This window comes from Chamaea fasciata, unplaced genomic scaffold (genome assembly GCF_029207755.1).
Source record: "Chamaea fasciata isolate MVZ Bird 193981 ecotype frontalis unplaced genomic scaffold, bChaFas1.0.hap1 SCAF_1, whole genome shotgun sequence".
In the NCBI taxonomy this organism is placed as follows: domain Eukaryota; kingdom Metazoa; phylum Chordata; class Aves; order Passeriformes; family Sylviidae; genus Chamaea; species Chamaea fasciata.
In genome coordinates, this window is record NW_027094086.1 from 43,857,961 (window position 1) to 44,106,539 (window position 248,579).

Consider the following 248,579-nt stretch of genomic DNA (forward strand, 5'->3'; position numbering starts at 1 on the left):
AGCACTAGATAGAAAAGATATGATCTTTATGGTGTCCCTACAGTAAGACAATAAAGAGAAATTTGCTTTTACTTGGGAAGGTGTACAATGTACTTTTAGCAGGCTCCCATGGGGATATAAACATTCACCCATGATTGCTCATGCTGTGCTTGCTGAACTTGCTGAACTTTTACAGACAGTCTCACTTCCTCAATATGTGAAATTTGGTTAATATAGGTTATACAGCAATTGCAGGAGATTCACCTGAAAAGATTCAGAAGCATCAGTAACAATGCAAGCACTGCAAAAAGAAGGTGAGATCCTATCAGAAAAATACGTCAAGGGCCAAGTGAAGAAGCAAAGGTTCCAGGTACTTGGTGGATAGCAGGCAGTGCAGTAATTTTTCCAGATACCTTAAGAAAAGCAGAACAGCTGCAGTCATCTCAATCTAGGAAAGAGTTACAAAAGCTAATGAGAACTCTAGGATATGGGACAAAACAAGTATCTGGATTTTCTACAACTGCTTGCACATTCTATTTGCTTTTCTGAATGCGAAAACTGTGGAGGTGGAATTTGGAACATGAAGAGGCAGTCAAAACCTTAATACAGGAATTAAAACCATCAATTGCTGGCACCTGTATACCCCCCTGTCATAACAGAATGGGGATTTGCTGGACAGGGTCCTTCCAGTAACCTATTTCAAAGTGTTTCACTGATGCTTCAGCAAAAAAGATAAATGGTAAATGGCAATGTAAGGCTGCTGCACTAAACATTAACAGTGGCAAACAAGTAATAGAAGAAGGTGAAGGTAGTACACAAGAAGGAAATTTAAGGGCAGTTATTCTGGTAGCACAAAATGGAGTGAAAATGATACATGTGGAGTCTTATGCTGTGTAGATAGGCATCACACAATGGTTCAGTCAATGGAAATATCTGAAGTGGGAAGTAGGCAGATCTTCAGTTTGAAGGACTCAAGATTGGCAATTGTTTCTTGATAAAGGTGGATGAATTGACTAAAATTAGGAAGATAAAAATAGGGAACTCTTTAAATCCTGAGTGATATCAATTGGGAGAATAGTCACATCAGAAGTCAGGTCACACTGGCAAATCAGCACGTTATTTTGCAGCACAGAGTAAAGGCTGGAAAACTTGTAGAGCTACTCTTACAGAATGTTGTCAGTGCAGCTTAAACATATGATCAGCTCAACCTGCTAAAGCATCACCATACACATCAATCAAGGGAAAACTTCATGGTCTACATAGCAGATTGATTGTATCAGGCCATTCAAACCCTCTGTAGGATACCAACCTATCCTCACAGAGTGTAGCAGTAGTCTTCCAGCTTACCTACAGTGACTAAGTGCTGAAAGGCTGAGGGATGAAAGTACAGGGGTTATGATCTTGGTTCTTGAGTCTACTTGCTCCCCATACCATTCAATGTGACACTGGATCACACTTCTTATGTACAGAGGTAGAAGGATGGGTCAAGAAAAAAGAAATTCAGTGGGTATTACACACTCCAAATTACCCCAAATCAAATGGGATGGTAGAAAGATCTAAGGGATTATTGTAAAGGAGCCTTAAGACACACAATGTTCAGTAGGATACTTGACTTTCCAAAGTGCTTCATCAATTGAATAATCAGCAATTTGTTTGTCAAGCATTCTCTGCAAAAGCTGAACTTGATGCTTTACCTTCCAATGAAAGAAAATATCAGCATTACAGCCAGGAAAACCCATTGTGGTAAATTCACCACAAGTGGGAACTTTGCCTATGACTGACTAAACCCAATGGCTTACTTGCTTGAGACGCTACTGATAGGAGTGTTGAAAAATACAGAATCAATGCACATTGGATTTATCCTGTATCACAAATGGGATAACCCATTCCACTTTCCCCATCAAAACCTTTTATTTCTTTTCTTTTAAAGCAGAAAAAGAGTCTATATTGATAGCAGTGAGAACAGCTATATAGCCCCAACATAGTCTTGTTTTTTCTCTTGACTGAGAAAGTATAATCCCTCCAGATCAAACACAAAGCCTTGGGATCATGCACTACATTATGCTGGAACATTGGGGAATCCTGCCAGAAGATAAGGCAAGCTTAAACATTGCGATTTTGTTTATACATTGAAATGAGCTATATATAGAAGATAAGTGAAGATGGAAGATGTTACATGGAAAAAGAAGTAGAATAATAATAATTGTCATACTAGAAAAGGGGATAAAAAATAATAATAAAAAAATAGGGTACTAGGCAATCAACGGACTTACCGAGAAACTCCCATCAAGATTAATAAATACTATACTGATTTTTTCAAATCAAGAAATAATGAGAAATCTTTCTATAAATTCTCAGAACCAGACCGTTGGTTCAATTTTACTTTTACACAACCCATACTCACATTTTGCCTCTGGGTAAACACAATGTAGCATTCTTATTTGATTTCATTATTGTTAAGCAAAAAATGCAGAATTTGTGTACAACAGGGTATCTATAGGTTGATGCATATGTGATTCTAAAGGTAGCTATGCCTGATTTAAATATATCAGCAGTAGCACTACACAATAGCATTTCCTTTTCTGGGCAGGAATGGATTCGTACAGAGGAAAAGGACAGCAAACAAATTCCATCTTTAAACGGACCTAAAGGAAACATACTTTTGACAATACTTTGGGATATACCATAAAGCCAATCATTGTGATAGGATTAAATCAACATGAAACTATATTTGATAGAACAGACTATAGGGCAAACAAAATTGGCACAAAGCTGTTGATGCTGGTGCATGTGTTGTTCAGAAACAACAGGGATTTATTTGTGGAAATAAAACCCTTACAACCCAAGACATTTGTTTTTCACCGAACAAATTGTTTGTCATTTTGAAATGTATCCTGATGAAACCCCAAAATTGTACTTGTAAATGTTGGAATTGGATTTTGGATATTTTGAGAACTCTTTGTGATTCTATACTAACAGATAACACCACTGTAGAGACAAGCAATCAGTCAAATGTCTGTGTCTGTAATTTTACCAAATTGGGATGCAATTTTAACCATTCAGCTCCTGTCACAACCCACCAATTGTTGCAAATTAACTGCATCTCACATCAAGATTTACCTCCTACCCCCACTGGCATGAATTTTACCTTGGTGAAGAAACCACTAGAAAATGATTACCTGAGTCAAAAAAACCACAATACACATGTCTAAAATCATGGACATAGAACTCTAAGCACTGTTCATTAAGACAGAAGATATACACCTTGTCCTAGAAAGGACAGAGAACATCACTAGTGGGATACTTTATTTGGGTGGTTCTCATCACCAACAGAAACCCTAAATTGAATCCCATTGTAATTTTATGTATTTACATCATATTATGCTTGTTATTTAACAGAGTGTGGAAAATAGCTAGATAGGTGGCACAGTTGCAAAGTCCTCCTTACATATGTAATACTACTCAATCATGTTTAATAAAACCTAAATAATTATGTAACAACCAAAAGTTTCCCACAAATTACAACTGCAATATGGCATTAATCGGCCATATAATATGTTTATCGGCCCAGAGGCAAGAGGTGACCCCAACACCATGCTGTGGAGCAAGACAAATTGACTTTGAGTCATGGGGTGGGTTGTGGTGGTGCATTTCCTACACACTCACAGCCCCCTTGGACCTGCTCTGTGACTTCAGCAATTCCCATTAAGCCTTGACCATACCAGCTGGGCGGTGAAGCGTCCCTTGACTGTACGAGTTGGGCAGGGAAGCACTCCTTGACCATACCAGGAACTCTTGAATTGCACAGCTGGGAGCGGCACTGTGCATACTCAGGACATCCATTTCCTGACCAAGGTGGAGAACAAGGGATAATCAATTATCCCCTGACAGCTTTGGAACATTACTTTGCTGAATTGTAGCCCAAGTGGAATGGTACCATTGTTATCAGACTTTTGAAAAACTTCAGTAGTTACCGCCCTGGCTTGGGGCCAGGATTATGGCCATATTGATTAAAGTCAATCATTTTGTGACCCTATAAACAGGAGACCTAAGTGGGGCCTTTGAACTCTGGTGGACTGCAGTGGACTGTGACAGTACCTCTGTCTCAGGGGGATGCCTCTCAGAGCCCACAAACTCTCAAGTTCGTAATACCTGAAGGACCATCACCAAAAGCTGATGGGACATGGGCTGAAACCCTCCACTCTTCTGATTCTCAGCCCTCACCCTTTCAGAAAGGCATAGACATTCAACAGGAGTATTTCACTGAACTCAAGGGGAATTTTTAATGGGCACCTTTTTATATATATACACCTCTGCATCTGTGTGTATGCATTTGTGATTTGATCCAAATGCCCTCTAACATATATAGTATGAATGTTGCCATCCTCAATCTATAGTTAATAATTAGTTGTTGTGAGTGTAGTTAATCCTGTTGGATCACTTTATAAATACTAATCAGTAATTATGGGCTGCTAAGCCCTTTAGGCATAAATTGTTGGTCAAATATGGGACTTAGATTGGACTTGGCTACATCTAGGATCTCTCACGAGTTTAGAAAGCAAGGGGGCTGTCTTTGAATTTTGTGACTTAACAGAAGAACTTTTGCACTCTTACCCTTCTGCATCCTCAGTTGCAGTGTAAATCATTATAAATTGATTCTAAACTGACTTTCCTTTGTATTCTTCTTTTCTGTAGTGAGTAATAGAGCGAACCTTGCCACTGAACTCTGTTAAGCCACACTTTAGCAAATTCATATTAAAACCTACTTTTGCTAATACCTTTGGTGATGATTTTTTTCAGTGGCCTAAATAACTCATTTTCAAGAGTAGCATATGGGGAAAATGCTCTCTGTGTGGCACACTGAGCAACAAACATCAGCTTGCTCAGCCATGTTCCTTTAAAAAGTCCTAGCAGTGTCTTCAAAATTTCTGGTGCACCAATAACCAGAGAAGGTTAGCAATAATAATATTGAGCAGAATGGTGTTACCGAAGAAAGCACCAGTTTCATACGGTTGGATTGTTCTGTAGCAATATTAAAGGTTTCCAGGCAAACTGTGAACATGAAATATTACAGAAGTACAAAATTGATAAGGTGCTTTCTGTTGGAAAGGAAGAGAGCTTGTCATGCAGGTGTACAACCTCTGTGTCCCACTGCAAGAGTCTGTTTTGCTAAACAAGGCACATGCAGCCTTTCTCAACATTTTTTTACTCTCTCTCCAAATAACTTTCAACTGCTTGATCAATATTTCAATGATGTGAACAATCACTCCTTCACCTTTGTGTGTGTGGGGGGACCTGGAGGAAAGTTTGGAGGGGTTTTAACTGTAAATCAAAGAAAATGTTCTTGATTTAAACATCACGTTTACTTAAGGGAGGCATACTTTTAAGAAGGTTAGACTGAGTTAGAAGTGAGCATTGATTATTTCATACCTTTGTGGAAAAACTGCACCTTCTGTTTTTTCTCTCTTCAATGGGTATTAAGCATTCACGTTTCATAGAGCTTCCCTCCCTTACATACCAACCTCAAGGCATTTTTAATTTTTTTCAGACAAGAAGGGGAAGATATCATCCCTATTGCTTAGGAAGCTGTAGAGACCAAAAGGCAAATTATTTATTCTTGCTTGTTTTACAGTTATTGTTCTATTAATTCATCAGAGGGTGTGATTACATTAATTACATTTTACTTTCACCAAGTGTTTTATCTCAAAGAACAGCACAAGAATGCTAATCCCCAAAGTAAGGCTTGTGCACCAATGGTGTCACCAAAAAATAAAACATGAGATAAACCATCAGATTTTGTCAGGTATTTTCAACCCTAAAGGTGCATTTCAGGCACTCTGGCTCCAGATTCCCAAGGAGCAGTGCCAATCAGAAACTGAGTATCAGTGGTCAGCCTCTCAGCACTGCTGGCCAGACTTTTTGTGCAAAGTCCCCGAGCTTATACTAAACATCTTTAACTGTATCCAAATTTTCTTGGGAAAACAATCAAAATGTAAATGTTTTACGTGGTATCATGTGGGCAAAAATATTTTTATTTTCATCAGGGCAACATGGAAACCATCTACTCCAGCAACAAGCAACTGCATCTGCATAAGTGGCAGCAAGCAGAAAAGGTGTGACCACAGCGACCCTCTCAGCCTTTATAGGAGCACCATAGGGCCCATCTGTCTGTGACTGGATCTGGGCCCCAAAGCCTTGGATCCTGACAAAAATTCCAAGCATAAGGAAATCCACTACACTTGTATTGCTCACTTTCAAAAGTAGCCTTAAATAAAAGCTGCATAAGAACTGAAAAATCACTAATGTTTCCCTGAGAAATACTTGTGACTCAAAGTTGTTTCAGTCAAAATGTTATATAAGAAATAAATAGGCTGCATTTGTTAATACTAAGAAAACATTGTATCAGAAACACTATTTGTCCAAATGGTGCAGGCAGTGATACTGGGTAAAGGGAGAACTTCCAACAGTCAGACTACAAGGGAAATTAGGGAGAAAGAACGACAATAGTGAAACAAGAAGTTAAGAAAGAGATAAAGAATGAAATATGCACCACAAAAATCCTGTATTTCAAGGGCTGAAGTTCTCACATTTAGAATCACTGCTTCAAACCTGTGAGGAACAAGTGAGGCATATAAGAGGGGGCAGCAGCAGTTAGTTTCTGTCTGTCTAGCATATTATGATTTCATTTTTACTGTCAGGTTCCTCAGCTTTCTCTGTGTTGACCAAATATACTTCCCTTCAGCTGAATCACGCAGTACAATCCCAATATGTCTTCTTTCCAAGGCTGTTTTCTGCAGCCAGTGCTTTTATGGGACTTAGATGAGGTTTTGGTGATTCATAGTACTTAAACTACTCAAGAGCACTTTTTCAATTGGAAAATTCACTTGAAGTAAATGCATCATCAGCATGATTGTTCATGCATGAAAGAACTACAAGCAAAACAATGAGCACCATTTTTTAAAACCTACACTTAAGCCAAGAAAAACAGTTATCATGAAAGATATTAAAAGACCTTATTTTTCAGTTTCCATGAATCTCTCATGGAAAACATGGGTTGTCCTTGTGTCTGCATTTGCTATTCTGAGAATCCCAAATTGAAAATGAAAAAAAAAAATAATATGCACATTGGTTAAGAGTAGTTTACATGATATATAGCAACATAAATTAGATTATCTACAACAGATTAGGGTACTACTGATTTAGCCTTATTCTTGTACCAATCTTTTCCAGGAAAAAAAAGCCCATAGGATCTAGGCATCAAATAATCTTATTATTCCCTACTTTGCTTTCAGAAGGCTACATATAAATAAAATACAATTTAAATCTTTTTACGATTAGTGGAAGATGCTCTGATATCTGCCAAGCACTCTGCATTTGAAGAATATCTCAGATACTTAAATGAAAATGGAAGCCTGAATTTTTGACATTTATCCCAAAGAAAATATACTCTCTGGGGGTTATGTATGTTCAAATGTCTATGTGGCATTTTCACAGATGATTTGGTAGTGGTACTTCCAAAATATTTCTACTCCTAATAGCATCAATGCAATCTTTCACTCTTACTCCATTCTGAAAGTTTTATTTATTTATTCAATTAAATAGATTTATATGATACATAAAAAGGTCTATCTGCAACTCTGAATGCTTTTGATATATAGGAAAATATAGTCAGACTGGTGAAAACAAGTATAAACCCAGCAATGTCCATTAAATCAGAAAACAGTCACTGAAAAATAAATTAAAAACCATTGCCTGCTCCAGAGAGTCATTCAGATAACCTCCACTAACCAAAACCATGAGGCCAATTAGAGAAGGTGGCTTCAAATCTTCAGAGCATTTAAAAAAAGGGGCTCACCAAGCCCCCACCTTTGAGTGCACCCAACCCAGTCCCGGCTTTGCCATAACTAGTGGGGACTGGAGATGGGGCCATCAGATCTGAAGGTCAAAGGAATTAGGAGATTTCACAGGGGAATGGTACAGTCCAGATGAGAGAGCTCCTCACCAGGATGAAAAGGAGAGGATACAAGTTCATGTTGCCTTTTGTGTATAGTTTTGGGGTAGCTGGGTGCTTTCGGACACGGATGGAGACTCCCACCACGGAAAGCTGAATTGTCTGGACAGCTGCCAGCTACCTTACAGTTTGCTAATCAAGGTTCAGAGGATTAAACACCACCATCAGCAATTACCAACATCTCTTCTCCAGAAACACTGCTCCACCAAAGGCACCAGGGCTAGGGCTATTGCCTCAACTGTCTGTGATGGTGTGACAGCCACCTCACAGCTGGAATAGCAAGTCTGGACACAGAAGAGGAGCATGTAGCACGAGAGTTAGCAGAACCAGCTGTGGCACAACACATGGAGACAAGAGCAAGCCAGTGAGTGACAGCCAGGGGAAATGAGCTAATGCCTACAGGATATATGGAGCATTTTCACTGGTTTACTCCTCCAGCAACTTTGCTTGGTGAACTTGAACTGAAATATGGGTATTTCTACTGAAGGTGATACAGATGTAGCCTGTCTGTTCTCAGGCTCATCTATAAGCAGTCTGCTTGCATGGTTTCCTATTTGTTTCCATTACCAGATAAAAAATAATCGGAAGAGTACGTCAAAGCTTACCTTCAACGATGACTGTCACGGCTGCTTGGCCTTTAGTTTGTGACCTCTCTGAGCCACATATTCCATTTAGATCCTCTAAAACTGCTGTAGGAAATCATTCCCATAAATTGTACCTAAAGGCAAGGATGAATTCAGTCCTTCACCTCTACATCTGCTCTAATTTTCTACTCTCCATACCCCTGATTTGGAGATCAATCATCTCTCTCAGTCCACACTGCTCCTGACATTACAGGTGCCAAGAAAAATCGGAATAAGCACATGTACTCAGTGTCTTCCTCCTAGTCTTAATATCTTGATGATAACATTTCTTTTCATTCCTCTTGCTACTACAGGGCTCTTTTTGTGATGTTAAGATGCTTCCCAAGTTGGTTTTTTTTCAAATAATAGAGATTCCTGTGGCAATTCCTGTGGACTCTGTTTACCAAGATATCTTCTGTAATCTTTTAATAGAGCCAGGATTTTCTAAGTGGGGCAGGCCACATGGGTGGCTTCTGTAAGAAGCTGCCAAAAGCTTCCCCCACATCCAACAGTCAAAGCCAGCTTGCTCCAAAATGGACCTGCAGCTGGCAAAGGCTGAACCCATCAGTGATGGTGGTAGCACACCTGGAACAACAGCGTTAATCATAGTACCACGGAATGGTTTGGGTTGGAAGGGGCCTTAAGGCCCTCGCATTCCAAGCCCTGCCCTGGCAGGGATGCCATTCATTAGACCAGGTTGCTCCTGGCAATAATCCAACCTGACCTTGAACACATTCAGACATAGGCCATCCACAACTTCTCTGGTCAACCTGTTTCAATGCTTCGCTATTCCCTTGTTTTTTCCTAACACCTAAACTAAACCAGCCTTCAATCATTTTAAAACCATTGCCCCTGGTCCTGTCACTATCTGCCCATACAAAAAATCCCTGTCTCTCCTTTTTATAAAGCCTCTCGAGGTACTAGACTGTCTCCATGGAGGCTTCTTTTCTCCAGGCTGAACAACCACAGCTCTCCCAAGTTTGTCAAGAAGGAAGCAGGGGGAAACCCTGGGCAACCACAGGCAGAGAGAGGAGTGAGAATATGTGAGAACAACAACTCTGCAGACAACAAGGTCAGTGCAGGAGAATGGAGAGGAGGAGCTCCAGGCACTGGAAAGAGATTCCCCTGCAGCCCATGGTGCAAATCATGGTCAGGCAGCTCAGTCGCTACAGCTCATGGAGATCCATGGTGGAGCAGAAATCCACCTACAGCCTATGGAGGAACCCCTGTGTGAGCAGATGGATGCCTGAAGGAGGCTGTGACCCTGTGGGAAGCCTGAACTGGAGCAGGCTTCTGGCAGGACTTGTGACCCTACTTCTTTCTCTGAAATGTATCAGAATCCTTCTTACTTGTCTTTGTAAGTAAAATATTTCTCTTAGTCTCAATTACCTCTCTGTCTGATTACAGAAATCCTCACATCTTTCATTTATTCCCCTTACTGCTCTTCAATCAGCTGAAATTACCTGTTACTGTGACCACCACTCTGCCTCTCTCAAATATATTGAGAAACATGGCTTTGAATCCAGAGATATCAAGGGATACAAGAATAGAGGATAATGAGCCAAGGCAGAATGTAGTGATGACTTCTGCCATTAAGAAAGTAAAATTAAAACCTATTGCAAATCCAAAGTAGATCATAAGCAGCTACAAACAATGGGTAAGTCATCACAATCACTTTTCAGCAGTTTTTATCAGTAACCACACATTTGAGTCATTCTGATGCACAGAGAGATGTCCTGTTCTCTGATGAAATCCTAAAATTTATATTCTGGTTTGACAGAGACTCCTGTCTCTTAAATAACTAAAATACATTACAGTTGGCCCAGAAATTTCATTTAAGGATTAGTGAACCCTGTTTTGCCTATCATGAGTAATTTACCTCAATTTTGTCCACTCAGAAGTGGTTTTATCTTAACAGAAATGAAAGCAAAAAGTTCCACTTTGGCCACTTAAGAGAATCTATTCAGTGAGTAATCTTGACATGAGCAGTGACTTAGTTCTGAGCATTTTAAATCCAAATTAAGCCTCGCTCTTTCTTCTCATTATCATTTTTAGCTTATATCTCCAGCTCAGGAAAACTTTCATGAATATGCTGCTAATATTTGTAATTGCATTAGTATTCTAATATTCCATCAAAATAATTTCAGATGGAAATACATTGAACCACTTTGCAATATTTTGTAAGCTTTAATTCATTAAGGAGGAAGCTTCATTTATTAAGGAGGTTGTGGCATCTGTAACAATATCATTATGTTTCAAAAGAGTGTTTCTTCATCTTTGGTTCATATTTATGCTCTTTTCCTTAACTTTTTCTTTTTAATGATGGTTGCTTGCAAGTATGTGCAAAGCAGGCTTAGTGACAAGATTATGCAGCATGGTTTGCATGAAATATTTTGCTGAAGAATCTCTCTGGTTCCTTCCTGCATTCAGAGCTCTTTACAGTATTTTCTGTAACTGCAGTGAGGAGTTGGCCCACTTTTGTGGGGATTTGGCTCTATGAAAAATTGGCTGCTGTATCAACTTATCAGGAGAGATTGCGGCCATATGCTGCACTAGTGCAAATTAGGAGTATGAGCAGTTTGAAAATATAAAAATATGGCATTATCTGCTTTGCCCAAAGTACTCTGTACTCAGAGTAAATTAAGCAGTTATTTCTCAACCCAGTGTTTCAGGTAAGAAGCAAAAATGTAAAAATCATATCTATGAGAGCAACTGCAGCAATTTACAAATATTGAAGAAAAATGAATGTGATGTTTTCATAATATAAAATTTTATAAAATTAAATTTTAATAAATTTAGTCATTCTTCTATATGAAAATTAAAAGATCTCTCACTAAAGTTCCTATAAAAATTGTGTCTTTATTACTAGTACTATTCAACACGTTTTTGGATAGAGTCAAGAAATTTAAGTGAACAATCAAAAAAGCTGAATGAGAAGAAAATTCATTTTTTCCCAAAGATATCTCAATAAACATAATGGAAACTTCATTTTGTGCTTTGCACTGATTATTTTGTAGCCACAGTCATTATTTTCAAGTCATTAGCTTCATTAAACTAACTTTGCTTATTACTAACTCTGTAAGCACAGAGACATCATATATACAAAGATCTGGAACTTTTTTTCTAAAGCATGAAATACGTATTTTAAAAAAATAAATTTCATTCATTGAATGGTAGTTTTTCAAGGAGCTAATTTTTAAATGGTTTTAGTCGGTGGTAAGAGATGGAAAGACTGTCCCCTTGTGGATAGGAATATGAAGAAAAGTGATACTGTAACTCACTGAGAGCAGCGGTAATCCCGGGTATTTGGAGTCTCATTAGGAATTTGGCTAGAATCCTGCCTTGCGCATGGCTCATAAATCAACACTCGAATGTACAAAATGCTAAGGAGAACCTTTTTATTTAAATTGGTTGGCCTGACAGACAGACTGAGCTAATGTAGCATCCTTGTTAACACCATGAGTCCAGGCTAACACGTGAATCTAATTGCTGCAGGCAGCTGCAGCGTTGCCTGCATTTGAAGAAAGCTATTTTGAGAAGGACACTCTCAGAGCAGACAAACGAGAAGGCTCCACAGTGAAGACAATGCCTTAGGGTGTATTTGTAAGGCAGTGTGCTACCGACATGCATGCATCTGTCCAACCCATCACAGGACACAGCACCATTGTCCTCGCTCCAGCACCCACCCTGACAGAGGGACCAGAGCAGGACTGACATACAGCTGGCTGGAGACACTTGTCGGTGCCTGCTGATGTTACATTATCAGTGCTGGAGTTTCCCCATACACATCATTGCCTCTGACTCATGAGAAATACCAGAAGATGCCAGCACCCTATCTTCCCTTAAATCCGGGATAAACAATGGTAAGTTCAAATTTCTGCATGGGGAAGCAGAACTTCATGGGACTGCTGAGATAGCAGGGGATCTTTCTCATAGGAAGTGTTCTGGTTTATGAAATCCAGTCTTTCCCTATTGCAGACAGTTACAGCCCCCCTAACACTTCTCAGTTTGCCTTTATGAAGAATTTTCTCCCAATTACCTCAATTGCAAGAATTTTCTGAAATATCATTAAAACCCTCACAAATTTTGGCTTAGCCATATTCATGGTCAGTGTATATCTATCTACTCACTATATTATTCTTTATTTTATGCAGCTTTTTTTGCCTCTTTTTAGTTGAATCCCTGGCAAAGAGTAACCATATTTCCTCCTAGCTGTTACTTTATTGAACTAAGCAAGCCACATGTCTGCTGCTTTATTGTACAGGCCAGGCTCCCAAAACACCTTCATAATGCGACGTATCACCTGATGTGTCCTGTGGGCTCAGCTTTTTCCACCAACAGTCACTCAAGAATATATTCAGACTCCTCAATACACAACCTTACTCTGTCCCTAATGAAAACACTAACTAAGGCCTTATTTTCTAGCATTGGGTTTTTTAGTCACATCTCAGAGGTCACTCCTAAAAAGCCCACCGAACTCAGTAGTTGATTTCATCTGTTGTTTCCTACTCATTACGTCTCAGCAGAAATTCTCATTTTTCCAGCAATGAAGGAAATTGCACAGACTGAGAAACAGTTGATGACATCCTTTGGAGATTTTCTACCACAAAGTCTTAAAGGTCACCAAGTCTGATACTGGCAAGCTGAGGTGCAGGTTGCTGTGAGGGGTGAAGGGGACAGAATCCTGAAATAATACTCGGCCTTTGGTAAGAGGACATTTGTGCAGTCAGTGTACCTGGAGGTATTTAAGAGGCCTCTGGATCTGGTGTTGCTGAGACAGTTTAGTGGTTTAGGGGCTACAGTGGCAGTGCTGGGTTGATAATGGGACTGGATGATCCCAAAGGGGTCTTCCAGCCTTGATGGTCCTGATTCTGCAATTCTGAATCATGCTAGGTGGAGCTGAGTCATAAACTGTCCTCCACATAAAGCTCTGATACATAAACTCATCAAGTTGTTGCTCGAAGGGTTGACAATGTCAAATCCCATGGGAAGTCACTGCAGGCCTAAATAAGACACAAATATTTGCAAATGTACATTAGGAGTTTCCATTCAAATATATCCTGTTCCTAAATTTATGATACTGAGTATGAGTTCCGTGTGCATGCTGGCAAATGGCCTTGGGCCTTATAACCTGGACAATGTAGGTAAAAAACATCTAGACATACATGCAGCAAGCCTACACTGTAGATACAAGGTTTTTTGGTTTGAGGGTTTTTTTTTTTTTCCTCTGTGTATGTGTTACAGGTCACTTTGACTGTCAGATGACAAACCTGTTTCCTCTGCCTCTGACTTAACGCTAGGAAGCAAAGTGAAACCAGACTGTTTATTTCTGTACTTCACGGGGGAAGCGTCACGCGGGTTGTGAAAGGTCCCCACTTCCTCCCTGGTGATGAAACTTCTTGAAAAAAGAAGCGTGTCTTTGCATAATTTCATAGCGCGGGCTCGGGGCAGGGCAGGCGCGGCGCTGACGAGGCTCCGGGCCCGCTCCCGGCCCGGCCCGGCCGGCGCTCGGTGCCCGCCATGGCGGGGCTGGGGCCGGGGCCGGGCGGCGAGGCGGAGCCGCGGCCGCTGCTGGTGAAAATCGTGATGGCCGGAGAGTCCTGTGTGGGGAAGACCTCTATCGTGCGCAGGTACACGGAGCCCGGCTCGCCTGCCGCCGGCTCTGCCGCCACTTCGTACATGGCCACGATCGGTGAGTGCCCGCCGGCTCCGGGCACCTTCGCCCGCCTCGCTGCCGCCCCTCGGCCTCCCCGGTGCCCGCGGCTCACACGCGGCCAGACGGGCGCTGTCACCGCGGCACTGCCGGGCTGGGAGGTGTCAAACCTCCCTGCGCTGAGCCGGGCGTGTGTGCAGCCGCGAACAGCAGCTTAAACTTCTGCCGGGGTGTCGGGACACATGTCACACTGGTCCAGAGCCGCTGCAGAGTGCTGGCTTGTTACGCTGTCCGTGCTGTTCGTCCGGCCATTGGGAACCTACTCCTGGTGTAAACTTGTGAAGACTTGTTTGTCACGGTTTCTTACTGCCCGCTGAGGCCCTGTTGCTGTTCATCGGTGCAGGTGCAGAGAAAACAATGCAGAGCCCCAGATCAGCGAGGTTGGAAATGATCTCTGAGATCATCGAGTCCAACCTGTGACCAAAACCAGCCTTGTCAAATAGCCCGTTCACTGAGTGCCTTGTCTGGTCTTAAACACCTCCAGGGTGACTGCACCACCTTCCTGGGCAGCCCATGCCAATGTCTAATCATGCGTTCTGGGAAGAAACTCTTTCTCATGTCCAACCTAAACCTTCCCTGGTGCAGCTTGAGACTAGTTTCTCTTGTCCTGTCACTTGTTGACTGAGAGAAGGCTACAACCTCCTTTCAGGTACCAACCTCAGAGAGTTGTGAGATGTCAGTAAAAAGCCCAGTTCATCAATATTACAGGCTAGAAAGGGCTTTAACTTTGTGTTTATAATTTTAATGGTATGAAGATATCTTCTACTGTAGTTAGTGGTGTGCGTGATTATTAAAGCAGAGCTGTTGCTATGCTGGAAATAATTAACCCTGGCAGACCATGTCAGTTCTGTGCTGGCACCACGTGCTGCAGCAGGCAGGTGATGGGGAGCTTCCCACTGCCATGGCACTCCTAGGCCCACAGAGCCATGGGGAATGGCAGGATGACTGTTTTCAGCATGACTTTACATGCTGAAAACCTTGTCTCCGGCGTGAAAATGTGTTATGTGAGTGCATATGTGCGTATGCACATGTGGTTTGGTTTGCTGTGGACGTTTTCCCAAGTTCTCATTGGCAAATTTTAATTTTTAAGAGTTCATGGGTAAGAATATTTTTTCTTTGATTTGATTTGATTTTGAAGAGAAATTAAATTATGCGAGGAAATTGTGTATTCCTGCTTTTGGAATATGCATGGTGTATTTACTGATCTTCAATCTGGGAGGAGTTGGCATAACAGAGTTAAATACCAGACAGTAGCTGTGTCAGTAGGTGATACAGGGAATACTTAATGTACATGAGATGACTTGATCTGCCCACAGTAAGAATGGTGGAACTTTAACCACTTTTTATTTTCCTGCCCTTTCTTACAAAGCAGTTTCTGAAACCAGCACAGACAAAGAGGGAGGAACACAACTAACAGTAAAGTCAGGAAGTTCATCCTAATGATAGGCAACTTGTTGCCAGGCTTAGCAAGAAAGCCCAAAGAATGGCTATAAAAATATGTAACAGCTTTGCTAATGTGCTTTGAGCTTCCTGACCATGAGGTTATTATTTTGAGACATAATTTCTTTTACTCCCAATCCAGTCCACTGCAGACTCAAAAAACATTTATATGGTGATGATAGTAAGAATATATTTCCCAAGTTGTGACTTGAACTATTTCAAGAATTAGTGAAGATAATAGTTTTTGTGACAGTTTACGGGCTAAGATTAATCTCTTTAGTTTCATTAGTGACACCTATTATTGAGATATTTAAAAAGTTTTTAAAAACTTATTTGAAAATATAAATGCTTATATAAATGCTTATTTGAAATATAAATGAATGTTCCAAACATGGTATTTGTTACCTGAATGTGTTTTTAAAGTTTTTTCTGAAATACCATGTTCCATTTAATTCCATTTTACCAGGTGTTTTAGAGTTTGGACTTTGAAAACAAACGGGATTATGAGTGGTGTCTTCCAAAAGAGTAGTGTTGGAAGTGGAAGGTTCCTTCTTCATGGAGACAGCTGCAATGGAGAGGATGCCCGAGAGACTGTGGCTCCTAGTGATGTAAAGGAAGAAGACGCATAGTGTTTTCTCAGTTTGTAATGTCTTCTTCCTCACTGTTGATACTGTCAGAACAAGTAACTCTTTTTATCTGGATGCCTGTTTCATAAAAGCTCAGTCAAATGATCCCTTTCTGTTGTACAGCCTATTAAATGCTCATCTGCTGTCAGGTGATTTTTCACCTGTCCAATTGAAATGGTGATCTGAGTAGAGGGAAGATTATCCCGACTGTGCAGTCTTGCAGCTTCCTGAGTTCCCTCACAAAATCATGTGCCATCACCTTCCTTGGTGGCAGAGGGTCATAGCCACAGAAGTTAAAAGGTTGTTGAAAGTCTCATTTCTATGTCATCATTAATCTCAGATTTTGTGTTATTAGGAGAAATCCTAGCATTATTGTGGAGGTAAAAAACCTGGCAAGCATTTTGTAGTAGGCTCCAGTAGTAGTGAACTTCTCTAAAATTATGTCTTTTACGAGAAAATGCAAAAAATACATCCACAGCAAATTTTTGTTGAAAGCTTTTAATGCAACACTTAAACACTCAAGTCTGGGTACCCTTCTTCCTCTTCAATTACATAGTTTGGATAAATCATAAACAGTTATAGATTTCTAATTAAACTTATACACATCATAAGGTAGATGCATTGTATTATGTATTAGATTATAAAGAACAAATGCTTTTGTTTGAATAATGGTATTGGGGATAAAGTCATAGAGAAGGTTTATGAACAAAACCCCTTCTTGTATACCAGTGAACAGAATTGTGATCTCACAGGCTGTGAGGTTATTTTGCTGTATTACGGTTGCTGTGGTCCTTCAGCACATATGTTTTTGTTGAGAAACATTTCTGCAGAACTGTGAGTCCTCCCAAATCTGTCATAGTTGAAAGTGGCACAACTTCAGTATTAGGATTAAAAAGTCTATGTAGATTTCCTGATATTTACTTTAGAAGGGAATAAAGTCATCAACAAAAATGAACCATATTGATGGTAAATGTGTCCTATGTTAAGGACCATTTAAAAACACCAGTAGAAATCCACATCTTAATTTTTTGATTTTTTAACAAGACTGGATTTTTTTGTCACTCTTGTTTTCCTAAAAAAACCGTCTTATCCCATGAGTAGCTTTTCTCAACAAACCAGGAATTATCAGTACTTGTGTCTGCTCAGCCACCTCTCTGCTTCAGACATTTCTTGATGTGTTCAGAAAAGAATCTGATACAAGTAATGCACCAGCAGCTAGGAGGGGTTAAGTATGGGTTAGGAGTAGCAGTGGAAACTCAGCCCACCACATCTCACTGGGCACTTGCCCAGTTTGGGTACAGGAGCTGCTGGGAACTGCTTCTCTGTATCTGGAGGTGTGGATGCGGTATGACAGGCAGTGGGCTGGGTAGAACCTGCTCAGGGGCATTCACCACCCTCTGTCCACCTGCATCCACCCTGCATCCTACTAAGCTACTCAAACTTGCATTATCTCTGGATAGACATACAGTTTTGAGCATTTTCTGTCAGGAACCCATCAGCTCTGTTTGGATGAAAAGTGTGCTGTGATTTTTCCGGGCCAGGCTGCAAAAGACCTCTTTGGAGAGGACTTCGGCAGATGGCCAAGGGGAGGGAAGAGAGGGGCATTTCACAGCTGAATTACCCTGTGGCTTACTATTTTAATGCTTTTTTAGATTTAGATTTATGCTTTTTTAATTGTCTTTCAGGTGTCTCAGTCCTAATATGGGCATTATTTACTCTTTGAAATATAAAGAAAATAAATTTTCATGGCTATAAAAGTTGGAAATAACAACCAGAATTTGAACTTGCATCCAGCATCCCCCTTCTTGGTTTTATTTGACAGCTTAAAAGAAGCAAGTACATGCTGTTGCATTCCAATAACATTTATCTCAAGAGCTGTAATCAATGCTTGCTTTGTTTTGTTGATCATGTTGTATACCAGGTAGGCCGAAAAGCATCTGAAATCCGTGAGCTGTCTTTGGCATTGTGTATCTCATTTTTCTTTTCTGTCTTTCCAATTTGCTAAGTTTGCTGGAAATTTCATATAAAGACATGAACAATTCATGCATGCAGAACATATTGACTTTTGTTTTTCACTAACATTCATTGACCTTTTAGGTCAATAAATTTTGAAGTTGACTTAAGAAGTCAATATGCCTGATTTTAATTTAGATTAAATTTTAGTCTGATTCAGCACTCTGCTTCCCTTTTTACAATTTTTTTTAAACTTATAGCAATTTATTATTAAAATCTATGTCAACTAAGAACTTTCCCCTACAGTTCTGGGAATCCCTGTCTGGAATATAATCCTTTTCTGTGTTCCCAATGCACCATTTGTAAGTGATGTTCCAGCCTCCCAGTGTATACTCTGTCCCTCTCAACTGCTCCAACGTCAATTGCAGAAAATGATTCAGATAATTAAACAAAATCATGTGAATTTCAGGAGCAAATGTTTTCCATCACGTTAGAGTTTCACCTTACATGAGCAAATTTTACTTAAATTACATTTCCTTACATTATTAATTCCATCAAGGAAGCTTTGTGTAATATTAATTACAGATACCAATTATATTATTTCATCTTTCCTTTTCATTGAAGCTTCAATGAAAATTCATCAAGTGAAAGACATGATTATCATAATAATTTTTAAAAGCCACCTCAACTCCCTTACCACATCACACAAAAAAATGTTAATAACGTTGAAAGTGCATATGAGTGCATGCATGTGGGAGTGTACTTGTCAAAATTTTGTGCACAATACATCTGTCAGTACAAAGGAAGGGAGCATTTCCTCTGCATTTTTGGTTTGCTGCCGTGGGTGCTTTCCTTTGATAAAGTAATTTGGCTTGCATGTTCTTATGGAAATCAGTACAGTGGTATTAACTTAAAATTTTTGTGATTTTTCAATCTATCTGGTTCCTTCAAATGACATTACTACTGGTGAAAAGACAGTGTCATTTTAAGTAGCTATAGTTTGATATCATGGAGTTTTTCCTAAACAGTATGGTCAGCTTGTCACAATGTTACCTTGACTTCATTTACTATAATTGACAAAAAGAGCCTCATTGTTTTTCAGTGGGGAAAAAAAGGCAATCATGGAAATTATCAAATGGTATTTCAAACTTCAGCAATGAAGTAATAGGGGAAACAATGCTTTACTCTGCAAAAATATGTCACTCTAAGATAGCAGCTGATAGCTGACAGATTCTAATTTTAGAACTGGAACTTCAACAGCTCATAAATCTAGGTAACATCTAACACATCTGGAGTACTAATTTGACAATTTAATAAAGGAAAACACTATAAATCATAAGGAAAATGTCTTTGAGGAAGGATCTGTAGTGTATGTAGAGACAACATTCTGCATTGATTTTAAGTGTTAATACTTGCTTTTAGCATTGACTTTCTGGATCTGATTTGGGCTGTCGAGCCAATCCTCTTCATTTTGAATTAAATCCCATGTATGGTTGCCTTTGCACTTAATCGTGCAGCCAATTCCTATTTCTGCTCATGTAACCCTGGATACTTTTTTTTAGAGATTTGGAAGTAAGAACAGAAAAATTGTGTTGCACATGTGACAGCTTTGTAAGCATTTGTACCTTCCCGTTCATAGCTGCCATGCTCTTGAAAATCACCACTGTATTTGCACAATGTACTGTTGTGCACAGGCCGTGAAACTGCTGTCACGTCCCTTCCCAGTCCATGCTAATACTTCCTTGTAGTTCAGAATATCCACACCTGTGCTTTGACTTGCCCCTTCTTTGCTTGGTATTGGCATTGCTTTGCATTGTATTGGCACTCATCAGTGTATAATTTTCCTTTACAGCTTCCATTTTGAATGTATATAGTTGGCTAGTTATTCTTTCTGTGGTATTGTTCCTTTTCACTTTCTGTTTGAAATTGCGTGATAGCTAGAGCTGAGAAACAATCTTTAAAGGGAATCCATGTTATTATGAGAAATGTTACAGATTTTTCTTTTTTCTTCTAGGCATTGATTTTAAAGTAAAGCCAGTAATGTTTAATGATACAAGAGTGAAACTTCAAATATGGTAAGTTTTAATAATTATCACAAAAGAAAGCCAACTAACTTGCATTATGACAAGAAAATCTCATCTGCTTTTAATTGTCTGTCTTCATAATGTGCAGGTGCTTCTACTAGATAATTTCAAAATTTGAATTTAGCATAGGAGAGTATTTTTTTTGCGGCAACTAATGTAAGTTGAAAAGAGGGTTGTCACTGGGTTGCATTAGCAATAAAACTTGGAGCATACAAACAAGTGTAGATCTATGATCCGTATGAAGTATATTTTATTGCAGAGGAACATTGAGGAAAGTGACAAAGCAAAAAGATGTTACATTTCATTGCCCATCAAATGTTTGTTCAAAAGGATCACCAAGAGAAATGACTTTTGATGAGACGAATCTTTGGGAGCGTACACTATTTTTTGGTTTGGAAGTTTTTCAAAAAGTTATGTAGGGCTTCTGACACCTGGCACTCCAGGCATCTAATACTGAAGATTATCTCTATTTACCAGTATTTAACTTCTCAAGGAATAAATCTATATACGAATTATCTGACCCGTATTGGGTCTGCAGTTACTCCATCTAAGGCTTTAATGCAAAAAATATTAGAGGGTTGTTTATAGCTTTCTTAAGGCATAATTCATAGAATCATAGGATATGCTGAGTTAGAGGGGACCCATTAGGACCATTGAGTCTGACTTCAGGCCTTGCACTGACACCAAGAGTCACACCATGTGCCTGAGGGCATTGTCCAAATGCTGCTTGAACTCTGTCAGGCTCAATGCTGTGAAGACTTCCCTGGGGAGCTGTTCCAGTGCCCAGCCACCCTCTGGGTGAAAAACCTTTTCCTGATATTGAACCTACCTGCCCCTGACTCAGCTGCAGGCTATGTCCTCAAGTCCTGTCACTGGTCATGAGAATGAAGAGATCTGCCCCTCTGCTTCCCCTTGTGAGGAAGTTGTAACTGCAATGAGGTCTTCTTCAGTCTCCTCTAGGCTGAACAAACCGAGTGACCTCAGCCACTCCTTGTATGGCTTCCCCTATTCTCATGGCCCTCCTTTGGATGCTCTCTAAGAGCTTCATGTCTTTTTATATATTGTGGCACCCAAAACTGCCCCCAGCACTAGAGATGAGGCTGCCCCAGTGCAGAGCAGAGTGGGACAATCCCCTCCCTTGCCTGGCTGGTGATGCTGTGCCTGATGCCCCCCAGGACAGGGTTGGCCCTCCTGGGGCCCTCCTGGCCCTCCTGGCTGCCAGGGCACTGCTGACTCACGTTCAGCTTCCACCAACCAGGACCCCCCCGGTCCCCTTCTGCAGCCCTGCCTTCCGGCATCTCATTCCCCAGTCTGTACACATAACCAGGATTGCCCTGTTCCAGGTGCAGAATCCAGCACTTGCTCTTGTTAAACTTCATGCAGTTGCTGGTTGCCCAGTCCTCTAATTTGTCAAGGTCTCTCTGCAGGGCCTCTCTGCCCTCAAGAGACTTGACAGCTCTTCCTAATTTAGTGTCATTGGCAGACTCATCTAGTATCTTTTGGATCCTGTATCCCAGTGGTTAATGAAGATGTTGAAGAGAACTGGGCCAAGGATGGAGCCCTGCAGAACCCCACCAGACCCCAGCCTGATGTCACCCCATTCAGTGTAACCCTTTGTGCCTGACCTGGAGCCAATTGCTCACCCATTGTTCAGCATAGTTATCCAGCTGTGTGCTGGACATTTGTCCTGGGAGCTGCTGTGGGAGACAGTACCAAAAGCTTTGCTGAAGTTCAATGAGATCCTATTAACTGACTTTCTTAGATCAGCTAGGTGGATTACCATTTTATAGAAGGAAATCAGGTTCAACAAGCAGGACTTTGGGCTGCTGTGCTGGCTGTGACCCATGACTGTGTTGTCCTCCAGGTAACTCCTCCAGAATAATTTTTTTTGTTATTTTACTGGGCACTGAAGTGAGACTGACAGGCCTGCAGTTTCTAGGGTCTTGCCCTTCTTGAAAACTGTGACAGCTTTACCCAGCTTCCAGACAGCTGGGACCCCTCTGGACTCCCAAGACTGCTCAAAAACTGAGAGAGGCTTTGTGATGACATCAGCCAACTTTCTGAAAATTCTCAGATTAATCCCATCAGGCCTCATGGATTTGTAGGGATCCAGCTGGAGAAGCAGATCCCACGCAATTTCAGGGTTGACTGGGAGCTGTTCATTCGCACAGCCATCATCCTCCAGCTCAGAGCGCTGATACCCCCTTGGTCTGTCATCTATGTTGAAGACAGAGACAAAGAATGCATTAAACACCTCTGCCTTATCCATGCCCCTTCTGGTGAGGTGACCATCCTTATTCTGTAAAGGGCTGATGTTACTTCTGCAATGGCCTTTTGGAATTCATATATTTGAAAACACTTTTTATTGTCTCCCATGTTTCTTTCAGCTTCAGTGTAGCTTTGACTACACAGATTTTCTCTGTACAGTGGTGAACAGAATCTTGGTATTCTTTCCATGTCACCTAACTTTGCTTCCACCGGGCATGCACCTTCCTTATTCATTTTATTTCCCATCTGGTTTCACTTATGCCAGGGATGTCAAGTTTCTGGGACTGGGACAAAGCTTGGAGATTGTCTTGTTTCTTCCTCTTTCTTGGTGTATTAGTGTAGAAACATTTCAGGTGTGGTACTTTGTAGCCAGCATCTCATGATGAGCAGATTGAGGGATCCCATTTATATTTGTTTCCTCAAGTTCTGGCACTATGTGTAAGAACTCTGTGTCTGTGTATTTTATGGCTTTTTCCCAAAACCTGTTCTTCCATCTAAACCAGGTTACTGTTTGTATCACAGTTTACAAAGAGGTGGTCAGAATATGGGGATTTCGTCTGACATCTGAGTTTTTTTATCACCTGAATTATTTATATAAAGAAGGAAGGTGGGCTTGGTATTACTCTCAGATTTCAGCCACTGGCTTGGCTTCCCTAGTAGGGCTGTATTATTCAGAATAAATTTCCAGTGTATTTCTTTTGTTGCTGTATCTAGCACCCAGATTTTCTCTCATCTGTGATTATTTTTGTTCCCTTCGTTTTAGAGTACGTAATTTAAAATTTGGACAATATTCCTTAAAGTAAAGAAATGTTTCTTGAGGATTCTTTCTGTTTGATCATCTCTTTTTTTGTTTTTGTTTGTTTGTTTTTGTGTGTGTGATTTGTTACAATTTCCTTCAGGGATACTGCTGGCCAGGAACGGTTCCATACACTTAGTACCAGCTATTTCCGTGGTGCACAAGGCTTTGTTCTCGTGTATGACATCACAAATCTCAAGAGTTTTCAAAGTATAACAGTCTGGATGAGCGACATATATGAGGTAAACATATCTGTCAGTGGTTGATCACTTAATGAAGGTAATTAATGTGTCATTTTAAATGACTACATGAGATGTATTCTTGTTCCTGTATGTTTCTAACCAGAATTTCTTGCATTTAATTCAGCACACAGTATGATAGTAGAGTTACTGTAATCTGAAACTGGAACATGGTTTATATTTAGACAAGCCCATGTTGATGGAGCAATGTTTTCTGAAGTACTTCTAAAACATAGCTTCCAAACCCTCTTTGTGCATGCCGTGTTACGGTGCTCTTGTCACCAGTGTGGCCATGTATAGATCAGTCTGCATGAGCTCATCCTGGGATTTTAATTAGATTTCATATCAAAATTCCGTGTCACAGCCAGTGATTTCCCTTTCCTAATTTCATTACTTCAGTGTAGTTACCTCATCCAAAGATCAAAGGAGTTATATATCCTCTTCATCCTTGCTGGATATTCCTTGAGAGGATGATTTCAAGAGGAAGTGGGGTGGGAGGCTGTTTGGTTAGCTCAGCTGCTCGTGGTACTGCAGCCAGAAATACGTTCTTTCATGTGACATAGGAAGTGATTCAACAGCACATGGCTGCCAGACGGGGTATGTGTTCCTACTGGAGCTTGTCATAGCCCTCTCTGCTTCACCCTGACTTCCTAATGTGGTAGAAAACTAACACAGCAAAAGAAGTTGAGTGGTTTTTCTGCTCTGTCAGTGAGTTTGGGAGGCTCATGGAAAGGTCTGACACTTGCTGGAGCTGGAGTAAGGTAAACAGGTAGGAGTAGGAAGGCCAGAAGAAGAATGTCTGGAAACAATGTGAAGGGAGGGAGGGAGGGGTGGGCAAGCCCTTAGACACAAGATCATTCAGCTGACTTTAATCCTATATTCCAAGTCTTTTTTGGTAGGTCTCTCTTGATGTGTTCTCTATTAGCTAGAGTCGGGGCAGTTTTAGAGTAGAACAGGATAGTTCAGCTCTAAGGGGCCTTCAATGATCATCTAGTCCAGCTGCCCAACCACTTAAGCACTGACCAAAATTTAACTTATGTTATTGAGGGCATCGTCCAGATGCCTCTTAATTTGGTTTGGGGAATTGACCATGCCCTAGGAAGCCTGTTCCAGTGTTTGACCACTGGCTCAGTAAAGAAATTATTCCCAATGTCCAGTCTGAATATTTCTGGCACAATTTGAGCCACTCCCATGTGTCCTGTCTCTTGATACTAGGGAAACAAGATCAGTATCATTCTCTCTACTTTGCCTCCTGAGGAGGCTGTAGGGAGCAGTGATATTGCCCCCCAGCAGTAGCACAGTCAATATGCTTGTGGAAGTTACTGTAAGAATAAAAGCAAGGTAGTGCTCTCCATTGATCAAAATCATCATCATTAGGCAGGTTTTTAATTACTGTTGTGATTTGGTGGGGATGGATGGGAGAGTTCATCTTGGGAAAGGAGGCTTGAAATAAAACCATCAAACACATTATTTTCTGTCTTCACAGCTTCAGTATACAGCTGAACTAATGAACTACATGTGATCATATATCCAATAATATACATGGGATATCTTATACTCTTAGGAAAACATTATATTCACATTATCTCGTTTTTAAAAACGTTGCTGTGGTGACCTTGCACATCATTGTTCTCGACCTTAGAGCTGTCTTAAAAGTCTTAGTGGCAACAGAGTAACGTATTACTTCAGTAATGTATTATAAAGGAGATTCAATGACAGGATATTCTTACTGGCTTGTCAGCACACACTTTAAATTAACATATCTGTTTTATTAAGTTGTTAAGAAAAGCATATGCCTTTCTTCTGTTGACCAAAAAAAAGTCCCAGCTAGATATGCCACTGGCTGTAAAGTTTCATGCTTAACAAAGATTTAGCTCAGCAAACAGTTTGATAGCAGTTTTACCGAAACTGTAGATTAAACGGAAACTGTAGATTATCTGCATAAATCCATTTATATCTATTAATCTATCTACCTACCTATTTATATTTCAATATAAAATATTGCTCTGACTTCACACTGGTTCCAAAGGGGTCATTTTGTTCTGTCATCTTCAGTTAGATCAGCAGGGTGATTGATTCAGTGGGCTACAATGCACAGCCATAAACAGCAAGAGGGTATCAGGGCTGTATGGCTGGGATGGAGGGAACGATGGGACTAGCTCCTGTGGCCACCATGCAGGTTTGCATCTGCTTTAGTCAGTCAATGGAAATGACACTTGCACAAGCCTGCTCTCTGTTTGTGACATTTTAAAAGCTTTCATGTATATATACGCAAGGTATTAATACTTAGACTGTTTAATCTTAACCCCTGAAGGTACTTTTGTTAGTTTAAAGTTTAAAAAAATGGAAAAATACTCATTCTAAAACAATTTCTGGGCATGTAAATTGCATGATTGATTGTACCAATCTCAAAACTAGCAATTAGTGTTGTAATGGAGCTAGATAGTAATAAAAAATTTAATTTAGTCCTAGTGGGATATCAGTTTCTGAAGTGTCTTGGTGAAAATATATGGGGCCATTCATTGCAAAAGAAATGTTTTTAAGCAATAACTGTTAAAACACAGAGCATTTCGTGAAAATTAATTACTTCCTGGAGGTCAGTGGCATTCCTTGCATTTGCTTTGGTCTGTGAATGCAAACCAGTATTTAATTCCTACAAATGCCCAGAATCAAAGTGACTGTTTCTACAGCACCATTTTAATAACTCAAGCATAGAAAAAAACAAATAAATTTTAAAAGGGGAAACAGGGAGAATACAGGCTTCACTAAATACTAGACCAATAGGTGTAAAGCTTGCATCTGAACCAGTCAAACAGGAATTTTTGAGACAATTCAGTTATTATGTTATGCTGTCATTTTTTCGTTCTTTGCACATAAAGATTTTAAACAGAAAGTTTTAAAAAAAATCTGTTCAGTATGCTAAACTGTTTTTGCAACAGTTGAAAATAACAATCCAAGCAGTTTAGCATTTTTAAAAACTCCCATTGATTTTATAAAAGCTGGCCAGTCAGTGCAATTACAATCAGATTACCAGTAATGTTCTCATTATATTTCAGTTTGTTTATGTGTGGAGTACAGCAGCTTTACTATTAAAAATGAATTACTGTCCAAGGAAGTACAAGACACAAATATGCTGCCATTCCTGTATTACTGTAAAATTTAAATTCAGAACTAGAGGAAACTAAGTAACATGACTGTACTTTTTAAAAGCTTACTAGAAAAAATATACTCACACATTAATATCTTAGGCCATTATTGGCAAGTCCCGTATAGGGATATTGGATTTGTAATGCATTCACTAGGAGCACGATAATTACAGGAAGATAACTTTAGAACCTGAAACCACTCTTTATTTGTAGGATTGCAAGTTATGTCCAATCTATTAAAGTGTTCCTCCTGCTGACATGGCTTTTAGCTACTGGATGCACCTGTTCTGAAAGGCTGATGCTGTTTGACCTTTGAAAATTAAATAACTGCAAGCAGCTGGGTACCAAATCCATTTGCAGAAAACAGTTTTTTCCAGGATGTTTTGAGCAAGATTCCAACTAACATTGGCAAAAGATTCCTTATAATAGAGTGGTTCAAATGCCAAATAGATGCCCATAGAGTATCACTTAAAGGAGACACTTAAAACTCCATTCAAGAGGGCCTTGAGCAACCCGACCTGATTTTGAAATAGGCCCATGTTTGAGCAAGGGAGTAGACCAGCTGACTTCTAAAAGTCCTTGCCAATCTAAATCACTGAATTATCCACAAATGGTGCCTGGGTCTCCAAAAGCTGTTGACATAGATGGTAGGTCTTAATTTACTTCTAAATACCTTGGACTGGTTTTAGTTGTGCTAGTCTCCTGGTGTGGCCATGAAAGTGCCAACACCAGCTCCTAACAGTTATCTCTGTGCTGGAAATTGTCTGCCATCACAGAATTTTCTGCATGGAGAAGATAATTTTCTTTCCTTGTGCAAGTCTTGGTGACAGTAGTTGAGTGTTTTTGAATACATCAATCTTCTATTTGTCCTACCTGAAGAAGATAGCTGTCACCCCTCAGCCAGGGTATGAACTGTATGAATTGTTGAGTTGCTACCATTTCTGCATAGTGCCCTTTTTTGGTTTGCTTCCTCTGGTGCCTTTGGGAGACTAGACTGTCTTTCAGTGTTTCTCCATCATACTTAAATAAAAGCAGGACAGCAAACTGCTTTACAAATGTAAATTAGTTTGACTTGTAACTCTTCTGAGTTTTTCTTCCTCAGATGGGAAAGCTTGATGTCAAAAGATCAAATTTTCCCAGTTCATAGATAGGTTTGTCATTATGGCACTGATAAGAACTTAAAATTCTTGTTCTTGTCATTTTACTAAATTGGTTTGTCTGTAGTCCTAGGTTGGTTTTGGGAAAAATTGGTTTATATCTAATGCATTCTAAATTTGCTAGTAGACAAATAAACTTTATAATTTATTTCCACTGAAGTCCTGGAAACCAGGACTGCAGTCGTAAGGTGACACTTTGAAAAATATGTGGAAAGAGACATGTTTGTCAATCCTAATATAAACACTGCCCACGTGATGCTTTCAAAGAGACTCTGAGGACAATCTATTTCTAACAAATGGTTCTTCAGTATTACAAAGAACAGTTTCTAGTGTCATTGTCTAACGTAAGACAATGTAAGTAAGAAGAAGTAAGAAGCAGCATCTTCACAATTTTATGGCCTTCTCCAGCTCTGCCTTCATCTTGATGTTTGACCATGTACATCTTCTTCAGATGTGAAAAACTGTATTAATGCTACATTTCTTCCTCAAATAAAGACTATGTAGGAATCCCCATAGTGTATTATCAGCTATGAGTTCTCAGTTTCACTGTTTGGACCTACAAACAAATTTCTGTTGCCTTTTCCATCTGTAGTTAATGAGTCTCAGTATCATGCAGCGCTTCACACCTACACCCCAGAGGTGTGGTGGGTGGACAAGTTGGTGTTCTGGAAGATGTATCCCTGGATAGATAGCTTTACACGAGGAGTCTGGGTGAGCTCATATTTATCATGGTCAGTTTACTGCAGGGGAGGTTGGGATCATTCTTGGTAGGTCTGCGTTCACCATTTAAGAAGTGAAGGAGTAGTTTCTTCCAATAACCTGTAAGTACAGATATGATGTAGTTATCTTAGAGAAAAGGTATGTGCTACTTTTCATACTCACATAAATTCACAGCACTTCTGGAAAATAAAAACTGTAGGAAAAAAAGAGTTAACGTTTGGAAACAAACAAACAAACAAACAAATTACATACAAAAGGGATGAGCAAGATATTTTTGCTTTTGCATTTTTGATTTCTGTTAATATCCTCATAGGTTGCGTATTTCCCTGGCTGGGTGGACATTAAGCAGTGGGGTGAAGGGCACAGGTGGGTGGCCCCTGTCAGTGGTGTGCTACAGAGGCTGTGGTACCGTGATGTGAGTGTCCAGTGTTCCGAGTCCAGAATGTGGCACTGTTGAGTTTGAGGCTCTGCTGCTGCTCCCTCCCGTGGCCACTGCTCAGAGCAGCCTGGCTTCTGCTGCTGCCAGATCCAGCTGCCTGGGAACCCAGTGGAAGAAAAACCCTTCTGCCAAAACTTGGTGACTCTAAGCTGTGCCAAACACTTGAGAAAATTTTGTCAGTCTCAGTAAATCTCTTGCCTCCAGTTTTCTCAGAGAAATACAGTGATGATGTTTTTCCTTTTCAAAATAAAATAGTAGATATTCTTCAGGGTCAGGTTATATTTATTTTAACCTTCAATAAAATATGAACTTTGAAATGTTAAAACCCAAAGAAAAACTGAGGGAGTGAACCAAAAATCGGCATTTTTGAGATACCAGAGCAAAACTTTACCTGGAAAAAAAAATTCTTTTTGCCTTGATGAAATTGATGAAATTTTTAATAGTACTTCTCCATAATATGGGGGCAAAAATGTTTCCTGAGTCTATAAACTTACTCAGTGCTGTCTTACAAAATAGGATTTTAACAATTGTAAAATAACCTTTTTCTTTCTAGCTGTAGATTTTACGTTTGGAAAGCTTATTCCTGAGCTGTAAATAACAGAGTATGAAAATATACAGCAAGCTTTGGAAGCACTGAAAAGCCTTATTTTTGGCCAGTTCAAATCAGTGTGCCCATGCAGTTTTTATGCCAGCTGAGCACATGGTCAAACTTCTGCCTAGTCATACTGACTTAATTTTTTAAGACATCATGCATAATCAGTTTTCAGAATTTAAAATGGACATAATTTTGACTAACAATCTTCAGTTTTCTAAATGCAAGAAACTGCAAGATACAATCTTTAAAAAAGGAGAACTATAAGTGCTTTGGTGGAGGATCCAGACAAAGTGAAAATTCATGGATACATTATATTGATGTAGAACTAGTAGTTATTTGCAGAAGTAAATACTTTGTGATTTGTAGTACTAAGAAATACTTGCTGAAAAGCCTGGTACCTCAAACCTCGTTTAAATTTTGTTATTGTTTGAAGCTGTTTAGATAGGACATTCCTACTGCAAAAATTTGTGCTATTTACACGGAAATAAAGTTACAAAATTAATTCAGTGGGTTTGTGCATGCTGTATGTGTTTCCTTCTAACCTTTAACTGCAGAGTGAAGTCAAATATCACATGTAAAACCTTCATCAACCTTCAGTCTTCTTCTGAATTAAAAGTTGATTATAAAATTGTCTATTTGCCCTATTTTAGGACTGATGTATGTGATGTTATGTCGGAGAGGCACTGATCTTAATGAGTGAAGCTTCAGTGCATTTTTAAACAGCCAGCATTTTGGTCTATTAATCCAGGTTAGATGAATTCATTATTTTAGGCCTATACTTTGTACTCTTACAAAGTTTACTTCATTTTATTAAACTTGTGGGTATGAAATAAGTCTAGATGATTCTAAGAGGAGAATGGATTAAAAAAAAAATAGTGTTCCTTAATTTTAAATTGTGCCTACTGATGAAGTCTTCAAATTGTTGTAAAAGTAGAAATAGACTAAAAATAGTGTTCTCTCATCCTCTAATGAATAGAGGTTTTTCTCTGTATGGTTGTGATGGATTTTGTCTTATGGCAAAGTTACAAAAGTTAAGGATTTGACAGAGATCAGAGATTTCATCAAAGTCCCTGTAGGGAGATCTGCAGCCTGAGACCAGGCTTTTTGAGTCAGTCATCGGGGAAGCTGTGGGAGCATGTACCTCCAGAATAAGCCATGACATCAGACTGCATAGCTTCAGCTGTTTGTAGATTGAGACCCTCAGTGTCCTCCATTTAAGCACCAAGAGTGGTTTTAAATGTTACAATTTTCACAACGAATGTCAGTTTTCAAATTCCACTTGCTGTTGCAGAGCTATTCCCTTTCCTTGTCATTATTCCAGTCACATGCAGTTACAATGGCTTATCTTAAAATAACACTGATGTTAAAAACCCAGTGCATTTCACAGTCATCATGCATGTGAGTGGATTAGAGGAACAGAGAAGGAGACAAGGTCAAAAAGATAGATTTTTCTTCCTTTTGAAATCAATGAGGTTTTTAAATTTTACTTCATTAGAAATCTATTGCCTTCTTCCTAGTGTCTTGGCATAATCAGACTTTTATGTTGAGTTTGAACACTTTGAAAGTAATTTTACTGTCTGTGTGCAAAAGTGAGGCACAGAGAGGTGCTCTATCAGGTGCAGCAAATTCCTTCCCTTTTTCTTGTGAGTGCTGAATGTAGACCAGAGTCATATGCTAATCCATGAATCTATTACTTTTAGGAGGGCAGTGTCTGTGAATTCCAGGGCATTTCCAGTCACTTTAAGCTTCAAGCTAGAGCATTCATCAGAAGATGGTGCCTATGGACCATATACTTTATATCTTACAAAAGGGGTTGGAAATTATACGTGGCACTTTTAAGTAGCTTTTTTCTGCTCTTTGCTTTCTTGCTGTTTTCCTCCAAATCCCAGTAACTGGTGGAAAATATTTGCACATATGAAGGTCATGACAGAATTTAGCCTTTACTTTCAAGGAAATGGAGTGCTGAAGGTTAGTGTGAGCTGAAGGTGAAGGGCTTTTTTTGTTTGCTTTTTTCTTACTTGACACTTATTAATGCTGGTTCTCTTTTAGAAAGCAGGTGATGAAGTGGACGTAATACTGTTGGGCAACAAGTGTGATAAGGAGTCAGAACGGGTAGTTCCAAAACAGAAAGGAGAAAAGGTATCTTTGGTACTTTCTTTGGGTCCTCCTGAGTTTCTTAGTATGTGACTGAGCTGTTAAACTGAAAACGGTAAAAAGCTCCTGAATTCCAAAAATTCCATTAAGACTTGCTTTAGAAGAACAGTTGTGGAGTTCTGGAGTGTTAGCAATACATAAGTAATTCTTAGCTGATCTCTTTAGAATACTGATTTTTCTTTTAAAGGTTAAAATGTACTTTAAAAGTTTTAGGTGCTACAACAGAAATCTTATCTAGACTGCATTTTCTGAGTACTGTTGTAGTGTGGAATATTAAAATGTAATACATTCTGCATAATTTTTCTGACACCACCCATCAGTGATATTTTTGCTGCGGTCTGACTGTAAAGAACTATTCTGGCAGCCCATGAAAAGTGATCTGCATTGTCTCTGAATAGCCTTAAATAAGACTGGACAGATACTGAACATCAACTCCCCAAAACTGTGTATATGACGTATAGTTGAGACTACAATAGAGTTTCTAGCTGCTGACCATGGGTGGAGGACGAACTTACCAAGTGGGGAGTGCGGTTCTAAAAAGAATGGAAATGTCTCTCACTGAGAGCTGGTGAGGAAATTCAGAAGCCATGCTATGACAGAACAAATTGGGGTAATAATTAAATATTGCAGGGAATGTGTGCTATATACCAGTAAATTCTGCTACTGCAAACTGTATGCAAGTTCTCTGGAACTTGGAATAAGCCCTCCTGTTCTGCTTTCAGGTGTGGTGAGTCAAGCAGGATGGTCTCATGTTTAAAGAGAAACACACTGATAGCTTCAGATTAGGGGACTTTAAAAAAAATGACATCACCTTTTGGACAACATTACACTCCTGAGAGTTCATAGTTCGCATACAAGATGCTTTCAGCATTAATGTACCATATCTGTGTACAAGGAATAAGGTTGCTGAAAAATACATGTTCTGGTCTCACACAAAGGATGATGCACCACCAGAAACCTGGAGAGTCACTGGATGCATGTGCACCAGAGGGCAGCAGTAGGGTTTTGCTTAGGGTGTTAACCATGACATTTTCTGTCTTCTGCAACCAAACTCCCTCTTAATGTAGTATTTTTTTTAAAATACAAATCATTACCTCCTCCCCATTGAGTCTGCTTTCTAGATTTCCCCTTTGTTTTGAGGCAAGGCAACTCTTCTGTTACTTCTTTAAATATGATTTACAAATGCTAAAGGATCTGACTGAATGTGCTGGAGAAAGATTCCTTTAGCAGAAAGAGAGAGACAGTAATTGTCCTCACACTCTAAAGAAGAAAATTTCCTTATTAAGAGAGGAAAACAGTTTGATTCTAACTTCGACAAATAATGATTTGTAGTTACATATTTCAAATTGCTTGGAAAGTATGAGCTTTAAGTGTTGTTCTGTTAAGTCTCTTGCACAGAAGAACTCTAGATTCCCTGGGAATCTCATCATTTATATTGGCATTTCTGTAAAAATCTGTTACAACTGAGTGGCTGTTGTATATAATTTAATTTCATTTCAATTTAATGCTGAGAATTTTTTTGTTGTTTCTTTTTGTATAAAATCATGTAATAATTCATTCTGTACACACTTATGTAATTGTGATCACTCAGAAATTGAGATATTTAACACTAGGAAGTCTAATTTTCTTGTATTAATCTCTTCTTATTCACTTTGATAAAAGTTCTAACCTTCTTGGGCTCTTCTGTTCACCTCCTAATGTCATTATCTTTTTCATTGAAAGATAAAAATGTTGAAGGTTATATGACTTGGTAGAATGTGGCTGTTTTTCTCCTGTCAAATCTTTTTAACAGAAAAAGCCAAGTAAAATCTTCCTTTTTTGGGGGGGGTTTGGTTTTTGGTTTTTTGGGGTTTTTTTTTTGTTTGGTTGGGTTTTTTTGTTGTTTTTTTGTTTTGTTTTTGCTGTCTCTATTGCTGAAACTGATTTGTAGTTTAAAGCTGATTTTTCACATGTAATAGAACTCTGCACAGTTTTGGAATATTTCAGACATATCTCTGATTCAGCACTAAGAAATCACACCAGCACTTTGCTAGGAAGTAGTATTAGCATTACTTATTTTATTGTTGTTGGTAAGATACAAGCTTATTTCGCACAGGTTCTCCAAACTGTTATTAAGGATATTATAAAATATCATTTCTCAGTAGCGTAATTCCCACACGTTTGTAAATGTATTTAGGTATTTTATTTATGGATCTATTCAAGATGCTCCCAAAGAAAAAAAAATGTGGTTCTTTGAATACATTTTTCTGTTGTCTTTTGGAGAGGGAGTTGCCAAATACATGTTCATACTTTCAACTGCTTTACCGCTGAACCAGTGGGAATTTTTCTACTGAGGACTTGCTTGCCACAGAGTTTAGCAGTATGCAAGGTAAAGTGAAAAAATACATACATTAATCTTCTGTAACCAATATTGTGCAGATATAGAGAAAATGGGGGTGCATTGATAGATGTAGTAGGCAATGTAGTAACATGATACAGAGCAGGCTCAAGTACTCAAGGTTTTTTTGTTTGATTTGATTTTTCTTTTCTTTGTTCTTCATGAACAGAGCTTGCTCTGAGGCCTCTGCAGGTACTGGCATGGTTTGGAAAGGAACAGGTCAGCCAGCAGTGGGAAAGCTTTGGATTAGAAATTGCTTAGCAAAGTTTGATGCACCCATAGAAATTATGAAGTTTGCCCAGTTGTGCTGGAAGGGCTGATCATTGTGATTTGAGCCACTGTCAGTCAATTCTGAAAAATCATGGTGGTTGGGAGAGATCCCTTTTGACTAGAAAGATGCCAGCATGATGTGTATCTTTTAAAAAAGGCAAGGAGGAAGGTTCAGGGCACTATAGGCAGTTAGCCTTGCCTCAGTCACATTGTTCAGCATCTTCATTGGTGATGTGGTTGATGATAGAAGGAGATTTGCATGTGACATGAGATTAAGGGGGTGTGTGGCACACCACAGGGGAGAACACAAATTCTGTGGGACCTTGATAAACTTGGGAAATGGGCCAGCAGAAACATTGTGAAATTCTTGAAGTGCAAAGATATGCACCTGTGATGGAATAATCCAAGGCATGAGACACTGCCTTGCTATGAAGGACTGATGAGTTACAGTAAACACTAGCTTGAATGTAAATCAGCAGTGTTCCCTCATGGCTTTAAAGGTGCTGGGCTACATTAGAAGGACAATGGATGGTAGATATGGAGCTATTATCTCCCCCCTTACTTAGTGTTGGCAAGGCCACATGGAATATTGTGTCCAGCTTTGGCTCTCCCAATTCAGGAAGGGTGTTGAGAAACTGCAGCTGGTCCAGCAGGCAGGTATAAAGGTGATTGGGGTCTAGTACTGGTGTTCCATAAGGAGAGGGAGCTGGGTAAAGAGCAGGCTAAGGTGCAGTTACTGGTCTACAGCAACTGAAGTGATACTAAAGGAATGACAGAAATAGACTCTTCACAGTAGAGGCAAACAATAAACAGAGGGCTGGCAAGCACAAGTCCTGTCTTGGGAGGTTCAGGTTGGAGTTGAGGAGAACCAGTTGCACTAGAAGGTTGATGTAGCCATGGAAGGGGATCCTATAAAGGCTAGAGAATCTCCATCACTGGTGGATTTCAAGACTTTTGTAGGCAAAGCCGTGACTGACCCAATATTGTGTGGGCGGTAGCCTCATTTCAGGTGGGGTTTCCTTTCAAAATTATCTCTGTGATTCCACGATTAAAAGGGTTGGTTTGTGTTCATCAGAGTTTGTACATAGGTAACCTCTAGGAACCTGTTACATGATACAAGGAAGGAAAAGGGCTATTTAATAGTAGTTTCTGTGTACTTTATAATCAGCAAACCAGTTCCCCCTACTTTATTATTTATTAGCCCAGTATTCTCTTATTGCATGTATGTTTCTTTATGAACCTTTATGCATCATTGTTTTGTACTGGCAATAGCTGAATGATCTTAACTTTCTGTAGCAAGTTGCTGCAGTACTGGAAACAGTTCACAGCAGTCCACTGAGTTTCAGAATCCCTTATGAAGTTATGAAGTGCTCTCTCTCTACTGAGTCAGTTAGATCTCATCTTTATTTTCAGAATTATATTTTCTTCTTGCATTTTGGGAAGGAAACAGTTTTGCTTACTTTTTTTTTTTTTACCTTTAGTGTAATCTTCATTATATTTTGACTAAAACTTTGAAGTCTGATTATTGTAAATGTATTGTGTTGGGGTTTTTTTCTTCATGCCAACATAACTCAAAGCTACCTGTAACACAAATACACTGGAAATCAGACAACAGGAGTAAATTAAATAAAACCAACCAATGTAAAGTCTATGCTGCCCTTCTAAGTATTTTCTCTCTTTGCCTTTTCCCTTAATACCTTTTTGCATGCATGTGTTTTCTTTGCTTGCCTGTTATCTCTGTGCTTCTCTCTGTCTAGCATAAAGGAACATCTCTTTTTTATATTTCATTGTGCCACTTTTTTTCAACAGTTTTTGTCATATTTTCATCTGCAGGCACTCCATTAGTTTCCTCTAAATAATTGCTTGGGAGACAGCTCATTTTCCAAATAAATCAAAACACTGAGAACAGACCCACTAGAGTTTATTCTTGTTATTTACAAGTATAGATTGGTCAAAAAAGCAACAAAACCACAAAACTTTAAGGAGAATGTATTAAGAAGTACCTAAAACTTACAAACTGAGGATGAATACAAAGTTCTTTACTGAGAAGTCATGTACTTAATTAGTGTTTTTAAAACGTGTTTGCAGTCAGAACACCTCCATATTGCTTGCTACTAGTATTAGGAACTGTGGGGTTTTTTTCCTGAAGATTGTTTATCCCATTTCCTGCATTTGTTTTTCAGCTTGCTTGGGAATATGGAATGCCATTTTTTGAGACCAGTGCTAAAGAAAATGTGAACATTGAGCACGCATTCTCAGTCTTGACTAAGGAAATCCTGGAAAAGGTAGGCTTCTTTTCTAAGGGGAAAGAAAATGGGAGATTTTTCTTGACAGACTGGGTAAATAAGGTCACTACAGAATAGTTTAAGCAAAGCACAGCCGATGCTGGTTTTGCATTATGGAGTTAGTATTTTGGGGGGATCCTGTAGCTGCAGGCATACAGAGGAGGAACATGGGGGGGAAGAATTATGGGAGAAGAGAAAAAAGAAGAGGTGAGCAGGTACCATACAGTTCAGAGAGAAAGTGAAAATTCAGGAAGACTGCATTTGTATCTTTATTTCTCATGTTTTCTTTAAGGGAGTGGTTAACAGCTCCAGAGTAGTTCACTTCTGTGCCAGGAAGATTCCTTTGTCCTTTAGGTGTCTGCAGAGTGTGCACACAGTGAAGATGCTGCATGATGATGGAATCAGTGGAGCTTTTATGTTCAGCAATCAAATGTTTTATCCAAGGTTCATAGCTGTTTGTTTGGCTGATTTACACTAGTGCTTTTGAAGTTTTCAGGGCCTAAAGATTTGAGTTAATTAGTGGTAGAATCAATATTGTAGCTGTCAGAATCAGCATCTCTAACTTGGGTGTGTTGGCTTAAAGGTCCTTACTCCTCAGAGTTGCAATTCTTTTGTAGGACTGAATTATTGTTCATTAGCTCTGAAAATGTTTTGCATTGCAATTTATTTTTAGGCAGTAGAATATTATTTTAGACATTAATAGATGTTCTTCATGCAATGTATTATCACTGCCATTTATCACCAATATTAGTTATACAAAACTAACCTTCCACTCCGAATACTCTTCAAGTCATAATAAAGATAAATGAGCAAAATTACTGACAAAGTCACAAGTAGCAGTGTTTTGATTAAGTAGCCATTGGGGATGGTCAGAATAATAGCTCAGGGTTGGACTGCTTCTAAATCAGGGTCCTGTCATACTGCATAGTGACACAAGCTGTATTTGGTTATTTTGGGGGAAGAAAAAAGGCAAAAAAAAATCTTTCAGTTACTTTAACGTGAAAATGAAGCTCAGCGACTGAACAGTCAAATATTGTTTAGAACACGAGGATAAAGGCAGGCCCTTGAGTTACTGAGCTTGTTGGAAAAAAATCTCAAGTAAGATAACTGATTTTGTTGTGAATGAAAAAGACATTGTCTATTGTAAATAGAGAATATATTGTTAGTATGAAACATGAAAACTACTAAACAATAGCTATGATCATAACTGCTGCAAAGACAAATATGTGCAAAGTGAGCATTTCTGCAGAATGTGTTTGGATGATATCTAAGAGAATTCTCTGCACATGCAGAAATGATGTTCGGGTATTTTTCACATTAAGATTGCCTATGCTTATTTTACGGTAAGTGAAACTTCAGAATTCCTACTCACCTTCATGAAAATTCATGGGATTTGTAGTGTGGACATGGCAAAAAAAATTCAGACCACGTTGAACATGTTATACTACTGCTTGGTTTTAATTAGAACTGCTTTGAACAGTTGTATGCTCTGCATGTACGTGTGTTTGGAAAGTGTGCCCGTGAGAATTTGTCATATTTGTCTGGAGTGTTTTGCCTTAGCTAAAAATATTTGGAATCCTGATGGGGCATCATGTACCAATTACTTTGGTGTATAATTTACCATTTTCAGTAAAATGCATTTGTTGATTTAAACAAGAACGCCTTTAGCCCAATTGGTTTTACCACTGGCCTGATAAAAGAGTTTGCTGGAGAAAAAAAAAAATCTACCACACAGTTTCATCATGGTTTTCAGGTTCGACAAAATAATTTGCCTGTTCACAAAACTGTGAAATCTGAATGTAGTACTTGAATTTTAACTTCCTCTAACTGATGAAATTTTGCAGAATGGAAAATGCAGTAGCAAGTGTGACTAGTAGCTGTGAAAAATGACATGATAGATGCCAGTCTGAGATAATTTCAGTCATACATCCATTTGGTAGTGGTAAAATACGTATTTGCAGATTGTAAAAAGGAGATAGAGCTTTGCACAGTGTTTTGGCCTAAGGCACTTAATGCCTGGGGATATTGGGCCTCCCTGTCCTCTGCAATCGACCATCTGTCCCAGACTTAGGAGATGCTTCAGTGGAAGCACGTCACTGCTTTCCCAGGCCCACAGAAGAAAGGAGCTCCCTAGAACAGTCTATTATGGCCATGCTTTTGGGAAGTGCAGGAAGTTTATTCAGAGGTAAGATAAATAAGCAGGGCAGGCTGGCAGGCAGTAGACCATTCTCAGATGCATTGCAGTAGACTGTATTAATCTGAGGAAATCTAGGACTTCTTACGTACATTCTTGTGTGCCATCTACTGTGGATATGCCCTTAGTAACTTAATTTACACAAAACACTCCTGTATATGGGGAAGATTGATGTCCAGAGTTATAGAGCTCATACAGAAGTACTAAGCTTCTTGATTCTTTCTAAGTTTAGAACAAGTTGTGGTTCAGTGGTGAATTGAGGGAAAAAAAAAAAATTTCATATTTAAGACATTTAAACAACACAAAACAAAAAGGGGCAAGTGTTTCAGTGTATTGTCACTATTTTGTGCTGCGGTTTCCCATCTCTTGTTTTACAGCTTGTCTTGTAGTGGGCTTAAGGGGGAGGGAAGACTTCTGTATCCCAGTGATCTGGATAACTAAAGTGCTGCTTGACCTTTCAGATATTTTCCATCTTAGCCATTCCATGCTGGGTGTTGGTCCTCCAGCTCTAATTTACATGGGCAGCCTCATTAAAACCATCAGATGTTTTTTGACAGCTTACATTGGTAATAGCTAAGGAGTCATGCCGTATTTCTGAGAACTTGCAATTTTCAAACCAATCAGTTAATAATAACTGAATGCAGTACTTGAGTTTTAACTTCCTCTGACTGATGAATTTTTGGAGAAGGGCAATAATAACCAATTTGATTGTATTTGAAAGGCTACAGTGGAAATAAACGTTAATGACATAGATTATTCCAGGAGTTTGCTTAGACATGTTGACAAATAACAGTATTTTATTTATTCACAATTCTCATGAATCTCAGATATGCCTAAACCTGTTCATTAATAGATGACAGCTGTTCTTGAACAATGCTTCTGGTTGCCAGTGAACTATTTGGACCTGTGAGTCAGTCTCATAAAAACAACCAAAACCAAAAAAAATACCACCCAGAATGCAGTTAGCATTTGCTCTTTTGTGTTCTTTGGTTTCATGCCCAAGCAGTAATGTTCTCAAGTAGGTTTTCAAAAAGATATTAGAAACCTTTGTGTATGTCCTTTTGGGTGTGATTGTTGGTATTTTTCTAAACTAGGATCAGGAGAGAACGCCATTAAAAAAGAAAATAAGAATGAATTTATCACCTTTTTCTGAAAACTGCAATAAAACTAACCAAAACTTATATTCTGCCTATCTCCTAAGAGTGATTGACTACTAAGATTATTTTAATCATATTAAATAAACATATATCTGCTGAGTAGAGAACAGTAAAAATCCATTTAAGACCTTACCCTGTGCTATTGAGGGTAACATTTAATGTTTAACAGCTGGATGTCATTTGAGATGAGCAGTCAGAAGTTGCAGGCCTCAATTTTACTCTTCCTTCATTTCTTTGTATTTCTTTCCTATGGCAACATGATTTTTGAGATTATACTGTGTTTTCTATTCCTTTGCTCTTGGAGTACCTTTGGAACTTGTTAGCTGATTCTAAACAAATTTGACAGATCAAACTAAAAGATAATTAAGTTCCTGAGTAGTTCCTTGAAAATAAGGTGAGAGGCAGAGTACTCTGCAGGAGTCTACAGCATTAGTTCATAGAATATTAGAGACCACTACACAGAGAGCCTGAAAAATGTTTTAGCCAGCTACTCCAGCTGGAGCTTGCATCACAGATACCAAATTTAATTCACTTCAAGACCCAAATCCATAGGAAATCAGATTTCATTATTGCTGACGTTCGTGGAATTGTTAGTTTGTCTAAAAGATCCCTGTGTCTCCAGCAATGCATACTCAGTGTTTCTTTATTACCCTTAGTCATGCGTGGACCCCCAGGCTTTATTTGCCCTTTATTTATCTTGTACTGACCACAGAATAATGATTCTTTCGAGAGGTTTTTCATAATGCTCGTACTGCCATACTTTAGATCCATTTTAGATTTTTATCTCCTTAACTTTCTTAGTAACATTAGGTACATTCGGCATTGCACATGTGGGAACCGAGGTACAGAGATTAAAGCCAAGAGGGTAAATGGTACCAACTCACTTAGCACTGCTGCAATGTAAGGCAAAATTTAACTACACTATCTTATTTAATTTTTTTTTAAAAAAAAGTCTGTTCTGGACATTGAATGAGCCAGATATTCTTCTGGAAACAGTAGCAGATAATTAGGTCATGTAAATCAAAACTTAATCACAACATCTGTGTATGGGGGATGAGATTCATCTTAGCATGCAATCCTAGCCAGCTAAAATTTGCATGACTGGCCTGGTTGTCTGGAATAATCTCTATTCAATGGAAAGAGATGAGTCTTTAGGATAAAATTGCATTTTGGAGGTGTCTTTCTCCCTCCATTGATTGTAGGAGGCCTCCATATCTCAGCCTATATGGTTTCAAATTATTCAAATTAAATAAATTCCATGAGAACTAAAAAAAGTTACAGACTTTGCTTACTTCTGGCATTTGCTGCTTCTGCAGGGTATTGACTTTGAAGATATATAAAAACTCTCAGAGTTTTTATGATGCAACTGTATTAAACCTTACCTAGATGATCTGTAGGGGTTGACGAACCTCACAGGAGATCCACAGCTGTCTTCTCAAGTTTGTGAATAACTAATTTCTATACAACATTGTTACAGTCTACATGGTAGTAACAGGAGAGGGAGATAGAACCCCATGCTTTGCCAGTGGGTTAGATGTTTTAGACATGGTGGAATAGCAGGCTTTGGGAGCAAGACCTTCATCAACATTCCATGAGGAATGTAGTCAGCAGCAGTTAGATCCTGCTGTGCCAGACCTCATATCCTCCTCTTCTGCTCCTGTACCTGTTTCCACAGTGATTGCCTTCCCTGCTAATATATCCCTAGCTTAATACTGCTTGTGCCATGTCCCACTGATTGTGATTGTGAGACTCTTCTCTTGCATTTTGAACAGGTAATTTGAATTACAGAATATAGGGGAAATACATAAAAAGTGTCAGGTCTATTAATGCTTGAGGTCTCTCTAATGGCAGGTCAGGCACTGAAGTCACATGGGACTTTGTTGCACAAAATTCTCTGCCAGTCTTTGTCTACTATCACTGTTAAATATAAACAGAATTATTGCAGTGATTTAGTAGGATCATTTTTTAATTAGAGTAAAAATCCTCAGTATTTAAAGAAGTTATAAATAATGGTAACTTCAGTTTCAGTCTCTCTTGTTTGTTTCTCCAAAGCTTCTAATTTTCAGCAAGCGCTCCAGGTCTGACTTTGACTGGGGACATGATATGGATAAAGCAAAATCCTGTCATTCTTTCAAACACACAGTGAGCCCCACCTTCAAACTAAATAGACCAATATCAAAATACCAAAAACTGGTGGTAGAGATTGTGAATCCACCATTAATCTGAGTTTTCAGCAAGGAATGGGCAGCTGAGCTTAATGAAGACTTACATATTTTCTCCATTAAAAACCTTTCAAAGAGACTGTTGGGGTTTTTTCATTGCATTTTCCTTCATATACCACCCTAGCTTTCTTGCCTTGATTTAAAAAAAAAAAAAAAATTGGTAACTGGGCCATTTCATCACAATTCCTGTGTCTAGGTATCTATTGCATGCCAATGATATAAATTCTGCTTAGAAGTGGGCAGGAGAGACAGCCAGAAGGAGAGTTTTAAGCAGGAAGTTTAAAACTTACTTGCAGAGATACCTGCCAGTTAGGTGAGACATGTCTGCTGTGCTATTTAACAGGAAAAACTAGTATTTGATAGCAGGAAGTTTCAACATCTCACTGAAATCACTGCAGGGTGCAGTGGCATCTGTGTTTGTGGCGGTATTTTCAAAACTTTGCCCAAGATACTGATACCAGCTTCTTGGTACCATTTTGGTTCTTCTCACCTTTTCACAGTTTTTTGCTGTTTGTTGGCTGACTTGCGGGACAGTGAGTTACAAGCTGAGCTGAAATGCGAGCTGCAAGTGTTAGTGTTCATGGAGCCCTGGAGGAGGAATGCTGCCTGCCTTGTTCTCACAGGTGGGAGAGATTTGCATACCTCCCTGCTGTAATTTCGGGAGAGGGGGTGCCCCACCTCTTCCAAGGCTTGGCTGAGGCTTTTGGGATTGCCCAAATCTGATCCTTGCTTCAGCACTTTATGCAGGACTTGTTGTATTTCTTTAGATTATGAATATGCACTTTTTAAATGTGTGTGCAGCACATCTGCTTAAACGGATCCCAGACCCTTATTTGCTTCACAAGGACCCTATATGGAACAGTCTTACAAACTGAAGTGATTAATGATCCTCAATTTTAAATGGATTTTAAAATGGCGGTTCCTTATTTGTGGAGTGGTGGTTCTTGTCTGTCTGTCCTGGCTAGTTTGTAGATGAACTATCAAATAATGATTTTAGAGATTATAAGAACTGTTGCTTTGTCAAGTATGTTTCACCATTGTTAATCACTTAACAGTACTGAGGATCCTTGCTAAGGATATGTGAACAGCTTACTGGCCATCTAAAAGTACTATTAAGTAGTAAAATGCTAAGGATGCAAATAAGTGTCCTAGGTGTTTAAGGAAATGTAAGTTTTTCCCGTTTGACTGAAAGCATGAAGTTTGGTCTTGAAGTATAATCTGCAACATCTTCAAATTTCCTGTTTCTCTAAGCAAGTGAAACTTGAATTCTGAAACTGTTCAAAAGGATTTTTCTGGAACTCTTTTACTACTTAAACTGATTGTTTTCTTCTCAAGAAAAAGCATGGGTGAAATAAAACCTATTTAGTTGATGTTCTCAACAATCAATGCTCAATATTATTTCTTGGTCTCAATTGAGTGAAATTAAATTTCTTACTGTACCAATATCTTCCAAAGCTTTTATTTTCCCTTCAGAATCTTATCTCTAAACCAGAGTGGTATCTTGTTCCTTGAGATGACAAGGTTATGTTTGTGTACTTTTGATTCTGCCTTGCTACCTTTTTTATAAAGGTCTTCAAACTTTTAATTTTCTGTCTATGCTTGCAGACTACCAAATACTGTCTCTGCCTAGCAGAAATCATAATAACTATATGCCTGTACCCCCCACAACTGTGTAAAAAGTTAAAACTAATCAGAAGATATCAAGCTGCGTGTTGGGATTTGTAGGAATTCTCAAGGGTAATAAAAATGTAACGTCTCTTGGTCCTTACCACTCAAAAAATAAATTAAGAAAAAAAACCAAAACAAAACAACCAAGTAAAAGTACACCTGCTGTATTTCTTCATTATGTGGAGAATTCATTATGAGAAAAAAAATCTAAAATCAGTAAGCCACAGTCTTTGAATATTCTAGTCAGATAGAATTTCCTAATAATTTTACTGATAAGAGCTTCAGCATCCATCCTGGGTTTTAGACACTACAATACATTTCCTGCCCTCTGCTCCTTCCTCTATCCATCACTTTTGATCCCTTCTCAGATGTTTCATCTTCTCCCCCAGCACCTTGCACTGTGAAAACCTCCCCGAGTCCCTGCAGCCTCAGGGAGGAATGAGCTCAGCCACTCTCTTTGTGAGGGCAGTTCTGGCATATGACAGCCAGCATTCTGGAAGAGCTGGAACTATAGCTACAGAAGGAAAAAGGAAAAATTCCATGTGTCTTCTCCAGATTTTTAAGTAGTGATGAATATTCTCAGCCAAAGAGGCATAAAGCTTATTTGTAGCACAGGAAAGTGCTACTTCATATTTTGCCCTCATTCTTATGCAGACAAATAATTTTAGGTGAATCTTTCTGGATATAGTCAATGTTCAACTAGCTTTTTATGTTCACTGACCTTTTATGTGTAAGTTTTCAATTCTGAATCGTGACTGGGTTCTACTGCATGATGCCTTTTTTTTCCTTCTTCCTTTCTTTTTTTCCTATGCTTTGGATTTCATTCATTCCAGCTTAGATAGCTGTTGTCTCTGGAAGCTTCTCCATTGTCAGACATGGTTGTTTATGGCTGTTGGATTTGGGTTGAGAGAGGAATGTGGTGAATCCAGTGGTTGCACTTATTTCTCTGTGCTTTGTTGGTAAACCTGCTGAGACACAGGCAACAGAGTGGCAGGTAGAGAAGTTGGGGCTTTCATTTTCCTGGGCATGTGACAATATTCTCTGTGTCTTTGTGCCCTAGTTCAGGGTTCAATGTTCATAGTTTCAGAGAACAAGATTGCAACATGTTCTGCATTACACAACTGGGTTTGATTGTTTCTCTGGTCAACATTAATTATCTAGTTGAGTTCATTGCTGAAAGGAAGAGTCCTGGTTTTGATGATTTTCATTTTTGTTAGAATCTGCTTTTGCAATCAGTACATAAATGTTTTACAAGGGTGGAGTGCTATTTTGATAGTTTATCATGATAAAGACTGAATTGTTTCCATTTGGAGGTATTCCTGGTTATTAAATAGAGGCAAGAAAACAGAATTTTAGTGAATTCCACAAAAAAAGTTAGCATCCTTTATAACAGTTAATAGCCTGTGTCCTTTTTTTAGTGAGTACTGATATTCTCTATTTCCTGTTCCTTTCAACTGGAATTTTTCAACCATTCTCAATACTTCAAAGATAAGAGTATTTAACTAAAAATTAGCTAAAATTGGTGTAGTCAACAGAAGAACCTGTACTTATAGAACAGTTCATGTGAGTAAAGATCTGCAGGACTGGCACATATGGTTTGTAGTGACTCCTCAATAGACACTTTCTGTCACTTTCAGATTTAGGAGAGATGTTTGAAGCAGCTAAAAAATGTAAAGATGCCAAATGGGACTTGCATGGGCATCAGGTTCCATCTAATTTATTAGAAAACTTCAATCATTTAATTAAACATTCAAAGGAAAAGCATATCCTATGACTGCACCAAATATTTTATATTAAAGTATGTTGGAAAGCAAACTTTTCAATGGTTGTGTTCTAGTTATCTTAATGAAGTGTTTGCTTTTGTTTGTTTTTCAGAAATCCTGTGTATTGCATGACTTCGATGTTGTGTCTCTAAATGAAACTAGGAAGAGAACCTGCTGTGCATTCTGAAATACTGTTTCTTATTCTGTTTTCTCTTCAGGAAATATCAAGTGTTACAAAGGAATGTACAAGATTTTAGAAGTGAGCCTGTAATCCAAAAACACAGTGTTTAGGCACCTTTGTATTACACAGATTTTGTCACCAAATTTTTTTATATGTTTTTATTATATTTTCATATTTTTTATGTGAAGATAAAACAGTTATTTGATTTTGGAATTTCTAGATGCATCACAGGGTGACAGTGCTTGAATGCAAATGTTTGCAGAAATGAAGTCTAAGTGTACTAATTTTCTCTTATTAAAAAACCACCCTTCACTTTTTGTGTCTGTGTTATTTATACCAGATTTGTAGTACAATGAACATTGACATCATCACACAAGCAACCTTCTGGTATATGAAATCATATAACATCTCTTTAAAGACCTGATATTTATTGCAATTCCATAAGACAAGTCTCAGAGAGTATTTGGCTAGGTTTCTTTTATACCCATTTCAGACACATATGTGCTACTTCAATACCCTTGAATAGGGATTCTGCAAAGGTGATGTCTTAGAGAAGGTGATAAACCATATAAAGATTGGTGTCATAGAATGGTTTGGGTTGGAAGAGAACTTGAAGATCATCTAGTTCCAACCTCCCTAATATGGGCAGGGACACCTTCCACTAAAGTATGTTGCTGGACCTTCCTAAGAATTCAGAAAACATGGAACAACAGAACATATCCAATAATAATGTTTCTGTTATTTAAATTTTGTAATTCCTTAAAATAGTTTATGCAGGTGTTAGCAGCATACCTGCATTTTCAAATGTTCTTTTTGTCACAAATGATCACAATAAAAGGCTTTCTTTGATACTGTGATATATTTATATTTTTTTCTTAAAGTTGTTAATAGAGGAGGTATCTGATTCTGCTCATGTAGATTTGTTTTATATGGATTTGTAATATCTTTAATATCTGTGGAGTCTATCTTACTTAATTTTAAACAAAGGCACAATCAAGATGCTGGTTACTTTTTCTTTAATCAAAAGCAAAGTAAGCACAACTTAAACCTGCAAGATAAGCAAAAAAGCAAACACAGGTTGAAAAATCTGAACAACTGTGGCGATTATACTGTCTTCTTTTTTTTTTTTTTCCCTACATAGGAGATGAGGTTGTTTTATCACCATTTATGAATGACTAATGATGATGTGCAGAATTATGTTTTGATCCATCCCAGCACACCCAAAATAACTAATCCCACTGGTTTACTGTTCTGAAATGCCACTAACCTTCTGAAATATGCTTGCTTCTTTTTTGAGGGCTGTTTGCAGATTGTCATAATATTAAAATATTATTAAATCTGGTATTGAGAAAGGGAGCTCAGCTGGAGCACATGGGACCAAATTTGCCTAAGCATAGTGCCAGGTTCATGTGTCCCTAGCCTGGTTAGTGTGCCTGCAGAAATGATGCAAAAGGATGGGCTGGGCTGAGTATTTACAGCTGCTCCTGACTGCTCATCATGGCCAGTCACTGAAGTGCTTTTCACAAAATCTGAAAGCAAGGAACAAAGGATAATCTTTGCCTTAGTTAAACTGTATAAGAGGAAGGAAATAGTGCTGGAAGGGATTTTGAGAGTCTGTCTGGGTTCTCATCGTATCTCAACCTCTGATCAGCTGCCCTTGATAGATGATGGTCAGAAGACCTGCAGTGCTAGGGATTTCAGTGTCTCCTAGTGGCAACAGTCCTTACTTAACTGGTCTGGTAAGCAGAAAATTTCCTAATACCTGGTACACATGGAAAGTAGGTTCTCCCTCCCCTCCCCTCCCCTCCCCTCCCCTCCCCTCCCCTCCCCTCCCCTCCCCTCCCCTCCCCTCCCCTCCCCTCCCCTCCCCTCCCCTCTCCTCTCCTCTCCTCTCCTCTCCTCTCCTCTCCTCTCCTCTCCTCTCCTCTCCTCTCCTCTCCTCTCCTCTCCTCTCCTCTCCTCTCCTCTCCTCTCCTCTCCTCTCCTCTCCTCTCCTCTCCTCTCCTCTCCTCTCCTCTCCTCTCCTCTCCTCTCCTCTCCTCTCCTCTCCCCTCCCCTCCCCTCCCCCTTCCATTGTAGTTCGGGTTTTCAGAATCTTTTGCCCTTTTTGTCTCCCTCATAAGGTTCTTGTGTTGGTTCTCAACTATCCTGAACTGTAGAAAAGTAGATCTGAAAACTAAGTAGAGTATTCCAGTTTAAATAAAAACAGCTGGATAGATTTAAATTATTTTTTTCATTATCTTACTTGTGATACTCCTATTTCTGCATTCCAGCATCAGCATAATGCAAAGTAGCCTAGCACTCTTGTGATCCACAGAACTGCTTTTTTTATCCTGCTACATACTCATGCAGTTGGTTATTCCTTTGGATGTGTAAAACCTTCTGTTTCTCCTTGTTTGATGGCATTTCAGTTGCTCCAGTCTGCCAAGATCCCTCTGAATTGTAATGTTGTGCTTCAACATAATTGAAGCCTCTTCCTGTAGATAGTCTCCAAATATAAGTGCCCTCTGTTCAGTCATTGATGATGTTGACAAATGTCCTGGATAGTTCTGGATGCAAGATGGATCTAAGTGAAATCCTGTTCAATGTATCCTTCCAGCTTTAGAGTACTAGTTATTTCCAAATAATTTTGTATTTAGCCTGTTCATTTGGGGGTTTTGTTAAGAGCATATTATAAGAACCTCTTATGCTCCTCAGTCTTTCTCCCGCATTCCACAAAGCCTGTTAAATCCTCTTTATTTAGTAGAAATTCACTTGATCAGTTTGTATAGGTATTTCCTTCCCTCCTTTGAGAGAGATGCAATCTCTCTTGGGTTTTCTGGAACCTCATTCTGTTGATTCTTGGAGATAATCAGTAGCAATTTTAACTTAGTTTGAACCGTAAGGGAGTTTCACCAGGTCCAGTCTGTCCAAAAATCTTTAACCTGTATGTATTTTCCAGTTTATTTGTTCCTTTTTCTAGCCTTAGGATTTTGTCAGTGGTGCTAGGATGAAATACATTTGCCTTCTAAAACGGAAGACTGAGGTTGAAAGTATCAGCATTATCAGTGATGATTAGAGTTTCCCCTCTATGGAATAACAGACCAATTTTTTTCTTAGTATCACTACTGTGCATCTTATCAACAGGTTTTCTGTCTTTAAAATCTGATTTTCTAGCTTTTTTGGGAGCTTATCTTTCAGGTTTTGTCCATGCATAGTCTATATATTTATTAATAATTTATTCATTTGACCTACTTTCTGTTTTATTTCAGGTCATTGAAGATCTCATGATTCATCCAACTTAATCTTTATCTCACTTCCTTCCCCTCCCCTGTATAGATCAAATTCTGAAGTTTTGCCTTTCAGCAGCAGATCTCTGATGAACTTAGAGCTGTCCTGAAGTCATAGTTCTCTAGGTTTAAGCCTCCATGTAATTCCTCCTTCTTTTCCTAACAATGAAAATAGATTTTAAAGGGTCAGATTAATCTGTAATTTTTATTTCTTCTCTTTATAGCTAATGAGAATTTCAAGGAATTTCTTCTATACATTTTTCCTTCATACAGAGTTTCCTACTACTTGTGCTAAGGTATGCTCCAGTCCCACCTGAGGGAGATGCAGATATTCAGGTTCCCATGGCAGTTTTTGCAGGATGTTAACTCCTGCTAGATGAAGCTTCACCTAACACTCACTCCGTGAGCACCATGAGTGCTCTTCTTTTTCACATCTGCTGGAGCAAAACAACTGCCTTTCTCCAAACATACTTGTAGATTACAGGAGTGTGCCAGTGCGGAATAAACTAAACCACTCTCCCTAGAAAGGGCCAACAAAGGTTCAGGTTGGACATCATGAAAAATTTCTTTGTGGAAAGGGTTGATAGGCATTGGAACAGGCTGCCTGAGGTGGGGGTAGAGACACCATCCCTGGAAGTGTTCCAGAAATAACTGGATGTGACACTTCGTGCTGTGGTTTTGTTGACAAGGTGGTGTTTGGGCAAAGGTTGTGCTCAGTGATCTTGCTGGTCTGTTCCAGTTTAAATGATTTTGTAATTCTGAGATTCAGAGAAAGAAATTTAGGATCTGATATTGAAATGGTCACTGCATCTTCTGTTATATCCAACTAGATTTGTAAATATTAGGAAAATCGGGAGTTTGGTATCAAAAAAACCATACAGGAACAAGGAATGCAAATTATTGGGACTTTTTTTAAAGAAATAGCAAATATGTTTTTCCATGAAACTTACTGTATAAAGCTCAGTTTTGTGTATAAAGCACACAACACTATAAAGCATGTTACCAGACTCATACTAAAATGAATTTGTTGTAAACAGTTACTTTTCAGATGTTAGCACATACATGAACTGAGGATGAACTGAAATGCTTTAAAAATAATGTTATTGGCAATAGAGTACATATATACTACAGATTTTACAGACTATTGCATAAATGTGTTGTGAAATTATTGTGCAAGTCAATTCAAAATGCATTTAAGAGTAATTTCAGGAATTATTCCGAGTCCTTTTGCCACTGCTTATGGTTTTATGGCAAGAATTTTCTGTTGATTCATAGAGACTGTCCCTGAACACCACCTGAAAGGCACAGAGACAAAAACTAAGACATTGTGAAACTGAGGCCCTAGGGTAGATTTGCTCTTCAGGTCTGGTGGCTTCATTAGCATTTTACACCAGTAGGAGACTGGTAAGAGATCACACTAAGACATTACTAGACATCAGGAAAATTATCTCTAAAGTGTTAATTATACATAAGGTGCAGTTAAAACAAGAAATTTCTGTTATGTGCTGGTGATTTGAATGCCATTTATGTACTATTAGAATATGTTCCAAGGAAATGGAGCTGGAGTACAGTTAGGACACATAACAAAGGGACACAAGAACAAGACATTTAAATCTAGTGAGCATTATGAAGTCTCTGCCTGGAGACAACTGAATGAAATTTAGATAGTATCTAGAAGTTGCATTTTTTTAAAATGCACGTTGTTCCAGTAAAATGGTTAAGAGTGGGCTGGGTTTTCACTGGTTGGAGAGAATGCAAGCACAGTTATGGGAAAGCAGATTTAAAGGCTAAAGGACATCTAGCACAGAGGAATGAAAAAATGTTGCAAGAAAAATCAGCAATAACTATTTCTGTGTGAAAGATGCTTTTCTTACCAGACAGCAGAAGTGCATGATGTCTGAGAGAGACATATGCTGTGAGATGGTATCTCTCCTGGAATTAATGGTACCCAAGATAGTGTTTAAGAACAATTCCTGACAGACTAGTGCTTCAGGTCCTGGTTAATCTCAGTCTGATCTGATCTGTATTGCTTTTCATACTGCACCTGGAAACCTCATCAAGCCTGAATAAGCTAAACCTGTGTGTTCCGTATTTCAGCAATAATGCTCTTAGCAACAGTGCTCAAGTTCACTGATGACACAAGGCTGTGAAGAGTGCCTGATACCTCCGGGGGCTGACCTGCTGAGAAGCAGCTCTGTCGAGAGGGTCCTGGTGGACAGCAAGCTGTCCATGAGCCAGCAGGGTGCCCTGGTGGCCAGGAAGGCCAGTGGTGTCCTGGGGTGCATTAGGAACAGCATTGCCAGCAGGTCCAGGGAGGTGATCTTGCCCCTCTACTCAGCCTTGGTCAGGCCGTATCTGGAGTGTCCAGTTCTGTGCTGTGTGCAGTTCTCAATACATGAGAGACATGGAGCTCCTGGATTGGGTCCAGTGGTGGGAAACAAAGATGATTGAGGGGCTGGAGCATCTCTCTTATGCAGACAGGCTGAGGGAACCAGGCCTGTTCAGCCTTGAGAAGAAGGAGGAGAGAACTGAGGGGACTTCATCAATAAGTACCAGAAGGGAGGGTGTCAAGAGGATGGGGCCAGGCTCTTCTTGGTGATGCCAAGCTACAGGACAAGACGCAACAGGCAGGACAAGATGCAGCAGGCAGAAACTGAGGCACAGGAAGTTCCACCTGAATGTGAGGAAGAATTTTACTGTGCAGGTGACCATGGACTAGAACAAATTTCCCAGAGAAGTTGTGGAGCCTCCCTCAATGGAGATATTCTAGAACTGTCTGGATGCAATCCTTTGCCATGTGCTCTGGGAATAACCCTGCTTGAGCACGGAAGTTGGACCAGATGACCCAATGTGGTACCTCCCAACCTGACCCAGTCTGCGATCTTACTTTTCACTTCAATAGCTTAATTCACTGATGCTGTTGAAAAGCATTTGGTGAACTTGGTAAAGGGAAAACTACTTTCAAAAGAAGTATCTTTAAAGGAAAATTTTGAAAATTTTTAAAGCCAACTATCCTGGTAGGTAGGATCTAACAGCAGAAAAATCTTCATAAAGAATGAAGGTTTTCCACATTGTTGGGAAAACCCAGTGCCACACTACGTAGCTAAAGCATGGACCCAGAGCAGGATGAGCTTCAAGCCAACCTTGATCCACGTAAAGCAAGATAATTTGGGTTTTCTGTAATCTTCTTTGTCAACTAGCTTCCATAGTCTTTGTTTAATCTTGGAGACCATGGATAAAGTCCCAGCCTGTGTTTGCGGCAGAGCAGAACAAGAGCGTGTCTGTCTCAGCCCTCCTCGTGCTGGCAGTGCTGTGGCACCAGCAGTGACAAAGGCATGCAGCAGTGTCTGGCCCTTTACCCAGGCCATGAGGAAGGGTGAGCAGCAGGAGGGCTCTTGGTACTACAGCTCTTCCCGGAGCTCTGCCATCCCCGGCAGTCTCAAGGATAGATGGAGAAGCTGGAGCCTGGAGAGAGATGTTGGCTGTGGATGTTGTCAGTCGTTTTGCTAATCACTGTAAGGCACTTTTACGTCTCTAGTCAACAGTAAAAGCTTAAATGTAGCCAAGTTTACAGCAATAAAATAAACTGTTTTGACAGAGAAGTGAGCAAAATAAACTTGAGCACAGTACAGTGCCACCACCCAGGAGTTTTTCTGGTTTAATTTCCCAGAGTTTCTGTGGTCTGGCAGCCTGGAGATGAAAATGCATAAAATAAAGGAGAACATTAAATGAAATGTCTTACGAAGATCATACAAGATTTCATCACATAAGCCACTTTGAAGAACGAATGTCTACAAACATTCCCATGGTGTGAAGACCTTTGAATACGCAATATATGTAATACCTGCGTGTGCAGTAACAGTGCTCACAGCCTGTGTACATGAACTCACACGTATATACATGACTCACAGGTGAAAACTAAAATAACAGACACATAGCCCTAGTGCGGGCTGCACGTCGGGCGAGCGGTCGGAGGGTGGAGTGAGAGGGACGGGCTGGGCGGCTCTGGCAGGCTCCGGCTCTGGCTCTGGCTCTCCGCGCCGGGCGGGCGGGCAGCCCGGCACTTTCCTTTTCGGCGCGGGGAGGAGCGGCAGCTGCGCAGGCGTTGCTCGCACCCTGTTGATTAGTCAGTGCTGGGATGGCGCTTCCTGGGCCAGGCGCGGCGGCGGCGGGCGGCCCCAGCCGGTCCCGGGGGGCGGCGGGAGCAGCAGCAGCAGCCGCAGAGGCAGCAGCAGCCGCCGCAGCAGCAGCGGGCGCCCGGCGGGCCTCCCTCTCTGCCTAGCCCCGCGTGTCCCGGGCGCCTGGCGCGGAGCGAGCCGCGCTCCCTTCCCTCCCTTCCCTCCCCTCCCGGCGCCCCCCCTCCGCCGCCCGCCCCGCTGGCAGCCGCCCCGCCGGGTGGGAGCACCTCGCCGGCGCTGCCTGTCTGGCTGCTCCCTCCCCTCCCGGGCCGGGAAGATGGACCCCGGCCCGCCGCTGGGCTGCAACCTCAAGGACGTGAAGTGGAGCGCGGTTGCCGTGCCCCTGGACCTGCTCGTCAGCACCTACCGGCTGCCCCAGATCGCCCGGCTGGACAGCGGTGCGTGGGGCGGGGAGCGGGGCCGGGCGGGCTGCGGGCGGGCTGCCGGACACAGTCCCGGGAGCGCCCCGTGCCTCCGCGGCTCCCGGGAGCGCTCTCCCGGCGGTCCTTGAACTGGCATCTGCCGGGGCTCGGTGCAAGGCTCCCGCTCGCCGCGGAGCCCGCGCGTTGCTTTGCACCAAAATATCTGGTTCATGTGCCCCCGTGCCCCCTCCGTGTGTGCGGAGGGCAGCTCGGTGGAGCCTGTCTGCTGTCAGCAGCCTGCCCCACTGTGAGAGGTCCTCGCCGTCCCAAATTAAGCGTGGAAGGGCATGTTCAGCGCTGGAGACCCGGTGTTTTGATGAACTGATGCTACAACAAGGTCAAATAAGAAGGGATACAAAATAGCCAAGTGGGCTAAATCCCTTGTGTAACAATTCCGTAAGACAGCCACGGACCTGTTAAAAAAAAAAAAAAAAAAAAAAAAAAAAAAAAAAAAGTAACCTAAGAAGCCTTTGCAGTCTCCAGATAACTTTCTATTACAGTTCACTTGGGTGTTCACCTGCCGTTTCCAAGTCTGCAGCTTTTTGTTTACTCCAGGAAATACGAATCAGGTCTGACAGAACAGCTGTGACAGCCCCGTTTTACCTTTCCTAGATCCATGTCTTGGAAAGTAACGTGTCGGCACAGAGAACTAGGGAAATGTGGGAATTTTTTAATAAATGCTCAGACAGCTGCTTTGTAATAATGCGTATGTGCATTGCATGGTAGCTCCATGAAAACTGTCCAGCTCTCTAAAGGAATGCAGAAGATAACTCACAAATTGGGAAAAAAAGTCTAGGCTTTTTAATTCATTAGCTTATGAAGTCACTATATACTTTTGTGATGTAATAGAGCAGTTTTTGATTTAGCAAGTTTTTTATTGATTTGAAAAGTTAAAAATGAGCACAGGCATTGTCCTATGTTACTTCTCAGTGTACAGGTCAAGACCAAGACTGTTTTATTACTTAACTGCAATTTCTGTAATGCAGTGATGATTTTTGACTTTGCCCCTGGATTATGCAGTATTTTTCCTTTCACTCGTAGTGCTTCCTCAGAGCTGGCACTCAGGAGCAGGTTAAAGAAAAGGGATTTTTTTCTTTTTTAACTGCATCTGCCTCTTCATCATGCTGTCAAATGCGTGTTGTCCTGTGAGAATGGCAAATCTGGTGTGTTAGGGAGTTCCTCCTAGTAATACCTTCTATGACTAGGAACAGCTAAGATGGCCTCCAGTCACTGCACTTAAGGCTGCTAATTTACTTTGAGGCTCCTGGCACTGATTCAGGCTTTAACAGGATGTATATATTGATGACTTATTAATTTCCCTCTCTGTATGTTATACCTCCCAATCTCCCTGCTCCTCTTGTCTTTCTTCATTGGAAGGTACCTGAAAAAGCTTTGTGGGTAGAGAAAGTTTATGGGTTTTGAAGCAAGAGGCTGTTGAGGTTTTTCTGGGGAGGGGGGTGGGGGGTCTTGTGTTGGAGCTGTTTATGGGAATATCCTGTAAAACAGAGGTGATGTGGCTTTTGTGCAAAGGCTTCTTTGTCCCACGTGCCAACATTTAAGAGCATATGCACAGGCAAGTGGATGTAAACAGACCTGAGCTCTTCTGCCCATGCCCTGAGATGGCCAGACATGAGGCAGCTGTTGGTGTAGGTGTCCTGTAGTAGTGGTTCAACCCCGCACTAAACCCTGCCAGGAGGCAGGCTCCGGTGGAGCTCTGTGTGAAGGGCTTTGGCTTGGAGCTGATTTAGGTCTGCCCAGTTCAGCGGCTCATGGGTCTGGTTTTGCCTGCTCAAATGCATGTACTTTTAACTTGGGGCAGTACAGGCAGCAGACAAATCAATGTTTTATAAAGAACACAGACGCCATGGTCTTGGGGATACGAACAGAATGCTTTTCCTTTTTCTAGAGGAGGTTGTCTTGCAAAAAGAGAAAGCAACCATGAATCAGCGCATAGCCTTCTAAGGGAGGAAAGTTGAGAATGTGCAATGCTCGTGGAACGGACTGGAGCACGGGCTGTTGCAGGGTGGTTGCTCTTCATCCCAGTTCTTGTCTTGCAAAGTTAACAAGTGGAGCTCTCAGATAATTTCTTGATGCAACGCTGAAGAAAATATATGCAGAGTCCAATCCAAATGTGTGTCATCCAGTGCTTAGGAAGTTTAAGTCTACCTCTGTTAGCAAGGTAGTGTCTTGTGCCAGTTTTATCAGGCCGTGGCTGTTACATTTGGGTCAGGGTTGGTTTGCACAGAAATGGCCTCATATCTTCTTAAGGTGCTGAATTCCTCTCCAGGTCGGTGGAAGCTGCATATGTTTCATGCTGTTGGAAATCAAACCACCTGTAGATGTCTGTCTTCAGTCACCTTTTGGTTCTGTGGTTGGCCTGTGTCTGTAGCACCAGGTTGTTTCCTGGCTGTTGTTTGAGTTTTCATGAGGTTGTGTAAAAGCCGGGATTTGTTTCTTCTGGCAGACCAGGATGTAGGAGATGATTGTAAAGCTGGAGTTGTATTCTCTTCAGAAGATGCCAATCTTACTGTGTTGTTTCTACATTTCTTAGTGGAGTTTAGCACTTGGTGGGTAAGGTTCTTAGGTGACACCCACACAAGATGTCCAGTTTTGCACTGTTGCTTCACCTTCTGGCCTTTCAGTATGAAGCAGAAGAATGGATATGATCAGTTCAATTTTATTCTTCGAGCTTGGATGTGCAGCTCCTGGAAAATTGCCCTTAAGTAATTCAGTTTGATTTCTTGACAGGATGAAGTTATGAAATATTTATGTGCACTAAATTTGGTCCTCTGCTAAGAAGGGAGGGTTTTTCTTGATGGTATGGGAGGAAGTAGTCTTTTGTTACATCAAGATATAGTTGGAAGTAGTTAGGCATTCATGCCTACCTTATCCATCTAGAAATGATAAATATGTCAGCTTCTGGGTTTTTTTTCAGAGCTTGAAAACCTGAAAAACTTTTCAGGTTGTTTTTTTTTTAATTTTAAGACTGGTTGTATTTCAGGTTATGCTTTTGGATGCTGTTAAGTCATAAATCAAATTTTGTTTGTTTCAGTGTGTTTTATGTGTTTTATTGTTTTGCTGGTGAGTATTCTTATATTAATTGAACAAATAGACTGAAAAAAAACCCAAACCTGTCACTCTTGAAGAGAGAAAATGAGTTTTGTATGGGTTTTTTCTCCCAACCTCCATAACAACTTAAATATTTCTAGATGACAACTCAAATACAAAACTGCTAAAAACCCTACCAGAGAAAATGCATGGACTTGATCTCACGCTGTGGAATTCACTGAGTGGGCTCTTTCAGATGAAAAGAAGCAAGACTTGAAGAGTGAGAGAGGAACGAGCTTTGTGCTGCCTTTTTCCTGTCCTCCCCCCTTCCGCCCCCCAGTCCCGATTTGCATTGTCACCACTGAATCCCACCCCAGTGAGAGGCTTGTGGGTGGGTACAGTGGGGAAAAGATTTTGCCCTGGGAACCCGCGGCAGAAAGAGATCTTATCGCCGTGTGGTTGTTGCAATGGGGCAAAAGGTGAGCGTGGCTGGCCTGTGAGAACCAGGGCTGCACTGGGCTTGGCTCCGCTCACACCATCAGGAGGAAAAGCTGATGGAGAAGCTGCGACTGTGTCCTGTTGCTGGTGCAGAGATGAGGTTGTGTGTGGTCATCTCAGGGCTTTATGTTTCTGGTAGTTATTTTTCTAAGGATAATTTTGGAGGGTAAAAGAGAAATGCTATCAAGGTTAAGATCTAGAAAATATTGCTTTGCATAGAGCTGAGCTTCAGGCCAAGCTGTGTTTTTTTTTTTGTAAGCTTACTGCTCCCTTCAGACTCCCAAGGGCCTGTCATTCTTTTTCTTAGTGGAGCTCCTTTTTTCCCAGACAGTCTTGCTGTGTTTTCACGAGTAAAGATCAGCCTTTGCTTGTAGTTATTTTTTATCCATATATTGGATATGGACTGGAAGAGTTCACAGAAATTCCCAGTTTGTGTACAAAGAGTAAAGTTTATGGGATTAAAAGGCCATGTGGTCCTCTGATTTTTAAATTTTTTTCCGAAGTGATATCTAGGAAAAAAAAAAAACGTGGTGGTGCTGTTGGGATCAAATATAGTGGCACGTGACCTCAACTCACAGAGAAGTGATTCCCTGCTGTGCATGGCAGGGAAAACATGCTGAACTTTCCTGCTCAGGGAGATGATGGATCTCAATGAGCCTCTGAGACAGTGAAGGAAATACTTCCTTATGCATTGTAAATGTGCTGTAAGTTGAAATGGCAGAATTGGTGACTGTAAAGGAAGGAAAAAAATCTGCAAAATGGGAAACAGATTTAAAAGGTGATTTTCTTCTTTCTTACCCTAGATGAACTCCTGTGCATATCAGTAGTAGGTGAATAGTGAGTTTGTACTGTTGTTGCTCCTGGGGACAAAGAGATTTTATATAGTTTTATTTCAGGTTCTCCTCTTCCATTTCAAAACTTTCTCATGGTGACAACTGTCTACCCCAGTCGTGTTCAGGGGACTATTGTTCTGTTCATCACATTACTGTAGAGCTGATTCCAGTTCTGGAAACTAAGCACCCTCACATCTTATCAAAGCAGATCATACTCAATAGAACAGCGTGGCCGTGCACATAATGAAAATTTTGCATTGCGTCACTCCACAAATGCGGGTTATCTGTGCAGCTGAACAATACTTTGAAACTACAAAGAGACTTATTCTTTAAAGGTCTGAATGCTGCTATCCGTACTTTAATTGTCTTGAATGACCTCCTTCTTTTGAGAAGCTAGTGCAGCGTGTCTCAGTAGTCTGCTATTGAATAAATCTTTAAAAGGCATCATGTGGGAGTAGGGCAGAGCTTTTGAACAGACCAAGAAAGAGGTTTCAGATATGCTCAGACCCTGGGCAGTGGCCCTGATCTGATTGCCCACTGTAGGTGTGGCTGCCTTGTCCAGTGAGGTGTGGTAGGTGGTAGTTCTTATGTATGGGGCAGACAAGACAAGTGTTTGATTTGACAGCAAATATCCTCAAGATATGTTGTATCCATATGGCTTGATTTCTTCCTTAGATGCCGAACAGCTTTGAAACTCTGTTTATACTGTGTTCTGCCATTAAAGAATAATCCCAGTAGCATCTCCTGCTTGCTTCCTCTTCTTTCCACCTTCACTGTGCAGTCTGCTGTTTCCATCAAGACAATTGAATGAAAAAAAAAAAACAATTGACAGGTTGCCACTAACCACTGCTCCTGGGTTTTTGTTTTGGTTGGATTGGTTTTTTCCTTTTTCCCTGCTGGCCGAGATGTGTTTTCTTTTCCCCTGCTGGCAGAGAAACATTTTAGTGAAAAAGCTTTTAATTCATTTAAAACCTGCAGCTACCGAATGGTGTCTGTGAAGATTATCGTGCCTTTCTGGAGATGGAGGCCAGTACCTTTGCAAAACTTGTTCCCAGGAGTACCCTGGACTTCCAGTGAGGTAGATAAAGAGTTCAGCATCATACCCATTTTAGTAGTGTGTATTGTGTGTTCTTAACCAGATATTTGAACCCTTGGTGGTGTGTTAGGCCTGCTAGAATGGAAAATAGTTACATTGCTCTTATTTCTTTTGTGCTTAATAAATGTTCATGTTCTTCTCTGTTATTCAAGGAACTACTAGCTCTTTGTTTAAGTTACTAAAGTTTTGACTTTGTGAAATGAAGCCTTCATGTGCACAACTGGAAAAACACTTTCTGGATAATTGTGTAGTTCAGGTATTGGAAGGTGAAATACCATTAGTCTTTTCTTAACTGGAATTCAAGTGCTGTAACTTTTAATTTCCAACACCCCCCCCCCCATTTAAATTACATCTAGCTTTCACATAAAACACAAGATACACATAAAATCTAATGTATTAAGGTGCCTCAATCAGTTAGTCAAACCCCTAATCTTAAAACAAACGTGGTGTGATGAATCATATTCTGCTGTTGCAAGGAATTGTACAAGTCTAGCATAGGAAAGAAGGGCTTCGTTGTTTTCTGCTTTGTCTGTAAGTGCTGTTCTGGAACTAGGTGTTCCTGGCTTCGGTGATTACGTGAACTGGCACTCCCTGTAATGCCCCAGCAAAAGCAACTATGCCAAGATGAAGTGCTGGAGGATATTGGACAGCATGGTCTGGTGCAACAGGATTTGATGGAAGTTGTGGGAAGAGCTGCAGTGTGTTCCAGTCATTCCAGTGGTGGTTTGTCAGAAGCAAAGGGCATGGGTGTTGCTGTATTTCCTTTTGGCATTAGGAGTAACAAGTTGCTTGGATTAGGGCAACTTAAGTCTCTCCCCTATAGGAAAATATTCATCATCCTAGTGTGGATTGCATATGACTCAAAACCAACCTTCATAAAACTCAGTGAGCCAATATTTCAAGTTTGAATTTTTTTTTGCTTTTAATGGGGCTTCTCTTTGGAAAGAGTTTTACATAGCATTTGTGGTTCGTGATTTTCATACCATTTGCACTATGAAAACCTTGTGGAGTGAACTTCACTGCGCCTCCACCTGTAAGCCACGTCTGCTCATCTAAAGGGCTTAGCACAGAAATGTAAAATTGAGGTGTATAAGCAGATTGAAGAGTGTCTTTGCTGAGGATTAGAGCCACATCTGCACTGCAGTCTCTGAGGCAGTGCACAAGTCGGCATAAAACTAATAAATCACAGCTTTGCCAGGGCACCTGCGTGCTTGGCTGAGGCTCTGCACCCACAAGAATAGCTGCTGTGTCTCAATATCTCCTGTACCACTGCTATGGGATGTAGTGTCCTGCCAGGCTCGGTGCTGTGTACTGGTGGGGGGAGAAGGGTCTTCCTGGGGCTGGGGAGGCTGTGGAGTCCAGCCTCATCATCCTTCAGGCTGCCTGTTGTGTGGAGGGAGGTGCTTCTGAGTCTGCAAGGTGCACACCGAGTGGATCAAGCCACAATGAAGACGTGAAATGCTGAGCAATGGCTGCCAGAGCTGTGTTTTTGAGGGGTGTGAGGAGTCTTGTGCCAGGGATTGCAGCATCTACACATCCAGGCAAGAGCTGATGTGCTCTCAGCAGAGGAGTGGATGGTGATTTTCCCAGGAAAAGCAGCAAATCATGTTGCAGTGGGAAAGGTCACTTGGAGCTTCCTGGAAGTCCTAACCTTCAAGAAATGGAAAGTTACTGAAAAGTGTCCTTTTTGGTTTTGGGGTTTTTCTTTCAGGATGTTATAATCTTGTAATCACAGAGAACTTGGATGTGTGTGGATTTCCTTGTTCTGTGAGAATGTCACTGGGCTTCGAAGAGAACCTAGAATAAAGATTTAAACACGATTTCAGAGGCTGGAAGATGCCCAAGAGCTCAACCTGATGAAGTTGATACTGGAGTTGCTTCATACTGGGGCTGAACCCTAGTGACTCAAATGTTGTATAAAACACAACATGCTGCAATTCTGTTTGTGAAATGAGCAGGGAAAACATTGTGGTGGCGGCAAGGAAGTTGGGGCATTTCTCCTTACAGTCAGAGCTGGGGGAGTGAGAAGAAAATCTAAGTAGAGAAGTTAAAAACTCCTTTTGATGGGCCATTATGTGCCATGTGCTGCTTTGCTTTCTGTCTTGGTGCTCTCATGGCAAAACCTTTACCTGGCTTGGGTAAGGGTGTGGCTCCATGGGTGACAGGTTTCCAGGGACAGGCTGGGGGACTGCAGCCAGTGTTTAGGGGAGCACCAGCTGCTGGCTGGGATAGTGTGGGAGTGTGCATCCTCCAAAGGCAGTGTGCTGGACTAGAGGCTATGTGGGGACACTGTTCTTCTCTGCAAGGAGGGTATGGGCTAGTTGCACAGAGTACAGAGATTAACCACCCTAAAGAGTGCATAAGCCTTCACTCTGTCCTGAAGGGACAGGCTGTGTGCCCAAGGCTGACCCAAGGGCAGCAAGTGGAGGAAAGTCCCTGGGTTCAGTCATTTCAGAACTGCCCCTGTTGCTCAGCGCTGCGTGAGCTGGGCAGCCAGACTGAAGCAGAGCATGTTTGCCTTGCAGCTGGGTTTGTAAGAGCTATACCGTCTAAATACTCGAGTTACTAACTTCCAGGAGCTATTTCCAAGTAGCCCACAAATGCTTGGATACCCCCTCTCCTGTGTTTGTTTTTCAGTTTGCAGCTTTTCTGTTGCTGTGGTTCCAACTGGCAGTTTTGCTTTTTGCCCCACTGAAAGCTATTCTTGTTGCTTCCTAGCACCTCACCATTTTGGAGATGAAGGAGGGAAGATTGGGGCAGGAAAATGAAGGAAAGCTTTTCTTTAAGGAGGGGGAGAAAGAAGGCATTTGTTCTCACATCACTTCTTGTCCAGCTTTCTTGTTGCATCTTTCAGCGTCTCCCTTTAGAGCACGGTGGGTTCAAGGAAACCTTTGCTCCAATTCGTGTCATTTGTTCCATGCCCCAGGCTACTGTCCCGCACTTGTCGGCTTCCAGGAGGTGTTGCAAGGTTATCTGCAAGGTCGCTGTCAGGTAAAACTCCCAGCACAGTCCAGCAGTGGCAGAATGGAGCAGTGCAAGGAGCTGCTTCTCTTGTCCTTTCTTGTCTTCACATAGGATAGTCCTTCCTTTCACCCCTTCCATCTGTTGTGCTGTCTTCATCCAGCCCCTGTGCAAACTCTGCTTCTCCATCCCTCCCTACCCTCATCTTTTTGCTCTGCCCTCTTCTTTTTCCCTCTGTGTGGAGGAAGTGGGGGTGTTTCTTGGACCAGAGAGCAGTGTGGTGTTTTGCTGTGTGTGTTCCAGGAGGGGTAGCTGTGCACGTGCTACCAAAAGTGAGAAAGAAAGCAGGCAAAGTTATTTTAGGCATTTCTAGAGACTTCAGTGTTTCTGGTCACTGGGAGCAGAAGCTGGAATTGCAGCTCGTTGCTGTTAGAAGGAGCTGCAATTCCTTCCCCACTGCAGAGGTGTGGCTGATACCAGCACAGAAAATGTGGGATCTCCCCCTATGGAGTGCTACACTTTGCTGCTGACATGATGTTTTGTTTAATTTCAGTGAAGGGAATTTTGCTGGCAGGACTCAAATGTGGATTGATAGGCTTTGCATGTGATACGTCCTTTTCTTAGCCCACACTGATTGCTGGCTTGACCTAGAGAATGAGAGTGGGCATGGTGCGTATTTGTAAGAATAATAGTAATCATTGCCCATTTGTGATATGATGTGATGAGCCAAAAAGAGAGTCTTAGGTGTGTACCCTTGCTGAAAGACTGGCTTCCAAAACATTTAGTTATTCCTGTTTCTTTCTTAACAGTTTCTGTTCAGGCTTCTATTCAAAGGACAAACTGCCCCGTTTCCTCTTTGAAGGGGCCACAGGCGCACGCATAGAGTTAAATCTGAGATATTACCAAGTTGCATTTACGTAATTTCATTATGGTCAGACTTCTTTTTCCTGTCCTGATCTCTGAATGTGAAGCAGAAAAATGTAAAAAGCATGGGCACATGTGTGACTCAGAGAGGTGAGAGGGCTGAAAATACAAAATGTAGTGACACACACACATGTTGCTGCAGACCCTGGACCCAGGATGTGGCTGCAGACCAGCAGCAAAGCTGTAACAGCACTGCAGCTGAGTGTAGGGCGAGCTGGAGAAGATGATTTTTCTGTTCCATGTCTTATGGGTTGCAATGTCAAATATCATTTGGAATCCTGTCAATATATAACAAAATATCTTAAGACCAAATTGCCTGTGGGCAAAGATAAATGTGCCCTCAAGGGGAGAGTGAGGCATGATGGGGTTTTCTTATTCACTCTGTATTCTGCATGCTGCTTTACCAAAAGTAAAAGCTTTCTTTCCACAGGAGGGTGGGTTGTTTTTTGGGGTTTTTTTTGTGTGTGCCTTCTTAAGGTGATAGAAATATTATCAAAGAGCTGTTAAGAGCTGTTATTCACTTGTCCCTTACTTTTTATAGTAAAAGCAAATCCATTCTTTTTATACTTTACAGCTTAAGGATAGTTTTCTCTGAAACAGTGGAAATAATCTGCATTCAGGATTATGACTGTTCTTGATCAGAAAAGATGTAGGGGCTGCTTTAAATGTGTTCCTCCTGTTAGTACTCCCATATTACTCAGATACTGTTCCAAGATGTAAGCAGATCAAGAGGTGCCTAATTAGAGTTGAACATCCGTACTTCTGTCCCTGTATGCAGTCAGCCGACGTTTGAAGACTCGTTACCTGCCTATTAGTGATACTTGAATTTTTCCAGGTTGAGCAGAAGGAGTAGGGTGGATATAGCTAAATGCAGAGGCAATGGCAGGTCCAACAATTGGGTGCCGTGTGTGCACAATCCATTTGTGCCTGCTTAGACTGTGAGGGCACAGGGAGGTGGGCCAGGCCACCGGGCAAGCAGCCAGGTGGCAACCCCACTTCAGAGCAGAGCTGAACTTTTGTTCATTTTCAGCTGTTTTCATTTCATCCTTAACCCAGGCTGCAAGAAAGACGAGAGACAAATTAAATTGTAATGATGAGTTCTCTGAAAGCCAAAGAAAACTGTGCTTGAGCAGCTCCTGCATTTTGGCTACTTCATTTTTAATTGGCAGCTTATCCAAGATGCCCTAAGTTCAAGCAGGGATCACTGCTGTGCAACACAAAGTGCCATAGTGTCCTTTTAGGACTTGGGAAATACAATGAGAGGATCGAGCATGTTTACTTGGATGCTATTTTAAAATATCATCTAATTATAAATAACTGTCAATGAGAGCTCCCCAGCTCTCATGCTGTGCCCAGGAAAACTCTGAATGAATAGACTGTTTCTCTGTCTGCCAGGGCAATCTGGAATCAAATTCTTGCTCTTCAATCCATGAGGTTGGTAGGTTGAGGTTAAAATTCCCTTCATCAGCATCCCAGTTCTGGGGAGCTTTACCCAGCCTTCCCTGACCACACTGCCCGAGACTTGGGCAGCATCAAAGGTGTGCAGCTGCCTCTGGCTTGATCAGCTGGAGCAACCACTCTGTATCTGTGCTTGGACATAAATAGGAAGTCAGTAACAAACACTGTGTTAAGTGCAGTGCTAAATGCTGACCTCCCACCTCTTGAGTATTAAGCTTCTCCAGCTGGGCACCTGATGCTAACCAGGCACTTGGAAGTGTGTCCTCCACTGGACCTCACAGTATTTATAGACACATCTGAGCAGGGGCTCTCTAGAATGAGGAATGCCTGCCTCTAGTGAAAGAGAACCTCGGTTCTCTTAATGAAGTATTTAAAGGAGCTGTTTTGTATGGCAGCAAACTGCTCAGAGGTCTCATTACTGCTGTGTTTTCCCTTTGGTCAGTAAGTGCTGTTGTTCTCTTTACCTGTCAGATTGCTTTTGAAAGCTACTCTTTGCATTCTTAATTTTCAGGCCTAGTGCCTTGATTGCAAAGGGTGGATAAATATTTTAACATTTTTACCCCCTCGACTTTAGCCATGAGAATTCAAAATGGAAAATTAACTACATATGGGATCAACAGAATTCCTTTCTCTTGCTCCCTCTGGTAACAATAAACTAGCCTGGAACCTCTCTTGCATGCAATGAAAAGCTACTTAGCCTTCTCCTCAATATTTCTAACCTGTGACCATTTCAAGTGCAGTTAAACTTGGCATTCCTTGCTATTCTTAGCACTTAAGATTCATGGTCTTAGGTGACTTCAAAAACAGCGCTTTTTTCTGTAAGAATCTCATTTTTTTAGGAATTGAGTGGTTGTAAGATTTTTTTTTTCCTTCCTTTTTTTACCATTACAAATAGTTGCCGCTAATATTTGGCACATATTCAACACATTGCAGAGTATCAGAATAGTTTAAAGAACTGCTGATATTTTCTAGGCTGTTGTAAGTAACCATGGTGCTTGACTGTTTTGTTTAATCAATCATAGAACTAAATCTGTCATGAGGATACAGCAAATCTGCAGTTACATCTGATGATGCTCAATATTAATAAGAAGAGTAATTATGGTAGCAACGGAGAGTTACTCTGTTTTGGAATGTGAATGTTAAGATGTTGTTGTACTGAGTGGTTTTTTCCCCCTGTGTGGGAGTGAAGAGCAGTCTGTGTTGAAAGATGTGTTTTGGCTTGTTTGGCTTGAATTCATAAAAAGTAAGGTTTCTCATTCTGGGATGTTAGTTCTGGAGGCTTGAAATAAACACAAACAAAGCTCAATGAAATCTGTGTTGTTACTACTCTTTCTTTTTTTTTTTTCTCTCACTAGTTTTGTGATGAACACAAAGAAAGCAAGATGCCAAGGTTCAAACTGTGAGATTGCTGAAGTCAGCAGAGAGTTTACCATCAGTGGCAGTGGCACCAAAATTCCACTTACTGCTTATTTAAAATATTTGTTCTTCTCTTCCCTGCAGTAGGTCAAACAGGTTTTTTTGAGGACTCACTGAGATGCTGTCTCTGTATATTTGCAGCTAGGGGAAAGCTTGCCTTGGAACAAACTGGATTTTTCAGTGGATTAATCTGTCCCATAGCTTTGTAATGAGATTATGGTTTATGCTGATTTGTTGCAACAGTACTGGTATATCCAGTCATTCCAATAGCAAAATGCTAATCCTAGAGAAATAAATCTGTCTTCTTGCTGGCAGGCATAAAAAGAATAGGTGGTTGGGAGTCTCTGCTCTCTTGTTAGGTATTAGTGGGTGATAGCTTAAGTTCAGCATCAGTTGGATGGAAACAATTTGATTTTATCAGGCTTTTGCAGAGGGATTGGAAATTGCAGAAATAAAGTCTTATCTCCTTTCTCTTGATTGTGAAATATTTAATGGTTGCCCAGAGCAAAGTCTGATCACAGTACTGGGAGGCTGAAGGATGACTTCAATGCACAAAGTACCCCAGGTAGTAATAATATGAGGCACTCTGAGGGTGATGCAGCCCTTGCTCCTTCCTTGCTGAGCAGTTAAGGTCAGTGAAGCAAACTGGATTCCCTGTTCAGACAGCTGAAAATTGTTGCAGTGCAGCCAACAGAGTTGCCTTTCATCCAAGGTGTACAGTGGCAAGAGGCTTCATCTGGGACAAACTATTTCTTGGGTAGATGCATCTTGGCCAGCTCTCCCTGAAGCTGCAGGAAGATTCAGTGTCCCTCCTTCCACCATTCAAGCTGGAGACAGGTGTAATTGCTGGTGGCAGACCTTGCTGCAGATGGGCAACACTCTGGGCTGGATGAGGTTGGATGAGACTCATGGACTTTTCTTGCATTGTCTCAGCAGCAAATAAACAAAGAGATAATATGAAACTGTTGTTGAGTTTGTGAGGCACAACCTGAGCTGGCTTTGATGCCTAGCTCTCAAATAAAAATATTTTTAAAACCTCTTTTTTTAACCTCTTTTGTGATTAAAAAGCAACTCTGAACACCAGTAGGTTGAATCTTAATCTGACAGGCAGCACACAAGAATTTCAACTAATTTTGCCTGAACTTCTATGCTTACAACTTTTCCCCACTTCTTGGTTTCGGCAAAAGAAGGAAGAATATAAGTCATTTTAAAATCCAAACAAATATGAATCCTTATGCTGTCAAAGGAAACTTTACATGAAGTCTGTGCTGCTGATGGAAGGTCAAGTCAGTATTACTTTGGATTTTTTTAAATTTTTTTTTAATTTTTTTTTTGGAGGGAGGAGTGTTAAATTGCAGATTGAATCATGACAGAAATGCTCGTTGATCCAGATAATGGGAAGCAGCACAAATGAATCTGGTGCAGGAACAGAAGTGTTAGACAGAAGCACATATTAAAAACTACTTGGGAATTTGAGAAGGAAGAAGGGAAGCTGAAAAGTGAGGCTAATTATCAATCGCCCTAGATATAACTGGAATTTTTTCTAAATCCTTGTGTTGCAAGCTCAAAAGATCGTGTAGCTGGGTACAGAGCCTTCTGCTTTCATCTTTCCCACTATGCTCAGATGTGGAAAGTCAGTTGAGACCACTGTCAGGCTTTCCTAATGAATCTGCCCACTTTAAATTAAAAATTTAGTACACTACATTATATAGCCCTTAAATGTTTAAATTTTAATGTGGTTTGTTTTGGTTGGGTTGTTGGGGGTTTTTTTAATCTTACTCCTAGAAACTACAATATTTGCTCCTAGAAATTACAATATTTACCCTTTTAACTTGCTGGCAGTCTGTATTTAGACTTTGCACGATACACTCCCACGCAAGTTGTTATGCTTTCTTTTAAACAAGGAAGTTTCTCTGATCAGCTTGATTTTAATTTTTTAACCAACCTTTTTTGTGTCTTATAGAATCAGAGAGTCAGACTGATAACATCAAATGGATTTCAGAGAAGGTTTTTCTTCGGTAGTAGTAGTAGTACTGTTTTCTACAATTGCATGCTCTTTCTGTTTCTCTGCCATTAGGCATTTTATGCAAGGGTAACTCTTTTGAGCATCTGTTCAGTCATAATGACATTAAAAAAAAAGTTCAATTTTTGTAGGTATAATGTTGCTACAAGTGGGCTTCATCACGTAGCAAAATATTTCTGGGGTTTTCTTCCCCTTCCTTTAATGAACATTACAATGATGTGAATTTTTTTCCCTACAGATTTCCTTTGCTACTTCAGACTGGAAAATTCAGATGCTGTTCTCTACCTAATGAACTTTTTCTGCTGACCTACATCATAGACCAGTGCTTTTGCTGAAGAAATAGCACTGACAGGCTGAACAGCTCAATGGAGATTGGACTCAGTAACAAAGGACATTGCCAAAGCTTAAGCAAGCAAACCACCCTAATTTAATATTTATTAGTCTTTGACATTCATTGAGGTGCATCTCCATAGATAAAATATCCAGCAGATAGTCTGCAGTATGATGCAGTGTGCAGAAAACAAAAGGTTTGACTTTCTCCCTCCACCCTCCCTCAGAGTTCAGATGGAGTTCTCCCAAGCAGAGGTGGTACAGCCTGCTAAATAATAATAATATAATTTGTCCTAATTTAAATACTCAGACTTAGTAAAAACTTTTTGTCTCTCCACCCAAAATGTAAGTCCCAAACTCATCATTATAAAAGAAGAAAGCTGTAAATATCCATGAAATGATCTGTAGGAGAAGAGGCAGCTGTTGTTCCAGTGAAATGCTGTGGCAGTAATACAGCCAAGTGCTGGAAGTGGTGAAGGATCATGTGTTGACAGCACTGTGCAAGTCGGATGGAAGCTGTCCCATGCACTGTTGCAAGGAATTTGGGATTCTCTTTCAGTAGCTTATTGCCCATGCAAACGCTCTGGGGGGGGGTTTTGCGTATGTTTTTTCAGAGAACTTGTATTCTTAATGCCATGAAAGCAACACGCTCAGTGCAGTGCTGCTTGAGTGCTAGTGGTGCTTCTGTGTGTCTCTGAATCAAATGAGTACAAATTCAGATTAACTGTGGTGCAGCCTGGTGTACATCTTCTTGTTTTGGCATACTTGGTTTGTGTGGGACGAGAAGTTGCCGTCTGCTGGTTTTTTGTGGATGTTGTGCCTTGTTTTCTGTTGTGTTGTATTTTAAGAGATCAGAAGCCCAAACAAACAACTGGCTAAACAAGAACCAAAGTGCAGAGACTTCTTTGAAGATCATGTAAAGGATTAGCCCACCAGTGAGAGGAAACTAAGACTCTCAGATAAGAATGGCTCCTGAGTTATGATGCATCTTTCTTGTTTTAATTTTTTTAAAGACAAAAGAATGTTGTGATACCCAGCCTTATTTTAACACCTGGTGGTGCTGCAAAGCATACCTTGGAAAGGCTTGCAGGTACCTGTGGTTCTCCCAGACCCTCATTGCCAAGGAGACTGAAGTGTGTGTGATGCCTGCAGTTCACAGGTGCTCACAGGTGCTGGATGTTTCTGATCTGTGTGTGGTCTCTTCGGGTGTGCTGTCTCATCGGTGCTCGGCCCTGGGCTTCCCATTTTAGATGGGGTGCCCCCCCAAGCTTTTGTGCTGAGAGGAGGCCTTGGCTTCATCTTTTACCTTCTGTGGATCTCCCAATAAGATGAAAAGAAACTGAATTCATCTTAAGGTGTTACCGTGTGTGGGAGCTATGTGGCTAGCTATGTCTGTAGAAACACAAATCTGCCTTTCCAAAAACAAGACAGCTTTTATTATTTTGCCAGTGACAGGTTTTGTAGGTTCCTTCTTTTGCCATGAAAAGCAGCACTGGCATTTATATTTGTGCTAGCAGTGTGACCTCCCTCTGACCCAAAACATCTCTTTGCACAGAGCCATGCAAGTCTGTAATACTATATTTAAAAAAAAAAAAAAATTAAAAAAAAGAGATAGATTATAACTTCATTTCATACTGTGTGGGGCTGTCCTTTTGTTTTCATGATGGTGTAGGGTAATGTTAAGGTTTATCTTAATGCATGATTTGTTTGGTCCTCAGCTAGGGAAAGTCCAGGAAGCTGCATGCGCAGTGAAGCAGACAGTGTGTAAGTAGGGCTCCTCAGTGCAATGGGAGCATGGTGACTAAGTAAGAACCTCACTTCTTTCTTTTTTCTAGCTTCTAATAGTTTTGCTTTCTCTTAGCTTTCAGTTGTTGCCAGATAAACCTCCTTCCCTTGTTACACTAGCCACATGCTGCTGACAGTTCTGCCTAATTATTTCACAGCATAGGTGCTCACCTGGCCACCCAGCCACCTATTTTTCCAGTTAACACTTCATTCCTAGCAAATGTTAGTGCAAACTCGAGGGGGAATAAAGTTGATGTTATTCTTTTGTGTGGTTTGGTAGGTACCTGGCTGAGCACCCAGTCATGGTTTTTAATATTGCTGAGATTTTTCTATGTAATGATATGTAATGTGATTATGGAACATTAGATGGAATAATTAAACTCACCACCTACTTAACTGACCAAGACAGTCGGGTGATGTACGTAATTGTACGGCATCTGTTACCTTCCATGCAGATGGTGTTCAGGCCTAATAAAAACACATGGCCCTAAGTCTTGCTGAGTTTTCCCTGGGGTTTTCACAGGCACCTTTTTCATCAGTTATTTCACAAAAGCCATCTTAAGTTTCTCGTGAGCTCCCGGTTCTTTTCTGTAAGGCTTTTCATTCCGGAAAGAGCAAATTCAGCGTGCTTGAACTGATGTGCAAGGGACAGCATTAGGCTCACTTTGCAGTCTTCTGTGATGAGTGAGATGAGTGGAATGTGTCTGTAACCATCTTCCTGGCAGGAGGAAATGGTATCTAGCTCATCTAGTGTGTATAAATGGAAGCTGTTGCGTTACTGAAACCTTGCATACGACGACTTCTCTTTCTCTGAATTACCTTGTTACCTACTATTTTAATATCTCCAGACGCAAAGCTTGTGCTTTAAGGCAGTGATGCAAACTCTTAGCCACAATGACAAAGTGTGTGGCATTATGAAGCCTTTATATTCCTGTACATCACTACCTATTTTTAGCAGTGTAGTTTCAGTGAGTGAGTAAGTGAGTCATATTGGCCTGAACATTTTGCAGTGACTTGAATGTTAGTTTTTCAATATTAGGAGGAGAACCTTAAAAGTTTTGTTATTGGTTTGTTGTTGGTTCTTTTCATTTGTTTCATGAATTTTCCTTAGTGGTTGGTGTTGAAAAGTCATTGTTGTCTTTGGCAAGCAGAGTACGTGGGACCTGTGTGAATTTTTTTTTTGTGGACTGTAATGGGACATTAGGAAAAAGCTCTTCTCTGAGAAGGTGGTCAGTCACTGGAACAGGCTTTCCAGGAAGTGATCAGGGCACCAAACCTGTCTGAGTTCAAGGAGCATCTTGATGATACTTACCTGTGTGGTTTAGTTTTAGGCAGTCCTGTGAGAAATTAACATTTTCCTTGATGATCCTTATGGGTCCCTTCCAACTTGTGATATTCTGTGATCCAGGAGGAAGCAAAGAGGACATAGGAGTGCTCAGACCCTTCAAAACTGAAGTGGTCTTCAGTTCTACACCCAAGGCTTTGGGGAATTCACAGAAATTTGGGAATTGTGAGATGCTAAACTAAATAAAAATTTGTTAGAAAGTAAGCAGTGGCAACAACTTGCAGAGAGGTCTCTTTTCGAAAGAAATGAGCTTCTTTCTGTGCTGCAGCATAAACATACATAAACTAAGTCTGTGCAGGTAGCTGACCTCTGTTTCCTTAACTGGTTCTTAAAAAGTGCAGGTGAAGAGAGAATTTCTTCTCTGAATTTGTCGATGGAGGTATCCTGTTCCTCCTCTATCAGTCTTGCTACAGTTGTTGGCTGTTAATTTGAAATTGAAGTGTTTACAGTGACAGGGTCAAGATTTGCCAAATGTGGATGATCCAGTTTTGGAACTGGAAGGAATGATTAAAGTAGTATTGGCATTTAATGTAGATAGTATTTAATAAGCATGAGACTCTTGATTAAGCAATTACCTTTATTTTTTTTTTAATGACTGTATTGATGTGTAAATGATTTTCCTTTCCTGATGAGTGTTTCCCCTGCAACTGTCTTTCAACAAGTGTGGTATTGGCAGTATTAGAGGGTTTTAGGAATTATACAGAAATGGGTCATGCAGTTAAAAAATGATAGCGAATCTTATTTGCAATGAACACCTGAAGAGCTATTGCAGTGCTGCTTTGGTGGTGATGAGTGAAGTACCCAAATACTGATTGTGGTCAGAGTGCTTGTGGGAGATCAGCTTGTGTTGGAACATACTGGCTAAGTTTTCAGTTCAGAGGTGTGAGGCTTTTAATCTCAAGTAAGGATGGGTGTTGACTCTTGATTTAGGGTTTAGGAGCTGCTAGCAAATCATGGGTCTCTTAGTCTCGGGCATTACTGGGAATAAACTTGACTCATATTTTGGAAGGAGGTAGGCAACTTGGGGAAGGGTGGGGAATTTCATGTGGTAGTTCATTACTTCTCTTGACTTTTATTTGGGGGGGGGGGGGGGGGGTGGGGAAGGGGGTAAAAGACCAGCGCAAGTATTTGCCTGTAGATTCTTTGTAGTGGTTTAATTATATTGCAGGCATGTGGGGCGGGGAGGAGAGGGTGAAAAGATAGAGCTGCTAATTCATACTGGGGTCATAAGAGACAAAACTGTTACTCAAGATGAGTGGCCTGTGTTCTCTGTTTTCTCATGGCGTCTTATTTTTATGTAAGCAGCAGTGTAGGAGGAGTGTGTTGAATAGGTGAGAACCGAGTTGCGTAGCTGGTGAATGGTGAGGGCTGCCGAGTTCTCTCCCACACAGCTAAAATGTGATTAATGGAAGGCTTGCATAACTTAAGCCACTGCAGCGAGGGGAAATCAGATTGAATGTATGTGGCTGTTTTGCAAGGTATGGTTGGCTGAGAAAAGTGTAGAAGTGTGAGCCTGAGCTGGGTTGGGCTGGGACAGGAGTCATGTAGCAAGGGTCAGAGGTGTCTCCAGTCTGGAAGATCCTCCCCTCCAGGAAGAAACCACTTTAAAATCAGTGAGCGAGTCTTATGGGGGAGACAGAGTAGAAGAAAAGGGAAGAAAGAAGTGAGTTGCTTTGTTATCCTCAGTCACATTGCCCTTGCATAGTTTGGAGACCATGATTAGCCAGGTGTTTTTGAGAGTCCTTTAATCCCTTGGTGACAAGGAGCAAACCCCAGGAGTCTGTCTCATGGTTGGGAAAGATCAGGGCTTGGTGAGGACAGACCTGCCCTTTGTTAAGGAGCCAAGGGGAGTGTCAACTCCCTGTCACATCTGCTTCACCTTGTCTCCTCCAGTCTCCTGTGGCAAAGCACAAAATTCGTTTCCCATGTAATCGGTTGCAACAAATAACTGGTGTGATGTGAATTGTGGTTTCCAAGATTCTGTTTAAAAAAAATACAGCTACTTCCAGCTGCAGACTCAATTACATAGTCACTCTTGGGCCTGCCTTGCTAATCTCTTTTTGCACTCACCTGTCCCACCCAGTTTTAGTGGAGCAACCACTTAAACAGATCGCAGCATGTAAGCCATGGCTGGAAGTGCCTTTTCATAATGGGTGTCTTTATTTTCCTGAGAATATCTTCCTCAGTTTCTTCGAGGGTGACCCATGCTGTAATTATTTCCCTGCAATCCTGGATGTAGAGTCCAGCCTCCCTTTAGGTAATACTCTGAAATTATACCTACAAATTGTAAGGCAGAGAAAAAGTATACCAGAGATGCTTTGTGTTTTATTCCAAATTTGTTCACCACGGTCAGTGAAACCAGTAAAATACTAGGTCTTCCCTGAAATATCGCTGGTTGGATTTTGTTGTGGGACAGAACAATTACTTGTTGCCACGGATTATAGGAAACATGAATGTAACTCTCAAAACTGCAACATGAGTTTCAAATAACACCATTTATTTTTATTGTTGCTATTATTATTATTACTGTTTTTGTTGTTATTATTGTGCTTTCCCTCAAAATCGTAAAGCTCTGCAGTAAGCTGAAGGTAATTTTTATAAGTACTGGAGGCTGCCCTGTGAGCAGAAAACAGGAGATGCTTGAGGTCTGATAATTTGCCAAAACCTAGTACTTGCATAATTCCTTTAACAAACATATCTGAATTTCGTTCAAGATATGGATGGGAAAAGAGATCCCTGGTGCTGCATGGTAATTTTTTCCACTCTTCCCTAGGCTTTACGAGATCCCTTATCCTAGTGTGCTGTGGGTGGAGGGGTGGTGCTTCCCAGGGATCAGGAACTGGTGTTAAGCAGCCTGCCTGTCTGGGCTGCCAAAGGATGTGGTCCAAGGAACGCCTGGAAGCCAGTTCATGAAACAGCCTGTTTACCTGGAAGCTACTTCCTGTGCTTTGGAAAAGAAGGAAACCTAGAAATGTACTTTCATGGGAGCAAGAATAACTGGTACTAAGGAGCTTTGTATGCCCTCTGACTTCTTAATTTTTTTTTTGTTTCTCCTCTATACCCCCATCATAGCAGTTTACCCATGCTTATAAATGAAAGACACAAATGGGCAAAACAGGAATGTTCTTAAGGTTTAACAGGCTGTAGAACAGCAGACCCAGGGAAGTCCATCTATTGGACTCTGCAGGTTGGGCCATGTCTCTCCCTCGTTTAGCCAGATCTGAGTTTCTGGAAGAAACAAGCAGAATCCTGTGGCCAGAGGGTGTCGGAGCAGATGGTCGTAATGGTCTCTTCTGATTTAAAATTTTAACAATTCTCACACACACCAGTTGCTCTGTTTTAAATCGTGTAGGAGGGTGCTTTCTGATAGAATGGGAGCATGAAATCAGGCAGGAATGGGGTGTGTAGAAGCTGTTGCCTACAGTGGAAGAGTGCCTATTGCGGGCAAAAAAAACCTCAGTGGGAAGTAGCTATCCTCTGCAGAGACTGAACAGAGGAAATGTCTGCTGCCCCAGGCTGAGGAAATCCTCGTTCTTCCACTGACTTTTAGGAATATCAGGACAGTGAGGAGAAAGTTCAGTTTGTTGTCGTAGCTGAAGGGGATAGGTTTTGTCCAAACTTGATTCCAGGGCTAAACTATTTGCGTTATTTTTGGCTGTAACTGCAGAGGGCTGGTGGGAGGGAAGGAAAATGAAATTTAAAGTTTCATTATTCTTGGCCCATGTTTAGTGTCTACTGAGTGTTCCTGAAAGTCCAAGTGACTGCTTCAAAGACGCCTGGAGAAAGGCTGGGTTTTTTGTGTGCTGAGCAGGACTGCAGGTGTGTGAGAGCAGTTCTGTGATGATGCGCAGAACAGTTTCCTGCTCTGCGAAATTTTGTTCATATATCATATGGTGCTTGTGATGTGTAGCTGGCACTTAAAGTGGTCTGTTTAATATGGCTCTTGCAATTGCTGGAAAACTTAGCCAAGCACTCTAGACCTGATTATGTGCTACAAACTGTAGAACAGGGGAGGATACTCTGCAGAAATGCAAATTTGTTATGGGCAAGGGAAGAAAGGAGAGCTGGATCTTTGGCTGTGTTTGGGATGGGTTTGAGAGACACCAGAGTACAAGAGTAGGAGAGAATGCCTTAGAAAGGTGAGCCACATGTTGTCTGGGTAGGCTTCTGGTTGAAATTCAGTCTGAGAGGGGACTTAGATGTTTGTGGAGAAAAAAAATTTATTTATTTATTTATTTATTTATTTATTTATTTATTTTCTCTTCCTTAAGTGATAGGATTAAGTTTATGTACATCTGAATGGCTATTTAAGCACCAGCTTGCAAAGGGATAGAATGACAAAGATGAAATCTCTGTATTTGAAAGTGTGATATCCAGTTACTTCTGTGATGCTTCTCTTTTAAAATATGAAAATGTGTTTGTTTGGTTTTTTTTCCTTTTATTTAAAAACTAAAGGACCTCTCAAGTATTTGTACCGTGTGACATAGACAGACCAAAATGGAAATATGAAAAGTGTGTTTATGGAGAAAGTTGAAAAAGGAGCCCCAGAGCCACTACTCAGCAATCTGGATTGCATCTCTGTGATATTGTATGCATGTACTAAGATATTTTGTTTCATGTTTGTTTTCTGGAAGGCAAGGCATTAAATTGCAAAAGTGAGTACTGGATAGAGTTGAAATTAACTTAATTGAAATTTTAATTATCAAAAAGTCTGCAAAAAATTAACACCAATAAGAATAAAATTCTTGTTGTGATGTTTTCCTAATTCATCCTGCAGTAAGTGTGGTTTGTTTTATTTTTTTAAAAAAGCCCTACATCTGTTTTGCAGGAGAAACTGTGGAAGGTCTTCGGGAGAGCGATTATCTTCTGATTCATTCGTGTCGGCAGTGGACAACAATTACAGCTCACAGTCTGGAGGAGGGTCACTACGTCATAGGGCCAAAGATAGAAATCCCTGTACATTATGCAGGTAAAGCTATTGTTGACCTGAAATGCAAATTCAAAAATAATGAATTGCCTACCACTTATACTGATCACTGTATTTGAGAGAGTGAAGCTAAGCCTCTCATGCCATTTTCTATGAGTTACCTTTTTAGTAATGTTACAGAGCAAGAGATACTGACTTGCTCACAGGGCTGCTAAATAGATGTATTTCATTGAGCAGCACATTGGCAGAACACGTAGCTGTGCACAGGAATTGGTTTCAGTTTGAGCATAATGAGTTGCCAGCACTTCTCATGTGTGAATGTGGAGACACAAGTGTGAAAGTTTGAAATTGCCTTGAAATGTTTGGTCAAAGATGGAATAGATTTTACATTCAGGCTGGAGGGGCTTTTCTGGTATTTCAATGTTAAGCACCAGGGACTCTTCATAATAATACTGCAGTTTTAAACTAATGCTCCTCAGTAGTGCCTTGTCTTTGTCTGCCTTCTTGGGTGATAGAGTAATACTGTTGTTCCAAGTAGCTATGATCCAACTAATTCATATTTATTTCATGACTTCAAATTATTTTTAGTTTCCTGGGAAATTATTTTTAATACTTTTTTTCTACTGTTTAGTGCTCTTATTCACAAGCTGAACAGAACAATACAACCTGAGTGGGAAGTGCTTAGCTTACAGCAGTAGACAGAAAACTTTTAAAAGCTGGAAAGTGTGAACTGAGAGAGCCATGGCTACAAAATAAAGATGTGGGCTTAGTGTTTTAATTAGTCTTCTGTATAACCAGTTATCAACTGAATAATGTACTTGGCTCTGCTACAGTCTCCTTTAAAGCACTGTGCACTGAGGCTGTGCTGAGTTGGACAAGACCTGGCTGAATTGCTTTGTGTCAGTCACACCAGTGCTGCATCTGCAGTGATGCACCCTATTCCAGGGATGAGAATTACACCACTTGCCTTCTTAGGTACTGTTTCTCCTTGGAGTTCATTGCTGGAACGTTAATTTTTCTAAGATACGTTCAAAAGCTTTGGTATGATGGCAAATAGTGTCATAATGTATGGAGCTTTAAAACTCTCTGAAGCTGACTTTCTTAGCATAAACTTTTTCTAGTGCTTATGCTTAGTAATGTTGTGGGTTTTGGGGGTTTTTTTAACACCTCCTGGCTGCACAAAGTCCAGTGGTGTGGACAGATAAACACTTCACTTCCTTTGAACTGAGTGCCATGTTTTAAAATCCTTACACTGATTCCTGGAAGAAGGAGAATGGAAAATAAAATGGTTATTGGCATGAAAGAAGATCTTAAGGGGTTTACCGAAGGCTTGATTTGGTTCATTATTTTTAAAGTTAACAAAGATACGCTAAGCAGGGTTTCCTGACTCTTCATGTTTCCATTTATTCATATCTTAAATTCACACAGACACCAGTGTATGTAAATGGAAACAAAATCAAAACCTATCCCCTGAGATACTGCAAAAGTGTCAATGTGCTTTTTTTCCTGGCTTGTGCTATTGCGGGAAAAGAGGGTGGGTTTAGTTAGCAAAATACATTTTGCTGTCAAAGAAAGTTCCCTGCCACAAAACCCTCACTAATGAGATGAAAATACCTGAAAGTTCAGAAGCCTCCACCTGGTGAAGGCACTTATTGAACACGTGATGAGCTCCAGTGTTGCCAAAGGAACTTCACAAAACTGGTCCATGCTAGCTTGTAGAACTAGAGCATGTCTGATGGGCTTGCCTACATGAAAAGAGAGATGAATCTCTGCATGTGAAGGATTAGTTAGTGAAGCACTGCTGTTTGGATGCTAACAGCTAAACGGTAGCAGTTAGAGGTGTCTTCCATATGCTAAAGATTAACTTGTGCTGCTGAGGAGTACCACACAGAGGTCTGTGAGCTAACACGGAGTGTGCTTTCAGTGCTGCCCAGTGCAGTCCCTCATGTTCACTGCTCTTGGGATCCAGAACCCCCCGCTGGAGATGCCAAGTTTAATGGAGCTGCCTAAGCCATTTTGCTGGGCTGAGTGCTGACCTGGATTATAGGGCTGGTTTTTGCATGGTTAAACTTTAAAATTCTGTCAGCTAAGATGTACTGCCTACCAGAATGACCCTTAGAGATGGAACATAAGAGTTCATTGAAATTACTTTCTAGGTTTGTTTTTGCTTTAATAGAATACCTTTTTTCTGTTTTTTTAACCCTAAAAGAATTTCAGTGTCACAGATTGCAGCATGATTTTGGTTGTAACATTTGAGCAGGAAGAGACACTGAAACTGATTTTATTTTCCTGAGATTACAGCTTAAGTACCACAAAGTCATCACTCATATATATATAAATATGGGCATAAGGTAAATCTTATTTTGCTACTTGCTAAATCAGGTTTTGATACACTTATTAAGCAAGACCATAAAACAAATACAAAGCAAATACAATAAAGCCTTACTCAAGAAGGGGAATGCTGTATTTTACATTTAAGTGAAATTTTATTACCAGAACCTGAGTTGTGCAGTCTTGCTGGTGGTGCTTTCCCTACTATGAAAGTGCTACCCTGGTTGTTTCTTTTGGTGGTAGCAGACATGGTTAATTTTTGCTGTTAAAGATCATATATGACAGCTGTTAGTGTAGCCATTCTCTCTTGAATCTTCTCTCCAGTCTTCTTCTCTCTAGAGTAAAAATAAAAGTTAATGTAGCATCAAGTTAAATTTTTATGTAACTAAAACCAAATAACTAATGTGTTTCTCGCACTTAAAACAACAGAAGTCTTCACACACGTGTAGCATGGAGAGCATATCAAAATTAATGTCCTGATAGTGCCCTGTCTTGATGTGAAAGAATAGGTTTCACAAGAATCCAAGGTAAACCATCACAGCAAATGGACATTTCTTTGGTGTTGTTTGCTTTCTTCAGGTACACAATTCACTCTTGATACTTATAGGAAGGTCTTATCCAGCTCTCTGAACCAGTTTTGTTTTGTTCCTGGTACTCTGATATCATTAATTTCTACTCTAAAAGCAAGTGTGTGTTACCAATACCATCCAGCTGATGTTAAATATTTCTGTTATGTTTTGCTTAGGCATCACGGTAACCTTTACCTTGATAAATGTCTCCCCTGGTAGCCTGTGGAAAATACTGGTTTATGATCTCAATTTGGAAGATACAGAGCATGTTGGTACCTTGAAGAATTACACTTTGCTGTGCTGCTGCTTGCCAAAAAGGATACTTTTCATTCTTCTGCAGAAGTTCTGCGTAGGAGGATGTGTCCCAAGGATATGCTGGTGTCCACATCTCAGATGTATTCTGTGATAACTGAAAGGCATTGAAGACACTCTCTTAGAGTTTTAATATTATGGCCGTTGGGTGTTGTCTGATTCTTCTTGCATTACCTTCCAGGACTCTACAGCTCAAAACTATCAAAAGTGTTTCCAAGGATTCATCAGCTCAAGCTGCAGAGGTGTTCTGCTCTGACTGTAAATGGCTCGGGTTCAGTCTGTTGTAAATGCCTGTGCTATGTGGCCACAGTTGTTTATGTGTGCAGACTATTGGTGTGAAAGTGGACGATCAAGTTGGATGTGGTTGCTTAAAACCTGCTGCACAGGAAAAGTGGCACAGGAGGCTGTGGAGTGTGTGCATACCCCCACCTACACAGTGCAGTCTTTTCTTTCAAAGGCCATCCTAGTGTTGGTGAGTGCATGCAATGAAAGAAAAAGTACTTTGGGATGAGTTGGCAGCATCTAGATTATTTTGCCCCAAGTACTCACTCCCACGTTTAATCAAATCATAACAGGACTTTTAATGTTGGGGGTTTTTAGGGCCTTATTTCTCTTGTTGCAACTGATGGTTCATTTTCTCAGCTGGTTGAGTTTCTTTTCCATTCTGAGAGGAAAGCTGTTCCTTTGAGATGATGTTTAAAATAAAAGACAAACACACAAATGTAAAAATCCTTTTCTTTTTCTGTAGTCTTCTACTCAGTTTTTCCCAGAGTTTGGAGGGAATGCCTCTTACATCTCTGCTGCCATCTCTGTGCACTCAGGAGTCAACTAATAACAAAAATACTTCTATAAAGATATTAGAAAGTAACACCCTACTCCAGGGTGTGCCACACTGTAACACATCCAGGATGTTGAAAATACTCCAGTGAACTCACATCTCCCTGCCTCAGAGTGAAGGTGTGCAATTGCTAACACAGAGTAATCACTGTTGCCCTACTCTGGTTGCTTACCTAAGTGTGCTGATAGCTTTCTTAATGTCTTTTAAATGAGGAACTACAAAACCTTGTCATGTGAACCTTCCCCAAGTAAGGTGTTGGATGGGAATGAGTCAGAAAGCCTTTCTCTGGTGTTGGAAGTGGTATGCAACAAACACCCCACTGAAACCTGTTTCTACTGGTCTGATTTGTTAATCACGGAGCGGTGCCTGATGGGCCTGCTCCTCCCCGTGTCCTGCCAACACAGAGGAAGACGCTCTCTGCAGGTCTCCTCAGGAGTGAACTTGTCTTGGCAACTGGAGAGCAGGACAGCTCCCTGAGATTTGGCAACATGTAGCTGCAGGAGTTTCTCTCTCAGGTCCAAAGGCATGGCCTCCTCCAAGGCACAGTTTGGCCATTCCTCTAGGCCTATTGCTGTCCACTCTGGAAGAGCCATCCCTTGGGCACAGCGGGAGGATAGCATGGTGTGAGTCAGACATCTCCCAGTTGTCTTGAGATGGTGACAGTGACAGCAGCTGCTGTTCCTCATTAGCCACCCTGAACCTGCTGCATCCTGGTTTGGAAGGTCTGGAAGAGCTCAGATTTTTTCTTCAGTGATGCTGAGCACTCTTAGATGTTTGTAATATGTTGGGTCTTCTGTAAGTTTGCTGTCGAGCTCTCTCCCTGGCCCTGGGGAGAAGAGCAAACATTAGACTGGCACACATCCTTTGCTTGTTGGCATTATGGTATCTGCTGCCAGCTTGTGTTACTTTGGGGACAGAGCCTGCTTAAGTTCAGTTCAGACTCTCCCCTCCCTCGGATGCAATTTAATGCTGTCTGCTGATCGTGAAAGGTGGTGCTGGACAAAGAGGGCTTTGTCCAGTGCTTTGTCTCCCTGGGTAGTGCCAGGGAAAGCTATGCCTGTTCTTCTGAGTGAGTCGAGCAGCACAGCTCTGGTGGGGTAATTTTAAGTTCAAAGAGCTCAGTAAGATCTAAGACAGGGAGGGACACTGCCTTAGAGAGAGAACTGAGTAGAGAACTCAGGTGAGTCCTTTCCAGCCAACAGGCACACCACTCCCTGATATGAAATGTTTTGCACTTTAATTTGTGTTTTGCTTTGAACTTGACCTGGCACCGAGCTATCACATAATTCTCCTGAGGCTTTTGTGCTCTGCAGCTGAATATCACTTTCTGGAGAGCAGGGCCCAAATGCAGTGCTCCTGAGAGAGGCAGGCTGCCATATGTACGTGGGCTGGTAAATGATTAATAAATTGATACCCTCAGAAGAAAACCAAGAAAACAACCTTCCCACACATTTAATCCCCCACTACTCGAGTTTTGGTTTGGTTGTTTTTTCTTTTTTTTTTTTTTTTTCTTGAAAAGGGTTGTGCATCTGAAAAGCAGCTGGAGGTTTGAAAACTTTTCACAAATACATCTAATAAAAGAAAGCATTGCCACCAGCATATAACCTTCATGCTTTTAAAAGAGAAATAGGACTTCAGTAGTTCTGAATGCTTGACTGTGTGAAGTGTCTTGAGAACAGCAACCTTTCTCTCCCCATAAACATGTAGAAGAAAGTGTATTTGGTATTCATTTAAAAGTCTGATTGTAAAGTAGTGCCTGAATATTGCAGAGAGAAAGAGAGAGAGAGGGCATTCATCGTATTGAACAGTTTTTGCCTCCTTGACTCTGAGATCAGTAGTGTCTGTAACTCTTGTAATTGCTCGTATAGCATCGTTACATGCTTTTCTGGAAATGTTTATGCTTAAAAATATATTTATTGACTTGATTTTAGTTCGTTGCTACCTCAATTTCCCCACACAGACTTTGTTTTAGTCTAGGAAATCACAGCTTTGTAGTCTGGAAATTCTTCATATTCCTGACTTCTCAAACCTGTCACCTTGAAAAACTGGATGAACTCTTCTTATATACAAGCAAATATCCATATTCCTCTTTTTTTTTTTTTTTGTTTTTTTTTTTTTTTTTTTGTTTTTGTTTTGTTTTTTTTGGTTTTTTTTTTCCCTCAGAGAGTTACCTTCAAGTTGTCAGACTTTCCCATGGTCTTGTCTGTTATTTCACTTTCTGTGCCCATTTAAATTTTGGCAAACACTTCTCCATTGATCTCCAGTGCAATATCAAATTGCAGAATCAAAATGCAGTCAATGAGATTGTTGGCAAAAATTGCTTATTTCTTTTGCATCTCTGAGTGCCCTTGTTCTTCCTGTTCTTTGATCTCCCCCTCTTAGCCAGTCTGGTGAAGCAGCAGCTTTTTACCTAATTTCAATGAAATATTTCCCTTTTGTTAGATCACCTGTGTTGGACAATCTTGTCTACTTCACATGTTGTTTTATAACTGCTATGGAAAGTCACATATGTCTTCTTTCTTTCCTTTTTTTTTTTTTTCTTTCCCTTTTTTTCCCCCTCCCTTTTCTTATAGAGTCATGTGCTGACAGCTTCCCAGAATGGAAGCTATGGATCAGCAGTACCTTTTCAGCATGGAGAAATGATTCAAATTTAGCATCAAGTGAAACAACGCTGTGCAATTCTTCATCAAGTTGCATGGCTGAGAATCTTTCACTTTTGACTTCATCTCTCTGGACCCAGCCAAACTCTTTTTGCTGTGTCTAGTTTCCCTAAAGTTACCATCCTCATGAGTTAAAATCAGCAGACTGTGAAACTGTTTCTTTCTTTGTGTATATACAACCTTATGTCTGTGAGAGATTCCTGGTATCCCCTACAGAACTTCTAGAATTTGCTTGATGCTCAGTTTGGTAAGTGGATATATCAAAGTTTGCATCCAGCTTTTTTATGATACCACAGTCAAAACTCTTTTAGTTCCAATTTACCTTTCAGATATTTCAGATGGGCCAGACAGCAAAACTGGAACTGCTGTAAGAGTCTGCAGCCCTCAAAGACTGTTGCTCTTTGATGTAATGAGAAAAGTAGGATAAGTTCACAGGGTACTAATATTTCAAACAGTGGAGGAAATGTCTGATTGTGTCCCAGAAGTTCATGGAAAGAAAAACTTGCATTTTCTCTCTTGCTTTCTAACCTGGAGTCTGTGGTTTGTAGACACCAGTTCTACTGTAAAATATGCTTGGTTTCATGGGATTTGCTTGGTGCCTTAAGCACAAAGGGACCAAAAACTTGTGATGACAGAGATATTTTTCAATCCTATTACAGTGAGGTACTACGTAGGAAGAGGTGTATGCTTTTAGATACATCAGTCTTGATCTCTTGCTCTCCTCTGCTTTGACTTCAGCACAAGTATAATCTTACCCTTGTTTTAAAAAGAAAAACCCTAAGATTTGCCTCAGCGTTTAACTTTGTGTTTTATTTGCGAGAAGGGAAGTAGGAGGAGAGAGGGAGAACTTGCAGCTTTTACAACTGAAGACTCCTAGTATCACATGTTCCTCTCAGACTTCCACAGTTCTTGGCTGTTACTCAAAGTCTGCAAACTTGAAAGTTGCTGAAATTCAGCTGTGACCTTACAAGCATTCTCTGTAAGGTGGTGGTGGGGTTTTTTGTTTCAATTTGTTTTCTTGTTTCAGATCTCCAGGGGCAGCAAAAAAGCCGATTGAAGTTGCATCAATTAGGAAAAAGTTCTAGAGGCTCATACAAAAGAAATTAACTGGGGAGGATGACTTTTTGAAAGATTGCCATTGAGGGAAGGGTAGAATAGCAGCCAGGAAGCTGGTTCCCAGAAGACTGGGAGATGGCCTGAATCACACAGGATTTGCTTGGCATTGCTTGAATTGCTTTGCCTTAGCTCTTGGCTGGTACAGTGGAGGGCTGGGCTTATTTGCATGATGCTGAAAAGACTTAAGTGCTTGGGAGAGGGTCTTAAAAGCTCCCTGACTTAACCACTGGGAAGCTGAGAGTAAAAGGCTGATCCCCACTGTGAATCTGAGGTGCTTTCAGTGCTGCACTCAAGGTTCTGGTCTGATCCTGCATTTCTATTGATTTGAAGCTGTCCCAAGCACTAGCTACAAGGAATTTGGAAATGTGGCTCCTGAGTTCTCAAGAGACAGCTGTTCTCCTCTTTCATGGGGTCTAACTTCAGAATCCAAAAGGAAGGAGTTACATGAACACTACAGTCTCCCCAGCTGGTGAGCTCCTGCCAGCAGGGTTGGGGCAAGGATACAATGCCTGTTTCTAGGCACTGAGCAAGGCATGAATGAAGTGGGAAGCTGCTTCATCCCTTGCCTACCCTGACAGACCTATAGAAAACTACACATTTAAAAGTCTTTAAGACAGTTAAGAAGCTCAAAAAGGGTTTCTTAGTCTATATTCTGTAATTGCAATCTGGATCTTCACACCAGTTTTCCTAAAGTATGAATTTTACAGTTTTAACGCCACCCGTCTGGCCTTGAAGTTATCCCTTAATGAGGTAATTCCCAAAGAATAAAAAGAAGGGAGTTGTAAAGGCTGTGTTTAATCAGGAAAAAAAAATAAAAATAAAAAAGCTTTGCCTTCTGTGCAAACTTGGGGGATGAATTTTTATTAAATTCTGGGAAATGGTATATTTTGAGTTGATGGTTCATATGGGCAGTGATGCCTTTTGTTAATCTCTTATGTAACACTGCATGAATTTTCATACGGAGTACCAGGTGCAGAAGGAAGCAAACACATGTGACTGCTAGGAATGGAGCAGTCACCAATGCAGCTATCCCGTGACTCTTACCACAGATAACTCTGGATCACAGTTCATGCTAGTAGTGGATGAAGACTCTTGCAGAGAAGTAGAGCCCTTAATGCTTGGGGAATTTGGTTAGTGGGCTACCACACATTTCTTTTCATTTGGTTGATTCTTCTGCTTTTGGTTTCACTTTGTTTCAAGTCCATACCCACTTTTTCCTTTACTGATGACTTGTTACATGGACTAAATCTGCATGGGAATTTGCGAGGGGAGAAATTGCCATGAGCTTTCTATAATTAGTCTATGAAATCTTTTTCAGACAGACTGTCCCTTTTCCGTCTGGGGACTGGAGGGGGAACTGTTACAACTGAACTAACATAGCAAACAAGCAAGGCAAAAATTATTGATGTCTTTCCCTTCTGTAAATACAAAACCCAGCTGGCAGGAATGTAGAGCAGGAATTTTGATAGGTCATGTGTGTTCAGGGAAGGAGCTGCAGAGAAATCTTGTCTCACAGGATGACGTCATCCTGTGAATTTTTGGATGCCCAAACAGATGTTTGTTTTTTTTTTTCCCTGCTGGAGCCATTATTTGCTGCTGAATACAACTGATAGGAAGTGTGGTAGGAATTCTTCAGTCAGCATCCTCCCTATGGAAACAGGCACACTTCACGTCTGGGAACGGGAGCTGGTCACGTCAGTGCTGCCAATTAAAGCAGCTGACATCATTGATGTCCTAAGCTCTGACTGAACTACTGTACCAATTGGTGCCAACAGGAAAATAAAACCGTGCTATTTAAGTCATGTATAACTGTTTATATGGAGAATGTAATTTGTGTGTTTAATTTAGCCTGTGACCCAAGGCAGTGATTCTGCTGTGTCAGGGAAAGGCACTTCTGTGAGCTTTGAAAGTTAAAGAAGTGGAAAAACTGGCATTTTCCTCTGTCGTGGGCTGTTGTGCAGAGATTTTCTGTTCTCAATTGGCAGAGATGAACTTGTTTCAGTGGCAGGGCTGGGGGGTGAAGCTATTAACACTAATAGCAAAGGTTGACCATTATTACCTGCACAGGAGGAACATGGGCATTTAACTTCTTGCTCTGATGGACCTGTGCAACAGAGAGTAACTGAAAGTCTGTACTACTTTTTTGCAGCTTTATGTACAGACATGAAGCTCTGTCTTCCATTCATTCCCTTTACTGCAGGTGAGCCTCAGCTCTTCTGTTGAACCCAAGTGTGCAGTTTGACTCCAAAGCTGGGTGGAGCAGGGGCAAAGAAGGAAATCCATTGTATGTTGTAAGAGGGCTTTCATAAATGTCCTCAAAGGAGGAACGTCAGGCTTCTGAGCCACCTGCCACAAAATCTACAACACTGACAGATGCTACTGTCATCTTGGATGGTTGATAGCCTATGTAGAGTAAGAAAGACCTTTTAAATCAATGTGTTAAGGTTATGTTTTTCAGGGGAGGCACCTTGACATCACGCTCTTTAAATATTTGTCAGCAGTTCAACCTTTCCGGTTCATCTCACATGAATTCCGTATTGCAGTGGACTGGGAATAGCCAGCCAAGGCTGGCTGGCTGCATTTGAGTGGCTGAAATAATTCAAGCTGTCTGCATCTGTTTTTTGTTGCCTTGTTTCATGACACTCACCTGATCCTTCTTTTGCTGTGTGTGAACCAGCTCATCATGTGAAAGGTCCCATTTTTGTTATGATGGCTGCACACGCACTCAGAAAGGAAGAGGGATGTGTGAGTAGGATGCAAGATCCCACCTGAAGGTCTTCATCAAAATGATGGGAAGTGCATTCGTTGTGTTCTGCCAGAATAATTGGTTTATGTATTTTATTTATTTTTTTTAATGATTTATTACTTTTTGAGCATAGGCAAGTGTGAGATGTGTGTCTGTGGAGGTGAAAGTGTTCAGCAAAAAGTACTGGCTGAGGAAAGCTGTCTCTGATAAAATGCTGCATGGGCCTCTGCATTTCCAGACTCAACAAGTAAAGTCTCTGTGGGCCAAGTGGGATCATTGTGAGGCTTGATGGGAAAAATGAAATGGGTGAGATGGATGGGCAGGGTGACTTGAATAATCCAGTACTTTTGCTACTGTGTCTCTGCTAAATTAATTACTAGGGCTCAAAGTATGTGGGAGAGCTAAGATACTGGCTACACAAATGGCATTGCCAAAAATAGAAGAAAAACAAAGCAGTGCTGCACTAGATTTATGGATCTGAGTTGAGAGATTGTTACAAATGTGGCTTAGAAAGCCAGAACCACCTGCTGGGAAGGATGTGTCCCTCAGAGGTAGTGTAGGAGAAGAGCCAAAGCATATCCTGGGGTGTGTGATGAGAAATACTCCGAGTAGGAATGAAGTTGCTCTATGATACTAAATCAGCCTTAGACCTCGCTAGACACTGTGAGGCTTTGGATGGGGGAAATGGGCAGTACTGGTGACTGTTCATGGTATCAGACTTTTTCTATGCAGTGCTGTTGAACCATCCAAGAGGAGAGTTGCTATAGAAACGTAACACGTGAATTTAAACAAATTTCTAAATAAAATCAACAGAAAACCTGAATTTGAGTTCAGACTGGCAGTGTCTTAATACAGCGTGTAAATAGAAGGCAGGGTGACATTTATAATAAGATCTAGTACGCATATGTTCCTATCTGAAAAACTGCTTTATCTGAGCCTAAAAAAAGCCTGTGATGGACTCAAAATCCTTAGGGTTGGGGTAGGTTGATGGTTCTCCTTTTTTTTCGATTTGATTGCTGCTGACTGACCACTGTCCCACTTCAGGAAGTCTGTGGCTGCCTGTGGGTTGCCTGTGTGTCTAATGGTGTGTCAGTACACACACTGTCAAAGACACACAAAGGTGTCAAAGGATCTGATGGATATAGTGAATCCAGAGGTCTGGAAGAGCTGTTCTAGGTAGATGGCTGGCACCAGGTGTTCTTGTGCTGGCTTTTGTCATCCTGCTGGCTGTGAGTGTTTGGGCAGTAGTAGGGAGGGAGAGGAGTGAGAGGGAAATGCTGATGGAGGGGGAAGTAGGGGTCAGTAGCAGCAGCAGCTTGGGTCGTGGTGGATGGCAGCAGGAGGAAGAGATGGAGGGACAAAGGCTCCCCACTGGGAGGTCAGGAAACAGCAGCCTTGCAAGGATGAGGCGTTCTGCCAACCCTGCTTTGGGATTGGGGCTCCCCTGTCAAACTGGTAACTTGCTCTAAGCACCGAGTAGCTCTCGATACTCTGCTTAGGAAAATTTCTGGTGCCATTTTAGCAAGAAGTTGCTTTGCTAATCTGCATTTCTGGTTAAAATTCTGATGACTAGAATTAGTCTGTCTAGAAGAAAGAGACATATGGCAAGCAAATGGCCTTTTTTAATGAGCCTCCCACTCAGCAGTTGGCTGCTCATCCAGTTTGTGTGTGGCACAGTCTTAGAGCAGCATCTTCTTGCCAGATTTAAAAAAAAAAAAAAAAAAAGAAAAAAATCCTGCAACTTTTTGGTGAGTTTCCTTTCAGGAAGGGGGGTGGGAAATATCATAATGGAAGTATTAGAGAGAGACAAAACTTCACTGTACCTTCTGCAACAATTTGTTACCAAAGCCATAAGAAGGTATTCCAGAACCTGGTTTAGAAAACTGGAAAGCACACAGTTCTTTACCTCTCAGTGGTGGCTGGATACCATGTATACTTTTTTTAGAGCATGTGAAATTTTCAGTGATAAATAAAACAAAGTAACATAATGTCTGACTTCTGAAAGTCACAGTAGTCTGAAAGGCTGTAGTAAATGATTACAGCTGGTCTATAAAATCATATTAAAATTAATTTCAATAAATACTTTTCAGAAAATACTGTATTTGGTAGCCAGTAGTGGGTTTGGAGGATTGATGGGACCATTGTTTCTAAACTGTGGGTGCCACCAGTATGGGAGCATAAAATTTATGATGATCAATCTCTGCTTCTAGTAATGGCTGTGTGACTGATCTAAGAGAAATTCATTGCCAAGGTCTAGCTGTGTAAGGATTCATGCAAGTAAAAACTTACTTATGCCCAGCTTCCTCATTCAGCCTTATGACTTCAGATGAACTTGTGGCATGGTCAGGCTGTCCTTCAACACTTAACCTTGCCTGCTGAAGAATATTCTGTGCTGTGGCAATGACTTTTAATATGGGCTCTGACGTTAGTGTTTGTTCTTATGTTGGAATTAGTTTGTGTGTAGCAAAGGGAGAATACCTCGTGCTCCATCATCTTGTCTGCTAACCCCTTCTGAAGTTCTGCCTTGCCTCTTGTGCAGTAGTGCTGCTTTTCCTCCTTGCTGTGATTTCTAACACTTTTCCCGACCACTCAGTGTTTGCTTTGAAAGTGCAAAGTACTTTGCTACCCTCTGTGTGCATTTGTGGCTACCCAGCCCTCAGCTGAAGAGTTAGGGCTGCTTGTGCAGTCCTTTATCTTGAGCACTGCCACTACATGGATGGATCCTCTGTAGGAAAGAGGCTGGTTAAGTACTTCTACAAGAAAAAAAGAGATGTGTTTCAGACCTGTTTCAGTAGGACTGCCTGGAAAAAAGAATGGGAGGTACTGGAGTTCACTGGAGTGGTAGCAGCAGCAGTGTGCACCTAAGCCTTCACCCGGTGCTATTTACTTTGTCTTTAGTTGCCGTGACTCAAATCCTTGTGGCTCTTTCAGAAGAGAAAAGGAAGCTATTAGCAGCAATGACTGTGTTCATCCGGCTTTTTTGATAACATATGAACTCGTAATTGCAACTTAAAATAACTTCTTCCAGTCCATCCCTTGGCTGTGCAGTTGTTATCTAAGCAGCCTGGAAACAGAGCAGTGCTGCTGGCCTCAGGCGCTGCCAGGTCTGGTGTCTGACAAACTGGTTCGAAATCTGGGGAAGAGCTTTTCAGCTGGCCAGCACGGTCTGGGTGTTGGAGGTCTTTTTGCAGACTGTTAATCTTCAGTCTTGCAGGCTTTCTTCCAACTGTGTGTGTCTAGCAGGGACTCTTGGGAGGCTCTCCCTCCCCAGGCCTTGCCTGGACACGTGCCAGCTGAGTGTGAGCATACAAACCTTTTCTGTGTCACATTGCTGGTGACCAATTATAGCAGCACAATATGGAGGGGGGGGGAGAGCAGAGGCATTTGACCCTCTGTATTTGCCAAGTCATATTATCATAGTAAGGTGTGAGTAATAGCCTCTCTCTCTCTCTCTTTACATATACATATACATATATATATATATATATATATATATATATATATATATATATATCACCCCAATATCAGATCTCACTTTGATTTGATTTCCATTGTATCTGTATACCCAAAGGCAGACTACTCCCAGATACTTCTTCTTTGTGTGTAAGCAGTAAAAATCATTCAGTGTGAGTGGGTTGAACTTCTTGGGGTGGGCCAGGGGGGTAAATGTAAATATATTTTAAGGAAAGTTTGCTCTTACAGGCAAATAACTAGAAAAGCAATGTAGCAAAATTGCCTACCTAATTTTACCAATGTGGCTGACCTAAACTGTGTTCTTTGCTGTTGAGATGCTCATGGGGGATTTCATTTTTGTATTAATCTAGGTTTTCCATTGTAAAGAGTAAAGGGTGTGTATATTTCTATAGCATGGTGCGTTAAATAGGATCAAAGAGGAGCTGGTAGGACCTGCTGACTGTACAGTAAGTAGTTGACAGTTTCCTATCTGGGAACAAACTCATAAGGTATCTAGCTTATTTCCATTGTCTTAAATTAATCTGTAAAAAGGTAAAGAAAATTTCGTGCAACTCAAAATCAGGCTTTTGCATTTCCATCTCTGGTTCTCCAAAAATAGCCTGAAGAATTCTTTCTTGTGCAGTTTTCAACAATACTACAGTACTTAAACATATTTCAGTATTTCATTCAGCTTCAGGTGTCTCATGTCACAAATTTTAAGAGCACAGAATAAAGTCAACTGATGTGTTTGAGGGAGATGGTGAAAGAAGTATGTGATGCAGTGAGATTCCTCTATGACATGTTGCTACAGCTTGTATACATCTGAGTGGGTGAGCAAGGAAACTGGTGTTTCCATTAGAAAGTTTCGGCAAAAGAAGTCTGAAGTCCACACTTTCCATTTTGGAAAAACTCTTAAGGGAGTGGGAAATGAAGGTTAAGTCCTAGAATTAGAAACTTAATAAGTGTTTAAGGGCTATGAAAATTAAATTTCTCTTCCCCAAGTTTTGAAAACCAACCTACAATATGAATGCTTCTGAGAGGATTGCTCTGCCCAAATCACTAGCAGAGTTATCTGCTGCCTTGCTTAATACAAGGCTACTTTTTCAGGGCAAGAATATTTTCAGCTTTAAATACCTGTTGTGCTCATAAACTGTTCTGATGGATAGGAGTTGTACTGTGTGTAAACAGAGACCCTCACTTTGAAGGGCCTGTGTCATAAGAAGGCATTTGTGTGATTTTTGTGCATATTTCTAGTGTTTGCATTGTGTGTGGCGATGATGAGTATTGATTGTTTTCCATAGTTGCTGGTCTGGTCACAGTGATGCTTAGATGCATTTATAAAATAAGTGGAGGAGAAAATAAGCATTACTGCTTGGGGCCTCCCCTTAAGCACCAGTAAGCCCTGCTCTTCCAAACCTGAATCAAAAGTTTCACATGTTGCATTTTGAAAGGCAGCACTTGAGTAATACTTGATCTTGTTCATAATTTAGTTGGATCAGTTTAAAACATACTCTTTGTATGTTAGTTGTTTTTAAAGCTCAAAACCTTGTTTGGATAGCTATTTGGAAAACTAAAATGAGGGACCTGGTTGGTAGGCATTTGCCCAAGGCTTCAGTATCATTGACTTCAAAAGAAATCAACAATAGAAACCATTTGGACTGGTTTTGGCAGATGGAGCTTTTTGTTTCTTGCTTTCCTCAGTTGGAGGGATGATCTTGGGAACAGAGACTGAATACTTTGACTAGCATTGTTATAAATATTAGTCTCCCTTGCAGGAATTCTCAGTACTAAACAAATAAACAAAACTGTTTTAAAATTTTGTTCTTACATGTGAGGAACCAGTAAAATGAATACAGACACCCTCTTACCTATGTCCTCAGACAGTTTCTCTGAAATAGATTTTAAAATAACTTTATGTGTTGTCTTTTTACATTTAAGCTCAGCTTGTGGTACACAGCCACAAGTCCATGTTGTTGCATGCTACAGCATGTCGTATCATGGCTTCATAGGCCAGATGAGTTTCACAAGTTAGTTATGCTTAAAATTAACAAATTCTGTAACTCTGAAATTTTTCTTGAGTGATTGGTTTTGTTATTCTAGGGCTTAGTAACCCTCATCACATAGTTTTTCACCAAGTATTGTCTTCATTTGTAATGCTCATCAAGTTGTTTCCCATGGTAATTCCTCATTGGAGGAAAAATTCTTCATTTTTCTTCATCATCACGAAGGAAGCAGCTGTGGCACGTGGGTGATGTCAGAACTTTTGGGTCATGTTTGGAGTAAGCGGAAAAGCAAACAGCATCAGGGAAGGATAAGATGAAACTCTTCACTGGCCTCTAAGGAAAACTTTTGTGGATGTATGTAACATTTCCTTAGTTGAGCCATTGATTTCTTTTTTTATCTTTCCTATTTTTCAAGGCAGTGATAAAAGTCCCAGTAATTTCAATGGGAGCAGAGCTGGATTACTAATATGGGCTCTTGAGTAGAGCCTGCTTCTGAGAATTTGGAAATACTTGCGTTCTCCCTCTGGTGTTCTGCTCATGCTACTCTGGTTCAAAAAGTGAGAAATATAAGGAAGCAATGTGGGTGGCTTTTGATTATTTGAGGGCAATGCCGTGGATCTATGGGTTCACCTCAGTGAGAGGAGGTGGAGGCTACAGATGGCAAGGTTTCCAAATCTTACTTAGGGACAACTAAGGTTCAAAAGTCTTTCGCCTTTAACACTGAAGCTTGATCCAGTGGCAATAAAAGAACATCCATCTATACAGAGAAGTAAATGATAGCGGTATCAGTTTAATGCCCAGGGATGAATGGAGATGGTGCCGATAAGAGGGTGCATATCTTTGTTTAGCTGATTTCATATGAAATGTAGTTCATATGTAATGGCAGCATCAACAAAAATTATTCCACATTAAATTTAGATTGGTTGTAATATCAGCCACAAAAATATGTGTACTTACAAACTCGGAGCATGTAAGTGCAATTACTAATTTTAAATGCACTGAATTAGTCACTCCCAACCACTCACAGCAATGGATTTATGTGTGCTGCATTTTGGGAGCACCATTTAGGTTCCTTACTCTTGGCTGCTGTGGCTCAGAAACACAGAGGAGTGAACAGTATAAATGTGGTTTCCACTGTAAAGAGCAGGTGCAAGATACAAAGGATTTGTGTTATTTAATGAGAGCACCTCTTCTTGAAGAGTTGGACTGCAGACTCTTTGAACTATATCAAATCAAACATTTGCAAACTGATGCCTACAACTGTTGTTTCCTCTCTCTTTCCTTCCAGTGGATAAAATTGCAAACGTTAAAACTAGCTGATAGAGGTTAATACTGTATGATAACTTTATAGTTTGAAAAAGAAAAAACAAAACAAAAAACTCCAAAACAAAAAACCAGAAACAACCAAAACCCATACATCCAAACTGTAGTAATCAAATCTCTTTGTTTTCATGGCCATGTACATTTGTAGGATATTTCATCAAAAATAGAATGTATACCATGCAGGCATCAGTAACACAGTAAATGTAAACCCCCACAGTACTGTTTTCATTGATGTCTTTCAGTCCAGTGCTAGATGTTTTCTTTCGTCCTTTTCTACATGGGAGTTAGCACTTACGATTTGTGGAGACCTATTAACTTCAGTGTTTGACTATTCCAGAAGGTCTGACTAATAGAGATGACAAAATTTTGTCTGCAAATAGTTACAGAAGAAAGTTCAGGCCAACATGGAAATCAAACTTTGGGTGTCAACACCAGTATTCTTTTAAATAGTGTAAACAACCAGACAGATTATTCTTAGCAATGATTTACAAACCCACCAGAGATTTGATTGCGTCCAGACTATAATGCAACATTTCCCTCTGAGCTGCAAAGTCAATTATTTTGTCAGTAGAGGTTGTTAGATTACTGCTATTTTATTTTTTTCCTGTTGTTTTGTGCCCGTGTGTGGTATCACCTTAATGTTTTTGGCTGCTTAACAGTCTCACAGTAACTAAAGCAAAATCAAAGTAAACATGTGAAGAACAGCTTGGAGATTGCTAAACTTGTGTAGAGATTTGGTAAATTCCCCCAAACGAAAAAAAGCTTTTCTTCTGTACCTGGCAAATTCTTTTACTGGAATCTTTCCCCTCATGTTATCAGACTGATTCAACTTATTTATTTAATTATTTACTTTTTTTTTCTCTGCAGATATACTGGCTCCAGGCATTGGCGACTAACCCGAGTTATATTTGTGGAGTTGATGTTTGTATTGTATTGATTGTGCTATTCCTAAATATAGCAAAGTCACTTTTAGACTGTTCTCTCCCTCCCTTGTTTTGCAGTCATTCAGAGATACATGTTTATCTGTTAAGCACCACTGTCCTGCAAGTCCAATACCTTGGCACTTAAGTTTTGAGTAAAAGCTTTGTGATGCTGAGATCTCTGAAAAGGAATAGTGCTCCTTATGCTGTACTTGACTATGAGAAATTTGTAATGATATTTTTGAATAGCTGTCGACTGTGAGAGTAGATTTTGGGCCATTTAAAAAATCCCTAAACATTCCCCTGTGTCATTGTGCAGTTAGCAAGACCGACATATTATTTGACAAAACCCATTATTAATTTCCTAAAAAAGTTACTGTAACTCTATGGTCTTAAAGGGTGCTTTCTGTTAGAATAAATCCTTCTCGGGTCCAGAATGGTGACAGTAGGTTTTCTATGGTTTTTAAGTTCTGTAAACCTTCCAGTAAAAGGCTGCTTATTGTTGTAGTCTTGCAAGGACAAGACAGTGGGGCTATTCCTGTGGTTCTTTGTAGGATGAACTGCATTCTTGGCTATGAACGTGCTGTTGAAAGTTGCATTCCGAGGCATCTCAATGTTTAGGCCCTGCCAGGAGAAAAGGAGAACTTCCCAGGTGAAACGGGAAGGTGGAGAGACTGAAGTTCCACAGGATGGACACATAGCAAGAAAGTGTTATAATCCATGTCTAGATAAACTGCTCCTCTTAGATGAGAGACTCTGTATTTTTATTTACCAGATGCTACAGGCTGAGGTGATGGAAAATGAAGGGGAATTCCTGGCTCTGGGCTGAAGTATTTGTGTGGGCTTGTGTAATAGAGACCCAGAATTAAGAATAGTAACTAAACTAGCCCAATCCTGACCAGAGGCCAGCTTTAAAAGTACTTGGTCTCTGGCTAGAAAGGAATATTTGTGAGAACAGTTGCAATTTGGCACTGAGTTGCAGTGTATTCGTGAGCACAGATGCAAAACTAGTAGAGCATCATGTAATTCCAATGGAAAATATCTCCCCAGCCAGTTCAGAAGCAGCAGCTTTTGGTTACATAGCGCTGGATCCTGAATCTGTTTCACGTGTCCCAGCTGTGCCTCAGTTCTGGAGTTGGCCTCCATCGGCTCTGCAGAGGTGCCCCACTGCTGGCGTGTGGCCTGTGGGGGCCCAGGGGGACACTGCTGCAACACAGCAAAGGGGAACACCTGCTACAAGCTCCTTGCGTGCTATTTCTGTTTGGTAAACAGAATGTAAAGCACTAGAGGAAGTAGTAAAGACAATAATTTATATTCTCTTAAGTTCATGATGTAATCAGGACTCTTGCAAGAACATATTTTGTAACCATCTTTCCTGTTTTAGTAGTATTATCTTGTATTGCAAAACTCTTCCTATTATCAGATCAGTTTGTAGGTATGTTTATTCTTACTTCTCTTTCATCCAGGAATTGAACTGTTAATGTCTGGTGTATTTATGTTACACCCATTTGCCATTTTTGAGTTCTTGCAAGATTGCAGTCTGCGGTTTAACATTCTTCACTGACCATATAGTATTAGAACTTTCTTGAGTCTGATTTATATGACCTTTCAAAAGAACAAGCAGCCTAGTTCAGTTAGTTAGACCATGGTGCTAATAACACCAAGGTCATGGGTTTGATTCCTGGATGGGCCATTCACTCAAGAGTTGGACTTGCTGATCCTTGTGGGTCTCTTTCAACTCAAAATATCATGTGGTTTGTGAATCTGTACAGTGCATTTCCTCTAAAAATGCTTAATTCCATAGCCTTTTCTCGTTCTTTCTTCATCCTGCTGAAACTAACTGGTAAAAATCCCTTTGTATGATGTATATCTTGACTGGTTACACATAAATGTGGATTTGACAGAGCAGTTAGTTCTTCATCTGCCATATGCCTAACATACTGACAAAGGTTTTAAGCAGGACTGAAATCAAGCTAACAAGGGCTTAAATCATACCACTAAAGGACATGAATGCAAATTTGTCAAGTGTTGCAGCCCTAATATCTAAATAGTCCTCTAAAAAAACCAATTGCTGCTTTGTTGCCAAGATTTTCTTGGGGAGTTTGTTTGTTTGTTTGTTTCTGTTTCTTTAACAGAGGTGAAAAAGATGCTTGGGCTGAATTTTTTCCCCTCATCTTGGAAGGCAGTACCTCCAAAAGTACAAATGTGTACTTCTAACAACTTGTTTTCAAAAATGTAGCATTTAAAAAAAATTCTTTGTGCTGCAGAACATTGTAGGCACCCAGAAAAAATGCTACTGTAACTTCAGAAACTTCTTACTTGAGCTGAGCTGTGACTAGTCTTAAGCTGTGTTTAGTGGATACTTCAAAATTAAAATAATACTTGCACAAGCTGGTCAGAACATGGAGCCATGAAATCGTTTTTTATTCCGTGCCTTGTTCTTGCAGGCTAACACAGTAGCAGGAAACGTGTTTCCAGGTGTTTGTACATGTGTATGTGGACACAGAAACATCCATGATCAATCATCAGACTACAGCTCATTTTCTTGCACCTAATTCTTTTCTGAGGAAAAGGGAGTATCTGTATGACATGTTCAATTTCAAACTCGGTTTAACCAGTTAGAGAGCTTGACAATCCTTTATTATTTCTCTCTGTAGAGCAGCTATAATACCTGAAGCACCATTCAGATACATAGGCAAATCGTCCTCCTGGTGGGAAACTTTCTTCCTGCTAAAGGCAAGTAACAGGGGAGAGGTGAAGAGGAGGTGGCAACAGAGTATATATGTCCAGGGCATATGCAGGCAACTCTTTAGAGCGGCATGGATCTTCTTCAAATGGCTGTATGACTTTTTTTTTTTGTGGTTTTTTTTTTTTTTTTTTTTAATCTGGCAACCTCTTCCGCAACTGAGTGATGCTTCCTGCCTCCCTTTCTTGGTAGGGAGCCTGCATGTTCTGCCAGAAAGCAGCTGTCACTTGACACAATCTGTTCTGTGCTCCAGCGTAGGCTGGCTGCTCAAAGAGGAGCTCTGTTGATTCTTACACATTAGGAGATTAGAGAGTGACTTCAGCCTCCCTTGGTTATTAGGGCTTAAAGACCAGCTGCAGAGTTAAATATTTGGAGCCTGTTTCCCTAGCTTTCTGCAGTGAAGTGTGTCAGGGTTATGTGTTGAAGGAAAGAGGGGTGTGCTATTCTGACATCTACAGATGCTTTAAGTGTACCACGGTAGATGTGAAAAAGGGAAAAGCTGGGGGAAAGAAGGTGTGAGATTAAGAGTTTATGAAGTGGGATTTTTGGTTTTGTTTTTTGCAGGCGTTTAATATGTAAGGTTCCTGTTTTAAAATGTATATGTGTATATCTATTGTCCACGTCTGTACTCATATGTCATACATATCCAAATATGCACACACACATCTACATATATCTATTGTCTACATATATACTTACATACTCATACATATCCAAATATGCACACACACATCCGTCTGTCTGAAACTGTGATAACTAATTACTGCTGCCATGTTTTTTAAGTGCCTGTTAGCAATTCAGAGTTGCACGATGTTCTTCCTGAAGGCCAAGTTCTTGTTGCAAACAGAAGAATAATGGGGTTGTAACACCAAGCTTCCTTAACAGCAATAAGTGAAAGAAAAAAAATACTTTTGCAAAATAATTAAGCCTGTTTGGAAGGTAATGAGCTCCAGAATCACGTGCCAAGGCCTAGCTGCAAGGAGTTTCTGAGTTACGAGAGACACTTGTGAGTTTAATACTCTAGAATAAGCTTTAGTTAATAATTGGCAGTACAGGGAATTTTGCCATCTACTGAGTCATCTGAGAGTACTGTCTAAAATGTCTCCTCAGGACAACTTTGAAGGAGTCAGTAGTACCCTACATAAATATCTTACCTAATGCTCTGTTTCTGTGATTACTGTCCAGACAGTCTGATATGAAAGTACCACCTTTTGGGGTATATTAATTAAATTTAATTGAAAAGCAATGTAGCTGAAGGATATAAGAAGAATTGATTATCCATTTGCATTTTTCATATTCCTAAATCTGAATGAAAAAACTTTTTTTGTGTAATTTTAAGGCATCTTTACACTTGTAATGTATACAGCCTTAAATTTAGGAGAATTTCTGCTAAATATATATTTTTTTTATTCTTTACATTTGTTATTCTGTGCAAAGACAGCACAATTAAAGCCTATTAGCTAAACTAAAGTGGTTTGAGAAGGTAATGGGAAAAATCAGACTTCAGTGTATGTTTAGAGTTCTGCAGTGGTCTTATAGGAAAGCAGATTGTATACAATTTGACCCATTTATTTTACTAGAAAAGCAATTGTAGACAACACGGGAATGACTCCCATCTTGGAAAATGCTGAAAAATGTTTCGAAGAATGCAAAATGGCTCAACAAAAAAAATTTGTCTGTTTAAATGCAGCCTCACGTTTAAATAACAAACTGTGACTTTTCTTGGTTTCTTAAAGAAGTGGTTATTTTCTCCTTTAGGTTGTGAAATTGGCATTTGTCACAATAACCCAGAAAATTCATGAGTTCCACAGACCTTGTCCATGACCGTTTCAGCTGTTCAGCATTGTTAGAGATCATGAGATTGAATCCTTCTCGCCTCTCTCCCATCCCTTCCCTCTCTTCTGTCTGTAAAGGCTGTTTTGTTTGTGTAGTTCCTTGGAACAAAGTCCACTGACAGCAGTCTGTGCAATAGATTTATTAAGCAAATACAGTAGCTCCTTCTGTAGCTTCCTTTCCTGTATTGTGCCTGTGACCCCTGGAGTTTTTCCAAGATAATGTCAGTCTTATGCTTCATAGTTGGATACATTAATTATGCTTATGTGGAACTGAGCGTCTTAGAGTTCATTCATTCATTCACTGCTACTCTTCACAAATCTTGCCAAGTTAACTGGTTCCTAGAGGTGTTAGGTTCCAGCAGAGGGCCTTTAGGTTATGCTCTGTGGGACCACCTAGTAGCTGGTCATTGGTGAGCTAGCAAAGTGGTGGTGACACCGTGCTGCTCCTTGTTTCCAGGTTTTACCTAACAGTTGAAAGGTAAAAACCAGGACTACCCTGGAGGCTGTTTTAGTACAGCAATTTCATTCAGGCTTGTGTGGTTGGAGACAGTCATTGTAACTTCCCTGAAGAGATTGGACCACTTACCTGATGTTGAAATTGTTCAGGGTTCTCTTTTCAATGTTATGTCTTTGACCCTTTTGAATTTTTTCTTTCTGTAAAGATCCTGATATTTCTCTGGCCAATACAAGCTGAATAGCAACAACAGAAAAACTCCTTGCTTTTCACAACTGCATTAAGTGTAGTCCATAAAACATTAAAAGCCATTAGTGCAGGGGTAACAAACTTGGAGGTCTTCCTTCAAAAGTCTCTTGTGTATGAACTATGTACACTCTTAACATAACTTCTCTAAGCCACTGCAGGAAAATATAAGGCAAGTGGTAGAAAATCAAATGCAAAGCAAAAATTAAGGGTCGTGCCTCGCTGATTAAACATACCTGGAAAAAGTACTGTCTCTTTTCAGTAACGTGATGATCATCAACTGTTTGTCAAGCCAAGTAAAAGACAAATGTGTGGTGCTTCTCACCACGTTCTGCTGTTGTAGGTATGAGCTACTTGGTGCTGCACAGACCAGGAAATCTACTGCAAAGGTGTCCACTGGGGACGTTTTTACTTAAGTGGTGTATCGAAGTAAGAACCTGAATGAAAAGAGAATGGAAATAGTGATGGAGCAAGCCTGGCAATACTGAATGATGACACCTTTCATGGAAACAGGAACAGGAGGAACAGGAAGCGCAGCAGAGTAGGAGGACAGAACCGAGCTTTGGTTACTTAATATGTTGATTACTGTCAGTTCTCTGCTAGTCTAATTCTTCCCTAGTGGATGAGTAGGATGTGCAGGGCTTGCTGCTCTGTAGGTTATTTTATACATAAAAGCTGTAGTTCCTGTGCAGGCTGATGTGTGCTTACATCAATCAAAGGACAAGCTGGTCTAACTTAGGTGATGAAACTTCTGTTTATGAGGACTCTTGTTTGCATATTGACTCAGTTATGCCTAGCTGATTTTGATGACACTGTACCTCGTTAAATTGAATTAATTTGCATATTACCTCTGGAGTAATCAAGAATAGCTATAACTACCAAGTGCTTGATTTTGTCACATTACTCTGAAGCATAAACTTTCAATAGTGACAAGAATGGATAAGAGTAGATTTCCTAGCACAGTTTTCCTGGAAACCTGAAATTTTTGCTTAACATGGTATTTGGAACTAATGGATTTGCCCCATTATTTTAAAAGGAGTTGATGGCCAGAGTCTGTAGTGGATGTTGATTGCTTCCAGTATAAGAATTGTTGGGGGCCTGCCAAAACATTCAGATATCTGGCTTTTTCCAGGTGTGTTTTTGTTTGTGAATTCTCTTACTTTACTAAATGCTTCCTAAGGGCTTTCCTGGAGATTCAGATGTTGTCTGTAATCTTATAAAGCAGTTTATAAACACATTTAATTAAAATCTATATAAGGACTTAAGGTTTATGGGTAATTAAGGCTGTCCTGCAGCAAATGAAAAAGCTGCCTGACAGTTTTGCATGGGCGAATAAATGCAAGTAGACTCATGAAAGCATCCAATTGAAGCTTAAAGTCTCTGCTTGTCTTCTGTCTGAATTGAGACTAGAAGCTCCTGACTTATATGTGATGCATCAGTTCACATTCAGAGGCTGTAAATCCTGCACAGATGAGCCAAACCTGAGGAACACGCCCCATAGTGTGTGTTAACAGGAAAACTGGCTTTGGATGGGTGGCCACTCTGTGCTTGGGAAAATTGAGTTGGTTTTGACCTTCTGTGCTCAGAGCAGAAACTCAGCCCTAGGCACTGGTCTGAGACTTACAAATGGTGACAGATTACTAGTACTTGCCTAATTGTAAATTGAGAGGGAGTTCAGGATTAAAATCTTACTGGAGTGACTCGTGCTTGGTAGCAGTGATAGAGACCCTACTTGGAGCTACAGCTGCCAACCACCTCTTCCCAAGGGCACTACAGGGGGTTGAGAAGGCAGCCAGGCTCTGCAGGGAGCATGCTGTCTTCCCTGGGATGTGAATGGCTTGCTTGGGAGAAGATGGAGGCATACACTTTTATAATCTGGGTGCACAAACCTGAGCCACTTTTCTGCTGAGGCTGTTGGAGAGCTACATCAGAGAATCATAGAAGGAACCTTAAAGATCTTCTAGTTCCAACCCTGCTGCCATGGGCAGGGTCATCTTCCACTGGACCAGAGCCCCATCCAGCCTAGCCTTTAACACTTCCAAGGATTCTCTGGGCAACCTGTTCAAGTGGCGCACCACCCTCACAGGAAGGAATTTATTCCTAAAACATAATCTAAACTTTCTCTCTTTCAGTTTAAAGCCATTCCCCCTTATCTGTCACCACACATGCCCTGGTAAAAAGCCCCTCTCCAGCTCTCTTGCAGCGTCCCTTCAGATACTGGAAGGCTGCGCTAAGGTCTGCCCAGAGTCTTCTCTTCTCCCAACTCTCTCAGCCTGTGCTCCGGCCCTCTGATCACCTTTGTGGCCTTCTCTGAACTTGCTCCAGCTTAGTCTTCCTTTGCTACTTGCAGCAAGGCCAGTGCAAAATCCTCTGTATCTGTGCCCATACTGAGACAATCAGTAGTAGTTGATTATACTGGCAATTTTGGTGGACTACAGAGCTGTTACTGTGATGATCTGTGATAAATCAGAAACCTTAACTTAATGACCATGGGAACTTTCCAGTCCCACATTTCTGTGGATCTTGCTAGTGCCAAAATGCCAGCTGATATTTGAGGTATCAGAGAGCAGAATGCCTTTGGCAAGCAGTCTGAGCAGTTTCTGGCTTTTCCCTCTAATTCAAATAACTGACAGCTTTTGGGGTAGCTGTCTAATCTCTGACTTTAAATCTTAGCTAACGTTTTAAACCCTGGAATGTCTTATTTCTTTCTCTATGGAAGAAGTGAGGAGGAAGGAAAGGAAAAGGCAGGCAGAGAGGGGCAGTAGCTGTAGTGTTTGTAGGTATGTTGTCTCACTGTGACAACAAGTTATATAGAGAGGCATAATATTTTTGTTAGACCAGCTGGAATTTCACCAGATACATTTGGAAAAGGCAGGCAGACTTTTGGGCACATGGCTCTTAGGGAGGAACAGCTATTTTTGCACTGCCTGGGAGGGATGAGACACATGGAGTCCTTGGCGGGAAGAATAAATGGAGGATCTGAGTTTTGAAGCAGGAGGGCAAAACAGTTTGACGTAGAGCAGAAATTGTTCTCAGCCTCTAATCTCATCTTTACAGGGTGAGATTTTACACTTTCTTTTCTCTGTGACTAGGCATTGTTACTAATAGCAGATAGCAATGTGGAAAGCACCCAGTTTAGTACTCTGTGGGCACCACATTGTTTTTTATGCACAGAATAGTTTGGTTTGGAAGGGACTTTAAAGACCGTCCGGTTCCAACTGTTCTGCCATGGGTAGGGACACCTTCCACTAGACCAGGTTGCTCAAAGCCCCATCCAGCCTGGATGGAAAGTGGTACATTCAGCTAAGACGTGTTCTGATTCTTGGTTCTTTGGCCTCTTTGGAAATTTGCATTCTGTGGGAAGGTGCAAGTGAGGAGAGGAGGCTTTCCTGTTACACAGGGAGAAGAAAAATAGCTGTGTTGGAGACCTTCTCACAAGTAGCCAGCAGTGCTTACCTGAACATGAGTCATCTCCACTTCAGTACCTGGTCTAGCTGAGTGGGAAGACAGACTTCTTGTGTTGCAGGGGAGCCTGATGACTGCTTGGTTTTTGAGACATGAAAGAGAGATGCTGCCTGTACTCCCAAATCTTAGAAGTGAACCATGATAAAGGATGTTGTAGTAGAAAAATCCAGTGAAGATTTCTTAGAAATAACCATTGTTTTTTGACTTACACAGTTAAAATAGATTTTTTAAATGAAGGAATTCCAATAATATTTTAAAAAGCAAACAAAAAAGCCAAGCAAACCCTGACACTAATTTATCTCTGTGCTCTAATGTCACTAACTGCATGTGGCTTCTATCCTCTAACCTCAACCAATTCTCCTTCAGAAGACTGAAGACGGTTGCTTACTGTGTAGTTTTACACTTACTTGACTGAGAATGGATTGAAGGGGGCTTCTGTAAGTCCTCCTCAAAAGCATTCATTTACCAGCTACCAATGTAAGAAGGGTTCAGAGTGAGCTGGGTGAATGTTGTTTTATACTGCATGTGTTCACCATCTGTGGTTAATCTGGATTAAAGAGGTCACACATGCAATATTTTCATCTAGGCACTTTAACCATGTGAAAAAGCCCTACTGGTGTTTTCTAACAGGACAGAACTCAGAGTGATTTTAAGAAAATTTTGATTCTCCAAATAACATTCTAGCACCATTTTACTTCACACCCATAATATTAGAGTCACTACAAGCATTGTGTGGGAGGCATGTAACAGAAGATAAGTGTGTTAAGATGTCTTAGATCCATATAGAGTTCTAGATTTGTTTTGTTAGTCTTTACTGGGAGTAGTAGGCTTAGTAGTATTTAAGCAAACAGCATCCTTAAAAGTCAGATGAGCCAAGGAGTTCTAAAAGATGCTTGTTGTTGATGATTAGGGGGAAGAAGGATCTAACCACTTGATTTAAAAGAATATCCACTGCATATCTAGAAATATTTCTAGAACTCAGAACACTTTCCTATGCTGTTTCCAGACAAGACTGTTGTGGAAATTTATATAATGTTTATCTTGGTAAAAAAAACACTGCTTCCATAAAAGACTTTGAAATATTGGCTGTGGTTAAGTCAGTTTCACCCTACAGCTGTAAACAGGTTCACATCAGGAAAACTGGAAAAGTTATGTTTTTATAGAAAACTGTTTAGTAAAATGTGAAAAACAAAGTTGTAGAAAAGGGCGAACTTTGTTCATTGACAGAAAATGCAATTCATATCTGTTGGTCTCATGTAAGCCAGTAGCATCTTTCATTGTAAATGAGTGTGTTTTCATAATATTTGCTACAGTTTAAAAGTACTTCCCTCTCCTGTCAGATCTGAGTGTTACACAATGCTGTATTTGGACATATTCAATAAAATCTGCCTCAATTAGCAATTCAGAAATGAGCCAGGCAGAACTGTTTCTTAAGTGATGTTCCCTTCTACAACCAGGAGGACTTGCACTGTGTAGCTGCTAATGCCTGAAAGCAGTTTTGAAATTCAAGCTGGTTTAAGGATGGCCTCTGCACTCCATGTACAAAGGACAGGAGCTGGCTCACTTTAACTCCTTCACGCTACTCTGGTTTACAGCTGTTGAAAGAAGAAACCAGGGATTTTTATTTCTTTCTGGAAAGAAGGATATTGCTAGACCTGTAGCAGCTTCTAAAACTTGTATGGGTACGTGAGGCAAGGAAAATATTAATCATTATTTGGGAGGCACCATGGAGATGTCAAATTTTGTAGCTCTTAATTTTATGGCTCATTTCTGCCATTTATGATATTACTTCAGTGGTTATTTCTGTAAATTCTTACGTATTCTTAAGGCTTCTTGTGACTACTTTCCTTAGGAGGGAAAAAAAACAGTGACACATTTCAGAAGGAGAAATCATTTCAACAGAAGCTTCTTTGGGTTTTTTGTTTATTTCTTGGACTAATTAACTTTGAGGAATTCAAAGCCCATGTCAGAACTTTAGGAAGATCTTAACAGCACCTTACTAGGTGATGAACAAATACATAAATTCACAATTGCTTCAAGCAACAGATTGTGTCTGTCACTATCTGTCTGTCCAACAGCATTTAGAAAAAAATAGGAGTATTTTTCATCACAATGAAGGCTTTTACAGTTCCTTCATAGTGTTTTTTCATCTCTTTTGTTAGGAACTGTTGAGACTTAAGACACACTCACACATGCATGATATATCTCCTACCCAATGCTTCATGTATTTAAAATGCTTCTTTTGACTCTTCTTCGACTCACTGGCCATTTCACTGCTCTTGCACACCAGCATCCCTTTTGGAAAACTATTGCGATGTTTAATACAAGCATCATATATTCAGTGAAGCTGTAATGCAGTACAGTTTGCAGTGCATGTTATTTACTCACATTTCTGAAACATGGGGAGTGTGTCTGAGATGACAACAGTTGTTATATGTAAGGAGCACAAGCTCTCTGAACTCGGGAATGTTTTAGAGGGTTGTAGCCTGAATGATCTCTTGCTGGGTTTTTATAGTCTAATTCAATGTTACTACGAGCACAGAAATCTCTGTGTGCCACTGAACACTTTGCTTGTTTACCTCAGTGATCATTGCTGGTGCCTCTTCTTTCTAATTGTGGGTCACATCCCCAAGATGTTTTATCTCACTGAAACTCTAAAGAAGAGGGCAGATAAAGAACATGTTTTCTTTTGCTATTCCATGTGACATTTGAGTTGGTTTTTTAAAAATACTGCATTTGCCATCAGCAGCTCTTTTACCCTGTTCTTTCTTTGTTGTTTATTTTAATGATAGATTTCCTTTCTCCCGAAGAAACAGTCTGCTATTTCTGCTAGTCAGATATTGTCCATGCAGACTTGTTATGTTGGAGGGTGGTTGGGGGCAAACAAAATGAAATGCCCTTTTAACCCATACAGACAATTGAGATTCAAGCAAGGAGTGTTTATGGTCTGCATCTACTGCTCTGCTCTGCTTTTTTTTTATTATTTATTAAGAAAGTGGTCTTTTGATATGTCTGAAAATCAACCATCCAAGCTTCTGATTGTTCCAGTTTTAGAATTCTTGACAGCTGAAATGGAATCTGCTTTAGAACCAAGAGCATGAATAAAGGTTAAAGGCAGGCATCAAGCACATTGCTGGCAACAGACATCAAAGATTTTATTTTCAGCTGGATATTTAGGGAGGGAAAACAAATTTAGTAATAGTTTACTTCTGTTTATAAATCTGAACATGAGTCAACTGTGTCATGCTGTTGTTGCCTGAAGGAAAGAGGAGGGGTGAAGTGTCTGAGATGGAACTTAGTCTGTAGGATGATACAGTTCTGCTCTCTCAGCTGTTGGTAAGGCAGGAGCTGAGAAGCATGTTCACTTCTGACACTGAATATCAAGAAAAGTGCAGGCAACTGGAAATCCAGATGACAGCAGCAAGAATAATCAAGAGCTGGAAAATACAGCCTCTGAAGGGAAGAGTCCTAGCAAGGGAGATTTAAATGAGTAATTCCAAGTAACCCAATAAACTTCTCTGCATGTGTGGATGGTGCACATTGGCCTAAAGTGCCTTGACAGTTTGAGACATCTCCTATATTAAAAGCTTTAAAAAAAAGGTCAGATATTTTCCAGAATTGATTTAGACATAACAAATTCTGCATTGGAAGTGAGAGAAGGGAGGGAAGAGAGAACCTTTGGACATCTGCTCTTGTTTCCTGTGATTTAAGAACCGAGGTATTAGAAAGCTCCATTCATACCCATTCTTTCTCAAATGTGTGTGTATGATTTAGCATTTTTATTAATGAATTAAATGTCTGGGAAACAAAAGATGAGGCATGGGTAGAAAATTAATTTAGGTTAAATATTATTCTACATTAAAGCAGTATTTATTTCATTGTAAACAGATACAAAAATGATATATGTAGGAACAAAGGCATGTAAGTTGCATTTACAGGATCAAGAATGACTATTTTAAGAAGCATCATTTCTGTAAAGGTCTTGATTATCCACTGTGAGATTTTTTGAATCTGATTTCTGTGGTCAGTGGGCCTCATGGTAACCAATGGGTTGAGAAAACAGAGACATAGACAGATCTCTCTTTGGGACTGATGTGACTGCAGCCAGAATACAGTTTAGGTCTAGTTTTCACAGTGGGGCAGATACGAGGAGAAAAGCAGGATTCCTAGAAGAGGCACATTAACATGATAGGCTGGACAATATCACTTGTGAACTCTGGGGGCTTGGAAGGGAAGTTAGCTTTATTCAGCTGTAGTCTTGAAGAGCTTTCCCTTATCGAAGCAGTGAAATTAATCCATGTAATGTTAAAGCTAGAAGAGCCTGCCAGGCCAAGTCACATCAGAAGCGGAATCAAATGTAAACAAAATGGTAGCTGTCAGCATGAAGACAAAAACATTGATTTGAGGGTAAAAGTTCCTTCCCTGGAAACATTTCAATCAAGATTGACAGGGAAAATTTTTTCTTCCCTTTTGGAAAAAGCAAAAACCCATAAGCCCTAACTCAAAAGAAATAATTCACTGCAATCCTCTGGCTTGTTCTATCAAAGAGATAAAGACTTAGATGATTACATTGGCTCCTTCTGGCTTCATAATTTATTTTGCAAAATGAGGGAGAGGGGGAGGATTAAATGGGAGATTAGTAGCTCTGGTGGGAGTGGAAGGAGGGTTTTCCCATGACTGGCATTTTGTAATCTCTCTCTGAAAGTGGTGTTTTCAGTCTTTGTGCCTGTTCTTTTTAGGTCATTAGTATTTCTATCAATTTTCATATCAGAAAAGTATATTTTAGCTTTCATTCTTCTCATGGCAGGGAGGACACTGTTCATTTACCATCAAGGGAATTCCTCTCAATTTTTGATTTTAATGTTTTTTCAATAATTGTTTCATTTGGTATTTTGTTGGACACCATAGTTTCTGGAGTCACATAATCACTGGTGCAGGCTTCTTCCATTGTAAAGAAACTGCTATACAAATATGTCCTGAAAACTGTAAAAGCTGACAAAAAGGCAGAACCAAGTATTTGGTGGTGTGGATACTGTACGTGTTAAATATATAATGAATTATTTTTTGGGAGGAGGGGTAGAAGAGGCTTGGTTTACATTTCTAGTATTTAACCATTTATAGTTTATGAAACTATATGTACTTCATGTTGAGGGAAAGGGTAGTAACACACTACATAAAGGGGATGTCAAAGAAGGAAGGTTGCTCTCTGCAAATTTTAGTGTATCTGGAATTAGTAATCAGCAGGGAAAAGTCACTGGAATAGCTGGGGGCTGTAGCATGTGGTGTTATGAGGAAAGCTGGAGAAGTTGGGTATGTTCAGCCTGGAGAAGAGAAACACAGGGGGTGAGAGGGTCCACCAGCCACAGGGAGTTTTGTGAGAAGACAAGTGAAACACTTAGAGGTGCACAATGAAAGGGCAATGTATGCCATGTCTAACAAGGAAACTTAGACTTGGATGTAAGGAAAAGCTTTGTCACCATCATTAAAAGCTGGTTAAAGCAGGGAAAGGATCACCCAGAGGGGCCGTGAAGTGTCTGTCCTTGAACACCTTCCTACCCTGATAGAACTGGGTGTCTTGCTCCACCTTTCAAGTTACTCTTCCTTGGAGCAGTCCATGACCTCCAGAGGTCCCTGCCTGATTAAGGACATTACAGATTTGTCTTGTAAGGACAGACATTCCTCCCCCTTATTTCCTGTTTATTACTACGAGCTGAATCTCTAGTACTGAAACCTTACTGTAAAATGGACAATTTTATTCTAATGTTTGTCTTGTTTTATGAGATGCTCTTAGAAGCTGGACAGCAAGGTGAGGAAAGGAATGAATCTGTCTTTATCACCTGCCCTGGTGACGTTTCTTTCTGTGGGAAAGGAAGTCTGAGGGTGTACCACAAGGTGTTGTGATAAGGGCTGTAGCCATCTAGTTTCTCATGTTTCCCAACATTCTGAATTACTGCCTGAAATCTGGAGCTGATGTTGGGATTCACTGTTTTCTCCTTTTCTGTTAGAAGCTGGGGTTATGTGTGGGAGGCTTTTTGTCCCACTCCCTTTTCTTCTTGTATCTCTCCAAAATAGTTCTTCCTAAACTTTACAAAGGCTGCCAGGAGAAATTTTGGCATGTGCATACCATTTAACTGTTCACTTATTGCTAATTGATGAGAATACACCTTTAAAATTGCTAAGAATGTTTTGCTTTGGAGTTGGTTCTAAGGTTTATTTTGTATCTAATTTGTGACTAAGTGGCTATAGCATTAATTTTAAAATAAGAGGCCTCCATGTTTGGGTTTTTTTCAGTTTTTTGATTTAAAGGAATTTTTCTGCTTAGCTGTTGGTGTTTTCTGGACACTTCTATTAATATTTGAGCCTAGTAAGGGCAGGTCTGGAGTTCATAGCTGAAGTTCACTTAACAGATGGCCTTCCTTGGCTAACTTGCTTGTTCTCCTCCCCCTCTCTTCCCTTCTCTAGAGAGAGAAGGTCTCTCTGCTCATGGCTGTGAACTTGTGAAAACTGGATTCTACTGGTTTAAGCCCTTATTCATCCAAGCTGGGAATACTCAAGTTCATCGGAGTAGTTGTGCTGATGTACACAGTTTTCTTTTTTTTTTCAACCTCTTTGTTTTCCTGCTTCCACCCACAAAATCCTCCCCACCCTTGCAGGTTGCCTCTTTGACTACTCAAACATCCACAGTTTTTCACTAAGCAACTGTGTGGTTTTCAGAAACTAAACTCTGTATTTTAGGATTTGGGGTTTTTTTTAGGAATAAACAGCCTTTTGCCTATTTTTCATATCACCACCCCTAAACTATCTGTACACTCAAACTTCCTTGCTATCAGGTGTAATGACCCCGATATCCTTGAGCCTCACTGTTTCCTATTTCATATGTGCGGGTTCAGATTTCCCTCTTAACTGGGGCATAAGTTAGTTCCTTGGAAACTCCTCTGTGTTCTGGTGGGTTGGAGCTTCAGGCAGGGATGGAAGGAGAGGGCTTAGCAGTTCTCTGGGATGGATGCCAAATAGCTTCCTCTGAATCCTCACCTCAGCTCTCTTTTCCCCTCATTTCTTGGAAGAGAATAGATTCGCTGTGCTAAGTAGGGTAGAGTTTCCATTTTGTAGGTGAAAGACCATGATTTCTAAGCTTTATAATTTCATGTGAATTTAGTTTCTTGGTAGATATAACCATTAATATCACCAATCTTTCTTTTTCCTTTTCCATCTTCAGCATTTTATTTGTTGCAGTGCTGATAATGACACTTGCCAAGAGTTGCTAATAAAAGATAAAATTAAATACCTCTCAGTGCAGAATTTCATACAAGAGTGAATCCCATGTCTCATAGCTCAGCGTAGGTATCCTTAAAAGGTAGGTTAGTCATACAGTCTCCTCAGGGGCAAGTGCATGCAGTGCCAGTACTGTGTTTGGGAGCATTTGGGTTCAGAAACCTGAAGCTGACAAGTATGACTTTTAGATGACAAATGAGTAAATGAAGCCCTAGTGTTCTGGAGGAGTTCACAGGACGTTCTTTCTTTAGCATGCTTGAACAACTCTGTGCTCTGTCACACCTGCTTTGCACACCAACGTCCAGCTTTGCACCAAATGGCAAAAATTTGACATCCTGAACTTTCTTACTGAGCAGTAAATTCCATCCTGTTTAATGAAATACAGTGGTCTCTTGCTGATCATGTTCTGTTGGTTTTTTTCTTGAAATTAAGGGGGTATTTCTATTTATTTTACAATACTTGAGGACAGTATTGTTTTAGTGAGTCAGCTACTTTATCCTTTACCAACCTGAAGTGCTCTGAACTATTTAATAGTAACCAAACCATTTTACAAAAAGCACTATCTCAAAACGGATTCAAATGCAGCTTTACTCAGGAAAGCCATGGGAACACATTTATTTTTTTGTTTTTATATGAAAACAAATGTTCTGTTCTTGTACCCTGTGAAACTGGAATAGATTCAGGTCAGGCAGCGTGTATTCATTCCTTGAGACTCCTTGACAGTTTTAACTACAGTCATTTCCCTCTCCAACCTACTCCTTTCACCTCTAACTATGAGAATGGGAATTCCTTAATCTTTTGGGAATTGTGCTTGCATGTCTCTGTACCTTTATGGGTAAAAATCCATTAAACTTTATCTACATGGAACAGACTTAGCGTATGAATTGTGTTCTTGGGTGTTGCAATATAAAAATATCAGCATTCACCAAAAACGGCATTCAGTGGTAGACTTTTTTTCTGGATTTTGTGGGCACTTTTATTCTTCTTTCAGTATTAGAAAATTTGTTATGGGAAGTATTAATCTGGGTGAGTCATGGTAGATCAGCAAAGGTTCCTTGGCTGTAATCTAAAATGCCACTGATAAAGCCTAAAACCTTTTCCTTATGTAAATGAAGCTATCCACCAGTCTGCAGTGGTGCCAATTAATCATGTGCAAGCAGACATGTAATGCCTTTCCTCTCTGATCTTCACCAAACATCTGATTGGAAATCTGTCCAGGACAAAAACAACTGTCTCTTTTCTTGAGGAAGTCGAGAAATACCCATAGGGAGCGTTTCTATGAACTACCAGGTGTGAAAAATATTCCATAAAAGTTTTTACTGGCCCTTAATCTGGGATGTGACATTACACCCAAAGGAGGCTCAAATCAGTTATTTTCTTTATTCATTTCAGAATTGTTCTCCTCTTGCCTGTGTACGGTTTGAGGGTTCAAGTGGCAGCGTTAGGAGTTGAGAAGGCTGTATTGTACTGAACAAAATGAGGGCTGTTCTCCAAAACCCTGTTCCCTGCTACACAGGGTCCATCTATACTGAAGGAGAAAAGAATAAGTAACAACAGATTAGTTGTGCAGGGAACCACACAAAACACATTGCCTGTGTGGAAGATTCAGGCCTCTTCTGAACACTGAATTCATCTGCTGCTGAAAAAGTCTCCCCTCCCCCCAGCTTCTGTGAACCAACACCTTATTTTTTCTTCTGTTTTCTTTTATAATGTCTGTTACAGGACCTTAATGTGCTGGAGGTGGTTGGATATTTTTCTCATTAAAATTTATGTTTTGAATAGTTACCAGGTCACCAAACTGGCTAAATACAAAGAAGGAGGATTTAGCTGAGTCTGAGCCAACCATTCACAAATAAATCTCTTGGGGTCTTTAAACACTGACGAATCTCAACATCACTTTGATTTGAAGGTAGATTAAGGATTATACTTATTATATTTTAAATATTTTAGAAATCTGTTTTTAGCTTTACTGCCACTTCATGAAGGTGAAGGATTCAGTGCTGCTTTTTCACCCTTTCTTACCTCTAGCAGCAGACTGGACTGATTTATTTGGATAGGGTGAAAAATGTTAAGTGTTTATACTGTCTGTATCCAGTGCATGAAACAGTGCTCAGTGGTGTGACCAGGAATGCATTGGTACAGAACCCAGGGAATTTTGGTATCACAAAATGGGGCAGCCATGGAAAAAAAGGAGTTGCCTGGTAAGCTTCTTTTTCACACAAACTCAATGTAAGATGAGTAGTGGATGAATATTTTGAACTTTCATGGCTCCTTGTCTTAAGTCTGGATACTTGTGCCTGATTCCCACTGAGGAGAGTGCTCTCTGTGGGATACTGCAATTCCTTGACACATCACTCCTGATTTGCTCTTGTGTCTGGTAAGGTAACATCTCTTGCTGTACTTTGCCATCATCCTCTTAGATACAGGGATTTCAAATAACAATAGAAATTGCCAGGTGACTTAATGTAGGAAGAACTAAGTGTTTGGATACAAGACGGACCTTCCTTCTCCTACTGTACGTGTTATTTGCCTTTTCCAAACTTCCAGGAGCCTGTTCTGGAAGTGTGAAACTGCAGGAGTTCTGTGAAATTCTATCACAGAAAAGCCCTGTCCTCAGGACTGCACAGTCAGCATCCTTTAGTTCCTCAGTGTATTACACCTTTTCCGCCATTCCCCTCTTTGTCATCTGCACCAGTGGCTTGAACCATTTTGCTCTGCCGTGTAAATTCAATTCAGTCACAAAGCAGAGTCAGGAGGGGGAAGGAGAAGCTATGGTGACTCCCATTTCTCTGAAACCTTCCTAATTTGGTGCCTTGTAAATTTTAAAAATAAAATCCTGAGATGATACGTGAATGTTAATGAGCCTTAGCTGGGCTAAAGGCATTGAGATTTGCCTGCAAAAGCCATCTGGATATCTGTCAGCACAATGTTTGTTCTTCGTATTATTCTTTCAACTTGCTGTAAACAATTTCAATGGCTTCTGGATTTCCCCTTGATATACAAATGAATCTTCAGTGCTGATCCTCCCTTTGACTCTCTCTATCAGTTCTGGTGCCAACTGGAAACAGAACTCCCTTCTGTGTAATCCTGAACTGTGTGCTCCCGTGGGACTAGTCCTGACAGGGAAGGAAAGGCAGCCCCAACCCTTTCTCTTCCACCAGCCTTCAGGAGAGTCAAGCCAGAAGAGTGCAGAAAGTCAAGGTGGAGACCTGATTCTTGAAACCTGTCTCCAAGGCATCAGTTCTGGCACCCCAGGCAAGGAGAAAAAACAGGGCAGAGGGTGAATTGCAGCTTGCCTCTTCCACAGCTTTGTATAAAGCCTTTGAACCCTTGCCCTAAGGGGAGCCAGGGTGCCCCTGCAAGGCAGGGGGCTTCTAACAATGTGTCCCTTGTGCTGGCTGGCTTCTCCAAATGCTGCAGCATCTTGGATTATCTTGTTAATTGCTTCATCAGAAGGAACCCCCTTCTGGTGTAAGAGCGATTTCCTACTCCTGTTTCTGGATGAAAGCTGAAATAAAGCAGTTTAATCTTTAGAAAACTATCAACCCTGAAAGAGTTAGGCTATTATTTTAAGTAATGCAGCGAGCAAACGCTGCTTGGAAATCATTAAAAGAACATATTCACAGCTCCAGACCCTGCTGTCCAATGTGTATTGATGAAACTTTTCCTGAACCAGGAGGATGCAGGTTAATTTTTTCTGCTAAATTGACAGCAGCGGGGGCAAGATATTTTGCTGCTGCAGTGTATTGCATTTCCATCACAGGAAACGTGTAGTCAAATACAGGCTATTAGTGTAAGTGTGGGTGAATGGTACAAGTGAGCATTCATAATTAATTCTTCATAGAGGTTTGAAATTCCAGTTGGCAGAATTAATTTTTAGCTATACCTTTTTTTTTCCTGGGAATGCTGAATGATTCACACTTTTGTAGCATGCTGAGTTCAGTCTGAAGGTAGGCTTATGTTTTGTGGATTTTTTTCTTAATTGAAAAGCTTCTCAGATCTGCAATAGAGATAGAAAATTATACCCTACAATAACTAGTGATTTAAAACTTCTGCAAATAACTTATAAGATGTGTATTTCCTGTCCTGCTGGATGTGGAGCAATGATTTGAAATTTGCTTTCCGTGTTTACAGTTCCTTGACCATATATAATCAGCCACCCTGCCCCAAGGATTGTATTTGGACCAGTTATTTTCTTTTTTTATTCTTGGGTATATACAGTTCTGACTGTGGCCAAAGATTGGGTTTGTACCAGGGATGTAATAAATTCAGGTTGATAGCACGAATGAAGCGGAAGAGGGGTAGATTGAACTCCAGCTGCCCACCAAGATGTAGGGTTTTCTAAGCCTAGTTGGTGGCACTGAGTGCATGCAGGCATCCCATGCAGGTTTCAAAGCACTGGGAAAGTATCTCAGAATAATTCTGTTGCAAGAAAAAAAGAATCAACTCTAAAACTTCAGATCAGTATGAGGGACAGAAAAGTTAAGCCAAATTTCTGAATACAGAATTTGTCTGTACACTCAGTGAAATAAAGTTTTCAGAGGCGCTTCAAGATCTTAGGAAAGAGGTTGCTAAAAAACATGACAAGCAAATTGCTAGCATAAGGTAAAATACAGATGGAATATGCAGGCTTGTGTTCTTCCTTCAGAAAAGCACTTTTTTTTTTTTGGTGTTACAACTTTGTGAAATAACACCTACAGGAACTGGTTTTTGGAGTTAAATCACCACCTCCATGGTTCTCCTTTGTATAGATGTTGTTCGGTTGACAGGAGCTGGAGCACTGAATATTTCTGGATCCTCACAGTGGGCAGGTTTCTAAAGCTCATCGTGCTTTGTGTTGCTCAGTAACAGCAGGGGACAGGTGATGAAGGTGACAGATGAGCTGAGCCAGCAGAAACTCTGTCATTTCTTAGTCTGTACATCACACATGTGCAGTCTTTCTGCAAGGTTTTCTCAAGGAGACAGCCAAAACTAGTGAGAGAGCTCTACAGTGTGGGAGAAATTGCTTAATAATAGCTGAGAACCTAATTAACTATAGTACTGAAGAAGGAAAATGAAGACGATTTAGGGTATGTTTTTGAGGGAAAAAAAATCTGATTATTCTTGCATTTCCCTATTGCCTTCACCTGTGAAGAAAGAATTACTTTATTCTAAGATTTTTAGTATTTAGAGATTGAATTCTCAGCTATAAGGCTAAATGAGATGACCCTATACCTGTTCTTCTTCACTCACGTCTTCCCATCAACGGTCCTTGAGTTTGACCATGGAGGTAGAATCAGATTTCAGAAGGGAAATGAAAATCTCATTTTCAGACAGATGTTGGATATTAAAACCAGACACATGTTAGAAAGCTTGATCTGATGAGCTATACATATGGTTTAATTTTTTCAGTAGAAAATGTAATTAAATTGTCTGGTGTTCCTGGATTAGCCCATACTGCTTCATGCTGTAATCTTGCATGAAGATCTTAAGTGTGTGGTTTTGACATTTCTGGTATATGCAAGCTTTTTTTTGTTGTGAAGGATTGGTATCTGGCTCAATTTATTTACTAATTAACCTTCCTTTTTTCACTGATTGTCAGAGTTGGTGTGCTATGTGGTCATACATAAACTTATCCTCTGTTGTTACTCTGGAAAGAATGCTTTTAAACTTTGATTTCTCTAAATATTAATACTATCTGTGAAGCTTTTTTTAATGGTAGAAGAAAATAATCATTTTGTGCAGCATAGATTTCTTTCCTGTGTGTTTTCATAAGTTTACTATGAAATTTGGGTCATACTGATTCCTGGGTATGCCACTTCCTAGAGGAGAATCACAGAAGATAATTTCAAACATACTCTTTTGTTTGTTTTTCCTTTTCTTCAATGGGAAATAATTGTGGACAAGGAAGAAGGGGAGCAGGGAGGCATTGACGGACATGATGTTTGTTTGTCAGGGAAAAAGTGAGTAAATAAAATACAAAAGGACCATGCTGAGCCTTCAGCTCTGCATGAAGATATGTGCAGGCTTTGCAGATCAGCTGTCTGCAAGGCCTGAGACTTTCTCTAGAAACCCTGGAAATTAAGCATGTAGGGTGTGCCCACGTACCCCCATGGATGTGTAAGAACATCTCCTTGCCTGTTTGACAACAGCAGGGACAGAGCACAACACGGGATGGCAGCCAAGGTCTGTGTGCTGGGAGTCCCTGGAAGGGAGGCATCCTGTGCTGCTGAGGGTGGGACGTGGTGCTGCCATGTCTGCCTTACTGCTGTCAGACAGACGTGCTGGCTCAGTGGAGCAGAAGTGTGTGATGTGACACTTGTGTGCCTTCATCCTGTTTGGATGCACCGCTTGTCTTCTCCACTCCGGAAAATGCAAATAGCCACCAATTTCCCACGGTGCAGATGTTTGTCACTTCGTGGTGTTTGGCTACCATAGGGCTCCTTTAATGTGGATCAGATGGAAGGTGTGCGGAGTGGTTTTCTGACTCTTGTCCAAGGAAAACCTTGGGTCAGCTGGCATACAGCTTTCTGAGAGCTGGCTCAGCTGAGTCTTCCTAGAGCTGGCAAATGAGCTGCCTGTTCAGCCATGAGGAGCCTTCAGCAGGCAGGGGTGCATCACTGGGGGATGGCATGGTGCAGGGTAATAGGTATGACATCAAGTAACTGCTGTAGGCATTTAGACTCCCAACCACCGGGGCAGTTTCAACTTTGAGTGGCTGAAGGGGCCAAAATAATACGTGCTCAAAGCGTGGAGAGCGACTGCAGGGTGGAAAAATGAATTGCCCGCTTTGGTATCCCTCTATCAGAGAGCCCCCAGCAGACAAAAAGACAAAGATTGTAAACAGGTGCTCTCAGTCTTTCTCGTGATTTAACTAAACGTGTTTTGTTCTGATTTCTGTCGGCAGGCGCTGAAGCTCCTTTCTGTGAACCCTGCACCCACTGCTGGCCAAGCTGAAACCCTCACTTTCAGTGGCAGGGTTTTGGTGGCAGGGACACTGTCCCCTCAAGGCAGCTTGGTGTGGTAGAAGGAGGTGGCAGGATGAAGGGGTAAAGGGAGTGTTGGTCTGTGTCCTTGGGGCAGGTGGCCCTTCTCCAAGTGACCTTCTGCAGCACAGTGATGACTCTGCTATTGCGTGTCTGTCAAGGCCTTGTGTGCTGTTGGGTTTTGCTCCCCTGGGTATGCAGGAGTGCAGTTGAGAAAAGGAACAACTAGACTTTTTTGAGGAAAAATGTGCTCTGAAAGAGCGTAATTTATGTCATTTCAAAGGCAGGAGTTAGTTTTCAAGCCTCTTTGCCTCTCTGTTTCCTATGTTCAGAAATCTGAACTGAAATAGTTGTTTTCCTGAAAGGAATATTAACTGTTGGGAAAACTTTGTAATAACTCTAGCAGACTGATCTTATGATGGGTTCTGGTTTTGAGTTAGTTTTAGCTTGGGATGTCCCAGTTTTTCTGGTCTCTAAGCACCATCTGCCTCCTTTTCTAAATACCTACAGTAACCAGTTCTCATTGTCTGAAACCCTAATATCCTTTTTTCACATCCATGGTGTCTTTACAACTTTAAATCTGTGCTACAGCAAACTACCCAGTATTGATTTAGCTTCATTATTCAAGGAATGACTTTTTTTTAATGAAAGATTTAATAATATTTTTCCTAATCTCAGAGGCAGATTTAAGAACACCTTGTTTTACAACCAAAGTTCTTTTGCAGAAATATAAAGCACAGAATTTCCCTGGAATATTTGTAGCTGCTATTGTTAGCTTTTATACTTGGAAATCAGTATGTAATAATATATCTCATGATAATCTAGCAGCTGGGGAAGACCATGTGCACTCAAAAACAGGAGGCCAGCCACCCTGATAATTACCACTTCACAGCCCTTTCAGTGAAAGGATACAAAGTGGGACTGGTGCAAAAATGCCTTTCAATGGGAGGTTCCCAGTATTACTAAGAAGTTTTCACTAGAAACACAAAGAGGAAAAAAATATTCACTAGTACAACTCTTTAACTCGTGAATTATCATTGAGATGGAGAAAGCAAAATCCCATAAGTGGTGGTCTGAAAACATTTTTTGGAATTAAACCACCCCATGTGTAGTCTGTAGCATTTTTTTCCGTCAAGCTGTTTTAGGCTGGGCTGGCAGCCTCTAGTAACGGGTTTCATTTGGCTCTCAGCAAGCTGGCAGGCATCTTAAAAGAGGGAAAAATTGGCTGGGCATTCTGTATCTTTATACCTTTTGGATTCAGCTGTGGTAAACTGAACTGCCAGAGAGGTTTAGATGGTACCCTCCTTAGTTAAGGTAGTGAAACAAAATGTGTGTGACGGAATGCATTCAAGAGAACTGAGGCAGATGCATATCTTGCCTAGATCTGCATTTTAGATTTATCATCTTTGTTGCCTTCTTGAGTAGCAGTGAAAATTAAATGAAGTGGCAGTGCTGAAGCAATGTGCTCTTACTCATCATCTCTATTCACCCACCTTTTCAGCTCATCTCTTCTTTCCCTTTTTTCTCTGTTGTTTTTTGGTTTTGTTTTTTTTTTTTTTTTGTTGTTGTTGTTTTTTTTTGTTTTGATGGTTTTTTTATCGTTTTTGGTTTTTTGGTTTTGGGGTTTTTTTTGTTGTTGTTGTTGTTTTTTTTTCTCTTGGTGACACTTCAGGACATGCTGTGAACATATGCCAAAATGCTCATTCTTAAAAGCTGCCTTCATTCATCTTGAGCTGTTATCAAGAGCTTTGTCTGCTTTGTGGGTAAATTGCACAGCGCTGAATCAATGTCCTCTTGTACTGGAAACCAGACAATTCTGACAAACTGTTGCGTTCATAGGGAGTGAGTGAAGAGATGGCTTAGCTCATGCAGAATGCAGGGATCAAAACACCTTCTGCCTCTCAACTGAGGCAGTGATACAAACGTGACTGCTGATCCTAAACCAAAAAAAAAATTAGAAATGTTTGCTTGCTGCAAGTTACTTTGTATGCTTGATAGATATTTCTGCATTACAGATGATAGTTTTTGGAGCATGAGCTCCTATGTGTACTTCATCAAGGTGTTTTTCAGATCATGTATTATTTTGGCTCTACACTTGTTTTAAATTCTCCTTAATGTAATTTTAGCTGTAGCATGAATATACTTAAAGCTGAATACTCTCCTTGGCAGGAAACCTCAGATGAATAAACCAGACCTATTGTGTAATTGAAGAGTTTCTTTGGAAATTGGCTTCATTTCAGTTTTTAAAATGTTGTTTAATTTGTTTCAGAAGTAAAGTGAACTTTTTTTATTCACAACTTGGTCGTGATTGCTGGTGGTCAGAGCTATAATAAATTGAATTCCTTCCTAATTTAAACACATTGTAAATATGTAAGCTAAGCTATAGTCTTCATTGACAGACATTGGCAATACCAGGTGATAGTACCTTTCCAAAGAAAATTGTCTTTTTAATTACATAGAATAACAGCAACTACTTCTTTCCATTGCAGATACACAGATGTTGGGAACTTGTTTGAGTGACAGATTCTGCAGTAATTTCAGTACAATACTTTAGTAGATTTATGTTGAGGGAGAGGGGAGAAGATGAAAAAATACAGGCTCTTCTAGAAACTTCAAATATATTCAACAAGCAAATAAGATACAAGGTTTGAAACAATAAGCTGCTCTATAATGCACAGACAGCTTTTCAGGGTACCAAGCCTCAGCTCTGAAGTCTCTCTACACATTGATAAAAAAGTTTAACTGAATGAAATAAGTTTATTCTGTCTCTTGTTAAAGCCCTCTTAAGCTGCTGAGAACTGACTGAGCTTCTGACTCAGTCATTGTTCTCGTTTTTTACAACTCCTCCCATTCAGTTAATTAAAAAACCTGTTCCTGGGCAGGAGACAAAAGCACTTTTTATGCAGAATTGATCTATGTGCATTTTAAAGATTACTGCTCCGTGAATGCACGTTTTCTTTAGCTTTGTTTACTGCAGCACAAGTGGCTGCCAGGGGCAGTGCTGTGGATGTGACCACCCTCCTTGGGTGGAGGACACACCGTCCTACACTTGGGCCAGAGTGTATTGCCCACGGGATGGGGTCAGAACCTGAAAGGCACAAAAGACTCTCAGTGAGCCAGAAGGGAATGAATGGTGCTCAAGTCAGGCCACAGAAATGGGGATGCTCATGTGGGAGTAGCAGGAGGAAAAAGATCTGTCAGCAAAAGAGCAGAAAATGTAAAGGATGGTGGGTTTGCAATTGAAGAAAGTGTCTTTGCATTGTGGCAGAAACATTAAGAGCTTGAGTTTTGGTGAGTGCTGGCTTTGAGGCTTTTGCCAAGTAAATAAATAAAAGCTGTTACTCAGTAAGGCAAAGTTAATGATTAAGTTCAGAGATTGCTGCTGTTATTTTAGTGAAAGTTTTGATTTACAAAGAAATAGAAGAATGTGTATGAACTTGTTTGGGAGAGCTGCTTTCACTTTGCAAATTTATTTTTTTAAGAGATGGTACCAAATCAAAAAAGTTGTCTGGTGTCAATGCACAACTTGCTTGTGGTTAGGATCCCTGGAATCCATATTGTGGTAAAAATGCACTTCTGCACATCATAAATCTCTCCCTAGAATTGCAATCTCTCCATTTTTTAAATCAAAGGGAAGTGATAGGATTCAGAGCAGGCCTGACACAGAGGCTGGAACCTGCTTGTTTCTAATTTGCAGAAGCTGGCTCTCTTCAGTGCAATCAAAATTTGATCCCCTGAAATTATTAGCGCTGTTTTCAAACACATCTGTTTCTATAAGAATGAAGCCTCTTCCATCTGTCAGTATAACATTTTTCTGTTACCACAGGTGAACACAGTTTCTTTTTTGAATGCTGTCTGGTTTTAATCTTTCTGTCAGTGCAGAAAAATAATTTTTATCTTTTGAAACAAATTAGGCACTGGAATTAAACGAATTAAAATTAAAAGAAACTGTTCAGCTAGTACTGCACTGAACTCAGGTCCTGAAATACTGCTGCCCTCTGAAAATACTCCAGTTTCTTTCATTGACACTTCATTTGCACAAGGAACTGAAGCAAATGTTTAGCAACCAAAATGGCAAGAGTGAAAGTTGAATTTTCTGTGAGGACCCATCTGCTGAGGCAAGGAAGGGATGTCATTAGCTTTCTGTATTCTTTAGGTACTGTAGTGCATAATCCTCATGCAGATTATGGACTACAGATGCACTGTTGCTGGTGCGGGCATCAGCCCACAGGAACAGATTTTGTTATTGTATTTCTGTATTTGTTTTTGTATTAATTACAAATTTGTTCTGAAATAAAAGAAAAGGTATTTTCTCTGTCAACATTGAGGAGGAAACCTTACACATTCATAATTTCTTCTGAAATCAGTTTTAATGAGGTGAGTAATCCATGGTATAAAGGCAAAATATTTGCAGCTGTGATACAAAATCCCAACATGCTTGGCTAACCTTTAACAGGTATTCTAACATAGTCTGTTTGAGCCTACTTGAAACTACTAATATTAATTTCAAATGTTAACCAGTTTATTCTGTTAGTCTGAACTTCCTTCTGTGTTTTAATTAAATGTTAATCTTTTGTATACAACACTGTTCGTTTAATGTATGTATGTCTTGGGATGGATATATACTGATGATGTGGGGGGTGATCACCTAGCTATGACTAGATCCAAAGCCAGATTAGGTCTGTGTTGCTTCTTACTTTTAAAGGTGTGTGATGTCTTTCACTAAAATAGAAAAATCTATGGGCACTGCAGTGTAAGGTTCTGTTAAGGGTCTTATCTGCCACCCAGTGCAAGGTTTGATGTTGAATTTGCATTGACATATCTAAGCTCGTTCTCCGCTCCTTAGGATTGATTTTTAGCCCCAAATCAGCGTTAATGTATAAGTGAAAGCGATGCATTTACTTAGTAAGGCAAGTGTTTCAAAGTATAGTAAGAACTGTAACCATATAAGTTCCCACTTTTGATTCTGCTCATTTTCTTTTCTGGTAGTTTTTGCTAGAGGATTCTAAATGAGGGATTAAGTTGTCTTTACCTTCTTTATCAAGTCTTCCTCTCTGGTGGCAGGCGGTTCCATTGGATGTTCTCATAAGGATTCTGGATGCTGCTGCAGTAGGTTGGAGCCATAAGCTTTCAGTGACTATTAAATATTGTCATAACTGAGATCTGCATGGATATTAGGAAAGTCAGACAGTGTGGTACTCACCAGAGTCCTCTGCATGGTCAGTTGAGTATGTGAACTAACACCCTGCTTATGGAACATGCTCTGCATGTCTGTTGGAGGCACATGAGAAAGGAAGAAAATTTTGCTAATTGCAGGTTAGATTGATGATAATTCAGTAAGTTGAGTCTAGTTAACTTACAGTCCAGACACTCAAAACATGTGACCCTGTAAAATGAAACATTTCATTGTGGTAATCTTGTATTTGTGATGATAATAACTTATGAAACAAAGGTTGGAGGTTAGGCTTGTTTTCCCTGTCTGTCTTTTTACATCATCTGTAACCTAAAATTCCCTCCCTTGCAATATCTGTGACTTAAATCTGCTTTAAGCTATCATCCGTCACTATTTGAACTGATTTTTCTTTGTTATGCTGCCAACAGAATCTTTCTCATTTTTTTGTTATGCTACTTGCGAATCATAAAAGTAAGATAAGACAAAAGAGAATGCTAGGCTGTACCATCCCCTTTGCTTTGCCAGCATAGGATTAGAGGGTTTGATTAGCAAGCATTGTGCTGCTGTGTGGGAAACTTGGTTGGATTCCCTTCCTTCATCTCTCAGGTGGTGTCTGTGCATACGCTCAGGTGATGTGTCAGTGGGCTGATGCTCTGCTTTGACACGTCTCACCAGGTTGTGATGCCTGACTCATTCTCTCTTGGTTGATTGGGTGTTTGCGCCACAGACATGACACAGTGAGGAATAAAGGCATTTAAGGCTTCAAAATCTTCATAATAACTTCCAAGAAGTAAAACTTTTCATTCTGAAGGGCTCCTTCGCCATGAGATGTTACACAATATCTGCTGACTGAATGTGCCTTTGTGCCTTGCCCTCTGCTTTGCAGTGCCGTAAGTTTAGCTCCAGTACACTTGATGAATTCTTCTTGTGTTATGTTTACTTAGATCTGTCTCTAGTTCATGTTCTGTCTGGTTTTTTTAATACATTCCCAAAATTTCCGGAAGATTGGGTACAGATTGGGACACAGGAGGTTCTCTTCTTCACCCATTTCCTCAAGAAAATGTATTGACAGGCAGTTCTTAAAAAAACGGTAAGAATGTTTTGGTTTCTTACAGCTGTTTCAAGGTGATTATGCCTTAAGAATCAGTCGTAGCATTTCTGGTTTGTGTCCCAGTTGTCATCCTTTGGAAGCTGTGCACCAAAGATATACTTGTCTATTTTCCTGTTGTATTCTCTACCCTTTTATAGTTTCCTGCATGCCTTCAGTGGGCTACAATGTGAAAATAAACAAAGAAGTTCTCATGAACAACTCCAAAAAATACCCTCTCTGCCCCAAGCCATTTTTTCCATAGCTCTCAGAAGCTGTCGGTGTGGCAAATAAGGATGAACCTGTGCCGCTGGGTTATCTTGCTCTTTCTTTGACTGAGGGGTTGAACTTACCATGGCACTGCATCCATGTTAGTTTGCTGCCACATCCCAACCTGAGATTGAATCAGCAGCTCCTTCAGTGGAGAGTTCAGAGATAACAAAGCAGGTGATTCACTTTCCTGACTTCTCTGTGAGCAGTGAGCCTGCCTGCACTAGTCCATTTGTGGAGTGCTGTCTGCTCCTGCTGTTAAAGACAGAATTCTGTAATTCCATTTACACTTGCAATTTCTCTCTTTGCAGTGGGGCTCTGCTGCTGAGTGTCCCTGCTCTCCTCTCTCCTCTGGAGAGCTGGGAACAAATGCTCACTTTTGACAAGCTTGAAGATGACAAAAGTGAAGCAAGGCATTTATTTCCCACTCATCATTACTTCTGCATGTCCTCCAAGCCCTTTCACGTTGGCTTAGTGATAGGTCCCTGAGAGAGCTTCAGTATCAATTTTACACCGTGGTCCCAGTTAGCTACGTGGTAGCTCTGTCAAAAATTGTGTTGGGCTCTTCTTCCTTTTCTCAGGTCTAGACAGCTACAGCCACTGCTAGGACAACACTTCTTGCAACAACAAAGTGCCACATTTAGGTTCTGTGCAAAGGCACATTGGCAAATGTCAATTTAAATTAAAAGTTGACAACTTTTTTTTAATTGCAGATAGGCTGAAGTGTTACGGTTACAGCTTAATCTGTTATTTTAGAGTCTTTATTTTGCCATGCTCTCTCTTGACTGGCTGCCTTATTTAAGGATTAGTTAGGGCTGAAATCGCTCTACCATATGATCTAGTTGGTGGGCTGACAGGGGAGACCATAAATGAGATTTCCTTCCATTGACCCCACTGGAATGAATTTATATCTGTATCAGGCATTGAGAACTGTACATACAATCAGATAAAGACTGTACAGGTGCATCTGAGAACCAGATGTGCTGAAGTGTACTTTTGGCTTGTACTCTTCAGCTCTGCCCAGTTATATCAAATATCATCATTTTGTGAAGAAAAACAAAGTAATTTGCTATCAGTGTCATGCACAGGAATGCTGGAAAATGTAGGCAAGAACTGTCTTTTTCTAAAATAATATTATCCTGGCAGGTAGAGCCTTTCCTTTTTAAGTAGCTCCGCAGTTCTTTGAAATACTAAAATGCAGTCAGCAGTCAACAAATAATGTGAAACATAAACCTCTGCAGTACTTTTGCTACCCTGCTGTTCCTGTTCTTGAGAAGCACTGGGCCTTGCACACAGTCTCATAGTGAGACTCACTAAATAATCAAAGCTGCTGAAAGACAATACAGCTCCTGCCTCCTTGGAGAAACGTTTAGCAGCTAACACAGCTGAGCAGATGTCTCAGTGACCTTCCATGTTTCCTATTGATGACATGCAGTTCTTACTTTTTTAACAGAGCTTCTTTTTCCAGATTTTCTTTTTGGTGTATGAGCATAAATGTCCTCTCATGCTTTTATATCAATGAAAACTTGACTGTTTGTCCAGCCAGTGAATGCCCAACATAGATAAAGACTGCCTGGGTCTAGGTTCAGTGCAGACACTGTACAGAATGAATGTTTCTGTTTTGGAAACACTCTGGGCTGTTGGAAACTGCTGGACTATTTGAGGGCAAGGGGTAAGTCACTGTGAAAACCAGGGGATCTTGCTTTACAGAAATAACCTGTATGAGCTGGGTTGGAGTTAGGAATGTGTAAGCCTGCAAGAAACTAAGCAGTGAAAGCAGCAGAAGCTGGGACAGAAAGGGCTGATTAATGCCCCTGCTCACAGCCATTCCAGGGCCAGTCTGGCTAGAAGGAAGATGGACTGATCTTGCTCCTAATGGGTTTTAATAAATGCCTTCATAAACTGGAGAATAAGCACTGGTTTAGGTCCTTCCTTGCCTTTTTAGCTTTCCAGACTCATTTCCACTAGTAGTAGATTTACTGTCTTCGCTGTAAGTACCTTCACAGAAAAATAAGGATTCATAATCTACAGAGATAATATATACTAGGATGAAACTGTTCCAATACTGTGCCTGCCAGAGGCCAGACAGAAAGATAAAGAGATTTAAAGCTTGCAGTAGTTGTTCATTTCTCCCGTGCATTTGGCTGCAGCGGAATAGCCATACCTGCTCAGTGGACCATGCAGGTAATATGAATCTTTGATCTTTCTGAACCTTCACTGATTTACTACAGAAACATTTCGTTATTCTTTTTGTGCTAGTGAGAGAGAGGGGTGAACCTCTATAAAAGTATAGGTTTAGCTTTATATGTCTTCTTTTTTTTTCTTTTTTTTTTTTTTTTGTTACATCCCTAATTAACACAAAGTGAAATTGCCCTGTGGTTTGTTCAAGCTTGTCAATTTTGTAATTAAATTGTGCCTCTTGCAAAGTGTAACAAATTTCCAGTTTAACATGCCGTCAAGCCATACTTGTGTCCATTAAACTTGTGTTTCAGCCATGCTGTCTTTGTTTTTATATGGAGGTTTGAAGAGAGACCAGGGAGAAACATAGTAAGAAATTGTCTGCTTCCTCTCCGTTAGTTAGTTAGTTAGTTAGTTACTAACATCTGGTTCAAATGTGTATTGTAGGCTCCTCTTCAGCCCTTCTTTCTCTCCTTCCAGTAAAAAAGTCTTCTTTTTTCACTGAGGAAATAAATTTTTAAAAGCTGTCTATAGAAAATCCCAAATTATAAACCCATCTTTTTCAAGGAAGAGGCATTTTAACGTCTAGCACTGACAGCTCCCATGCACAGCATACTTCTTGATTTCGTAACAGGCAGAGATTAATGCTGCCCTTCTATTCTGTGCCTTGGGATCTGTGTGTACTCCTCTGTCGTCAACCTCCTCGTGAACTGCTGCTTATTAGCAGTGAGGGCACAGACGGCTTTGTGTTTGTGAGGCTCAGCTGAAGGACGGGGAGGATGGCACAGATAGCGATACAGACAGCTCTGAGCGTCGCTTTGTACCCAGCCAAAGCTCCCAATGTTTTTTTTTTCCCTCTTTTTTTTTTTTTTTTTTTCAGGAATGTGTAATTCTGCAGTAAAGAGCAGAGTCTGCTCCCAGTTGCACACATCCTAAAGCATTTGTTCTGTGCTGAGGAATTTGAGACTTTTTTTGTAGAGCTTTGGGTTGCAGGGAGTAACTGGCCTTGTCTTGCCACCGGATTGACTGTTGTTAAATATATAACAGTCATAGAAAAAGAGTATTATTATGATTTTGAACAGAGTAACTAGAGAACCTAGAATTAAAGACCACTGTCTCATTCAAAGGGCTAGATGAGTATTGTTCGTATTATGTATTACTGTTCAGTATTTTGTTTTCCTTCCTTGTTCATGTGAATTCATTCTTTGTTACTGTGCCCAACTCAGTTCCCACTCTGAAGTGAAAGTTCTCAATTTCTTAACGAACCAGCAGAATTTTATCACTGCAGTGTATCAGTTTCAAAAAGCTATGTAGCTTCCATGCAATACCATATTTGCCTCCATTCTGTGCATAAGCACAGACTTTCAAATCAGAAGTAACTCCACTGAATTTAGATCTGTCTGAGATGACATAAATTTATTGTGGTTTGAGTTTGGGGTTTTTTTTGTCGTTAAAAACTCTAATCACAGCTTGCCTCAAATGGTAGCCACAGCCAGGAATCCTGCAAATCAGACCCCTGGATCCCAAACCGGGCCATCAGTTAGGGCTGCATCCCAATGGCTGTGTTGGTAGTCAAAGAGGATAACGATCGAAGATAAGCACAGCCTCAGGTCAGCCCATGGTGAAGGAACACTGTGTGACATCTGTTAAATTTAAGAGCATCCTGCCCTTAGTGACTCTCTGACTACATTTACTAGCTCTGTGCTTTAGAGTAGGGGTTTTTCTGTGGTGTCAAATACTCCCTGGTGCAGCTTATAGTCTCTGCTGCTACACGATGTCCTGGCACGTCCTGACCCCATGCACAAGGGCACTTGACTTCACTCAGCTTCCCCACTCCTCAGTTTCTTTTACAGGAAAGTGGGGTGCCTGTGAAGGAAAGGACCTGTGCAGCTGGGGAATGTATCTTCCTCTTGGTTAGGCTGTGCCTGACAGGGAAATCCTGAAGGCAGGATTTTCATGGTCTATGGCAGGCTGGGGACTAAAAAACCACAGTTCTCGCTTCATCTCTCCATGTGCGTGCTTTGGCATCAGTCATAACACACTTTCCAGCATCAGTTACCTGAGCAGCTTCCTGCTAATTTTTCAGATTCCCTTAGCCCAAAGGTGTTGGCTGCCTGGCCCTCTATTACTTTGCATCAAAAAAGGCTCAAAGCGGGCAGGATGAGGAATTCAGCTTCAGTATGCTGGCATGTTTCTATTGAGTATGTGAAGCATTTTTCCAAATGCTTGTCTGCTGTCAGGTTTCCTGTGGCTACCCATACTGTCTGCCAGGTATAGCCTTATCACTCCTATAGTTTGTAGTCTTAATCCCAGCGATACTCTAAAGTTTGTGGAAAAAAGGTTTGCCAAGACTTTTCAGGATAGGAGGGTATGTCTACAATGACAGTTTTAGATACCTTCAGTAAGCAATTAACAAATTTACAGGGAAGAAAACCTCTGGAGCTGTTAAGCCCAAAACCTTTTCCCTGCTCTGGGCATCCTTCAGCCATGAGTTCCTCTGAGAGCTGCGAAAGAGATTCTGGGTGGTATTGCTAATTGTGCATCAAGTCCAACCTCCTTACATGGCTGTTGCTTACTCCTGTCTAAGGTGGAATGCTGCATGAGGCACGCCTTGGGTCTGACCCAGAGAAGCCATTCCTGCTGTGGTACACTATAGGAAGGGCTTCCTTAAGTCAGACCAAAAGCCCTGTGGCTTCTACCCCAGTGCTGGTCCCCAAAGTACATGAATTGCCTTGGTTGAATGTCAAATCGTAGCACGTCCTGGAGCAGACGCGAAGTTGGGAAAACTCGACTGATTTTGGAAGCGTGATGAAGGTTATTAAAACACAGGAAAATTTGTCTTGCAGTGAGAAATACCAGCGTCTGTAGTTACCCTGCTGATAATACTTCAAAGTTATCGTGATCACTTTAGAAAGACAAAACATATGGAAGTGTATAAAAGGAAGTCCTCTGCCCTGCAAGTTGATATTCAGGGTTACAACCACAGAGCTCTTAACATACTGATTAAAAGGGTGTGCTCCTGGCAGCAGGTTCTGGGGATGGGCAGCAGCACTGAGCCTCCTGCTCTGGCACCTCTCCTGGAAGGTGTGTGTGTGGGTACAGATGTGTGCACACACCTGGCAGAGGTGTGGGACAGTTTGCTCTCATGGGCATCAGGGCTCACTGAGTTTGCATTGTCTTCTGCTGTCGTGTGGTCTGAAATAGTTCAGTGTGGGTGAATTCTCCAAACGTGTCACAGAAGTCTCAAGCCTGATGGGTTAAAGGGGCAGCAGGGTGTTGAGCACAAGAATGCTGAAGGAGTGAGAAAATATTTCTGTAGGTGGCTGACATGCTCTTGTACTGGATGTATTTTAATGAAGTTAAATGAGCATTATTTGGGAACAATAATCCAGTGCATGCATTTCAGATTTTAAAATTTGCAGGTGAAAAAAGGAGGTGCACCAACCATAGATTTTATTCAACCTTTTTCACATTTCCTGAAGTTGTTTCTTACATCAAGTCTTGCTGAGACCAGCCTTTAACTTAGTAGTACTTACCATTTCTAAATTTGGAAAGATCACTCCACTGATTTTAAGCTTAAGTCATGCAAACAGTAAACTGTCTAAGCTTTTCTTATCTCTGTATTTATAAAATAAAGTTTTAAAACTTTGTGTGCATAGTGCTCACAGGTGATTGATGTGCCTGGCTGTCCCTGGCAGGTCTGCCTGGGGTGGATCCCTCCATGTTAGTTCTTGCCTTTTACAAGAGATAGAAAATAGCCAAAGTTCTCATGCTGGGGGGAGGTAAAGTTAGCAAGAAACACTTCTCTCTCATGCTCTTCTGAAGGCAGATACCTCAAACTCAAAAGAGTTTGAAATGTGTGTGGTTTAGTATCTTTCGTTAGCTAAAGTTCTCAAAGGGTTTAGTTTATCATTAAGGAAAGTTAGATGCTGTTCCATTCTTAGGGAAGCCCAGGGGTAAAAGGGCTTAGGTTTAGCCCGCCATTTTTAATAGCTATCTGATGATGCTAAAAACAAACCCAAACTCCTTGTGTTTATTGTTTTGGGGTTTTGTAGTAAAGGGTGTGGTTTCTTTCTGTAAAACTTTTAATATTAAAGCCCCAAAAGGGCTATCTGTACAGATGCTACGACACTGAATTAAGCACACAAATGCAAATGCCTCCATAATTATTTACTATTTCTAGAGAGCATGTGATAAACCCATGTCTTTTAATTTCACTTTGGCTGCCACATGTTCTTTTCATTCCGAGCCAGTGAAAGTGGGTGTCTTTAATGGCAGGTTCAGGAGACTCTACAATCTTTCGTCTTCTTGTTTGGTTGCTAATAACTGGAAAAATTGACCGAGCAAAATGGTGAAGAAGTTGAGCCAGCAGTTGCCACAGTGACAGTTGTCCAATATAAATATCTTACAATTCTTCTGTTTATCATCTGTTTTCAGGGCAGTTTAAGCTGCTGGAACAAGACCGAGATATTAAGGAGCCAGTGCAGTATTTTAACAGTGTGGAGGAGGTGGCTAAAGCATTTCCTGAACGAGTTTACGTCATGGAGGAAATAACATTCAACGTTAAGGTAGTCCCTGAATAAATATTTATTCCTGTCTAAATGATTAACTGTTGCAACCTTTATATACATGGCAAGTCAGCAGCGGCGCTGAGTGGGAAGTGTGATTTTTGAGACAAACGAGCCTTTAGTGTTCCACATTTGGTGATGGTGCTCTTTGGGATCATTTTTGCAGTCTTAAATCAACACGTCCTCTAAGGGCTCTCCTGCCCTATGGCACTTTGGGGAGCAATCCTGATGATCCATTCAATAATTCATCTAATTAGGATGCTCCTGCCAGATTTTAAACAAATGTTGTTTGTTGCCCCCTTTCTCCTCCCCCTCCAGCAGTCTGAATTTCATTCTCTGCTAAGCAGCAGCTGCTTAAATCCCTCTCCAGGAAGCCTCTTTCTCAGAGAGCACACAGGGTGAAATGATGGGGTTGCTTGTCTCAAAATTACTGCAGCTAAAGAGCATTGTGAAAAAAAAAAAAATCCCCACCAAAATAAAAAGACACAGTTGTTCTCTGTGTGCATGTGTGTGTGTGTTTGTTTGTGCACAGTTCTTGGGCTCATGAAAGGGTCCCTGATCCCACAAGGGGGTTTGCTATCACCAAACACTGCAGTGCAGTGACATGAAACAGTGAAGACACAATTTGTTCTCCTTTGTCCTACCTAAGTGTGTGACACTGCACAGGGTAGGTCAGCTCTGCTGTGGAAACAGAGTGGTCCTCAGGCTTATCTGGTTGGTTTGAGCAGCAGCACCATCTCAGACAGATAGAAGAGCATCTTAGAGCTGGTGTGCAGTGGTCCACATCGTGCACCCTGCAGGGGAGATCGGCTGATACTGCCGGTGCAAAACCAGTCTGGAATTTCCTGGTCCTATGTGTATCAGGATGGGCTTTATATAACAACCTTTTAATGCCTTGTTCCTCTTTGTTGCAGTGCTACATCTGGGAGACACCAGCTAGTTCACAATTTTTATAGGTGTAAGTGGAAGAGCTCATCAGTTAATTTACTCAGTGACAAAGACTCTTGCCTTGCTAGACAGTAGGTTGTTTTTATTTGTGCTCTGCATTAGCCTGAGCCTGTAAAACAGAGGCTTTTGTGAATGAAGGCTACATGAGAAAGTTAGAACACTTCTGTATCTTTGGGCAAGGGAAAAAGAAAATTTCATCTCTGCTCAGAAAAAATCCTTGTGACTCCTAGCCTTATCCAGAGCTGTGCTGTTACTTCTCTTTTGATCAATGACCAAACCAAGAGAATGGCACAGTGGAATGTGCAACTCTGATTTTCTAGTGCACAAAGTATTTATCTACAGGCTTGTTTAAACATAAAATGCTATATCTTGAGTTTAATGTGAGTGTTTTTAAAACTCCTTTTCATATGTAGCAAACTAAGAAATAAGCATAGCTTACTGTTAGATATCAAATCCATTTTAAAAGGTTTTATAGTGATGCTCCTTAATGTAAATAACAGTAATAATAATCCAGGTTTAACCTAGTTACACAGTTATCTTGGCAGTATTCCTCTTGGCAGTTTTTCCAGTTTCATAGAAGTCTATTCCAAGGTTATCATCTTCCAAAAAATAAATGAATTTAGCAGGATTTATTAAAGTGTTTAATAACCCTTTACATGCAAGAGAATTATGTACGCTAAAATTTTAATGTAGGGGAGATTCTGTCAAGCTGATTAGAGCAAAGGGAGGAATACTAAGCACGGTTGATTCCTGTCCAAAGGAGCATGCCTGTTTAAATTCAGAAGAGAGTATCAGAAGGTAGTTAATCCGATATAAAAAGAAAAAAAAATGCCTAAAATATCTGATGAAACACTTGAGATGAGAAGGAACTCTGAAGTCTGGGATTTCTTTCTTGTTCCAAACACTCAAGTCTTCAGTGGATAATTTTTGAAGAAGGAGGCATAGAGTTACAAGGTGACCAGACAGTCACTGCGTGCTTTTGTCTGTGCTTGTTGAGGTGAGCCTGCATGTGCCAGTACACCACGGTTATGATTACACTTAGTGTGAACCTTGCTCCTGAGTGTACATCCTTGGCTGCTCCAGCAGAATTTCACAGCTACTTCTACCATTCACCAAACTGCCTTCTCTCTGTGGTGGGCTGCGAGATCATTTCCAAGGGGCTTGCTTTATTTTTGCTTCTTGTAATAGTTGTTAAAGGGAAAATCAGCCACCTTATCCTGGCGAGGCAGGGGAGATGGTTCTCCCTTCCTTCCCTGTGGTTTTGCAGCTGGACAGGCTTTCTGGGCAGTGTTCTGAGGCAGGGGGTTGAGGACCCGCTGGGTGTCTGAAGGACAGCTGTAACACATGCCAGCAAGTGCCACTAGGAGGGAAAGGTGGTATCTTTTCAGAGAATTGCAAGCAAAACTTGTAGATTAAATAAAACTTTTGTAATGACTGAAAGTACTTAGTGGCTTTTTTGTCCATACATACTGCACTTGGATACCCAGTTGGTTATTTCAAGCAGTGCCCAGCAGCATCTACAGGCACAGCAATTTATAACGTCCTGGGGATAAGTGAATTTCACTCAGTCAGTAGTTGAATCTGTTCATGATCAAAAATTAGAGGCATTCTGTCCTTTCTTCACTGACCAGATAAGTGAGAACCCTTTTTGTATTGATACTTGGTGCATAATTGAAGATGATTTTGTTCATGTTACAGATTTACTCTACAAAGATGAGAACTTTTTGATTCTCTATTGCTAGGAACAAAATACTAAGAACGTTGAGCTACCCCAAGACCCTGTCTTTGGCTGAAGCAACAGCAGTAGATTTCTGCTTTCGACTGCTCTGTTCTCATACAGATGGCAGTGTGTACAAACACCGAGGAAGCTATTTGCACTAAGACTTAAAAACAAAACAAGGAGCAACCCACGCCCCCCCCCCCGCCCATCATACTGAGGGCAATTCACAAAAAGCTCCCCTTAAAAGCAGCAGTATTATCTGATAGATTGAACATTGGAGAAGCCACGAATTCCTTCACTCTAAAAACCAGCCCATTTAGTGTTGCAGGACCCTTCAGATCTTCCAGAATATTTTTGTTCTCAAGACATCACTTGGTCTCTGGAGAGTCTGTGAAGCTGTGTGCAGACACTTTCTTGGATGGAAAAATGGGTTAGTGAATTAGCCTTATAATGATTCTTTTCTGACTTATCAAAAATTGTATGACTGGTGTGAACTTTTGATACCCTATTTGTTCATCTTTTTTAATGTAATCCTCTTTTCAGAGTGATTTAACTGTGTTGGCCCATACAATGTGCATTTTGGCAGAAAGAAATCTGTAATGAAAACTTCACTCTCTTTTTCTTTCTTTTTTTTTTCTTTTTTCCAGGTGTTAATGCAGTACAGTGGAGCAAAATTGATCTCCTGATTGTAATTCTAGTGCCTCTGATAAACTCACCCTGAGTTGCCATAAAGCACATATATAGTAGGTTGTAACCTACGGTGACATTCTTAAGTGCTGCAGTAGTGACTTTCTTGAAGTGAGGTGGTGTGTAGATTTTGGCTCCAGACTTTCAGGCAATTCATAATACTTCATTCACCTCAAGAATTAGTGCTTTAGTGGCCTTGTGGATTGATGCCAATGTGGATTGAAGCAGCGAGAGTCAGCTCCAAACAGTTTGGGTTTTTTCTTCTGTTTCCCCTTTTTCCCCAGTACACACAGGCTCAACACCTCTGTGTTTTGCATTGGCATTGCAGTCCTGTGGCGGCCTCTTTTCCTCCTGGAAAAAGGTGGGTGGCTTGAGTCAGAGAAGCAGAGGAAGTAGAACTGCTGCTGCTGCTGCTGCATGCCTGTGTTGAGGTACCTGTGGAAAAGAGCCTGGATGGCAAGCGCCATTGCCTCCTGAGCCTGGCTCCTGACATCCCACATAAAGACATGTTCCATGTTAAAGCTCTGCAGTGTTACCTGCCACATTTTGAGTCAGTTTTAGAACACTGATTTATTTGAGACGTCCTTAAAGAGCGCTGAAGCCAGCTGTTAATGTAGCAATTAGGCAACGTCCCTCTTATCCCAGAGGGAAATACATGTATGCTAGCATGGAGACTTTTACTTGCTGATTCTGACTTGGGAAACAGACATTTATAAAAGAAGAATGGGATCCTGTCTTGCTGAATTTAGCCAGCAAACTTCCTTGCAAAAGTTTGCTCATTGTTTTTCCTGCTAATAGCTCTTCTGAAGATTCTCTTTTACATTTTAAAAATCTTTTTCCATTTTTGTGACCAGTAAAAAAATAGATCAGGTATATATTATCTATTAATAGATATAATATTAAATTATATATTTTATATAGCATTGAATCATATATGTTTTATATAGTATTAAATTATATATAAATTATATAAAATATTTATATTAAGTATCCATTGTGCTGTGATTGGTGCCTTGGCTCTAATAGTAAAAACCAAATGCTGTAGCTATGAATTAGAGACCTCAAAGTTACAAAGAGCTCTAACAAAAAAAAAAAAAAAATCCCCAATCAGCACAAAAAAATCCTGATTATATTTTTAAAGTGAATGCAATGCTTGCATTACTCTAATAAAATCTAGCTGGTATACCAATCAATATAAAGCCACAAATTATTTTTGTAAAGGAGTTCATATGTGTCCAATTAAAGACTTCTGCTTCGAACTATAACAAATTAGAACAATTGGAGTCCAAGACAACATATTGACTCAGGTGTTACCAAAATTTCTTATTCCCAGTTAGCCTTTCCTTAAGCAAAAGGAAGATTATACCTGAGCTTTTCCAACACAATGTTTCCTGAATTGTCATTCATTGCTTTTCTGATGCCTGTCTTCTGCAGGACTTACAGTTGGCTTTTCAATGTTACTGAAATTGCTTGACTCTTAAAATATAAAATATGATAGTGACTTAGACCACTGCTGTTTTGCAGTGTGTTTGGTAAGGTGTCTGTATGCCTGTAAACTTTCTGGTCAGCATCCTGGCATCAGTAGTGAACAGATAGCGTGGATCAACAGCTAGCAGTCGGAGGGGAGAAGGCAAGTATAACAGGGAGAAAGTTCTGGTTCTGTGAGTCTTCTGCATTCATTGTTCAGCTTGAATATCTACTAGTGATTCCTAGATGGCTTTGGAGTGTAGTGTGGCAAGCACTGCCTCTTTCACAAAGCTGGGATCACTGGTTATTCTCACCTGTTACCAATGAAAACTGACTGGGAAGGGCAAAAGAGGGGCGAGTGTAAAGTAAAACTGCAGGAGTTGTTCTTACAGTGCATGAAACATTACTATTAAAATGTATAAAGCCATCCTTAGATATGTGGTGCAGCGGAGTGAAAGCTTCTTAGGTGTTTTCTGCCTTCTGTTGCGTTACCTTTTTTCCAGAATTATTATGAGACTTAAGGAGTTTACCACAAAAATGTATGATTATTTCTGCACTAGTATTTCTGGACCACCTTAACTCTGCTACTCGACGCTGCTGTCTTGTGTCCATCATACACCAGTGATAAGTTGTGTCACGTTTGCCAGCTGGGACCTGCCACTAGCAGGTCCAAGTGTCTAAAGTAGCCTAGGGCTCTGCTACATCCCCCCAGCAACTGCATAGCAGGAAGCAGAGGGTGCCCAGAGAATGCTCTCAGCAGGGTTATGAAGACGCAAATCCTGCTGAGTCGGTGCTGAAAGCTTAGAGAGTAGAGGGAGATGGGTCTGGTGTGGGGCTACCCATTCTGCCTTCTAGGAATAATTTATGATATGCACTTTCATGTTGTCTATAAGTGTACTATTTGGCATAGAACCATAGAATCATTTAGGTTGGAAAAGACCTTTGAGATCATCAAGTCCATCCATTAACCCAGCACTGCCAAGTCCACCAGTAAACTATGTCCCTAAGTGCCACGTCTTCACATTTTATAAATGCTTCCAGGAATGGTGACACAACCACTTTCCTGGGAAGCCTGTTCCAGTGAATGGCAACCCTTTCGGTAAAGAAATTTTTCCTGATATGCAATTTAAACTTCCCCTGGTGCAACTTGAGGCCATTTCCTCTGTCCCATCTGTTCTTAGGAAATGTTCTGTATGACTAATTCCTGGGCTTCTGGAGGCAAAGGCAGTGTAAAGCCAAGCTAAAGTCCATGGCTCTTTGTTGATTTTTCTGTAAGTTTTGTGGCTGTTGATAAAATGGAATGTTTGAGTGAACAAGACAGAGCAAGTCTGATTTTCATATGTCATTGCTACAAGGACAGAGTAAAGATCATTTAGCCTAATGATTCTTGCCTTTGTAATCTGAAGAACAAAAGCTGAGCAATATCTATGCATAGTTACATGTATTGAGAGAGAGAGATATATGATATGTATGGTATATCTTTGTTGCCAAAATTCTAGAACACATGTTTACCTACCATTTACTTACCAGTTTTAAAGTATAAGTAGCCCAGTGGGATGTATCAGCAATCCTAACATCACCATAAGTAGAATTTAGTGGATAAAGTTCTGTGGTCTTAAACTTTTAATTTCACGTTTTCAGTTTTTAATATAATTTTGAACAGTAACTAATACCTTATACTTTTGTTTAGAAGGAAGAATGCAGACAAGTATTTTTCTCAAAATACTGTACTAGAACTATGGCATCATCTTTCTTTTCATAGACTATACTGAGTTGAAAGGGACCCATGAGGAACATCAAGTCCAACTTATTGCCTTGCATAGGACACCCCAAGAATCACACCATGTGCCTGAGAGCATTGTCCAAATGCTTCCTGATCTTTTGTCAGGCTTGGTGCTGTGACCACTTCCCTGGAGAGCCTGTTCCAGTGCCCAAACACGCTTTGGGTGAAAAACCTTTTCCTGATATCCAACCTAAACCTCCCCTGACACAACTTCAGTCCATTCCCTTGAGTCCTGTCACTGGATACACAGAGAAAAGATCAGTGTCTGCTCCTGTTCTTCCCCTCATGAGGAAGTTGTAACTGCAGTGAGGTCTCCCTTCAGTGAGAGTGACCTCAGCCACCAAGTGACCTCAGCCACTCCTTGTATGGCTTCCCCTATTCTCATGGCCCTCCTTTGGATGCTCTCTAAGAGCTTCATGTCTTTTTATGTATTGTGGCACCCAAAAATGCCCCCAGCACTTGAGGTGAGGCTGCCCCAGTGCAGAGCAGAGTGGGACAATCCCCTCCCTTGTTTGGCTGGATGCCCCTCAGGTCAGGGTTGTCACTCTTGGCTGCCAGGGCACTGCTGACTCATGTTCAACTTACCATGGACCAGGACCCCCAGGTCCCTTTCTACAGTGCTGCTCTCCAGCACCTCATTTCCCCATCTGTACACACATCGAGGGTTAAATTCAATCGTATTTCACCTGTAATGATCCTGTGACTGTTTTTTTAACAATGAAAGAATGTTTTCCAATGTTTCTAATTGAAAATAATTTTGTCTTTAATCATGCCAGTTGACTCTAAAAGCCTATTTGCTATTTGGCTGGTTGAAGTGCATGACATCAATAAGTAGCTGCTCCACAAGACCTTCATTGTAAAGCTCAGCCATTTAATTACCTCTGTGGTGTCGCATCTGACCCACCGTTTCCTCCTACAGCGGCTTGTTTGTTTGTGAATCACCAGGGAACTGTAAGTTGGCCTAGGAGGATCTCCCACAGCTGTAGGTTGTGACACCTCCCTCACTCCAGACAGTGTCCCACAAGTAGTGAGGAAAGCTGTGATTGTGCAGCATCGAGTGACAAGTCCAGCAGTGTGGCTGGCACTGTCAAAGCAGCTGTTTGCAGGGACTTGTTGATTCTAGAAACCAATATTCTTAGAGAAAACACTCTCAGAAAGAGAGGGGGGAGATTGCATGGTACAGGCACAGAGCCCTGTGTGTTCTCAGCCCTTATCAGTCCCTCGAAGGCAGGGCTATGTGGCTGCAGCTCCACTGCAGTGCTCTGTGACAGTTTGAGGAGAAACCAGCAATGAACGTCACACGGGCGTTATCAACGAAATAACCCCTAGTGCTTTCCTTTTGCGTTGTGGTGTTTCAAAAGACTGTCAGGCCAGTGGTGCAAACTGTGAATGAGTATTACGTACCATAAATCCTAGTGGTTTCCTGGATTAGACCAATTAGTGTTTGTGTAGATAATTCAGGGTTTGAATGACTTCCTCTCCGGAAGTCCCAAGCCTGAAGTGCTAGGACGGCACACCTCGCCTGAGCCGCCTGTGCAATTGCTCCGGGAGGCTTGCAGAAGATAATCACAGTACTGCAAATACAGGGGAATTGCAGGTCACATCTTACAAGAGGAAGCATTATTCACTGCACTTGTCAGTTATTAACTTAGTGGAATTACAGCTCTGATTTCATGCAATGGCTATTGTGTGATGATACCATGGTTTGAAGCCTGGAGTTTGAACTTCACTCAAGTCCATGAAGTCTTTAGGGGTTTTGGAGGTGAGGAAGGGATATAAAATTTTAGCATATGTTTTCATCGGCAATTTCTTTAGTATGTTCAGTTTCTCAAATAAAATCCTCTATAACAGACTAGTGATGTTTATCTGGTGCACCTTCATTTATGAGTAGGAATCTGCTGCTACCGAAGAATTGGGTGGGTTCTGTTACGTCCCTTAAAAGGGCTTTTCATGTTAAACCACTCAAATATGAGGCAGAGCAATCTTGTCTATAAAGAGTTATTTCAGTCATAGGGAAATAACTTCAGGAGCAAATGAGCTTTGGACATCTGTTTTGTAGGGGTTTTTTTCCTGGTACAATTTCCATACTAGAAAAGCTCACACATGGCTGTGCATATGTTGTTTAATCTCTTAAATTGCAATTATGATCAAAAAATGAGGAAGGAAGTCTATGACTAGGAGAGCAAAGCAGGGGGGGAGTTAGGCATATGGGATAGACCGATATTCTTGATTTCTCCTTCAGGGAATAGATGTCATCTGTCATTCCCTCTAGCCTGGAAAGGATTATATCAAAGGGATATGCTTCATCTGTAATGATGAAATCACCTTTTCTGCTCCTCAGGGAGCTAAAGATGTTGAAAGAAATTTGTTTCCCTCAAAAGCCTGGCAAGTAAGTTCTAAGAAACAGCAAAAACAAGGGTACAGGGAAAAGATACTCAAGGGAATCCAGACATCCATTCTGTCATAGCTGCATGACACAAGCAGCTATTTGAACTGCTGGGGTATGTGGATTTTCCCTTTCTTTTAAAAATGGTTGGTTGTTCTCATGCCTTCTTTGACAGTTTCACGTGGCTCTTTCCTCTCAAGTAAAATACAGGAATGTGCTGAACAATTTAAAAAGATTACTTAGCTGAGCTTCAGGTTAATCACCTTGCACTTGACCAATCGGCTGTTCAGATAAAGCAACTTTCATTTTTTCCAATTCATAGTCTTGTAAGTTCAGTCTCAAGAGATTTGATGTGATTTGAAGTATTGTCTTCATTGGGGGCAAACAAAATTTTTTATATTATTGTTTTGCAGGTAGCTTCAGGTGAATGCAACGAAGACACTGAAGTTTATAACATTACCCTTAGTACTGGGGATGAGCTCACATTAATGGGGCAAGCAGAAATCCTTTATGCAAAATCTTCTAAGGAGAAGTCACGGCTCAACACCATCTTCAAAAAAATTGGGAAGCTTAATTCAATTAGTAAGCTAGGCAGAGGCAAAATGCCCTGCCTCATCTGCATGAACCACAGGACCAACGAGAGCATCAGTCTCCCTTTCCAGTGTAAGGGCAAGTTCAGCACCCGCAGCCCACTGGAGGTGCAGATGCAAGAAGGTGAGCACACGATTCGCAATATAGTAGAAAAAACCAGGCTGCCTGTTAATGTGACTGTGCCGAGTCCTACACCAAGAAACCCCTATGACCTGCATTTTATCCGGGAGGGGCACAGGTACAAATTTGTCAACATTCAGACCAAGACTGTGGTAGTTTGTTGCGTGCTTCGTGGAAACAAAATCATCCCCATGCATTTCCCCTTGCACTTGACACTTCCGAAATTTATTCTACCTGATAGTGTGGTGAAGGGGGAACTGTGGCATGAACCCCTCATCCAGCACTGGTTTAATATATGCCAGGAGCAGTTTGACATAGACGAGTATTCCCGTGCCGTGCGAGATGTGAAGACTGACTGGAATGACGACTGCAAGAGCCCCAAGAAGAGCCGGTGCACAGGGCACAGCCACGTGCCAAACTCCCTCAGCTACGCGCGGGACGAGCTCACGCAGTCCTTCCACCGCCTCTCTGTGTGCGTCTATGGGAACAACTTGCATGGGAATAGCGAGGTGAACCTCCATGGCTGCAGAGACTTGTGTAACGAGTGGGCTCTGTTCTCTCACGATGCTCTTCAGTACCAGGAGTCCGGGGACAGTGGCAGCGATTACCTTTTCCCTGAAGTTAGTGAAGAGTCGATGTTTCTGCCTACGAAACCAGAACTTCCTTATGAAGAGCTCTGGTTGGACCAAGGGTCTGGAAAGGGTGGTGATCAGCCTCTCTCTTGCTCACTAAGTGAGAAGAGCAAGTGTGACAGCTACAGAGGATCTTTCCGATCGAAGTGCAGTACCGCGTCTCTTCCTGTGCCTGCAACTGTTGGAACAACCACAAAGTCTTCAGATGTTTCCCTACCTCCACCTCCAGTGCCTCCCAAATCAGAAGCAGTAAGTCAGGGTTGTTTATGTTTGTTTGTTTCTTCTTTTAGGTGGTGAAGGGTTTGCATGCAGATCTTTTTAGGGAATACTTGGTGGAGGGGGGAAGGGCATGTACAGGGCAAGGGAACAGGCAAACTTTGCAAGATGTGCCACTTCAGCTGGCTTCCTACTGCGTAAGTCATAACAATCACAGGAGTGTATTTAATATTACTGATCTAGTAGCTTAATCCTGATGCTTTCAGGTGATATTCGTTTTGGGTTTCTTGCTCTCACAAACAAGGTCTGAGAATTGCTGAGTCACTTCATTCTCTTGCTTTCCACATCATCTCTCTATGTGACCTCCATGTCTTCTCATATTTTCTGTGGAGTGTATGGGGCATGACCCCACTTGGAAACGCCTCAGATTGCCTTAGTGTGTCTTCAATTAGCAGGCTCTGATAATGAGAACAGCTAGATTTTTTTACAGATTTGAAGTGTTTGTTAATGCGAGATTGTCTTCTCTATTATAAGCCGATAGCAGATTTTGATGAATATTGTGTCATTGTCCTCAAGGAAGCTTTATCAAACTAGACTATTAGACCTGAACTAATCACTCTGTACTGCTTATTGAAAGAAAATATGTTTAAATAGGAGCTCTGCAGAATTGATAAATGAGCCTTCTAGAGGACTCAGTTGTAAACAGAGCATGTTTCCTGGCCTAAGGTTTTTAGTGAAACCTCATGGGAGAAATCACTTTTCCAAACCTGGAATGTCATGGAGACTTTGGAGGGAAAAATGCAAATGTATTTTATCAACAGGAGCTTGTGTGGACTGGTTGGAGAATCCACCCATTATGTGGTCTCTTGATATAGTTTCTAAGCATTATTAAAAAAAAAGAAAAGAAAGCAAGAAAGAAGGTTCCCTCAGGAAAGAGTGTCTAGGAGTCTTCAGCAAAATGTCAATGTGACATATATCCAATGAATCTTGGTGTACATCATTATTTAACAAATTTGTTTTGCAGGGGTTTTTCTGGAAATAAAAAAATACCATTCTGCTTGCAAGCCCTAGGGTGATTTCAAGAGCATGGCTGTACAGTAAATAAAGACTAATTTGAGACCAAACTGCAGCAAACCATGATGATCCCATACCTTTTCTATTGCCATCTAACAGTCCAGTAGTGTTGGCTGTAGCCTTGCCCTCATGAGTCAGGTCACAACCTGGTTGAAAGGTGTGTTCTTTCATGCTGGGTTAGCCTGCAGTAGATTTCTGTGGGGATGCCCTTGGCCAGGCTCTGTGCTCACTGGGGAGGTGCAACAAGGAGAGGGGAGGAGGACACCATGCAAGCACAAAATGCCCAACTACAGCCCTTAGGCTGTGCCACCAAAACTTCCCCAAAAAGCAAATGGAGAAGCTTGAGCAGCCAGGAAAGGCAAGATATTATGTCTTCCTAGCAAAGCGTTTACGTGCAATGTTAAGTGCAGGAACCCACGAGCACTTCCTTGCCTCTGAGGTCAGGTATGCACTGACACTTTGTCCAGACTCTTGGACAAATGCCCAGCAGCACCATATTGGGATGAGGCTCCCTGGAAGCCTACACTGATGTTAACAGTGTGGGGCTGGTCCCACCCTCCTCCTCCTCCTCCTTTCCCAGACACATCGTCCTGGCTTCCCTTTTGTGCTGGCTCTGGCACTCCTGTGCCTGGGCAGGCAGCCAGGTCTGGATCTGGAAAATGATTTGTTTCCTGCTGCTTTCTGTGAGCTGAACTGCTTCTGCACAGGGTCAGAGGGGTGCTGGGGGAGGAAGGCTGCCCCCACAATGAGGTGAGGGCAGCCCTTGTGGCATGGGGGTCCCAACCACCCAGGTCATGCCTGAGACATGAGGGTCTTAGGGTCATCCCTGAGGTGTGGGCAGTGGGGTGCTGGGAGAGCTGTGGAGCACCTGCACAGCATCAGTGTGGACCCTCATACCTGGGGAGTCCCCATGATTCCCTTCGGGGGACAGCAGGGTGACACTTGGGGTGGATGTGTATGGTGCCCTTTAGAGTTATTTTGGAAAGTGTGCAATTTTGTCATGTGTGTCTTACATTACTGAGGTAATGCATGAGTGCTGTCAGCAATTTCGGTGTTGCTTTCTAGCCATTTTGGAGAAATAACTTCTGCTAAAGATATCAGCTGGGAGTTAGAGGTGGGCAGTGGGTGTAGCCCCAGTAAAAATAATACTAAAAACCTACATTTCCATAGATTATAATAATTTTGACTTGCTTTTATGGCTTCTTGGAACAGCTTTGGAGTGAGTATCAGTGACCTACAGAATTCATCTGTGGGCTGGAGCTGAGATGTTTGCATGGTTTCCATGTAGGTATTTATAGAGTAAGTAGATCTCAGGAGCTGCTGGTGAACATGCGCTTTAGTCATCACTCCCTCTAGAATGATATTCCATAGCATTTCTGTGTAAAGGTTGGCTGGCAATTGTATTTTTGCACTAAATTTAAAATGTGTGTCCAGGAGCTGTTTGCAGGACAGGAAAATACATCTGGGTATTTCAGAAACTGTTCTGGCTTTCTTCTCTCCAGCAGGATTGAAACATCGTGATATATTATGTGTGTTTTCTAAATACTTTTCAGAAAATCAAAGTAGCGTGAAGGCAGAAAAGCAGAGGAGGGGGGAATAACCTCTGAATTAAGGCCTGTAAATTAGTAATTTCTTCATTCCCCAAACACTAATTTGCATAAAACCAGAGGCTATTTTCCTGATTGATACAAAGCACATCCCTAATGGAGTGCACCGGAAGTTCAGGCTCCTGTGGGCGAGGAGCGTGGTGGAACTGCTCTGTGTTATGCTCACAATCAGGCTGGCAACAGGACAGGTTTTATCCAGGCAGCCACAGACCTGGCCACTGCAATGGGCACCCGTGATGCCCAGGTTCAGCACTGACACCCCAGGGCCCAGGTGGTGCTGGCAGGGCTTGGGGTGGCAGTAAGGAAATGGAACAGAGCTCTTAAAATCAATGTAGTGCCTCATGCCAATAGAAATGGGCCACCATTCCTAGGTCACAGGAAGGAGGGTTGGCGCATGAGAGAGCTCAGTGTCAAACAGAAGTTTCAGGTTGTGCAGTGTAAATGTGTTTTATCTGTATCTGACAGCCGTGTGACACCTAGTGCTTCCAGGGCAAAGAGTATTTCCAGCTAAGAGCAACAGCCATCGAGGTCATTGTCCTGTCACACTGTGGCTGTTCCACTCGTCTCTTCCATTTATTTCATTGCCATTCTCCTGGACCTAGTATGCATGGCTTTCCTGAAGCTTCCCCTTGCTCCTGTCAGCTTAATCTGCAAAATCTCTCCTTTTTATTCTTCTGCTGGGATTCCTGGGGGTTGTGTGTGGCAGCTGTAATTGTGGTTTTGTGACAGGGACCAGTTGGGACTGCAAACAGGTATTATTTATGGCTTTGTTCTGATCTGCAATCTGGGTCAAGCAAGGGAGTTTGGCACAGTTTGTTGTGCCAGCTCCTTTGAATTCCTCAGTCTTCCCAGGAAAGAAAAGCTTTAAGCCTTTGACCATCTGCTGTGCTCCAAGAGCTCCCCTGAATGGTCTCTCTAACCCTATGGATGTATATTCAATAGCATTCAGTATTAACTTTGCCTATTCTGACTTGGGGGAAAAGAAGTCTTCAGGCATCCTTGGGGAGCAGCGCTAAAATGGTTGAAGAGTTTTATGCCTGAATTCAATAACAAACATGAATAAAATTGATTCATCCCTTTCCTTGAAAGAGCAAATAAGAACCCTTAGAACAAGATTTATTTCAGTGTTTTGTGCTGTCGGGCATTTCCTGTAATTTTGACTTGTTTTGAATTAGGGGAAAAATGTACTAAAATGTCCTAGTCCCCAGTTTTCCATTTCACAAAAGTACTAAATATGTTGTTGCATTTTGAAAGCACTGAAGTGGATTGCAAAAAGTTCCACATTTATTTTGTTTTTAAATAAATTAAATCACTTTAATTGCTAATTATGTGTTGCAGAATTGCTAAGATAACTTTTAGTTCTGCAGTGTTGTAAAATTTAAAAATAAACTTCAACTTTTAACACAAAAATAATTTCCCCTTTCTGATGCATCTAAGACTGTTTCAGACAAGGAGAACATAGAGGTCTCCTCCTGCCCAGGGGCAGGTGGTGAATCATTAAAAATCCTGCCTGGCAGCTGAATTCTCAGCAGCCCTCTCACCTCTAGCCCTACTAAATAAAGTTGCTCTCCCAAATATGTCCTGGTAAGATTAAGTCCTTAATTCCATCATATTTTCTATGGGGATGGATCCTGACATTTTGCTCCTACGCAGGCACACCACACTAAATTTCAGGTGATCAGTGCTACAGCTGTGTTCTTTAGGCTGTGAGGTTGTCTGGCTGCACAGAGCAGACGTGTCAGCTGGGTGTACACCTTTCCACTTGTACATTTTGGACAGCTGCCCTGCTTTGGCAGCTACAGAAGGCCTGAAGCTCCAAGTTTGAATCCAGAAGCTGGTAAATATGAGATAAATGTACTATTCCTGAGGGAGGGAGCTGGGAATCATCTTTGAGTTAGATGACTGATTATCGCTGGTGAAGTAAGTCAGGAAACATCAGAGTATATTGAGATCTTTTCATTACATAAGCTTGGTTTATTACATCTTAATAAGCAACACTAATGAAGTTTAGGCATAATGAATTGCTCCTTACAGAATGTATAATATCAGGAACAGTCTGTCTGATTTTTTTGTGTTACTGGAAGGTTCTTTAACATTATTTCATTGCTGCAGCTTTTTAAATGAGTGTATATCAAACTGCTGAAATGTGCCCTAGAAAAGATTGATGGTAGTTCTACCAGTGGCAAAGTGTTCTTTTGGACTTCTTTGACAGCTACATACTGTTGCAAATGTATACACTTTTTAATTTCTCCCTTTTCCTCCCTTTTTAATTATTTCCTTTCAAAGAATAAGGCAGAACCAGATGTGCTTCATCTGGTTGAGGCTGCTGTAGCCCAGCTTTTCTTGCTGCTTGCTTACGTGTTGTTCTTTTGTACAGGTGAAAGAGGAATGCAGGCTCCTCAACGCTCCCCCAGTCCCACCACGGAGTTCAAAGCCGTCCTCCACCAGCCCCTCCATCCCTCCTCGCACAGTGAAACCTGCTCGACAGCAGACCCGCTCTCCCAGCCCCACTCTGTCCTACTACTCTTCAGGACTGCACAACATGTATGTGTGTGACCTGTGGGAGCACCTCCTGAGAAAGTTGAATTTAGCACTGTTCTTTTTGTAGGCGCTTGTTTCTAAGGCGCGGTGCGGTGTCAGACTTGCTGACTTTTACTAAAATGGGCTAACCTGTCAAGTTATTTTTAAATATTCAAAAGGAAGAAAAGCTCCAGCAGAAACTATGCTTTACTAGATAGGACATAGCAGTTTATGTCAAACACCTGCATGCACTGCTAGAGGCAATATCACTCTTAGGTGACATAGGCTGTCTAGTTAAAAGATCATATATAATTCTCCATGTTTCTTGAAAAGCTTGAATCTTCAAACCAGGCCACCTCAATGCTAGTTTTTGGGTGGGATGTCAGTGCTTCATGCAGTGCAGTCAGCTCTGATAATCAGGGACACAAAAAGAACATGGTAATCCAGAAATGTGTTGCGCTAACTATATGGGAACCTACAGGGTGGATGTGATGGAGGACAGAAAGACCAGCAGACACCACTGAGTACAAAGTGAGGTGAAGCAGAAGGGGGCCAGACAGCTTCCACATCAAACACACCTCAGCACAAACGCAACCCACAAACTGGAAAATCCACCCAGGCTAGTTGAAAGTTGACAGTAAATTCTGAATTATGTGGCTGCATAGCTTTCTTAGTGATAGAGTGTCCTTCCTTTGGCTTCAGAAAGTATATGCACCTTTTGAAGCATCACCTCCTTTTTGCCTTGGATGTCTTCTCGCCTTTTTTTTTGGCACCCCTTCAGTGACACAATCCTATCTTTGTGGATATTACAAACTCATCTGAAACATCACTGAATTCATTTCAGTCTGGATGCAGTTGGTATAATAACTTACACTGGAATTGCCTTTCTAAGTCATACTGCACATTTGCAGCTTAGTGTTGTGGATCTGGCAATGATCACTCTAGATCATGGCTGCTTGCTTATTTTAAGGAAGTCTGTTGGATAGTTCTGTCAAGGTCTACTCCACAGGAGGCTGAGCACAAGACCTCCCAGCTTTAGGGGCCCACCAAATGCTGCTTTCTCTTTTTGTAGCTAAGAATACATCTGCCTTCTGAAAAACTGGGAAAAAACTGGGAAAACAGAAGTGAAGTTTCTCAGGAATGCTAAAGGTTTTAGTGAGGTGGGGGTCAGTCTTTTCTCCCAATTAACAAGCAATAGAATGAGAATTAAAGGCCCCAAGTTGCACCAGAGGAGGTTTAGATTGGATGTTGGGAAGAATTTCTTCATGGAATGGGCTGTCAAGCATTAGAACAGGCTGTTCAGGGAAGTGTTAGAGTCACTGTGCCTGGAAGGGTTCAAAAAAGGTGTAGATGTGTCACTTGGGGACATGGTTTAGTGTGGACTTGGCAGTGCTGGATTAATGGTTGGATTGATGATCTTAGAGGTCTTTTCCAACCTAAACAATTCTGTGATTCTATGATCTGCCTTGACTTTCACAGTATTTGCATGAAATTAATCTCCAGCTGGGTCTAGACCAGACATCTCCATTTTGGTAGAGCTGACCTGGTGTTGCAGAGGAAGCTACTAGAAAATTGCCGTTGTGTGGAGTAACGAGATGGCTTTGCCATCTATATCAATGATCTTGTTTTCTGGATCATGAAGGGTTGCTGACAATACTTTAAACAGAAAAAAAGTCAGTATGATTTGTCCTTATCTGCCTCCAAAAATGCCTGATAACTGACTTCAGTTGTATTTGAGGCTTGTCTTGCATCCTTTTGCACTGAGTCCCAGGCAGTTCAATTTAGTGGAGGACGAATAAGGAAGCACTTCAAAAATATTAAAATGTTACTTTATCAATTTTCAGAAATTCCATTAATCTTTGAAATCAATAAATTTTCCAGTTCTAGTATGGAATTAGAGAACAGCAACAGGATCAATCAATTAAATTGCTCTCTATGGTTGGTTGTTTACAACACCTCACTAACTGTTTTCTCAGCTTGATGGCTTGGTTTGTGAAAAATGGTTGCACTGTGTGCAATACACCAGTCAGCCTTTAAGTAGCCAGAAGTGACTGGTTGATGGTGTATCCCTGTTGAGGGGGAAAAACCCCATCTCTCCTGTTGGAAACATCCAACTGCTTTACCTGTCAACTAGTATTAGTGACATAAACAGATGAAAAATTTGGAAGGCACAGAATGGAGTCTGAGAGATGGTTAGAAGGAGGAAAAGTGCATCTCTTAGGACAGATATTTTCCAGTGTTGTAGACTAGGGCTGTTTTTACACATCTGCACTTTGTATTTGATCTGGGCAGGTCCAGATTGTCTTCCTCTCTGATCCACTGTAAGCACACAGGGAAGTAATTTTGTGTCAATCAGTGAAAACTGTGCTGGTTTTTTGATAGCTGCTCCATTCTTAAGCAGTTTTCACTGAGCTGTCATGGGGTGACTATTGAGTTTTTTTTTCTTGAGTAGTTAGTTTTCAGGAGAGAGAGGTGAGTAATTAAAGTTTTTTTCAACTGTTGGTTTCTGTCTATTGTGTTGAGTAAAAGTTTTGTATGTCTGCTAATTGCTTTTCCAGTGCTCTGGTTCAGTTGACCAAAATTCCAAAGATCAGCACAATCTTTCAGATTTTCTTTTAGAAAGTGACATAAAATCAGCAAACATTTGCTTTTAATAACAGGTTGCGTGCTTTTGTTGTCATGTCCATCTCTTGGGAACATCTGGATATAAACCATCAGTTCCCTTGGACAGGCTGAGCTTAGTTCATCACCTGGAAGTGGATCCAGGGTAACTTTCTTTATGTGCCTTTGAAAAGCAAGTGTTTAACATCAAAGCATTTTAAAGATCCAGACACACCAACAAGTTACTCTGGGTAAGCTTAAAGCCTGATACTTCAGCACGTCCAGCTAAAACTCTTTCTTTGGCAGTGAGCATTAACTTACTCTGTGACTCTGTACTCTGCAGTGGTGCACATGGCCTAGTGCAGTGGTGACCTGCTCTCTTATTAGCTTATGCATACCATGACACATCTGTGGTATATATATAGAAAAGTACTGGATTAGAACATCTTTCTACTGTATGTGAGGCTGTTTCTTATCCGTGGTGATATCCCTCAGGAATTCAGCAGTGAAAAACTTGAGTATTTGTGAGATGACACAGAACTGAATAGAGACATCTAGTTTTTTATGCGTTTGAAAAAACAAGACATGAGGCTTTTGGGTATATCAGCATCTTGTCAGGCTTGTAGAAGGGGTGAAGAAACTGTCAATGCATTAATTCAAACATGTTAATTCAAATGTGAAAAGTTCTGCTGGAGGAAAGAAGATTCTTTCCTTGTGATGGTCACCCTCTGATGCTGTCAGATATTTATGAGTTTATTGAAATGCCAATTTTTTTCTTACTAACAACATCCTTTCTGCTTTGTTCCTTAAGTAATGTCACAGAGAGCGACAATACCAACCCAACTGAGAGCACACCTGTTTCCTGCTACCCATGTAACATGATGAAAACTGAATCCAAAGAGCCTGAGAGCACAATGCCTTTGGGAAGCCCCTCAGCTGAAGCTCTGCCTTCGAGGTTATCTTGGCCAAACCATTTTTCAGGAACTGCTGAAGGCCTGAATAGGAGTGATTTCCTGCTTGATCCAAGCAGGAGCTACAGTTACCCCAGACAGAAGACTCCAGGTACGCCAAAGAGAAACTGTCCAGCACCTTTGACTTTTGACTTTGATGGATGTGAGCTCCCAACAGGGTACTCCCCGCTGACTCCAGCAGAGTTCACTAACACCATCTCCAGCTGTCCAAAGTCAGCAAGTTACTCTCTAGACTGCACTGATGAGAAAACTCTGGGAGTCAGCAATGCAAAGCAGAGCCACTCGTGCCCTGCCTTACCTCCTCGGGCACCGAAGTCAAGTGAAGATAAGACAGTTACAGACATGTGTCCCTTGCCACTGAAAATAGATGGTGCCGAGGAGGAGTCAAAAGCTGGCTCTCCAGTCGTCTTGGAAGATCAGTATCTCGCTAAAAAGGGCATGCAGGATACATTCCCTGTGTCTTACCCCTTCTCATCTCCCCTCCACCTCCAGTTAGCACCAAGGTCTTGTGGAGATGGCTCTCCCTGGCAGCCACCCACAGACCTTTCTGGACTCTCGATAGAGGAAGTATCTAAATCGTTGAGGTTTATTGGTCTGTCAGAAGATGTCATATCATTTTTTGTCACAGAGAAGATTGATGGCAATTTACTGGTTCAGCTTACAGAAGAAATCCTATCAGAAGACTTCAAGCTAAGCAAATTGCAGGTTAAGAAAATATTACAGTTCATTAATGGCTGGCGACCCAAGATGTGATGCTGGCTAGTTTTTAGTGAAACTGTACTTGATACATTTGAGCTAATACATCACTTCCTGTTTTTTTGCACTAAAAATCCTTCTTGTAAATAGTAGTAGAAAAATTCTTACTATGCAGATAAACATTTTTCGGTGGTGAATGGACTTTTTTTTCTATGTCAATAATAAAGGTAGAGAATCTGCAGAGGTGTGCCTTTGTGCATCCCTGAACATTCAACAGCTGCTAAAAACTGGACACTACGGGAACTGTGACTCCATAGTCTGTTAAGACTTTGTTGTATTTATTACTGAACAATTTGATGCTGAAAGACACACACCAATCCTGTTTACAGTTTTGTGTTAACTGCAAAAAAAGGTATTTCTTACGGGATTATTTCTGTTCACATAATGTTTCGCAACATGCTGTGACTTGCAGATAAACAAAAGCATTGGTTTTGACACTACATCTGAAAATGTTAAGAATTGCTGTGAAGTGCCACTAATACACTATTCTTGCAGCATTATTTTTATTAACGGTATCTTCCTGACTATCTGTAACATGGATGCATTTTCCACATTACTTTGAGCAAAAAGAGTTAAATGTTTTTAAACCAAGAGTCATGCTTAGCTCGTTGCCCAGAGGGGAGGGAGAAAGGGGATTTTCTACTGAGCCACTCTGCCCTGGCCAATTAAAAGTTTATGACCTGTAGATTTCAAAAGTTGCTTTTGTAGTCGGATGACTGGAGTAAATAGCATGACTTCTGGTCGTGCAGCTTTCTCATGGGAAAAGCAGTTCAGTGCACAGGCTCTTTTCTCAGCAGATCCTGCCTGCTGCAGCAGCCTGCTAGCACAGCCCTTGCAAGAGGCGTGCTGTGGTGGAAGGTAACAACTCCTTGTGTTTCTTCTGCTGCTGTTCTTGTTGTCTGAAAATGTGCTTGGTCTGCTCCTCTGTTCCTGCGGTCGGACCTGTGTGGGAAGGTGGCAGTGCTCCTGTGTCATGCCTTTGAAATAAAGTGCTGGCAAGGTGGGAGGGATCGGAAACAGAGCGTGGCATGCTGCTGAGAATGAGCTGAGGGAGGTTTTGGGCCACGCCACAGGAAATGCTTGTGATCTTTTCAGTTCACCTGTTTTGTTTGCAGTGGGCTAGGAGGATGTGGGTGTCAAAGTGGGAGGGGCTGTAGCAGCAAAGGATGTGCCAATTCAGTTGCCCAGCTGCAAAAACTCACTGCAGTAGATGTCACATGGAAGAAGCAGTTACAAGGGAGCCGTTAAAAGAGATGGTAAGCAGGCATTAGTCTGCCCCTGGAGACCTCTCAAATTTAACTGCTCAAAAAACTAGAAATAGGATTAACTTTTGATCGTCCTTTGTGGATTTTTTGTAGTTGACGGAGCTCTCTAAAATGTATCTAAATAACCCCAGGACCCCCCTGCCTTTATAAACTGGATTTGAGAATTGGGGAGGTTCTCAGGAAACAGTCTGTGTTATCCCCTCCTCCTCAGCAAGTGTGCATGCCTAGGATCATCAGGTGATTAGAGCTAGGAATGCTAGAACAACTTCACCTTCACTTACTGCTGAGCAGAGCCCTGGCCAGGAGAAAACCATCACCTGCCTTGCTTACCTTTTTGATATATTAAAAAATATCTCCATTGTAGGGCACGTAGTTGGGAGCGTCAAGAGAAAATACAGAGCAAAGACAAAAATGCTAGATTTTCCTGCTTTCTCAACCATATTGACTCATTAAAAAGAATTAATTAGCAAATAGAGCTTTCTGTTGTTAGGACACATTTCATGTCATGTCACCATGCCGAAACCAAGATGCATTATTTGTCTTCCAGTAATGCAAACCACCAGCTGCCAACCAGGAAGCAAAGCCCAGTTGTGGGTACTCTAGAGCGAGCAAATATCCCCATAGAAAAACCCCCAAGAGTTCATACTCCTGTTTTTTGTAATGTGTTGACTAAAGTAACAGATCAATATCTTTCTCCAATGCTTTTTAATTAGCATTCTAAAATATTTTAGCTTCAAATAAGTCTAGACCAAATTCAGATGCTGTTCAGATATATATTCACGTTGGTAGACCACGTGCAAGTTGAAACAAGCTGCATTTTAAACCTCACTGTCAAATGAGTGTTCAAATATGAAAGGACCCAATCTTTAATGTCAGGTACTTGCCATTGTTTCTCTCAGCTTGTTAATTCTAGGTAAAATAACCTAAAATATCTCAAAAAAAAAAATTTGCAGTCTTGGTAATATTAACATTAATTATTGCTAATGACCCCAGAATATTAACATCCCTGAGAAAGTAGTTTCCTTTGACTGTGGATTCACACCTGTTATCTCTGCTTACCTGCTTGAAGTGGTTATTCTTGCAAAGAGACTGGTGGAATTTGCATTCATGACCATGCTGCATTGGCATCCCATGTGCATAAACCAAAATAGAACTGGCCCACAGAAAGGCCTAGAAATGTGCATTGATTACAGAAGCTGAGCCTGTACACCAAACTACAGCTGAAAACTCTAACTGCAAACTTGCTATTGACGGCCTTCCAGTTGTCTCGTTCTGTCTTGGCACTGCTTGCTTGCTTTCATGCATTATGTATTAGCATTTAACTTTTTCTTTTGCCCTTAGCCACTCATTGCCTTCACTTTCCAACCCATTTTTGGGCATTCAGGTGTTCCTAACATTTGTGTTCTGTGAATTATATGGCTCTGGTGTCAATCCACCTGCTGTGCTACACAAGCTGGACTGAAGTATCTTCTCAGGTGAAATTAGTAGAGCAATGAGCAAACTGGGCATGTGGAGTGTTGTGGCACAGCCTTTGGATCCTAGGTTATAGAAAGGGATACCTTTCAATAGGTAGCCAGGCTATGGCAACACCCAAGCACGGCACAGAGGTCAGCAGTGGGGAAAACCAATCTGGTTTTGGGCAATATTGGAGGCCAGCCATGTTGATGGGAGTTGTGTTGGTTGTCTTTGGGGCCTGAGAGCTGTAACCATTGAGCATTGTGCCGAAGTGGGCCTAAAATCACCTTGATTTTCAAGACAGTCTACTAAAACAGGCCAGTCCTAACCTTGGATTTCTTTCCTCAGACTAAATAAATATAAGACCACTGGTGCTTACTTGGTTATTAGTGTCTGAGCTATGTGTTATCCTTGGACCTTTTTGTTGTCTGGGGGGTTTGGTAGCAAAAAACACGTCATGTCATTCTGTATGGAGCTGTCTCTCTGTCCTGAACCAGGAAACACATCCTTTCTATGCAACTGTCATGTGTTGGCACAAGGACTGATGTTGCCTTCAGCAGTGAAAGCTGGGTTCTGGCATGGAGGCTTTTCTGGCGGTGGGCGTGGAATTGGGCAGGGGAGGGATGGAGAGGAAACTTGAGGGGAAATGCTAGTTTCTTTCAAATGCTTATTGTGCCTAGGATTAAGATCCTTTGTCTTGCTGCCTGCCTGGCTAACCAAAGCTGTGTTGACAGCAACTCAGAGTGCGTATTTGCATTCTTGTTCTTGCCATCTTGTAAAAATTGCCCACGGCTAGAAACTTAGACGGAAAACATTTGGTCCATCCAAAATTAGAAGGGAAATACATTTTGAAGTGTTCTTTTCAGCTGGAAGCAAGGGTTAGAATTTACTGTGTATTTTCTAATAGAGCAGGTTTACTTGCCATTTAAAAGAATTTTGTTCCACAACAACAGCTTCAAGAGAAACAGCGTAAACAGTGAAGCTGCCTGAAAATGCGCCGTGTTTCAAACCTGTCTATAAATAATTGTCTTCTCTTGAATCAACTTCTTGATTATCCCCCCACAAAAACAAATTGTGCTGGCACCAGCTTCTTGTGTCCTTCCCAGTAGGTTGCCTGCCTGTAACACAGGCCAGCCAAGTCCTGCCTGCAGGCCAGGCAGGGGGTTACACCGTGGTACTTAACAGCCAAACACCAGCCCTGTGAGAGGATTACAGCTTAGCCCAGCTCTCCTGGCTCCTCCTTCTGATACCCTGAAATTGCAGCATTCCTGTGTACAAGCCAGAAGGTACAGATTAAATCCTAATAAGCGAGAGGGATTGTCCATTTTATTTGTAGGGATGGCAGGGCAGTGGGGAAATGCACGCCCCTTGTTGAGACCTAGCAATAAATGACTCTTCATTTTGTTATGTCTTAAACTCCTAGTAGTCCAGGAGTTGTTCAGACTTCACAATTTTTGTGTGTAATAACCAAATTTTCAGTGTGAAAATCTGCAGAGTGATTCTCTTGACTTGGACAATCTTCTGAATTGTATTAAAAGTATGTTTGTTCTTAGCTCTTTAGATTCACTTTGGGTATGTCAAAAAAGTTACACTTGGAAAAAGAAAAAAAAAGAAAAAGCCCCAAAACTTTGGCTTGGTACATTTCCGTTACAAAACGAAGGTTTTGTGGAATTCTGTGCTGTTTTGGGCTTTTGTGTAAAAGGCTGAAGGCAGATTGTTATTTAAACCAGGTGCAAATAAATATCCCTGTAATGTATATGAACAAATTTAAACCGCATATTGTAAGTATATAAACTGTATATTAAAGACACTATTTTCATGATACTTCAAATGTGTACAGAATTTGTTGTACTAAATTTGTTGGGTTACATGTATTATATAAAAGGGTTGGTTTTCATTTAGTAATTTCACTGATTTTTCCTCTTGCTCATCTCGGTATAATTTGGAAATAAGCACTTCTCAAACAGTGAATTTCGCAAAGTGAGATTGGGATAATTGAGAGGAGTAATCAGGCTTTTGCATTTAACCTCTCAAGACACGTTACTTTTCCCTGTCTTGTAATTTTGCTGGTTCCCCTTCAGCAAGAGTATCAAGCTGTGTTTCCCCAAAGAATTTGTTGCCATACAGCTTGCCAGTCTCTAGCAGGCGTTCACCTAAAACATTATTTTCCCGAGCCCCTATTTGTTTTGGAGGAAAGCATTCATGCTTTTAAGTGCAAGACCATGCACAAATATTCCTGCTTTGCATAAAGCTTCTGAGGCATTTATTGGATGGGGATGAAATCAGAGACAAAATAATGTTGTGCTGTGGGTTGCAAGTTGCCTTTTCTCACTTCCTTTGATATTGGCAATGGAGGAAAATGTCAATTCTACAACCATCAACGTGTAATGCACCTAAGTTGCTACTGTGCTAGATTCCTTTGGGCTGAAGCTTCATTTCCTGATACCAGGCCGAGAGAAAGTTTACTACAGCAGTAGTTGTGGAGGGCTTTATGGAAGGAATCATTAATATATATTTAAGGGACATAAAGCAGGGCAGAATCTGGCACAGTAGTTGCCGTTGGATTTGAGACAGGTGAGGTTTACTTGCTTCCAACCCTTACATCTGGGAGAGGAAAGAAGTGTGTCTGGAGGCAGGATGTGCATCACAGGGGTGTAAGGAGAGGGGCAGAGAGAAGCAGAATTGCTTTCACGAGTTAGGAAAAATCTCATTTACCATGAGCAGGTCTGTCAAGGGCGCGTCTCTGCTCCCCTCTCCTAAGAAGGGAAAGAAAAATATTTAATTTTTTGAATGCTCCAGCCAATTGGCTCCAGGCTGAGAAAAAAGATCTACACGATATAGGATAGCATTCACTGCATACAGGGGAAGTGCAGGGCTGTAGCCCAAATCAAAATATGTCCATCGGCCTATCAGGAAAGTGCTGTTCTAAGCCAGGCAGGTATATTATTTTTATATATAATGTATAGTAGCCAACAAGCCTGACATAAATCTCCTGATTAGTCACCATGGCTACCTATAAGCATGAATAAACAATAGAGGCAGGGTTGGGACCTGAAAACACAGCTCTCTTTGGAAGGTGCAAACTTAATGCTCTCAGACATGCTCCTCCTCTTAGTGTGATACAATCAACTAGAGCTCTCCTGGGTCTGTTAGGTGTGTATATCCCCTGTCCTCCCTCTTGCTGGGGCTCCTGTGGGGAGCCATGGTGCTGACAGAGCCTGAAGTCCTGTCTCATGTCGCCGCTGATTAATCCCTGAAGTCCTTGGTTGCAGAGAACTGCACTAGCTCAGGTCATCACTAGCTTGGGGCACCCTACACCACGCTCTGCTGCCCAGGTATAAACACATTTTGTGTCACCAGATGCACACGTCACATGTAACCAGTTTCTCCTGTGCACTGAGTGACTCAAAGCTGCAAACCTGGGCGAAGCTCCTGTGTTCTCCCCTTTTTCTGTGCCATGAGGACATGATGGGATTTGCCATTGCAGAATGAACATAAATCAGTCCTGCTTGGGCAGTTGCCCTTGGTGATTTTGCTTAGGCCCTCAGTGCTGCTGGACCGTTACCCCATCAGCCTCATTTCCATGGCAACATTCTTTTTAGGGATTCCCTTGGCACCCCTTGCTGACCACTACCTCTGCCTGTATGGACAGCTGTTGGAACAGCAGCTCTGGTAGTTCCACAAAAACTCACTATTAATTGTATTCTGTATATAGAATTCTTTTCTCTTGCTTGTGTCACACTGAATGAAGGTCAATTTTTGTCAAAAGCTGGCAGCGTTTATATTTTTATTCAGTTGCCTGGATCTGGCATTTCTCCTTTCCCCCTAGGATAAATCATTTTATACTCATTCTTATTTGGCATAATGAAGAGCTGACATGAAGACTGGCTTTGAGAAGTAGATGTCTTCACACCATTCTCTCCATCAGATTCCAAAGGTGGAACGCTCAAGATGGGTAACCAGGCCACCACAATGGACAACAGAAATATGACTGAAATATTTATTTATTGCTCAAGAAGACCTCAAAATGCCCTTGACTCCTGGGTGGGACAAAAGGAATCTCTTGCCAAACACGCTTGGAATAAATGAAAAACACTCCTCGCAGGGAGTCTGGGGTAGGAGGAAAAAGAATAAAAGGGGAAAAAATAGGGATGAAGGAGAAAACATTTTTAAGGTGCCAAGCCTAAGGAGCTGGCAGTGAAGTGGAGGGACGTGTCCGTCTGGCTGTGTGTGGCAGCGGCTGCTGTAATACTTGTACGTTCCACACTGTGTCAGTCTGGCACACAGCCACAGAGGATGGAACCTGCTGGAGGGGCTGCAGTGGGTGATGGATGGGTTTAGGGGCCTCATTAGAACTCTCTGCCAGCCCCACAAAAGCTCTGCCATGAGAAGGAGCTGTTTGAATTGTGCCGGTGTTGTTGCATTGTACAGCATCAACAACTATTGTTAATGAATATGGGGGTCAGTGAGGCAGGTCTCTTGGGCTGGGTTTCCAGTGGACTAGTGCAAACAGAAAGCGGGAGGAAACTCTAATAGGTCAGCAGTGTAAGACCTGGCAGAATGTCTGGCAGAGCCCTGAAGAACTGCATATATCTTGGCTAATCTTATTTATTTAAATGCAGCCCTGTAAGTAGGAGGAACATATGCAAGCTAGAAACTGTCCTAAGTGCTACTCCTGGATAGTGGTAGCCTCTGCTCCTGATGAATGAAGGCTTGGCCATCCTGGTAACTGGCCCTCCAGTTTCCTCCTGAAAAACATGGGTGTTTTTATCCCTCAAAAGAGACTGGAAAATTGCACTGGATTAATATTTCATTGAGTGATAGAATCATTTGGGTTGGAAGGAACCTTAAAAGGTCATCTCATCCAACCCCCTGCCTTCCACTAGACAAAGCTGCTCCAAGCCCCATCCAACCTGGCCTTGTGCACTTAAAGGGATCCACAACTTCTCCGGGCAACTTGTTCCAGTGTCCCATCGTAAAAATGTCCCATCGTTCTTCCTTATGTCCAAACTTAATCTACCCTCTTTCAGTTTAAAACCACTGCCTTTTGTTCTCTTGCTGCAGACCCTGATAAAAAGCCTCTCCATTTTTCCTGTAAGCCACCTTTGTATGTTAACAGGCAGCAGTAGCATTTCCCTGGAGCATTCTCCAGGCTAAGCAACCAAAACTCTTGGCTTGTTTGAGGAGAGGTGTTTGATTTTCATGGCTCTGAAATTTCTCCTTTCATAACAAGTCAGTGAAACTGCAATAGAGATGAGCACAGCGCTCTCTCTGCATCTTTGTAGGTCTACTGTTACTCTTGCCTTACTGTTGGTTGCTAAAACATTTTCCTCTTCTGATTCCTTTAATAAAAGGCAGTGACATTTAAAGTTTTATCTTATCTATCACGTAAGGCTTCCAATAACCCTTCTTTCCTGATTTAAAAAAATCTAAGGGCACATATTGTTTCTTCTTCAGATTCTTCTCTGCTACAGCTGGTTTACTGAAAAATGAAGTGTCATTTCAAAGACTCCACAATCTTCATTTTTATTCTGTACTATTCAATCTGAGCTCCTAGTACTATGCTAAAAACTAGGAAACAGCCTCCAGCAGGAATGTGGCAGGCCAAGGATAAAAAGCATACAAATTTAAAAAGCAATAAATAGTACAAATCCAGGTTTCCCAACTTCACCTACAAACCCAACCCAACATATACTTTCATTTTTTCACCTTCCTTTACTACCTTTTGGTCTTCAGAGCCTGACTAGGTGCCTCTTGCCACGGGTGATGGTGTGGTTGCAGGAGTGAGTGGCTGACCAAATGTAATCCCACCTGGACCCCTACTGCCATGTCCAGGAAACCTCATCCTCTTCCTGATCTGCTGCTGCTGTCTGCACCCCTCCTTCTCTGAGATCTTTAATCTCTGAGCTTCCAGTGCAGATAAACATGAGTTTGGCTTCCACCATGCTTGCAAATCCTGAAGGAATCGAGTAGAGTGATATCCACATATTAAAGAAGGCAAGTAATGCTTATAAAATACCTGTTTAAAAAACAGAGAAAGGCAAAGCACAAGTAAAATTAATTACATTCAGGCAGCAGGTTCATAAGCTTGAAATTTAAGGCCTGATCTTCAACCTGCCCAAAGCCATGAATTTCCATATACAAGATGCAGCTTTGAAATCTTTTTCAAAGCCTTGTGTTTGAACTGTGGAAAACCAGAGATGAGAAGGCAGTTTCTAAAGGAGACAGGAGAGGCCTCTTTGTTACACTGCAGCTTTCATCTCCAAACATGAGGGACCAACATACAGGAAAAGAACAAATGTAAGCCAGCCAGGAGCACCTCAGTCTGAGGTTGCAGCCTGGCATCACCTCTCTTGCAGCAGCCCCAAGCAAAGGGCATGGCAAAGGAATGGGAACAGGAAACACCAGAATGTTTTTCGTGACTGCTTTCCCTACCTCTATTGATTTCCATCTCAAGGGCTTTCAGAGACAGTAGCAGTGTTTTGTGTTTAAAAGTCACTGTCTTCACTAATGGGTTTTGAAATCTCATGCTAAAATGCAAATTTCTAACGGTAGATTTTGTTCAGAAGTGCTAAGCAAAAATCTAGGTTATAGGAACAGATGCATTCAAAGACCCCAGTGCCACCACTAAAACAGTGTCAGTATGCTGTGTTTGTAAACACTATGTGACTCTGCCTCTGGTATTTTTGTCTTTGGATGCTTTTCTAAGGTGTCACAACTTTCTGTTGGTACTCACAGAGCTTGACAGTCGTGCAATAACGTGTGGAGCACTTGGGATTAGGGGATGCTTGTTTCTGACTGGTTAAATAACCCCCTCCAACTCACGAGGGACGCAGTTTGCACCAACTCATTCATGGGGATCTAAAAGAAAACTGCCAAATACCAAGGAACAAAGAAAATGTTGCCTTGGACTCCAAATCTCAGCATTTCTCAAGTTCTCAATGAAACCAACCTTATTGCATGGTTTTCTGCATTTATTTCTAGGACAAATTTTGCCTTGAAATGAAATTGGATTTTTAGAAGCCGGAGGGGATTCCAGCCAAGAAACTAAGGTAATGTTCATCAGCAAAAATTTGACCCGAGGCATTATTGGGCCTCTTAGGCCTGTGTTATAAATCAGAAAAATTCTTCCCAGAGAACTGTTCACCAAAACAGCAACGGCTTATTGCTCTCCCTTTTGCCATAAGCCAAGGTCATAAATGTATTTTTAATTGATGTAATGTAAGTCTTGGAGTTTTTTGGAGAAAAGAAAAAGAATTATAATTTCTTCAGTTAAGCTGAAATACTTGTGAGATCATTTAAAATAGGTGTCTTCTAGAATGCTTTGCTATTTCTTCATTTTTAGTACTTACCACGAGCTATTTCAGACAGGAGCTGTCAGAGCATCAATAAAAAGTTGCTAAATGCAAGTTAGCTTCCAGTGAGCTCAGGTTTTTGCTGAAGGTGTGTTACATATTACTGAGTGCAGATGTGTGTATGCACCTGTGTGTCTGTCTATATATGCATGTAACTAACAAAAATTCACTAATAAAAGAGTCATCTGCTGCTTACTATACAGCTGAAGTGCTCCTGCAATACTGAAAACCTGAGTTTTTCTGGCATGTGAGAACAAGCAAGTGAACTTGCCTGACAGATAGGAAGCAAAGTCTGCTCATGAAGACAGACTGACATTTCAAGAGCAGGGAAGTGGGGAAAGGGTAATCCAGGATCCCTTTTAAGTTTGCTTAATATTAAGGTTCTCTTCTCTTCTGAGAAAATCAAAGATTACATTCAAACAGGTAAAGGGCTTTTTAATTTAATTGTTTTAACTGAGTTTCTTCATGCAATTTTCCATTTGATTTAATTCTATTTAGTATGATAAATGCTGCTTAATCTGAAAATCTTTTCCTTTTCGTTTTCATCTATAAAAACCAGAGATGAAAGATTAGCTTCTAGTGACCTGCATCACAATATAATTTGGCTGGAAATGAAATGAATTTGGATTTAGCTGTATCTCTTGGATAGTTGTGCTGCAACAACAAATCTTCATAAAGTTAAGCTGCCGCTGTTCAAGGAGTGGAAGAGGTTGTTCAGGCTGTGAGACGCTCCCACGGTCTCTGCCCTGCCTGTATGTGTCTGACTGGGAGTCAGTGCCATCAGATCCTCAAAATGTAAAGGAATTTAGGATTTTCAAGTAAGATTACTGCAGCAGCTTTTCATGGTTTAATTATTTTATATTAGAGGCTGCTGAATGATGCGTTCGGTGAGCTGATTGCTTTTCAGAGAGCATTAAAAGATTTACTTGCTCCCCGTTTCAAACATTTGGAAGTTTTTGCAGTGGGATTGAAGGGAGCTGTGGAGCAAATCATGTCTCTCCTTGGGTGCTGGCAGCTTGCTTCCTTGGTAGCTTGGACTGTGTGGAAGGAATTGTGACAAAATGTAATTATTTTGGATTTAAGCTTTGTTGTAACTTGGTCTGTGTTTTGTCTCTCAACTGTATAAAAGGCAATATGCACTGGTTGTTGGGTTTCCTTACCCAGAAAGTATTAATGGCAAGAATTAATACAGCATTTCTCCCTGCTCTGCTGGTAGCACTGGTCTCACTGGGTGCCCACTGCCTGGTCTGGTCCTGTGGCCTGTGCTGGCTGCTGCCAGTCGCTCCCTGTAACTGTTGGAGGTGGCTGCCACACCACCGCTGGAGCTGACAGCAACCCTTTCCACCTAATGCCATCTCCTCTTTGACAAGCTTCCTCCCATTACCTGGCCCTGAGCCCTCCTCAGTAACAACTTGATTCCACCTGAGTTGTGTCCCTGCTTTTCCATGAGCCCTCTTTGCAGGGCAAAGATGTTGGAACTTCTCTGAATCCTCTTGCAGTGTGGATTTCACTTGCTGAGCCATAATAAAATGGATAAACCTAATGATTGCTTTGAATTTTTCTTTTTTTTTTTTTTTCTTTTTTTTTTCTTTTTTTTTTTTTGTATTGTGTAAACAATGGTCCAGTATTTATTTAACAGTTAATCTCATGATGACATTTCTCTGAATCTGCAGGAAAATACCCAGGACAATAATGCTTCCTAATAATATCAAACTGATGAGCAAAGAAATAACACCGACATTCTCAACTGATGATGTGGCAAAGATCAAGAAATTCTGCAAAACTCAAACCAAAGTAAGATATAAACTGCACTAATACTGGCTAATGGATAATGAGATTGCATTTAATGTTGGTAATGTGCAATGTAAGTGTTTGCTGTTTCTTAAATAGGGTATCTTTGACCATTTAGGCAAGCCTTTAGCACCAAACGTTCATAGCCATAAGTATATTAAAAAAGCCATTTTGTGTATGCTACTGCAGGGTAATGAGAAAGTTCTCAACAATGGGACATGCATTAAGGGAGACATCAATATCTTATTATTAGAAAGAGCGTGTAGAGTTAATAGTGCATTGATAAGTTATTTTATTATCCCCCCTCCTCATCATGCCAGCATAGTTCTGTTATGCAATATTAGCAAGAAAATAAAAGCCAACCCAGTACAAAGACTCATTTTGCCTTATACAAGAATGTTTGTTAGTGTCTTAGGATCAATTTATTTTATCCTTGGGCACATTTTTACAATTATTTCTGTTTTGTCCCACACTTCCCTATTTACTTGACATCTGTTCTATGTTCCTAACTTGTGCTGGCAGGATGCGCAATCGAGTCTAATCCTGCGCTGCTCGTTCAGGCGAGACACCCACTGACTCCACGAATGGGCTCCACTTTATCGCTGAAGTTGATGGAACTATTCTACTTCTGTCACTTGCAGTCATGGTAGCTGTTCACTTGTGACTTCATTCCTAAATGCTTTGTTTTCAGTGCCCGTAATTAAGTTACATTAGCTGCAAAATCTAACCTGCTCCAGAACAGCTCCTGGCAGAGGTGTCAAGTTCCTTACATAAATCAAGCTCTTTGTTTCTCTGCAGAGTTTCAATTAAATATTTGATAACTTGCTTTAAAAAATAGATTAGCCTAAAACCATAATCCTTGTCAAATCTTTTGAGTATGTCATTTCTCTCCTCAAGAGGGCAACTTGAAATGCTTCCTTCACAGGGTCCTGCTGTGGCATTTTAACCATGTCAGTGCAGGTGGGATCTATTGCCCAATAACCCCTTGTCCAAAACACTTGCTCAGTACCTGCATTGCCTTGCTGGGTACCAAAGGCGACACATGTAGAGCCACAAATGTTCAAAGCAATTGTCTAGTGGCACTCAATGACATGCTGATGGATCTGCTGTGCTTTGCAGTCCAAAGGACTGTCTATTAAAGCTTTAATAAAGCCAGAAATTGGTCCCTTAATGAAATGCAAAGCTAGGTGGGACATAGGCAAGCCTCTTTGAAATATGGAATGAGATCTTAAATTAAAAATCTTTTTTTAATATTTATTCTGGAAGGATTCTGAAGAAAGAACTCTAATTAAAGGAAAGTACATTTTGAATATTTCTGTCATTTACTGAAACAGTAGAAATTCTGAGGATGTCTTTAGTACCCACCTGTGTTGTACTACTGTCAGAGGAGTGTTGGGTATGCAATAATACTGTAGTAATATAAACTTTTCCTTAAGAAAACGGATTTAGTTCTTTTACATATATATCTATTTATTTTTTTAATAGTTTTGACCGTAGAAATGCCAGCTTCTGTTTCTTTTCCTTCCCGTTAGAGACTGAAATTACAATCACATTACACACCAATACTGTTGGTATAACCTTTCAAGTAATTAAGCAGTTTAGAAGCTAGTTAGTGTTGCAAGATTTCTAAGTTTGTGAGGAGTTGGGAGCATTCTGGAGAAAAATGCTGAAAAAAGAAAAAAAGGCAAATTAATATTCTATAACCAGACCTCTTCAACTTTGGGAACTTTAAGTCTTGAGCTCATGTTTCTCTAATGCTTTGTCTTCTTCTTGTTGCCTGGACCTGTGCTTTTGGAGATTCTGGTGAAGCATGGCAGGCTCCTGTACCTAAAATAACAAGAAATGTTGATTTGATTTGCTCACAATTTTCTCCTGTTAAGCTGAAGCAGATGGGACATTTATGACATTTATATGGAAGCCATGTTTTTGAATAATGAAGGAAATAAAAGGAGGAATAAATATGTAGTAAAGATATTTCAAGGTATTTACAAGGCTTAAGTGAATGTTTTAACCTTTGTAAGTTTTGATCTTCATTACTTGAAAACAGGAAAAGCTCTGTCACTTCTCAACATACCTGGAACACTGTCAAAGGCTTCTTCCTCTTTTCACAGTGAAGGAGCTTAGAAAACACTGAATTAAAAATACTAACTGTGAAGTTCAGGTGGTAGCACACAAAAGCTGGCTGTAAATGTCATTCAGCTGCCTGGAAAACTGCATTTTTTGACACCACAGCCCCACACTTCCTTGGATTTAGCAAGATCGAGGTTAGCATCCCTTTACCCATCATCAGGGACTCCTGATACTCCTGGTGCCACCACCTTCATCCAGCTATTGAGGTCTGTCATCTAACAGCTGTGGGATTTGGAGGGCCAGGGGAAAGGAGCGTCTTGTCAATGATTGTGGCCATGGCAGAGCTGCACTGACACAGATCCCAGGTTTGCTCCCACCAAGTGGAGTTTCCCTGGTTGTGGCTGTTGGAATGAACAACACCACTGGGGCAGCAAAATGTCAGACCAGCAAACAGGTGCTGGCGGGTTGCCTTTTCTCAATCTGATTTGACAGGAATTTATTCTGTGCCCTTACTTAAGCCTCCTAATAGTACTGACTTAACTCTTTCCAATAAATGAGGAAACTCTTTTCCCATTTCCCAGGAGCTTTTGGGTAATTAATTGCAAAATTACTTTGTAAGTGCTTGAAGATTCATCTCACTCAAGTTCATTCCTGCCAGAGATTGAAGTATCAAGATTCCAGTGTACTGGGGCAATTAGCCCAACATCATAAGTAAATATTTAGTGACTGTCCCTAACATCCAATTCAGAGGCCTGGACCTGCATCCTGCAGTCCCTGGATCTGAAGGACTTGACCACAATGCTCCTCCTGCCCTTTCTTTGCACATCCATGGAGAGGAGTCAGGACTCTGGCTGCTGGGATCCACATTTCCCTTCCATAAAAGTTTTTTGTGTGTCTTTGTATGGTGTTGCTGTGCACTTAGATATCACTGAAGTCTGAGGTTTAATGACAAATAATCCCTTCTACAGATGGGAAAAGATCTTTTGCAAGGGTAATCCTGCTACTGCGTGGCTCCATCTAAGAAGATCCAGACCCCTGGGAGTGCACTGCTGTCTTTCTTACACAGTGACCTTGGAGAGAGATATCCAAAAAATATTTTTACTTCACCAGGAGCTACTGAAATTTTAAATGCTTTCAGCACCTCTTGCGGCAAAATACAAAGTGGTGGGGAAGGATGGTTTCCTGCACTCCTGTTTAATAAACTAAGGGAAATCCTGCACTCACAGATACTGCACCAGTTATTTCATACAGTTTAATCATTCACAGGTATACTGAATAAAATGGTAACAAAGAAAGGTCAGGATTTCTCTACTGCTTATTAGGCTGTTTAGTTTTTTCCATTGTTCTAAAATCAGACTGCAAAAGGCTGGGAGATGGCAAAGTGCTCTGTTTTCCCCTTTAAGAGGTGATCTTTGTATTGCGAAACATTCCCAAAACCACTTCCACCATCAGCAGGGGGTTGCCAGGAAGGCAGTTGACAGCAGCTGTAACTGCTGATTAAAAAACTGATGCTCAGCCTTGCATTTCCAAAGACATCAAACTTTCCATCTTCTGAGCTTTAAAACCCCCCTGTGGTGCAAGGGGCTGTACGCTGTGCACCCGTGTGAGCATCACCCAGCACCCACTGTACCTGAGATCCTGTACCCCAGCCCGTGAGGGCTTGGGTAACAAAGCCTCAAAATGATTTTGATGATACCTAATAAGAAGTATTTTATAAAAGTGTTTTATAGTTGAAGAATATTTGTGGAATAGAAAAGAAAAAAAGTAACTTTAACCCAGCCTATCCTAGTCCTGCAGATCATTGAGGTGCTGTGGGAAGTAAGTGAGAAAGCAAACCCACAAGGGAACCCGACCACAGCCAATCTGAGAGCATTCTGACACACCTGCAAAGTGGTTTGTGCTGTATGGGTATAAATCAAGGTAAGTGGAAGCCAAGATGACTTGCTTTTAGGAAAACAAGTGGCATAACCTGATCTAGGCACCCAGGTATTATTGTGGAGTAAAGAAAAGCATTTTTATTACCTTCTTAGCACAAAGGGTGGAGTAGCTTGCTCATTTGAACCCCCGGGGGAAAAAAAAGTAAATAAACTTCTATTTCTCCTTTCCCCACATTTCACTTCAAAAATTTGTTAGAGACTGCTGGGACTGCACTCCAAATGGATGTATCTGTGGCTATCTGTGTTTCTCAGAAACTCAAATTTCTTCCAAAGCTCAAGATACACTCCTGGGAGAAAGGTGGTTGCCAGACAGAGCTCTGCAGATCTTCCATGGACAGGCTGTTGCCACTGAGGGAGGTTTGATTTTAATCAAATTGATTTGCTGTCGCTCCCACCGTGTGACCTTGTGGGGACCTGGCCAGGGAAGCCAGTGTGGGGCAAAGTGCTGGGAAGGGTCAGCCTGGCTTCCTGGCAAGGGGTATTGGATGTGAGATGGTGACTTACCTCCCAAGGGAGCAGGACAAAATCCAGTCGTCAGTGTCTATGTGAAACTGAGATTTGGTTTCCACTGGTTCCTCCAGCAAATCCTGCAAGGCAAGAACCACTTTTATTTATTGCTCCCAGCAGCTGGCACAACAATATACTACCACTGGCTTTGTCCATGGAAAGGGTTATGTTTTCAGGTTTTTCCTCAGTCTTCCAGCTCCCAGTGGCTAAGTCTGTTTTGTGTGATGCTTATGCCAGCTCTGCATCTCCCTGGCTGCCAGTTTCCCAGCCCTTCCCAAGGGACAGAGCTGCCTAAAGAGGCTTTGCAGCCCTGGGATTTGGGCAGCTGCAGGTTTCGCTTCTGAGAGACATGGGCATTGCTGTAAGCTGATGGGAATAATTTAAGGAGGACACATGTAGTGGCAATTGATCTTCCTGTGAGCTGGCAACCTGTGAAAAGCAGAGCAAATGGGTGGGCTGCTGAGTAGGAGGAATCTGCTTGTGAGACATGCACGGCCTATAGACAGACTATCATGCAGTGGCCCGTAGTAGGTATTCACTATCTCAATTGAAGTTTCTTTCTTTTTCTTAGAGGTGTTTTTCCCTTAAGAAAATTCATGCTATGTTATCCCAGCAGCTTTTCTTTTCCCAGTCCTCCCAATCACACCTGTTAAAGCTTAAGCATGGTAATTTTCCTTTTGGTCAAGGCAGCCCTTTAATTTTCTTTTTCTCTCCTTACCTCCAGCTTACACTGACAAACCTTTTCTGGTGATGAAAGCATGACAGTAGTTGCCAGAATGAAACCTGACTCTTCTAAGGACAAACAGAGACTCCTTCCACAGTTAATAAACAAATTTTATTAAACAACTTAATAACTACCAAACTCAGTAAACTAATAGTTCTCTTAACAAGCGAAACTGGAGTTGCAATGATACTTTTATGTAATTTATAATTATTAATTTTTGTTTTGAACAAGCAAATATCATTTACATGAGTGAAAGCTGCCTCCAAAGCCTAGTGTTAACAACATGATGAGAAGTATGGGGGGAAAAAAAAGTAGAGATGAAGAGGGAGATGTGCCTCTGGGAAGTTTCATTCTGGCTTTTTGTAGTATAGACTTTGTAGATCCAGATGGAGTTGAAATAAAAAATCAAGGGCAAGTGCACATACACAGGGCTCCAGCAGACAAAGGTGGCTGGTTCCAGTTACATATTAGTAATTGTGAAGCAGAAAGCCTATCATTAAGAAGTTAATCAAAATATTCCATCAAAATGTTTAGATAAGATTCAAATCTCATAAAGAGCACACAAATGTTTTTCGCCATGAGTATTGCATTGGAAGAGTGACCATGTTTATGTATTGTAGGATTAAGCATTGCAGCCTTGGGAAACAATGAGATTTGGTTTTGTTTTTTTAAGTTCTTGACATTCCAGTTAAACTTCTTTGATGCTGTTTTGTTTTCCCAGTAGGTGGATTCAAAGCCATAGATCAAGCATGGAACTTTTAATCTCCAGTAGAAGTTCAGGAATTTATGAGCAAAAGAACTCCAGTGTAAACCTGTCTGCAGCCTTTATGATACCTGTCAGAATGTAAGTAGTAATCAGTCTGAGTGGTTGTGATCATTGTTTTTTCCCAGTTATTTCTGTTGATGATCTGTCTGCTGCCCAAAATTCATAATCTTCTTGCATGAAACAAACCCTTAAATCTCAACTTTAGAGTAGTCTTTTGTAATAAACTAGAATATATGTCATTGAAAGAAGTGGGAAAATGGCATCACCATATATTTCTTCATAATTTCACAACACAGAGCAAAATACAGATATTTTGCCATTACTGCATCAATGCTACAAAAGTCTCTAAGCAATAACTCTAGATTTGATGAAAAGCCCTGGCTGCTTCAGAAAAGGCAGTTTAATTGTTGGTTATCCTCTTCTTTTGAGACATAACTATCTGAACTACCACCCCCAAAGATAGCTTGAAAATGCACTCCAAGAAGAGAGGAGAATTAAGATCCTATTTATCAGAGGCAAAAGTAGTTCAGTTGATGGCATCTGTGTCTTAGCAAAAGACCTGAGGTCTAATAGCAGTGGATAAAGAGACCTATGGGGAAAATAAAAGGAAAAAAAGCTACTTCTCTGTTCTGAATTGCACCTAAAGAAAATGACAAGTCATGACTCCCGCCCTGCACCCTGGGACCGTGTCTGCCTGGCGTGGGTGGCACGAGACACCTGACACAACTCAGCTGAAATAGGAGGACTGGTGTCTAGGATCGGTCCCTTTTTTGCATTTAGACAATGCTGTGCCAGCCAGACTGACACATTATGACTCACTAATTTGCTACTTGTGCAAAAGCTAAACTGAGCAGAGCTGATCTGTGTGATGCCAATAGCAGTGAGTTGGTTTGCCTGTATCAGGAATAGGAGGGTGTGTATCCTGTTTAGCATAGATAGTAGGTGGCATGACTAAAAGATTTTCTGCAGTGCTGAGATTCTTGAAGACAGACCAAGAAGTAGCTAGAATGATGACCCAAGTTTGTGGGGTTTTTTCTTTCTTTATTATTCCACACCTGATCCGCTGACTTGAATATTGGAGTTAGTTTACTTTTAAGCCCATGCGGTGACTTCTGATAGGCTCAGCAGTGGGGAATGAGTCATGCACACAGGTCTGGATACAATGTGCACATACTCTGCTGGGTCCAGCTGTACAGCAAATCTGGACCCCAGAAAAGGAGGAGCAGAGAAGAAAACATTCACTTAGGTCTGGGTCTTTGACTCCTTGGGTTGCCTGCCCTGCTCTTGTTCCTCATTCAAGAGCATCTCTAGCAATGTCCACAGACCAAACCCTTGTCCTGCATATTGTGGGAACACAGCAACAGGGTTTTCACGCTAGTCCTGGTGTGTAGAGAGTGGAATGTGCTTTAAGCAGACATGTGGACAGAGTAAATCCTTGTTGCAAATCAACCTGAATCACTACAGTGTAAGAAGGACAGGAAAGATAAATGGATTGGTGCAGATTTTACACCAGTGGTGTTTACTATCACATTAGTATCTCAGTGATCTTACAGAGAGATCTTTACAGTAAAGATTTTTAGTAAAACTATCTGTGAATAAACTTGCTCCAGGAAAATAAAGAAAGCACCCAGGCTACAAGCCCATGTATAGCTCTCTGACCTGCCAGCACAGTATCAGACCTGGGATAAGCATCCCATATTATCTGTAAATGTGTAAAATGTACCTCTCCAAAATTAAGATCATTGTCATTTTTGCTAGAGCTTTTTAAGAAAAATGTATTTGTTCAGGAACTTGAGCTAGTAGCATAACTTTTGTGATAAACAATGAAGTGTAATATTGAACCTCATTCTGCATTTCCTGAGTAATTTTTCTGCATTGTAAAATTGAAAAAAAATACTCCTTTTGAGTATTTTTAGGTGAGTTAAAGACATTAAAAAACCTCTCTTTTGGCTCCATGAAAGGGAGTTGTTCACACTCACTGACTGGGAGATTCCGTTTTAAATCATGCTCTTCACTGATTCCTGTTTGAAATGAATGTGCAGAAGTTTAAGATTTTTTTCCTGTGAAAGTTTAAGATTTCAGGATATACCCTATGGAATTTGTATCTTCCTTAGTGTGTTGAAATTATATTTTAATACTGCTCTGTCTATGAAGCTCTCTTCTGATGAAAATACAGGTAAGTGTCTCATGTAATCTGGATTTCAAAAATATAAATGATCTCTACAGTCACACATCTGGTACTTCACATTTGAATTTATCAAATGCTAACAGTTTATAATGTTAAGGATTGTAGCCAGGGTTGAATTTATGAACAGTCTCATTTGTGTCTTCTTAACTCCATGTAAATCTATGTGCATATCTTAATTGAAGGCGCATTTGGAGGATTATTTGCATGAAAACTGCTGATGAAGACGTGTGGAAATAGGAAAGTTATTTTAAGACAGCTATAGTAGGGTATTTTCCCATCCAGGATGTTTGTTAGCTCTGACAAATCTTTGTTAATTTTTTCTGGCTGTTTTCATGAATCTTTGGATTCCAACAAAAGCTAATAAATCCAGCTATGAATGCTTTAAATACAACTACATTTCAGAGAATATGAATCAGAGAAGGACTACATATATAGCGTTGATACAGAAGAATACACATTTGTTGCTTTTTGCTGTGCAGTAGCATTCAGAGGAAGACTTGCTTCCTCATTAAATTTCCATGCATTTGAACTGCTCTTGCCCAGAATTAGGGTAAATTGCACGACAAATGTTAAAATCATCAACACCCATCCCAGACAATCAAAGTAGCTGCTGACCTTTAAATGTGAACACATTCACACACCAGTCTCCCAACCATCTGGTGTGACCTGACATTTCCATCACTGGCACTCCTGTCTCTCACAGCCCTCCTCCAAAACACCACAAATGTGATGATTTGTGCCCATGGTGGCTGCCATCTCTCTCTGCGAAGTGTCTGCAGGGAGGGACGTTTTGCTTCCTCTGGCCTTTTTATTTCCATGCTTACTTTTTTTCTCTAAATCCTACTGAATTGTAGCTCTGTTTGTCACGGGTATTTAGGGAGCCACTAAATCTCCCAGATCTGGGATCCAGCTCCCCAGCCAACATGCCCACCCAGGAATGGTCCCAGATGATTGCTACATCCCAGTCTCAAGGATCTGGCTGCTGCTCCTCTTCAAGCTGACAGGTCTGGCTGGCAGCAAGGTTGTGTCTGAGACACACTGACACACACACACAGGGGTCCCTGAAGTGGCTGGGGGACAGGCTGATGCACACACACATAGAGCAGCATGGGCAGCACAACCCCTCTGTAATGCTCCCCAAACTCAGAGAAGGGCACACGGCTCTGCCCTCTTCCTCCCCTCCAGGAAAGCAGAGTGCAGGTTCTCTGGTGAAAAAAATGTGTGCCCTCATTCTCCACATCCAGAAACACACTCAAACATGCAGAGTCTCCTTAAATGTTAGCACGGCCTCTAAACCTGTTAAATATCCATGCTTGGGTATTCTGGCAGTGGTATACAAGTCACCTTCTGCTTGCCAGATAGGGCAGTGTGATATTTGAGTCCTCCAGATGTGGAAATTTTTCTTCCAACTCACCAGCTATTCCAGCTTGAAGTTTGCATGTGAATTATGCACACACACCCCCAAACACAGGATTAAATTCACTGAATAAATATTAACACACACAGACCTCTCCAACTGCCAGCACTTAGACCTCTTACACACCAACACACAACCTGACCCCTCCAGCTGCTGCTGGCACCTGGACCTTTCAAGACATACACAAAACACACATACCAGTCCCTCCAGTTGCTGGACTTTAGACCTACAAGCCCTGTGTCCCTCCAGTTCCTGGCACACAGAGCCTTCCGTGAAAGTTCCTCCATGTGCTAGTACCTAGATCCATGAGCCCTAAGACCTGTGGTCTCCTCTGGCCCTTTTACAGGTGGGTCTCTCCAGTTTCCGCCCCCATTTCTCCCCAGTTTTCTTTGGATCTTTTGATCCTTCCCCTAAACACCCCATAGTCATTTTTACATAAATCTACAAGCCTTTTCTGATAGCCCACATCTCAAGCAGCCTCAACTTTTCCACAACACTCATTTTAATCATATTTTACCCTTCATATCAGTTAATAATTGTTCAGGTTGACATTCTTGAGGGTTCTGCCTGAGTAGTTCCTCTAATGGACCATCAATCAGTGTCTGAAGCATTCTGGATCCTCATTATTATCTCTACCGTGACTTCCTCGTTAAAGTGTGTCTGTGAGGTTCATTTACTACTTTCCTCATTACTTGTTATTTCTTTGATAGTGAGTAGATCACAACCAAATAACGTAATGAACCAGACACTCCCACACTCCACAAACTCTCACACTACTGACTGTCAGCTGCAGCAGGACAGAGAACTGCTGGGTACCCTGTGAATATAGGATTCAGTTCCTCTTTATTATAGACAACTGTACAATGACAATATGGCAAACTTAGGCTTTCCCGTGTTGACTGAAATTCAGGATGCTGTTTTCATGTTTTCTTCAAGTTTAGTAGACTTGAAGGATGAGGCAGCTGTCACACAACATATTTTTCTCCATTGCATGACGATTCACAGCACTGTCAGACACTCCAGTGACTTCAGTACAGTATTTTATCCAGATGATGAATTATTTTCCAGACTTTACAAACTTTTATCATGATGGTTGAGATAAAAGGAGCAAAAAGAATGATGACGCAGTTGTGGTTTTGCAGTGATGTTCATCTTGTGTCTTTGATGCTTGTTTGCATTATCTTCAGAAGGATGTTTTAGTCTAAGTAGGGAAAAAAAAACCAAATCCACATCTTAAAAGTGCATAGGGAAGGGAAGTATGTGTATAATGTAAGAGCATTACTTGCAAAGAAACCAAAACTATTTATTGGAAGGTAATAAAGTAGCAGTGTCAAGTATCTGACACTACACAGAGGTACTACAACTCAATGGGGTATCACACAGAGAGTGTTAGTACAAAATTAAAAATGGAAATCTGCTTTCTGGAAGGAGACTCCTCTTAAGCTTGTTTACAAAATTTCTTCTATGCCCTGTGAGTCCCTGTAAACTATGTCATGATTGCTATTTCCAAGACAAGCCTCTACTTAAAGCAAGAGGTTCAGACTGTATGAAATTTCATGTGAAAACATGCCCAAATGCTGCTTCTATCCAGTACATGGCACTTCTGATCCTATCATCTGGACAGTTTTAACCTGCTGTCCTCTTAACCTTTCCTTAAGTCAATATTTCCACAGCTACTTCATGCCTTGCATAAAAAACAGCCTTTGAATATGAAAAATTATTTTTTAGCTTTGCTTTTTTTGACATCCTGGGATGCATTTTTACCACCATATCGACATACTTTAAGAGGAGATTTTTAGTAGAATAGGCCGTAATAGATGAAATACAAGTTTACTGAGCAGAAAATATGGTTAAATTACAAATTGAAAATGAACCCCTATGTTCACACTGTCCCACTCAGTGTAGGCTGTCATTGGGGCAGAGTGGAGGGGGGTGGAGGAGGAGAACAGGTTTTGAATTAAGTGGGGTTTTGGTGTTTGATAAATTTGTGTCACTTAAAGGAGCTTTTTAATTCTTAACCTGGAGTCTTTAGGCTTCAAAAAGGTGACATCTTCCCATTTACTTCTTACTTAATTTGATTGTTTGCTTCTTAGTTAATATAGATATGTGTGCATGTGTCTGTATAGTTGCTGAAAGAGGCAAAATACTTACTTCTTCTAGAGCCAGGCTCTCCTTATTCTCCTTTCCTTGTTTGTATTTCTTTTTAAGGCACACTGCAGTTGTGATAGTGACAATAAGCATTACAACAAACACAGTTATGGTTGAAGAAACAGCTATTACAGTGTTTTCTTGAGTTGAGCCTTTCCTTTCACATTTTTCTCCCATGTACCACCAGTCGTCACCTGCTGGACATCTAGAAAGCAAAAGAACAAACATGTACTGTCTCCTTAAGACTGAAGGTGTGAAAAGGTCTGCTTCAGAAAAATTACACCTCTGAGGCAATTTCTATATCCTAAAGCATGCTGAAGTTATCTTAAAATGGACTTCTATTTTAAAGTTGTCTTGAGTGGCCTGAGTGGCCCATTGCCCTTACACACCTAAATGTGCTTCTTTCATCTTGCTGATGTTTCATAGGATGTGCCTTCAGAGAGAAAGCCTTTGCCGGAAATCCTAAATGCTTTCCAGATCCTCTTGACTGCTTAATGCATGGTTGCAGCTGATCTATGGAGCTACTTTTTTTTTTTTTTAATTTTCAAATTTAAAGAACTTGTAAGAGCTGCCTCTGCCCTCACCCAACGAGCAGGTAAGAAAAGAAATTAACAGCCCCACGGTCGCCCATTTTTAGGAGTGAAAACAACATCCAGGGTTTGATTCCATCACCTTACCCAGCACCACAGTCTGCACACCTGCCCTATCTTTCGAACCTTTGTTATTCCTTATGTATTGATCTTCTAGCTCCTGTCTAAGCAATTTATTCAGGACTACCTCAGCCCTGAAGACAAGTCTGTTTGCAGTGCGCTGCGAAGATATTGCCTGCTGGGAGGTGATTCAGGTGATTCAGCTTGAACAAATGTACCACAGTCCCACCCATTTCCCAACAGAAAATTGGGGTGGAAATGGACTTCTGGTCACACATTTCTGTAGGACAGAAAGTAGGACTCAAAGGCACTAAAGCTTCAGAGTCCAGAGATGCCAGAAAATAAATGTTCTTTATTCATAATTTTGAAATGAGGCATAACATTCGTCATATTTTTTTATTTTTGTCTTCTTGGAACCACCTCTTGACATTTACTCATATTTGTGACCTGCTTCTGATGAGTTGCACAAGAATTATTTTTTTAAAAGGTTTCTAAATGGGGATATGTAACGCTTAATGAGTCATCCTGACTCTTGTGGCTCTTGGCCTTTATGTTTTCCTCACAGCACTCCCCCGAGTCTACCTGCCCTGGCACAGCATCTAAGGTTACTATCTTCAGCCTCAGAGCTTATTTGAGAGTTGGAACAATGCTTATCAGGCAGGTAGGTTACGTAAACGTATCCACAGAGGATTAAATAAAAGTTGATATTAATCTTCTTTCAGGGCAAACAATCTTTTATTCCTCAGCTTTCACTGCTGGTTTCAAAGGTGAGCAACTATACTTTGGTAATTCATGGTCATAATTTGCACTGTACAATATTTCTGAATCAAATTTTAAAGTAATGTCTATGCTGCTTCCTACATGATAAATATTGAAAAATCTTCCCTAATGATATAAATGCTCTTTTCTTTCAATTACATTTATTCAACTCTTCTACATTTTGCTGTAGGGAATTCTAAAGACTTGTAGTAATACATTATGTAATATAATAAACACATTTAAAATATAATTTGCAGGAAAGTCAAGCAGAGTACTTCAAAATGATCAAATGCTTAGTTAGGAGCTTTGTTGCCCAAATTGGCCATAAATTCAGTCTCACCAGAGCAGTTGCAAATACTTGCCTTAATCAGCTACAGTCTTTCTTTTCATTAGGAGCAAAGACTTATCTTGTTAGAAACTTTCATTACTCATCCTAAAACCACATTTGAGAGTGAATAAAGGCAGTTACCTGCACACCGGTGCTCTGTTCACCATAACACAGACACCATCGTTCTCACAGGGGTTGTCTGGGCACAACGCTGGGACCTCTGGATCCTGGGGCTGGGTGGTGCTGCCCGTGGTGGTGATGGAGGCAGTGGTGGTGGTGGATGCGGTGGTGGTGCTCTCAGTGCCACTGGGGGGCTTGTTGGTGGCAGTAGGGCTAGGGCCAGGTTTGGTGGTGCTGGCACTTGTGGTAGTAACAAGAGGGGGTGGAATGCTCGGCTCAGTGGTCAGGAGATGTGATATATCTGCACAGTGAACCCACAGGCAATAAGGTCTTTGCTTCACATAATTTTTTCTTCTTATTATTCTAATGATAATTTCTAATAATTACAAGCAGTAAGCCTGTCCAAAGTTATAATGGGTAAACAGTCTTTTTGCCTTTCAAGAGCATGATGTACTTTGGAAATGTCCCCTAGAATTTTTTCAGAAGCAGATTGTTTTATTCAAATTAATCTATTCAAAATAATTTGCACAGGATTAGCATTGTTTCATACAATGAACATCATGTGATGTTTTATCTTCATATGAGATAAAGGAAGTATACTGTGTATGTACCTGTTCACAAATTTATTCAAACATATGATTTGACTTTAGATACAGGTTTAATTCAAATACTGCTCAAGTGCAAAGTACATCATGTGTATCTATAACTACAGCACTAGTGACTTAGTATCTGACACTGTTTACTGCATTGTAAAGAGCATCAGCTATGTTTACATACCTTCCAATGTTAAAAGAATAAAAACACTATCTTCTTTAATAAAGTTGCGGCTTCTAAGTCTGTCATGAGTTAAAAATGCGCTTGTTCCAACACCTGGACCTCTCATGTATTTAGTTCCATTGGGAAAAGTTGCTTCAGATCCCACTTTATTTGGCCTATCCCAAGTATAGTTTGATGAGGATTCTGGGGAAAAAAAAAAAAAAAAAAAAAAAAGAAAAAAAAAAAAAAAAAAAAAAAGAGAATGTGAATGGATGAGAATGCTCTGGATTTGTCTCTCAGCAGAAACCTCAGTTGTCTGAGATTTCCCACTGATAAGAGGCACAAGAAAATGGAGATCTTCAATGATTTGGTTTAGCCTGAGGTACTGAGAAAAGAACATGCTGGAGATGAGGTTATTGGAGAGGTCTTTGAAAAACTGTTGTATTTTCTTTTTAGTTCTTTAAAGTGAGGTGGTCAAGAAGATAAGTAGCACATAAATCATCTGTAACAGGAGTTAATGCAGTGCTTCTCAAAAGAGAGCATCCCCTGCAGTAGATGTGGGACACAAGATATTTGAACAACCTAAATGATCAGAGATCACTGTTGCCTGTTTCATCACACCCTGTTCTAAATCTCAAAGCTGAGCCTGATTGTCCATGAAAGAATCTGACGGAGGGAGAAAGAACTGCCTGCTCCAACACCTCTCTGGTTAGATAAAGTGTGTGTGTTACAAGGCTTCCCTTGGGAATCGTGGACTATTTGCAATATATGAATAATCAAGGGAGAAGGAGCAGAGGGCAAACAGACTGCATGTCCACAGGGTCAGAGAAGCAAAGGGCTATGTATTGTGGCTGTAACAGCAGAAGCACAAGAAAAATGTGTTTTTTCAAACATCTGTGGAGGACACAGTGTGGTGTGTCTTTCATTTACAGAGAGGACATTAAGCCTTTCTGGATTACCCACTTGATTGTCATGTAGAGCCAGTGTCATAGCAAATGAAATGTAAAACATACTGGTCTTAAAATAATAATAATATGAATTGGATGGTTTTGTGCCTTCCTTCCTTTCTGAAAGTCCAGGAAACTAATTCAGTGGCAGAAATTATTTCTTTTGGCAAAAATAAGAAAGTAAATATGGCTTAAATCCAAACTTTATCCAATGCTGAATGTGGGTGTTTTCTTTAATATTTCTCTCTGTAGAGATTCCTACCATTTCTCAGAGTTACTTTTTACCTCAACTGCCACCTTTCCAAGTTATTGTGGACCATGGCCCTTATCTTCACACACCTTGAACAAGTACAGATTACATGATTTGAATCAGTACTTTGTCCATCCTGGAGGCTTGTGCTGACATCACTGTACCTTTGGCAAGGAGGGCAGGGATTTTTCTGATAATTCCTGTACTTTTATCTGGTATAAACTGCCTGTATTTTTAATTTAGTATTTTTCTTTTCATTATTTCTGGAAAACTTTAATTCTCATTAAGACAGAAATAAATGTATCCTCACAGAGCATACAAAAGAAACTTTAGGAATAGATCATCCACCTGTTTCTTATGCAAATGCAACTTTGAAATCCAGAGTCCCAGCTTAACTTGCCTGTAGGTTTAATTTTTTCTTGTTCATGGATCAATATTTTTGTTGCTACAAACATATGAAACATTCCAGAAGCTAAAAAATATGCATTTGCTTACGCAAAGAGGAGATGTGACTCCTTGTCTTTTAGTTGAGTTTTACATGTTTGATTTTAACTAACCTGATAATCTCTGAGGGTCTGTTGTTACGCTTCTTTGGTTTGACATCCGTTGACGAATATCAGGATGCTGGTCAAGCAGGATCATGGTACCTTGTTGCCATGGACAGGGCCATTCCAGATGATCATCATTTGCTCCAGAAATCAAGGACAAGTATATTCCTAAATTTAATGGGTTATCAGTGGTACCATTTACATACAAGCTGACCTGAAAAGCATATCCTTCATTAGAGTAAAAAGGTGGACTGTATATTATCCCATCTCTCCCTGCTGGTCTTGTGTTGAGGAGATGTGTGAAATTTCTGATATGCCAGACGTGGTGGGGACACTGAGTTTCTGACAAGTTGATATCATCAATAGAGAGGCCTCCATTTGATAAGCCACTTCCTCTCACGCCTTGAAACACAACCCGGAATTTACTTGTGATGTTCAAAGAAACATGATGGAGCTGCCAGTAGGTCTCAGGGGAACCTGAAAAACAAGGGTAGAGATTTCTGAGTCAGCAGTACAGTCAAACACCGCACAAGTCTGTGGACCCTATACCAACACTGTGCAAGAATTTTTCAGTTCCACTGGCACTGATGTGAGAGAATATTTCTTCCGTAGATCTTGCTTTTTCAGTTCAAGATCATATTTGCTCAATAGAATATTTTAACAGAAGTAATATGCATAATAGTGCTTGTTGATGGGTTTTAAAACTGCTTTTTCCTATACATTTTAAATAAAATTTCATTAAATTAATACATATGTTGTGATTATTAAATCCACAAAAATAGTTTCACCTGTATGGTTAAATAGAAAAAATTCAGAACAAGTTATATTCAAATAACTGAACAACAATACTCTACAAAAGTATGCCTCTACAAAAAAATGCTCCAGAGTATTCTGGGAACCTAGAACTACAGCACTAGTTCATTCCTTTTTGTATTTTTAAATGGTTTGTTGGAAGCTTGCCTATGCAGAAGCCCTATTCACCCATCACATAATTAATGGTACAAAGGTCAAATTAAAGCTAGTCATTTGCAAAACCTACTTCGTGCAATAGAACCTCTGCAAGTTTGATGCTGCATCCAAAAGTGCCTACACTAGCAAATTCCACTTGACTCCAAGAGCAGCGTACACAAAAGCAAAGACCTCTACACAGGGGTCTTGTGAGGTCAACGAAAGTAGAACACCCTTTTTAAAAGTATGTACACCAAAATAGTTTCTTTTGTGGCCTGGTTTTAGTTCATCTGCACAGAAGACCAGCTGCATTTATTGAACAAGCAGTGCCAATCCCAGGTACAGAACTCATGCATCACTCTCCTAACAGCCCTAAACACAACGGACCTCTAATATAAGTCTTAATTTCTTGACATTTTTCAATACTGGTATAATTAGGAGGGGAAAAATTAACACAGAAACAAGACGAAAAGCACCCCACTGTTTCCCATGAAACTGCCTTCTGCATAAGCTAAAGGATTTTTCATGTAATTTCTGCAGTTCAAAAATCTTCAGCTGCCACAGACCAGTGGGAAGGGCTCAGGGATTGTCCCTAAGCTTCTTGAATATCATAGTTGAGTGCAAACTCACAAGCAGCTCAGCCAGGGTGTCAGATCATGGATGGAAGGGGCTGTGGTGTCACTGTTACTTCCAGGTCATTGACTGCATTGGTGAGGGTAACTTCTCACTTGAGAGATGTGAAACAGCTTGGGGGAAAAATGATCTTGAACCATTCCTAAAAGTTTTGCTACAGATTGTCAAAATAGGGTGCCACTTTGGACACATGTATGAGATCAAAGACTTCAAAGGAAATTACGGACTTGAGAAAGCAGGAATGGGAGATGGGGCCTCATAGACACAAAAGAGTGTTTGTGAGGAAGGCTGAAGTCTGGAAAAATTAATCTTGGCATCAAAGTAGGGTTTCAAAGAGTTTGGAGGGCTCAGCCTGATGTGAAGTCTACACCTGCCTTAGCAACTCTTACATTAAGGGTGCCTGTTAGCTCAGAGGGCACAGAGGGTGAAGCCATAGAGGTGAAGAAAAGAGTGGAAAAAATGAAAGCAGGCACCGGCAGCAGCTGAGCCTAACAGGACAAAAAGAGACAGAAATGATACCTATTTAGTAAAAGAACTTGCTCAGATCCTTCTGAACTTGGTGTAGCTGAAATAGAGATCACAGAATAGTTAAATATTTGAGAAAGTAATTTAATCATGACTTTGATTTGACTTTGGCAATTCTAGCTTAAAGAGCTCTTGTTCATTAGCCGACCTCAACTGATCATTCTGTAGGCCACAGGCTCCTAAAACTGCAAGACTTTAATCTTCTTCAAACTACAACTCAAATCATGATCTGCTGCTCATATATTTCAGTTAAGTCATTTGAATTCTATTCATCTTTTTTTAACTTATATATTAGGTATTTCAGGGCACTTACGCTTTACATTTCTTTGTTATACTTTCTTATTAATTGTAATTTACTCTAATATTCCAGCTTCATCAGCTGCTATTGATACCAGCAATTCTAGAACAGTTAAAATGATTGCTTATGGAATTTTAGCTACTTTGGCGAGAAAACTATCTTGATAGTACAAGAGTTTGAAATTTGTGGTAATTTATTATATTATAGGAAAACAGCTGACAGAGGATCCATCAGGTATAATTTCAGCAGCAACCAATCAATGACATAGACAGAGAAGAAGCCAAAGAACAGCACTAGGAAATGAGTGACTTTGCCACAATAATTTCCCCCAGTACTTTGAAAAACACAGAGAGAATAGATTAAAACAAAATGCAATTTTATTCCATACCTTTGATCTCTTCAATGAATCTCAGAGTGCCATTTGGATTGGCTGCCGTGTACTCCCTGACCCAGACATTCAGCTGGTCATTCTCATTACCGCTGTTGTACAAATAGAATTGTAAGCACTGGAAACCTCTTTTGGGATACAGAATTCGGCTCTCCAGGAAAGCTGTGCTTCCTTCACTTCCAGCACTGGTGTCAAAATGCATGAAGTAGCCAGAATCTGCCAAAAGTCAATGAGAAATGAGTGGTAGAGGGGAGAGAAGACAGAATTTTCTGGGTGTGCTGGATTTCTTAATGCTGTATTGTAATAACTCTAGAAGACACAGTCAGGTCAGGGTTAGGTAGATCCTGCACAAATCTCTGACTGAGGACTGTTACCTGTTCACATTTTCCAAAGGTAGAACTATCTCTTTGCAGCTTTTGCCCTCATTTCATTATCTCTAGCAAACTGTACTCACAACCATGGGTTTTTACTTTTTACCCGGTGCCAGTAACACACAGTCCTCCTCTCTGGAGGACTGATTTAAGCTCCTGAACTCTTGGACCATTCTGATAGGTTCAGATAATCTAGCTAGATCATCAATTAATTTTTTACCTCAGCCCTGATAATATACTTTTTAAAATCCTACTCCTCTCCAAGGACTTATTGAGCAATTATTAAGAAAAGCAGCAATCTATTTTGTGTGCCTGTATCACAGGTTCAATGCTTTATATAACTCTCATGATAGGATGTGACACTAAGACAAAAAACAGATCAAAAGAGATAAGGACATTTGGTCTTCTGAAATAAGCAGAAAATCAACATATCACATGATGTCTTAGGTGTGTAGATTTATGTTCCTTAGTTAAAAAATAAACTGTAATTTGTCAAAATATAAACAGATAACAAGGCCAAGCTTGAAGAAAACTTGCATGCCTCTGCAGAAAACACCTCCCAGAAAGATAAGAGTTTTTTTCTCATACCTCTGCATTCTCCCATATTAGTGTGATCAGTATTTGGCCCAGCTGGAACCTGAGACAAACGCTGCCAGTCACTGTTATCATCTGAACTTTGAATCATGCCACATATATTTTCAAGTTCAAAACTGCACGTGTCCATGAAACTTAGGGAGGAGGCTATGACATTAAAAATAATAATAAAAAAAATTAATCTCTATTACGTAATACATTTTAATTCTGAAGTTCCAAAGCCATGAGTAGAGAAAGACTAAATGCAAACACCAGGTAATCAGTGGCTTCAAATATGATCAGCATTCATACATATAATGTTCAGGAACTCAGAACACTTGCTGATTAACACTGACATTAATAAGATGTCATCAGGAACGCTCTGGACCTTCAGCAAGCACAGGAGGGCATCTGCTGATTATCATATCACATTTTTATTTATAAAAGGAACACTGATACCAACCCAATTCACACACCTTCTATTATAGTCAAAAGGTCCTGAGACTTCCCATTCTTTGTTCTGCTTTCTTTGGGCCAGTCCACACATGGCCACAGATTTTGATGCAAGCTCACTAATGTATCAGCTGGAGTGCTTATTTTTAAATATGGAAGAGTAGAAGCTATTTGACTGGAATAAACAAACCTTGATTTTCCAAATGTTGAATTGAAAACAATCAAACAAAAAAACCCCCCACATTTGGCAAAAGTATATTTGGGAGCAGTGGATACTTCATGTCATACAAATTTCACAATATCTTTCATATAACAAGTGAAAAAATAGGTGAAGGAAGACTGTGCAGTTAAATATGAAAGGGAGAACTCCATGTGAAATATTTTCTCTGTCTAAAGCAAACTCTGGATAGGTGAGAGTTAGCACAGTCCAGGTTTATCCCTGTTCTTATTTTTGTTTCCCATTGTACCATGTCTGAACTCATGAGTAATACCAGCCATGATTTGAAAACAGCTAAGTTAATGAAATGCTTTTTAAACTATATATAAAACATTGCGGCTCAAAGGTTTAAAGGTTTCATTGCATAACAAAAAGACCTTGAGTATCACAAAACTCAACCTCAATAACATGCCAAATGCTTCACTGAAGCTGTAGCTCTGGGAAGCACTTAAGTATGAACTGCTGCCAAATCAGTTCTACTGCTGAGATATTTTGTGCTGTCCTCACAGAAAGCTAAAAACCCTCTAGAGGCTGCAAGGTAGTCAGAAGTGTTGTATGACTGATATTTTTGAAGACACAATTCAGTACAATGTTGTAAAAACTAAGAAAAGGCCTTCACAGCAAATGTTATGTGAACTGCTGGAGAAAGAAGGTAAGCAAAAATGGAAAAATTTTAGATGAAAGAACTCTTTGAAATCAGAATACAAAATCAAACATGAAATTGATTTGGCCAAACAGGAAGGAAGTAACCTAATGACCTGAATTACAAAGTGCTGGCTGGCATGAAGGGTTGACCTGAATGCCAGGAAGACAGAAAAGCAAGACTCAGTAGATTACGATGTATTTCTGAGGTTCATTCCTGAAACAGGCAAAGGGGAAATGAGTGAGGCAGGTTGTGAATTCCATCTGCACCAAAAGCCAGATACTTTCTCGGTATGTAGTGAAAGACTGGACTTGAAAGAAAATACATGGGGGATGAGTGACAAGTCCTAACTTCCAGAGGCTGAGGGAAACCTCATGGTCAGTTCTGTCAGGCAGTATGCTCCAAGGGGAAATCAGACTAAAATCTAATGTCATCACATGGCCTGAAAGACAGCAATGAATTACAGATTGGATCAGCACTAAACTATCAGTCAGAATTTCTTATGCTGTGCATTGTTTTCTTCAATTTAGGAACCAAGATTCACATTTTTAATGCAATTTCCTGTCCACATGGGTCTCTAGCAGAAATTTTGTTTAAACATTTCCTTAAATCATGTCAAGCAAATGAAGTAATCTTTTGTGTGGGTGAGGGCTGGGACCTGTGAAGCACTGTCCTCCCTGCAACAGATGGGTGATTTGACAATATTTCTGTCTCTGCAAATAACATCCACATTATACATATCATGTGAAGCCAAGAGATGTACTGGGGAGCAGGGCAGGTCCTGATTGCACTGAAGGTGGTGGAAGTTTTGTTGCTGACTTCAGCAGGACTGGGGCACTTTTTTCATTTTGGGGAATGTGCCTAAGGGTTAAGAATAAAGTTAAAATGTCATGAAGTGTTTCTGTAATGCACAAGAATGCTGGAAAATAGATAGGATTAATGGAGAGGAAGAAGGACCCTATCCCCTGTTAAAGACATCCTTAGCTGTAAGCACTTTTATAATGCCTAATTGATTGTGCAGCAAGCTCTAAAAGTTAAGGCTCCATGTGTGTGTTCAATTTAGACCTACATGAATAGAAATACTTTAATCAGAATTTTACACTCAAAAAACTGCACCATTTTAATAAACCAGTTTGATAATTGTTAAAGGAATCTGTATAATGAGGCTTAAAATGTAATTGTAAGCCAGTACTCACTACTTGGGATATTGTAAAAGTTTTCTTCTGAGTGCCAGGATACATTGAATGCAGCAACAATACAGAACTATATTCCAATTTGATAACAGAATTATCTAGATTTCTCAGTCTCTTACTTTCATTCAGCTTTGTTAAATAAACCCCACCTGAGCAAAATAACTCTTTTGACCACTTTTGTAAGAGACCAGGCTTGAAGCTAAACATGAAAATTTAGAAAACTTGCATTTTATTCAGAACGGCATCTGTACCCTATTTGCATGAATACCCACTCTGTCTCACAGATTCCATGAACGTGGAGTAGGTACAGCAGCCACAGCAAAGACACACATTTCTGTGCAATGTCTGAGCAACAGCTGTGGAATAATACAGGGAAAAAACAAAAGGCTTTGTGCAGAAGCACACATTCAAAACAGCCACCCAAGGGATGAACAAAAATCAGCTGCTGAGCAAAGCGGGTTTTTAACTAAAGGTCAGATAAAATTGCACAGAAACCTCTGCTACTCAGCAGTGTTTCTGCAGGAGGGCTGTTATTTCTAACTGTACCATTATTTCTGGTGTTTTTAACACAATTCACTTCTATAAATATGTTAGCATCCCTTCCACTTGTGTCTGGATGGGTCCAGCATGTATGTATCACCCTCATTTCCTTCAAGTTATTCTTTCAAATAATATAAAATAAATGGAGAAACTTACTGCAGTTGTACAGCCGGTTCAGTTTCTGGAGGTCGTACTCACTGAAATCCATTCGCTGTCCTATGACATCAATGAAGTCTGGTATGTTGGTGATGATGGTGGGCTCAGATCCATTCTGGAACGCAGTCTTGCTGTAGTGCATCACGGAATTGTAGTCATAGGGAACATTCAGGAAGTCTGATCTTTTATCATCGTATTTATTGAAATTATGTTCTTTACCTAAATGGCAAAATTGAAGGGAAAGATTGTCTGTTGCTCATGGGAATCAAATTTTGATGTAAATAGAATCTATCAAATCTCAAAATTTTTTTTTGCATTTACACGTACTTTCTCTGTAAAACAGATTTATTTCCAGTCTAGGACTATTTACTTTCCTTTTTCAGCCACTGACGACTTCTGCTGGATGAAGCAAAGTTTTTGCCATGAGAAAATTTTTCCCGTGGAACTACTTGTAAACTTTGATGGGCTTGTGATACCCAAGAGTGGAGTGAGTGTTTCAGTGCTCGAATTACTGGAATTTGCAACTGTTTCTAATCTCTATTCTCTGATGTTCAATTGCTAGTCATTTTAGGTAACAATAAACAATTTAGAGTTTTCACCAGAATTTAGCTTTACAGATGTTTTCTGCAATATGAGCAAAAAATCAGTTGCTTACTACCCGGCTGGGAGTCAGGATTTAAATCAGTCAAAATACAGTAACTATATTCTGGTCAGTGTAAAAAAATTGCAGCAGTTTCAAATGCCTCACAATACTGCACCTTGTCTCTAAAGAGTCAGCAAAACATAATGGAAATCAAATAACAGAGTCTAAGCAGAGTCGAAGTAATTTTCTGTAATATATAATTGCGTATTCACCTGACTATTGATCAAGACTAAATAAGAATGCATTAGATTTAATCATTATCTAATTTTTCGGTCTTCTGTGTGTACCTATGTTAGGAAAACATCAAGCCTGTGTATATAACTTTGTTTTTGAACAGCCTGAAGGTCACAGAGGACAAAGACAAGCTAAAGAGGCAGAGACAGAGCAAAATCCTGAGGAACTCTGTGCCATCTCTCAGGCTTGTGCCAAATATACCAACATTACAATTCACAAACTGCATTGCTAAAGTAACTGCAGGTGTGACACAGATCCTGAAAGATCTCTCCTGCCTCCTCTGCATACTCAGCTCTCTCAGCTTTGCTGGCTGCACCAGGTATAGCAGACAGGCAGAAAGAGAAGGACCACTGGATATTTTCTACTGGCTTGGGTCACACTGGATTTTTCAGATGGGGTGGAGGGGAAAGTTTAGTTATTTTTATTTCATTAAGGGCTTCTAGAGTAAGTGTGCCTTTAGAGTATTCATTTAAACAAACTAAATTTACCTCATCTGCTGCTTTGTGGTACAACACATAGCATAACAGGATTCAGATCTCTCATTAGAGATTCAGAAACTGTTGTGGCACAAGGAATTACAACAGCAACAACAAATGAGAATTTCTGTTTCAAACAGATGTCCCTTTAGATCTAATTTATTGATATACTGGCTTTGAAAAGTAAGTCCAGGTGAGAAAATAGCGTGACCACCAAAAGATGGCTGGAAGGGATGTACCACAGCTAAACTGCTAACACCAGAGATTGAAAGGAAAAGCAGAGGAGTGACTGACCAGACTGAATCCTGTCCCAGACGATGGTCACATAGTCATCCCGGTCAGACCGTGACTGCTCATGCCAGAACCCCAGGGCATGCAGGAATTCATGCTGGACTGTCCCAATCCTGTCACAGTTGGCTCCAATGGAGAGTTGCTGCAAGCCCATTTGCACGTTTCCCACTGAGGACCAGCAGCTGGCATAGACATAAAATGAGAGGGCTCTGTGAGATACACACCATCCCCATGCCATGCAAACCTCAAAACCAGTCTATTCAATAGGTATATTTTTAACCTGAGCATTGAAGTCACATTTTGTCACAGAGAGCACTTCTCCATTGATCTGTTCCTTACCATGTCCCTTCCTCTCACACTTAGCTCTGTTTTGATGAACAGGAAGTTCCTCATCTCTGGCTCTATTAGAAGAAAAATGTTGAGATATTTGTGACAAAAGAAAACTGATGATGATTTATTTGGTACTGTGGAACATCACTGGTTGTGGGCACATAATTTAGAGCAATTAACTGCAAATTAACTGTTTTCAGCTAGACCACAATATGTGACTGTGAGCACACTTTGAGCCTGTTCCTATCATAAGGAGAAGGGGTTAATGAATATTCTCTCCTCTGCCTGCTTTTCTCTGTACTGTTTTGGCCTTTTACTTTGCATGGGACTGTAGCTGCCAGGCAAGGTGTGCTTCTGCATGGTGTGCTTACCTTCTAACAGGTTGGTGAATTTGACAGTACTTTTCACAAGCTCTTTTCTTTCTGGCTCTCTGTGAGTTACTGTGCTAGAGCACTTGCTGTTCTCACACAATCCCAAGTAAGAGCAAAACTGCAGCTGTGCTGCAAGTTTTTATTAAAGGGTGAAAGAATTTAGTGAGTTATCTTCACAGGCCAATAAAATGGCACCCCATGTCCACAAACTAGCAGGCACGGAGAGCTACATTTAAATTGATATTTTATGCAGCAAATAAATCAATACTTACCCAATGAAGTATATAAAATTAATGGGGCACAAAATATGCCATAGGATTTGTAGTCCTATCACCCCAGAAATTTAAAAATACAAGCACACCATGTGCTTTCAAACTCTGTAACTTATTAGTGCAACATATTTCCCACTATTTTGTTTTCCACAGAGTAAGACAGGCTTTGCCTATTGATTACTCATTAAAATCACAACACGAGACCCGGTAAGGAGCACATGTAGCATCCATAATTTCAAGGCCTTTCCTTGAACAAGGCCTCATACTGATTCTTGTGTTGTGCAGAAGTCCATCACAGTTCTGGGTCCACCTCCTACCAAAGCCACCTCTGGCTTCATGACTTCTGGACAGTGCACAGCAGCCTACAGCAGGCACATCCCAGACACTTGGCAAAAGTAATATCCAAACAACAGTAGATGCAGCCTTGCCTTTAGTCTGCCAAATGCCTACAACACCGCCATTCAACAGCCACAGAGGGAGTAAATACGTGGTCTGTGCCACCCTGCACTGAGAATAAAGCTTGGGTGAGTGGGACATGGCACTCCAGAGCAGTGGGCACATGGAACCCTGTGTCAGCAGTGTCTTCTGGAGGGGAGAAAGGAGAAGAAAGTACCGGCTTTCCCTAGGTGTGTGAGAGCTATATTGCCGGTGACTCAATGCTTCCTGCATTGCCATCAGAGGCTGGAGGGACAGGGAAGTACCTGCTCTGTCTAATCCCACCATCCCCCTTTTGGGGCTGTAAATAGACTCATGCTATCAGTTGCAGTGATGTCACTTATTTCAGGCACATTTTTATACTAATGTCCTACTACCAATTTTCTTCCCATAGTATCACACATTACCAATATCACCTCACAGACACTGTGACTTACCAGCATCAAGCTGGATAGCCAGGGATCTGTATCAATCCACCCCTCCATGGATTCCCTTTGCCATGTGCAACAGTGGCAAAGAGCTGAAGTGGCCTCCCAGGAGTGCCCCATGAAAACCTGATTTTCCATGTGTAAATATTAGAGAGGATCTTCATCCTCTCTGGTCTGTTAATCATTTGACTCTACCACACCATGCTAGTTTTCCTGCTGAATGAATCCTGCTCTTCATGAGAGGAGTAAGAGGAAATGGCACATCCATTACAGGTTTCCAGAATCCTCTGTGAACTTTTCAGTCACATCTTGCCACATCTGATTATCCTTCATTTCTGTGATTCACAATGACATCCCTCATGTGTTTTGCTCAGCACACAGGTGGGAGTTAACACAATACTGGCAAATGATAGATGAAGAACGTGTACAGGGAGAGGGCTCTTTGTACAGGGTCTGGATACGCTCTGTACATACACCAGAGACTACAACCACATTTGTACACAGGGCAGTCAATACAACAAAAGACAGCTGGCTTCTTTTTTGCCTGACTTCATTTGAATTCAAAAGGGTAATCCAGATGACAACTTTATGGCCTACTTCAAATCCTTTTGACACAGAAGTTCCCCCACATTCCTCTCTTTTATAGATGCAAGCCAAGATCAGAAAGGCAAAGATGTGATTTATCAACCTTTACTTGGTGTGGTAAAATATAATGTTGCCAGGAACTTTCCGTGCCTGTCTGCACTGTACCCTCTGGACTGAGGTCTTTAGTCAGCAGATAGAAGAGTCCTAACCAACTAAAAAACCTCCAAAACATTAGAAACAGCAGAGCAAAAATGGTTGGTCTGCCCAGCTTACATCTTGTTCCATTACACCAGAAGTAAGGAATGGCTTGAAACTAAAGCAGTTCATTCAGGGTCAGTCCTGATTTCTTTCTACAACCCAAGATGACTCACTGAAACTGGATGGATCTTTTCAGGAGACTGCACCATTTAGCTCCAATCTTTCTAAAAGTTCTGCTGTGCATGTGTCAGCTAAGGTGATAGAAATACTTCAGGGCAAGCCACACACCAGGCAGTGACGGCAAGATATGTTATCCAGCTAGAAGAATTCATCTTCTTCATCACCATGACCCATCTATTTTTAATAGACATATAAATGAAACATTGCACAGAGGCTTCCTACTTGCCATAGGCTAAATATTGTGGTTCTTTTTCAGGTACAATTATTAGCAAATTCAATGCATACTTTAGGGGATGAAGGATTAAAAAAACCAGCTATGTGAGTTTTCCATTTAGTTCAAAAAGCTGGAGTCATTAGCACAGAAAAATGCATTGCTGCCTGAGTCTCCAATTATACATCTTTTAGAGCTGAGTTTCAGTGTCATGTGTACAGCATGAACAGCAGCAAATACAAAGAGCCAGACACCAAAGAAATTTTGAAACAATTATCTGCTACAAATATCTCAGAACAAGCCAAAGGGAAATAGAAACATTTTTATTATCAGAAAATCTTTTCCCATTTATGAATGCATTCTCATATCAGGAAATGAATTTCTGAAAGCAAATTTCCTCACCAGGCTATCAAGCTCTCCCTGTTCTCTTTTTCTATAAGAGAAATGGTTCTCATTCAGCATAGAATGAAGAATATATTTGTTCTTGTTGCACTGTTTTGACAGAGAATGTCTTAGAAGGGAAGAAGTTGGGGCAATTTTGACTTCTTTACTGGAGTCCTATTTTGCAAAATTTAATATAAAATAATTGCATGCCTATTCATCAAAAGAGGTAAATAAAGTAAAACATCAGCAAAATATCTCAGTGTTGTACACAACTTAAAAATATGGCTCTTTTATCTGAATGCTCATGTGACATTGTTCAAGTGCAATTCCACTGTTACAGTCAAACAAGTTCATTGCTCCACAGTGAGAACTATCGTATTTTCCTTGGTTTTTCTTTTCCCCTAGAGGTACACTAGGAATGACCAGCTGAAAGTGATACTCCATGTATCCAAAGGTCAGTCAAGAACATAATTGCTTTGTTTCTGATATCTTTCACCATATGCAGCAAAACACCTCTTAAGGAACTTGATTTCTTCCTATATTAAGAATAAATATCAGTAGAAATTTTTCATTCCGACTAAGGTAATACCTCTTTTGGAAACTATCATTGCTTAAAAAGGGAAAATGGAGAATGGAGACCACAAAAAAGTAAAATTATGATCAGATACATGAGTTTTAGAGTGAATACTGGCCATGAGAATAGTCTGAAAGCAAACAAAATGGAAGTTATTTTGAATTGCTTCTCTTACCCACTTCCTTTGAACACAGATATGTAATTCTTCTCCCCTTCCCAAGGTTTGAAGTCAATACAGGTTTTCAGTCGATACTGTTCAAATGCCTTGAGGATGACTCCCTTAGCATTCATTTCTGCAAAAAAACCAGCGGTCTTGTCAATACTAAACTGAAAGATTTCTACTATTATCCATATGGAGCAAGTCCCAAGGGTAGGTCTTGCTCCAGCAATCTTTGATCAAAATAAACAGACTTTTTGTTGGATTAAGACCCCAGGGGGGACCCTGGGGAAACATAAATTAGGGTCTTGCAACACTGTGTGTTGCTCTTGTTTGCTCCTGTGTAATTTTTCTTTGGTACTTATGTATCAAATATGACATGATGAATATATAGAAGCATAGTGTGTGGGGGTTTTAATTTTGTAGATTCTTTCATTTATTTTTTTGAGATTTATGTAAACAAGTATTAAATAGATAGGAAATGAAGACTTCGTATTTTACCTAGTACAGAATGCAGGCTACAGATCCCTCACTGAATTTCTCCTGGACTTGAATTTTTCAGATTATATCTGTATTATCTCCTCTAAGCAACTTGCATAGTTTCAACACAAGATTTAAAGTATGGACTCAAATTAGGATGTGACTCTGACTCACAATTGGGGACTCGGCAATGTGCCATTCATTGCAAACTGTCTGTCAGAATGCCATTTTGCCTTCGCTGCTGTAAATGATGTAAATGGCCAGGTAAGATTCCTGTCCTTAAAAGTATCTCCAGTGCCCTCTTTTCACTTCTGTTTTGTAGAGTTTCATGTCTCAAACTCAAGTTTCAAAACCAAAGCAATCATCTGGGCCAGATAATAATTCAAGAAAGGAGGTGAGATACCAAGATTATAAATTCCGTTTGTGCACGCTCAGCCCCATTTCTGCCTTGGGGAATGGCCTGCACTAGATAAAAAGAGGAAAGGACACCACAGGAGCTTTATCAACCTGTGTTTAACAGTTCAATCAACACAACATACAGATATTGTGAAGGGCAAGTACTGTACCCAGGCTGTCCTCAAGGACGTAAGGGATAACATGGGGCCAACGGTAGTTGTCACCAATGATGGAGTTTCGTTCCTGTATCCAAGAAAGAAAGCAAGTATTCAGTCCTCAGTAAAAAGGGATTTAGCATCAGGGACTACAACAGTGCTAAAGCAAACCTACAATTCCAAGTAAGACATAAAGGAGAACAATGAGCTCAAAACCCTTGAAGGATTACTCAGAGGTCTGAAGTTTAGGTATGAAATCCCTTCATGCCCTTCTACCTGTGTCTCCAACTTCTACCGCATTTTCTCCATAGAAATTACCCAAGCTTTTGATGCATGTGCACAGGAGCTTCTGCTCCTATGGGAAGCACAGGAGCTTCTGCTCCTATGGGAAGCCTTAAGATCTAAAGTCCTGAAAACTGTAAAGAGACTAATAGTTTTTTAAAATTTTTCATAATGTAAAGGTTTGTTTCTGTGCCTTTAGCAAGTGCTGTACTGGCTTCCAGTGGCATATTCAGCATATCTCCCAAAAGGAAGAGTAAAACACTATTTTCAGAATACTTTCAGAGTGCAAGAGACATTGGGGGTTTCCTACTAGATATTTTTGAGATGTAAACATAATTTTTTTTTCATTGATCAGATAGTGATGCTGGCCAGAGGCCTTAAAACGTGGTACTACAGATCAAAATTTTTCATCAGCTTTAGTCAATCTACTTACAGGATAAAGGTTTGCAGTGCTGCTCAATAAATTTAACTGGCTCAGAATAAATACTGTACAGATAAATGAAGAATTCTTTTTATACAAACCTGCCTGGATGATGATTAGTGCTGCCTAATCTCTTAAAAGTGACTGGGTAAAAAAGGAAACAAGAAGCTAATAATATTGATCGAATCACTGAAGAGATCTCATGCTGGATAATGTTTCTTCAAATGCTGCTGACTCCTTCACTGTCTATGACATTTGTAGAATTCCATCCCCAATCATCTTCAGTTTATTGTTACATAAACAGCATTTATTGTTTGTAAGAGCAGGATGCATCTATTATTTCCATGCCAGTGATACTCTACATTTAAATCGATGACACATTTTTTGCTTTGTATTTTATATTTGAACTCACCCCAGGAAGTTTGATATCTCCCTCAAAAAGGTCTAGTCCTAAAGCTAAAAGGAAGAGGAGATTAACATTCAGTTATTGTATTGATCTGTGACTACTATAATGAAAATAATTTTTAAAAGAGGCTGAATTTTAAAAAAACCTTCATTTATGTCGAAGATGTCCTGATCAATTCCTCCATCTATGTCTATTTCTGAAAAATAAGAAGACAAGTGAGGTAGGACATTAGCCCTTGCTGTTATCTTTATGAAGTGTGAAAATTAATGCAATAACAATAACAGTAATTATAAATCTGTGTCTGTCCTAGCGATGTTTATGAGCAGCTGGTTTTGTTGACTGCCTCCTGTGCATACAAATAGATCTCTAAACAGAACTCACCAGTTGTCTCTGGAGCAGGCTGGGGAGGGGAAAGAAAAAAAGATATTATTAGAAAGGCACATAATGAAATGCAGCTCGCGTTACTTTCTCAACAGTATTAGAGATGTGATTCAAGCTCAACTGACAGCACTTAGCACATGGCTTTGTATTGGACTGACTGCACCCACTGCCTCCTTATTTGACTGGAAATCTGCTCACATGGCAGCTTTGTGCCCTCCCCACCTCAGGGTGCGCAACAAGTAGTTCAGCCAGTACTGCTTCTGTGAAGGTTTCACAGCTGCTTTTTTCTCTCAGCTCAGGTAGTGCTAAATTTTCCTTCACAAATGTGAAAAAAAGGAGTCTATTATTTCTATGGAATCAAATATTGCTACTTGTCAGCATCTGTGGAGAACCTATGGAAGTTATGCTGAACTTCCCATCACAAATCTGAAGACCTGGGGAGAGAATGAGTGGTCTGGTGTTACACAGTGAGGCTTTGAAGGACTGAGTATACAGCCCAGGTCACCTCAGCCTCAGTTCAGTGTCCTATCTGGACCCATTTTCCTGAGTAATAACAACTCTGACACTCCCTTTGCAACATGGAGAATCCACAGACCATAACGAGATATAGTGACAAATGATGAGATATACACAGAACTATTTCCTTGCCATAACATGCCTATAGAATCTAATCTTAATTCTTCTATTTGACTGAACACTTCATTTTTGGACTGCCTTGGACATATTTGATATAACACTATGTGAATATTTCTCACATAGTGAGTAAAAAGCAATCGCTCCTGGGTGTCTTGTATTTATAAGTTTGATTAGAAGCTCACAAAATGAAGATTAAAAAAATCTTTATATTCTAAAATAAATGTAACAGCAATTCTGGAAAAAAAGTGTGGGATTTTTACTTTTTTTTAACCACAGTTTTCCCACTGTGTTTATTTCTCCATATAAATAATTTATTTTCTGTACATGCAGCTTTACATGTAGGACGTCCTTTTCCAGTGTGATAAGCATCTGCAACTTCCACTAGAAGTAATGAACAACACAAAATCACAATGCTGAAAACCAGCAAAAGTCAGGTCTGTGCAGTCCCTAGAAACATTAATCATGGTAATCTCTAACAACTGTACGATGTGTAAGACAACACAATGGCCAGAATATTCAAGAGAGATTCAAATGCACATGTTCTTCTAGACCTGAGTTTCAACACATATTGATGGGAACAGTTTTGAAGGAAACAACTATGAGCTCTAGAACTGACTTCATATTAACATTTTAACCAAACTCAGAAAAAAAAATCCTACCTCCCATGGAATTTCAAGGTTTAGAAAGAAAGCTTTGAAATTGTCAGAATGCCCTATATCAGCTTCATAATGAAAGATTAATTTTTAATCTGAAATTACTGTCTTTTAAAAACTTCAGCAAATGGCAGAAAAAATACTGTAAATACAAAGGCCAGAAATCTCATTTTTTGATTCACCTGAACTAAAATTCACGCATGGTGTTCCTTCATGTTTTTTTTCAGATTTTGATAATTTAATCTGGTTGCCTAAGAGAGGAAAACCACTTTCGCCAAACCAAGTGGAGGCTATAATTTCTATGTTTAAGAAACATAATTCCTAATTGGTATCAGCTGGCACAGCAAACATTTAATATCTAACTGTTATACGAGCAGCCAAAGTTTTAATCAGCTTCTCCTGCTTCGTTTTTCTTTTTTTAATGAGAAGTACCACTTGCATATTTCCTTGCCCAGTCTAAAGTCAGGATTTTGACCTTGAAGGGTCTGTTACAGAAAACTCTGAGTAGAACCTGTTTCCTGACTGAATTTCTCCTGAAACAGCCCTGCTTCAGCACTTTGCATTTCTGGATGTTTTTAAGCTTGTCAGGTTTTAAGTGTGGTGACTCCTAAAAACCCAGTATCATTGAAGAAAAGTGACTGACTCCATTGAAAAACTGGTTTCAGATCTGGGCAGAAGCAAATGCTGAAGGATTGATATTGATCTCACATTTCAAAATTAACTGGTATCATTCAGGTTTACATTGATACATGGGAAATAAGGATGGGGACTGTAGGAAAAAAACCCTCAACCATATACACATACAGCTTAATAACTGCAGGTATCTTGTTCAGACAAGCCATCCATATATCTGAAATGTCAATAAACTCCTCCTACATGTTGAAGTTTCATTGCACATATGTTGCACCATTACACTTCGTTTTCACTGCATAAGACAATTCATTATCACTGTGCATAAAATAGTATCTACATATTCAAGTTTTGAAATGAAGGTGCAGCTTGTAAAACAAGTTGCAAGTACATGGGCAAAGTGTGCAACACGTTTTAAAGACTTCATTTGCTTTTAAACTCCCACTCACACAGCTTTCTGTGAAGAAAAAGAAATTAAAATTACAGCTTTAAATATTAACAAAATAAAATCACATTATTGCATTTTTTGTCAAAAATTATTGATGGAGGATGAGAATCACACCCATATATGCTGAATCCCCTTATAACCATTAATGGTGAGTAAAAATTTTCTGCAGTTCCAATAACTATAAACAACAATGTACCCATATCTATTAATCAGAAAGTATAACTGTACTAAAGGTACAAACTGGGTAACTCCTGGAAAAGTTCCTCGAGCAGCAGCAAAACTCACAAGCTGAGATCAGTAGCTAAGTACAGTGGTACTTTTGGTGCACAAATCAAGATGTGAGTCCATGACTGAACAATACCAAATGCAGCAACTCAGTGAGATCCAGGCTGGTCCTCAGTGCCTGAAAACTGCCACTGAATGTTTTATCGTGAAGGAATCCCTTCTATCACTTCTTTCCACTGTGTTCACAACAAAACTAGGTCTTTAGTCCTGTGAATCTCAACAGCAAAATACTCTGTTTCAAAAGGAGCATCTCTGCATACAAGTATCACTCATTCACATGGCAGTGACTTTGGTCTCAATACCAACCTGACAAAATATACGATGCATTTCTAGTCTGTGAAAGTATTGAAAACACACAACAAATACACAGTTCATAGTCTCGTGCAGAAGAAGGTTGTGTTAGCTGAGGTGTACCAAAAAGGAATCTAAATTAGTCTAATCTACACACACAAAAAATTCTGATCTTTTTTTATATCAGTCCCTAATTTTGGACATGAACATGTGAATTAAGATATTGTAATAGTTGATTAAACCATGGCCTGTGAGAGCACATTTAACTGACAAAAAATTCAAGTGGGTCTTGGACAGGTGGGAAACATTTCACCTATTGTAATCATGTAAAAACCAGGTAAAGGGACTCACTCAGTAATCAATCAAGAAACAAATGGATAATTCTTATGTTGCAAGAATATCTATGGCAACACCATGATGCCCTGGCATCACCATAAGACGATCCACCTCACCTGCCCTCTACAACTATTCAGATGGAATATACTTATCTAGTTTGGATAAGATGCCTAACTTATCAGTGATTTCTCCAGACTACATATTTTACTATTGTCATCCAGAAATTTGAAATTAGCTCTTCCTGTCCATAGAACACATGAAAATGAAATAATTAGCCCTGGTGGTCAGAAGTCCCTCTCTCACACAAGACCTAGTTTTCAGGAATCAATTTGATTTCAGATAACTTCTGGATATTAGTAACACCTTGTATCACCTGCTATAGGCTTGCACAAGCCTGCAGTGGAATCTAAACAAGACTGAGGTCTGAGTTTCCAAAAGACTGGGGCAGAGGCACAGGTAGTAGGAATAGTAAGGAAGGATGGGATTGGGGTGATAGGGAATACAGGAGGACTATGGGAAAGTTGGGAATGTGAGGCTGAATGCTTAAGGAGATGTATGAGCATGTGTCAGTGGAGAAGAAGAAGATAAGGCTGTCACAGATAGTTACGTTGCATAACTTAGATAATGTTATTGCACTTAAGTAGTGTCATAAAAAGTAATACCTTACTTTTTATGGGTAGATTACCCTGAAGATATGAACAGCTGAAACAAACTTCCAAGAACCTTTAGGGTTTTTACCTCTGAACTAATTATATTGTGCATCACCAAAAGTTCCTGACCTCTACAACAAAGCTTCCCAACATCAGCAAAATGCTACATTTAACTAAAAAAGACAGGTAATATAAAAATCTCAACTTGTCCTTTTTGACCTCAAATATTTCATCTGGATTGGAGGAACAGGGAGGGGTCATTTCCAGGTATGTCCAATGGCTAAAAAGGCATATACTTCAATATTAATTATATTGTGTTGTAGCAAAAAACCAAACCAAACCAAACCAAAAACCCACAAACAACAACAACCAAAAAAAAAAAAAAAAAAAAAAAAAAAAAAAACCAAAAAAAAAACCACACCCCACAAAAAAAACCCAAACAACAAGAACAAAATTCAGGCATGGACAATTGAAATAAATTTCAGTTCTTGATTTTAACCCCAGACTTGCTGTTCTGGTAACTTTGAATACTAGTGGACATTTTGCTTAGATGGGGAACATAAGATAATCGCTTTCCATGTATAGCCAGATCTATGAAAAATAGCAACACTAAGACCCCAAGGAAACAGAAATCATTTATCTCTCCCATGAAGACAAAAACAGAATTATATTGATTCTGAAAAATAAGAAATAAGTCTTTTCCTTTCAAGCTCATCTTAAGCTGCATTATTTACTCAGTCATATAAAGAATAGACATTCTTTGTTTTCTTACCAGACTCCAGACCACCTGAAGAAGAAGACAGATTAGAAGCCCAGGCACAGAAAACAAGCCCATCTTGTTCTCCAGTCTACAGTTGTGTGGACAGAATTTTACACCAACTTTGTATTTAAGACAGTAAATATCATAAATCAAAACCTTTGTCCTCTCAACAACAATTAACTCATCTACCTTACCTACCTTTTTCTCGTCAAGTAAGCACATCATTGTCAAGTAAGTCCATCATTACTGTATTGCAATAACTAGCAGAAACACTTTAATTATTTTTAAGAACTTCTGTGAGAAAAATCATTGGAGAGAAATTGAAATACAGGATGAAATGGAAATAAAGGAAATACAGGGGAAAGACACACTTAAACCCATGAAATTCCATCTAAATTTAAGAAATTTTTTTTTTCTCAGTGTGTTTTTAAGCACTGGGAGAAGTTGCCCAGAGAAGATGTGGAGTCTCTCTCCTTGATGACAATCAAAACACAACCACACACAGATCCAGGTGACCTGCTGCAGGTAGCTCTGCAGCACGACTGCAGGGGAATTCAACTAGGAGATCTCCAGAGGTGCCTTCCCACCTCAGTCATTCTGTGATTCAGAGAATAAAGCTGGCACTAAAACCTTTTGAACAACAGAAAACTAGCAAGACTCTTTGCAAGACATTAACAGATTAATAATTGTGTATTTTTTTGACAGTAATGGAAAATGAGAAATGTGTGTGCATAAAAAAATCTGTCAGCAATGTAATTTCAGTATCCTGCTTTTGGAAAATGCAATGCTATTCCTATTGTTGATATATGTGAGACACTGCATTTATCACTGGCGTAAATAATGGCATCCTTCTGGATTACTTAAAGATTCCATTCAAATGATTTTTTTAAACGTCAGTACCATTGTACTGTCACCACTGTCTGTGACTCTTGGGTATTTCCTTCAACTTTAACCATCTCTTCTATTACCTTGCTGTCAGTGAGTGCAAGAATTGCCACAGCTTCTTTGCTTAAACAGCAGGTATTTGTGGTAATTGTATGGTCAGGCTTTGCTAAACTTTTAGTTTGCCAGACCAACTACTTGTACAGACCAACACAAAATTTAAGAATGGCATTTAGATTTCTTATTGTAAATTCAGACTCACAAAATTATTTTATCAAAATTAATCCCATGTTGCATTCTATTTTAAGCATCAGAGCTGATAGGAAAGGAAGATCCTAAGTAATGAGGACACCTAAGCCATTTATAGCTGCTCAGAGTCATACTTGTTTCATTGCTGATGCACTGAGAAGTAGCAGTTGTAGATATTATTGTTCTTATAATGGTATGGTATTTTTCTATGAAAGTAACTAAATATTATAATCTCCTACTCACCAATAACAGGTAGGTCAAAAAGCTCTTTTGTCAAGATTTCTTCTGCAAATTCAGCAGCCCTTGAATTCTGCATGTTGTCATCTCCAGCTGCTGGGAGATGATTGGTAGGGATTCTGGAGGATGCCCATGCACAAAAACACCTGAAACTCAACTGTGATTGCAAAGCAGATTTGGTTTTATTACATGCAGTAGCTAATAATACATACCAACCCCTGGATTTTTTGAAAAGCCACTGAGCAGGAGAAGAAGATGGAGCATGGTGCTCAGGTGGAAGGGGCAGGCAGGCACTGCACCTTCAGGGAGTCCCCTGAACTGAAATGGAGTGAATCTTGTCCTTTTCAGCCCCTCCATCCCAGAACCACACCTCATATCTCCTCCTCTTGGAGTGGAATTTTTCCAGTTATGACAGCATCCCAAACTTGGCCAGAGCGCGAGATGAGGCCACAACGGCTTGTAATACCAACTCCATGTTAACAACAGCTCCATTGTGTATTGTTCTTCTTTCACAGGTTAAGTTCCCAACATATTGTTTCTCTTAAGGGTCAAGTTCCCACCAGTTAAACAATAAGGTTTTCTTCATTGCCTTTTCTTCATTATCTTGTCAACGTGCACAACAGTGGACCAAATATGGCAGGGCCTTATACACAGCTTTGGTTCTTGACACATGCGACCACGTGATACGCGGTTCAAACATGTCAATATTCCACCATATAAACAGTACAATGCAACATGCTATCTATTAAAGATCAGTTCAATGATACAAAACTAGAAATTCAACAAATAATACATAGAAACCCAATACTTAAGACACAACGTAGTACTAATCCCTTTTTCAACAAATTCCAACCCCATGCCCCTCCAGCAAATGGATTTCAACTGGTGTCTTCTACAAGGTGTTGAGCAAGCATCCGTAATTTCTGTAGTTTTCCATGGACAGAGTTAGAATGGTCATTTAAGTTTATACAACATAACTTATGAAAATCTTCACACCCATGCTCATGTGTAAAGAGCTAAAATCCAATGGCTGCTTGATTTTGTAGCATAGCAAATGTCATCTACATCAATTAACGAATCACATAGAGTTGTGCTGGCAGTATTGCTAAACTTTGCTAACCAACAACTAACTCTATTCAGGTTTATGAGGGCTTGTGCGCTTGCAACCTCAGGAGCCAAACGAAGAAGCAGTGATTGTCTTGGTAGTGTTCTAGAGTTTAGCTGTATCTCTGTACTCAGGAGTAAAAGCATGTATGCTCTGAGTGTGACAGTGGTGAGTTTGGTTTTGTTGGATCCATACTGAAGTAGTAATATTTGGAGGTAACAGGGTTTGTTTTCTTAAGGTGCATTAATGCCGGCATTGGGAGCTGCAACAGCTAGCTCTGTCCCAAACACACATTAATTGGTACAGTTCTGGTGCCTTCTTGCTGTGTGAGTCCTGGCCCTCAGGCAGAAACTGGCTTCGGCGTGGAAGAAAGACAAACTCTCACATAGGTGACAAGACAGGTCTACTGCTGCCAGCTGGTCATGTGAAAAGTGACCTCGCTGGGCTCTCCTTGAGCTTAAGTACTGGGGGTGTGGAAAGGGGCAGGGATTAGCCCAGGACCAATACCAGATAGGGTGGAAGTTACCAAGACAAAAAGACAATACACAGGACATCTGATACATGATACAGGGTGGAGAAGTCATAGGCTCTGCCAATCACCCCAGCCCCCCACCAGAGTCTGGGCAGGGTTGCAGGGAGATGGACAGGACCCACAACTAGGGGAAAACAAAAGGGGTTAGAACACGGGGTAATCTGGAACAAACCATTCTACATAAAATTGCAAAGTATTAATTTCACACCGCAACAGTGCATGGACTACCTTTAATTGCCATTGGCACTCTGGCCTAGGCTTGGTCCCTGCAGATTAAGCTTATGGGAGTTGCATACATGTATTAAAACTCAGGGTTAGCTGTGCTGTGGTTGAATTATACCAGCATGAAGTATTTTAATACCATGGTATTGTGGCATTAACCCACCAAGTCATAGGGGTATTTCTTGTGCTAATAAATTCAAAGATGGTACAACTATCTGCATTCAAGGTGCCTAAAATCTGCAATTCCCTTTGGGGTAAAGCAGGGGATCTCCTGAGGTGGGACAGTTGTTGCCAGAATCCAGTGGCCAGACAGGCCACAGATGCAGGGGTGCTGTTACGTAAGTGTTGCAGCTTGTGGGCAGTGAGAGGGACACAGGTCAGACATCTAATGAATGGGTTCTGAGGCACAGCAGTGCTAAGGCATCATAAGGTCTGGTCACCTTAGCCAGAGTCACCCAGATTTTTTTTCCAAGGTGGGGTATAAGTCTGAGGTAACCTGAGGTACACTGTTAAAACATAAAGAGAAGTCACATTCCTACCCTTTCTCCCACTTCCACCTGTTACTCCCACCGACATAAGTTTAGCAGGTATCCAGTGCCAGTGCTGTTCCCTGGAACGGTGATAGTAACCTGCTTTGCTTCTGCTGTTATCACCTCAGCAGTCATAGAACCAAGTTTCATGAGGGGTTGATACCATACCTTTGCACCTGAAAAGCAAAACTGCACAGGACCTCGAATGGATAGGGAGGCATAATCCAAAAGAAAATCGACCCAGTAGTTCCACTGGGGAGTATACGAGTAGAAGGAGTGGTGTTCCTAATGCCTAAAGTGAGTGGATGTTAATTTTCCTATTGTTTAAAACAGTGCCACTATAGAATAACTCTCTGAAACAAAGGTAAAATCAATTTTAAAACCAAACTATATACATCTGAAAATGCCTCTGCTTTTCTCATCATTCCTCTAGACAAAGAGGCTTTTAATCCAGAGGATTTTAGTTTTATCCAAAGGCATCCAGCCCATATGCGCCAAAACCATCCCACAATGATAAGCAAAGTACAGTCAGTAGGGACAATAGGGAGTGTTGTTTCAACATTGGCATACACTGCGAAGGAGAGGAACGATAACTTCCAAAACAATAGTTTTATTCAACAATGGTGAGAAATTATGAACTAAGTTTTGTTTTAAATCAATAGTGAAGACAGTTCAGTATAATATTACAAATCATAAAAATAGAAAAACTATGAAAATTACTTAAATTGATGATTATAAGTAAAGTAATATTATTAAAATGTTAGATCAAACTATGGAAAATGTTTTTTAAGTTTCTTGTGCTGCTCTAAGCTGTATTTTCCTTGTGGATAGGCTTATGATTAAGGCTATGAAAACAGCAAAGGTCATAATTTTCAGACTAGATGAAACTTGGTGATTTACATTAGAAGCACTAACAACTCCAGAAAACTGCTATAGGAGGTGGGTATTCGGCTCTGTATCCCACAATACCCCAGTATGACATCATATCTTTAAGCAGATGAGCTACATCACACCAGGACCTCAGTGGACATGTTCAAATTGTGCTTAGCTCCTTGATAATCTCCCAGGCAGAGGTCACTTAGCTACCTTGCTCTCCAGTTTTCCTTTGAAGGAAATCAGCTAGCTCTGTTCACATCAAAGCACAAGGGCAGCTCTGTGGACAGCTCACTACCAACCCTACCCAAAAGATGGCATGGACCAGCCTGCACTCTGTAGGTTCTGCTCAGCTGTTCTCCAACACTATTGCAAAAACCCTCACACTCTTTTCTGTCATACTTCAGAACTTGCAGCATATACTTTAAGATTCATATAATGAAACCTCCACTCCAAAAGACTGAAACACAAGTTACATGATACACTTTGATTGGAAAAACACATTAAAAATAGCAACTTGTAAGGCTGCTCTTGTGCTGTGTGTATACAGAATTTAACATAACAAATCCACTTGCCACTAACACAGGGTTGAAAGCAAAATATAAAAAACACTTGCTTGTAACAAATAATGAATAGCTGCTTGGATTTCTGCATCTCTTCCTGGAATCTTAATTCTGGCACGTAACCACTGCATGGTGTCAAAAGCCCAATTGGTAGGGGGGTTTTTTGTTTGTTTTTTTGTTTCTTATTCCCAGCACTTCCCTGGGGGTTCCACTCCCCAAGATTACCTAGCTGCTGTATTTTTTCAATTATCTCATCCAGAGGATTTCCTGTTTCATTAATCAAAAGGGTCATTATCAGATTTTTATATGCTGCGGGAGCAGTCTTAATCAGTCTATTTCTCATGGCAACAAATGGAGATTTTGCATCAGAGTGTCAGTGTCCCAAATAAAAATTGTTGCTTTCATTCCTTCCTTCTTCATTCACTGTATACAATCCCACAAGGTATCCCACATACACTCGGATCCTGGTTAAATATTTTCTGTGGGGTATTTAATACTATATCCCTGAGTAGCCATGGCTAGCAAATTAGTATCCTGTGCATTAGTTTTAAATGCATTCTCTTTAAAAGAAATTTGGGCTTAGCACCAGGAATTTCTTCAAATCTCCAGCATCCAAGATTATGCACAAGAGTTAGAGATTGCTTAAAGAATCATCAGCAAGGGTATCAGCAAAAACTAGATTTAATATTAAGTGACTGCAAGACAAAATTTGTTGACAAGATTCACTCTGCTACTTACAGAACAGTTAAGGCACCCCGAGTTAAAACAAACGACAACAAAGCCAAATAAAACCAAATCAAAACAGAATTGAACCAGGAGCTATGTGTGTGTGTGTGACAAAAGGACAGCGAGGCAAGGATAAAAAAGAATATGGCTTAAAAGCTTAATATCACTCAACAGTACTTTAACTTACATTTTAAACTTAAAAGCTTACCAAAGGAACAAAACTTATGCCTAACTTAACTTATAACTTAAACTTAAGTTATACCTCATCTGTGACCATTTGACAGAGGAATCACGCTTAACAGCCTCTAAACTATCTTCAAACTAACTTATAATTTAAAACTTAACCTTACTTGCAGGCCTAACTTGCTGAGATCTCAGATTGCAGTGCAGCAGAAGCACCTACAAACACTTGCCTTTGCAACATTATACTGGCCCTCAGCTGTTCTATATCCTTGTCTTGTTTGACTGTTTTTCAGGCTCTGTATTCTTTTCAACTGCAACTTTGTATGCAAATAACAGGCATTCAGCCATGGGTCTAGCATGAAAAGCTACTCTTTAGAGCATTTCTGAGGAGTTTGCACAGACTTCCCCCAATATTTCAACACTCCCATGGGATCTTTAACCTCCCATGGCTTGGGCTCAATACTTGTAAAAGTTTCTCGCTTGTCCCCCAATGTGCTTCACGATTCCAGTGTCCACCCTGGTTGCTCCACTGGTGGAGCCATGGCCTGAGGCTCCTTTTCATGAAACATCTTCACCACAGCACTCACATAAGGACATGATAACACCAACAAATATAGAGAGGGCAATAACTCTGTTATAATGGTATTGTCCAGAGACACCACAAATGCAAAGGACTAAGAGTTCTTCCTAACGGAATCTGAAATGTACTGAGCAATGTTTGCAATACACTGCACAACAACAACACATGACAGTGATTACACTTTGGACACAGAAAAACATTACTAAGTTCCCACACGCAACTCGGTGCCCATCCGAAATCTTGACCTCCTGTATGCCACACACACCGAACAGTGTCTCTCAGTACAGCCGGTGCATTTCACTCTCTTGGTGCAATCCTGTACCTCACTACCCAAGCCCTGTCCTCTACTTGCATCAGTTTCCGTGCTCTGTGCATCCCATCCTCACTGTCATTACTGTTAAGGGTTCCGGAGGATGCCCATGCACAAAAACACCTGAAACCCAACTGTGATTGCAAAGCAGATTTGGTTTTATTACATGCAGTAGCTAATAATACATACCAACCCCTGGATTTTTTGAAAAGCCGCTGAGCAGGAGAAGAAGATGGAGCATGGTGCTCAGGTGGAAGGGGCAGGCAGGCACTGCACCTTCAGGGAGTCCCCTGGATTGAAATGGAGTGAATCTTGTCCTTTTCAGCCCCTCCATCCCAGAACCACACCTCATATCTCCTCCTCTTGGGGTGGAATTTTTCCAGTTACGACGGCATCCCAAACTTGGCCAGAGCGTGAGATGAGGCCACCATGAGTCGTGATACCAACTCCATGTTAACAACAGCTCCATTGTGTATTGTTCTTCTTTCACAGGTTAAGTTCCCATCAGTTGACCAAATACATTGTTTCTCTTAAGGGTCAAGTTGTCACCAGTTAAAAAATAAGGTTTCTTTAATTGTCCTTTCTTCGTTGTCTTGTCAACATGCACAACAGTGGACTAAATATGGCCTTCGACACAACTTTGGTTCCTGACACAATGATGGTAGTTGCCTTTGAAGGCTCCCTGGGTTAGACTGGCCATATCCACAGTAACCATTACCTCAAACCAACTGGAACAGATCCATACATTGAAACATCTGGTGGTAAGAAGCTGGCATCTATGCTGTACAAATCTCCAAGGGCTCTGCTTTAGTCTGGCTCTGATTCGATCCCAAGGACTGGACATCAGTGGTAACAACTGGACTGCATTAGGCTGGGATCTGCAGAACATGTTCTGGATTAGTTTCAAAACAAAGGAATCCAATTTGTACATACCAAAACTACTCTGTGATGTGAGCAAAAGCATGGTAAATAGGTGATGATGATAATGCTTGCTTAAAAAATACACTCCTGATCATAACTAAAAAACTGTATCCGTTTTTTCTCCATTATAGTACCTTACAAGGGTTTTCTGTAGATAATGAACTCAACAGAAATAGGACAATTTTGGTCTTACTACTTGATGTTGGAAGAAAACCTAACACTCTGCTTTTCTGCTCCCCTTTAAATGGAAATAATCACAATTGCTCTCTGTTCCCCATCCCCACTTTGAAGATGTATCAACCACTACTAGGAACTCACACCAAATTCTTGTCAATAGTAGATAGAGGGATGAAGAGTTGTATGAACCTCTGTGTCATGACCACTGATGCTTTCAGGACTGGCTAAAAAGTGAGTTACCTAAAGAAAATATTAGCTGGTGTGGGAATTGGCATACAGTGACACCAAAGAGAGAAGGCACAAAAGTTATATGCTAACACACACTGCTGTTTCATTAAAAAACTCAGAGTTTTGACAGCTCAACTGGTCATCTGGTAAATTAAAACAAGATGCAATGGAAAAATGAATAATATACTAATAACAGAACATCAGGACTTCTAAGACAGAAGCTCTTGGCAGAATATTCACCAGTAAGTAGCTAAAATGGGCTTTTTAATACTTGTTGAGAAGAAAGTAATTCATATAGGGGCAGTCTTCAGGATTTTTTTTTTTTTTCTGTCTAACTATGGAAGATCCTTTCAACAGACTTTATCTACTTTTGTGACAATGTTCTCTACAATGACAAACATCTTGCCTTATTACTGACTTACTGTCTGTGTTCAGGCAATATACCTACCCCTTATTTTTCTTCAGGGTTTTCCTACAGAACTCCTTGCCTTTTTTTTTTTTTTTTTTTTTTTTTTGTGTTTTTGTTTTTGTTTTTGGTTTTTGGTTTTGTTTTTGTTTTTACCAGATGAATAGAGCCATATCATACCTCCAAGACTGAGGCCCACAGTAAGAAATAAGTGAGTATTACCAGAGATGAATTAATAAAGAGTAGTGCAATTATTTGAATAGACAGTGTGCATTTTCAGAAGAACAAAAAGAATGGCAGTCTTAGATTATGTTTTTGTTCCACAGCTACCAGGGCACATATGTTGAGGAATGCACCCGGTCAAGGTAGCTCAGCTTGCAAGCTACAGACTTAGATGCCCAAGAGTCTTGTGAATGGTCAGGCTGAGAAGTTTCCTTAACATATGACAGCCAAAATAATGCATATCCTTTCTTGACACAGTCAGGGACCTGTGGAATTCAAGAATGCTATTTCCATAAACATTTTGATCTGCAAGCAGACCACCAGTCTGACTGCAAGCTCTGAGTTTTGAAGAAAAATAAAAGCATTAAATGCAAAGGAGAAGGAGCAGGTCTTTAACTGGTCGATTGCTTTTTCCTTTCCTGCAATTCTTTGCCTTGAACATGTTTCACAACTTTTATGACTGCTAAGATATCTAATGAGCCCTGAGTAACTATAAGAGACACCTGCAAAATCTGAGTTTTTGCCAGTCAATTACATTTCTTTCCCCACAGACTGTCATGCTCTCATGCTGCTAAGAGAAAAAAAGGAAAATGAAAGACATCAGAGCTTGTTGTCGAGCTTGCTGCAGATCTATTGCAAATGACTGCCTGGATCTCCTGCTGAGCTTACTTTGCCAGCACCAGAGAGATGGAGAGCATTCCAGAGCAGACTGCATGTTCCCTGGGACAAGCACCGTGTCACCATGCCTTCCTAGTGGCACTGTTGCCTGTGGGCACTTCCACAGCACAGCAATAAAGATACTGCAGTGCTTTTTCCCTGCCTTGTGGCAGAAGGAGGAACATTCATCAGGCATCATCCAATGCAGATGGGAAGCATCACCTGTTTTACTACTCTTTGTAAAGCTACAAAGCTTTGTAATAATCTGGGAAGCAACAGTAATGGGGGCAGAGAGATTGGGAAAAATGAGAGGAGGAGGGCAAGAACGCTCTTTTAAAAGCCAAAAGAAGTTAATCGCAAAATGCAATTTCAGCTAACTACAGAGAACCATAAACCTGAGTAAAATTAGCTCCATATATATAGGGACTTTTTAGAATTTTTGGTAGGTAGTTTCATAGTTGAATAGTTTTGTTAATCTTCTGTAAGGTAGCAGAGATGCTTTGATAATTCTGCCATCTGTACACTGCTCAGCAAACAATGGTGATTCATGACTGTTCCTTGACATTTGGGTGGAACCTGTCCGATCCCAAGTTTCAGTGTCAGCTTCAAGTGATATGGATTCATTACATGACATGAGAGGTGCTGGTTTGCAGAACATTATGTATCCCACACCCAGCAGTGCTTATAGTTCAAATGTGAAAAGAGCAGGAGGATACTTAGATGGTCTATTATCCTCAGATAGTGGATTGTCCCTTGCCCTGTCCCAAGCTTCCTGCACTATCTTTGCACAATTAGGTTCACTTTTTCAGTTAATCTCCCAAACAGAGATACTGTTGCAGTGTTATCTCCTTGGCTGATGAGGCAAAAGCAGCAATGAAGATAAGAGTTGTCCGATAAACCTGCTAGATAACAGACCCTCATCAAATCCAGAATATTACAAGTTGAACACCTAAATATTTAAAGTTAGGAATCTCCAGTGTTTACAAACCTAGCAAGCATCATGTGGGATGTAATGTAAAAAAGTGAAAATGACACCAGATACAAATGTTCCAGCTGCTTGCAGAGGAGCAAGTTTGCTTTCATGAAGTGTTTTCCAAGAAAATGAAGCAGACCTTCAACTTCCTTGCACTGCTTAGCTACAGGTAAATTAAAAAGCGAGGTTAAAAAGAAAATGGCAGAAGCTTGGGTATAACATTGTACACCTTCCTGCCGACTGCCACTTCAGACACACTTTAACCATCATTTTTTGTTAAGTGTAAGAAAACAGTATTTCATAAATTAAATAACTACTCATACGAGATTACACCTCCCTCCCTCGCCCAGGGTGCTGAATCATGTCTGACATGTTTTTACACAAACACATTTCACGCTAAATATGAATCAGATTACGGTGTGAAGCGAACTGTCACTGATCAGCAGCTACTAAAGTGGCTCTGGCTGGCCACTATCATGCCACTGCAGAAGCACACTCCACGGAGACTTCATTCTGTCTCAGACGAGGCAATAAAAGCCTTAGCTAGTACAATTCCTCCCTTCATAGCAGAGGGCTGTCCCAACCCCAGACCACTGTGAATGCTAAGAAGGGATAACGCAGCACACCTGGACGGGGCATCTGGCCGACCTCACACCACCGCGGCAGACGGAATTAGCGAGGGCGATGGTAAGTGTGCAGTCTCACAAAGCGAGGAGTCAGGAATGAGCACTAAACCCCTGTCACTGTCACAGAATGCATCAGTCCCCAGCTGCCCCCGTGTGCCTCCCGCCTGCACTACAGCGCCCCAGCTCCAGAAGCCTCTGGAGAACGCCCTTGGGGCAAGGAGAGCTCCAGCAAGTACACGGCTTTTGCAAGGACGTGTCACATTTAATGTTCACTCGTGAACAGGGGAGCACTCCATTCTTCCCAGAGCGCGGTCCAGGGGGCAACACTGCTCTACTTGCCACAGATGATAAAGCAATGTACGTAAATCTGTAATTCCAAGATTTTAGTTGCAAGAATTATTTCCGTAGAATGGAATGACCCCAGCCAGTCTCTTGAGACCCCCAAACTCCATAAAAGATTTATTGCACTTTATGAAACATCAGGAGAGAAATTCTGTATCTAATAGTCCTTCGGAGTACGACAACTTATTGAATTATCACCCTTAAATACTTATTTAGAAAGTACCCAAAAATATTCAGTGCCCTCTGGTGGTTTGAATTATGAAAGACTATATATATATATATATAAAAATATATACATAAAAGAAACTACTCAAGTTTGATCAGTCTCACAACTAAGGTGGCACATGAATCTCACCTTCTGTGGCAGTAGGGCCACAGCAGATACCCTGGAGGAAAAACAACCCACAGTCTTCAGTCCATACCTGCAAAACCAGAGAACCTGACACAAGGTTTTCCAGGCAAAAAGGGTGCCACTACCATCAAAGAACTGGGCTTCGTGAAAAGTTTTTGATTTTCAACCTGATCCTAATCTCTCCAATCCTAAACCAGATCCTCCCCCTACAGAAAACCACAAAGTATATGCCTTAAAATATGTTTAAAAGCAATAAAATCTATCTGCTAAGACTTTTAGATTCTTTCCAAGTGCAAACACATTCTGAGAAACAAACTGCTCTAGCCATAGAAGTAAACATGCCGGGAGAACTGTGGAAATTATTGGTGCTAAGCTTCTTAGTTACTGCATTTACCCCTGGGGCCAACACCAGCCCCATATTAAGGGCACAGCCAGAGGAGCTTATAAAACATACAGAATATGAAACAATAATTAGTAGCCAAGTAATATAATCGTCACAATTTAATTGCTGAGTACTTTAAAAGAGAGAAAAGGGAGTGGGAGAGAAACGGGTAGTGTGTAGTTATGAGAACTGCTGCAGGGAAATGCACATAGAGGAAAACAGGTGGTGAGACACTGGAACAGGTTACCCAAGAAAGCCGTGAAAGCCCCAGCCCTGGAAGTGTTCGAGGCCAGGCTGGATGGGGCTTTGACTAACCTGGTCCAGTGGAAGGTAGCCATGGCAAGGGGTTGGAATGGGATTATCTTTAAGGTTCATTCTAACCCGAGCCATTCAATGAAAAAAAAATGAGTGACAGAAACACAACAGTAGAGAAAGTAATAGTGAGAAGCTCTTTTCTCAGTGACTACACATCTCCATAAGATTAAACAAGTTCATAAAAACAGTATTCTGTCTCTAAGCCCTGGGAAATAACCTACAGCTTCATAGAGCTGAGGAATGCCTCTAAATGTATACAGAGTACTTTAGGGCACAGATTTGAAACAGAATTAAATGCTATTCCACAGAAAGCAGCAGTGATGACTCCTCCCTCCCTCATTGCCCTCAATTTCCTAACAGTGTGAATCATGGTGGGGCAGTAAATGTAGAATTCACTTTCTTAGCTCTTACCTGATCATATCCACAAAAATGTTATAGATGAAATAAGGCTGGTTAGAGCTGAAAAATGAAGAGGTGAAAACTGGTCCTTCCCAAAGCAGTCCTAGAGTTTCAGAAATATAAGAAACAGTATGGACCTACTCCACTCATGAGCCAAAACCCCCCATGCTTTGACCCTAGTAAGTCTGGCAATTCCATGGGAAGTAGAAGTTTTAACATTATTGAAATGACTTCTCATTGCAGACTCCCTGAATTTTGTCTCCTATGTGTTTTCATATACAGCCACAACAGGAAACAAAAGAAACCTGATTTCTGGAGCAAATGTACACTGTATGGAGAACAGACCATGTAGTTTTTGTGCCCTTTCATTGTTTGTTTCTCCAATTCTAAAAGAAACTTGTCAGATATTTTTGTAGGTCTGCCTTTCTCAGATATTCTTGTAGGTCTTCTGTCTTGCAATAAGGCAGCCTTGAATGTCACGTTCTGCAGTCATTTCACAAATGTGCACTTTACCACGTGTACTAAACACTCCCATCCCCTAACAGTGTTCACGAATTGGTGTGCCTGTTTCTGCATAAAACAAAGGATATAAAAAAATACACTATTCACTCTTTTATAGCAGTCATCACAGACACTGATTCAAATCTCACCAGACTCAAAAGTCTAATCTAAAAAAGAGGGACCAAGGAATGTTTCCCAAACACAGACAGCCTTCTAATCTCGACTACCTGTCAGAAGTGGGTGCACAAAAATCCCCCTCTCTCCCTGGGAACAAGGCCCTGGCTTAAGACTGGAAAACAAAGGGCAGTTTTGCAGAGCTTAAGTATCCTATAACCAAGATACTTGCCAATGAGAATTAAACACATCATATGCATTCTCTCTAAGTAGTGAAATATGAATTGTTGTAATAAAATCAAATCAAATGAAGTCTCTAACAAAGAGCTAATAAACAGCTTCAGAAGATACAGTGGTTTACTTAGAGATCAGAAAATTAGATTCTATGGGGAAAGAATAAATTATCAAAAAGGAAATTTACATAATTGCTATATTTCTGTCATTTAAAATAACACATTAAGTCAATTTTATTACTGTATTACCATGTGTGTCCTTAAAATGCAAAGGCACAAGAAATTTTTTTTCAAGCACAAGAACAAAGGGCAGAAGGATAAATCATCTAGCTGCCACCTTGCTGGTTAAAACTTGCAACCAGCCCAAATTTACTGGCCATTCTTTCTTCAAAAAAGCATTAAATCTTCTCAGAAAACCTACCTTTAAATAACAAGGTTTGTTAATGACCCCAAGTGTTACATACCTCTTTCCTTCTCCTTTTAGGATGTTATTTCTCTACTAATGTTACATGGGACAGAAAACAAACAAACATGGAAGTGAGAAAAGAGGCACAATGTAGATTTGGGCCAACCTATAATCTTTTCTGCTTGCTGGAAATACCCAAGGTATGATACAAGATAACTCATCAGCGCACAGATGCATCACCAGTCACATCTCATCATTCCAGCAGCATACACACCATTCCAATAACTCAAAGTGTATAGACATACAACTGAACACAAGTTTTGAAAGCATCTAAAAAGGAAGAAGTAGCACCAAGGGAACTGATCATCTTTATTATGCAACAAAAAGACAAATAGAAAATAAAAAATTTTAATAGGAAAAAACCCAGAAGGTACAATTCAAACATAACATATTGAAACCATACATAATGCAACGTCAACATGAAAAAGTTGTTAAGAAACAATCTTCTAGCAAAGGTTTCATGTTTCGGGCATCACCCATCACAAATACACAGCTTTTTGCACATGTCTGAGTTTCAGTGAGAAAGATCATCACCAGCAGCAACATATTCAAATAGTTTAACTTTCATTAAATGCTTACCTAGTGAATGTATTGGATGCACTCTCTTAATATTAAAAGTACAAAATCTTAAGCAAGGCAGCACCTGCCAATACAGATTTTAAATAAAGAGGATAAACATTTTGAAAGGTATTTTTGTATTGCATTAATACACATTTGTTGCTTTAAAATGTGTATTCAAGTCACTCAACACTTAAATATGACTAAAATGCTCAGCAACTATGCATCAAGTGACAACTAATTATTGCTATAGAAAAAATTGTTTCCCAGAGTTTTAAAAACAGATGTCATTTCACTCACAATTCCCAAGATATATTCAAGTAATAGAAATAACTAGTTCCAGTGTCTGTGAGGCATTCAGAATCTGTATTGGCTGTAGGCATTTATTGCCAGATCATATAAACATTTTATTGAATCTAAAAAAGTTAACTAAACTTACATGTAACTGTTAAACTCCTTAGGAAAGGTATGCAGTAATAAATCACCATAGTATGTGTTTTTATTTCAAGAGGGTAAAATTTCTGCATCAGGTACCTTGATGTTCTTTTCTGTACAAGGGCACTGTTTCATAGTTGGCTTTACAGAGCAAAAGAAAAAATCCAAATTTTTTTCTGTTGGCTCAGTGAACCACTCCAAATCAGTACGTGGTTGCACAAGCACCAGAGCTGACAGACAAGGGAGAATACACAGACGTGTATGGGGGCAAATAGGAAAACTGGAATACAAATTCCAGGTGTGGTCTGCTGTCAAAATACTGTAGGTGAGACGGTAACAAAATGCAAAAAACGTTGTTATATAAAGGATGTAACATTCAGACAAGGTTTTTGAAATACACAACTATTTCAGAAATAGACAACTTGCTCTGAATTTTAGCTAGCGATGTCTTCAGTAATGTTTTACACTCATAAAAAAATTAAGATAGAAAAGTCATGTTAAAATGTATAGTGAGTTAGTTCCAACACTCAATAAATTAGAACTTTCAGTTCTGAAACCCATTACATTGCAAAATGAGGCATTTCAACCTTACCAGTTTTAGAATATGAAATATCTCAGCATTTAAAGAATAATCAAAACCTCTGTTTGGAGAGGAACAGGGAGGCAGGGCACAGGAAGCAGACTGTACTTTGGCTGCACAACTGATATTACTACACATAAATCACCAGCTAGACTACGAAAATTACTGAGGATGTTTTCCAACACATATGCAATGCTTATTAATAACAATAGCTTGATAATGGGTGATGGAAATACAGAATGCAGTCAGTCATAACAGGTGTATGTTCAGAACAGTCTCTATTTAAAAAATGTGTGCTGTGCAGCCTTCTTTCCCCTTCTCCCTTTTAGTATTATATAAAAGATCCTAAAGTTTTCACAATGGGTTTTCCACTTAAATTCAAAATTGCATTGTTAGTATTTTCTCCAATTTTAATGATGTTCTTGCTGGGAAGGTGGAAATCTAGAACAGAAACTCTTGAAATATGTTGGCAACTATTTCAGAGGAAGTTTTTTGCTTCTCAACTGTTTTTTGAGGCCTTTGGATGCAGGAGATGTACAAGTTTTAAATAGCTTTATGAAAATAAAAAGAGTTTTGGTAGGTGTGAAGCCAGTTTAGTTATTTAGCTACACAGCCTTCCATGAAAGACAGGACAGACCAAAACTTCAATTCCAAAAGCAAAACCAGAAGCTCTTAAAAAGCTCCAGCAAAATCTGGTCATAGACACAGGCCAAAAAAGTATACCTTTGCATGTCATCCTGAATTGCTCAGAAAACACATCATCTTCCTTAGGAGTCGGGAGTACAGAGAATACTCCTCACTCATCACATTAGTAAGCAAGCATCCTATTTTAGTTATTCCCAAAGAGGAAAAATAAATTTAGTTATTCCTAGGCAATGGCATCATTCTTTCTCAATGAAAGGTGAAAAAAGCCCTGCTCTGCATTTTTGATCTATAGAAAAGAAATATTTTAAGCTGTTGTTATTTTCAGTCACATAGGAATAGCAAAAAACAAATCACAACATCAAAATAAAATTAGTTCTTGGCAGGACAAATGCTTGTCCTTGGCAGAAAGAGAAAAAAAATAAATTATCACCTCATGAGATACCTTAGAAGACAGCTGAACTTGAAGAAACCCAACAGTGCAACAGAGCATCACTGCATGTCTTTCTAAAGATACTTTCCAAGTTGGTTTTGGTGAATTAAAACACCCTACATTAATCATATGAGCATTTAATTAACAGAGCAGAAGAAGTTAGAGAAAATCAAGAGTGAGAAGTTTCAAAAATGTCCCTAATTCCACAGGGGCAGAAGTCAGTCAAGATGTCAAGTTTGAGTTTCAGCAAAATCATTTATCAGAAGTCCTTATGAGTGTGAGAAGTTAGCCTGAAAAGTGGTTACTGAACAACCTTTTTATTAACATACCCTTTGGATCACCAACAGAATAAAGTAATTTTTCTTTCAGATGATCAGTATGAAGATGAAGGGGGCTCTACTTTAAAAGTTCACATGACAGGATTCTTGAACTGCATTTTGGTATTGGGCTTCTTCATCAAGCTGAAGATTCTAAACAAAATGAGAACATCATCAAAATGGATAAATACCCAAAATGTAGCATAGTCATTAGTTTAATCATTCACCTGCTATGTTCTTACATAGGAAATGACACCTAGACAAAGACTCTTTATCTTTATGCTACTAGATGATTGCTTATATTGCACAGAATCCTTTATTGAACCAGGTACCAAGAGACACATGAGAGAGGAGAAGAATCAGTTGAGTGGGACAAGGCTCATTAAGCAGAAGGGTCCATGTCCTCTCCCTGGCTTAATTCCATTACGTAACAGCCAGCTCAGGAAAGCTGATTGTGTCACGCAATTCTTTCAACAGGGCTTCTAATCAGCCATAACATCCTCCATTAATAAAACCAAAATGGGATCCCCAGACAACAGTAATCATAGATTGTTGAGAATACACTGCTTAAAATGAGAAAGCAAACAGAACACAAAAGGTCTGCTACTTTTTACAGAAATGTCCTCCAGGTTCTTAATATGCCAGAGTAACGAATCTTTTAAGTGCAATTCTGGCAGTTTCCCCAAATCAGAATTCCTATCACCAGGTTTAGGTCATCAAACATGCACTCATGATGAAGAGCCCAATCCCCCCTATCAAACCCTAGCTCTTCAGGCCTTTATCACAACACACTCAACTCAAAGGACAAAATACATCATCTTTGCCCTCCAGATGCAGTGAGGCTGCCTGTGACTCAAATACTGATACCTGTTGCACACCCCAAAGCCTGTCAAACTCTGTAGAAAAAGCCACAAACTCTCCAGCCCTCTGATCCCACAGCAGAACCCAAATGGTTGGCCTAACTTACGAATCAGCCACTGACTACGTCTGTGTATGTAGTTCTGCATCTACTTCAAGGTCATTTACTCAGAGAGTCTGAAAAGAAGCAACCTAAACACTGATTAAATGACATCTCTTTTTCAGTCTCTCCCACAATATACAGGAAGAGCAGCTGTAGCAGCAATACTAGCTAGTCAAGCTGCACATTGACTCCTGAGAATGTAATTTCACAATTTCTGCATTAAAAGGTCAATAATGCCCATAAAATAGAGTAGCATCTATTTTATTTCCCTCAGAAACAGCAGTAATTAACTGTTCTCAAAAACAGAGTAAAAGCAATAAATAGTTCAGATACTCAGCCAAAGACTTAACTCATCACCTTGGAGCAGTTTAACTATTGACAACACCTATCCCCAGTAGCATTTCATGTTGATAATGAAGTTTAGGAACAGATAGATCTGCTTCAGTGTTCCATACAGAACAGGAACACAGCATGTCCAAAGAACATGTTAGGTACAAAATTTTTATTTGGCATTTTGATTTTTATAAAATAAGTTACCATTTATTCCTCCACACATCAAAGAAGAAAAAGCTTACCACAAACTCTCCGTAGTCAAACCGGTGTCTCAGATTTAGATGGCTAACAAGATTTCTAGTAACCTGGTTAGTATCTGCCCAAGGAAGAGATACACAAATAGGACAGATCTGAATTTGGAGGGGGAAGGGAAGAGACACAATGAAAAAAAAAAGTTATTGGCAATACAGAATGCATTAAAGGCATGTTCTACAGGAATAACTAGTCTATTGCTCATCCACTACCAAAATACAGTAAGACATTAACATCAAATCATACTGCTAAGTGTGCTTTTCCTCAATTGTGTAACACTCCGAAACTACATTTCAACTTGGTCGATTTCTAAAGTGTTTCTCTCAGGAATGGAAGATTATTACATCTGTCTGAGTTAATTTAGAAAAGAAAGTGACTACTGCATCCTACTTACTGTTTGGGAGATTTTTCACACAATTGAGATGACCAAGTAAACCAAAAGAAAAAATAACACACCCTATACAGATGAACATAATAGAAAACCAAACAGATTTTTCTCTTTCAGACCCTTTGGTTACCTTGTATTACTTTTCAAGTAACTGCAGGTTTCACATGAAACGGTAGTTATGTTACAAGTGGGATTCTATAGAAACATACCTAAACTACTAAATAAAGAAACTGAGGCTCAAAAACTGAGCCTGTTTCAATTCAAGATAAATGAGATACCTAAGTCAGAAATCCCTTAGAACCAGCAGGCTCATGAAACGTTTTCACATCAAAGTCACTCTTCAATTTAAATGCACTGCATGAAGTATATTGTCTGTCTTTCTCCAACCACAGTGATTGTTACAGATATAGAGTAGCGACTGCACATTTAAAGTTGTCCACATAATTACAACGAAAGTAGCTTAAGAAACATACATAAGCAACTCTACTCACCACAGGAACGATCTGATAAAGATGTCTATTATTACAGTGATCCAGCAAGCGCTGTCTGGTAAAATTGGCTTCCTGACACAGGGGGCATTTGAAGGTTGGGTGTCCACTGTAAACAGAAATACAACAGCATTAAACAGAAAAGAGAGTTTCAGAAGCAGTGTTAAGAAAGCATACAAATGAAGCTATCCTTTTCCCTTGCTTCGATAACAACAAAAAAAAAAACCCCACACCCCCACTGACATATTAGCAGATTTAAAGGAGTCCCAGTGCTACTACCAAATTGCAATTTTGAAGTACATTTACAATTGGTATGCTTAAATACACTCTTCTGAGACTTGGGCTTCTCTTGTTCCCACTGCAGCTACACCCTGGTTTTGCTTTCTTGTAACACCTCTTAGTGCATCCTTCAAGAAAGTACTAAAATACCCAAATTCTAATAAATAGATAAAAGTGTACAAGAAACTACAGGATTCTATAAATACAGCTCCTAGTGTTTTTGTGTGGGCTTTTCGTGTTTTGGTTTTAGCATTAGCAGAAGTTTGCACTGTGACTATCAGAATCTATTTTAGTAACAACTACAGACAAGTAAGCAACCTACCTTGTTTCTCCTTGAAGTATTTGATTATTAGCCATCTCCCCAGTATCAGATATGGCATCACTCCTGCTACTTTAAATGAAGGAAAAAAAAAATGAAACTTGAGATTATTTTACTCAACTATCAACATTTTAAAAGTTTAACAATAACAGAGGTGGGGGCAATACATGCATTAAGTCCCATGAATTTCAAGGCAATGTACAATGGCACATCTCCTAACCCTCACAACTTTTCCTTTGGATCAAGGAATTATGTCTCAGTATTTATGGAATCATCAAGGCTGAAAGAAACCTTCAAGATCATCTAACTGCCAACTCAGCACCACCATTATCACCCCTAAATCATATCCCCAAGTGCCACATCCAGACACCTCTTGAAACACCTCCATGGACAGTGACTCCACCACCACTCTGGGCAATTTATTCCAATGCCTAACTATGCTCTCAGTAAAAACCAGTTTCTGCTATCTAATCTGAACCTCCCTGGTGCAACTGAAGGCCATTTCACCTCGTTGCTTCACTTCAAGACATGGCAGAAGAAACTCACCCTCACCTGCTCACTACAACCTTCTCTCAGGTAACTGCAGCAATGAGGTCTTCCCTGAACCTCCTTTCCTCCAGGATAAACAACTCCAGCTCCCTCAGCTGCTCACCATAGGATTTGTGCTCCAGACCCTTCACCAGCTCCACTGCCCTTCTCTGAACTCACTCCAGCATCTCAATGTCCTTCCTGGATTCAGAGACGTTGAACTTAACACAGGATTCAAAGTGTGGCCTGACTGGTGCTGAGTACAGGGGGACCATCTCTGCCCTGGTCCTGCTGGCCACGCTGCTCCTGATGCAGGCCAGGATGCCACTAGTCTTCTTGGCCACCTGGGCACACTGCAGGATCATGGCTCAACCTCTTGCCAATCAGCACCCCCAACTCCTTTTCCACTGGGTTGCTTTCCAGTCACTCTTCCCCCAGCCTGTGGTGCTGCCTGGGGCTGTGACCAAAGTGCAGGACCTGACACCTGGCCTTGTGGAACCTCACACCACTGGCCTCAGCCAATTGATCCAGCCTGTCCAGACCCCTCTGCAGAGCCTTCCTGGTCTCCAGCAGAACAACACACACACCTAACTTGCTGTCATCTGCAAACTCATGGAGGGTGAACTCAATCTCTTCATCCAAATCATCAATAAAGGTTGTTAAACAGGAGTAGCTCCAAACTGAGCCCTGGGGAACACCACTGGTGATCAGAGGGCCAGCTGGATGTAACTACATTCACCACCTCTCTCTGGACATGGCCATCCAGTTTTTCCACCCAGTGAAGAGCAAACCTGTCGAAACCATAGGCTGCCAGCTTCTCCAGAAGAGTACAGTGGGACAGTGCCAAATGTTTTCCTGAAGTCTAGATAAACAGCATCCACAGTCACTTCCTCATCTACTAAGTGGGTCACTTCATCATAGAAGGAGATCAGGTTGGTCAGTCGGGACCTGACTTTTGTAAACCCGTGTTGGCTGGGCCTGATTCCTGAGTAGTCCTCCACATGCCATGTAATGGCACACAGGATGATCTGCTCCATGACCTTCCCCAATACACCCAGGTCAGTCTGACAGGTCTGCAGTTCCCTGGATCATCATCCTGATCCTCTGCACTGATGGGCATTACATTTCTAATTCCCAGTCAACTGGGACCTCTCTGGAAGACTCAACTACCATGGTGATGCTTGGTGGCATAGTGCACAACTTTACAGGAAAGTGGTATATAATACAACAAACATTTAGTCAACTAGACTGGCAATGCAGGTGACAGCCAAGTAGATCAAAATGCATTATGAACTATATGAATGTAAGACAGGTAGGACTTTCTAAGTTTTTTGACTTAGGAAGGTATAAATAAGCCTTGAACTGCTATGTTTTCACACAAATAATTTGCAATTTTCAACTACAGCAAGGTAAGTTTTCTTATGCTGAGCACAAAAAAACCCCCTTTTTTCCTAAAGGAAGAGTAAAGCAGAAAAACATTTTAGAAAGTAAATTTGACCATATATGCACCTCTAGCTGAGCCAGAAGAAACTGTACAGGCGTGCTAAGAACATGAATATTTACAGTCACAAATATGGTAAATCTTTTTATACTTCTGCGGTATTATGATCACAGGTATTCTATTGTGGCAAACTGCATAGTGATATCAGAATATGCAGGCACTTCGGTGAAACATTGCTGCAGCTAATTCCAGTAACAGCTTCAACTTCCAATAGACTGATGGGTTGAAAAGCAAACACAGAGAAGTGCAGACTGCTAAAAATAGAAAATCAATGACAGAAAAAAAAATGGGATATACGTAATAAAGTTTTGTGAAATGAACAATAAAAAGCTTTTCAAAGCTAACCAAAAATCCCCAACCTCTACCATCAGTGAGAATATATGAAAAAAAAAAATTAGCTTTACTGCCTGAAATCAAATGGCAAGTGTAGTTTGATTTTATGGTGTGTAACATACTGGAGTTCCTTACATATTTCATAAGAGATCTGTTCAAAATAAATTCAATCAGAAAGCAAAAGCTTGCACAGTAATGTTCTGAAACAGGATACTCACTAAAACAAACTTAGGAAAGGGGAGGAAGAATAAAAATAGACAGGAACTTCTCCAGAGGTAAATATTATGAAATATGTTACAAAGTAAGCTGCTCAAATGCTGTCAAGGCAACGAAAGCAAGCTACAATTATTAGAAACTTTTTAGGAGAGTCTCTAGAAGTCATTTCAAAGCCATCATGCAGAAAGGTTTTCTTCTGTCTGCTAAGAGTAGAGAAAAAGACCTGAAAAAAGTCGTATTTTGAAGCACAAAATATGGATAATAATTAATGCAAAAAAGAAGGAATGCCCTGGAAAAAAATACTTTCCATGGGGTGAGGGGATGGGGAAAGAAGATACACTACACATAGAACACCCTGATTACCTGTTCCCTGTTGCATCTTGGGAAATTTGTAAGTTTGGAATAATTGAAGGAACACCATATTCATCCTGATACTTCTTACACGTTTTATAATGCTGTCTCATCCATGAAAATCTAACCTGAAAATAAAACGCCAAATTATTGAAATCATACTAAACAATCCAAGGATAGAAAGAAGGAAGAGATAATTCTGCCAACAGAAAGCAATGCATGCAGGAATTATTTAGACCTCATCTGCAGCAGAAACCAGAACTTGTGTCTCCCTTCTGAGCATGAACACTTTCTTCACCCATGGAACACCTCCAATTCCTCTCCTCCCAGAGTTAGTGTAACTCTGTGAGACTGGAGAACATTGCCACTCAAACTGCTGGACATCTGAGAGTTCTCTCAGAGAGAAAAGATGCAAGTAAACACCATTTAACTGAAACAAAGTCCCTGGAACTACACCTCCCAGTTCCAGGATCAATGGGTGATGAGCTACAACAAAGAGTGATGACGATGAGATAAGTACCACTGCTCCTTCAGTCTTCTCTGGCCTGCTGTTACCCCAGGCAGAGGAACATTTTATTTCTGCATTAGGTATGTTCCTTTACTTATGGGCGGGGGAGGGGAAAAAAATAGGTGAATGATCACCAATTTAAGGCCGCCTATTGACCTTTAATTCAAATTAAGAGAATGAGTTGCTTAAATTTGTCAGAAGACAGCCGTGCTGGACATGCCCTAAATCTGAATTTCAGGTCCAACGCCACTGTCAGAAGGTGCTCACAGGTCTAGAGGCTGAAGAAGGTCACACCTCACATGCCTGTGCCTAAATTTCAATAAAGTTATTCTGTTTGGTTCTTCCAATTTACCAACTTGCTATCAGTTTCTTTCTCCCCACACTTTTCATCCCAATGAATCACGTGGAACAATGCAAGCAGCTGAGGATTCCATTAGTGCTGATCTTCACATTGGCAGAAGTCCCAAGTGAAATGAAACCAACAGAAAGACTACCTGGATTTGATGCATTTTGTTATAAACAAAAAGTGTGGCTGAAATCCTGCATCTGTTTATATCAAAAGAGACATTACTCTTGGTTTCAGTGAGGGTCAAGATATCACCCCATGTTCTAAAAATAATGATCCCTTTAGAAAGGAAATGAAAGGAATGTAGAAGGACTGATGGGGAAGGAGGAAATTACATATGACTGATCATGTGGGCATTGCAACTGATCAACTCACATTTTTTTGGTTTTAAATTAAATTTTATGGCATCGCAAAGCAGTTGCATTTCCACAGTGAGAGTTTCTGAGGTTTTCCATATACCTGCAATTTTCATGTTCAGTTCCTTAACTTTCTTTATGCCAGTTTGGTAGCTATAATTTTTTCCATCTTTTTAGGGAAAAACTGGCACTCCACTTAAAATGCCTTTATTGACAATTCAAGATACTCTTTCAGTTTACACCTGCTAGGTACAGCTAGCAGGCACTGCATGCCCAGTACATGCACAAGCCATACAAAGCTAAGTTCAAGGTGCTATAGGCTCTCCAGCTCCAAGATGAAAATGACACACAGTAAAGGCGTGTCCAGACAAAACCACAAAAAATGTATTCAACTTTTCTTAAAGTTTTACTCTACCTGCTTCTCACAGCATCTACAGCCCCCAGAAGCTTTCTTCATACTGTTTTCAACATCTAGAGCCCTTTTGGGATATGTTCTTTCTTTTTTAGTCACGCTCCCCCGGCAGAGAGGACAATGTGTTCCACTTTCTCTTATAGCTGTCAAGAAGCACTTCCTGCAAAACCTAAATTGAAAAGTTACCACAAATACAGGTTAGGAAAATATACAGAGTTACATATTTTGTCCTTGAAGAGAGCTGGATGATTGTTAGGGGGAAAAAAAAAAAAAACCAAAACCAAAAAACCAGAGACGTATCAGAATAATAGTTTACCGAATACGAAGTTTGGTATTTGAAAGAAATATGAAATAATGGTGATAACGACGATGCATACGGAAATCAGGGGAGCTTGGCGATGCACTCCAGGTAAAACTCTTACTTATTGACTAGTATTACCGAGCTGCACACCAGATTGATCACTAATGAGCTATTAAATGGTGCAGCAGGCACGTGATTTTGGACAATCTTATCAAAGTAACTCCTGTTTATTGTGCTTCAGCAGAGCCAAGACCACTGCAAAGCTTCATTCGCACGCGTTTCCAGAGACCTCAGCTCACCAGCCTTTGCAGCTCTCTTTCCTTACGCACCAGCTGCCAAAGCTATTTTGCTTTTCTACAAAGTAGCACGTTGTAATCAAACGTCCCTCTGTAAAAAAAAAAAATGCTGAATAGGGGAGCTGAAAAGAGAGAACAACTCACACTACCGTCCTTGTTCGAAAAGGAACGGGGAAAACCACGAAGTTAAAAACCGCGAGTTAGCTCAGACAGCACAGCAGAACTCCCCCACCGCCGACCAGACACCCGGGGCGGTGGCGGGGGGGCTTCTCCTAAATGACCGGTCCTCGTCGGCTACAAAAGAAGGAGGCGAGGGAAGGCTGGAGCAGCACTGGGCTCGCGTCCTCACCGCCAGCGGCTCCGGGCCGAGGGTCCGTGCACCGGGAGCGGAGGGAGCCGAGGAGCACAAGGCGGAGAGCCGGAGGCGGCGAGGAAAAGGCTTGGGAAGGGGCGGGGGGTCGGGATACCCACACGTGCTGGCAGTTGGCGGTCCTCACTGGCGTTTTGAACACCTCCTGGCACACCGGGCAGTAAAAATCATCCTCGCTGAAGCACGCCGGGGTCGCCGCGGCCCCCTCGGCCATGGCAACACGCAAGGGCCTCTCCGCCAGGAGCGGGGACGACGAACAAGCCCCGCCCTGGGCGGGCTGAGAAGAGCTCGGCCCCGCTTCGCTCCCGGGGGGCGCTGCCGGGGCTCCGACTGTGGATATCTGGGGGCACCGGCGCCGGGTGGGATCCGGGCCGGGCTGCGGCGGGGCAGCGGAACGAGCCCGGCCGGCGCTCCGCCTGCCGCCCCTCGCGGCTCCTCCCGCCCGGCCCGGAGCGGCCCCCGCCCCGCGCTCTACCTGGCGCTGCCCGGGGAGGAGGGACCCGGCAGCTCCGGCCGCGCTCCCGGCGGCATCCGGGGGGGCAGGGGCGGGGCCGGGGTTTCCATGGCGATCGCCTCCCGGCCCGGCGGAGCTGCTACGACACTGTCCCGCTCCGCCCTGGCCGTGAGGCTTCCCCGCTCCGCCCACCGCGCTGCGCCCGCCCCGCCGGCCTTGCGCGGAACAGCGGCGCTCACAACGCTGCGGGGTGACGCTGCTTAAGCCGGCGCGGTGACACCGCTCACAAACCCGCACGGTGACACCGCTCACAAACCCGCACGGTGACACCGCTCAGGCTCTGGGTTATTGCCTGATCGAATCGTCCTGTCCCCCTGTCCTCGGCACCGGTCAGGCTGCGCCTCGAATCCTGTGTTCATTCCTGGGCCCCTCAATCCAGGAGGGGCACTGGAGTGCTGGGGCGAGTCCAGAGAAGGGCAGCAGAGCTGGTGAGGGGTCTGGAGCACAAGTGAGAAGCGGCTGAGGGAGCTGGGGTCGTTTATCCTGGAGAAAAGGAGGCTCAGGGGTGACCTTATCGCTCTCCATCTAAAAGGAGGCTGTAGCCAGGTGAGGATCGGCCTCTTCTCCCGTGTAACAAGTGACAGGACTAGAGGAATTAGCCTCAAGCTGTGCCGCAGGAGGTTTAAGGTGGACATCGGGAGGAATTTCTTCAGGATGATTAAACATTGGAATGAGCTTCCCAGGGAGGTGATTGCATCAGCATTCCTGGGGAAGTTAAAGAAAAGACAGAACATGGCACTTAGTGCTGTGCTATAGCTGACATGGTGGTGGTCGGTCATAGGTTGGATTTGATGATCTCGGAGGTCTTCTCCAGCCTAACTGGAATTCTGTGACTGGCACTAGCAGTGATTTTATGGAGTAGTTTTTTTAGTGGTATTACTGAGAGTTGGGGCAGGTTTCCAGCCTCCTGAATGATCCTGACCAAAAAAAAAAAAAAAAAAAAAAAAAAAATCTTAATTCAGTGCTATGACTGCACTTTTCTTCCAGAATAAGGACTTAAGGACTTTAAGGAATATCTATCTAGCTGTATAGTGATGCCAACAGACTTCTCCAGGTAGAGAAGACTTTGGACCTATTAAGCACATCTAGCACTGACCTCACCTGGACACAACTCTTGGCATATAAACAAAAACTAAAATGTTGAAAATGCTTTAAAAAGAAACAGATTTATACAGAGTATACAACCTTCACAAATTAATACATTTGATAATAATAATTGATCTAAGATTCAGATTAGGCCTGGTCTTTTTTGCTCAGGGATTATAGAATGGTTTGGCTTGTAAGAGACCTAAAGGATCATCCAGCTCCATCTGCTCTGCGATGGGCAGGGACACGTTTCACTAGTCCTGGTTGCTCAGAGCTCCATCCAAACCTAGGCTTGAACACTTCCAGGAATGGAGCATCCACAGCTTCTCTGGGCAACCTGTTCCAGTGCCAAGACTGAGAGAAAATGGATCCTTCATCTTGGTTTCCCCTATTTCCTAGACTGCAGCTTTCTGTACCATAACTAGATGTTCAGAGATCTCTAGATGGGGAGATCCCACTCTCTCTCAGGCCTATGGGGTTAGACTTTCGGGAAAGAGAGAATGCAAAACATTAAGAGCTGTGGTTCACAAATGCTTTCAGACTCCAGCATTTCAAAACCAAATGAAAGCCTGAATGCGTTAGACATCCATCAGAGCTGCTTCTTGTTGCTGCTAGTGATCAGCAGCAAGAAGCAATGCCCATGACACCACCTGGGCTCATGGTTTGGAGGGGAAAGGGAACTGCAGGGAGTGAAGCTTAAGCCAAGGTCTCTCTTCAGGTAAAGATGAGAGATGAACCATCCTGTGATTCTGTGAAGGGTGCTGGCTCTGTGTTCTTGTTCAGTATCTGTCATGATGACTATTACCTATTAATGTAAGTATCTTCCTAAGGAAGAGCAGAGACAGCAGAACAAAAGCCAATCACTGTCCTGAATACCTTCTTTTTAGACCTCATGGAGACAAAATTTGCCTGCCTCTAAGTACCAAGAGTTCTGAAACTCTCAAGGGAAGCACTTCCAAAGCCTTTGGCCCTAAGTGAATTGAGTTGCCTGGGCTGAGATATTTCCTGCTCATGCTTCAGGTTGGGAGAAAATGTGGTGGAAAAGGCAGAGCTCCTTGGCCAGGGATCTCCCAGGGGAAGACAGGCCTGGGATTTGAGGTGCTGTGTTGACCTCTGGTAACCATGGCTGTGCTAGGTCAGGAGGTTACTGCTATCCTGCTCTCATCACTGCTGCTAAGGGTTATGTGGGCTGTTCATAGGCTGGCATAGGTTAAAGTGATTATCTTCCATGAGATGAAGCAGGAAGCCAGGCCAGTTAGTCTGAGTGGGTGATTAGCAGCAGTTGGTGGCAGTAACCTCATCAGCGCTGCCGGGGCAGCCAGAAGAAGACACAGAGCTACACCTTAAGTGGTAAGTAGCCTGCAGAGTGCTTCTTGTATGTGCTTGTGTCAGTGAGGATGACACCACAGCTGTATATCAGCTTCCGGGGCACCCTAGCCAGGCCGTGACAGTCCATGAAAAGGAAGAATTACAGAAGCTTCAGTTCAGATGCTGCACAACGACCACTGGGGTACAGGCAGCATGGCCTTCAGCCTCAGCACATGGGAGGCTGGCAGAGATGGGCTTCCAAGTCTTTTACTCTTCTTGTATGACTTCAGCAAAACATGGCCCCAGTTTCTCAATCTTTAAAAAGGTTTTAACCACCAAATAAGGATGTTAGGAAGCTTAATTACTGCAGGTAAAGAAGGTTATGTCTTTTGAAGGCAGGCTTTAAACAAAAGCAAAGATTTATTAACTGAAGCATGATAGATCCATTTGAACTTTGTACAGGAGACCGCAGTATTTATCGATTAGTAGCTTTGGCAGGGGGAGAAATTGTGCAGGTGACTTCAGGGAAGTAAACTACAGGAAGGTGTCTGTGAAGGCATTCATGCTCTTGTTAATGTTATTGTAAATCTTGATCCTTTAATAAAGCTGTGACCTTGCAGCTGACAACTGGTGTGCCATGGAGCAATATAGAGCATGGCAGCAGCCTTGTAAATCTTATGTAGTTTTTGCCATTCACATAAACAACATGTAAAGAGAAATCAGGCAGCTGAAGTTTATGAAACATTTATTTGAAGGAGACCATTTTAAATCAGACTGTTTAGATGAAATGAAACCAATGGCCCTTCCAACTTTTTATTCCTTGTGATAAAATGTGTTTGTGAAATGAAATCTCAACAGTGAAAACTTCTAGAACTGCTCGTAAACTACTCTTCACAGGGGTAATCTGCCACTCAAAAAGCACACTTTAGATCACCTTCGCACAACTATTGTACAACTTTGTGCAAATACTTTTTGTACAACTGTTATTCTGGTTGCTTTCTTGACAATGCTGGTGCAAGAACAGCACACCTACTTGCCAATATGAAAAATATGAACAGAGATTTGTTCTGTGGGAGCAGTCAAAGATGGATGTGAGCAGAAGGGGAGAGAGACAAAGCTGTGTAACTGCAGAGAGGTCAGAAGGTGTCATGTGCAAGGGGAAGGGCATCTTTTTTTGCTCTTGCCAGGTGTGTCTGCAAACACTGGCACCACAAACAAAACTAAGGACAACACTCCTACAGCTTATTTCATACATGTAAAAAGTTTTTTGGATGTCCAGGAAGTCATAAATCATAACTTTTTCCCTATGTTTGAGGCTACTTTGCTCTGGCAGACCAGGTGTTTTTTTAGTTACACAAGTGTTCCCACCATATCAAGCAACACTACAACACCTTTGGAGCAGCACTGTCCATCTTTCTGACTGAGCAGTTTTCTTTCACGAGGGCAGTTCTCAAAGAAAAGGAAAGCAACTTTCCCAGGCACGTGACACATTGAACCTTTCTTTTCCCAAAAAGGAGCCACTTTCTGATTCCAAAACCTTAAGTCTAGAGGGCAGTTTCCTCGTTAATATGTTACCATGTGAGTAAAGCCTCTTTAATCACTGTATATGCTTCAACGAATGAACGTGAATTTTAACTATTTATAGATCAAGTGCATCTTTGAAGGATACTATGTTATACTGCACATGTAAAAAATGGACATGCTTTTTTAAACTTGCACAGTAAGAACAGGGGTTAGTTAAAAGATTCCATTCTCTTGAACAGGGTTCAAGTTTTTATAAGTAGAATATTCAGTTCTTGCTATTCTTTCAAAACAGCTTTCATTTAACCAACTATGCTTATTTTAAGTCTCATCTTGCTGTGTAAATGAACACTTACATGCAGCCCTTGGCAGTCGGCAGTACACCCAATGCTGTTTTGAGGGGGGATTTGTTCCAATTTGTTTGGTCCTGTTGCATCTGAAATGCTGCTGTTTGTCATCTACCTCCAGCATTGGATTGTCATCCTCAATACACACAAGATTGGCCTGCTCCTGCAATGGAGCTGCAAACAAATAGGAGAGGCAGCTGTAAATGCCAGTGTACCTGTACACTGTATGCATTAAAGCATTTACTCATATAAAGGTGCAAACTTTATACACTGTGTGAATGTTTCCTTTTAATTTACTTGGGTATAAGTAACGTTTTGAGTCTGTAACCTCTCTAAAACACATCTTCTGTGAGATGTGAGAGTCAGAGTCTAAAATGCCATGGCAAATGGTGATCAGAGAAGTAAATTACGTTTGTTGAGATCCAAGTCTACACTCTGTTGACCTCAAACCTACAAATGGAATCACAGTAAGACCTTGCAACGTTCACAGACCTTTAGAATGAAGCCATTTATGTGAAGTTATCAAAACTCAGAGAAAAAAAGTTAACCCTCCCACTATGACTTCAAAACCCAGACAAGAATACACAGGAAATGCCACACAAACCTGCGTTAGAGCAGTAGAAATAGTACACGCTGGATATAAAATCAGGTAAGTCACTGAACAGTGCTCTTTTACTTGGCTGTAAGTAACTGTTGTATCCATCATAAGACTTACTACACATTTTCAGTGGTCCAACCAGCACTCACAATGATAGGAGTGCTAAAATTTTAAATATTGTATGCCTGTCTATGAGAGATGGGGAGGGGGAAAATATAGGTACATTTGTCCTCTGCTGTCAAAACCAATTAAACAATTAATATACTTTCTATATTATTTCCTGTCAAAAATGGTTGCTAGAATTAATCAGTTTAATCTGCAAATTCAGTAAAATAATATGCTTATGTTCATTACTACCACTGTCCCTTCTGATCTGTGGTGTATGAGACATGGCCCATTAGCTCACTCTCATGGACTCTGCATGGGCAATAAGGAAAAGAGCATCTGGGAATAAGTAGTATGTTTTTAGTGGATGCTGAGTAACTGATGCATTTTTGGTACCACAAACTATAAAATAGAAGTATTGAGATTTCCTTGGCCAGACATCATAAGGATCCTTCTTTTGCCATGCCAGACTGCAGCACGGGTGTATAACAGGCACCTGATGTATGCTGTGCTGGCAAGAGGTCAGCCTTGCTAATGGATGCTGCACAGAACTGTGCCAGCATGTCAGGATATCGATCCAGAAAAGCACTCAGCTTGTGTTATGGTTATCCATGACCTTAGAGAAGAACAGATGAAAATACTGATCACTACCACTACAGGCATTTCCTAAAAGCATAATTTAATTGCTGTGATATACTTGGAGCAGGCGTGACCAAACTTTTAATTCTCAGGAGTGCTCATTGAGTATTGACACCTCTTAGCAGAGGATTCCTACTCGTTTTTCAGTACAGAGCATGGTGTTGTTGCATGGTGGGGACAAATTTTCAGGTCAGTGCAATTTTCAAATGTGTGTGGACAAATGTTCAAGTTTTTCTAAGCATCAGAACATTAACTGATAAGGAGATAAGTCTGTCTTCAGTAATCTGAATAACATGTCATTTAGGAATTTACACAGCAAATAGTATAGGGACTTTAAATTCATAAATAAAAACTTTTCAATAATGATATCAAAATTGCTTCTTATCATTAATGGACAAAACTAAAGGCCAATGAATTTCAAGATCTTAGTCTTTTTAGTATGGCTACACACCTAATCAAATTCTCTAACATGTCCTGCTCTGAAAGAGAATGAAAGGAACAAAGAATTTGAACTTTTGACATACAGCATACATATATTTTTAAAATATATATTCTTTCTATATACTACATATTAATTAGAGCTGCTAATCTTGATAATTCAAAACTATTTCTGACAAATTTTTATGAGAGTCAATTACATTTAGATTATGATCAGTCTTATCCAACAATATTCAAGGAGTTTTATTTGAAAGTAAACATAATTCTCCCCCAAGAAAAACAGCAAAAACTGCTGACTTTTCAAAATATGGCTGTTTCTAGAAAGCAGGTCATGTGAAGTTAAATTCTATCAAACTACTAAATGCTAGTAAAATGTATTGTTTTGTGGTAGTCATACACAAAAAATAGCACCCATCTTCAGTACTATTTCAGTATTATAATTTAAAAATGTTAGTAAAGGATTCATGTTGAATTACATGAAACAGAAACAAGTCCAACTAAAACAAAACAAACCAGAACAAAATCAACAAAGAATTCTTCTACAAAATTGAATTTACTATGTTGCGATAACAAACTTTTAAAATGTCTTCAACACTGAAGTCTACCTTGTTACAGCAAGTCCAAACTTCTGTATAGATCCGTATTTTTCTACATATTTTTTGTAAGTCCTTAAATGAGGCCTCACTTTACTCAGGCATACCTGAGCAGTGAGAAGCAGCAGCTTGTTTTGTTTTATACCGTGACTCACTTGTGCTAAATCATTACTCAATATATTCCAATTCAAACCGTATTACAACATTGTGGCTGTACCTAGGGAAGAATCTTCTTTGACTACTGGCTCAGTTCCTCAAGCATTTTATTACTGGGTCAGTATTGCACTAATATGTTATATAATAATAACATTCAGCTTATAAGAGTGAAGTCCGTTTGGGTGAAATAATTATTAGTTTGTGGTGAATTTATTTGTCCGTTATGTCAGCTCTTAATATTTTTAAATTAAATCTGGAAGGCAAAAGGGAAAAAAATTTAGTTTGGAGAGGGGGACCCTCCCTGGTCACATTTGGCTTGTTTTTTGTGATGAAAATCTAGACCAACTGTACTAAAAGCAAAAAACGTGAGGGCCTGATTCTGACCTCAGTGGAGTCTTCAGCCAAACTTTCTTACAGATTCATTAAAGATAATTGAGGTTTGATATTGCTGCTGCTACTGGCTGTCTGATTTCCATGAACTCAGAACCTCCATATGACAGTGAAGTACTATACTTCTGATGAAGCACAATCATGAGGTGTTTTTTATGTCCTTTATCCAGTCAAAGCCAATGTAGTGAGTCAAGAAGATTCAGCTCCCATAGGTTTAGGTCTGAGCTTAATATTTACAGCGGCACTGGCAGAATGCTTTAGAGCTCTTTTAGATATGAGCTTGATGAATTACAAAAACTTATTCTTCCATCATTATGCTGGTGGAATTTCTGTTTATACTTGTCATTTAAAAGGGATCTTAATAGTGTCAGTTCTCATGCATGGATACGTCTCTGGAATTATTTAGCAGTCAGTGTTCAAGGCTGCAAACTCATGTTTTGCATTCTGTTCAGTTTCAGTATGTGCTTTCTGTCTTGGCAATATCAGTGGCTGGAATTCCTTCAGTAGGAAGATAAGTGTAGCAGTAAGGACACATCCATGCCATATTCTTTAAACTTGCAGAAATACAGAAATGACAGAATCTACATAGAAGGAAACAAAACCAAATGCTTTAAAATAGGCTTTCAATAAGGCAGGGTGTACAAAAAAGAATAAACATTTTGCACCACGTAATCCCTGGTGTAACATGCAGGATATTTGTTCTTCTTAGAATATGTTGTTAAGATTATGCTAATTGGTATTGCAGCCCTGCTTTCATCAAGCAGCGTGCTGAAAACAGACAAGCTGAGCCTCCTGGTAGCACCGAAGTGCACAATGAGTGTGAGGATTCACTGGGAGCAGGAGTGAGGAACTCATTCCCCATGGGTCAGGCAAAGCCTACAGTCAGTGATTTAAAAACCTGACATCACAGCAAAGATTATTTCATTTTTGTAGTGTTGCTGCTGGACAAATGTGTCACAAGTATGCACATGAACAGCTTACTGAAAGTCTTCCTGAGCTCAGAAACAGAAGAATACTCGGTGCTGCTCCTATAAGGGACAACCATTTGGGGGGCTGTCCTTTGCAGGGCCAGAAGCTGGACTCCATGATCCTGTTGGTCGCTTTAAATTCAGGATATTCTGATGCTATAAACTATCCAGGTTGTTAAGACAAGGCAATTTCTCCAACGCATGATGAAGTCTGGAGATGGCGAGTTACACTCGGTGGTTAAGGCAGCAGTTGCAAGGGAAGCGTTAGGCTGCTGTTCTTGCGTAGCAAGTGGTTCCTTGATTTAGCCATCTCGGGGTCTGGCTTGGGTAAAGGCATACCTACCTCTGGGAGTATTTTATCCTCGTCTCTGGCTTTAGGAATAACAGCAAATTGAATTTGTGGTGACTGCAGCTGCTTTTGAAAGCTTTTTTTCAGCTTTTGTCGAATTTGTCAGATATGACGGATAAGCTTTGGTGAATTTTCTTGCAGAGATGCAGAAAAAACATTGCTGCCCTTAAAGTGTCTGAGCACTATTGAAAACTGCTGGTGCTAATGGGAGAGGAAAAGGCCTTCCTTTATGCTGCTTGCCATCATGTCGAGATAGGGATCTGAAGCTCAAAATAATACCCGGGGGCTGCAGTGGAAGGACAAAAGAAAGGATGCACACTGGCTGACTCACTGACAGCCCCTCTGGCTTTGGAGGAGCTGGAAGAAGCTGCTGTTGTACCAGACTGCAACCTTCAGTGTATCACAGACTTTTCTTCAGATACTTCTACTCAGTTGGCCATTTTAGAGCGAATCCTCCTATTTTCTGCTTTGCTAAAATGCTAATCTTTGCACCAGAACTGCTAAAGCAGGAGTCCACATGGCTCCCACCAGCTCTACTAGGTAGAAGGCAGCTCCGGCAGAGAGCGGGGTTGGATACTGAGGCAAGACCTCAAAACACTGTAGAACAGCCTGCCAAGCTTGCCAGAGCACTCTGCAACAGCATTTCTAACATATTTAACAGCCTATGATCGATCTATAGGAGGATTTCAGATGTAATCTCTTCTTTGGAAGCCACCATCATCTACAGCTCCACGGAACTATGTAAAATACAATCAAAGCTTAAGTCAGACAAAAGGTGGTATTTCGCAGTTATTTCACAGAGGTATAAATGATTGCACAAGGTGCAAATAGGGTATAGCAGAGACCCAACATGCTCCCTGTCCAAGGATAAACTCTGAATTGTTACACACTGTTTGCCCTCAGGCAGGTTTTAACTTCGATCATTCCTGCACTTTCGACAGGGTTGAAAAGGTTTCTTTGTTTCCCTGAGGAACAGATGAATCTTCTATAAATAACCCTGTACAAGGTTCACAAATGCTGTCTGAGAGCTTTCCCCTTTTAATGTAACAGAATATAAAATCAGATTACCCTTTGCCAGTTTGTTCACCCTCCCTCTAAAACTGTCAGTAGCAGGAAAGAGTTGACATAAAGAATAGAAGGATTGGTGAAGAACAACTGCACTCATGCATTATATGCAAATGGTCTTCTGCTGTTAGCCAGTGATTTCTTCACTTTACTATAAAAACAATTTGCAAAAATTTCAGGTTCATCCACAAAAGCCCCTCCGCCCTTAACCCAATTTATCACTTTGTTTACTCAAACCTAAACACATAAAACAAATAAACAAAACACAGTGCAGATAGATTAAATAAAACCTAAGTATCTCTGGGTATTGACTCTGAACACTGCTGAAGCCCTACAATTTCTTCCCTTCCGGCCTAGCCTCCAAACAATTGCCATGAATCTTAGCCAGAGGCTGCCTAACACTTCCCAAATCCAACAAGAGCAAATACATTAGTTCATCTAGGAGATACTGAGGCTGCTCTAAAAAGTTGCACTTTTAGACATGCATGCATATATTTGTGTGTCTCAGCTCAGTAGCACCCAATTTTCCACAATCTGTGACCTGGCATAAATAGTGAAAACAAGCCCCTCCAGATGAATAGCAGAAAAGGCACAACTGCTTAGCTGGATTATTGTTGGGAAGAAACACTGCAAAGCTGACTAAGCTTCTGAGGCCAACGAGTGATCCTGGATACAAAGGAGCTCAGAAACATGCAAGGAAGCCTTTCATCCTTTTTTTCTTATTTTTCTCCCCCCAGAATTTTTCCTGAACACTGGCTTAAGTGACACTTCTGCCTGCCATGATCAGCAGAAGGAGGCCTGTGCCTAGTGCCAGGCTTGGAAAGGGAGTAACTGTGGAGCACAGATGTAACTGACAAGGCATTTAAAATAGCGGTAAGCAGAGGTAGGTTATCTCAAAGCTGATGATTCAGTTATTGATTACTTTAAGAAACACATTTCCATTAGCACTGGAGATTTTCTACCGACATGAGCAACCATCAACTACCTCTGTCAAAGAAAATAGGGACTTAATGGCTAAATGTTACAAACAATAACAACAGATATTTCAGGAAAATTTTGCTCTATTTATAAAAGCTGGATAGGTTAGGAAGGATTCTCATTTTTCTCTGTTTTCAGCCTGTTATTTCTTTACCCAGTACTCTGATGATAGATGTGATGGGGATGTCTGTGGCAAATGACAAGAGAGGGCAACAGAAGATATGAGACATGCCCTTGTGTTGGCTAACAGACACAAATGTAGGTTAATTTTAGTGGAAGGTAAGTTGCTCAAGGGGTGCTGAGCTGTGGAAACAAAGCTGTGATTTTTGTTGTCATATTCTCTCACATCATTCATCCCTGTGCATGAAGCTTCTCTGCCCACAGTGGAAATGAGTGCTGAAGTCAAGTGAAAATCATGGAAGGAGTTGAACATGTACAAACATCACACAGTGACCTTAATGCAGCTGTCAAAGCAGTCTACCAAAGCAACTGTTGGGTTGGTTTTACTTCTGATGAAGAAAAAGAAAAGCAGATTCCTTCTAGGTGTCCTCAGGCATGTGAGCACTCAAAGAACAAAGATAGTGTTCTACTTATTTCTGCAGGTACTAGAAAATTCATGATACATTCAATAGTGTTTGTAAGTATTTTGGGATCTGTCTAGGGTTCTTCTTATTAGGCTAAAAGTTGCATCTGCCCTATTAAATACAGTTGGAATAGGTTGCAATATCTTTTGGGCAGTGTCTCTTTTATCAACAAAATATTATTTTTTTTCTTTATTGTTGAGAAAATTTGAGTATAGAATCATAAAAGCTAATGTCTGGCAATTTATGAATATATTTTCCAGTATCCAATGTATTTTCTCCAGCTTGATATTTTTGCAGAAGCAAAGTCAAGGATGACCCACTTTTGAGTAAGAAATAAAATGGGAAATGCAGTAGACTTGGCACCTCCAAGATGAAAGCATCAACACATTCAGTTATCTTTCAGGTTGCATCTGGCCTGCAGTAAAACTAGTAATCTCCTGTCAAAGTGATTTTCTTGGAATTTTCCATCACAGATTTGGCTTTGGAGAAGTTATCAGCATTTTCTGGGTCCAAACTCTGCAGTGATTATTATCTCATATAAACAGCCTTTAGAGTCTTGTTATTGACTTGCTAAATCAAACATGTAATGACAGCAGAAGGACTGGAATATTTCCCGTGCTTGCTATTTACTCCTATGCTACCATCCTGATGAATAATAAAAGCAGATCTAAGAAGAATTGTATGTCATCTTAGGTAAAACCCACAAAAACCAGGATAGCAGCATGTTATAGAAACATGTTATGGAAACTGCAACAAACTATGTTCTAGCACATGTGAAATCTTGTCAGTCAGAATCAAATCAATGAATTTCCTCTGACAGCTGGTTTTCTTTAGTATCCAATAAATCATGAGGAAAATAGCAACACCATGCCACTGGCTGAACTCTAATTTTGTCTATTAGTGCATTACATTTGGTGCCACTTGGTTAAGATTTAGATCTGAATTACACCCAAATTCAATTTCTTTGCTAAGACTGCATTAATAATCTAATGTGATGAAAGGTTATTAGCGACTCTAAGATAATTAAGTGCTAAGATTATTAAAAAAATTAATCAGGGACTAAAGCTGTAGGGTTTTTCTTCTGGTAAATCACACATGCATTGAAAATCTGACTTAATGTAAGAATGAATAATATATGGAAAGCATTAAATCAGTAAGGTTAAAAGTAAAGAGCTTTAGAAAAAAAAAAAAAAAAACAGACCAACATACCAACATTTAAATACCCAGCAAATAAGCCTTTAAGTGCCTGTCAATAATACGTGGAAACAGAAATGGCATTGTCATTGTTGACATGAAGAATGGAAGTCTCATAAAGATAGTGGTAAAACTGCATTAGAGATTTCAGGGATTACTGATGATATTTTTCCAGTCCTTAATAGATGGCACACATGGAAACCTGATTGTGGTGGGAAGGGCTGGAATGAGCACCAGGCTGCAAGACTGTGGTGGCCTGAAGACACAATGCTCACAACCAATTGCATCAAATGAGGTCACAGGGAGAACAGGCTCATCCAAGCTCTGTTACATGTGTTTACGGTTGAGTAGGCATTTACAGAAGTGTTTGCATTTACCAAGGATACACACATACAAATAAATTCTACGTATGCCTGATTTTAAGTTTCCTAGAAAAAAGATTGTTAAGAAATAAGGAAAACTGAGAACATATTAGATGATCAATAATATTAATGAAATAATATCAAATTTCAATATTGAAATCAAATCAACAATATTAATGAAAATTGGGGTGTTTATCAGAAGACTTCATTACGTGGTGTTAAGCAGTATTTTAAATATTAAAATGAACAATTTTATTTAAAGCCTTTCCTGGAAAAGGAAAGAAAGACAATAGTTAGAAGTAGATAGCAAATATAAATATATCAATAAAAATTATCACACAAATCCAAAGAAATTTCAAGCCTAGTAAAATGAGGACAACAGAAGGAAATCTAAAGTAGAAACAAAAGAAGGTAAAACTGCAGGGAAGATTTGGTGCTAGATTGGTAGGAGAGTGCTAATGTTAACTACAGTATTTGGTAAGGAGCAAAAGGATGTGTTTACATCTGATCAGGGTACTGGATAATTTGCTAGGCCAAAATGGAAATATAAGTTTTTAACTGTATTAATAAAAATTTTGAAATAAATATTCTAAAAGGAAGGGAGAATTTTCATACAATAGCCCCAGATGAACTGGCTGAAGAGTTTTCTGTCTTGCTATTAATCGTTGTTAATAATTCTGAGCATGCAATGGAAGTCCTCCAATGCTGCACTCAAACAATGTTTGACCCCATCAGTTATAAAATGTAAAAGATGAAGTACCATCAGTAGAAGTATATTGATGCCCACTAATTTGGTTTTAGAAACAGGGCTTGGCAAGCTCAATTCAGGTTGTACTCTGATGAACTTCAGTTATAATTGGGATTTTTAACTGTGCTGATGTAATACACTTCTATAGGGTATTTAACTCAGTCTTACATGGCCTTCAAGGGTATTTAACTTAGTCTTTCATGGCCTTCAAACTAATATAAATTAACATTATATAATATAAATGAGATACTTGGGAAACAAGAAATGCTGTATGGCAGATCTTGCAAAGCAGTGTCAGAAACGCACATAACTGACCTTACCACAGGTAATATTTTTATGGACATTGTGGAAACAAATATACAACCACCAAGTGACTGTATTTGCAGATGCTGGAAGCAGAGATGAAGGGATAAATCATGATGGCAATGTAGATTGCACAGCACAATTTGGATTCCAGGATAAATTGGACCCAGTCAGAGAAAGCAGATACTAAAATGTCAAGTGCAACCTCATATATCCGGGGGGGAAAAAAAAAGAAAAAAAAAAGCAAAGAAAAAAAAAAGTGTGCTACACTTCTGGAAGATTAACTAGTAGCTGAACACAACCTGGCAGCAGGGTGGTGAAGCAGTTCGCACTTCCCTGGTAGCTCTGCTATCAACAAAGCCGAATGACTTCTGATGGGAAAAACAACAGTATAGGCTGAAAAATAGGATATTTATTGCATTGGATTGGATTCACTGCTCTTAAATGCAGAGCAAATGCAAGAAACTCTGCTAGTGCAACTTGACTAATATTTTTTCTTACCCAAGGCATAGCATACATCAGATAACCTGTGCCCACAGATAATCTGCACAAGGACAAGGGGATAATCAAAGGGGATGAGAAACAGGGCAATAGTTCCCAAGCAGAGGATCTGGGATACATTCTTCTGGTGTTACCTGAGCATGCATATAATGAACACTGCTGTTAAACAAACCACAGGGCATTTTCCCACCCACACAGAAGCTGTGGTTTTACAGTTGAGGATACATGTTGAAGCACAACAAGGGATGTTTGTTGATCAACCTGAAAAGAGCACACCAAGTTGCCTTTCCTCTTTGTTCCCTTGTCGTAGTTGAAAATGCTAAGGTTGTAGAGGATTTCCTCATATGAGTTTCCTGTCATTTATGCAAGTCAAAAAGAGGCAAGGATTTCCTACTCCCAAAAAGGAGATATTACAGCATGCATGTATGTCAGGCAGCAGTGCTGTTGCCTGGAAATGTGAATTTTAATTTCAGTGAGCTTATTTACATCATAACCCTTCATCTATTTACCTGATTTTAATGACACTATTATATGAGAAAGTAATCTCTGACAATTATATTATTTGGTGTAACTTTCTAAAACCTTAATGTCTTAACTTTTGTTAGAGTGAGTCATACAATTAAGTAATTGGGTAAGGTCAATTGAAGTAGACACATGGTGCCTGCTGAAAGCATGTGTTGACATGAAGCTAGTTTTATAAAATCATGGTGTAATTTCTAGCTTCTGCTTGTACCTTGAGAAACTATAGTTCCTCCAGGGAAAAGCCTTGTGAATAAGAAAAGATGGTCAAAAAGCCATGTAAGTACTGATATCTTTAATGGCTAGGATTTTAAGAGAAGGTTTAAAATCCTTTTGTTAATTTATGAAATCACTTCTTTCATGGCAAAGTGGCAAAACAGTGCCCAAATTTTACTTTTTGGTATCAACATATAGGAAAATTTTTGAAACTTCCTTCGGTATTTTGATTTCCCCATTCCTTGTATCTGCCCCGAGCTCTGATCCTATCTGTAGCTGTGGCTTCCACACAGATTCATTGATCACCCCACTGCAGTCACGAGGACCTTCCCTCCTGCCTTTCACTTACCCCCAGAGTATTGCTCTGTCATCCTCATCTAACTGAGATTTGAGTCCAATGTATTTTCCTTGCAGTATCGTCCTTCCAAGTCCAGCTTTCTTCATCTTTGTTTTTTTTTCCCCACTCATGTTTCTTTGCAAATTATAAACCCATGTCTGCTGGCTTAGCTCTCTAGATTTGTCTATTGTTTTGCCATGTAGGTATCGCCTGACCAGTCGCACTCACTGCTTTCCTGATCAGTTTGAAGTAGAAATTATTTGCAATGAGTAAATTATTTTCCTCCATGCAAGAATGCATGCTTGTGTGAATGTTCAATTTTCCTCTTTACCTATCCTGCAATTTCCTCTGAAGAAACTTCTCCTGGGAAGGAAGCAGCAGGCCCGAGTTGGTGCCTAGCTGAGGGATCGGGACAGTTTGACTGATCCACCAGGCTGGGCTTTTGGAAAGTGAATCAGAGTGAAAAGAGGCTCTGGGGAATCATGGATAGGAGGGAAAGGGGAAGCAAGCTATCACAAAAACTTCAAATTGCCTTACGAGGGCATAGCCACAGTGATCACACTCAGATTAGGGCCATTACACCTCTTTGCCAGCCTCAGTTCAGGAGCATATGATGACTTTGATGAAGTATAGTAAGTGTACAACTAACAGTTAACTTCTGTTCCTCAAGAAACGACCTCATTAATTTTTTTCCCCTTAAACTGAAACAAGAGTTGAGATTTCAAAATCTGCTACCAGCTAGCATTTTGGAGGTAGGAAAAGTCAGGAATATGAAAAACCTTTCTGAATTAAATAGAATTACTAAATACAAAAAATTAAGCAGGCTATTTAGAGGTGGTTGGAAAGTTTGGATTTTACATTGCCATGTCTACTACAGGACACAAGACACGGAAGAAAAAGTGATTATATCCTCTGGTCAGGGCTTTCTAATTTGGGAATCAGTATTGTCATGCTGAATTTATCACACTCCTTTCCTTCCTCCATTTCCCTTCCTTCCCTAACAGCAAAAATATAATTATGCATTCAGTTCTAGTTCTTGGTAGGGAGGATGGTTCTCTCATGTGTTTCCATTAGGCTGTCTGGAAGCTGCTGGAGTGGAGTGCTCTGATTTTTTATTCACTTTGACCCCCATCTCACCCCAAGCTGAGGTCTATATCCCTACAAAAAATATAGGAGTAATCATGTCTTCCTCACTAAATCCAGTGGCTCCTGATATAATTCAGATCAGAAGTAATTCCTTTGTGCTTATTATATGCAGCAATTATGATGTTGAATAAGATCATAGACTAAAATACATATGATGGCTCCTAAGATAAATAGTATTTATTTTTAATGCTGATCTTATTCAGCAAGCACTATGGTTGAAAGCTATGTTAAAATGAGGAAACCTTACAGATTTTACAGGCTATTTGGACAGTTTCATATTTCCCTAAACTTCCCAGGCAAACAGAATATAAGGAATATGTAACTTGAATGTTTCCCAAGAATTTTTGATAACACCTTTACTAAAAAAATAATAAATCTCTTTAGTAGCATTTCTCATTTGCTTTGCTCTTCCTCTTCAATGACTTATTTTTGCCAAAAATAATAATTTACAGTCACAGAGAGTCTAAGCAAGGCACTTTCTATTAACTAGAACCCAAATAACAAATTATTTGTTTGGAACCACTACTTCTCATACCTTTAAGCATACAATAAAGACAGTTTAAAAAAATTTCTGTCTATTCAATCCCCCTGTGATGTGACAGATGAATTGCATCTACTTGACTATTGCAACTGGTAAACTGTCAAGCTCAAAATGGCCCTTCTATGCCTACCTATTGTTTCCAATGCAATGAAATACATTTTGCAGTGAAAATCTGAACTGCTAATTCAAAGATGAATTTTCTTTAAATGACAAGGAAAAGTTTGTTTAGACTTTTTTATTTGTTGGTCTCTTAAATGTAGTAAAAGTAGTATGTTTGTGGAAGGACTGAGAGGTGATTCTAATCATAGGAAAGACAGGAAATCTCAAATTGATTTTATCCCCTGGAGTAATATCTGGTGAACAATGGAAAACTGATGTTATCATCTCACAGCATTTTATCATTATTTTATGACTTTGCACTACGTAGCACTGTGTTTATATATCCAAAAACCTCAGAAAAAATACTTGTTGTGAACCAGGAAAATACTGATTTCTAAGTGAGAATCTACTGTTTGGTTCATTTTCATCTTCTGTCTCCAAGAGTAATTACTTAAATATGTTGAACATAGAAGAGAAAATCTGGTTGGATACGACAATAATGTGCCACGACTCTGTTTTAAGGAAAAAAGATAAGAAAAAAATTTATTACTAAGATGTCTTGGGAAATTCCTCTGCATAAAGCACATTGCTATTTGACTTAAAAAAAAAAAAAATTATATGGATTCACCTCAGGTGAATAGATGTAGTATATTCATGAAATCACATTTCCACTTACATTTCCACACCCCTAGCTGTCATTAATCTAATTATTGCTCCAGTGATGGCTTTTTCCCTTTATATTGGTTGCTTAAATTTAATATCACTCTAAGCTCAGTGAAAGCAGAGTGGAATCTGAGGAACCAGATTTAATTAATCAGTTTTAATTCATACTTTCAGTTATTTGTTTAGATTTCTGTGTATGCATACTGTAACCAGCACTTGCCTCCTATCCACTAAAAGGTACCTGCTTGCTTTGGATCACCTACAAACCAAAGCTGCACACTAGACGCACATACTAAGTCATAAATACTGCCATAGACACCTTGTTATAGGGACACATTACATGTAGGGCTTTTGCATGTGACTAGGACTGCAAAAATAAAACTGCTTAGGAGAAATTAGTACAAATGTTGCCTATAAATGAAGAACCAGTTCGTTAGTCCTTTGTTAGTTAGTTTAGTGACTCAGTTTCAGCAAGTGGCGGGCAACAACCCCGGGAATTTCCCTGACAAAGGGACCTCCGGAATCAGAAAGATTATCTGACTACAGTTTAAAGGAAATGAGCAGCAAGGATGACAGACTTTAGGTAGAAACCTCTGATATAATTAGGAAAAAGGATGTGTGAGTGTGTGTGAGAGAGTATGAGAACTTCACTTTTTCTTAAAAGGAGAATGGCAATATTTATAGGTGTGCAAGGTTTTGTGGTGAATGGATCCAAGGTCTGCGTTGCTGAGTTTTGATCCACTTGTTTTACTTAATTTCTTCTTTTTTTCTACTTGTCTTTCTCTTTTGTTACCGGCAAAGAATAGAAGACTGCTGCTAATCCGGGGCTGAGTAGACGGCTCATTCTGGGGAACAAAGGAGGTTTTAGAGAATGATTACTTCGGAATTCCCAGTCAGAGCAGGATCATCAGGAGCTACTCCTAGCTCTCTCTAAATAACAGGAACTGTTCACTAGAAGAGCTGTATTATCATGCCTGGAAGGATTACTGCATGATCACCCATTCCCCTCCCATGCCCCTCAAGGGCATTGGAATCTCGAGTAGTCAGGGAAAGTGTACCATTGATTCAGGAGAGCTGGAGATTGACCCCAAGATGACTACCTTGAAGCATGGCTGGGCAAACCTTTCCCATTAATTCTCGCAGCTTCAGATCTGACCTTCTGCTTCAGCCAGCAGACTCTGTCCAGAGGATCGCCTGGACCATGTCCCAGGCACCCTGGCCTTGGTACACACTTGAGGCCCCTGGAACAGTTCTTACTTCCTTGCTGTTTAAAATCTTCCTTCATAACTGGGTTTTTTCCTTGTCTTTTGGGAAAAGACAAGCTGTGTTGATTTAGCTTAGGAGGAGTTCCTCTTTCTTCTGTGCACGTGTTGTTTTCCCTTTGTCTTGCAAGCTGCAGAAGGGCATTTCAAGAGCTTTTCCTCATCGGTGGAAGGCAGTGAAACTTAGAGGGCTACTGATGTATGGCAGACTGCAGGAACCACAGCTTCACTCTGGCAGCAATTAATCTTCCATACCAGTGACTGCTGACACAGATGACCACACTGTTCGGGTCTGTGAAGGTCATAAGCAAATCCAAAAGTTGAGAAAGCAGGATCCCAGATTAACCTTGAGGAGTTACCACACAACAGCTAACTGATTGTAAATCTACTTTGGTACCAAACTTGAAATTAATTGTATTGCTGTGGTTTATTAAAAAAAAACCCCTCAACCAACCAACTCCACCCCTCCAATTGATAGCTTCTTGTGTGATTTTAGCTAAACCTTAAAAAATTCATTTCAAGTTATGCTGCAGAGGGTTGCTGTGAAAAACATTAATTCTGTAACTGAGAAATTTGAACTGAGCATAAACTCAAATGGGCAGTTGAAGTTTGCAAGGAGCTGAGAGTCCATGTTGTGAACTTTCGAGGACATCGTTTAGCCTGTAACTACCACAGGGAAACAACTGCATCCCATATTTAAATGACTGCAAAGGAAAGTATTGGATTTAACCTGAGATTGCCCCTCTTGTAATTCTATATTCTTTTTCCTCTGTTTCAAACCTACACAGTAATACAAATATTTTATTAACAGATGGAAAAACCCTTTCATATGAACTTCCTCAGCAGTAGCTGAGTTCAGCAGAAAGATCTAGTTTGGTTGTCTGCATAAAAAAATTGCAAAACTTACAAGTTCAGGAAGCTTCCAGCCCAAAGGAGTACAAAAGCACAACTGGCAGCAGCAAAGAAACAGCAAAAGGTAGAAACCAAGCAGTTTCAGCTCCAGATTTTACAGTCATGTTCTGGTTATTCCTACAATTGAAGCAGTGGACGTATTTTTGTGTCTCAGTGATGCTTATGCTCTGATCTATTCATGACACTTTCTTACTATTTGTTCTCTTTTTCTATTCCCTGATTAGGCCTCCCCTGTCCCTTTCTATCCTATACTCTCTGACTTCTGTTCAGAGACCATTTCTTTTGATCTACTGCTTTCTCTGTAATAACCAGTATTTTCAGTTAAATAATTCAGATGGTTAAAACATGGATTCATGACATTGCATTATCCCTTTGTACTACCACTGTCTGTCCTATCTATTTGTACATTGTCAGAATCTGAAAGCAAAATGTTATGCACACATTTCCAGACTTAGGGTGCTACAAGTCATTAGCAATGATATATTATATTCTTTCTAGTGAATCTTCTGCCTTGTAAATAAAGATGTTTGAATCCTAATTGACTACCCCATTTTTTAGTATCAGATCTGGGATACAAAACCCTGAGCTGCTGTGCCCATTGAAGATGGGGTTGTTCATCCCTCCTCAGTACTCCAGGCAAGTCCGAGGCTGCATCAAAAGGTTCTCAGTCACCATCCCTGGAGATGTTCAAGAAATGACTGGACATGGTACTTGGTGCTGTGGTTTAGTTGACAAGGTGGTGTTCTGCCAAAGGCTGGATTCAATGGTCTCAGAGGTTGTTTCCAACCTAATTGATTGTTACCTTATCTTAGGCGAGCGGTCCATGAGATGGAAGAGCAGCATTAAACTAGCGTGACAAAACTGGTCCTGTAGACAGTGTCTTACTGGGAGAGATCATCCAAAGACAGAGACATTCTAAGCACAAAATTTTTAAAACTGGGTAAAAAAGAAAATACATACAACATGGCTGCATTCACAGGGAATAAATTCTGAGCACACAAATATAAATTTAGAGCTGCTATAATAAAAAAACCTCCCACACAATTACAATTAAAATGAATGATTTGTCATTCTGTAGTGGCTACCAAAGATTGATAATAGCCACATGAAATTTGAATCTCTGCCAGAAATTTAAAGAAATAATTGAATCTCTGCCAGAAGGACATGACGATGGTCAGAATTTTAAAATAATTTTTAATCTCAAGTCATGTGTGCACAGGGACTTCTGATCCACTTCACTCTACTGTATATAACTCATGTAGTGTTCACAAGTAATGGATCAAGAGGAATGGGAGAGAAGCACCATTCTCCCAAAGTGTCCATGTGGAGGTCCTAGTTTAAAGTATCTGTAAAAACATGTTTTTGGAATAGCTCTGGGGAATTTCCAAATGTGGAAAAGCCATAAATATTGTGGAAGTTGGCATTCCCCTTGTTCTAATAATCTATGAAAGCAAAAAACTTTTTTTCTGCAATATTTAATAGCTTTTAGGTAACATTCACAGGACCCAATCCTGAACAACAGCAACTTGTATGGCCTAATAGATTTTTTTTCTTACTGTCTACATTAAAAACTATTTTTTCTTTCACAGAGGAAGGGTTTTTTTGTGACGTTTACAAGGCCTGTCCCAAGGACTCTCCCTGGCAGGGTGTCAAAAGTCAGCTCTACTACAGTACTCCTTTTTTGTAAATAACATGTTCAAAACTACTTATTTCATCATGGATTATCACTGTTGTCTTCCCTTGCACATGACTTCCTAACTCAGGTGACAAATGCAAAAGGACTTGGGATGATAATCATGCTTTAGCATGCAAAGCTCAAAAAAAAAAAAAAAAAAAAGAGCGAGCTATTTCACCCCATTTAAATTTAATGCACACAGCTGAGCAGTGACAGGTCTGCCAGAGAACACCCAAACAATTCCTTAATTTCTAACAGAATCACAGAGTGGGTCAAGCTGGGAGGGACTACAGTGGCCATCTGGTCCAACCTCCCTGCTCAAGTAGGGCCATCCTGGAGCACACAGCACAGGATTGCATCCACACAGTTCTTGAGTATCTCCAGTGAGGGAAACTGCAAACCTCTCTAAAAAATCACACCAGATTTACCCACGCAGTAAAGAAATTGTTCCTCATGCTCAAGTGGAGCCTCCCGTGCATCAGTTAATCATTCTGAGGCGTTTTGTGTGTTGTTTTGGTGATTTTATTTGGTTTGGAGGGGGGTATTTTTTCTGCTTTTATTATTGTTGTTTCGTTGTGGTTGTTGTGGGGGGTTTTGTTCCTTTCGTTCCTTTTTTTTTTTTTTTTTTTAAATATATATATATATATATAATGAAATTGACAGAACTGCTTTCCTTTTGGGGAGGTTTTGGGGCTAAATGCCAGCCCTCATCCCACCACAAACCAGCTTCCCGGTGCCAGGGAATCCCCCAGGACAGCTGCCCACCACACTGTGCAAAAGGATTTTGTTTAATATCATGCTTTGATGAGCAAAGCTTTAAAAATGAAGCTATTTTGCCCAGTTTGAATGTCTTGCATACAACTGAGCACTGACAGATCTGCCAGAGAACACCCTAGCAACTCTTGACTTTTTAAACAGAATATCAGAATTGTTAGGGTTGGAAGGGGCCTCTGGAAATTACCTTACCCATGCCCCCTGCTAATGCAGGGTTACCTGGAGCAGGTGACACAGGAATATGTCCAGGTGGGTGAGTGTCTCCAGAGAGGGAAACTCCATTATCTCCCTGGGCACCTGTTCCAGTGCTCTGCCCACCCTCGGTGGAAAGAAGTCCTTCCTCATGTTGAAGTGGAACTTGTGTTTTAGTTTATGGCTAACCATTCACGGGTTTTATGTGTGTAGTTTTATTTGTGTGTAGGGTTTTTGTTTTGGGGCTATTTTGATGTGCTTCTTTCCCCCTTTTTTTTTTGTGGTGGTTTTTGATATCTTCCCCCGCCCCCCGCGCAATTTTAGGGGAGAGGTGTGTGTAATTGTGGTCGTGCTTTTTGTTGCTGTTTTGCGTATTTTTCTTGTTTCGCTTTGGGGTTATTGTGGTGTTTTTATGGTTGTTGCTTTGAGGCTTTTTTTTTTTTCTTGGTTTTCGATTTTTGTGCTTGCTTTTGACTTTCCCCCCCCTTTGCTTTGAGGTCATTTTGGCCCTTTTTGCCGGTTTTTTTTTTTTTCCCCCAATTTTCTTGTCCTGATTTGTTTTGTTATTTTGGCGCGCTTTTTTTGTCGTTTCGGGCGCTTTTCTTTC

General features: G+C 40.5%; 4 protein-coding genes across 8 annotated transcripts; 2 read left to right on the top strand and 2 right to left on the bottom strand.

Moving 5' to 3' along the window:
• The first annotated feature begins 14,010 nt into the window (after nucleotides 1–14,010).
• Nucleotides 14,011–46,372, top strand: LOC136288582 (ras-related protein Rab-10-like). 3 transcript variants are annotated; one of them, XM_066181965.1, is made up of 6 exons: nucleotides 14,011–14,305; nucleotides 20,360–20,420; nucleotides 23,597–23,735; nucleotides 31,839–31,928; nucleotides 36,774–36,875; nucleotides 37,240–37,433. In XM_066181965.1, the coding sequence occupies exons 1-6, from the start codon at nucleotides 14,134–14,136 to the stop codon at nucleotides 37,351–37,353; spliced, it is 678 nt and encodes a 225-aa protein (XP_066038062.1). In that variant the 5' UTR covers nucleotides 14,011–14,133; the 3' UTR covers nucleotides 37,354–37,433. The 3 variants fall into 3 exon arrangements, with proteins under 3 accessions (XP_066038062.1, XP_066038044.1, XP_066038054.1); XM_066181947.1 differs by lacking the exon at nucleotides 37,240–37,433 and adding an exon at nucleotides 45,992–46,372 and having other exon boundaries at nucleotides 14,023–14,305; XM_066181957.1 differs by lacking the exons at nucleotides 31,839–31,928; nucleotides 37,240–37,433 and adding an exon at nucleotides 45,992–46,372 and having other exon boundaries at nucleotides 14,023–14,305.
• A 7,317-nt stretch (nucleotides 46,373–53,689) lies between these two features.
• GAREM1 (GRB2 associated regulator of MAPK1 subtype 1) lies at nucleotides 53,690–155,726 on the top strand. 2 transcript variants are annotated; one of them, XM_066181979.1, is made up of 6 exons: nucleotides 53,690–53,905; nucleotides 76,475–76,615; nucleotides 130,973–131,103; nucleotides 140,508–141,686; nucleotides 146,712–146,878; nucleotides 150,267–155,726. In XM_066181979.1, exons 1-6 carry the CDS (start codon nucleotides 53,785–53,787, stop codon nucleotides 151,177–151,179), a joined length of 2,652 nt encoding a protein of 883 aa, XP_066038076.1. In that variant the 5' UTR covers nucleotides 53,690–53,784; the 3' UTR covers nucleotides 151,180–155,726. The 2 variants fall into 2 exon arrangements, with proteins under 2 accessions (XP_066038076.1, XP_066038085.1); XM_066181988.1 differs by lacking the exons at nucleotides 53,690–53,905; nucleotides 130,973–131,103 and having other exon boundaries at nucleotides 76,558–76,615.
• Nucleotides 155,727–173,561: 17,835 nt separating this feature from the next.
• Nucleotides 173,562–199,155, bottom strand: MEP1B (meprin A subunit beta). The gene is made up of 15 exons (XM_066184129.1): nucleotides 199,093–199,155; nucleotides 194,392–194,410; nucleotides 194,156–194,206; nucleotides 194,017–194,060; nucleotides 192,917–192,989; nucleotides 191,889–192,006; nucleotides 187,749–187,927; nucleotides 186,102–186,320; nucleotides 182,915–183,067; nucleotides 181,956–182,171; nucleotides 179,173–179,640; nucleotides 177,440–177,622; nucleotides 176,684–176,963; nucleotides 174,809–175,010; nucleotides 173,562–173,858 (listed from the first exon to the last, which is right to left on the bottom strand). Exons 1-15 carry the CDS (start codon nucleotides 199,153–199,155, stop codon nucleotides 173,841–173,843), a joined length of 2,286 nt encoding a protein of 761 aa, XP_066040226.1. The 3' UTR covers nucleotides 173,562–173,840.
• A 14,563-nt stretch (nucleotides 199,156–213,718) lies between these two features.
• RNF138 (ring finger protein 138) lies at nucleotides 213,719–225,414 on the bottom strand. Of its 2 annotated transcripts, none has more exons than XM_066182010.1 (7): nucleotides 224,991–225,414; nucleotides 223,926–224,091; nucleotides 222,313–222,428; nucleotides 219,375–219,440; nucleotides 218,777–218,882; nucleotides 217,888–217,995; nucleotides 213,719–216,504 (listed from the first exon to the last, which is right to left on the bottom strand). In XM_066182010.1, the coding sequence occupies exons 1-7, from the start codon at nucleotides 225,101–225,103 to the stop codon at nucleotides 216,436–216,438; spliced, it is 744 nt and encodes a 247-aa protein (XP_066038107.1). In that variant the 5' UTR covers nucleotides 225,104–225,414; the 3' UTR covers nucleotides 213,719–216,435. The 2 variants fall into 2 exon arrangements, with proteins under 2 accessions (XP_066038107.1, XP_066038098.1); XM_066182001.1 differs by having other exon boundaries at nucleotides 219,375–219,443; nucleotides 224,991–225,411.
• Nucleotides 225,415–248,579: the final 23,165 nt, after the last annotated feature.

Coding starts and splice junctions, on each gene's coding strand:
- LOC136288582 (XM_066181965.1), top strand. CDS start 14,134: ATGGCGGGGCTGGGGCCGGGGCCGGGCGGCGAGGCGGAGCCGCGGCCG. Junction 20,421..23,596: donor AGAGTGAAACTTCAAATATG/GTAAGTTTTAAT, acceptor AATTTCCTTCAG/GGATACTGCTGGCCAGGAAC. Junction 23,736..31,838: donor GGATGAGCGACATATATGAG/GTAAACATATCT, acceptor GTTCTCTTTTAG/AAAGCAGGTGATGAAGTGGA.
- GAREM1 (XM_066181979.1), top strand. CDS start 53,785: ATGGACCCCGGCCCGCCGCTGGGCTGCAACCTCAAGGACGTGAAGTGG. Junction 53,906..76,474: donor GATCGCCCGGCTGGACAGCG/GTGCGTGGGGCG, acceptor TCTGTTTTGCAG/GAGAAACTGTGGAAGGTCTT. Junction 141,687..146,711: donor TGCCTCCCAAATCAGAAGCA/GTAAGTCAGGGT, acceptor TCTTTTGTACAG/GTGAAAGAGGAATGCAGGCT.
- MEP1B (XM_066184129.1), bottom strand. CDS start 199,155: ATGGGCTTGTTTTCTGTGCCTGGGCTTCTAATCTGTCTTCTTCTTCAG. Junction 182,172..182,914: donor TAATATGGGAGAATGCAGAG/GTATGAGAAAAA, acceptor GACTTTTGGCAG/ATTCTGGCTACTTCATGCAT. Junction 175,011..176,683: donor AACAGAGCACCGGTGTGCAG/GTAACTGCCTTT, acceptor TTTGCTTTCTAG/ATGTCCAGCAGGTGACGACT.
- RNF138 (XM_066182001.1), bottom strand. CDS start 225,103: ATGGCCGAGGGGGCCGCGGCGACCCCGGCGTGCTTCAGCGAGGATGAT. Junction 222,429..223,925: donor GTAGATGCTGTGAGAAGCAG/GTAGAGTAAAAC, acceptor TTTTATTTTCAG/GTTAGATTTTCATGGATGAG. Junction 218,883..219,374: donor ATACTTCAAGGAGAAACAAG/GTAGGTTGCTTA, acceptor TTCTGTTTACAG/TGGACACCCAACCTTCAAAT.